Source organism: Carcharodon carcharias, chromosome 4 (genome assembly GCF_017639515.1).
Source record: "Carcharodon carcharias isolate sCarCar2 chromosome 4, sCarCar2.pri, whole genome shotgun sequence".
Taxonomy (NCBI): Eukaryota; Metazoa; Chordata; class Chondrichthyes; order Lamniformes; family Lamnidae; genus Carcharodon; species Carcharodon carcharias.
Window position 1 is genome coordinate 174,954,272 of NC_054470.1, and position 288,358 is coordinate 175,242,629.

The window sequence follows — 288,358 nt, forward strand, 5'->3', positions numbered from 1 at the left end:
AGGCAGGCCAGCAGATATTCCCCATGCGTTGGTCAGCCTGAGAGGGTGGTGATTAGATGGGTTCTGCACATATAGCATGTGGTGAACTGAGACGCACATAACAGTGGTAGGGGCAACCTGGAGGACCTGCACCCAGGCACAGTGCTCAAACCCCGGATCATGTCGAAGTCAGTGTGATGACATGGTTGGAGGGGGTCTTCAAGGTGGCATGGACAAAATGATCTGCTGCTCTCTGCGATCCACGTTATTGTGCCTCCTTGCTAAGGCAGGTTAAACTGTGTGCTCCCAAGTGTGATGAAGGCAGCATGTGGCCGAGGAGGGTGTGGGAAGGACACACCTGGCATATTTTTGTGAGTGTTTGGCAGCAGCGGGGTAAGGATGCATTGGACCCCTGCAATGGCCAACTGGGCTTGGGGTAGGCTGGCCGTGAGGAGACTCACGGTACAAGTATCACTTATCAATGCTCTTTTCTCATTTCCAGGAGAAGAATTCTCACAACACTGCCGAGCGGGTGAGGATTGGCAGTAGGCCAGCCCAGGTAGTGTTGCTTAGCCACTTCGAGCAGGAGGCCCTCAACCTGGAGAAGCGCAATGCGCCCAGGTCCACCGGAGGCAGAGAGGCTGGGGTTCCACGGGTAGGTATGTGTGACCAGCACTCATGTCACCACTCGTCTTCCAACTGCCATGGCAGTGCTGATCGTTGAGTGAGTGAAGTTACCAACAGGGCTTGGCCATTGCGTGTGGAATGATGAGCACATGATTATCCAGGGGACAGGCGTGTACATTGACATTTTCCGCATGCTAACTGATCAAATTTCCTTACTCTTCCTTTCAGTATCAGCGGCACAGGGCCAGGACCCGGAGCAGCAGGGGCCCCTCTGACACCTGAGAGACATGAAGTGTCAACATCACCAGCATCACACAATCTCTGCCAGGCAGGCACCAGCACAGATACTGGCACCTTGGAGGGCCTCGGTGGCATCTCAGCTAGTGTCCCGGGGAACAGCGGTGAGGGCACTTCACAGTCACTGGAGGAGCAGGTGGAGACAGAGAGTGCCCATGGCACCAGCAGTCAGAGGACTGCAGGGGCCCAGGCACATGCTCAGTCCATGGCTGATGATGAGCCTCTGGAGTCGTCCACGATGCAGCAAACTCGTGAGATATGGCCGGGTGTGCGGGACCATCTGGTGGAGATACATGGGGCTGTGCTTGGCTTGGTGTCAGTTGTGGAGGCATCTACATGGACCGTAGCCAATGCATTAAGCCTCATGCATGAGTGCCAAGCTTCCTCCATGGAGAGAGTGGCAACTCTCATGGAGAGGCAGCTCCAGGGACAGGATGAAGAATTCCTAGGGTTGCACTTGGAGCTGCAATCCTTCACAGTGGCATTGACCTCAGGTGGTCAGTGCCCATGTGGGAGGTGGTTTGGGCACCAGGATTCCCACCTTGGTGCCCATCCATCTACGGTGAGCAGGGAGGGCTGAACGGACCTCAAGTCAGCACAGCAGCTGCCTGTAGTCTCTGCTGGCACCTCCCAGGGCACTATGGATGAGGCGCACATCTCCTCCACCCCTTTGCCAGTGACCGCGGCACCCAATGAGGCTGCGATGACTGGGGAGATGCCAGCTGCAGAGTTAGCAGCTTCCTCCCAGGCAGGGCCAGCACAGGCTCCACGGGCCAGAGGACATCTGCCAAGGTCATCGAGGCCAACAGGACATCGGAGAGAACAGGCTGTCTCAGATGCCAGTGCCAGCAAGGGAGCATCACAAAGATGCAGCACCCACAAATGTAAAATTAAGGCACCTTAGGCACACCCTGGGTTCATCACTGGTGTTTTTTTTGTTGGCCCCCGCTATGAGTTCATTCTGATTGTGTTTGCAGTGTTATGTTAAGAGACTTTTGTGAAAGCATTAAATTAAGGTCATCTAACATGGCTGGAGGTGCCTCTTTTCTTGGGTAGGTGGGTGGATTCCTGAGATGTTGTGGGTGATATTTGTGTCATTGACATTTATTGACTGGGGCCATCGTCAATGCTCCTATCCTGACAGATTTGGCACATGCCTCCAGTATGGAGGCTGCAGTCCAGGCTTTTGTTGGAGGTCCATATGTGCTGTGCTAGCTGAAGATTCCTTGGATTAGAGTATTCCGGGTGTTCCTGCCTCCCTGGAGTATGCACGGGTCAGTGTCTGCCCCCTCAGCATTTCCGTGTGTGTGCTCATCCTCGGACTCACTGCTGGACTCATCGTGTGCAGCCGCAGCCACTGCATCTACATCTTCTTTGTCCACAGAGCCCCCCCTTTCCCATGCCAGATTGTGGAGAGCACAGCATGCAACCACTATCAGGGACATTCAATCTGGGGGGTACTGCAGTGCGCCCCCGGAATGGTCTAGGCATTGGAAGCACATTTTGAGAAGACCTATGGCTCTCTCCACCATAGCCATGACTTCTATTGCACCACTGCTCAGCTTCTGCTCTTGGATGGTGGAGAGGCGTCATGAGCCAACTTCTGAGGGGATAGCCCTTGTCACCCAGCAGCCATCCATCCAGCCGGGCTGGAGCACTGAAGAGTCCCAGCATCTGGGAGTGTGTCTAAGGATGTAGGCACCGTGGGAGCTGCCTTGGTACCTTGCACAGACTTGTAGAATCTACATCCTATGATCACACACTAGCTGCACGTTCATGGAGTGGAAGCCCTTCCTGTTGATGAAGGCACCGGGCTCACCTGCTGGCGCCTTGATGGCCACATATGTGCAGTCTATAGCACCCTAGACACGGGGGAAGCCAGCAATGGCCGTGAAGCCACTGGCTCACTGTGTCTGGCTTGCCTGGTCCCAGCGGTAATGGATGAAGGTCAATGCATGCCTAAACAGAGTGTTTGTGACCTGCTTGACACAAGTATGGACAACTGATTGGGAGACATTGCAAAGATCACCCACCGAGCCCTGGAAAGAGCCAGAGGCATAGAAGTGGAGGGCAGCTGTAACCTTTAGAGCCACTGGCACGGGGTGTCCACCCACACAGTTAAGACCATAAGACATAGGAACAGAAATTAGGCCATTTGGCCCATCGACTCTGCTCCGCCATTCAATCATGGCTGATAAGTTTCTCAATGCTATTCTGCTGCCTTCTTCCCGTAACTGAGTAAACTGAGTTAACTGAGATCTCTGGCCCAATCATTTGACAGAGAGAGTTGACTGTTTCCCTTGACAGTCGGAGCCTCCTTCAGCATTGTGCCTCAGACATATTGAGGTAGCTGCTTCGACGCATGTATACACTGGCAGCAGGATAGTGGCGTCTTCTGCGGCCCCTTCTGCCTTGGATTACCTCTTGGCCCTGCGCCCCTTGTGCCTGTGTCTGTTCTCCCAAAGGTGGCTCCCCTGGAGGCTGACTGTGCACTCCTGGCCTCCTCCCCCTTCTAGCCCTCCTTTCCTCCTCAGAGGAGGTGCATCCAGTGGAGAGATCGCCTCCCATTCCCAAGCTCAGGGAGGCTTCCTGAAACCTACAGGCCCCAAAACAAATCCTCACTACAAAACTCTGACCTGAAGGTTATGAGTCCAGTCCACGCAGCTGGTACGTGTTTTGAACTTTTCCAGCTCACCCAGGTAAGTTTCAATAAGTTTGGAACACTAACTTTTAAATCTGTAGAATCGCGAGCACACTGAGCCCTCTTCTACCGCCCATGAATGAGCTTCATATAAATTTCTGCTAGCCGTCTGCCCATTGTGCCCATGTGGTAAGCCGAAGATCACACGGGCAATGCAATATCCCCGGCAGTTAATAATGGCGGACGCGCAATGGACATCGTCGCGTGCCCGCCCACCGATATATCGCAATGGCAGGTGGTGACATCAGGACACTTGCCTGACGTCACCGAGTGTCATTTTACGCATTGGTATGCTGGTCCCGCCCCTGCACGCTGACGGAAAAATTCTGCCCATAAGAGTGTAATCAGGACAATTTCTTAGAACAATATGTTGTGGATCCAACTAGGGATCAAACTATTTTGGATCTGGTAATGTGTAATGAGGCAGGTTTAATCAATGATCTCAGGTTGAAAGATACCCGAGGAGTGACCATAATATGATAGAATTTAGAATTCAGCTTGAGAGTGAGAAACGTGGGTCAGAAACAACTGTGCTAAACCTAATTAAGGGTGAAAGTAATGAGGGCAGAGTTGGCTGGGGTGGACAGGGTTTTAGCAGAAAAAACGGTTGATGAACAATGGCAGATGTTTAAAAAAATAGTTCATTACTCAAAACAAAGATATATCCCAGTGAGGAAGAAGGATTCAAGGAAGGGGATAAACCAACCATGGTTAACCAAGGAAGTTAAGGATAGTATCAAACTGAAAGAAAAGACATACAATATGGCAAAGATTATTGGCAAGCCAGAGGATTGGAAAAGTTTTAAAAACCAACAAAGGATGACCAAAAAAATGAAAAGGGAGAAAGTAAACTTTGAAGATGAGCTTGCAAGTGATATAAAAATGGGTAGTAAGAGCTTTTATAAATGTATAGAAAGGAAGAGAGAGACCAAAGTGAACATAGGCCCCTCACAGAATGAGGCTGGGCAAAAAGCAATGGGAAACCTGGAAATGGCAGCGGAATTGAATAGATACTTTGTTTCAGTTTTTACAGTAGAAGACACGATAGCATTCCAATACTAAATAATCAAGGGGCAAAAGAGGGGGAGGGAAAAAATACCTATCACTGGAGAAAAAGTACCAGGGAAAGTCATGGGACTCAAGGCCGATAAGTCCCCTGGACCTGATGGGTTGCATCCTAGGATATTAAAGGAAGTAGCTACAGAGATAATGGATGCACTGGTTGTAATCTTCCAAGAATTTTTAGATTCTGGAAATGTCCCAGAGGATTGGAAAAGTGCCAACGTAACACCCTTATTCAAAAATGGACAGAGACAAAAAATGGGTAACTTTCGGCTAGTTAGCTTAACATCTGCCACTAGGAAATGTTGGAGTCTATTATAAAGGATGTAACAGCAGAGCATTTAGAATTACATAACCTTATCAAGCAGAGTTGGCATGGCTTCATGAAGGGAAATCATGCCTGACAAATTTATTAAAATTCTTTGAGGAGGCAACAAGCAGGATAAGTAAAGTGGAACCGGTAGATGCAATATATTTGGATTTCCAAAAGGCATTCAATAAGGTTCCACACATAAGGCTTTAATAAGATAAGAGCCAATGGTGTAGGGGGTAGTATATTAGCATGGGTAGAGAAATGGCTAATTAATAGAAGACGGAGAGTTAGGATAAGGGGGGCATTTTCTTCCTAACAGCACTATGGGTGTACCTACACCACATGGACTAAGCAGTTCAGGAAGGCAGCTCACCCCCACCTTCTCAAGGGCAACTAGGGGTGGGCAATAAATGCTGGCCCAGCCAGCGAAGCCCACATCCCATAAATGAATTAAAAAAAGATCCATAGTAATGTGGTTTACTCTTAACTGCCCTAGCAAGCCACTCAATTCAAGGGCAGTTGGGGATAGGCAACAGATGTTGACCTTGTCAATGATGCCCACATCCCAGGCAAAGAATAAATTAAAAAAAATACTGGAATATATCTACAGGGCAGAGACAGAGCACTTGGACAAGCAGGCCTGATCAAAGAAAGTCAGCATAGATTTGTGTTGGGTGGGTCATGCCCAACTAATCTAGTGTAATTGTAATATTTTGGGGAGGCTGCTGTTATGATGGGTACAGAAGTGTCTACAGATGTTGCCTGTAAGGACTTGCAGAAAATATGTAATAGAAGTTCCCCACAGGGGATGATTGAAAAAAAAATGGGAGCACATTGAATTGAAGGTAACACAATCATGGGCTGATAATGGGTTGCATGGTAGGGGGCAGAGAGTAGAGATAAAGAGAATGGAACCTGATTGGTGCAATGTGACAAGTGATGTTCCCCAAGGATCTGTACTAGGGCTTCAACTTTTCAAAATGTGTTGGATTGAAGAATAGGGAGTTGTAGATACAAGATTGCATTTGATGCTAAGTTCGGAGGAGGAGGATTTAGACAGGAATGGGAAATTGCAAACAATACTGTCAAAAGGATTGGATTGCAAAGAGGAGTAAGTTATGCTTCAGAACATTAATCAGATCTCATCTGGAGTTTTGATCTGGGGACCCTATATCTAAAAGGATATATTGCACTTGGTGAGGGTAAAGCGCAGATCCACCAAAATGATGCTGAACCTTAAAGAGTTAGCTTGTGAGGACAGGTTGAAAAGGCTTTCATTCTATTCCCTTGATATTGTGCGATGATCTAATAGACATGTTGAAAATGATAAAAGGATTGGATAGATTAGATACAGACAAGCTATTTCCTCTGGTGGTGCATTCAGAACTAAGGGACACATCATAAAATTAGAGTTAGGTCATTCAATAATGAAATCAGAAAGCACCTTTTCACACAAAGGTCAGTGGAAAAATAGCATTTCTCTCCCAAAGGCTCTGGAGGTTGGGTGAATTGAAATTTTCAAGACTGAGACCGACAGATGTTTATTAGGAATGGGCAGCAACGGATGTGGATTAAAGACGTGTAAATGGAGTTGAAGTATAGATCAGTGGTGATCTCACTGAATGGTGGAACAAGTTTGAAAAGCTAAAAGACCTACTCCTGTTCATATACTCCTATGTTATACCACACCATAATCATCTGCCCTGCTTATAGCAGCTACCCAGCCAACCTGGGAAATACATGTTACAATTTCTTATGATTCGTTTAAGTGAAAATTTCTTCTGTGTAACTAAATCTGCAATTTACTAGATATAGCACACAGAGGAAAAAAATCACCTGTAAATCTTCATACCCAAATAAATAAATAAAAGATTTATGGAGCAGTAAATCCAGATTGTGCTTGTCGTGCAGGCGGCACCCAACCCGGACGAGCATAAAATGACGCGCAATGACATCGGGCAAGTGTCCCAACATCATCACACACTCGCTTGATATTTCAGTCGGTGGACGCCCGCGTTAGTCAGCAGCGCGCCCGCTGACAATTAACAGGCCGATTGAGGCCAGTAAAGTAATAATTAAATGACATTTTTCACTGCCTGTCCAACCTTATGGTTTGTGGGCAAGCGAAAAGGCCAAGCGGCCTTTGGATTTTTTTTTTAGGAAACCTCATCCATGGGTAGGATGAGGTTACCTACAGCAAATAAAGAATAAATTAATTTTTAAAACTTTCGTTCATAACATGGCCCTGCTCATGTGACAGAGTCACATGAGGAGTCATGTTCTTAACATTGCTTAAGTTTTTAATTTTTGATTTGAAAAGTCTTCAGCTCCTGGAGGCAGCTCTGTGCCTCAGGAAGCTTTTACTGGGCGCGCCCATGCGCATGTGCGAGCTTCAGCGCTTGCGCTCCTCCCACCCCTACCCCAGCACGCTGAACACCGCAGCATGTGTTACATGCTGGTTAATTGGCCAACTAGGGTGCAATCGCGTTTGGAGCCCGATTGTGGGTGGCGATTGGCTTCCCGACCAAGACCTCCCCCCCCGACCACCGGAAAATCCTGGCCATTATTCCCATTTGGAATGGGAATGCTGAAGAATGAAAGAGCTAAACCAGTTTAACGTTGGTGATGCATTCATTAATCAACAGTAATTTAACCAAATATCAACACATTGAATAAAGTCCTCAGCTACTCTGTTGTGACTAATTCCTTCCATATGTATAAACTCTGACAGACATTAAAGACCAGCATTGTACTAAACTCTAGAGATTTGACTGCAGCAAAAATAGCAAATTAATTTCAAAATATGAATGATTTTCCTCATACTTTTTTAATGCTGCTGCTCTTAACAATTGCAGTGTAATACGAAGTAAATATTACAATTCTCCTCAAGGGACAAATATTTTTAAGAGGAACGTATCAGTTACTGCATTGATTTCAGCAATTGAAATGATCATGTTCTCCTTGCTCGTTTTATCATATGCTAATGTTCTCCCTGGATGCCTGATTGTGTTGATTACTTCATTGCTCAGAGTTTTTGCTATTTAAATCAATGTGTTTTGTGACTGGCTCCGGGCGATAAGTAAAGGAAGGTATTACAATCCACACCAAAGCCTAATTAGCACATTGCCACTAATGCACTGAAAACACAGGGAGTGGATCTTATGAATAAACCAACGCACCCCTCACATTCCTCATGCACCCTACCCTCTTTTTGCAATTAGTTCTCAAGATGTAGGCATTACTGGCAGGATTAGTAATTATTATGCATGTTGCTCTGAGAGTAAGGTAGTAGGCCATCTTGAATCCCTAAACAAAAACAGAATTACCTGGAAAAACTCAGCAGGTCTGGCAGCATTGGCGGAGAAGAAAAGAGTTGACGTTTCGAGTCCTCATGACCCTTCCACAGAACTGTTCTGTGGAAGGTTCATGAGGACTCGAAACGTCAACTCTTTTCTTCTCCGCCGATGCTGCCAGATCTGCTGAGTTTTTCCAGTTGTGGAAGGGTCATGAGGACTCGAAACGTCAACTCTTTTCTTCTCCGCTGATGCTGCCAGACCTGCTGAGTTTTTCCAGGTAATTCTGTTTTTGTTTTGGATTTCCAGCATCCACAGTTTTTTGTTTTTATATCTTGAACCCCTAGTAGCAGTTGGCTTATGAGGCCAGTTCAGAATGCAGTAAACTGTCAACTATATTGCCATGGGATATGACTAAGAGATAATTAAGCAAGACCAGGTAAGGGTGGTAAGCTTCTTTCCCTAAAGGACGTTGCCAGCGGGGCTTTTATGACAACCCAACAACTTCATGGTTACTTTTACTGTTACCTGCTTTTCCTTTCCAGATTTTCCTAAACTAATTTAACAAATTCTCAAGAAGTCACAGTGGGGTTTGAACTCATGAGCTGGACTTTCAATGCGACATCTGGATGAACTCTGGATCCTGACCCTGTGCCCAGTTTGCTTCATTCTCGTAATGCCATGTTCAAATGAAAATGGCCTAATTGGCCAGAAGGTGAGCTCAGTGCTCACGTAGAGGTGCCCAGTGACACCAGGAGGTAGGAGCCAATATTAGGTCTGCCAGTTGGTCATGGGGTCTTGCCCCTCCACACACAGGATTGGCTATGGCTCAATTGTGGCATTCTCACCTCTGATTCTGAAGGCTGTGTATTGAAAGTCCCACTGTAAGGACTTAGAGCAACAGTATAATATATCACAAAAGGAGGCCATTCAGTCTATCGTGCCTGTGCTATCTCTTTGGCATAGCTATCCAATTAGTCCCAATCTCTTGCGCTTTCCCCACAGCCTTGTATTTTTTTCTGCTTCAAGTACCTATCCAGTTCTCTTTTGAGAATTGTTACCGTTGAAACTGATCCCATTAGCCTTTCAGGCAATGCATTTCAGATCATAACAACTTGCTGTGTAAAAAGAAAATGCTCACATTCTTTTGCCAATCACCTTAAATCTGTGTCCTCTGGTTATTGATCCTTCTGCCTCTGAAAACAGTTTCTCCTTATTTATTCTGTCAGGACCATTTTTGGTTTTAACCATCTCTGCTTCGCAAACCTCTCCACCTAACGGAATTCTATCATCCCTGGTACCATCCTAGCAAATCTTTTCTCCAAGGCCTTGACGTCCTAATGTGTGGCAATGAAAATTGAACACAATACCCCACCTGAAGCCTAATCTGTGTTTTATAAATGTTTAGCGTATCTTTTCTGTTTTTGCACTCAATTCCTCGATTAATGAAGTCAAGAATATACAGGCATTTTTAATAGCAGGTCTTGTTGCGTATGGACATGGACTACTTCAGTATCTGAGGAGTCGTGAATGGTGCTGAACATTGTGGAATCATCAGTGGACATCCCCACTTCTGACCTTATGATGGAAGTAAGGTCATTGATGAAGCAGCTGAAGATGGTTGGAACTAGGATACTACCCGGAGGAACTCCTACAGCGATGTCCCGTGACTAAGATGATTGACCTCCAACAACCACAACCATCTTCTTTTGTGCTAGGTATGACTCCAACCAGCGGAGCGTCTTCCCCCGATACCCCTTGGCTCCAGTTTTGATAGGGCTCTCTGATGCCACACTCGGTCAAATGCTACCTTAGTGTCAGGGGCAGTCACCTCACCTCACCTCACCTCTTGAGTTGAGTTCCTTTGTCCATGTTTGAACCAAGGTCAGGAGCTGTTTGGTCCTGGTGGAACCGACACTGAGCATCAGTGAGCAGGTTATTGCTGGGTAAGTGACGCTTGATAGCACTGTTGACAAAACCTTACATTACTTTACTGATGATCGAGATTAGTCTGATGGGGTGGTAATTGGCCAGGTTGGATTTGTCCTGCTTTTTGTGTACAGGACATACCTGGGCAATTTTCCACATTGCCGGGTGGATGCCAGTGTAATAGCTGTACTGGAACAACTTGGCAAGGAGCATGGCAAGTTCTGGAGCGCAAGTCTTCAGCAGTATTGCCAGAATGTTGTCAGGGCCCGTAGCTTTTTCAGTATCCAGTGCCTTTAGCCATTTCTTGATATCATGTGGAGTGAATTGAATTGACTGAAGCCTGGCATCTGTGATGCTGAGCTTCTCAGGAGGATGTCGAGATGGACCATCCGTCCGACACTCTTGGCTGAAGACAGGTGCAGATGCTTCAGCCTTATCTTTTGCAATGATGTGCTGAGCTCCCCCATCATTGAGGATGGGGATATTTGTGGAGCCTCCTCCTTCAGTGAGTTGTTTAATTGTCCACCACCACTCACGACTGGATGTGGCAGGACTGCAGAGCTTAGATCTGATCCATTGGTTATAGGATTGCTTAGCTCTGCCTATAGCATGCTGCTTATGCTGTTTGTCACGCAAGTAGTCCTGTGTTATAGCTTCAGATTGACACCTCATTCTTAGGTATGCCTGTTGCTGCTTCTGACATGCTCTCCTGCACTCTGCATTGAACCAGGGTTGATCCGCTGGCTTGATTGTAATAGTAGAGTGGGGGATATGCCAGACCATGTGGTTACAGACTGTGTTTGAGTACAATTCTGCTGCTGCTGATGGCCCAAAGCGCCTTATGGATACCCAGTTTAGATCTGTGCAAAATCTATCTCTTTTAGCATTGTGGTAGTGCCACACAACATGATGGAGGGTATCCTCAATGTGAAGATTGGATTTCACCTCCACAATGACTATGCAGTGGTCACTCCTATCAATACTGTCATGGATAGATACATCTGTGACAGGTAGATTGGTGAGGATGAGGCCAAGTAGGCTTTTCGCTCTTGTTGGTTCCCTCACCAACTGTCAAAGGCCCAGTCTAGCAATTATGTCCTTTAGGACTCGGCTGGTTCAGTCAGCAGTGGTGCTACCGAGCCAATCTTGGTGATGTATATTGAAGGCCCCCACCCTGTACACCCTGCGCCATTGTCACCCTTAGTGCATCCTCCAAGTGGTGTTCAATATGCAGGAGTACAGATTCATCAGCTGAGGGTGCTAGGTGGTAGCCAGCAGGATTTTTCCTGATGCCATGAGACTTTATGGCATCCAGGGATGATGTTGAGGACCCAGGACAACTCCCTTTCAGCAGCATACAACTGTGCTACCACCCCTGGCGGATCGGTCCTGCCGGTGGGATAGGACATACCTAGGGATGGTGATGGTAGTGCCTGGGACATTGTCTGCAAGGTATGATTCTGCGAGTATCACTATTTCAGGCTGTTGCTTGACTAGTTTGTGGGACAGCTCTCCCAACTTTGGCCCAAGCCCCCAGGAGGACTTTGCAGGGTCGACAGTGCCAAGTGTGCCATTGTTGTTTTCAGTGCCTAGATTAATGCTGGATGGCCCATCTAATTTCATTCCTTTTAGACCTTGTAGCAGTTTGATACCACTCAGTGGCTTGCCTGGCCTTTCAGAGGCGATTTAAAAGTCAACTACATTGCTGTGAGTCTGGAGTCACATATTTCCTTCCCTAAAGGACATTCGTGAACCAGATGGGTTTTTTTTATGATGATCGACAGTGGTTTGTTGGTCACCATTAGACTGGTTATTAATTCAAGATTTATTGATTGAATTCAAATTCCACCAGATGCTAAAGTGGGATTTGAACCCATGTTCCCAGAGCAAAAGACTCAGCCTTTGGATTACTATGCTAGCGACATTACCAGTATGCCAACACCTTGAGGGCTGGCTCCTGTCAAAAGCTGGCATTCTTGACATGGCCTGCCCCATTGGGGTGATCGACATGTCCTGCTCCTCCATTGTTTTCATTGGAATCGAACCAGGTTTTAAGAAAGCCATGGTTCACAGCCCCTCAGAGGAGTCATAAACCCTAGAGCTCCATAATTGGCATTTTTATTGCCTTGTATTGAAATTACTTTTTAACACCGTATAAAGTAATGAATGAAAGACTCTTTTAAGGTGTTTTATTAGACATGGCCCACCTCACGCTCCCTATGCCAAGGTAAAACCTCTCATCCACATTCCATGGCCCCTCATGCCTCCAATGCCAAGCTATGGCACTCCATCCCACCTCCCCCATAGGCCCCTCAAGTCCTTCATGCCAAGCTCTGGCACTCCACCCATTCCCCCAAGGTTTTTCATAACCCTTATGCTAATATACGGCACTTCACCCACCCCTCATGTCCCCTCATGCCCAATGCCAAGCTATGGAACTCCACCCACCCTATGGCCCCTCATCCCCCCATGCCAGGCTCAGGCATTCCATCCACCCCACATGGCCCCTAACGCCCCAGATGCCAAGCTCTCCCCCCCACCCACCCCCATTTTCCCTCATATCTCCTATGGCAAGCTATGGCACTTCACCCATTCCACCATGGCTCCTCATGCCCTCTATGCTAAACTATGCTCCTCTACCCACCCCATTGCCCCTCATGCCCCCTGTGCCAAGCTATGGCACTTCCAAGTCCATTGACACATTATAAAATGTAAAGAACGAATGAACCACTTTTGTGACAATCGGATGTCTAATAAAACACTTTTAAAAGAGCCTTTCATTCATTACAAAGCAATAAAAGTGCCAATCATCCAGTCCCTTTAAAATATCAATAACAGAAACCATAAACCCTTGAGACCACTTAACATTGTGTAAATCAACATTATGGAATTGGCCAGGTCAGAGAACCAGAGCTGTCAATCAACCAATGGTTTCTCAGGAGTGCAGCTGTTTCAACAATAATAATGGATGTCTCTCAGCCAAACATACATAATGAGGCTTGGCTAAGAGCCCAGCCATCCAGACATTGGTTCAATAGAGTGTATGGTGGGTGAATGGTCATGGAAGTGCCATATCTTGGTGTTGGGGAATGCGGGACCATGGAGGTGGATAGAGCACCATAACCTGGCATAGGGGACATGAGGTGCCATGGGGGCTGTGGGTGGAATATGGACATGAGCTGGCATGGATGGGGCATGGGGAATGTGTGGTGGGTTGAGGAGGTGTGAGGGGTGAGGGCTGGAGGGTCCTTGTGTTATTATTTTAATTGGGACTAAGTCCAACAGCACCGAGTTGGGCCTTTAAACAACGCGCCTCCGCACCCGGCAGCCCCTGTGGCAGCCCTCGAACTTCTTCTCAGGTGCCCATCCGCTCCCCGCCAATGAACATCCTTTTTCCAAGGCCCGGGAGAGTCAGGAATTTTCCTGACTCCCATCACCTGCCTTGAGGATGGTAATTCAGGTAATTGTCTCTAAAGGTTTCCCCCATTACTGATGTGAGGCTGAAAGGCCTATCATTGCTAGGTTTATCCCTCTCTGCTTTTTCAAACAGCAAGGTAACATTTGTAATCTTCCAGACCTCTGGCACCACCTCTGTATCCACGGAAGATTGGATGTTTGTCATCAGAGCCTTCAAAATCTCCACCCTTACTTCCCTCAGTCACATGAATGCATTCCATCTGGACTCGGTGACACTTTCACTTTGAGGACCGCTTACGGTTGGTGGGCAGGCGAAAAGGCCAAGCGGCCTTTACGTTTTTTAGGAAACCTCACCCATGAGCGGGATGAGGTTTCCTAAAGCTTTTACAAATTAAAAACAAACGTTTTTTGAAAAATAAAAACATGTCTCATCTCATGTGACACAGTCACAATAGGGGGCATGGTTCCTTAAATTTTTATTGTACTTGTTTATTTATTTTTTAAAAAAACTCTTCAATCTCCCTGAGGCAGCTCCGTGCCTCTGGGAGATTGAAGCTCTCTTTCGCACGCCTGCGCAAGAAAGCACTGGACCCGACTCTCCCCCCTCCCCCCGCCTGCGCAGGTAGCGCTCAGCGCTACCACTCATGATGCACACAGGGCGGGCCTTAATTGGCCTGCCTGCGTGAAATTGCGGCGTGGAGCTGATCGCGGGCAGCGGTTGGCTCCACGACCACCCCCGTCCGCTCCTGCCAAGCCCGCCCGATGAATGGAAAATCCTGGCCATTATCTACTTTATGTTAAATGCCTCCTCCTTTACTGCTACATTGGCAGCATCCTCTTATTTAGTGAAGCTAGGTGCAAATTAATCACTTATTACCACAGCTGTGCTCTCTGTATCCATAAGAATACCACTTTTTAGATTCCAAATCAGTTCTTTGACAACCCTTACCAATTCAGCAAAGCCCAGGGGATGCTGCAGTATTGAGTGAATGCTGTACTTGCAGAGGCACCACCTTTTGAATGAGATGTTAAACCGAAGCCCTGTCCTCCCTCTTAGTTGGTGGATATAAAAGATCCCAGATCACTATTTCGAAAAAGAGCAGGAGAGTTATCCCTGAGGCCCTGGTCGATGCTTATCTATCAACTGAAACAGACAGTCTCGTCTTGCTGTGTGTAAATCTGCTGCCACGTTTCTTTAATTAAAGCCGTGACTACATTTCAAAAGTACTTGATTGCTTTAAACTGTTTTGGGTTGCCCTGAAAATGTGAAATAAATGCAATTCCTTTTTTATTGTCCATATATTGCCCTGCCATCGGCAGAAAAACCGGGATTCCCAGCAACAATATCTCCTTTGGCTGAGCATTCACTTGTTTCCTTATTTCCCTGTGAGGTGCCCTGGAATGTTTCTTAGTGGGATACGTCTGCTGAGAGAGCCCTACAGAGGCATTTTCAATAAAATTACACAAATCTGTCTTTTAGTCCTTTCTGGAGTCAATGCTGACATCCTTTATATATTCACTTTATGATATCCCATGTTAGTCATTTTACTTTAGTCCTCATTTAACTGAGAAATATTTAATCTAACAAAACTAGCTCTAGTAGATTTATTGCTCTGAATCAAATTTGTAGCTGTCAATTCAGTGTGTAACATATTACAGTAGGAATAGGAAAGTTTAAGAAGATGGCAACACTGGGAATTACAGCAAGATGTATTTAATAAGTGCTGCAGAATTGTGCACAAGCAGGGCAAAAATGTTAATGCAAAATGTATGATCCTAGTGCAGTAAGCACATTGATAAGGAGAGCAGAGGAAAGGATTATTATATTCCTCTTTTTTCATTTAGATTCATATGCTAAGGGCATTTACAAATGAATCATTTTACTGTTCCAGCACTGATCAAGTGTTAAGAGTTTAATTATGATTTTGCACAAATCAAGAATAAGGAAAGATGCTTAAAACAAAATTCCTGCTTATAAATGCACAAATTCCTTCTTTGTATTGGATCATTTGCCACTCGATTACATGCAATGTTCAATCAAATCAAAGAAATTGCCTTAGTCATTGTTGTTGGGTATTCTGAAGAACAGTCTAATAACGCTTAAAGAGCCCATGCTTATTCATCTGAAATATTAGTTGGGATTTTCAGGTCTTGCCCACGGCTGGGATTTTCCGGCCCCATCAAAAATCAATGGGCCTTTGGCTGCCTCTCCAAATTTTCCATTCCCACCCATGGCAGTTCCCACCACCGCTGCTACCAGAAAATCCAGGCTACTATGTCTGATCTCTCCAGTCAGACTCCCCCTCCAAGCACCGAAATATCCCAAAGAAGTACCAATGACATTGTCCATGTCTGTTACTTTGGGGTACTGTCCAACCTCATCCCACTGAACTTCATTACTTTGGCACAGTCAACAACACCTTCCTCCCTCAACCCTTCTCTTTCATTGTCCAGCTGAAGGGGATTATGCTGACATTGTTCTGTTTATACCTATCTGATTGTAGCCAGGGTATCTCCAGGAATGACTTGGGGTCAGTTTCCACATGTATGCTGAAGACAAGTGGTTCTATTCTCCACCATCTCCCTCATTCCCTACCACTGCCTCTATGAGACTGTTGTCCTGCCGTCCAGTCCTGGATGTGCCACAATTTCCTCTGGTTGAACACTGGGAAAGACTGACACAATCATCTCTTGCCACTCACCAAAAATCTCTTGCCATTGATTCCACACCATGACCTGAACACTGTCCCTTGCTGAATTGGACAGTTCACAGCCCCAGTGACCTATTTGATGCTGAGCTGAGCATCTGATCCCATATCCTCTCCATGACAAAGATGGCCTGCTTCCAGAACTTTAATATTTCTTGCCAGCAGCCCTGCCTCATCTACCCCTCGTTATCCCAGCACTCAACTAGTCTAAATGTTCTCCCTGCCTCAACACTCTGACTCACCTAAAATTCTGCTGTCTGTATCCAATACTTTATAAAAATTTGATCATGGAATCTGGGTGTCACTGGCTAGGCCAGCATTTATTGCCCATCCCTAATTGCCCTTGAGAAGGTGGTAATGAGCTACCTTCTTGGACTGCTGCAGTCCATCCATTGTAGGAACACACACAGGGTGGTTAGGAAGGGAATTCCAGGATTTTGACCCAGTGTCAGTGAAGGAACAGCGATATAGTTCCAAGTCAGGATGGTGTGTAACTTGGAGGGGGAAATGCAGGTGGTGGTGTTCCCATGCATCTGCTGCTCTTGTCCTTCTAGGTGGTAGAGGTCAGGGGTTTAGAGAGCACTGTCGAAGGAGCCTTGGTGAATTGCTGCAGCACATCTTGTAGATGTATACACTGCTATCACTCTGTGTTGGTGATGGAGAAAGTGAATGTTTATTGGGGGGGATCAAGTGGGCTGTTTTGTCGTGGGTAGAGTTGAGCCTCTTGATTGATGTTGGATGTGCACTCATCCGGCAAATGGACAGAATTCCATCACATTCCTGACTAATGCCTTGTATATGGTGAACAGACTTTGGGGAGTCAGGAGGTCAGCTACTCTTCACAGAATTCCCAGCCTCTGACCTGCTCTTGTAGTCACAGTATTTACGTGGCTAGTCCAGTTCAGTTTCTGATCAATGATAACCTGCTGTATATTTATGGTGGGGGGTTCAGTGATGCTAATGCCATTGAATGGCAAAGGGCGATGGTTAGATTCTTTCTTGTGTGGAGCAAATGTTACTTGTCACTTATCAGCCCAGTCCTGAATATTGCCCAGGTCTTGCTGCATTTGGAATGGACTGCTTCAGCATCTGAGGAGGTGTGAATGGTGCTGAACATTGTGCTATCATCAGTGAACATCCCCACTTCTGACCTTATGATAGAAGGAAGGTCATTGATAAAGCAGCTGAAGATGGCTGGGCCTAGGACACTACCCTAAGGAACTCCTGTAGTGATGTCCTGGAGCTAAGATGATTGGCCTCCAACAACCACAACCATTTACCTTTGTGCTGGGTATGACTCCAACCACCAGAGAGTTTTCCCCTGATTGTCAATGACTCCAGTTTTGATAGGGCTCCTTGTTGCCACACCCGGTCAAATGCATCCTTGATGTTAAGGGCAGTCATTCTCACTTCACCTCCTGTGGTCAACTCCTTTGTCCATGTTTGGACTAAGTGTATAATGAGGTCAGGAGCTGAGTGGCCCTGGTGGAACCCACAATAAGCATCAATGAGCAGGTTATTGCTGAGTAAGTGCCGTTTGATAGCACTGTTGATGAACACTTCCATTATTTTACTGACAATCGAGGGTAGACTGATGAGGCAATAATTGTTCCAGTTGGATTTTTCCTGCTTTTTGTGGACAGGACATACCTGAGCAATTTTCCACATTGCGGGGTAGGCTGGTTTTGTAGCTGTACTGGAACAGCATGGCTAGGGACTAGTTCTGGACCTCAAGTCTTCAGTACTGTTGCAAGAATGTTTTACAGGGTCAGTCATCTTTGCAGTACTCAGTGCCATAGCCGTTTCTTGTTGTCATGCGGAGTGAAGTGAATTGGCTGAAGACTGGCATCTGTGATGCTGGGGATCTTTGGAGGAGGCCGAGGTGGATCATCCACCCGGCTCTTCTGACTGAAGATAGCTACAAATGCTTCAGCCTTGTCTTTTGCACCACTGTGCTGGGCTCCCCCAACATTGAGGACGGGAATATGTGTGGACTCTTCTCCCCCAGTGAGTTGTTTAATTGTCCACCAGCTTCCAGAACTTGATTTGGCAGGATTACAGAGCTTAGATTTGATCCATTGGTTTTGGGATCGGTTAGCTCTGTCTATCACATGCTGTTCCCATTGTTTAGCATGCAAGTATCACAGAATCACAGAATCACACAGTGCAGAAGAGGCCTTTCAGTCCATCAAGTCTGCACCGACACATGAGAAACACCTGACCTACCTACCTAATCCCATTTACCAGCACTTGGCCCATAGCCTTGAATGCTATGACGTACCAAGTGCTAATCCAAGTACGTTTTAAAGGATGTGAGGCAACCCGCCTCCACCATCCTCCCAGGAAGTGCATCCCAGACCGTCACCATCCTCTGGGTAAAAAAGCTTTTCCTCACATCCCCCCTAAACTTCCTGCCCCTCATCTTGAGCTGATGTCCCCTCGTGACTGATCCTTCAACTAAGGGGAACAGCTGCTCCCTATCCATGCTGTCCATGTCCCTCATAATCTTGTACATCTCGATCAGGTTGCCCCTCAGTCTTCTCTGCTCCAATGAAAAAATCCAACTCTATCCAACCTCTCTTCATAACTTAAATGTTTCAGCCCAGGCAACATCCTGGTGAATCTCCTCTGCAGCCCCTCCAGTGCAATCACATCCTTCCTATAATGTGGTGACCAGAACTGCACACAGTACTCCAGCTGTGGCCTCACCAAGATTCTATACAACTCCAACATGACCTCCCTACCTTTGTAATCTATGCCTCGATTGATAAAGGCAGGTGTCCCATATGCCTTTTTCATCACCCCACTAACATGCCCCTCTGCCTTTAGAGATCTATGGACACACATGTCAAGGCCCCTTTGTTCCTCAGAACTTCCTAGTGTCATGCCATTCATTGAATACTTCCTTGTCAAATTACTCCTTCCAAAGTGTATCACCTCACACTTTTCAGGCTTAAATTCCATCTGCCACTTATCTGCCCATTTGACCATCCCATCTATATCTTCTTCTAGCCCAAGACACTCAACCTCACTGTTAACCACCCAGCCAATCTTTGTGTCTTCCGCAAACTTACTAATCCTAACCCCCACATAGTCATCTATATCGTTTATTTAAATGACATATAATAGGGGACCGAGCACAGATCCCTGTGTTGTAGCTTCACCAGGTTGACACCTCATTTTTAGGTTTGCCTGGTGCTGCTCCTGGCATGCCCTTCTGCAAACTTCATTTAACCAGGGTTGATCCCCTGGTTTGATAGTAATGTTAGGGTGGGGGATATGCTAGGCCAAGAGGTTACAGATTGTGGTTGGATACAATTCTGCTGCTGCTGATGGCCCACAGCGCCTCATGGATGCTCAGTATTGAGATGCTCTAAGTGTTCTGAATCTATCCCATTTAGCACGATGGTCGTGCCACACAGTGCAATGGAGGGCACCCTCAATGTGAAGATGGGTCTTAGTCTCCACATGGATTATGTGGTGATAACTCCTACTAATACTGTCATGGACAGGTGCATCTGCGACAGGTAGACTGATGACAATGAGATCAATTTGGTTTTTTCCTCTTGTTGGTTCTATCACCACCTGCAGAATACCCAGTTTAGCAGCTATGTCCTTTAGGACTCGGCCAGCTAGGTCAGTATTGGTGTTATCAAAACACTCTTGGAGATGGACATTGAAGTCCTCAATTAGAGTACATTCTGTGCCCTTGTGAGTGCTTGCTCCAAGTGGTGTTCAAACTTCAGGTGTTGTTTATATTCGTTCATGGGATGTGGAAATCGCTGGCTGGGCCAACATTTATTGCCCATCCCTTGTGGCCCTTGAGAAGATGGTGGTGAGATGCCTCCTTGAACCATTGCAGTACATGTGGTATAGGTACACCCACAGGAAGGGAAGGGAGGTTAGGAAGGGAGTTCCAGGATTTTGACCCAGTGACAGTGATGGAATGGTGATATAGTCCCAAGTCAGGATGGTGAGTGACTTGGAGGGGAACCTCCAGGTTGTAGTGTTCCCATCTTTCTGCTGCCCTGGTCCTTCTAGATGGTAGTGGTCATGGGTTTGGAAGATGATGTTGAAGGAGCCTTTTTAAATTCCTACAGTGCATATTGTAGATGGTGCACACTGCTGCCACTGTGCGTCGGTGGGAGTGAATGTTTGTGGATGTGGTGCCAATCAAGTGGACTGCTTTGTCCAGCTTCTTCACTATTGTGGGAGCTGCACTTATCCAGGCAAGTGGGGAGTATTCCATCACACTCCTGACTTGTACCATGTAAGTGATGGACAGGCTTTGGGGAGTCAGGAGGTGACTTACTCATCACATGATTCATAGCCTCTGGCCTGCTCTTGTAGCCACAGTGGTATTTCTATGGCTAGTCCAGTTCAGTTTCTGGTTAATGATAACCCTCAGGATGTTGATAGTAGGGGATTCAGTGATGGTAATGTCATTGAACATCAAGGGGCGATAGTTGGATTCCCTGTTGTGGAGATGGTCATTGCCTGACACTTGTCTGGTGCGAATGTTACTTGCCACTTATCAGCCCAAGACTGAATATTGCCCAGGTCTTACTGCATTTGGACATGGACTGCTTCAGTGTCTGAGGAGTCGTGAATGGTGCTGAACATTGTGCAATCATCAGTGAACATCCCCACTTCTGACCTTATGTTGGAAGGAATGTCATTGATGAAGCAGCTGAAGATAGTTGGGCTTGGGACACTACCCTGAGGAACTCCTGCTGTGATGTCCTGGAGCAGAGATGACTGACCTCTACAACCACAATCATCTTCCTTTGTGCTAGGTATGATTCTGACCACTGGCGAGTTTTCCCCCTGATTCCCATTGACTCCAGTTTCGCTAGGGCTCCTTGTTGCCACACCCGGTCAAATGCAGACTTGATGTTAAGGGCAGTCATTCTCACCAGACCTCGGGAGTTCAGCTTTTTTGTCCATCTTTGAACCAAGGCTGTAATGAGGTCATGAGCTGAGTGGCCCTGGTGGAACCCAAACTTGGCATCAGTGAGCAGGTTATTGCTAAGCAAGTGCCGCTTGATAGCACTGTTGATGACCCCTTCCATTACTTTACTGCTGATCAAGAGTAGGCTGATGGGGTGGTAATTGGCCCGGTTGGATTCATCCTGCTTTTTGAGTACAGGACATACCTGGGCAATTTTCCACATAGCCAAGTAGATGGCAGTGTTGTAGCTGCACTGGAACAGCATTGCTAGGGGCACGGCAAGTTCTGGAGCACAAGTCTTCAGTACTATTGCTGGAATATTGTCAGGGCCCATAGCCTTTGCAGTAGTGTCTCGTGCCTTCAGCTGTTTCTTGATAACACGTGGAGTGAATCAAATTGGCTGAAGACTGGCACCTGTGATGCTGGGAACCACCAGAGAAGGCCGAGATGGATCATCCACTCGGCACTCCTGGCAGAAGATTGTTGCGAATGCTTCAACCTTACCTTTTGCACTGCTGTGCTGGGCTCCTCCATCATTGAGGATGAGGATATTTGTGGAGCCTCCTCCTCCAATGAGTTGCTTAATGGTCCACCACAATTCACGACTGGATGTGGCAGGACTGCAGAGCTTAGATCTGATCCGTTGGCTGTGGGATCGCTTAGCTCTGTGTATCAATTGCTGCTTATGCTGTTTAGCATGCAAGTAGTCCTGTTTTATAGCTTCACCAGGTTGACACTTCATTTTTAGATATGCCTGGTGCTGCTCCTGGCGTGCCCTCCTGCACTCTTCATTGAACCAGGGTTGATTCCCTGGCTTGATGGTATTGAAAGGGTGGGGGGATGCCAGGCCATGAGGTTAAAGATTGTGTTTGAGTACAATTCTGCTGCCGTTGTTGGCCCACAGCACCTCATGAATGCCCAATCTTGAGTTGCTAGATCTGTTCGAAATCTATCCCATTTTGCACAGTGGTAGTGCCACACAACACGATGGAGGGTATCCTCAATATGAAGGCGGGACTTCGTCTCCACAATGACTGTGCGGCAGTCACTCCTACCGATACAGCAATGAACAGATGCATCTGTGGCAGGCAGTTTGGTGAGGATGTGTTCAAGTATGTTTTTCCCTCTTGTTGGTTCCCTCACCACCTGCTGCAGACCCAGCAGCTATGACATAGCAGCTATGTCATTTCGGACTCAACCAGCACAGTCAGTTGTGGTGCTACGGAGCTACCCTTGGTGATGGACATTGAAGTCCCCCACCCAGAGTACATTCTGTGCCCTTGCCACCCTCAGTGCTTCCTTCAAGTGATGTGCAACATGGAGGAGCACTGATTCATCAGCTGAGGGAGGGCGGTGAGTGTTAACCAGTAGGAGGAGGTTTCCTTGCCTATGTTTGACCTGATGCCACGAGACTTCATGGCGTCCAGTGCTGATGTTGAGGACTCCCAGGGTAACTCTCTCCCAACTGTATACCTCTGCTGGGTCTGTCCTGATGGTGGTGTCTGGGACATTATCTGTAAGGTATGATTCTGTGAGTATGACTATGTCAGCTGTTGATTGACTTGTCCATGAGGCTGCTGTCCCAATTTTGGCACTATCCCCCAGGTGTTAGTAAGGAGGACTTTGCAGGGTCGACAGGGCTGTGATTGCTGTTGTCATTTCCGGTGCCTAGGTCAATGCCGGGTGGTCCGTCCAGAGTACTGAATTATCAGCTGAGGTGGGCTGGTGGGTGGGAACAAGCGGGAAGTTTCCTTGCCTATGTTTGACCTGAGGTCCGGAGTCGATATTGAGGAGTTCCAGGGCAATTCCCTCTGTCATGATAATGAAGGGAAAACACCGTACTGCATCCGGAAATATTGGTCTTTAAAAAATAAACCCTGAGTTTTTAAAATGCACACAAGCTACTGGCTGGAATGCTGCAGGTTGACTCCCTAGGAGGTAATTGTTTCCTTATTTCCCTGTGAAGTGCCCTGGAATATTTCTGATGTTAAAGGTGGTATATAAATGGAAGTTGCTTTTGTTGCAAGATATTCCTTTATTCACTGTGAAATAAGAAAAATGTTGAGAGATGAATAAAGAAATTTCATGCAAACAGATTAAGCATTTACAGCAATTATTGGAAGAGCATCATTCCCAGGCATTAATTTGTCAGCTGTTGGAGGGTCGTTATGCAAATGTGTGCATAACATTTGATATATTGAGGTAAAAAAAAACTTTAAATGCTGAAATAAATTCATAACATGTTGAAAATACACAGTAAATCTGTTCACACCCAAAACATAATGCATCAATACTTTGAACAGATTTTCAATCAGAATTGCTTGATGAAGGACATCTGCACAAAATATTGACTACTGGTATTATTTTCTCTCTTCTTTTGATGCTGATGAACTTCCTGTGTAATTCCTTTGAATTTTTTTCTTTGTTTAGCTTAATATGGAGCCAATTTAACATGAATTGTCCTGACAGGGCTGCTACAAATATACTGGGTACCTGTCACACCCACCTTGTTGGCTACATTGAATTTGAAAGGCAGTCAGATCAACGGATCTCAGATTCACTTTGCTTCTTGCTGTTTTCAACATTCCTAGACGGGGAGTTTAAGATTGCTACCTGTGTGTTGCCTTGACTACCAGCCCATGTTCCCGGTTTGGGTACATCATGTCCTGAATTTTAGTCTTGGTGGGTGATCGGCGGGCCCGCAACCAGCCGGGAAACGGGCCGCCACCCGCGATCAGTCCCCGACAGTGATTTCACGTTGGCTGGCCAATTAAGGCCTGCACAGCGTGAAAACCGTCCTTCCCAATGGTTGGAAAGGGGTGGGCGGGGGCAGGGACGGGGACCTGTCAGCTGTTGAGTCCAATGACGACGTGGAGGCCGGTTTAAAAAGGCTCCTCGAAGGCTACCAGGGAAGAACGTATCTTCTGCACTGTGAACACTGAAGTTATGGCATCAAGTGCAGCTGGAGATGCCAGACGGGAGGGCAGGTTGGGTGGGCGATCGACCCCCCGGTTTTCAGATTTTTTTATTATTCATTCACAGGATGTGGTCTTCGCTAGCTGGGACAGCATTTATTGTCCATCCGTAGTTGCCCTTGAGAAGGTGGTGGTGGACTGCCTGCTTGAACCACTGTAGGTGCACCTGCTGTTAGGAAGGGCATTCCAGGATTTTGGCCCAGCAACAGTGAAGGAACGGTGATATATTTCCAAGTCAGGATGGTGAGTGACGTGGAGGGGAACTTTCAGGTGGTGGTGTTCCCATCTATCTGCTGCCCTTGTCCTTCTAGATGGTAGTGGTCGTGTGTTTGGAAGGTGCTGCCTAAGGAGCCTCGGTGGATTCCTGCAGTGCATCTTGTAGAAAGTACACACTGCTGCTACAGTGCTTTGGCGGTGGAGGGAGTGAATGTTTGTGGATCTGGTGCCAATCAAGTGGACTGTTTTGCCCTGTACGGTGTCAAGCTTTCTCACTATTGTGGGAGCTGCACTCATCCAGGCAAATGGGGAGTATTCCATCACCCTCCTGACTTGTGCCTTGTAGATGGTGGACAGGCTTTGGGGAGTCAGGAGGTGAACTACTTGTGACACTGTTCTGAGCCTCTGACCTGTTCTTGTAGCCACAGTATTTTTATGGCTAGTCCAGTTCAGTTTCTGGTCAATGGTAACCCCCAGGATGTTTATAGTGGGGGATTCAGTGATGGTAATGCCATTGAATGTCAAGGGTGATGGTTGGATCTCTCTTGTTGGAGATGGTCATTGCCTGACACTTGTGTGGCATGAATGTTACTTGCCACTTGTCAGCTCAAGCATGGATATTGTCCAGGTCTTGCTGCATCTGGACATGGACTGCTTCAGTATTTGAGGAGGTGCAAATGGTGTTGAACATTGTGCAATCATCAGTGAACATCCTCACTTCTAACTTATGATGGAAGAAAGGTCATTGATGAAGCAGCTGAAGATGGTTGGGCCTAGGACACTACCCTGAGGAACTCCTGCAGTGATGTCCTGGAGCTGAGATGACTGACCTCAATAACCACAACCATCTTCCTTTGTGCTATGACACCAACCAGCAGAGTTTCCCCCCTGATTCCCATTGACTCCAGATATACTAAGGCTCCTTGATGCCACACTCTGTCAAATGCTGCCTTGATGTTAAGGCCAGTCACTCTCACCTCACCTCAAGAGCTCAACTCTTTTGTCAATGTTTGAACCAAGGCTGTAATGAGGTCAGGAGCTGAGTGGCCCTAGCGGAACCCAAACTGGTCATCAGTGAGCAGGTTATTGCTAAGCAAGTGCCGCTTGATAGCACTGTTGATGAGCCATTCCATTACTTTACTGATGATCGAGAGTAGACTGATGGGGCAGTAATTGGCAGGGTTGGATTTGTCCTGCTTTTTGTGTGTAGGACATGCCTGGGCAGTTTTCCACGTAGCCCAGTAGATGGCAGTGTTGTAGCTGTGAGAGCCTCGCAGTCCTCCTGGAGGCGGTGTCTGCCAAAGGTGACACCCTTGTACACAGAGAAGGAAGGAGGAGGACACTGCTCGGGAGGAGGTGGCTGCCCAGGAGAGCAGCCATGACATTGTGTGGTGCACATGGCTGCAGTGCCACAAAATGTTTAACAATCTGCTGCTCTCGGGAAGGCTGAGTATCATGTTGGCATGGATCAGTCCAGTGGAGCGTTAAGGTCTGGCCACCTGCAACCCCCACCCCCCCCACCCCTCATGTAGCTCAGGGATGTTAGAGTCTGAGTGCCAACTGTTAATGTCGCCGGAGGTAGCCAAGGGGCTGAGCCCTGGCTGCTTGGACTGAGTGCCTTGTGGCTTGAGGGCCACAACTCGCATGTGTCCTGCCAGCTGTTCCTCAGGTGGGGTTGGCCAGGCTGCAGTGGTGCTGCAGGTAGGGAGTGGACTAATCAATGCTCCTCTGTCATTTCAGGGGAAGATGACCCGTAAGAACATTGAAAGGTTGCAGACAGGTGGAGGCCCCCAAACCTCCTAATCCTATCCAGATATGAGCAGGACGCCTTGGAGCACCTCATTCAGCCTGTTGTGAAGAGGCTGGGGTGTCAGACGAACATAAGAGTGCAGTGCACAGAGGTGGGAGTTTCAGATTGTGCAAACTTTCTTGTGTAGTCTCTTCATTGATGGGAGCCTCAAACCAGGAGTGCCCACTGATCATTGAAAGATGATGGCACCATGATGCAGATCTCCATTCTCTCACCAGGGTGCCTGGCACGCACAGTGACAGTGTGATGACTTAAACTAATGACATGTTGTTCTCACTTAAATTCGCCAGCACACACTCAATCTCTGGACCCCAAAGAGCCACCCCTGATGCCGGAGGACTGCCAGGCTTCACATGCACCTGCGTCACACCCGGTCTCTGAACCAGGCACCAGCACAAATTCCAGCACCTCGGTGGACGTTAGATCCTCGGCTAGAATGTCGGTGCACATTGGTGAGGGCACTGCACACTTGCTTGAGGAGCAGGTGGAGGCAGAGAGTGCCCAGGGCGCTGGCAGTTGGAGGACTGCTGGGGATGAGGACGATGCTCAGTTGGTGGCTGACGATGAGCCTCTGGAGTTGTACATCAGGTGGCAGATGCTGGATGTCCAGCGGGATGTACGGATCTCCTATGGCGGAGATCCATGAGGTTTTGCTTGCCAAGGTCTCTGTTGTAGAGGAGTCCATGCGGAGTTGACCCTCGTGGCCGAGCGCACTGCCTGATCCATTGAGACAGTGGCGACCGTCATGGAGAGGCAGCTCCAGGAACAGAATCAGGAGTTCCTGGGGTTCTGCTTGGATCTGCAAGGCCTCACACAGGCAATGATCTCAGGTAGTCAGTGCCAGTGTTGGAGATGGATGAGGCGCCCAGTAAACCAGCTGGGTGCCCATCCATCAATAATGAGCAGGAGGTCCAGAGTGACCTCACGTTGGCACATGAGCTGCTTGTTGTCTCTGCGGGCTCCTCTCAGGGCACTCCGGATGAGGGCAGGAGCTTCTCTGTCCCTCTGCCAGTGACCATGGCATCTGATGAAGCTGCAATGACTGGGGAGATGCCAGCTGTGGCACTGGCCGCTCTTTCCCAGCAGGGCCAGCAAAGGCTCCACTGGCCAGAGGACGACTGCCAAGGTTATCAAGGCCAACAAGACACCAGAGTCAGCAGGATGTCTCTGATGCCGCTGCCAGTGGTGGAGAAGGGGGGCGGGGTGGTGAGGGGTTGGGAGTAGTTGGGACACCAAGATGTAGCACTTGCAAACGTAAGTTTATGGCATCATGAGCACAAAAAGGACTGTTCACGGGTCATCTTCTGTTGTGTAATGTTTTGTTTATGTTTTCTGGTCTGGGAACGAAGACCAGCGAAGGCGATGTTAACTTCTTGGGATTGTCAAAATATGACAAATATTGTTTTTGCCCAAATGGCCTGAATATGTTTCACCTTTGTACTTTTTTTATGTAAGGTACACCTGTATGTAATACTGGGCGTGAGTGACTCTAAACTTTATTGCACAGTCACTGATAGGACTTTGGGTCCAAATGAAAGGGTCATTTCAGACATCCAGGATGGAGGCAGCAGCCCTGGCAAGAGGTGGAAGCAGACCGTTGGCAGCCTAGCTGAAGGAGCATTGGAGCAAGGCATCCCTAGTGTCCCTGCCTCACTGGAGGTTACAGAGGCCTGCCTCAGCATTGTCTCACCGTGCTTCTCTTCTGACTGCTGGATTCATCATCTGTGGCCTGTGCCGCTGTATCAAGATCCTCTTCCTCCAGTGGATCCCCCCTTGATAGTGCCAGATTGTGGAGAACGCAGCATACAACCACTATCAGTGACACCCAGTCTGGGGGGTATTGTAGTGCTTTTTCTGAACAGTCCAGGCATCGGAAGCGCATCTTCAGAAGACTATGTTCCTCTCTGTCACTGCCCTTGTGGAGGTGTGGCTCCTGTTATAACACTTCTCTGCCTCTGTTCTTGGGTGGTGGAGAGGCGTCACAATCCACCTTTTCATTGGATAGCCCTTGTCACCTAGCAGCCATCCATCTAGTTGGGCTGGAGCACTGAATCCATTGGCACCCGGGAGTGTCTGAGGATATAGCATCATGGGATCCGCCAGGGTACCATGTACAGACTTGCAGAATACGCAAACTGTGGTCTCACACTATCTGCACGCTCATGGAGTGGAATCCCTTCCTGTTGACGAGGGCGCTCGGCTGACCCGCTGGCACCTTGATGGACACATGTGTGCAGTCGATTGCACCCTGGATGTGGGGAAACCTAGCAATCGCTGCAAAGCCTCTGGCTCGCTCAGCCTGGCTGGCCTCGTCTGTACAGAAATGAATAAATGTCATTACCCACCTGAACAGAGCTTCTGTCACCAGCTTGAGACAACCGTGGACAGCTGATTGGGAGACTCCACACAGGTCCCACACTGACCACTGGAAAGATCCGGAGGGGTGGAAGTTGAAGGCCACTGTGACCTTCAGAGCCACTGGCATGAGGCGTCCACCTACACAGTCGGAGGTGATCTCAGGCCCAATCATCTGGCAAATGGAAGTCACAGTCTCCCCAGAGTTACAGAGCCTCCTTCGGCATTGCACCTTGGATGTATTGAAGAAGCTGCATCACCGCCAGTAAACCCTGGCAGCAGGATAATGGTGTCTTCTGTGGCCCCTTCTGCCTTGGACTGCCTGCTGGCCCTGTGCCCCTTGTGCCTGCGCGTCCCCTTCCACAGGTCTCTCCCCTGGATGTTGCATTGGGACACCTGGCCTCTCCCCCTCCTGGCCCTCTCTTCTTCCTCTGAGGAGGTGCCTCCAACAGAGACCAGAACCACAGGGCTACAGAAGGCTGTCTGATATCTGGAAGTGTCCAAGTGGTCGAAATCCTCCAGGGGCCTTGGAGCCATCACTGAGTCCTGAAATGAAGCCTAGAAATGCTAAGAATGAAGCTCAGAATGCAGATGAAGCTGTCAAGTTCAAATAAGCAACTAGCAGCAAACTGTCTCCTAAACTCCTCACTACTCACACTAGCAATGCTGCTGACCCTTTTTATCCCACACTTGGATGAGATTTTGCAAAATATGGCCTGCCCACCTGCCTGTTTTGCCCATGCGACAAGCACAGAATCACACGGGCAACGTAAAATCAGGTTCAGTTGGGTTTTTAATGACCTTAAGTGGCCTCTTAATTGATCGGGAGGGGGGCGCAGCTCCGACTCCCATGCGCGTGCGTGCGGGATGACATCAGGACATTCGCCCGACATCACCTCGTGCTATTTTACACCTGATCGGGCCGCCCGCCGGCGAGGTGTAATATTCTGCCCCAACAGGTCACCTTGGAATATCATTGCGCAGTTCCACCAATTCAATGGAAACCTGCTGTTGGTAGGGTGCAATTCTAATTGTTCACTTCTCATTGTTACATCAGTTAAGGCTGCCCTCTTTGTTTTTGTTATGTTTTACATTTAAAGGGAAGGTCTTGAATGTGGTCAAGCTTTCCCCTTCCTCTCTCTCTCCCCCACCCCACCCACTACCCTTCCAATAAATGGACCATGCCCTACAATGGTATAATTTTTTTTCTTCTTTGGGAATGTTATCAGTTCAAAAATGTTTGAGAACACTGAAAGCACTTCAGCAACAAAAGGGCTGAGGAACAGCATAAACACTAACAGCATGACACTTATCTCCACGGAGCTAATTTATACTGTTTATTTATTTGTCTACTAAATTGGCTGGAATCAATATTCTAGTTTCTTCAGCATCAAGGATTTCACCCCCCCTCATTGCACCCCCACCCCCAACCCAAAATAGGCTTTATAGGCACACAGTGAAACCAGAATGACAGAAAAATGCACATTGCCTCAAACACTACTGCTGTGTGAAACAGCTGGTGCTGCTTCTGTGGCTATTTCCTGTGCTATCTTGCAAAAGCTAAACTGGAATGATTTTAGAAAATATCACAAATGGATCAAACTTCTAACATAAACATAAGACTTTATTTGCTTAACTTATGTTAAGTAAGTTTAAATCCAATTCTTCATTTAACATTCTAGGTATTTGACTGTGTGGTAGGCAGCAGGAAATAGAAAGGGATGAAGAAGGATGGCTTAGCTTTGTATTCCTTTGAGGCCCCATCAGCAAAAATTAACTCCTGCTGGTCTAAAAGTTACCAATTTGTGTTTGTTTCCTATCCGTGTTGTCATTATTTTAAAAGCACTTATTCCTCATTGAGAAATATTTGCCACATTTTAATTTTATATAGCATCTTTAATGCAATAAAACGTCCCAAGGCACTTCACCGAGACAATATAAAACAAAAAAATGACACCAAGCCAGTTAAGGAGACAAAGTGGATAACCGAAAGTTTGATCAAAGAAGTAGGTTTTAAGGAGTGTCTTCAAGTAGGAAAGTGAGGTAGAAAGGCAGAGAGGTGTAGAGGGATAATACCAGAGTTTAGAAGGTAGGCAGCTGAGGGTATGGCCACCAATGGTGGAACAATTAAAATTGGGGATGTTCAAGAGTCCAGAATTAGAGGAGTGCAGCTATCTCGGATGGTTGTCGGGTTGGAGGAGACTGAGGAGATAAGAAGGAGCCAGGAGATGGAGGAATTTTAAAACAAGGGTGGGAATTTTAAGGGTGGGCTTTTTAATTAGGAACCAACGTAGGTCAGCGAGCACAGGGGTGATGAGTGAATGGGATTTGGTGTGAGTTAGGACATGGGCAGAAGAGTTTTGGATGACTTCAAGTTTATGGAGGGTAGAGTATGGGACACAGGCCAGGAGTGCATTAGAATAGACAAATCTGGAGGTAACAAAGGCACGGATGAGGATTTCAACAACACCCTTGCTAAGGCAAGGGTGGAGTCAGGCAACGTTTTGGAGGCGAAAATAGGCGATGTGAGTGATGGTGCGGAAATGTGGTTGAAAGCTCAACTCGGGGTCAAATATGACATTGAGGTTGTGACCAGTGGGGTTCAGCTTCAGACAGTTTCCAGGGAGAGGAATAGAATCGGAGTGTAGGGAACAGAGTTTGTGGTGGGGAGGGAAGTCAATGGCTTCGGTCTTCCTAATACTTAATTGGAGGATTGTTGGGCAAGCAGACTGACAATTTAGCAACAGTGGAGGAATTGAGCGAGGTGGTGGTAAGTTAAAGCTCGGCATCATCGGCGTACATGTGAAAACCGACCTTGTGTTTTTGGATGATGTCATTGATGAGCAGCATGTAGATGAGAAATCAGAAGGGACCAAGGATAGATCTTTGTGCGGAGAGAGCAGCAGGGGTAACTGTGTGGGAATGGAAAGAGAAGTCATTAATGATGATTCACAGTTATGTTTAAATAGGTGCAGGTGCAGTCCCACCCAACTGGCCGATGGCGGAGAGGTATTACTTGGGGGTGGTGTGGTCAAAGGCTGCAGAAAGGCTGAGAAGGATGAGGAGGGATAGCTTGCCTTTGTCACAGTCACACAGGATGTCATTTGTGACTTTGACAAGAGCTGTTTTGATACTGTGTTAGGGGAACAAATCTGACTGGGGGGATTCAAACATAGAGTTCCGGGAAAGAAGGGCATGGATTTGGGAGGCGACAAAACATTTAAGGGCTTCATAAAGGAAAGGGGGATTGGAGATGGGGCAGTACCTCACAAGGATGGAGGGGCAAGGTGTTGTTTTTATTTGAGGCAAGGTTTGATGATGGTAGATTTGAAGGAGAAAGGGACAGAACATAAGGAGAGAGGACTGTTAACAATGTCTTGTAGCATGGGAATATGATACACTCACTTGGAGAAAACAATGCCTGAGCAATTAAAACTGTGTACGATCAAGGCCAGGAAGAATGGGTGGAAGTGTGGAATGTGATCCCCGACATTCTTGGAATTTCAAAGTGAAAATAAATCTGAAAGTCACTATCACGATGGAGAACTTGAGTGGACTAGCATAGATGCATTTAAGAGAAGCTAGATGAACGGATGATGGAGAAAGGAATAAAAGTTTATGCTGATAGGATTGGATGAGAATGGAAGGAGGCTCCTAGGGAGCATGACCACCAGCTTAGCCCAGTTGGGCGGAATAGCCTCTTTCTATATTGTATATCTGTGCAATCCTATGTAAAAGCTAAATTTGATTTATTCATCCACCATAGACCAATGTCCCTAATCATGGAATGAGGTCCAAAAACCTCACAAAAAAATCTTGGACGCACAAATTGGTTTTTGGCTGAAATTTGGTTAATTGAGGTAAATTCTAGTCTTCACCTCTTGAACACTAGCCAAGAGGGGGGATTTTAATGGAACGAAAAACCAGGCCTGTTCTATACAATCCACACAATACTCATTTAGATTATCACCCAGGCGATGAAGTTGAAAATTAACTGCAGCGGCCCTCCACATGATTAAGAACCTGCGTGTTTAATGTGCTCTCATCACTGTTGAACTACAGTTAATGTAACAATCTACCACCAGCCTGCACAGGCAGATGCAAACTACCTCAGCCACCGCACCATCTTTGTGCCATTTTAGCTGCTGGAATGAGATGATTTGTTTTGCAATCTGTAATGATGTTGAGAGTTAAACAATTCAACAAACAGTTATTGTTTAGACAACAAAACCTATTGGTACAAATGGTAATCATGTTCATTATCTTTACATTAAGTTAGCCACATGCGCTTCTCTTCTGGTATGAAAGCATTGAATAATGCAGATAGGGATAAGAAAACAAGCAAAATAGCGGTCTTCTTTCATAAAGCACTTTGGCCGGGAATTTCCAGTCCCGCCCACAGGGCAACCAAAAGTCCACTGACTTTGGGCAGGACTGAAAAATCCCAGCCTTTGCTTTTCCTTGGAATATTGATCGAGAAAATGTCTACAGTGGAACCAAAGCAAACTACTGTGGATGCTGGAAATCGGCTCCCATTGGTTGACCATATGTATTGATATTGCGTGTAGCGCAGCGTATCACTGCAGTAATGGTCCATTAATTTTACAAAGGATGATGGCCCAGCCTAGGTAAGAGAATGTCTTTCACCACTAGTAATCAAATTCCTTCCCCTGTGTAAACAGAGCTGGCCACAGAAGTGAAATCAGTGTTGGACCACATCTATTTTTATCGTGTAAAAAGGTGTCAAGTGTTTTCAGCACCCTACCTTCCTGGCAGCTATGGATTTATGCTTGAGGACCCTGCTGTTTTTTCTTATTCATTCAAGGGGTGTGGGCTTCGCTGGTTGGGCCAGCATTTTTTGCCCATTCCTATTTGTCCTTGAGAAGGTGGTGGTGATCTGCCTTCTTGAAATGCTGCAGTCCATGTGTGTAGGCACACCCACAGTGCTGTCAGGGAGGGAGTTCCAGGCTTTTGACCCAGCGACATATTTAAATGCTTCCCTCTGGGGCTGAATTGGTCTTTGAATTTTTTTGTTTGGTACTGCAATCGGACTCACGTTTTCTTTCTGGTGAATGACACGAGGCTATACCTTTTAACTTTTGAAAATATGATTTTTCAACTGAGTGGAAATGTTGCTATTTGAACTGAGACAGAGCATACTGCTTAAAAATGCAAAATTGCATTCCAAGATGAAGGTGAAAAACAAATAAATCACGCTCAGGGGAGTGTGAAGAGAGAGGCATTTCCTATAATCCAAATACCTGGTTTTGTGGAAGGGAAATTCTATTTAACCAATCTATAGGTGTTCTTTGATGGAGTCACATGTGCTGTGGTAAAGCGGAACCGGTGGATGTACTATACTTAGATTTCCAGAAGGCATTTGAAATGGTGCCATTTCAAAGGTTATTGCAGAAAATAAAAGCTCATGGTGTAGGGGTGACATATTGGCATGGATAGAAAAATGGCTAGCTAACAGGAAACAGAGAGTCGGCATAAATGGGTTGTTTTCTGGTTGGCAAAGTGTCATCATGGATCAGTGCTGGGGCCTCAACTTTTTATAATTTAAATAAATGACTTGGATGAAGGGACCGAAGGTATGGTTGATAAATGTGTTGATGACACAAAGCTGGGTAGGGAAGTAAGTTGAGAAGAGGACATAAGGAGGCTACAAAGGCACATAGGTAGGCTAAGTGAGTGCGCAAAGATCTGGCAAATGGAGTATAATGTGGGCAAGTGTGAAATTGCCCATTTTGGCAGGAAGAATAAAAAAAGAAGCATATTATCTAAATGGTGAGAGACTACAGAGCTCTGAGATTCAGAGGGATTTGGGTGTCCTAGAATATGAATCACAAAAAGTTAGTACGCAGGTACAGCAAGTAATTAGGAAAGCTAATAGGATGTTATTGTTTATAGTGAGGTGAATTGATTATAAAAATAAGGAGGTTATGCTTCAGTTGTACAGAGTACTGGTGAAATCATATCTGGGGCACCGTGTGCAGTATTGGTCCCTTTATTTAAAGAAGGATATAAATGCATTAGAAGCAGTTCAGAGAAGGTTTACTAGACTAATACCAGGAATGGGCGGGTTGTCCTCTGAGGAAAGGTTGGACAGGCTGGGCTTGTATTCACTGGAGTTTAGAAGAGTAAGAGGAGACTTGATTGAAACCTTTAAGATCTTGGGAGGTCTTGACAGGGCAGATGTGGAGAGGATGTCTTCTCTTGTGGGAGAATCTAGAATTAGGGATCATTGTTTTAAAATAAGGAGTCGCTCATTTAAGACAGAGATGAGGAGAATTGTTTTCTCTCGGGGTTGTGAGTCTTTGGAACTCTCTTCCTCAAAAGGCATTGGAAGCAGATTCTTTGACTATTTTTAAGGCAGAGCTAGATAGATTCTTGATTAACAAGGAGGTGAAAGGTTATCGGGGGTAGGCAGGGGTGTGGGATTGAGGTTACAACCAGATCAGCCATAATCTTATTGAATGGCGGAGCAGGCTCAAAGGGCTGAGCGGCCTACTCCTGCTCCTAATTCATATGTTTGTATGTATTTATGTGCAACAGTTGAAACTCATAACTGTCTAAAGAGAAGACATTAAAAATGCAAAGTACTGAATATTGAAGCAATGGCTGCCACAGACAGGCGTACCCAAAGCTTCTTGGAAATACACAACGGGTGAAGTATTTCAAGGCATGGCTGCCAAGCCACTCGAGAGAGTTTGCAAGGACCACAGGCCGTGTCAAGAAAGTCTTCGGCAGAGGAAACAAGCTGAAAACTGCTCTCTCTCCTTGCCTCTCTTTTAGAATATGCATGTAGCCTCATTTGAGAAGCTAACTCTACCAGAAATCTACCAGAAAATCAAGATCTCATAATAATTGCAACATCTTCTACTTCTAACTGCATTCAAGAGACCAGCTAACTTAAATCGGCTGCAGCATTTAAAATCTATGCCTCAAGTACAGTCAAATAACACTTAACAGTGCATTCTTTACCCTTTTTTATTGGACTCTAACTCCCATTATTTCCGGTGTGCGTGTGTGTGTGTGTGCGTGTGGCCTTCTTATGATAAATAGTTAATAAATTTGATCTTTCTTTGACTCAAGAAAACCTTGTTTGATTGGCTCCTTACTGCTCACAGCTTATACTTTCTGATTTGGAAAAGACAGATTCTCGTGGAAGAAAAACACAAACCTTTGTTGTTACCGACCAAGGAGGTTGAATAGAGAAGAGCTAGTTCACCCCTTCTCACCTGGTCGTAACACTAATTAGAGTCTGTGTTGCTTCCAACACCATTGAATCACACAGCACCATCAACACCTCACAGCTGCATTTCAGTGCCAATGTTACTTCAACCCACAAACCACAAGGATGCATTATAAAGGCTTATTGTCTTCTAGATCAATACACACACATATCTATCCAAGCTTTCACCTTTTGCAGCCCCTTGGGTGCCTGCATGTTTTTTTCCATTGAAAGACCATGGAAGCCATAGGTACTGCAGCGAGTGATTCATTAGTACAAACACCAAGTTCCACGAAGCAATATTTTTGTTGCTGATTTTCTTTTTTTTTTGCTTTGTGAAGGAGTTTGGAAAAGAAAGAAACTTACATTCAAAGAGCTTGCTTTGTGACCTCAGGACATCCCAAAGTGCTTTAAAGTGCTGTAATATTGGGAAATTTACACACAGCAAGGTTTCACAAAAATTAAATGTGATAATAGCCAAGTAATCTGTTAGTGATGCTGATTTAGCAATAAATATTAGCCAGGTGAACCCCCCTGCACTTTTTCGAATTGTGCCATGGGATCTTTTACGTCCAGCCAAGAAGCAAGATGACACCTTAGTCTAATGTCAAGCCAGAAGACTGCAACAACAAGAGCAAAGCACTGTCTTAGCACCGCACTGAAGTGCTACACAGATTGGGTCCTCGTGTGCATGGAGCACCGAGGAAGAAAAGGGACTTGCAACCTTTGCCACTGAGCTTCAGAATCATAGACTCCCAGGTTGTCTAAAGCATGCTATATTATTTAATTTAACGCATGTTTAAATGTTCTGTCCTCTTTTGGGCCAGCAATAAAGAGTGTAAAACAGAATCATTGTTTAGAAAGGGCCAAAATTTTACAGATGGCTGGAATTTTACCCAAACAGCCTGTAATGTCTGCCTGATATCAAAATATTCAGAGAACAGGTCAGAACTGAGAGGCAATATGGCAGATGTACGCCTTCACTCCCTGGGCAGTAATCTAGTGGAGCAGGTTGATTTTAATGCTTTTGAAGCAGATCAGTCTACTCATTGTTACATTGCTATTTGTGGGAGCTTGCTGTGTACAAAGTGGCTACCATATTTCCTGCCTTAAAGCAGTGAAGCTATGCTTCAAAAATGCTTCATTGGCTACAAAGCACAATGAGAAGTTCTAAGGTTCTGAAAGGTGTTATACTTCTTTCTTAGGCAATGAGAACCAAAATCTATCCAAAAGGTTTATAGTCTAGCACCTTCACAGACAGAAGGTGGGTTTCATTTAAGAAAGGAATTCCTCCAAATGAACTGATCACAATATTACTGTATCTTTTCAAACTTCTGACTAGACACATGGCAATAGTAAGTTCAGATCATAGGGACAGATGTTAGGTTGATAATATAAGTGAGAACCAAGCTGAATACAGAAATTCTGGAGGGGAAGTGGAAAAAATGAAGCAAAGAGAGAGCATTGAGAAGTGACTGACAGCTCTCATGAAAGGAGTCCAAAACTCTTCTACAGGGCATATGAATAGCGAAAGGGTAGCAAAAGGAGGAGTGGGCCAATCAGGGACCAAAAGGAGATTTACGCTGGAGGCACAGGCATGGCTGAAGTGTAAATGTGCATTTTACATCTGTCTCAACCATGGAAAAATATGCTGCCAAAGTCATTGTGAAAGTGGAAGTGTTTGAGACACTGGCCAGAATTTTCCCGTCGGCGATTTGGGGGCGGGGCCCACTTGCTGACAGGAAAATGACGCGGGATGACTTTGGGAGGAACCCCCGACGTCATCCCGGTCCATTTAAATTTTTAGGAAGGCGGGTGGACAGCGAAATCAGCTGTCCGCCCGCCGATCTTTCAATGGCCAATTGAGGCCATTGACAGGCTAATTAAGATAGTTAAAGGCCCTGCCCATCCAACCTTAATTTTTTAATTTTTCTATTTTTAAAGTATTTTAAACTGTCAGTAATCTCCCTGAGACAGCACTTAGTCTGAGGGAGCAGTGGGCTCTTTCGCACACATGCATGAAAGAGCACACTTTGACAATTGGGGAATCCCTCCATCCCCCGCACAGGAAGCTCATAGCGCTTCCTGTCAGGAAGGCCACTGGGTGGGCCTTAATTGGCCCGCCCACTCAAAATGGCGGCGGGCTCCATTTCGGAGGCGGTGTTCGGCTGCACGCCCACCGCCAAACTGATGGGGCCCACCCGCCAACCGAGGGCAAAATTCTGCCCACTAGGTGGGCTAGAAATTGCTTAGGAGGAGGCGTATATAAATGGCTGGCTGTACTTAAAGTTGATGTGTCTTCAGGACTGGATGAGATACATCCGAAGATGGTGCAGGAAGTACAGGTAGAAATTGCGAAGGCACTGACCATAATCTCCCATTCGATACTGAAGCGATGACAGAGGACTGGGAAACTGAAAATGTTACATCCTTATGCAAGGAAGACTAAGGATAAGCCTGCAACACTAGGCAAATCAGTTTAATCTCAGCAGTGAAAAACTTTTGGAAACAATAATCTGGGATAAAACTAACAGTCATTTGGACAAATGTGGATTAATTAACAAAAGCCAGCGTGGATTTGTTAAGAGAAAATCATGTTAAATCAATTTGATTGATACGGTTGAGGTGATGTACATGGATGCCCTAAGGTGTTTGATTAAATGCCAAATAACAGGCTTGTCTCAAAGTTAGAGCCCATAGAATAAATGAGATGGTGGCAGCATGGATAAAAAATTGGCAAAGTGACAGGATTCAGAAAGCAGAGCTATATGGTTGTTTTTTGAACCGGAGGAAGGTATGTTTTAGGTTCCCGAGATGAAATTTAATGCAGAGAGATGTGTAATTGATCCATTTTGGTAGGAAAAATGAGGAGAGGCAATACAAAATAAAAGATGCAACTCTAAAGGGGATGCAGAAACAGGGAGACTGGGGTTTTATGTTCGTAAATCATCTAATGTGTCAAAGTGAGTTGAGAAAGACGTTAGTAAGGTATTCAGGATCCTGGGCTTTATAAATAGAGCCATGAAGTACAAACCTTGATAACATTATAGGCAGAATGGTCTGCAACAATTCTATGGCCTGAATTTTGCGCTCATCATGTGTGCACAATCAGCGAGTTTGGAGGCGGATGCAATAGGCACTTCTGACCGTGTTCACCAATTGACACACAATTTCCCACTGGCTGGCCAATTAACTGGCATCCAGCGTGACATGCGGGCTGAGGGAGGCCCAGTGCTGCTGGTGGTGGCGGTGTTGGGGCAGGGACGGGGGTTAGTTGTGGGATGAGGGCTGCGCTGAGACAAGCGAGGGTGCAGGTGGGTGGTTTACATCGAGCTCCCTGAAGGCTGACAACTGGCATGGAGCTGCCTCCTGCAGGGAGCTGCAGTATTGTTCAAAGAAAATTTGCACATAAAAGCTGCCACAAACTATCTCCAATGCAACTACAAACAACCAACAGCAGTAATCACAACTCCTCGACTTTCAAACATCTTCTGGGCAACTTATCCCGCCCTGAATTGAGAATTATGCAAAAATCTGAAGGCCGCCAGGCCAATTGACCCGTGTGCCAAGCACAAAATTGCACGGGCCGTTAACAATCCCGGTCAATTGGGGCTTTGAATGGCTTAATTGGAATTTTGATTGTCGATGGGCGTGCTTTCAACTCCCACACACAGGCGCTGACTGTGATATGGCGCGACGTCACTATGACATCAAGGTGCCCGCCCGACATTTTCTCGTGCTATTTGCACTAGGCCAGGTTGGCCGTGAGTCCAATCACAGCATGTGAGATTCTGACCTATGATTCTATATTTTCACACAAACATATTTGAGGCTGATTTTCTGCCAGACAGCAGCTCACATTGGAATTGGCAGCATGTGAAAGCAACAATTGTCTAATCATGAGCAAAGAAAGGAAGAATTTGCCTCGATTTTGTGTTTTTCTTAAGACCCGAAGACATTTCACAACCAACAAAGTACTTGCGGCGCAGTCACTGTTGTAATGTAGGGGAAAGCAGCAGCAAACCTACACACAGCAAACTCGCACAACCAGAAATGAGATAATTGTCTAGGAAATGTCTTTCTCTTTGTCAAAATAGTGCCATGGGAGCTTTTATGTTTACTTGAGGGAGTGGACAGGGCATTGGGTTAAAGTCTCAAATAAAACATGCCCCCTCTAGCAGTGCAGCACTTGCTCAATTCTGCCCTGAAGGATCAGTTTGCATTGTGTACTCAAACCTCTAGAGGGTCAAAACCATGACCTTCTTAAATCAGAAGCAAGAGCAATTCCACTGACAGTTTTCTTGGATGTAATGGTCATATATCTACAGTCAAGATGTGTTGAGCTCCTAATATACATTGCCAGCCAGGAAAACCCCCTCTTGATAACATACATAGAGTCATAGAGATGTACAGCACAGAAGAAGGCTCTTTGGCCCATCGAATCTGCGCCAGTCAAACAAGTGCCTAACTATTCTAATCCCATTTTCCAGCACTAGGCCCATAGCCTTGTATGCCATGGCATCGCAAGTGCACATTCAAATACTTCTTAAATGTTATAAGGGTTTCTGCTTCTACCATCCTTTCAGGCAGTGAGTTCCAGATTCCCACCACCCTCTGGGTGAAAAAACTCTTCCCCACATGGGGAAGAATTTTCCCCCCGTTGAGATGGGCGAAGTGCAGGAGCGGGCGCGGGCAGGCGCACCTCCGATTGGGGGCACAAGACCGCACTCATCTCCCTGAGGCTAAGTGCTGCCTCAGGGAGATCAGCTTCAAATTTTAAAATGGCAAAGTTACAGAAACAAAATTTCCCTGACACATCTCCTCATGTGACACTGTCACATGTGTTGGGACATGTCCATCACTTTAAATCAAACATTTATTAAATTTTTAAAAACCCTCATGAAACCTCATCCACTGGCGGGATGAGGTTTCATGCTTTTCTTGAAGCCCACCAGGGCTCCCAGCCTGCCCGTCAACCCTAAGGTTGGACAGGCAGGTCTATTAATGAGGTTAATGACTTTTCCAATGGCCTCAAATGGCCGTTGACAGGTCGGCGGGTGCACAGCTGATTCGGCTGTGCCCCCGCCTTCCTGAAAATTGCAATGACACGGGGTAACGTCGGGAGTTCCATCCAACATCATCCCGCATCATTTTACGCATCGGTGAGTGGGCCCCACCCCCCACTCGCCGACCTAAAGATCCTGCCCATTGATAGGGTGGACAGGAAGGAACTTTTCCGCTTGGTGGAGGGATCAATAACCAGGGGGCATAGATTTAAGGTCAGGGGCAGGAGGTTTACAGGGGATGTGAGGAAGAACTTTTTCACCGACAGGGTTGTGGGAATCTGGAACTCACTGCCTGAAAGGGTGGTAGAGGCAGAAACCCTCATAACATTTAAAAAGCATTTGAATGTGCACTTGCGATGCCATGGCATACAAGGCTGTGGGCCTAGTGCTGGCAAATGGGATTAGAATAGTTAGGCACTTGTTCAACCAGCGCAGACTCGATGGGTTGAAGGGCCTTTTTCTATGCTGTAGACCTTTATGACTCTATGACCTCCCTTTGAAACCTCCTGTTCCTTAGCTTAAATCTATGCCTCCTGGTTTTTGATTCCTCCACCAAGGGGAAAAGTTCCTTCCTGTCTACCCTATCTATGCCTTTCATAATTTTATAAATTTCAATCATGTCCCCCCTCAAACTCCTCTGCTCCAGGGAAAATAACTCCAGTCTATCTAATCTCTCCTCATAACTAAAACTCTCCAGCCCAGGCAACATCCTAATAAAACTCATACATCAGCCCTCTTAAGTGCCCATATGTTAATATTCACACAGCATATTTTCAAATTAATAAAATAGCACAATTAGATTTTTCATCTAAATTCATTTGCTTTGTTTCTAATCTGGCAATGTGGTTTCTTAGAGCACATTAAACTCTGCTTAGCATAGTTATATGGTACCCATGAATAATGTTTCTTTCATGAGTCTTCTTCAGAGAATTATTTAAGAACGTAGAGAAAGCTTTATGTAATTCATTAGAAAAATTCAGATTTTTAAATTGAGCCTTTTAATTGCTAATTAATCTTACCATTTTGTTCCTGCCTTCCCGTTGCTATAAATACAACATCTTCACATTCCCTGGATCCTCTGGGAACATTTCTGAATTCTCAGCATCAGAATCATTCTTCAGGGAATATACACTTTCACAGGTAATTCTCTTAGCTTCTGAATGCTTATCCGTCTCCTCCCATATCCCCCCCACCCCAAAAACCCTAATAATCACATTATAGGGAGCTTGTCTCAGTCCTGCATGCTCAGGAACGATATTAACTTTAGCTATTCACAGATTAATTTCAAAAGTCTGTTAATACTTGAGTGCTTGATCAACCATGAATCCAACAAGCTTACAGAAGAGTGAATCGTCCAGGACAATAAGAACACGTGCTGGGCATTTTAAAATCCAACCAAATGCCAAAAGCTAACTAAATGCAGCTGGCGAAACATTGTGAGTTTCACAGAATGGAGACTTACTATAAAGAATATGAATGCGTGAAAGAAAACTGCATGAAAATGATGCATTGGTTGTAAATCACTGTGAGGCAGCCTGACATTGGGCTAAGGCACCATATAAATTTTGTTCTTTCAAGACTTTCTTCGTTATTTGTACTGAGAATAGACTTTTAATTGGAAGAAATGAAATGCACGTGTGAAATGTCTCGGTGTAAAAAATGTTTCCCGTTGCTTGTGACACTATTATATTTACAAAACCAATGCTTAGTCTCTGGGCAGAATTTTGCCCTGGTCAGGAGGGCTTGGCGGAAGCAGGTGGGGGCGGGCGGGACACCAACTGCCGCCCGCGATGTAGGCCCGAAGGCGATTTCACGCTGGCGAGCCAATTAAGGCCCAGCTGGCGTGAAACGGGAGCGGCAGCACTCAGCGCTCAGCGCTGCCTGTACGGGCAGGGGAAGGGGGAGTGCAAGCAGGCCAAGTGTGAATTTCGCACATGCGTATGAGTGAGCGCATGAAAATCTCCCTGAGACACAGAGCTGCCTCCGAGAGATGAAGAGTTTAAAAAATAAAGGAATGAAGAATGTTATAAAACATGTCCCCTCATGTGACTCTGGGCACTGTTTTAAAATTAGGTGTCGCCCTTTTAGGACAGAGATGAGGAGAATATTTTCCTCTCAGAGGGTTGAATGACTTTGGAATTCTCTGCCTCGGAAGGTGGGATCATTCATTATTTTTAAGGCAGAGGTAGATAGATTCTTAACAAAAACAGAATTACCTGGAAAAACTCAGCAGGTCTGGCAGCATCGGCGGAGAAGAAAAGAGTTGACGTTTCGAGTCCTCATGACCCTTCGACAGAACTTCGACAGTTCTGTCGAAGGGTCATGAGGACTCGAAACCTCAACTTTTTTCTTCTCCGCCGATGCTGCCAGACCTGCTGAGTTTTTCCAGGTAATTCTGTTTTTGTTTTGGATTTCCAGCATCCACAGTTTTTTTGTTTTTATTTAAGTAGATAGATTCTTGTTAGGCAAGGGAATCAAAGGTTATCAGGGTTAGAAGGGAATTTGGAAATCAAAACACAAGAAGGTCTGTTATGATCTTAGTGAATGGCGGAGCAGGCTCGAGGGACTGAATGGTCTACTCCTGTTCCTATTTCTTATGTTCTTATGACTCTGTCACGTGAGCAGAGACATGTTATTAATTAAGTTTTGAAATTTTTATTTTATTTTTATTTGCTTTAGGAAACTTCATCACGCCAGGGAATGAGGTTTCCTAAGAAGTGCAAAGGTTGCTTGGCCTATTTCCTGTCCTGCCAAACCGTAAGGTTGAAAAATTTATTTTAATGACCTTGTTAATGGCCTTAACAGGCCTTTTAATTACCGGTGGGTGGGCTGCCGACTCCGGCACGTGCGACTGTGCGTTGACGTTGGCACGCTCGCCCGACGTCAAGGCATGTCATTTTACACTCAAGCTATTGGGCGCAGGCCCGCATGCCGAGCTAAAAATTTTCCCCTATATGTTTCACCTGTCAGGCAGTTTGCCCAGTAGCTTCACGGGGATATTGGCATTATGAACTAACCATCTTCGCTTCCCAATATTACTGACGCTGGAAAGCAGCTTGGAGAAAGAAATAGCTTTTGATGTCAACCTTCGACCTGCAATTTGAATAAAAAGATGGAAATTGTGCAACACTTGGGAGAGGACCATGACTTTCTGTGGAATGGGAAGATGAGATGAATTTATTTATGTGAAGTCTTGTATGCTGCTGCCGCTTTTCCCAACATAAGGCAGAACTTTCCCCCTGTCAGGGGGGTTGCGTGGGGGTATGCGGGGGTTGGCATGAACCCGATCGGTGCCCCCAATCGGGGACGTGCCATCATTTTACGTGGGTGGGCAAATTAAGGCCCGCCCAGTGTGATGCTCGCCTGGAAGCGCTCCCTGTGCGGGCGGGGGGGATTCCCTGATTCGGGGCCTGCGCTCTTTCGTGCATGTTCATGAAAGTGCGCAGAGATGGGATACGTGAAAGAATTATTTTAAAAATTTTTATTGACTTTTAAAACACTTGGTGAAACCTCATCCCGCCCGTGGATGCGGTTTCATGAAAAATGTGAGGGCCGCCTGGGCTCTTCGTCTGCCTGCCAACCTTAAGGTTGGACGGGCAGCTCAGCTAATTGAATTAATTACCATTTAAATGGCCTTAATAGACCTTTGACAGTTGGCTTGCGCACCCGCCGAACTGAAAATCTAAATGACGCGCAGTGACATCGGGATGCCCGCCCAATGTCACCATGTGTCATTTTACGTGTCGACGAGCGGGTCCCACCCCTGCTTGCTGACCGGAGAATTCTGCCCATGTCTGTTTATAGAATCACAAAATGCTGCATCACAGGAGGCGGCCAATTGGCCCATCATCGCTTTTTAAAGAGCTACTCAATCACTCTCGCTCCCCTCCTCTTTCCCCAATGCTCTGTAAAAGTTTCCACTTCAAGTATTTATCCAGTTACCTTTTGAAAGTTCTTGAATCTACTTCCACTACTCTTTTAAACAGTCCATTCCAGAATATCATAACTTGCTGCAATTATAGTTTTTTCCTCATGTCGGCCCAGATTCTTTTACCAATTACCTCAAACCTGTGCCCCCTAGTTACTGATCGTTCCACCAGTGGAAACAATTTATTTTTATTTATCCTATCAAAATCCTTCATAAATTTTGAGCAACTCTATTAAATCTCCCCTCTTAACCTTCTCTGCTCTAAGGAGAACAACACCAGTTTCTCTCATACTTAATGTGTTAATTAAATGGAAACCATTGAATTTCATAGACTCAAAGGCTCACAGATGTCTGCATCACAGAAGGAGGCCATTTGGCTGATTGTTCTGCGCTGGTCAACAAAGATCTGACTACACTAATCCCACGTTCCAGTGCTTGGCCCTTAGCACTGGAGGCTATGACAATGCAAGTGAATATCTAAATACTTCTTAAACGTTATGAGAGTTTATGACTTAACTATCCTCCTCTGAGACTCTCACCACCCTCTGGGCAAAAAAATTTCTCCTCAACTTCCCTCTTAACCTTCTGCCTCTCACCCTAAATCTGTGCCTCCTGGTCATTGACCCCTCTACTAATGGAAAAAGTGCCGTCCTATCCACCTTACCTATGGCCCTCATAATCTTATTCACCTCTATCAGGTCCCCTCTCAACCTTTGCTGATCCAAGGAAAACAATTCCAGTCTATCCAATCTTTCCTCATAGCTCAGACCCTCCAGCCCAGGCAGCATCCTGGTAAATCTCCTCTGCACCCTCTCCAGTGCAATCACATTCTTCCTATAATGTGGTGACCAGAACTGCATTTCATGGTAAATGCTCATTCAGAACTTTTTGATTTAAAGCTAGTTAATCAAACTGCTCTAATATAGTTCCACATAGATTGCAATGGACTGTACAAGGATTTTTTTTTTGCGGTATCTCTTTAATTTCCTCTTGCAGTGCATTAGTTAATTTACATTGGGTAGAATCTTACCTGTGGTGGGTGGGCTGGGCGGAGCAGGTGGGGGTGGGCATGGAGCCAATTGCCGCCCGCGATTGGCTGCGCGCCGCCATTTTATGCGGGTGGGCCTATTAAGGTCCGCCCAATGTAATGCGTGGCTGGTAGCGCTCAAGGCTACCTGTTGGGGCGGGGGGAGGAGGGAGAGTTGGGGCCTGTGCTCTTTCATGCAGGTGCATGAACGAGTGCAGCAATCTCCCTGAGGGACGGAGCTGCCACATGGGGATTAAGTGGATAATAAAAGTTTTTGAAAAATAAAGTTAAAAATTATTTAAACATGTCCCCGCATGTGACCGTGTCACATGACCTGGGACATGTTTGTGAAGCGTACAAAGTTGATTTATTAATTTTATAAAACCTTCAGAAAATCCCATCCCGCCTGTGGATGAGGTTTCCTGGAAAACGCGAAGGCCGCTTGGGCTCTTCGCCTGCCCGCCAATCTTAGGGTTGGATGGGCAGCATTGTTAATAAGATCAATTGCTTTCTTAATGGCCTTAATAGGCTGTTGACAGTCCAGCGGGCACGCAGGTGCCTCGGGCACACGCCCGCCGAAAGCAATACCAAAATGACGCGTGATGGCATCGGGATGCACGCCCTGGTAGTCTTTCCTTTGCCTCCGCCTATCACTGGCCTTCTATCCAACTTCACCTGCCCCACCCCGCTTAAACAGTATATATTTCATTACATTTTTACTTCTCTTTAGCTCTGAGGAAGAGTCAAAAGGCCTGGAAATATTAATTCTGTTTTTTTTCTCCGCAGATGCTGTTAGATCTGCTGAGTTTTTCCAACATTTACTGCTTTGGTTAGTGTTGGGAGACTTGCTCTTCTTGATATATATTATTGACCTAGACCTTGGTGTACAGGGCACAATTTCTAAATTTGCATATGATGCAAAACTTGGAAGTATTGTGAGGGCAGTGTAGAACTTCAAAAGGACATAGACAAGTTGATGGATTGGGCACACAAGTGGCAGATAAAGTCCAATGCAGAAAAATGTGAAGTGATTCATTTTGGTAGGAAGAACATGGAGAGATGAGATAAAATGCAGGATATAACTCTAAAGTGGGTGCAGGAGCAGAGGAAGCTACATGTATATGTGCATAAGTCATTGGCTGTGGCAGGACAGGTTGAGTATACAGTATCCTAGGCTTTATTAATAGAGACTTAGAGTACAAAAGCAAGAGATAATGATGAACTTGTATAAGATGCTGGTTTGGCCTCAGCTGGAGTATTGCATACAGTGCTGGGCACCATACTATAGGGAAGATGTGAAGGTATTGGAGAGAGTGCATAAAAGATTCATGAGAATGGTTCCAGGGATGAGGAACTTGAGTTATGAAGCTAAATTGGAGAAGTTGTAGGATGAGAGGAGATTTAATAGACGTATTCAAAATCATAAGGGGTCTGGGCAGGGTAGATAGGGGAAACTTTCCCACTTTTGAAAGGATCGTAAAACGATGAGAGGGCACAGATTTAACTAATAGGCAAAAGAATCAGAAGTGACGTGAGGATAAATGTTTTCATGCAGCGAGTGGTTGGTGTCTGAAATGCACTGTCTGAGATTGTGGGGGAGGCAGGTTCAATCGAGGCATTCGCAAGGGAATTAGACTGTTATCTGAAAAGGAAGAATGTGCAGGGTTATAAGGAGAAGGCGGGTGAGTGGCACTAAGTGAATTGCTCATTCGGACAGCCAGTGCAGACATGACGGGCCAAATGGCCTCCTTCTGCACTTTAACAATTCTGTGTCTCTCCCCTGATGGTCTAGCCAATAATAACCCCTCAACCAACGTGACTGAAACAGATTACCTGGCCATTAACTTATTTCCATTTGTGGGAGTTTGCTGCCTGCAAATTGGCTATTGTGTTTTCTGCATTCCTATACTGACTACACTCCAAAAGTACCCGTGAAGTACTTTTGGTTTATGCAAAAGGTACTTCATAAATGCAAGTCATTATTTTCTTTAAAATAAGATGCAGAGCCATTTAGTTTTGCTGCTGTAACCCCAGGAAGTTGTCTGGGCTGCCTAGCTGATAAGATGAATACCTCATGTAACAGGTCTCCTTCTTAATCTTTTTCCCGCGAGTGATAGATGCCCATTCACCAGGCAAAGGGCAGAGGAAAATCTACACTTTAAAGCTCCACCAAGTTACTGAACTCAACATAAAATGCTACCAGAAATGACAATATCAAACAGGTAGCTGTTAATTTTTTCCATTTTCTCATGGAATGGGGGCATCACTGGCTAGGCCAATACTTTTTTTACCCATCCTTAATTGCCCTTGAGAAGATAATCATCAGGCACCTTCCTGAGCCTCAGAGTCCATCCAGTGTGGTTACGCCAACTGTGCTGTTAGGAAGAGAGTTCCAGGCTTTTGACCCAGTGACAATGAAGGAGTGGTGATATAATTCCAAGTTATTATGTTGCATGGCTTGAAGGGGAACTTGCAGGTGGTGGTGCTGCCATGCACCTGCTGCCTTTGTCCTTCTAGGTGACAGAGGTTGCAGGTTTGAAAGGTGCTGTCGAAGGAGGCTTGGCAAGTTGCTGCAATGTCTCTTGTTGATGGTACACGCTGTTGCCGTTTTGTGCTGGTGGTGGGGGGAATTGAATGTTTAAGGAGATGGCTGAGTTTCCCAACAAGTGGGCTAATTTGTCCTGGATGGTACTGAGCTAATTGAGTGTTGTTGGAACTGCATACATCCAAACAAGTTCCATCCTCATAACACTTGCAGATGCTGAACAGGCTTTGGAGAGTCTGGGGTTGTATTACTTGGTGCAGAGTGTTAATTGTATAAATTAAGGTTAATTAAATGCCTACAGGTCGATCGAACCTACCTCCACCACCCTCTCAGGGAGTTTGTTCCAGACTCCAGCCATCCTGAGTGAAAATGTTTTTCCTTACATCACTTTTACTCCTTTTTCCAATTATTTTAAATCTTTGCCCTCTAGTTCTTGATGTTCTCTTGAGTGGAAACAGTTTCTCACAACCTACCATACCCTGTCCAAACCCCTCAGGAATAAAAACAGACAATGCTGGAAAAATTCAGAATATCCCTCAGGATCATGAATACCTCTATCAAGTCTCCTCTCAGCCTTCTTTCCTCCAAGGAAAACAGGCCCAACCTCTCCAACCTATCCTCATAGTTACAATTCTTTATCCTTGGAATCATTCTTATGAATCTCCTCTATACTCTCTTCAATGCCTTCACATCCTTCCTTAAGTATCGCACCCAGAACTGGATGCAGTACTCTAGATGAGGCCTAACTAGTGTCTTTTACAAGTTCAACATGACCTCCTTTTACTTGTATTCAATGCCCTTCTAAATAAAGCCTAATATACCATATGCCTTATTAACTGCTCTCTCAACATGCCCTGCCAGCTTCAATGACTTATGTACATATACATCGAGGTCCCTCTGTTCCTGCACCTCTTTTAGAGTTTCTCCTTTTATTTTATACTCTCTCCATATTCTTCCTGCTAAAATGAACAACCTCACACTTTTATACATTGAACTTCATCTGCCACTTGCCTGTCCAATCCACCAACAGGCCTATGTCCTTTTGAAGTTCAAGACTATCCTCAACACAGCTGGCAATGTTTACACCTTTGCATCAACTGCAAATTTTGAAATCATGCCCTGAACACCACAGTCTAGGTCATTAATATATATCAGGAAGAGCAAGGGTCCCAACACTGACCCCTGAGGAACTCCACTACAAACCTTCCTCTAATCTGAAAAACAGCCATTTATCATTACTCTCTGTTTGCTGTCACTCAGCCAGCTTCTTATCCAAGTGCCTACTTTCCCTTTTATTCCATGAGCTAGAATTTTGCTCACAAGTCTGTTGTGTGGCACTGTATCAAATGCCTTTTGAAAATCCATATACACCACATCAACAGCATTGCCCTTATCAACCTTCTCTGTTACTTCCTCAAAAAACCCTAGCAACTTAGTCAAACATGATTTTCCCTTAATGAATCCATGCTGGTTTTCCTTAACTATCCTGTACTAGTCTAAGTAACAATTGATCTTGTCCTGAATTATAGCCTCCAGAAGTTTCCCTACCACTGAAGCCAAAGTTACTGGTCTGTAGTTGCCGGCTTTATCCTTGCACCACGTTTTGAACCAGGGTGCAACATTCACAATTCTCCACTCTTCTGGCACCACCCCTGTGTCTAAGGAAGACTGGGAGATTATCACTGGTGCCTCTGCAATTTTATTCTCACTTCCCTTACTACCCTTGGATGCATCTCATCCAGTCCTGCTACCTTATCCAAATCAAGATAGCCTTTCTAAGAGCTCCTCTTTCCCAACTGTAAATTCTTCGAGTGTACTAGTTATCTCCTCTCTCACCTCAGCCTGGGTAGCATCTTCCTCCTTTGTAAAGACAGATGCAAGGTATTCGTTTAATACCTCCGCTATTTCTTCTGCCTCCACATGCAAGTCTCCTTTTTTTATCCCTAATCGGCCCTACTCTTTCTTTTACCACCCTTTTACTATTTACATGTTTATAGGAGACATTGGGATTCCCTTTTATGTTAACTGCCAGTCTCTTTTCATGCTCTCTCCTTGCTTTCCTTCCTAGTTTGTCACTGGTGGTGGCCTGGTGTGTGCCCTTGCTACCCTCAGTGTTTCTTCCAAATGATGTTCAACATGGTGGAGCACTGCTGATTCATCAGCTCAGGGAAGGTGGTAGGTAGGTGGTAGTCAGGAGGAGGTCTCCTCCCCCACAATTGACCTGATGCCATATGAGAGTCCATTGGCTCTGGGGTCAATGCTGAGTGCTCCCAGGGCCACTCCCTCCTAACCTTATACCAATGTGTCACTACCTCTGGCTGGTGTATGCTGCTGGTGGGACAGTGCATTCCCAGGGATGGTGCTGGAGGAGTCTGGGACGTTGGTGCAAGGCATGATTCTGTAAATCTGACTCTGTCGCCAATGTGTTTTCTGCCTTGGAGATATGCAGAAATGAAACTCCCAAGTTTCTGGGTGTGAACAGGGGCTTTATTGCAATGTTTTTAAAATGCCTGCTTTCTCTGCTTAGTTTCTGTTTCTCTAACCACATCCACAGGCTTGACTCAAAGCACACAGCATAGCAGTCGATCAACAGACACACGCAAGGGAACACTTAACAAGTGAATTCAACACAACAGTCAGGCTGTTGCTGGACTAGTCTGTGGGAAGGCTCTCTGAATGTTGGCACAAGTCCTCAAATGTTAGGAAGGATGACTCTGTGGGGCAGGGTGTGCCATTATTTATTCCAGTGACCAGAAGGAGAAACCAGTGAAACTTGGAAATGAAAGTAAAGCTTGACCGAATTGGGCTTATATATCTTAAAGTGGACCTCCAGTGTTACTGGTGCCAGAATCAGTGAGTTTTACTGGAATTTGAACATCATGAACTGGTTTTTCCTTCTGGTTTTTCCGATCATTTGATGCTGGGTAGTGTGGTAGTCCATCCGGTTTTCTTATTTAAAAACTGTATTTTTAAAATGGCATTTGCGTGCAATTTCATACTGAAATCTAAAGCTGATAAATATAATAACAGCAATAATGTCATTGTAGATTCAGGCTCTACAGGACTAAGATCTTTGGTGGACTTCCGGAAGCGCAACACTGTGAGATGGAAACCGGTGAATAACCTAGTGACAACCTGAGTGTAAAATTGTAAATGTCTTTATTTACTGATCAGGAGACAGGGCAGGGAATGTACTATGTGCGCAGGCGATCCCTGTGTCTTTAGGGGACTGAATACAACTTGAGCCCGTCAAAGAGAAATTTAATGAATTTTTGCAGTACGTCAAAATGTCATCGACAAAAAGTGGAAAATCCAATCAAACAAGACAAGCCAAAGATGAGCTTGTGGACAGCTTGATTACCAAGCTCTATGCCTATTGCACTTCTGCGCAGCTCCACAACAAGCCAGAGCAGGATAGGAAACATGATGACTCTCAGAGGCAGTAAGTTGTCAAAGCAATTGCAACTCACTTGGAACTTGACATTAAGAGAGGTGGTTGCTATGGCTAGAAAGCTTAAAGAGGTTAAAAAGATGACAGGAATCATGCTCAGCGGGGAGCCATAATCATAGATATTTCCAATTTTTATTTGACAAGCAACAAAAAGAATCTCATACTCAGCACGTGGTTCCCAGCTCACCCTCATGGTCAGTTATGATAGCGCACAAGGAAATATTGCTAAAAGCAACATGGAAGAGAATATATGTGTGGTAAAGTATATAGGGGGGGTATTTTGGAGATCATCCCATAACTCAGTTAGACTTAGGGTAGTTATGGAAAAGGATAAGCTTGGGTCGCGAACAAAGGCCAGCATTTTCTGGTCGTCGGGCATGCTCAGTGGGGGCGAGCGGCAGCGGCCGCAAAACGGACCACCGTTCGCGATCAGGATCCGACCATACACTGCAGTGCTCAGCACTGCCGGGGTGGGTGCGGGAGGAGGGCAAGCGTGGAAGTTTGTGCAGGCACGCCTGTGCGCGCAGTAAAAGCTCCCTGAGGCACACAGCAGCCTCAGGGAACTGAAGATTTTTAAAATAAAAAAATAAAGAATTTAAAAATGTTAAAAACATTCCTCAATGAATACTTTGTGTTGGTCTTCACAACTGAAAAGGACAGCGCAGGTATAGGCATCAGGGTGGAGGACTGTGAAATATTATGGAAATTAACATAGAGAGGAAGTACTAACGGGTTTAGTGGCCTTAAAAGTGGATAGATCCACAGGCCCGGATGAAATGTATCCCAGGCTGTTGAGGGAGGCAAGGGAAGAGATATCAGGGGCCCTGGCAGTAATTTTCAAATCCTCTCTGGCCACAAGTGAAGTACCAGAGTATTGGAGGACTGATAACGTTGTCCCATTATTTAAAAAGGGAGGAAGAGATAGACCAGGAAATTACAGGCCAGTCAGTCTAAACTCAGTGGTGGGGAAGTTACTAGCAAGAACTCTGGGGGTAAAAATATATCTGCACTTGGAGAGACACAAATTAACCAGCGCTAGTCAGCATGGATTTGTTAAGGGAAGGTCATGTTTGACAAATTTGATCAAATTTTTTGAGGAGGTAACCAGGAGTGTTAATGAGGGTAATGCATTTGATGTGGTGTACATGGACTTTAGCAAGAATTTTGATAAGATCCCTCATGGCAGACTGGTCAAGGAAGTAAGAGCCCATGGGATCCAAGGCCAAGTGGCATGTTTGATCCAAAATTGGCTGAGAGGCAGGAAGCAAAGGGTGATGGTCGAGGGATGTTTCTGTGACTGGAAGTCTGTTTCCAGTGGGGTTCTGCAGGGCTCAGGGCTGAGGACCTTGCTGTTTGTGGTGCACATAAATGATGTGGATTTAAATGTAGGGGGTATGATCATGAAGTCCACGGATGGCATGAAAATTGGCAGGGTGGTAAATAGTGAGGAGGATAGCCATAAACTGCAGGAGGACATCAATGGACTGGCCAGGTGGGCAGAGCAGTAGCAAATGGAATTAAACCCGGAAAAGTGTGAGGTAATGCACTTGGGGAGGGCTAACAAGGCAAGGGATTACACTATAAATGGTAGAACCCTGGAAAGTACTGAAGATCAGAGGAACCTTGGTGTGCATATCCACAGATCCCTGAAGGTAGCAGGGCAGGTAGATAAGGTGGTTAGGAAGGCATATGGGACACTTGCCTTCATTAGCCAAGGCATAGAATACAAGAGAAGGGAGGTTATGCTGGAACTGTATAACATGCTGGTTAGGCCACAACTGGAGTACTGTGTGCAGTTCTGGTCACCACATTATAGGAAGGTTGTGATTGCACTGGAGAAGGTGCAGAGGAGATTTACCAGGATGCTGCCTGGGCTGGAGGGTCTGAGCTATGAGGAAAGATTGGGTAGGCTATTTTCCTTGGAGCAGTGAAGATTGAGACGGTACCTGATAGAGATGCATAAGATTATGAGGGGCATAGATAGGGAGATAGGAAGGCACTTTTTCCATTAATAAAGTGGTCAATAACCAGGGGCATAGATTTATGGTAAGAAGACTAAGAGTGGAGTTGATAGGAAATGTTTTCACCCAGACGGTGGTGGGACTCTGGAACTTGCTGAAAGGGTGTTTGAGTCAGAAACTCTCGTAACGTTTAAGAAGTATTTAGATATTCACTTGTGTTGCTATAGCCTCCATGGACCAAGCACTGGAAAATGGGATTAGTGTAGTCAGATCTTTGTTGATCGGCGTGGACACAATGGGCCGAATGGCCTCCTTCTAGGTTATAAATCTCTATGAGGTCCTCAAATTCTGCAGGAGGTTTGCTGGTCTCCCAACGCAACTCAAATGGTAGAATGGCAGAGCCCCCAGGACAATGACAGAAACGCAGTTCTTCGCTCTGCTAAACGAGCAAACTCCTCCACCCAATAGGGCAAAGGCAGAGGTTTTGTGGGCGTGACATGTCATCTGTGGTTCAGTGGATAGCACTCTCAACTCTAAATCATGAGGTTCTGGGTTCAATTCCCACTTTAGGGCCTGAGCCCAGAAATCAAGGTGGAAAAAGTCATAGGTGTTGTCTTTTGATGAAATGTTAAACTGAGGCCAGCTTGGGTGGATGGAAGGATCCTATTGTGCTAATTTGAAGAAGTGCAGGGGAATTATCTCTGGCATCCTGGCCTTTATTTATCCCTCAATCAACATCACGAAAGTACAGATAATATTGCCATTATCACATTGCTGTTTGTGGGAGTTTGCTGTGCAGAAATTAGTTACCACGTTTCCTACATTAAAACAGTGGTTATGTCTCAAAAGTACTTCATTGTCTGCAAAAGGGCTTTGGGCTGTCCAGTGGTTATGAAAAGTGTTATATAAATGCAAGCCTATCGTTTTCTTTATGGGGCAGACAGGTGCCAGGGATGTACCCAAAGTCTTCACTGTGCCTCACTGCTCCAAACAGATTATGTGCCAAACTTACTCACTCTGACAGGATCTGTGCCTGATGAAGTTTGATCTATTACTTTAACCCTTATCAAGGCCCTTGACACAAGAGATATTCCAAACAAAAACAGGAAAATCTATCTGATACTTATTTCTGTCTTCAACAATGTAGCGTTATGATTGCACATAATATTTCAACTCTCTTTCAAGTTAATTGAAAAGAAACAATGGAAAAAAATAATTAATTCTAACTAGGAAATACATGCCATCTTACAAGAAGCATCGCAGCAACCAAGGCTCTTTTGACAGCACCGAACAAACCCAAGACTTCTACCACCTAGAAGGAGGGCTGAAGATGCATGGGAACACAGCCATCTGCAAGTTTTGCCCCACGTCATGCACTATCCTGACTTGGAACTAGATCACTGACATTGTCATTGGGTCAAAATCCTGGAACTCCCTTCTTAACAGCACTGTTGGTGTACCTACGCCACATGGAATGCAGCAATTCAAGGAGGCTCACCACCACCTTCTCAAGAGCAATTAGGGATTGGCAATTGACGCTGGCCTAGCCACCAATGTCCACATCCTATGAACAGATATTTTTTTTAAAAATTGAATTACAAAGAACCTACAGTATACGAAAATACAAACATACAAGTTAGCAGCAGAAATAGACCACTCGGCTCCTTGAGCTTGCTCTGCCATTTAATAAGATCATGGCTGATCTGTTTGTGTTTCAAAGTCCACATTCCCATCTAACCCTGGTAACCTTTGATTTCCTTGCCTAATAAGAATATATCTAGCCCCACCTTAAAAACAAATAACGACCCTGCCTCCACTGCCTTCTGAGGCAGAGTTCCAAAGTCGCACAACACTCTGAGAGAAAAAAACTTCTGCCTATCTCTGTCCCAAAAGGGCAACTCCTAATTTTATAACAGTGGCCCCTGGTTCTGGACTCACCCACAAGGGCAAACATGTGAGGTGGCGGCTTAGTGGTAATGTCACTGGACTGGTAATCTAGAGACCCAGGGTAATGCCCTGGGGGCCTGGGTACAAATCCCACCACAGCAGATGGTGGAATTTGAATTCAATAAAAATCTGGAATTAAAAGCCTAATGATGACCATGAAACCATTGTCACTGATGTCCCTTAGGGAAGGAAATCTGCTGGCCTGGCCTACCTGTGACTCCAGATCAGCAGTAATGTGGTTGACTCTTAAATGGCCTAGCAAGCCACTCAGTTGTATCAAAACACTAAATTGTGTGCCAAACAGAATAAACAGCAATTGATGGACAGATCGAAGCAATTCTGCAGCCACTGGACCAGAACTAAATTCTGCAATCCTACCACATCCAGTTATGAATGGGTAATCAAACAACTCACTAGAGGAGGCGGTTCCACAAATATTCCCATCCTCAATGTTGGAGGAGACCAGCATATCAGTGCAAAAGGTAAGGCAGAAGTGCCAAGTGGATGATCTATCTCAGCCTCCTCCAGAGGTCCCCACATCACAAATGCCAACCTTCAGCCAATTCAATTCACTCCACGTGATATCAAGAAACAGCTGAAGGCATTGGATACTGCAAAGGCTGTGAGCTTTGACAGTATTCTGGCAATAGTACTGAAGACTTGTGCTCCTGAACTTGCTGTGCCCTAGCCAAGCTGTTCCAGTACAGCTACAACACTGGCATCTACCCGGTTATGTGGAAAATTGCTTAGGGATGTCCTCACCAGATAAGCAGGACAAATCCAACCCAGCTAATTACTGCCAAATCCGTCATCATCAGTAAAGTATTGAAAGGGGTCATCAACAGTGCTCACTGATGCGCAGTTTGGGTTCTGCCAGGGTCACTCAGCTTCTAACCTCATTACAGCCTTGGTTCAACATGGAAAAAAGAGCTGAAAACTCCAGAGCCGAGATGAGAGTGACATCAAGGCAACATCTGTCTGTGTGGCATTCAGGAGCCCCAGCAAAACTAGGGTTAATGGGAATTGGGGGGAAACTCTCTGCTGTTTGGAGTCATACCGAGCACAAAGATGGCTATGGCTGTTGGAGGCCAATCACCTCAGTTCCAGGAGATCACTGCAGGAGTTCCTCAGTGTAGTGTCCTAGGCCCGACCATCTTCAGCTGCTTCATCAATGACCTTCCTTACATCATAGAGTCAGAGGTGGGGATGTTTGCTGATGATTGCACTATGTGCAGCACCATTCATGACTCCTCAGACACTGAAGAAGTGCATATCCGAAAGCAGTGGGACCTGAACAATGTCCAGGCTTGGGCTGACAACTGGCAAGTAGCATTCACGCCACACAAGTGCCAGACAATGACCATCCCCAACAAGAGAGAATCTAACCATTGCCCTTTGATTCAATGGCATTATCATTGCTGAATCCCCCAATATTAACATCCTGGGGGTTACCATTGACCAGGAACTGAGCTGGACTAGCCATATAAATACTGTGGCTACAAGAGCAGGTCAGAGGCTAGGAATCCTGCACTGTGTAACTCATCTCCCAACTCCATAGAACCTGTCCGCCATCTACAAGGCACAAGCCAGGAGTGTGATGGAATGCTCTCCACTTACCTGGATGAGTGCAGCTCCCACAACACTCAACAAGCTTGAACCCATCCAGGACAAAGTAGCAGACTTGATTGATGCCCTTCCATAAACATTCACTCCCTCCACCACCGACGAATAGTGGCAGCAGTGTATACATCTACAAGATGCACTGCAGAAACTCTCCAAGGCTCCTTAGGCAGCATCTCCCAGACCCATGGCTGCTGCCATCTAGAAAGACAAGGGCAGTAGACACATGGGACCACCACCCCTGGAATTTCCCCTCCAAGCTGCTCACCATCCTGAGTTGGAAATATTTTGCCGTTCCTTTACTGTTGCAAGGTCAAAATCATGGAACTCCCTCCTTAACAGCACTGTGGATGTACCTACACCACACGGAGTGCAGCGGTTCAAGAACGCAGCTCTCTACCGCCTTCTCAAGGGCAATTGGGGATGGGCAATAAATGATGGTCTAGCCAGTGACGCTCACATCCCGTAAATGAATTAATAAAAACCTTGTCAAGACCATTCAGGATCTTAGACACTTCATTCAAGTCGCCCCTCACTCTTCTAAAGTCAAGTGGAACCAAGCCCAGTCTGTCCAACCTTTCCTCATAAGACAACCCATTCATTCCAGGTATCAATCTAGTAAATGCCCTTTGAACTGCCTCCAATGCATTTACATCCTTCCTTTAATAAGGAGGCCAGAAGTGCACACAGCATTTGAGATGTGGTCTCACCAATGCCCTGTATAACTGAAGCATAACTTCAGCCTTACTTTTATGTTAAACTCTTCTTGTAATAAAGCATAGAATTCTGTTAGCCTTCTTAATTACTTGCTGCACCTGCATACTAACTTTTTGTGACTCATGTGCTAGAACATCTAGGTTCCTCTGCACCTCGGAATTCTGCAGTCATTCTCCATTTCAGTAATATTCTGCTTTTTTTATTCTCCCTGCCAAAGTGCACAGCTTCACATTTTCCCCACACTGTGCTCCGTCTGCCAAATTTTTGCCTGCTCATTCAATCTCTCTATATCCATTCATAACCTCCTCATGTCCTCTTTACAACATACTTTCCTACCTATCTTAGTGTCCTCTGCAAATTTAGATACCATGCTTTTGCTCCCCTCATCTCAATCATTTAGCACAGAAACAGGAAATTCAGTCTAACCAGCCCATGCCAGCATTTATGCTGCACTCAAACCTCCTCCCATCTTTCCTCACCTAACTTGATCAGCATAACCCTCTATTCCCTTCTCTCTCCTACACTTATACAGTTATGCCTTAAACACACCAATACTACTCTGATGGTTAATTTAAAACCAAAACATTAGTCCTGAGATGCCCAAGCTACAGCCACGATTCTTATGTGGCTAAGGACCTCTGGGAATCAGGCTGATGAGAGCCAGGCAATGCAGTTAACTATTTCATGCTTATACTTATATCTTACTTTCAAGACTGAGATTGATTTTTGTTCATTAAGAATTATGATGATGATGATGATGATGAAGGGTATAAAGGGTTATGGAGCAAAGGTGAAAAAATGGGGTTGAAGTAATGATCATCTGTGATCTATGGCAGAGCAAGCTTAAGGGACTGAATGGACAAGTCTGAGTACAAAAATTGCAGAAATGTTATGAATCTGAAAACCTAGTGAGGGTATTGTTCTCAACTAACGCTCTGAATTTTCATAAATAAAAGGCTTCAGAAAATGACTTCCTGTCCATGTTAAGTATTTAACCAGGCACAAGAGTTTTGGACTATTGCACTTAAAATGAAAGCTAATACATTAAGATATATTATTATATTCTTATAACTATCATTTTTGATTTAATCAGTAATGATTGCATCATTTTTATGATGATCTTACGATGCCGTACAATGGTATAAAATACTAAGCATTTCAATGCTATAGATGTTCATGGTTTTTGGAGGTCAATCATCTATGACCCAGGGTATTGCAGCAGGATTTCTACAGGGAAGCATTCAATGCAGGCTCCACCAGCTTCAACTGTTTCACCTATCACGATCCTAGGCCAGACCCCCAAGTTTTTGGTAAGATCTGGTTAGGGATCAATAAGTTTTTGTGTAAAGTAGACAAAGTTTGCGATTCAAAACACTAACTAAGAGAATAACGCCACAAGATTCCATGGGTTTTGAACAAACAAAAATAAACTTTACAAGATCAGAAAGATAAAATACTTTTAACATTATCTTTCTTATACTCTAACATTTAGGATTAATATGAGGTACATGTGAATTAACAGGCAATCTGTGGTTGAACACGCCACACCACGCACTAAATGGCAAATGCAACCAAGACAGAGTTCGAAAATTTTTCAACAACCCACCCAGACATCAGTAAACACTGTGAGTCAACCAATCTCACTGATACATGTCTTTCTCACAAGGTCTAACCTCCAAAAGTCGCTCCAACTTGGATGCCTCCACAATGCCCCACTACACAGGGTTTCAATCTCATCTCCCAAGATTCCATTGGCCTGGATTCCTGAGTATCCAGTCAAGCACCAAATTGCAACCACAACTTCAGCTGGGCCAAGCAGAACACTACTGCTCCAAAGGAGTATCTGCACCCCAATGGCTTGTGGCTTGGAGTCACCAACCTTCTGCTGCCTTCTTGGATCTTCAGGGCTTCTCCTGAGCCCTCTTCACTTAAAGTCTGCTAACCGTAGACTTTTCTCTCATTGGAGCCTCTTTCTCTGTTCCTGTTTCTTCAACTGAACTGGGACCTTTTCCTGTCTGTCACTGATTGGGATTCTTCTTTTAGGACCTCTGCCTGTCCCCTCTCCCTTTAGGACCTCCTCTGTTTTCTCTCGCTGTCCCCTCCTTTGTTACACGTGTTCAATAGCACTCTGCTCCCGGTCACATGAATGGGTTTTCGCACCATTTTTCTTTATGCACAGGTGCGCTGGGCTCAAAGAGCTTAAAAATGCTGAACTGCACATGTGTGGAAAGGCCGAAGTCTATCGAGACTTGGAGTTCCCCACCTCCTGCTCTCTGACAAGGTAAATGTGGCTTTCTTAACAATCAATCCCATTTCCTTCATCGTAAGGAACGTTTTGCTGATGATCCTACAGGTTTCGAGCCTTTTCACGATGCCATTAAAAGTGAAACGTACCATGTCAGCCTTCAACAAGACCTAGAAAGTATATGGACTTGGATTGGCATTTAGTATGGCTGATAACATTCATCTCATACAAGTGCCATATCATGACCATAACCAACATGGAATAGCCCAGATACAAACCAAAGACCTTCAATGGCACCGTCATTGCCGAATTCCACACCGTTATCATCTTTTCGGGTCACCATTGACCAGAAGCTTAACTGGCCATGCTAATAATGGGGTTGCAAGAACGGGGTGGAAGCTAGGTACTTTGTGACAAGTGCCTCCCATCTTGATCCCTCAAAATTCCTCCATACTCTACAGATGCCAGTCTCGGATCAGTGATAGCAGTCTCACCTGCAAAGCTGTAGGTTCAAGCCCAACTTGTGATTGTGAAAACATTATCCAGGTTAAAAGCAAAAAACTGCGGATGCTGGAAATCCAAAACAAAAACAAAAATACTGGAAAAACTCAGCAGGTCTGGCAGCATCTGCGGAGAGGAACACAGTTAACGTTTCGAGTCCGAATGACCCTTCAACAAAACTAAGTAAAAATAGAAGAGAGGTGAAATATAAGGTGGTTTAAGGTGGGGGGTGGGGGGGAGGAGTGGTGGGGGAGGGGGGCTGGTGATGGAGGGGACAAGTGGAGCTGGATACTCTATCACTGGCCCTCTATCCAGCTCTACTTGTCCCACCACCTCCCCCCCCCCCCGCCCCCCACCTTAAACCAGCTTATATTTCACTTCTCTTCTATTTTTACTTAGTTCTGTTGAAGGGTCATTTGGACTCGAAACGTTAACTGTGTTCCTTTCCGCAAATGCTGCCAGACCTGCTGAGTTTTTCTAGGTATTTTTGTTTTTGTTTTACATAATCCAGGCTGACACTTCAAAGTGGCACTGAGGGAGTGCTGCACTTTTGGTGGTACTGCCCCAAAAGTTATCTCAGGTGAATGTAAAGGATCACATGGGCAGTTTGAAGAAGAACAGGGAAGCTCTCCCAATTACAACACTGAACCCTAATGCACCATCGGTTGGCATGGTCATTTATCTCACTGACATTTGTGCGACCTTACTGTACAACTACCAGCCACTAAGAACAATGATAAAGCTGCTGCGCTTTCCTACCTTATAGAAATAATTGCACTTCAAATGCATAAAATTGGCTGTGAATCGCTTTGGGATCGCTTTGGGGGGGGGGGGGGGGCGGTGGCAAGGGCTGCCTTTTCATACCCTCAGCACAGGCTGCAAAGTCATGAACGTTTTGGTGGACTGCAGGACAGTTGGATGACTGCACACATTGTACAATCTCCTCACAGAAGCGGCCCTGGAACAGTCACTGCTGGTGGCACTCACAGCCCCTTGCAATGTCAGCATCCTGGTTTGGACCAGTCTCCCCCAAGGTTCAAGCTAACAGCCTAGCCTTGCAGTGTGGGTTAGGAGAATGCCTGCGCCTGAGCTGAGAGCACAGCATGCAGTGCAGTGGGAAAACCGGCAACAAATCTTTCGGTTAAGAGGTGAGTAGGGTTTTAGGCAGCCATGCAGCCACTAATCTCTGGCCATCCAAGTGGTGGCCAGCACTCTCCAGGAAGTATTAAGGGGCCTTCACACTTACCCAGGACAGGTTCTTGTGCTAACCATGTGTCTCTCTTTCATCTTGCAGGAGTACATCAGGATCATGGAGCCTGGTGAACTAGGTGTGTGCCTTGTGGCCTACAAAGAGCGGAGACGATGGAGGAGAGAGCGACTGAGGTTCCTGATTGCACAGAGGGAGGAGCAGCAACCTCAGGAAGAAGGGGCGGCTGGGGCTCCTGCACACGCCACGGAAGTGCCACAGCGAGCCATCGCTGGTCGGTGCCTAGCGACCCAGGGGCTATACATGCCACCTGTCATTCCTGCAGATGACCGAGAACCAATGTCGCCGAAGACTGTGCATTTCTTTGGAACTGGTTGTTCACTGCCAGCTACAGCAGGATTTGGTGCTATGGGGGCATTGAGGGCATCCACTTCCAGTGGATGAGAAAGTGACAGCGGTGCTCAATTTCTATGCCAGTGGCTACTTTCAGGGCTCCACAGGAGACCCCTGTGGGATCTCACAAGCCTCTACCCACAAATGCATCCATGAGGTCACGGATGCCATCTTTGTGAGGGCACACAACTTTGTGCATCTTGCCCGGTATTGGGAAAACCAGGAAGCAAGAGCGCTGGGAGTGTGAGGCTGGATCATCACTTTGGTCCGAAGGCTGCACAGAGCACAAGGAAGAGGCCCTGGACTGAGGTACCAGCTTTATCTTGTGCAAAAAGGTTTCACATCTGCGTGACAAGAGCACTCTCATCAGAACAAGGAGCCATAGGCAGGGAGACATTCGTGGGAGTTTGTTGACAATCATGAACAGTATGTACAAGTGATTAACACTCATGCGATGACATCATCTTAACTTTCCTAACCCTGCCACTATGTCTTTTGTGCTCCCAGGACATCCACTGTGGGGATGGAGGCAGCCTGCTGACTGTAATGGCCTGTCAAAGATGACTTTGGTGGGCATACTCTAGAGGACCAAGACCTGGAGGGCCCCGGCCTACATTCGGGATCCTGCTGTGTGGCAGTGGCACCCTCCTCAGCCTGTGGTGCTCAAGCTGCCGAGATCACAGGAAGAGTGGACTTGGACAGGCCGGTCAATCCTGGAGTCACCTGGACGGATGGCCCCGAAGTGTGCGCCTGCTGATCCTCCTCCCTATTGGTGCTCTTGGGCCCTGGCTGACTCCTTAAGGGGAAAGGGTAGCTGGAGAGAGATCGAACTGCCCGGCACCCCTCTCGCATACACACTGTTGGAGGCCAGCAATGGCATCAGCGATGGAGTTGAGCAGCGCAGAAGTAATGTCCTGGTCCTGGATCAAGGTCTCCATGGCTGCCGCCATCCTACCAGTATAGACCTCAGTGCATTGGCATGCCGGCACTATCACCTCAGTCTGAAGGCAGATGGACACCTCCATCGTGCCTTGCAATCTGAGGAGTGCTGTTGACATCCCTTCCTGATGTTCCCGAGCTTGCATTTGCAGCTCCAGCAATTGAATATGACCGTGTCCAGAGGCTCGTCATCTGACTTGGACTCAGCAAATTTCTGGCCTCCAGCAATCCTCCAAATGCCGGACATCTGGCAAGTCCCTGCCATCACCTGCTGTGGGTCAGACAGTGTGATGTGCTCACCAGGTTGTGATCCCGAGACTATTCTAAAGCTAAGTCCCACCGAGGTGTGTGTCTCTCTGCTGGTGGAAGGTGTGGATGAGCACTGTGATGGGTGAGTGCCTCCAGATTCCTCTTCAAAGGCTTCGTCTGGGCTTGGTTGGAGACCCTGGATCGTGGACTCCATTGGCTATTTCCCAGATGTGCTTGTGGAAGCAAGGGGAGGTAATTAGTGCATGGCAGTGGCCTGTGAAACAGGACATATCACTCGTAGTACGGTTGTCTGATGGATATTGCACTGCTGGACCCTCACTTGGTAGAGCACCGCTGACCTCACCATCAGCACAGGAATGGTCCAGATCGCCACCAGCCAGCTGGATGGCTCTGTTTCCAAAGTCTGTGAGGACCTTGATTTCAGGAATTCCTCCACAGATCTGTGACCTCTCCCTGTTGTTGTGTGCCAATTTGTCCTGCATGAATAGAGATGGAGAGAGTGTAAGCAGGACATCTGCCAGGCCAGATGATAAGTATGCCTGACCTGTGTGGGTGATGAGTGGTCCCATGAATGGGATGAGGACAATGATGGTGAGTGTGAGAGAGTGAATGGTGATGTCCCTTGAACTGGCAGTGAGTGAGGGCCCTGTGGATGTGCGATGGGTTTGTAAGTGTGTGAGTTGAGAGTGTGAGAAGAGTGACTTACCCTGGTGGAATGGAGGAGATCATTCATCCTCTTTCGGCACTGGCTGATTGTCCTCTTTTGAAGGGTGTTGGCACTGACCACTGGTGTCACAACCTCCCAAACGTGGTTGGTCACACTGCTGCTCATTCTGCGCCCAGAGCAGGGGTAAAGGACTACCCGGCGGGACTCCGCAGCATCCAAAAGGCGTTCCAGTGACACGTCACTGAACCTGGGAGCTGCAGCCTTTTTGCCTTGCGTGGACATCTTTCCAGCAATAGTCATGGGCCGGAAGCACTGAGAGGTGTGCAAGCAGCTGGACTTTAAATATGGCACTTAGTGTGAGGAAGCAGCAATCTGATGGCGGGCATGCTCTCATTCACCCACCTGCCATGGAAACAGGGTGTTTCCCGGGATTGCATAAATAATATGGTGGGTTTGGGATGATACAGCATGAAAATCCGTCATTGCGGCCAGCAGGTAAAACATCGTTTTACCCACCCACTGCTGCACTTTGAGCAAATCTGGGACAATTCCACCCTACTTCTCTCAGGGAGTAGAAACGTTTAGTCCTTCCTCATCTTCAGTAACATTGGAGGATGTCCTTGGTGGTTGATAGGGAGCAATTTGTTACCATAATTCCAGGATCGGACTGACAATTCAAATAAAAATGGAAGAGAATATGTGAATCTGCCATGGGAATGTCCTGACTTCACACTGCTAGTGGGGTGCTTCAACAGGCATCAGCAATGTGTGCGCATAATTCTCTGAGTATTAATTTAATTGGTATGAAAATCATACACCTTGTGCATCTGATTTTCCAATACAGTCTCTTGCTAGTCGAGGTTCCTGATAAGAATGTAAAAATGGAATATTATTTCAATTATGTTTATGATGAGGATGCTTTTTGAGGTTGAAATCTTCATTATGAAATATTTGTACCAAAGTTCAACATCTGTGATTTTCAGCCAACCCAATGATCTTCCATTTGTGGTACCTGAAAATATAAATTACCACATAATCTCGGCCACCAATCCTCTGGATTAACAAAGGGATGCTGCATTAATGGAAATGCCATACATTGGAAGGAAATAGCTGAAAGTCTTGACTGCCTATTCTGATCATTTAGTCGTATATTAAAGATCTCATGGAACTACTCAAAGAAAGGCAAGGCATTCGCTGGTCTTGGTCAACATTTCCACCCAATTAGCAACACCAAAAACAGATCAATTGGTTATTTATCTCTGTAATTTTTTGGGATCATGCTGTGCAGAAAATTACAGCTACCTTTATCTACTTAACAACAGTCATTGCATTTACAATGCTTCTGGGCATTTTGGAGAGATGCTTAAAAAACTCTTCTTAGTTTAAACCTTGTAATTGACAATAAGAATTAACCTTTGATAAAAGCAAAACGCTGCGTATGCTGGAAATCCAAAACAAAAATAAAAATACCTGGAAAAACTCAGCAGGTCTGGCAGCATCTGCAGAGAGGAACACAGTTAACGTTTCGAGTCCGTATGACTCTTCAACAGAACTAAGTAAAAATAGAAAAGAGGTGAAATATAAGCTGGTTTAAGGGGTGGGGGGTGGGACAGGTAGAGCTGGATAGAGGGCCAGTGATAGGTGGAGATAACCAAAAGATGTCATAGACAAAAGGACAAAGAGGTGTTGAAGAATTAACCCTTGCATGCTTTAGTTGTGGAAAAATGACATGCATTAATACCAACAATAAATATCTATTTTAATTCAAGCTTCAGAAAGTGTTATTGCTCCGGAGGTTCAAAGAACTTTAAAAAGTTGCAGCCAGAAAAGCTGCTATTAATTTAAATTTCAACAGGATACTCTCCATGATTAGAACTGCGTGCCCCAAAGCATTAGAACATCAAAGTACACTGAAAAGCTGCCTCAAATAGCAAGATTTATCTTTCCCACGACACAAGTTTTGAAGATTACTTTTGAAATAAAAGCGCTTTAAGGATGTGATCTGAAAATATGATCTAAAAAGCCCATTGACATTGGGAAAATAGCTTGATTGCAAATAATTGTGACCTGATCTTTCTGAATGGTTGCACGTCACATGCTATTATGGCAGTTACTGGTGAGAAAGTTTTATTTTTACACTTGCATCAATGTTGAAGCATGATCTGAATGTAAAATAGCTGACCACAGATAATTGCTAATGTGGTTTGGTATTTGCTGCAGAGAGAGAAAGTGGTGGAACAAGCTGCATTTCCTTTGCCACTTAAGTACTTCCACTTGTCAGTTTGCTCAATCTACTCCATATTCAGTTTGTGCTTTGACATTGACAGTAATGTGAAAGCACAACACACTGTGACTCCATGCGGATAAACCCAGTGGTACTTCCTTGTCGTGTGATTAGTAGTTAACCATTTCTTCCAGTACCAAAGGGAAAACTTAAAGCTCAGCTCATATATAATTCATTGCTCCTGCTTGAGTGAGACATGTGGTGGATTTTAATGCGCAGACACATAAGGAGCGGAAGGGCTTGATAGCATATGGAAAACCCGGAAATATGTTAAGTGCACCTGTCAGTAGCTTTTTAACGTGGCCACTTTACTACTATTTGATAGCTCAGTTTTCTGTCCGGAGACTGGGAAATTTGGGCCATTGTGTTATCCAGTATTTTCTTAGTAATACAACTGTAAGACTATTTGAAAAACATTCCCCTGGAAGAATTCCAGTTTAAGTGGATGGACAAAAAGACAGCATCAGACCCAGTTGTGTTTCCACCCTCTCCCACCCCCACCACTTGATCCCATTCTAGTCCCTTTAGAGAATAACTCACTGCCTCGGGTTATACATGGCAAATGAGTTTTTGGCTGAGGTAGCAAAGAGAAACTTCTAGATGTGAAAGCATTCCCAACATAACTCAGCACTTCACAAAAGGAAGAGCTTTGCACAAAAGAAAGATGTTAGTCTTAGGTTTGATTTTGCCTAATAACTGCATTGTCTTGGCATGACAGATGAACCAATAATGAGTTAAATCAGTAGGATAAGAGACCATAGATGTAATGCTAGTGAATTCTATAAAGTTAAAACCAGACCATAGAAAAATGCTTTCAATCAAAAAATACAAGCACATTTGCAATAATATAGCAGGTAAAATAATGAGATCAAAGAAAGCTCAATGATCTGCTTGCTGAAGAGTCAGAACACCTAAGGACACCTTTTCCCTGATTTATTTCTAACGTTCTTAACTTTCTGAAGGACTTTTGCAGGCATAGTACTTTATCTGCATTCCTTTATGTTCCAGACAAATATCTTCTCAAGTAGAAAACTTAAGAGGCTCGTATGTCAAGGCTGTCTAAAAGATACATGACATCTTTAGGTATATGAACAACAATAAGGTCTGTTTTGGAGATAGCTCATCCATCATGTACCCTCGTTTTTTTCTGCAATTTCAATAAATCTTCCCAACACTGCATTTTTTTTTGCCTACTAACTGGAAAAGTACAGGAAGTCAAACTGACTCCTTATATTTCTCTGAGAGTTCCAGTGGCTTCCATCACCTCAACCCACTTAGACTCCCATTGACTTATTAATGCATAACATGTATTTCCATCATCTTGACAGGTAATCATGTTAGAAGTGTCACATATTAAAATGGCCTTTTTTTTTAAAAATAAATTCAAGTAGAAAGGAAAGAATGCAACCTGATATATCCTAACGTTCTGATGAAAGGTCATCGACTTGAAATGTTAACTCAGTTTCTCTCTCCACAGATGCTGTCCGACCTGGTAAGTATTTCCAGCACTTTCTGGTTTTATTTCAGATTGCACAGTATTTTGATCTTGTTAGAATGTATCTTTGTTATGCAGCAGAACATTCATTGATCTTTAAGTCAACCAGTTCAGAGTATTAAAAAAAAATGTTCCATGTGGCAACAGGGTCAATTTACAACTGAAACAAAGCACTTGACAAAGGGTAATGGGGCATAAATGAACTGGAATAGATGAAAGATGAGATAATGTGAAAGATCCCTGCCAGTACAAATGTATTTTCCTGTGAATGCACCTCACAGAAAAATTGCAGACAGGAATAACAGTTGTAAAGCTCAAGTAGTTCACATATGTTTGGAGTGGAACAGAATGTATAAACCTCTTGATCAAAGCCGTTATCTAGCCTTGATGATATAGCCTGCAAGACCTAAATGTCACATCTGTGAAAAGCTCAAATCAATTTCTTCTAAAGATATCACAGTTTTGTCAAATATATTCAGCATGACCGCACACATCACCCAAAAATCATTTGATGGAGTCCGAGTGCACACAGGTTAAGTTTTCTTTGTCTTTAGGGTTATCACCTCTGTTCATATTGGATGGGATTTCAAGCAAATGTATTCAGCACTTATAATTTAGATTTTGTGTCCCTCTCCATAACATCAGGTGCACAAATTGGTGAAATTTAAAAAGCAAATGGAACAGAGCGGACACCCTACTGAGAAGGTTTGCTATTCTCTAAATCAATTTTATTTTTTTGTTTTCTTTGGGTTGAAGTTGCACTGTGCAGTCATGAACATAGAAATATCGTTGTATGAAGTTCCTTTATTGGAGGCATTATCCTTTTACTTCAAGCATGTTACTATTTATGTTAACTCTGTTTTTCTCTCCACAGATGGGGGTTACCATTGACCAGGAACTGAACTGGACTAACCATATAAATACTGTGGCTACGAGAGCAGTTTGTAGTATTTAATCAGATTTTCTATTTCTTCCTGTTAAGATAAATCACAGTTGCAGATATGCTTAGAAAATCTGCTGGAGGTTCCTTTAAGTGATAACATGGAACTTATATCTCTATGCTCAACCAACTCTAGCCTCTGGTGTATTCTCGATTTTAATCACTCCACTATTGGTGGCAGTACCTTTAGCTGCTTGAGCCCTAAGCTCCAGAATTTTCTCCTTATATCTCTGTGCCTCTCTACTATTCTTTCCTCCTTTAAGATGCTCCTTAAAATCTACCTCTTTGACCAAACTTTTGGCAAGCTGAGTAAGTGGGCAAATGCATGGCAGATACAGTATAATGTGGATATCCATTTTGGTAGCAAAAACAGGAAGGCAGATTATTATCTGAATGGCTATAAATTGAAAGAGGGGAATGTGCAACGAGACCTGGGTGCCCTTATACACCAGTCGCTGAAGGTAAGCATGCAGGTGCAGCAGGCTGTAAAGAAGGCAAATGGTATGTTGGCCTTCATATCCAGAGGATTCGGGCACAGGAACAGGGATGTCTTGCTGCAGTTGTACAAGGCCTTGGTGAGACCACACCTGGAATATTGTGTGCAGTTTTGGTCTCCTTATCTGAGGAAGGATGTACTTGCTATAGAGGGAGTGCAGTGAAGGATTACCAGACTGATCCCTGGGATGGCAGGACTGACATATGAGGAGAGATTGAGTCAATTAGGATTATATTCGCTGGAGTTCAGAAGAACGAGGGGGGATCTCATAGATATCTATAACATTCTAACAGGACTAGACAGGGTAGATGTAGGAAAGATGATCTCGATGGTTGGGGGAGTCCAGAACCAGGGGTCACAGTCTGAGGATATGGGGTAAACCATTTAGAACTGAGATGAGGAGAAATTTCTTCACCCAGAGAGTGGTGAGCCTGTGGAATTTGTTACCACAGAAAGTAGTTGAGGCCAAAACATTGTATGTTTTCAAGAAGGAGTTAGATATAGCTCTTGGGGCAAAAGGGATCAAAGGATATGGGGAGAAAGCAGGAGCAGGCGATTGAGTTGGATGATCAGCCATGATCATCATGAATGGCGGAGCAGGCTCGAAGGGCCGAATGGCCTACTCCTGATCCTTGTTTCTATGTTTCTTTGTTTCTATGTTTTTATATCCCCTGACATAGCTCAGTGTCAAATATTGTTCCAAAACGTTGCTGTAAAGTGTCTTGGGAGGTTTTATTACTTTAAAGGTGCTATATAAATGCAAGATGTTGTTCTTGCTCTCGATCGAAAATGATTTATTCTAACATTCTTTTTTACAGAGGATTTTTGCAATGGCTGCACTGTAAAAATTGACAGTTAAACACTTTGTGACATCCTTAGGATGTGCAAAACATTGTGTAAATGTTCTTATTTTGAATTATTGTTTTGAGAGGTAAGATAACCCTCACAAGTTTCAAACATGAAGCAGGGTATTCAGACACAGTCATCAGCTAATACAGAGCCTCACCATGGGCAAGGAGGCTTATTAGTACTGTAATAATTGCAAGTTAAACCATTTCTTACTGTTATGGAGATCATGTGACTGTACAGATGAATCAGCCCTAAGCACAGGGAATCTCAGGGGCGAAGCTTTTTAGCCTTGGTCCTGAAGCAATCATGTAGCATCACCAGGAGCCTGTAAATAAAGTTTACTGTTTCTTACAAGAAACTAGCCCTGCATTACAAGTGTACACCCAGAATTACCCCACAGTGTCTAAGTACTAGCTAATGGAGGGAGCTCTGAACCCCAGTAAAGCTGCACCAAAGTACAGAAATAGATGGGAGAATTTTTTCTCCGTGGGGGGGGGGGTGGGGTAGGGGTTGGGCAGGATCGGGCGTGGATGGGTGTGCAGCTGATTGCTGCCCGTGATCGGCTGTGTGCCACCACATGCACCCAGAAGCGCTCAGCTGGTCACATGAGCTGGGGCATGTCTATGAATTTTATTAAAAATTTTTATTAAAGTTTAATAACCTTCATGAAACCTCACCCTGCCCGTAGATGAGGTTTCATGAAAAATGCGAAGGCCGCCTGGGCTCTTAAGGTTAGGTGGGCAGCTTAGTTAATTATTTTAATTGGAATTAAATGGCCTTAATAGGCCTTTGACAGCTCGGTGGGCGCACAGCCAACTCCAATGCACACCCGTCGAACTGAAGGCCTGAATGAAGCAAGGTGACATTGGGATGCATGCCCGACGTCACCACACATCATTTTACGCGTCCCCACTCGCCGACCCGAAGATTCTGGTCAGGGTGTCTGCTTTGGGCGCAATCAGCAATCTGGGCTCCATTTTTTTGAATTGAATATTTTGGTTCTCTTAGCATTTGACCCCTGAACTCTCAAAAAGAAAAGTGATATAAACTAGCAACTGTAGTTGATTAAATTAAGTCTAGTACCTTCTTGGAGGGTGTGCTAAATCTGTTCCCCTGAGTTTGTGTGTCCATTGATAATTACTAATTAATCAAACGCTAAAGGAAATAGAAGAAGAGGGAGGAAGGAGACATTAGCCTTGATATGTCCAATCAGATTTGAACCATGTCCTAACAATTCAATCAAATTTGAGCACTCTTAGATCATAGTGTCATATAATGATTACAGAGCAAAAGGAGGACAATCAGCCTGTTATTTTGAATCAACTCTCTCCAAGAACAGGACAGCTAGTCTCATTCCCCCACTCTTTACCCATATACTCTACTACTTTTTTCTCTTTATGTATGTATCCCTTTTGATTGTCCCAATTGAATCTGCCTCCACAACAATTTCAGGTAGTGCATTCCAGATCCTAACCACTCCCTACATAAAAAAGGCTTTCTTCATGTCGCCATTGCTTCTTTTGCCAATCGCCTTAAATTGGTGTTCTCTGGTTCTCAATCCTCCTGTTAACAGGAACAGCTTTTCCCTATCTACTCTGTCCAGATATCTCATAATTTTGAACTCCTCTATCAAATCTCCTCTTATTGTTCTCTTCTGGAGAGCTGCCCTAGCTTCTCCAAAACTATTCTTGTATATTTTTTTCTGCACCCTCTCTAATGCCTTCACATCCTCGCTAAAGTGCAGTGCCCAGAAATGAACACAATGTTCCATTTGAGGCCAAACCAGTGTTTTATAAAGGTTCAAACTAACATCCTTTCTTTTTAACTCTATGCCCTATTTATTTAGTGCAAGATCCTGTCTCCCGTTTTAACCACTCTCTCAACTTGCCCTGTCGCCTTCAATGATTTGTGCACATTTACCCCAGAGTCCCTGTGTTCCCGTACCCACACTAGAATTGTGCACTTGATTTTATATTTGCCGGTCCTTGTTCTTTATTCCAACATGTAACCCTCCACATCACTCTGCATTAAATTTCACCTGCCGGGTGTCTGCCCATTCCACCAGTCTGCCTGCCTGTGTCCTTGGAGTCTATCACTGCCCTCGCCACATTTCCAAATACTTCCAAAATCTGAAGCTTTCACTAAGAGGGTGCTGGGGATAAGCAAAGATAGGGAAATTTGGCTTACTATTCATATCTTAATTATATAAACTGTATGAGCTGCATCAAAAATACCACATGTAAGTGTGAGCTGATGTCTTTAGATGTCTGCCAGGAAGTCTGCAGGACATGGATGCTATCGATGAAATATTAAGACATAAGAGTTGATCCTTGATGTAGCCATTGTGGCTGATGTCAGAGGAAAAGGGTAGGGGCAACCATTCTCCAGAGAAAGCACAAGTCTAAATGAAAAATAGGCCATACTTGAAGCCCACTGCTTCTGTTCCATTCATATGTATTGGAATCCAATTAGTATGTTGGGAGAAAGAAAGGTTGAAAGAAAGGTAAACCTTCAACTGAACAGATGAAAGCTCTTGCTAAAAAGTCACTGAGTAGACATTATCTAGCTTAAAAGAACCCAGCTAACAGCTTGGAATTTCCAGAATGACGAGTAATCTTGTCCATTAAGTAGCTCGTCCAAATGGACAAAGAAAGTCCCAGCTTTGATTCTGAGGCTGTTCTGAGGTAGCTGCACTCAGCTGAATTGGGATACAAATGCTAGAATTATTCTTAGGAATGTGGAGTTTGGGAGGAAGGTTTGCTACTCCTGCAAGTTGTCAAAAATACCGGTGTGCGGATAACACACAAGGGTAGGATTGTACTCAGCTATGGTGCCCCTTGCATATAAATAACCCACAATGACTCACTATCAAGGTAGTTATAAACCTAATGGTCACTTGGGCAGGGTTGTGAGTGGGGTCTGGATATTCTTGCAATAACACCTCAGAAAGGAGCCAATGCCTTTGAGAAAGGAAATTGGGGGAAAAAAATCATGAGGGAAACAAAAAGGGAAAGTGTTGAATTTAAGGAGCATTAGGAACCTTCCAGGAAATATAATGATCAAGTATTGTCATCATTATCAGTCTGAAGTTGCATTAACAGCAAGGGGATAATTACCTGATCACCTGTTTTTTACTGATGTTCTCTGAGGGATAGATATTCACCAGGACACTAGAGAGAACTCCCCTGTTTTTCTTCAAAATAGTGCCATGGGATCTTTTACATCTACTGAGAGAACGCCTTGGTTTAACATCTCTCCCAAGAAGCAGCAGGTCTAACAGTGCAGCACTTATCAGCATTGTACTCAAGTGTCAGCCTAGATCAAGTGTTCAAATATCTGGATTGGGGCTTGACTCCATAATTTTCTAACTCAAAGCAACAGGGCTATCACTGAGCCAAGGCTGGCAAGCCAAGAAATATGAAAATGGATTAAGGTACAGTTATGGGCAACTATAATTGAATCCATGTAAGCCAATTAGTATTGTGCAGCCACAAAAGTCGCCTAAATGCAAGGCAGTGATATAGGGTCACCATTCAAACATGCCCAGGAGGCAAAGCACTGAAAATATTTTTGATATGCTGGAGACAAAATATGTGACAGCCACAAACTCCATGAGGTAACTTTTTTGGCAGATATCTACAACAGTGCACAATAATCTCTACTGATGCTTGCTTTAGTGAGCTATCAATACTGCCATATTTGGCAGCAGAACTTGACTATATCAAAAGGACTTGGCAAACTAGAGGAAGAAAGAGAGGTCAAGAAACCTGGAATCAGCTTCAGAGGAATTAGCTTGCAAATGGGTCTTGTGTTATTTAAGTACTATTTACTGCCATGAGAAAAGAATTAGAGTCGTGTAGCCCAAGCCACATATTTGTTTTGACTACTTATTTGATAAACATTACTTTAGATTTATGATTGTTAGATATCTTCACTGGCAGGGATGAAGTTCGGTTTGACTTTCAGAGATTGCCAAGTGAACATATGAGCATATGAACCAGGAGCAGGAGTAAGCCAATTTTGAGTTTATACTTATAATTCAATTTATTATCTTTGAGGACATCTTTCCAGCAAATGATCAGCAAACCCCCAATTAAGGAGAATTTATACTGAACTGAGGAATTAAGCATAAAAGACAGAGCCTCTGTACTAATAATAACTATTAGTTCTTTCTTTTATTTGTTCCTGGGATGTGGGAGTTGATGGCTAGGCCAGCATTTATTGCCCATCCCAATTGCTCTTGGAAAGACCGTGGTGAGCTGCCTTCTTGAAGTGCTGCAGTCCATGTGGTGTAGGAATACCCACAGTGCTGTTAGGGAGGGAGTTCCAAGGTTTTGACCAGCGACAGTGAAGGAATGGCAATATAGTTCCAAGCCAGGATAGTGTGAGGCTTAGAGGGGAACTTGAGGATGGTGGTGTTCCCATGCATCTAATGCTCTTGTTCTTCTAGGTGGTAGAGGTCACGAGTTTGGAAGGTGCTGTCAAAGGAGCCTTGGTGAGTTGCTGCAATGCATCTTGTAGGTGGTACATGCTGCTGCCACTGTGTGTCAGTGGTAGAGGGAGTGAATGTTTATCGTGGTGGATGGGGTGCCAATCAAGTGGCTTGCTTTGTTCTGGCTGGTGTCCAGCTCCTTGAGTGTTGTTGGAGCTGCTCTTATCCAGGCAAGTGGAGAATATTCCTTCACACTCCTAAACTGTGCCTTGTTGATGGTGGGTTACTCATCGCAGGATTCTTAGCCTCTGACCTAGTCCTGTAGCTACAGTATTTATATGGCTAGTCCAGGTCAGTATCTGGTCAATGGTAAGCCCTGGATGTTGATAGAGGGAGATTCAGTGATAGTAAAGCCATTGAATGTCAAGGGGAGATGGTTAGATTCTTGTTGGAGATGATCACTACTTGGCACTTGTGTGGCGCACATGTTACTTGCCACATATCAACCTAAGCCTGAATATTGTCCAGCACTTGCTGCATAAGAACATGAATTGCTTCAGTATCTGAAGCATCTTGAATGGTGCTGAACATTGTGCAATCATCAGTGAACATCCACACTTTTGACCTTATGATGGGGGGAAAGTAATTGATAAAGCAGCTGAAGATGGTTGATTAATTATTTATTAATTAATCCCCCCCTCCCCCACTTTCTATCTTAAATGTCTTTATATATTCTGATGTTGTATCCAACTTGTTAGGTCTCCCTGTTAAGTATTAAGACAATGTGATTATTCAATTCTTCCACCATTTCACATCCACTGCCTGGTGTATTTATCTTGAACATCGCCTAGTGCCCTGTCCCTATCTAGATTTTCCTTTGGTTATTTATCTGACAGAATATTTTACTATTTCTCCTCACATTTCTTCATAATTTAAATTTAGCTCCTCTTTGCTCTCCGAGTTGTTAATTTGACCTCTTTCCTAATCCCCACACACTCCTATGACAAAAGCAAAATACTGCAGATGCTGGAAATCTGAAACAAAAACAGAAGTTGCTGGAAGAGAAAAACAGAGTTACCATTCTAAGTCTGTATAACTCTTCTTCAGAGCTAAAGAGAAGTAAAAATGTGATGACATTTTTACTGTGGGGAGGTGGAGCAGGTGAAGCTGGATAGAAGGCCAGCAATAGGTGGGGGCAAAGGAGAGATTGCCAGAGATGTCATGAACAAAAGGACAAAGGGATGTCAATGGTAGTGGTAGTGCCTAAAGGAGGTGCTGATGGTGCCATTAAGGTCAGAAAGCAGAATTGAATCATAGCAGGACAAGGGTAAGCACTCTGGAAAGAACAACATGAACAAGTGACACATGGTCCTTATGGGGGTGGAGTGGGGGGAGGGGACAGTGGCAAGAAAAAAGATTGAAAATAGGATAAAAGGTGGGGATAAAACAATGAACAAAAATGAAAATAAATAAAAATAAAAATAAGTGGATAAAAAAATCCACTTATTTTTATTTTTTATTTATTTTTATTATTTATTTATTTTAATTTTTATTCATTGTTTATTATTCATTAAGTAGGTAAAGATAGGTGTAAAGGGAACATTTGCATTTTTAAATAAACCAGACTGGCTTGAATTCAAAAGAGGGAGTGAAATGTTACACCGAGCCAGAAGTTAAGAAACAGTGGGCAAAAATCTTTGCTCAGTGTGTGGGCATGTACCCGACCTGCTCGAGCGTGCGCAATGATGCATGTTGACAGCCGAGCGTGCCGACGTCAACGTGCAGTCGAGTCTAGTTCGGTTGGCAGGCACATGCCGGAGTTGGCAGTGCAGCTGGCGACAATTAAAAGGCCTGTTAAGGCCATTAAATAATTAATTAAATTAATTATTTCACTCCCCATCCAACCTAATGGTTGGCAGGCAAGAGAAAAGGCCAAACGGCCTTTTCATTTTTTTTTTGGAAACCGGCTCCACAGGCGGGATGAGGCTTCCAGATGCAAATAATAATAAAATAAAAGTTGTAAAATTGAATTAATAACATGTCCCCGCTCAAGTAGCAGAGTCACACAAGGGGACATGTTTCATTACATTTTAATTTTTTTTATTATCACTTTTTCATCTCTCACCATCTTCCTGAGATGGCTCCATGACCCAGGGAGGCTATGCAGCGCCCACTCACACGCATGTGCGAAGTTCGCACTCAGCCAGCTTGCACCCCGCACCACCACCCCCCTCACCACACCACCCCCCACCCTCCCCCCCCTGCCCTGCACAGTCAACGCTCAGAGATGCCACTCACGTTTTAGGCTGGGCTGGGCTTACTTGGCCCGCCTGCGTGAAAGCGTAGTGTGGTACCGATCATGGGTGGTGGCTGGCTTCCCGACTGCCCCTGCCCACCCTGGCAGAGCACCCCCACCAAGGGCAAAATTCTGCCACCTGTGCTTATTTTTCCCAAAGATTACTGGTAAAATTAGAACTATGATAGATTTTATTATTAGAGAGGTAATTGTCCAAAGACATAGTGAAACAATAGGAAGTTGCATTCAAAGGGGAAAACATGTATGAAGGAGTGAAGGTTGTGTGTAAGGGCAAACATTCTACGATCTAGCAGAAGTGTGAAAAGCCTCCAGTATCTAAGCCTCTAGCTGCTGTCTACAAGGAACTGAAGCTGAGAAAAACTCACTTTGAATTCAACTGTTCAGGTTATCGTATGTCACTTTGCCTGGGTCTTTTAAAATTTATGCGTCTTACTGTTGCCTTAACGGAAATAAACTTAGGGTTTAGATTAATTGGGGGGTTTAGAAGTTATCATTGCAGTAATTTGTAGATCTTCGTATGTATTTAAAATCATTTCTTCTATTAATAAAGGTTTAATTTAGTTTTGTAAAAAATCTATAAGACTTGGTGGCCTTATTTTACAGAATTCGAAGCCCAAATTTCGAAATAAGTACAAGTACGGGAGGGTTTAAACTAGTATGGCAGGGGGGTGGGAACCAGAGCAGTAGGACAGCAGGTGAAATAAATGACTGGGAACCAGTGAATATGTCCAGTAAAACTAAGAGGAAGGGCAGGCAGAGAGAAATTACTGAACACAGTGGGACTGGGGATCTGAAATGCATTTGTTTCAATGAGAGAAGTATAACAGGCAAGGCAAATGAGCTTAGAGCTTGGATTAGTACTTGGGACTATGATGTTGTTGCTATTACAGAGACTTGGTTGAAGGATGGACAGGATTGGCAGATAAACGTTCCAGGATTTAGATGTTTCAGGCAGGATAGAGAGGGATGTAGAAGAGGTGGGGGAGTTGCATTGCTGGTTAAGGGGAATATCACAGCTGTACGACAGGAGGGTTCGTGCAGCGAGGCAATATGGGTAGAGCTCCGGAATAGGAAGGGTGCAGTCACAATGTTGGGGGTTTACTATAGGCCTCCCAATTGCCGGCGGGAGATTGAGGAACAGTTATGTAGGCAGATTTTGGAAAGATGTAAAAGCAATAGGGTTGTTGTGGTGGGTGATTTTAACTTTCCCTATATTGACTGGGAATCACTTAGTGCTAGGGGTTTGGATGGTGCAGAATTTGTAAGGTGCATCCAGGAGGGCTTCCTGAGACAATATGTCGTTAGTCCAACTAGGGAAGGGGCAATACTGGACATGGTATTAGGGAATGAACCCGGCCAGGTCGTCGAAGTTTCAGTAGGAGAGCATTTCGGGAAAAATGACCATAATTCAGTGAGTTTCAAGGTACTGGTGGATAAGGATAACAGGAGTCCTCGGGTTAAGGTGCTTAATTGGGGGAAGGCTAATTATAACAATATTAGGCAGGAACTGAGGAATATAGACTGAAGGTGGATGTTTGAGGGCAAATCAACAACTGACATGTGGGGGGCTTTCAAATGTCAGTTGATAAGAATTCAGGTCTGGCATGTTCCTGCTAGGATGAAGGATAAGCATGGCAAGTTTCAGGAACCTTGGCTAATGAAGGATATTGTGAGATTAGTCAAAAAGAAAAGTGAAGCATTCGTAAGGGCTAGAAGGCTGGGAACAGATGAAACCCATCGAGAATATAAAGTAAGTAGGAAGAAACTTAAGCAAGGAGTCAGGAGGGCTAAAAGGGACTGGCAACAGGATTAAGAAAAATCCCAAGGCCTTTTATACATATGTAAAAAGCAAGAGGGTAGCCAGGGAAAGGATAGGCCCACTCAGGGACAGAGGTGGGAATCTGTGTGTGGAGCCAGAAGAAATGGGAGAGATACTAAATGAATACTTCTCATCAGTATTCACCAAAGAGGACTTAGCGGTCGATTTGTCTAGTGAATAGTGTGTAGATAACCTGGATCATGTTGAGATAAAAAAAGGTGTTAGGCATCTTGAAGAATATTAAGGTGGATAAATCCCCAGGGCCAGATGGGATCTACCCCAGAGTACTGAGGGAGGCAAGGGAGGAGATTACTGGGGCCTTGACAGAAATCTTTGTATCCTTACTGGCTATGTGTGAGGTCCCAGAGGAATGGAGAATGGCCAATGTTGTTCCATTGCTTAAGAAGGATAGCAGGGATAATCCAGGAAATTACAGGCCGGTGAGCCTTATGTCAGTGGTGGAAAATTATTGGAGAAGCTTCTTCATGACAGGATTTACTACCATTTGGAAGCAAATGGGCATATTAATGAGAGGCAGCATGATTTTGTGAAGGGGAGGTTGTGTCTCACTAACTTGATCGAGTTTTTCGAGGAAGTGACAAAGATGATCGATGATGGAAGGGCAGTGGATGTGATATACATGGATTTCAGTAAGGCCTTTGACAAGGTCCCTCATGGCAGACTGGTACAGAAGGTAAAGTCGCACGGGATCAGATGTGAGCTGGCAAGATGGATACAGAATTGGCTTGGTCATTGAAGACAAAGGATAGCAGTGGAAGGGTGCTTTTCTGAAAGGAGAGCTGTGACTAGTGGAGTTCCGCAGGGATCAGTGCTGGGACCTTTGCTATTTGTAATATACATAAATGATTTGGAGGAAAATGTAACTGGGCTAATTAGTAAGTTTGCAGATGACACTAAGGTTGGAGGAGTTGCAGATAGTGAAGAGGATTGTCAAAGGATACAATGGGATATAGATCAGTTGGAGAATTGGGCGGAGAAATGGCAGATGGAGTTTAATCCGGACAAATGCGAGGAAATGCATTTTGGAAGGTCTAATACAGGCAGGACTTATACAGTAAATGACAGAACCCTTAAGTGCATTTGGGCAGAGGGATCTGGGTGTACAGGTCCACAGGTCACTGAAAGTGGAAACACAGGTGGATAAGGTAGTCAGGAAGGCATATTGCATGCATGCCTTCATTGGCAGGGGTATTGAATATAAAAGCTGGGAAATCATGCTGCAGCTGTATAGAACCTTGGTTAGGCCACACTTGGAATACTGCGTGCAATTCTAGTCACCACATTACCAGAAGGATATGGAGGCATTGGAGAGGGTGCAGAGGAGGTTTACCAGGATGCTGCCTGGTCTGGAGGTTATTAGCTATGAGGAGAGGTTGGAGAAACTCGGATTGTTCTCATTAGAGCGACGGAGATTGAGGGGCGACTTGATAGTTTACAAAAGTATGAGTGGCATGGACTCATGGAGTAGATAGTCAGCAGCTTTTTCCCAGGGTGGAAGAGTCAATTACTAGGGGACATAGATTTAAGGTGAGAGGAGAAAACTATAGAAGAGGTGGGCAGGGCAGGTTTTTTACATAGAAGGTAGTGAGTGTCTGGAATTCGCTGCCTGAGGAAGTGGTGGAAGCAGGTATGATAGTGGCGTTTAAGAGGCAGCTTGACAAATGCATGATTGGATGGGAATAGAGGGATACGGACCACAGAAGTGCAAAACGTTTTAGCTGACGGGCAATATGATCGGCGCGGGCTTGGAGAGCTGAAGGGCCTGTTCCTGTGCTGTACTTTTCTTTGTTCTTTGTACAAATTGCAAATAGCTGTGGCAGCTGCTTCAAGATTCTCTCTGGGATTTGGGCAGCTTGGCATTTACCATCCACCTGCCATAACATTCCCTGATAAGTGATGCCCAGGATTGACCATGGTACTCCAACAGGGGCCGAATTGGTGTTTTCTAATGGCATAGTAAAACCTCCTTGCTTCTATGCTCTATACCTCTGGTTCTAGAGCACAGAATCCTTTCTACCTTCTCAAGCAGCCTTCTCAACTTATACCATGCCATTTTTAAAGACTTGTGCATGCACACTCTCAGTTCTAGTGCCTCCTTTAAAATTGTCCCATTTAGATTATATTGCCTCTTCTCATTCTTCCTCCTGAAATGATCAGTTTTTAAAATATTTCCTACTGCTAAAAGGGTTAACTTTTGAGAGCAGGTTGCGTTGACTGGGCTTGTATTCCCTGAAGATTAAGCGGTGATCTAATTAAAGTGTTTAAGAGGATTAAAGGCTTTAATAGGGTAAACAGAGAGACACTATGTCCAGAACAAGGGGGCATAACCTTAAAATTAGAGTTAGGCTGTTCAGGGGTGATGTCTGAAAGCATCCGTTCCCAGAAATTGGGTGGTAGAAATCTGGAACCCTTTTCTCCAAAAGCTAAACGTTAGGTCAGTTGATAACTTCAAAGCTAAGATTGATAGATTTTTGTTAAGTAAGGGATTTATACAGTTACTAATTCAAGCTGGGTGGACGCCAGCCACAATACTGGCATCTAGTAAGCAATGTGGAAAATTGCTAAGCTATGTTCAGTCAACAAACAGCAGGACAAATCCAACCCAGCCAATTACCACCCTATTAGTCTACTCTCAATTATCAGCAAAGTGATGGAAGTTGTCGAGCAGCACTTACTCAGCAATAACCTGTTCACTGATGCCCAGCTTGGGTTCCTCCAGGGCCATTCAGCTCCTGCCCTCATTACAGCCTTGATCTAAACATGGACAGAAGAGCTGAAATCAAAAGGTGAGGCAAGAGTGACTGCCCTTGACATAAAGGCAGCATTTGAGCAAGTGCGGCATCAAGGAGCCCTAGCAAAACTGAAGGCAATGGGAATCAGGGAAAAACTCTCCACTGGTTGGAGTCATACCTAGCACAAAGGAAGGTGGATGTGGTAACTGGAGGTCAATAATTGCAATGCCAGGATATCACTGCAGGAGTTGCTCAGGGTTGTGTTCGAGGTCCACCTCCAGCTGTTTTATCAATGCCCTTCCTTCTATTATAAGGTAAGGAGTGGGAATGTTTGCTGATGATTGCACAATGTGCAGCACCATTCATGACTCCTCAGATATGTCCATATGCAGCAAGACCTGGACAATAATCAGGCTTGTACTGATAAATGGCAAGTAACATTTGTGCCACACAAGTGCCAGGCATTGATCATCTCCATCAAGAGAGAATCTAACCATCTCCAATGATATTCAATGGCATTACCACCGCTGAATCCCCCACTGTCAACATCCTGGGGATTACCATTGACCAGAAACTGAACTGGATTGGCCATGGGTGATAAGGCAGGAGAATGGGACTTAGGTAAAATGCTCTTTCAGAGCGATAGTGCAAATACGATGGGCTGAAGGGCCTTCTTCTGCACTCTAAAGATTCTGTGGGCAGAATCATCCCAAGTTTGCACCAAGTGTGGTAGCGAGCATGAAAAAAAGATGTTTTACCCACCGGCCACGATGGCATGTTTTCATGTCATATTGTCCCCTTCCCGGTACCTCATTAGTAATGCAATCATCGGAAACATGCCAGATCATTGGCGGGAGGGCTCAGATTGCCCATCACGCCATGACCTCAGCACTTCCTTGCTCCAGGCACCATATTTAAAGAGCACCAGAGCACAGTCTACTTCATGTCCACAGACCAGGACTGCTCCAGGTGACAGATGGCCCCAAAAGCCAGGAAAATGGCAGCCCTCAAATTTAGCGACTCCTCTCTGAGGCACCTGCTGATGGGTGGAAGGCCGCCACAATGTCCTCTACTCCCACCATGGCCACAGGAGGCCCACCAGAGTCACCAATCTGGCCTGGAAGGTGGTAGCAGCGGTGGTCAGCACCACTGGAACACAAAGAGGTCAGCCACCCACTGCAGGAAGAGGATAAATGCTCTCATCCATTTCACCAGGGTAAATCAACCACCTCATTACTCTCAACTCATACAGTCACAAACCGATCACACCTCCACAGGGGTCTCACACCTCAAGGGACAACACCGCTAACTCTTCATACACACTGATCTGACACTAGTGAGATCTTCGTTGACCTGCATGGACACGATGAGCTGAATGGCCTCCTTCTGTGCTGCAAAATTCTATAAGTCTATAAGTCTAACATCTCCATCAGGCTCATATCCTTTGGAGCTCGCGTCCTCATCCTGTCAACGGATTCGCTCACTACACAAATATTCCATGCAGTTCCATGTGTCCTGCTCACAATGTCTCCATCTGTTTTCATGCAGAAGAAGCTGGCTCACGACAGCAGGGAGAGGTCCCAGACCAGAGGTGGAGTGGCCCACATCCGGCCCCTCAATCACTTTGAGCAGCATGCCATCACGCTGACTGGTAAGGACGTGGACTGGGCCTGCAGTGACGGTGAGGTCTGCGATGTACACTCTCGTGAGGATCCTGCACCAGACAATCCCTCCCTCAACGCAACCGAGTGCTCTCTCTCTCCTGCTCTTCACTCTGCTGCCATGCACTAATTATCCCTACTTTGGTTCACAGGGAGCTCTGCAAAGAACGTAAGATGCTTGCAGACCTCCACTCCATCGGGGTAGCCATGGGGAGTTCCTGCAGCAGTAAGGCAAGATGGAAACAAGGGGCACCTTGACATACTTCCAGGTGCTCCTTCCACTCAAGGAGTCAGGCCGGGGCCCTCGGGCACCTGAAGGGAGGAGGAGCAGCAGCTGGAAACCCCTGGGTGATCCAATCCGGAATCTCAGAGACCGTCTTCACCCTCCGAGTCCCCGTTGCCTTTGACACCCTCAACCTCGTCCTCTGTCACCGCAGAGGGAGCAGCTAGCCCAGAGGGGGACAGCCAAAGTGGGCCTCAGCTCTCCAGAGGACACGCACTGAAGTCATCAGAAGCAACAGGACCAACCATTGCACAGGCTGTCTCCACCCCTGCTGCGGATGTCAGGGCAGCACCTAGAAGAAGTGGTAGGCCTAGAAAAGTTTTAAAAATTCTGTTCACAAGTGGTTGCATGAGTGAAAACACGTTGTCACTTTATAATCTGAAAATATATTTATTTTTACTGAATAATGTGTAATGTTGTCTTTCAGCTTCATTGACAGCTGAGTCCTTCCCTCTTGCCCTGGGCTGGTCAGCTGTATGCAGCCGGACTATGAGTGATTCTGGAGGGAGAAGTGTGTGTGGCCTTTTGGAACCTCGTGTAAGCACTTTCCTACGCATGCGGAGCCACCAATAATCACACTCTTCTCAATGTCCCAAGCATTTTCAGTGCTGCCTGCTGGGGTTCTCTTTCAGTTGTCCATCTGAGCTGACCTGTATCTCCACCCACCCACTAATCACACTCCCATTCAGCACCTGTGCCTGCCCAACATGAGGCTCTGCTCAGTTTGATTTGAAAACCATGGCTGTTCTTTGATCAGTGCCCCTGTCCTTTCACCTCCCCCTGTCACCCATGTCCTTTCCCACATCACTGTGGACTCTTGTGGCATCACCTTCCATGCCCCTACCGTCACCTACCAACACAAACCCTTGTTTTTCCAGGATGTCCAGGTGGGCGTGCACATTCCTTACCTCTCAGAGAACCCCACCTGCATCCACATTGACCTCCCCAACCTCCCCCACCTACCCCCAGGGTCCATGTCTGCCTCCATGTCCCCACCATCCACCTTCACTGCCCCTTTTACCTTTACTGATGCACACTCGCCCTACCGGTCCCCTCTGCCATTCCCTCCTTTACATCCATCCTCAGTTCGCTGTCCAGGAGGCAGTCATTGGACTCCACAGGTTCCTCCTTTGCATGTTCTCCTGGGCTCCCCCTCCTTACTCCCTCTTCCACACTTACCCCCTCCTCCCCCCAGGCTCAACCCCTCCCCCCTCCCAACTTCACCCCCCCCCCGACACCTTTGTTACCCCGCCCCAACCTCACCCCCCGACATCCTTGTCAACCCCCTCCCATCTCCCAACCCCACCCTGACCCCTGGTACACCTTCTTCTCCCACTCACACCCAAACTTTCCACTCCCCCCCTTGCCGATCATCCGTAGCAGCCCATGGCCAAAACGCTGGCGTTCTAAAGTAGGCCCAAAGCATCAATGGAGACCTTCCACCTTCCGAGGCTGCTTGGCGGCACAGTCTTGTGCATGAGAATCCACCCAGCATGCGATGTATGTGTTCCTCCAGGGTCCAGTAGCTGTGTGGCTGCACCATCGTCTTCTGCTCAGTTGTCTGTGATCTGAGCAATACCTTACAGGTAAGTCCTGACGTCACACTTGTCCAGACATATTCTGGGCCAGCATGCCTTTCCGCCCCCGTAACAGTAAACTGGGCATCAGGGGACGAATCTGGTCCGGCCTTACTTTGCATCCCATGATCTGGATGCAAATCATGTTCATGACAGCCTTCAGTGGGTTTCGCGTTTTACCGTAGCAGACGCCATTGGATGATTCCGCTGTGATTTCATGCTGGGGTGAAACCAATTTCTACCTCACACTGAATTTCTCCCCACGCCCATCCTCTGCCAGGACGGCCCCCACCAATGGGACTGGATAATTCCGCCCTGTTATTCGGTGAAATTAATACTTTGTCTATAAGAACAGGTCAGAAGCTGGGAATTCTGCAAAGAGTAATTCACCTCCTGACTCCCCAAAACCTGTCCACTATCTACAAGGCACAAATCAGGAATGTGATGGAATATTTTCCACTTGCAGCACAGCGCCATCTTCTCCAGGGCAATTATGGATGGGCAATAAATGCTGGCCTTGCCAGCAATGCCCATATCCCGTGAAAGAATAAAAAAATTGCCTGGTTTCATCCTGCCTCAGCCTGCCTACTGTTGAAACCCTCATCAATGTATTTGTTTCTTATTGACTTGAAAATTCCAATGCGCCCCAGCACACACTGCGCTGCTCTGCAGCTAGCCTTTTAACCCATTTTTCCTTGTGTATTGCCATGAGGGAAATAGTCATCTTGCATCCATCTCAGAACTATTTACACATTCTGAGATATAAATCAATAGGAGATGGATTTTTGGGTGACTGCTGAGGTATGCAAATCAGTCTTTGTCTCTGCAACCACAGGAGATTAAAGTTCAGTGTTTTGCATCTTTTCTATCTCCCGTTCAAGTATCTCTGCTTGAAGAAGAATATGTCACCTTTTCAGGTGTGATATTCCATGTTCCCTCAAGACAGGTCTGTCAGCATAATCCACATAGGGATTTTCCAGAAAGTGTTCACTTTACATTATCAGCCATCTTTTGCTCAGTATCATTGCTTGTACTTCTTTGAAATCACACTCATCTTCCTTAAATGTTCAATATGCCCGTAAGTAATTCATGGCAGTAATCAGCTTTTCATGTCAGAAAGGAGTCCTGAACATACTCACAAAAAGTTCTGTTCCCTTTTGCCTTTTCCTATAGAATCTTGCCAGATTATTTTGGGAGAGTTGAAATCTCTTATGATTTTTATTCTATGCCCTTTACTCATTTCATAGATTGGTTTAACTATTTCATTCTATATTTCCCTCCCACTAGAGGGTGATCTGTAGAATATCCCTATTTATGTGAGTGATCCCTTTTTATCCTTCATCGCAATCCAGAGGGATTCTCTTTTTATTTGAGTGCTAGTTATGTTCCATGCAGCCATTATACACACATTTAATTTGTGCTCTACCTCATCCTATTCTTCTGTGTCTATCACTTCTACATATGTTATATCCTATCATATTTAATTACCAATCCTGTTCTTTATGTCATCATGTTTCGGTCACCCCTCACTACAAGGAATACACCTGTTAGCATGATCAATCCCCTTAAACACCACTTCAATTCAGAAGAAAAATTGGGTTGCTTTAAGTGCACTCTTATGTGTGGTTTCTTTTCATGTCAAAATTCACATCAGTGCATACTATATATGGTCAATTGTTACCGAAGAAGTTGATTTGCTTGTTGTCACCCTTCCTGTCCCTTACAGATATTCAACTTTACGCACAGAATGTAATGGCTGGATTGTAGTTGGTTCAAGTTTATTCTTGCACACACATTTTGCATTATCCAGTTACTTGAATTAAGCAATGCAAATAAAATGTCAAAAAGAAGGGAGTAAAAAAAGCAAAGTAATTCAACAATGACTTGATTTATAAGTAGGTGGCATTCCCAAAGCCTGCCGATTGTTTAGTCACGAGCAACATGATGATTTCTATAGCATATTTTTAAATTTGCAAATTAGTTTTGTTCTGCAATAATTAAAGAGCTAAAAATAAATTTCTGCATGATTGCACTCAGTAATTACAAAGGTTTCTACATTGTTCTGAAAATCAAAACTTATTTTTGTGAGCAAGCAATGTCCTTATTTTCTTTGCCACTTTCACCCCCTACACTGTATATCTCAGTAGTTTAGAAGGTGAGCATTTGCCTGAGAGGTGGGCTGTACCATTCAAATACAATTTATGGGGCTGCTTAAATAGATGTTGATCACCAGCTCCAATTGATGTTAACATTTAACTTTTCTGTGCCCTGGACAAATTTTCAAATTAACTATCATCCTCTTTCATTCCAGGTGAGTGATCTTTTCAAAGCCAAGTAAGCAAAAATGAATTTGCTTAGTCATTTTTGTAATGTAGGGCAATACAGCAGCCAATTTGCACACAGCAAGGTCCCAAAATAACAGTGAGATAAATGAAGAGACAAACTGTTCTTAATTTTCTGGATTAGTGTTTTGCATCTATCTTCACAAAAGAGGATAAAGTTGAATGTCATAATATAAAAAGGAGCAGTAGAGTGTAAAAGTGTAATAGAACCCTCTTGTGGCCATTTGTGTATGTATGTATATATAGCAAAAACCAGAATAAACTAGTGTTGAGTTGGTTCTTGACTTTCCATGTGGCATTCTGTCTATTTTCAGTCCTGAAAAGATATCACAGTCTGGCGATGAGGCTAGGACTTTGGATTCTCTCGCCAAACAAACTTGGCTTGAGAAGATTCCAGCCAACCAGGGGAGGAACTGGGAGGTTTCTTTTTAGCCGAGAAATTGTTTTAAAAATCCAGTCTTTGGCAGCTCTTTGAAGATGGCTGCATCAACAGGTTATGAGGTATTACTGGACAACTGGGAGACTATAGTTGTGACCAGGAGACTTTCAGTGTGCATGTGGAGCTGTTAGGGATGTTTATCGTTACTAATAATATCCTCAATGTTCCTGATAATCCAGCTGTTAATCAGGCAGTGGGAGAAAGAAAGGGCAATATTTTTGACAGAAGCAGGCCCTGAAGTGTAAGGCCAGGATTTTAAAGCCCTGAGTGGATGTGGGGAGCCATTTAAATTTCCATCCAGTTCGGCAGGACTGTAATATCCCGTTGAGCAGGATGGTCCATAATATCCTGGACTATGATATGTTCAAGAATTCTCTTGCCCCAGTAAAATCAAAGACATTCTGCTGTCGGACATTTCATATGAGCTGGAGCAGCACTACAATCCCAAGCCATTGGAGATTGCAGAAAGCTATCAGTTTGGAAATAGAAATTAGTTGACCACTGAGGACATGGGAGAGTTTATCGTGGGTTTGAAAAAGCTATCCATCCATTGTAATTTTGGAGGCTTTCAGACATAAGAACATATGAATTAGAAGCCACTTGGCCCCATGTGCCTGCTCTGCCATTCAATAAGATCATGGCTGATCTAACTGTATCCTCAACTCCACATTCCCACCTACGCTCGATAAACTCTCACCCCCTTCCTTATCAAGAATCTATCTACCTCTGCATTAAAAACATCCAAAGGCTCTGTTGCAACCATCTTTTGACGAAGAGAGTTCCAAAGACTCGTGACCCTCTGAGAGAAAAAAATTCTCCTCATCTCTTGTCTTAAGTGGGTGACCCCTTATTTTTAATCAGTAAGCCCTGCGTTGTAGATTCTCCCACAAGAGGAAACATCCTCTCCAGATCCACGTTGTCAAGACCCCTCAGGATCTTTTATGTTTCAATCAAGTTGTCTCTTACTCTTTTAAACTCCAGTGGATACAAACCTAGCTTGTCCAATGTTTCCACATAAGACAACCTGCCTATTCCGGGTATTAGTCCAGTGAATCTTCTCTGCACTGCTTCCACCATATCTGCATCTATGTTAAATAAGGAGTCCATAAAAGTATATAGTGCTCCAAATGTTGTCTCACCAGTGCTCTGAATTGCTGAAACATAACCACTCTACTTTGTATTCAATCCCCGTTGCAATAAACAATAACATTCAATTAGCTTTCCTAATTACTTTCTGTACCTGCATACTAACCTTTTGCAATTCATGCAGCAGGACACCCAGATCCCTCTGCAGCTCAGAGCTCTGCAATTTCTCGCCATTTAGGTAATATTCTTTTTTTAATTTTTCCTGTCAAAATGGACAATTTCACATTTTCCCACATTATACTCCATTTTCCAGATCCTTGTCCACCCATTTAACCTAATTATATCCCATTGTAGCCTCCTTATGTCTTTTTCACAGCTTATTTTCCTACAAATCTTTGCATCATCAGCAAATTTAGCAACCAATACCTTTGGTCCCTTCATCCAAGTTACTTATATAAATTGTAAAAAGTTGAGGCCCCAGCACTGATCCCTGTAGCACATCAGTCATTACATCTTGTCAACAGGAAAATGATCCATTTATGCTGACTCTCTGCTTCCTGTTAGCTAGCCAAGCTTCTATCCGTACCAATATGTTACCATCTACATGATGAGATTTTATGTTCCACAGTAACCTTTGATGTGGCAGCTTATCAAATGCCCTCTGGAAATCTAAGTATAGTACATCCACCGGTTCCCCTTTAACCACAGCACATGTTACTTCTTCAAAGAACTCCAATAAATTGGTTAAGCATGAGTTCCCTTTCACAAAACCATGTTGTTTCTGCCGGATTAACTTGATTTTTTCTAAGTGCCCTGCTATGATGTCTTTCATAATAGCTTCTAACGTTTTCCTTATGACAGATGTTAAGCTAAATGGCCTACGGTTTCCTGCTTTCTGTCTCTCCCTTTTTGAATAAAGGAGTTACATTCACTATTTTCCATCTAATGGAATTTTTCCCAAATCTAGGGAATTTTGGGTAATTAAAGCCAACGCATCCACTATCTCACTAGCCAATTCTGTTACGACCACAGGATGAAGTCCATCAGGACCCAGGGACTTGTCAGTCCACAGCTCCAACAATTTGTTCAGTACCACTTCCCTGGTGATTGTAGTTTTCTTGAGTTCCTCTCTTCCATTTCCTGATTTACAGCTATTTCCGGGATGTCACTTGTGTCTTCTATAGTGAACACCAATTTCAAGAGAGAGCATTGCGGGGCAGATTTGTGTGTCATTTAAAAAGTGAATGCATTCACCTAAGTTGCTGATATTGCCAAAGTTAACATGTAACATAAAAACAGAAAACGTCGGAAAAATTCAGCAGGTCTGGTAGCATCTGTGGAGAGGGAAACAGAGTTACATTTGGAGTCCGTGTGACTCTTCTTCAGAGCTAAAGAGAAGTAGAAATGTGACGGATTTTATACTGCTTAAGAGGGGGTGGAGCAGGTGGAGCAAAAAAGGTCAGGGATAGGTGGGAGCTAAAGAGAGATTGACAAAGATGTCATGGAACACAGGACAAAGGGATTGTTAATGTTAGTGCTAAAGAGTAAAGAAGGTGCTGATAGTGGCATAAAGGTAAGATAACAGAAGGTGTTAATAGCAGAACAAGCATCAGTTCTCTGATGACTGCTTTGCAGAACATTTCCAGTGTGTCCCCAAGCATGACCCTGACATGCAAAAGCAAAACATAAAAACAAGTGACAGAGGGCCCTGTCGGGGAGGCAGAGTTGGGGAAAAAAGATAAAATGAACAAATAAATAAAAGAATAAAATGAAATAAAATAAAAATAAATAAATAAAAATTGGATTAAGAATGGGGGCAAGATGGTGGAGAGAGCTCATGGTCTGAAATTGTTCAAATCATTGTTAAGTCCAGAAGATTGTAAGGTGCCTAATCGGAAGATGAGGTGCTGTTCCTCCAGTTTGCATTGAGCTTCACTGGAACATTGCAGCAGGCCAAGGATGGACACATGGGCATGAGAGCAGGATGGTGTGTTGAAATGGAAAATGACTGGAAGGTCTGGGTCATGCTTGCAGACAAATCAGAGATGTTCAACATATCCAGGGATACCTTTGGGAGAGGTCAAGTGCCCTTTGGGACTGTTAAAAGTAGGCATGAAAGTGCATAAATGTAAATAAACTCTTTGGACCTGTCAAGCTGTCAAGACATTTAAGTATCCTGCCCTTTAAATTTTAAACAAGTCCACAGTTTAAGAAGTATCATTGCATGCTATTTCACTCCGTGTATTGAAATAAGTCTTGAGGGTTGTCATTTTAGAATTTGTGCTGCACAACTGATTTTACAACCTATCATTATCACATGGGGTGCTTGTCAGATCACAATGTGCTTGATAGCTCCAAGTGGTTATAAAGTCTTTGATATGGGGCTATGAATACAAATGCTTGTTTTATATGTGAGTCAATACTTGAATGAAATATTTGTCATTATAACAGGTTAAGGAGTTGAAGGAATTTAAATGTCGTGAATGGGTTTTTATTCAAGGAGAGTTTTTTAAATATATATAATGAAGTCATCAATTGGCACTTAAAACTTTATTTCATCCGAGCATGGGTCCTGAAGTCTGCCAGAGGTGGGGCTTAGTGAACTACTATGATAAAGTCAAATCAAATTTGGCATCCTGATTGCATCCATTAAATGAACTCGTGAGGAAGGGTGTGTGTGTGTGTGTGTGTGTGTGTGTGTGTGTGGGTGAGTTGGCATGGGGACTGTAAGGGCAAATTGTGGTGGTTGGGAGGGCATGGGTTTGCATGAGTTGGAACTAAGTTGACATAGGGGCTATAAATGGTCATGGGGTGGGTAGAGGGCCACAGGTTGGCATGAGGGGTATGAGGGTTCATGGGGGGGGAGATGGATGGGGGCATGAGGTGGCATGGGTTGGCATGGATGGGGCATGGGGAGTGTGTAGAGAGTGAGGGGGTATAAGGGGTGAGGGCTAGTGCACTGCTTTTGTTTTAATTTTTTGCTTACAAGTCCCAGAGAACTAAGGTGAGCCTTTCACATAGCCTACTTCTGGACCCGATAGCCCCTGTGACTGCGTCTGCACTATTTGCGATGGGGGTGTGCCTTGCTCCCATTTGCACCAGGTTCCCCGGAACCAAAACCTGAATATTCGAGCCAATTTTTCCAGAGTCAGGTTTGCGGAGCTGGGGATTTTCGTGACTGTGCTCCTGCCTTGAGATTGAAAATTAAAGCTTCATTCAGGCTGCAGCTAAAGTGGATACTAGGGACTTGGGATTCGAAATTGCCATCAGTGGCTTATGATGAGTTTCAATTGTGAAACTACAACCATTATTTATGAAATCTGCTTATTCCAAAAATCAAAGACAATGCTTCATGTTTTATCTAAGCATAATTCTGCTTACTGGCACTGAGGCAAATGCAATCGGTCTCTCTTCACCATTAATCAACACATGAGAGATCACCTACTCTGTCTGTATGGAGGGGCATCACATGCTAGCTTAATCTTCTTGGACACATTGTAACGTAATTGTACCATTTACCAATTTACTTTTACATAACTGGAATCTTTTGTCACTCTCCCTTGTCCAATTCCATGACAGTCCCTTCCTCATGAGTTCATTCAATGGATGCAATAAGGATGCCAAATTTAGTATGAATTTACTATAGTAATTCACGAAGCCCCAAAACAGATCTGAGCTCAGAGATATTCTGAGGGTTTGATACATTTCTTCTTGCTTGAACCTTATTCTTGGTAGGATGTAACCCACCTTTGTCTAGCCAGTGACCCAAATACTCTACCGAGTTTTGAAATATTTCACATTTGCTTGAATTCCATGCTTTTCTAAAAAAATAGTACCTTTTTCAACCTGTTATCATGGGTCTGCCTGTTTGGGGCTAAAATGAGTATGTCATCTAAAGAGCACTCCATTCCCTGAATTCCTTGCAAAATTTGCTTCATTACCCTTGAAAAACTCCAGGTGCTGAAGAAACTCTAAATGGTGGCTGTGAAACTGAAATAGACCCATGTGTGTACTAATAGTCAACTATGACTTAGACTCACCATCTAACTCAAGTTGTTGAGAGGCATTTGTCAGAGCTAATTTTGAAAAGCTCCGGCCTCCTGACAGATTCTTTATGTTTGGCAATGTATCAGGTGAATTACATTCTATACCTCTATACCTTATAATCCCCACATATTTTTATACTACCATTTGACTTTGGCACTACCACTATGGGATTAGCCCAATTACTCCATTCAACTTTTGAGATAATGTTCTCAGTCTAAAGTCTTTTCAGTTCTTGCTTTACCTCCTCTTTTAGAGCATAGGGTACTGGACTAGGCCTGCAATAAACTGGTCTTATGTTCCTCTGGACCCACTTGTTGATCTTATATTTTTGAATCAGTTAAGGAAAAAGGAAGACATGACTGATGATTCGCGCCTCCCCCCCCAACTCCCCCACTGTGGATGACAGGGCCCTCAACTGTGTCCGACCCATTTTCCGCACCTCTCCCTCACCCCTTCCTCTCCCTCCCAGAAACATGATAAGGTCCCCCTTTTCCTCACTTTTCATCCCACCAGCCTCCACATTCAAAGGATCATCCTCTGCCATTTCTGCCAACTCCAGCATAATACCTCCACCAAACACATATTCCCCTCAAATCCCATCAGCATTCCATAGGGACCATTCCCTCTGTGACAACCTGGTCCATTCCTCTATCACCCCCAACTCTGCATCCCCTTCCTACAGCACCTTCCTATGCAATCACAGAAGGTGCAACACCTGCCCCTTTACCCCCTCCCTTCTCATCATCCAAGGCCCCAAACACTCCTTTCAGGTGAAGCAGTGATTCACTTGTAACTCCTTCAATTTGCTCTACTGCATCCGCTGCTCCCAATGTGGTCTCCTCTACATTGAGGAGACCAAGTGCAGACTTGACAGCTTGACAGGTCCAAAGAGTTTATTTACATTTATGCACTTTCATGCCTACTTTTATCAGTCCCAAAGGGCACTTGACCTCTCCCAAAGGTGTCCCTGGATGTGTCCAAAAGGGTACCTTACCTCTTCAAAAAACCTCAACAAAGAACACCGTAAGTTTAGACCTTCACCTGAAAGATGTAAAGCCCACAAGTCATGTTTTGGACGTCCCATTATCAAAAATTGGATCTGTTTGAAGGTAACTTATTTTTATATGTGCAGCTGCCTCCACAAACCACAGATCCCCCCTTTCCATCCCCCATTAAAAAAAATGGAGTGGGAGGGGAAGGGTAGCACTTCCTAAACCTGGACTCTGGAGCCATTTTGGCTAAGCTGCAGACCGGCCCTCTCTGTCCAATGAAAATTCAGGCCTTTGTCTGCTTATCAGTACGACATCAAGTACAGATGGTTGGAAGAACATTGCAATGGTATTTAGATTACCATCCGCCTCAGAGGTAGAGCTCAACACACGTAGATGAGTTGTCAGCCACAGCAGTTGGCATTGGTAGAATAACTCGTAGGGACCTTGTATTTGCAAGGGTGTATGACTATATCACAAATGGATGGCCAACACAGATACTGGATTTAGAAATCAGGCCATTGTTTACAAGTAAGAATGTGTTGTCTGTTGCTAAAGCTTGTGTTATGTGGGAAGCTGGAGCTGTAGTTCCTGAAAGGTACAGATCACATTTGCTATGTGATCTTCATGATCAGCACCTATGATGAGCTTGACAAAGAGACCAATGGGAGGTTATCTTTGGTAGCCAAGTTTAGATAGGTACATAGAAGACACATGTCTTCAATGTAGAAAAGAAGCCACCATTGGTGCCTTTGCAATTATAGAAATGGCCATCTAGAGTGCTGCAGAGGTTGCATTTATATTTTGCAGAATTTGAAAGGCAACAGCTATTCAATGTGGTAAGAAGCCATTTGAAGCGGATTGTGGGGTTTCCAGTGAATCAAACAACAGCTAACAAAACTATGCATTTTGGGTAGTTTATTTGCTGCATAGTTTAATTGCTGCTTATGGGTTCCCAGAGGAAACTGTATCCAATAAAGGATCTTTGTTCAGAAGAGTTTGTAAAATTTATGAGAATGAGTGAGATAAAACACACTAGATTTTCCACCACATCATTCTGTTTATAATGGAGCAGCAGAGCACACAGTACATGCTCTTGTTAAACAAATGCTAGATATAAATTGGAAGAAACGTCAGTTTTCATTGAACCACAAGCTGGCAATTTTTTTGTTTATTCATTGTAACAAAACTCACGCTGATACCAATAGGGCACGAGTTGAATTGTTTCGTAGAAGATAGCCGAGAACAAGGTTTTCATTGTTGAAACCACAGTTAGCACAGTCAGTAGAAGGGAAACAATCCAGGCAGAAAAAGAATCACGATAGGGGTAGAGTGAGAGAAAGAAGTCTAAAGTGGAACCAGAAGGTTAAGGTGAAAGAACATCATCATAAGTAGTTGAAGTGGTTACGAGGAAGAGTTATGAAAATATTTGGTCCTCGCACAAATTTGGTCAAGATGTTTGTTAATGAAAAGTTCAGGTTTGTAAACATTAATTCAGAGTTCACAAAGATGAAGGGACTTTAGAAGAATCAAGTGAGTCTGATGGATTGAATAGTTGGGATGTAAGTAGAGTGCAATAGTTACTCCAAGACAAGTTGTTTCTGAAACCAGTTCAGGTCTGAGTAAGTGTCAGACAGGCATGTCTGATAAAGTGAAGGTTTCAGCTGAAAATCAAGGGCAAAATCCAGCTTTGTTGGAGAAAGTTTCTCCTCAGACTCAGGCCCAGATGAGTCCAAGTCCTTCCCCAAGTTCTGAAAGTTTGGGTCAAGGAAAATGGTATCCTCTAAGGATTAGGAAACCAGTGGATGAGTTGAATTTGTAAATACATGAAAAAGTAATAAATGTATATATGTTGTATGGAATTTGAACATTGTGTACTTTCTAATTTTACGAAAGGGCAATAGTGCACTACCGCCCTCTTGCAGCCATTTGTGTGTTTATGTATATATGGCTAAAACCAGATTAAATTAGTGTTCAGTTGATACTTGACTTTCCATGTGGGCACACTGTCTCATTTCTGCCCTGCTAAGATATCACACAGAGATCTAGGATTGGCTAAAAATAGAAAGGAGGTGCTAAATAGGTTGACACCATTCAAAGTCAATTGGTTCAAATGGAAGCTATCTGAGGTTGCTGAGGGAAGCTAGGGTGGGGATGGCAGGTGTTTCGACCACCATCTTTCTCTTTGGACAGGGAAGTGGTACCAAAGGACTGGAGGATTATAGATGTTAAACACCTGTTCAAAAAACTGGAGAAGGATAAACTTGCTAACCACAGTCCAATCAGTCTAATGTCTGTGGTGGGCAAACTGCTGGAGACCCTTGTGAGGGACAAAATTAGTTCTCATTTGGAGATCTAGGCAAAGCCAGCATGGATCTGTTTAAGGCAAATCATGTCTTACAAACCATGGATTGAGAATTGGTTAGCAGACAGAAAACAGAGAATAAGAATAAATGGGTCTTTTTCGGAGTGGCAGGCAGTGACTAGTGGGGTACCGCTGGGATCAGTGCTTGGGTCCGTTATTCACAATATATGTCGATGATTTGGATGAGGGAACCAAATGTAATATTTCCAAGTTTGCTGACGACACAAAACTTGGTGGGAATGTGAGCAATAAGGAGGGTGTTAAAAGCTTCAAGGCGATTTAGACAGGTCGAGTGAGTGGGCAAATACATGACAGATGCAGTGTAACGTGGATAAATATGAAGTTGTCCACTTCGGTAGGGAAAACAGAATAACAGAGTATTATTTAAATGGTAATAGATTGGGGAATGTTGATGTACGAAGGCACCAATGTACATCAATCACTGAAAGCAAGCATGCAGGTGCAGCAAACAATTAAGAAGTTAAAGGATATGTTGGCCTTCATACAAGTGGACTTGAGCACAGGAGCAAGGATGTCTTACTGCAGCTGTACAGGGCCTTGGTGAGACCACACCTGGAGTATTGTGTACAGTTTTGGTCTCTCACCTAAGAAAGGATATACTTGTCATAAAGGCAGTGCAGCGAGGGTTCACCAGGCTAATTCCTGGGATGGCAGAGTTGTCGTATGAGGAGAGATTAGGCCGACTAGGCCTGTAATCACTGGAGTTTTAAAGAATGAGAGGAGATCTCATTGAAACATATAAAATTCTGACAGTGATGGACAGACTGGATGTAGGGATGACATTTCCTCTGGCTGGGGGGTTTAGAACAAGGGGTCACAGGATACAGGTTAGACCATTTAGTACTGGATGAGGAGAAACTTCTTCACTCAGAGGGTGGTGAACCTGTGGAATTCTCTACCACAGGAGGCTGTGGAGGCCAAATTGCTGGATACATTTAAGAAGGAAATAAATAGATTTCTGGACTCTAAAGGCATCAAGGGGTATGGGGAGAGCGCAGGAGTACGGCATTGAGATAGGGGATCGGCCATGATCATATTGAATAGTGGGGCAGGCTCAAAGGGCCAAATGACCTACTCCTGCTCCTACTTTCTATGTTCCTCTGTTTCTAACCTTGAGTTAATTGATGAAGTAACAGAAAGGGTTCATGAGGGTAATGCTGTAGATATTATATATACTTTCAAAAGGCATTTGATGAAGTGACAAATAGCAGACCTATTTTGCAAATACAAGCATGTGTTATTAAGGCAACAGTCATAACTTGGGTACCTAATTGACTAAGGAATAGGTGGCAGAAAGTAGTGATGAATGGATGATTGGAGAGATGTAAGCAGTGGTATTCTCCTGGGGTTGGTGTTAGGACCAGCGTACTTTCGGGAAATATAAATGGCCTGGGCTTGGGTACAAGGAGTGCCATTTTGAAGTTTGTGTATGATATAGATCTTGGCAACTTAGTAAACAGTGAACAATCTAGCAACAGAGTTCAGGAGGGCATATAGACACACTTGTGAAATGGCGGACACATGACAGTTGTAATTTAGTGCAGGTAAGTGCAAAATTATGCACTTCGGGTAAAACAACATGGCAAGGCAGTATGACCTAAAAGACACTGTTTTGAGGAAATCGAGAAGGTAGCAGGACAAGTTAATAAGAAGGTTAAGAAAGCATATAGGAAGCTTGGCTTTGTAAATAAGGATATAGAATACAGAAACAAAGGAAGTCTTGTAAAACCTTTATAAATCTCTGGTTGAGCCTCAGCTGGAGTATTGTCTACAAAACTGGGCACCACATTTTAGGAAGGATATCATGGCCTTGGAGAGGATACAGAAGAGTTTTATTGGATGATACCAGGGATGAAAGTCTTCAGTTATGTGGAAAGATTGAAGAAGCTGTGACTGTTCTCCTCAGAGCAGAAGGTTAAGGGGAGACTTAACAGATGTCTTTAATATTATGTGCAGTTGGTAACCCAAAGTTATGCAAAGAAAGAGGATGTGGGACTAAATTCAACTGCTCTAGAGGAATGCCAGTCAAAACAGCCTCTTTCTGTGCTGCATGGTTCTATAACCCTAATATTTGTCCCAAACTAACATTACTAGATTGTCTGGTCATCTGTTTATGGGAGCTTTCCTGTTCACAAATTGGCTACCGCATTCCTTACATTGCAACCACGCCTAACATCAAAATGACTTAATTGGCTGCAAAGGTGTATATCAATACAAGTTCTTTCTTCTTTTCATTCACATTCAGACCTTTTTTTGCTGTAGTATACAAAATTTTAATTTCTGCTGATAAAAATTTGTGTACCTACACAAATCTTTGTAGGTGGCAGGACAAGTAGAGAAGGCTGATGAAAAAATGTACTGGAAACTTGAATTTTGCCAAAACCAAGGAAGATATGCTCAACCTGTATAAAGTTCTGGTTAGATGTCAGCTGATGTATTGCATTCAGTTCTGAGCACCACACTTTAGGAAGGATGTTAGGCTAGAAAGGGGATGCAGAAGACACTTACCATAATGGTACCAGGAAAGAAGGACTTCAGTAATATGGAGAGACTGGAGAAGCTGGGATTGATCTCCTTGTGCAGAGCAGGGTAATAGAAGATTTAATAGACGTGTTCAAAATCACAGAGCAAATGAGGAGAAACAGTTTCCAGTGGCAGAAGTGTCAAGAAACAGAAGACACAGATTTATGCTGATTGTCAAAAGCAGAGGTGACATGACTTGTTTACAGAACAAGTTGTTGTGAAATGGAATGTATTACCTTACAACCTGAAAAGATGGTGGAGGCAGATTAAATAGCAACATTCAATTGGCTATAAACTTGCATGGAAAAAAATTGGGGAGAGAGCAGGGGAATGGGGCTAATTGGATAGCTCTACTAAAGGGATGTTACAGGCCAAACAGCCTTCTTTTTCAGTGTCTTATTCTGTGATTATGAAAGGCAGAGATACTACACAAACATTATACTGAATGCGACAACTTCATAATGACTCATTAAACTTTACTGTTTAGGATCAGTGGAATGGATTATTAGGATTAGATCAAATCCCTGGGTTTTGTTAATATTCAGAACATTGAGCACATGATTATGGATGAGACCTTTATAAATAAGAACTTCAGAGCAGCAAACAATAATATAATCTATTATGGTAATAAAATTGTAGAAAAGCACCAAAAAGATTTCTAATCTTGAAAAAACAGATGCTGATGTCATGATTATTCATCTTATTCTCCAGAGCCTTGAAAAAAATAAGCTTTGTCATTTAATCTTTATTTTGTGATGGATTTATATTACAATCTTGCTTTATCATGTAAATATGTCTTTCCTATTTTAATTGCAGTCTCTGCTTAGCAAATAACATTGTGTTTAAGGACAGATGTTCAATTAAACCCATTTAATTAAGAGTTTTAAATAATTGATTACTTCTAACCTTAATTAGTGCTCTGCGTACTGTAACCACTTTGCTGTAAGGCTGGTTAACTGTACTTAATCTTCCCAAGTCTTTTGTGGATTGTTTTAACAATGGTCAAAAAATAGATTTCTCTTATCCATCACCTGTAGCACGGAAATGGCACTTTTCAAACGGATGTTGTACTCACTGGAATTAATTTTCTCCAGAATCCACATGTAGGTAAATTATTAATTATCTACATTATTACATCTGTTAGAATTCACTGCCCTGCAAACAATTGAGCTGCATACTATCAACTTATTTTAAGCAGGAGCTAGATAGTGCCTCAGTGAAAGAGGTGATTGAGGAATATATAATAGGAGAAGCCACAAGTTTGTAAAATTTGTCCACACATTCTGGTGGACTCCTGCCCAAAGCCCTACTATAGGTGGCTATATCAATAATTGAAAGAATAGGTTTGGAGTCATTGTTGATGATACCTAGGCTGACAATTTTTCAGCTCATAATGATTGAGTACCAACCTGGGAATTGTATTTCTCCCTTGTGTAAGAAGTCCCTTGAGTAATCTTATCATCCATGAAGTGAAGAATTTAGACCTTCTGACCAGATGTCCACAGTTAGGTAGCAAGCCAGATCAATCTAAATGACTCTCATGAGTTTCTGAGCCCAGTTTGTAATTGAATTTCTTATGTTTTTATATGAAAGCTTTTTCTAAATTTCTTTCCCGAGAGTGAGAAATATCCGTTAATCCAGAATCTTTTCATTTATTGCTTTTATTTTGCATAATTTTATAGCTGAATTGAAACAAAAATAGCATAAACTGCAAGAATGGCATTAAAGTAATACAACCAGCTGTGAACTCCATAGAAATCTATGCAAATGACAGATCTTCTTTGGATGGATTAATGATTAATGAATTCACTGACAAAGAGAAATGATACATTGGGAGAATTTGGAAATCATGAGTGCGGAACGGTAATGTTATTCATGCATTATTAGACTAAACCTTGGTGACGTGCCTCCAGTTACTTGTGGTTTTTAACATGATACGTGAAAGATGTTAAAAATTCAAACTTTCCTACACTTAGCAGGGGCCAGAATCTCCCTGGTGCCTCAGTGAAACTGGAGGCAATGCATTAAAAGTAAGATCAAGATAAATGATACTGTTTTCATTAAAAGCAGGGAGGTTCTTAAAATAAGGAGTGCAGTGTAATTGAGGTAACTAATAAAATATTTGATGCAAAAAGCATTAACCTCCTGGTCAGTGGCAATTCTTCACAGAACAAAATGAGATAAATGTGGAATAAAGTCACAAAATGCTGGAAATATTCAGCAGGTCTGGCAGCATCTGTGGAGGGATGAAAGGTCATGACCTGTTCAAAGGTCACAACCTGAAATGTTGGGATGGATTTTATGGGGGGGACAGATTACCTGACAAGCTAAAAGTCAGCCGGCCCCTTGATGATTTGAAATCTGGTTGCCCTCAGAGATAATATGCTAGAGGTGGCCTTAACTGGATCAGAGTGGATCTTCCATCACTCAGGGCAGGAGGTCCTGGCCTAGAGAGCTGCCGGCCAAGCTGATTGGTCTGCAGCTCTGTAGCCCCAGCAGCACCGGAATGGAGTAGTGGCCACTGCTGGGGTTACAAGCAGCCCTGAGGAAGAAGTGTAAGTCTGGGGATTTTGGGAAGTCATGATTGGGAGACACCATCGAGGGCGTGTTGGAGGGGGGGGTGGGGGGTTGGTTGGATTAGAGTGGCTGGGGTTGGGGGGGGCGCAGTGGGGAGGGGCAAAGTTGGGGGAGGGTAACATCTTCCATCTTGGGGGAGGGTGTGCCCCCGATGGGCACAGGGGAGCCCCTCAAAGGAGGCACACCCCTTCCTGCCCATCAGCAGCCTATTCAGTCAAAGCGGCTGGGCTGCTCATCCATTCCCCTGCCTTCCCCTGCAGGCTAAAAATTGCGGCAGAGGAGGAATAAGGCCCCTATTTGGACATGGGGGTGGGTGGACTGCCTGATGCCTTACCCACTCCCCATAATATGGGAACAGGTCGGGCGTAGACAGGAAGCTGGCAGGCAGGCAGCCCACTTCATTCTGTGTGCCGTCTCCACCATGTCTTCAAATACACTGGCAGGGGACTGTAAAATTTCTCCTGTTAACTCTGTTTCTCTCTCCACAGGTGCTGCCAGACCTGCTGAGTATTTCCAACATTTTCTGGTTTTATCACACATTTCCAGCATCTGCGGTATTGAGATAAACATTGGCTTTTTTTTTTTCAAATGTAATGTCATTGTTTAATACTGAACTCAGAAAATCAAAACATACTTCAAAAGTGAGTGAGATAAATATCTGAAAAGGAATAAAAAAGTTGGGGGGGGTGGTGGTGGTGGTGGGGACGGCGAAACCGCAGAATAGGATTAATTGGGGAGCTGTCCCAAAGAGCCAGCACAGGCTTAAATGTTCTCCTTCCCTGCCGTATCATTCTGTGATGTTTTTATGATTCTGTTGCATGTTTTTAGTATTGTAATTGATGTCCATAAAAGGAGGGGGGCATTATCCAATGTTCTGACCCCACCTGGAGCACACATTGGGAGTTTAAACATATGCTGTACGCTTCTCCAAGTGACCATTTAAATGGCCAGGAACTCATGTACAGCAGCTGCTTGACTCTCTGATTGGTACCCCTGTCAGGTTGGCCTCCCTCCTGAGAACCTGAAGTTGCAGAATTATCTGTATAGTATATTCAGAAGTTAGACAATTAGACAAACATAAGAAGCAATGATCCTTCAAATGTGTTCTTCTTTTTCTCCCATTTGTTTTATAACGTGTTGGAGGCATTGAATCTTGCCGCAGTACAGATCCACGACCTTCCTATCATACCTCACATCATTGGTGAATCCTCAGGCATGAGGCTTGAGGTTGGGGTTATCGTTGCCAAGTACAGTACAGTCCATACACCTTTCACCAGCCTTCTCTGGACAGGGGTGGGCAAATTCTTTCTGTCACGTGGTATTTGACCCAGGAGGTGGGACTGGGAGGGTGGCACCATTTGCTAATAAGTCTCAGAGCTCCTTTCCTCCACTGAGCAAACAAAATGGACCCCAGCAAGATACCAGAGTCTGGTCACTGATGTAATTGGGGCTCATAGGCACAATTTAGGTTGGGGATATGGCCTGGAACACTACAGAAGTTGAAACATGGTCAAATTCAAATTGGTTGCCCTATAAAAGAAGCTGATGTCTATTATTCCTTTCAGTCTTTCCTGTCGTGCAGCTGGCATTTGCCACCTCATGCGATCCCCATTGGCAGGTGCATGGACACCTACCTATTTTATGAAAATGGCCTAACACCAGAAACTATAGCAAGGTCAGATTCACAGCTCACTATTGGGATGCAATTCTTGCTCCATCATTATTAGAATATTGAAGCAGGCTCAACAGATCTTTTATTTAATAATATCTGATATACTTACAGTGGATGTTAGACTACACTATCTCTTTGAAATAATGAAAGCTATTAAAAGTTCAATATCTTTATAATAAACTATACACTTTATAAGTGATTTAAACATATGAGGCCATATTTTTACATTTCGACATGGGGAAAACCTGCAGAAAGGAGGTGGAAATGGAGGCGTGAAGGTCCTGGATGTGGAGGTCCTACCCCCCCATTTCTGTCACTGGTTATTTTGATCAGCATGGGGTGGGTCACGAGCCTACACGCAACACTTACACCCTTACCAGCTCCACGCAGGGGTGGGCATTTTAGACCCCTGCTATTTTCATGGAGCCGGGTCCATTTTGCTTAACAACAGCTCAACGGTGAACCATAGTGGATCCTTAATCAGGGGTTGAGAACCTTTTGACAGGTCAGTTCAAAAGATGTTGATTACTTCACGTGCCATAATGTAATGCTCTACGATAAGTGAAATATGTTTTGAATACAGTGGTTCATGTGATTAATGATAGGGCTTTGTTTGTAAAAAAATATGTGACCGTTAAATTGGCCAGCATCGTGAAAGTGCAAATGTGCTTAGATACCTTAGATTACATTATCCAATGGATAACGTACTTTTCTGCATTGACTAGTATTGATATTCAGATTTGACTATATTATTTGTCCCCAGTGATTTAATCTTTCAATTGACTGACAGTTCAGACAACTGTCCCATGAACAAATGGCTATAGTATTTCACTGACTTCAAAGGTTTTAATATATTGAGCTCCGGAAGCTTTAATTATACAGCTGTGTTATTGAATCTCATTATTAGCACTTGGGTGAGTTTCAAACTCCACTAATGGATTCAACTCAGCAGGTATTGTTGACACAACTGTTGAGGGGACTGAGAGTTTATTTATCTTGACAGTTTTATGACTAAGAGGATTATATTTTTTAAAGTGGTTTTTGAATGAGTGATTGTTTAGTTTGACATTTCATGTGCACCTCAAAGACTTCCCACTGTTAGTATAGGGTTCAAGAATTCTTTGCATGGTGAATACTTGGTGAGTGGGCATGGGAGGATGATTGGGTATGGGATTGGGTGAGTGGGCATGGTGAATGGAGACGGGCCTTCTAATCTGACCACCGCCACATCTGTTTGCCTGCGTTCTTGCCTCCACCCTGCTTCGGGAGGCCACAGCACTGACTCCAGCCCACCTCAACCCTGATGTCAGGGAATGGCTTGAGTCCTGATTCCCACCTCAAAGAGAAAAATCCAGCCCATTGTTTTCTTTCCTTATACATTTACTAACTGCAAGGCCTGTTTCTTTTGAAGTTCCAGATTATTGAATAGTTGAGTACCCCGAAATGATTCAATAGGCTAGTAGATTTAAATGACAGTCAGCTAAGTTCAAAAATATACAGCTTGATTTGTTCAGATAAGTCCATACAGCATTCAGGCTGTGTTGCTGAAGACATATACTCCAAACCTAGCTGTGGGCTTAGCCAAGCTGCTCCAGTACAGCTAATCCATTGGCATCTACTTGACAAAGTGGAAAATTGTTCAGGTACGTCTTGTCACGAAAAGCAGGACAAATCCAATGCATCAATTATTGTTCCATCAGACTACTCTCAATCATCAGTAAAGTGATTGAAGGTGTTGTTGACAGTGCTATTGAATGGCACTTACTCAGCAGGAACCTGTCACTGATACGCAGCTTGGGTTCCGACAGGACCACTCAGCTCCTGACCTCATTACAGCTTAAGCCCAAACATGGACAGAAAAGCTGAACACAAGAGATGAGGCGACAGTGACTGCTCTAATTGATATCAAGGCAGCATTTGACCAAATGTGGCATCAAGCAACCTTAGCAAAATTAAAGTCAATGATAATCAAGGGGATAACTCTCCACTGGCTGAAAACATACCTAGCAAAAGGAAAACTGTTGTGGTTGTTGGAGGCCAATCATCTCAGCATTGGGACTTCATTGAAGGAGTTCCTCAGGGTAGTGTTCTAGGTCCAACCTCTTCATCTACCTCATTAATGACCTTCTCTTCATCATAAAGTATGAAATGGACATGTTCTTTGATAGTTGCACAGTGCACAGTCCCATTCATAATTCAGAACATGAAGCATTCAGTACATACACGCACCATTTAGACTTGGACTGAGAAGTTACAAGTAATGATTGTGGCATACAAGTGCCAGCTAATGATCGGCTCCAAAAAAGAGAGTCTAACCCCCCTTGACATTCAATGGCATTACTATTATTGAATCCCACACTTTCAAAATCATGGGTCATCCCGACTAGAAACAAAGCTGGCCCAGTTTTATAAATACTGTGGCTGCAAAAGCAGGTCAGAAGTTAGGTATTTTTGCAGCTAGTGACTCCCCCTGACTTCTCAAAGCTTTTCCACATTTATTAGGCACAAGTCTGGTGCATGATGAAATATACCGCACTTGTCTGGATGATTGCAGTTCCAACAATTCTCAAGAAGCTCGACAATGTTCAAGACAAAGTAGCACGTTTGATCGCCATCCCTGACACAATGTTACGCACTCACTTCCTTCGTCATTGGCTCACAGTGTGTGCTACCTAAAAGATGCACTGCAGCAACTTGACAAGACTACAGCATCTAAACCCGCAACTTTTACCACCAAGTCCAAGGACAACAGATATATGGGAAACACCACCCCCTTTAAGTTTCCCTCCAAGTTACACACCACCCTGACTTGGAACTGTATTGCTGTTCCTTCACTGTTGCAGAGTCAACTCGCTCTCTAGGTTGCACCTACACCTAAATGTTCAAAAAGGCAGCCCACCATAACCTCCTCAAAGGCAATTAGGGATGGGCAATAAACGCGCGGCTGTGCCAGCAATTCTAACATCCTATGAATGTAAAATTTGCCGTGTGTTAGTCCATGCACACAAACTGAACAGAAAATTTTTGATTCAAATGGGCAGCTTCACTCTTCCCGCAGGCTAACTGTTAAGAGACAATACTGAACTATCACAACATTTGAATCAATATAGCCTGGGGATGTGACTCCGAATCCAGTTGTTCTTTTTAACCCCTTATGTATTACGACTGAATTAAAGGATGCATTGCTAAGTTAAAATTGCCACATAAGCAGTTTCATTTATTTTTGTCCCAGGGGAGTTAAGGGCTGACCTTATAAAGATGGTGCTTGTAACTCCAGTCTAGAAGGTGCAAAAAGGGAAGTGCTGGGCTAAAGAGAGGTACTTGAATAGTCATCTAAGAAATGACACTGCTTAGGTCTGGGAGAGATAGAGAGTATACAATAAGGAAGTTTGAGGCCTTCAGGAAGTTGAACTTCAAACGGTTTTAATAGCAGTGCTTTCAATTCTTTAAATTAATTTACTACAAGTTTGATTCTTAAATATACACACAGATGTTTTTGGTTTTCAAACTGTTAAAATAATGAATTGATTTTTATCCTAAGTTATTGCAGTCTACTTCATATAAAAGTCATGAGCTTGAAGTACACTGACATATTTCCAAATACTTTGCAAACAGAATAATCCTTATAAGCAACAACTTAAAAGAAAGGACGTGAATGACATCTTTCATCACCTCACGACATTCCAATGTCCTTAACAGCATTTTTGAAGTGCAATCACTGTAATGTAGAAAACAGCAGTCAATTCTTGTACCAGCAAAGTCCCACAGAACAGCAATGAGGGATAATCTGCAATGTGGGTTGAAAGATAATATCAGGCAAGACTCGCTTGCTCCTACAAATAGTGCAATGGAAAGTTCTTCATCCACTTGAGAGAGAAAAAGGAAGCCTTTGCTGACTAGATAATCTGCTTTAGTGATATTGGTGATGAGAATGAAATGTTGGTGAAGATAGTAGGAGAACTCCCATGCTCTTCTTCAAATTGCATCATTGGATCTTTTATATACATCTGTACAGTGGCTCACCTAACACTGCACTAAAATATGAGTGTAGATTACACGCTCAAGCCACTGAAATGAGTTTTGAATGTAACCTTTGACTGGGAGACAAGAGCGCTGCCTTTGACCAGGGTGGATAAGCTAGCCACCTTCTGGTTTAGGAATTTTGGCTAGGGTAACCCTCTGTTCTTCAAATGGTGCAACAGGATCTTCAATACCCACCTCCCCAAACTATTAAAACAGGCATAGTGGTTTTAACACGCCAACAGAAACTCTGTTCCTTAAAAAATGCTGAACCCCCTCACTATTAAATAGAAATCTCAATCTATATTATGTCCTCATGTGGTAATCTGAGGTGCAATACAGTCTTAAGAGGCTGTGAGCAGATTGACCACATGACTGCAAGACCCAACAGCTGTGAAGCGTGAGCTCCCATGCAAATGTTAGTATAGAGTAGGGTCTGGCTGGAGAAGACACCTCATGTTAATGTTCTTGTGCTTGTGTATATAAATAGCATGTGCTTCATTTCATATTGGTCTCTGCGTCTGCCGTATATTGTAATCGACTCGCCTGCTGATAGATAAGCTTGGAACCGGCTCGTAAGCAAAGTGGACCCGTAGTTAAAACATACCAGCTGGCGACGAGGCAAAACACCACCAGTCGACGGCACCAAGGGCAGGATTTTGCCCTTGGCGAGCGGGCTCGGCAGGGGTGAGCGGAGGCAGTCGGGAAGCCGACCGCCGCCAGCGATTGGCACCGGGCTGCAATTTCACATTGGCAGGCCAATTAAGGCCCGCTCAGGGTGAAGAGTGAGCGGCAGCGCTGTCGGCTGCCTCTACGGGCAGGGGGAGGAGGGCCAACGGGCCGAGCGCAAACTTCGTGCACGTGCGCTAGTGAGTACTTCATAATCTCCCAAAGGCACAGAGCTGCCTCAAAGAGATGAAGCGCGGTTAAAAAAAAAGCAAATAAAAAAAATAAAAATGTAACGAAACATGTCCCCTCATGTGACTCGGTCATATGAGCAACGACAGATTATGAATGAAAAATTAAAGTTTTTATTCGATTTTGGAAACCTCATCCCTTCCGTGGGTGAGGGTTCCAAAAATATGCAAAGGCCGCTTGGCCTTTTCGCCTGCCCGCCGACCGTAGGGCGGGCAGTGAAAAATTTACCTTAATGAGTTACTTAATGGCCTTAACATGCCTTTTCATTGTCGGCGGGTGTGCTGCCAGCTCCGGCGTGCACCCACCAACCAAACTATGGTGCGGCTGCGCGTTGATGTTGGCAGGCCCGGCTGACACCGTGTGCATCATTTCACGCTCAAGCGGGTCGGGTGCGTGCCCGCCCACTGAGTGAAAATTTCTTCCTCAAGGGAAGCCACAATAGCTCAACTGTACTGAAGTAGCCGTGCCTGCAGTAAGTACATTACAATTGTAAACCTTCACCGTAGTCGTCAAAACCGTCGCCCTTCAATATGCCTCAATTTTGACTGCATCGAACTGTTTGATCAGGCCACTGATGACTGGTCACATTATGTTGAACGCCTTGCGTTTTTCTTTTTGGCCAACGTCATATTGGGGGAGGAGAAGAGGCGGGCGATCCTCTTGTTGACATCTGACAGTAAAATGTACGGCCTATTTTCTGGAGTCTCTCAGCACCCAACGCCCCAGATTCCAAGAGCTTTGATGAGTTGGTGAATCTAACGAAAGGCCATTTCTAACCGAAACCCTCGGTAACAACGCAGTGTTTTAAATTCAATTCGTGCTGTCCCCCGGAGAGACAGTCACTTGCTATGTGACAGCCTTAAAACAACTGACAGAGCACTGAGAGTTTGGAATATCGATAAATGATATGTTAAGAGACCAATTAATGTGTGGGATTAATGAAGATGCCATTCAAAAAAGGTTGCTGTCCGAGACAAGATTGGATTTCCGGAAAGCCCTGGAGTTGGCACTTGCAATGAAAAATGCAGCCAGGGACTCAGGAGAAATTAAGGGAGCACAAAATGGCACCGTTCCTCATGCTGGGAGGGAGCCCCTGGCTAGAAATGACACAGAAGCGAACGGCTCCGCAGATAGGCAGGAAACAGCCGCCATTAACAGACCAGCAAAACGCAGTGGCTTAACGGGTAAAAACCGCATTCATAATAGCAGAATTGGAACCAGGCAGCCTGAAAATGGAGGACAAGTTAAAAGAACCGAGCGTTTCTACTGCCATCGCAATGAGTACCTTATGTGATATTGCAAAGAAAGATTGAGGCCAAAGTTCAAACAAAAAGGCAGAAGTCGTGAAATTTATATAATGGAGGAGCCAGAAGAAACAGAGTCAAATACTTACTCGCTGCACAATTTAAAAATAGGTAAAACAGAGCCAACCTACGTGACAGTAGAAGTCAACAGAAAACCCCTTTGAATGGTAGTGGATACAGATGCATCCACGACAGTCATTGGAGAACACATGTTTAAGTATCTGAATGAAGGAGGCCACTCATTAAAACTAGAAAGGTTACATGCCAGACTAAAGACATGTGCTGGTGAAAACATGCAAGCGAAAGGTATATGCAAAGTTCCAGCACAATATAGAAGCCAGTCTACTAACCTATCCCTGATAGTGGTAGCAGGGGAGGGCCCAACTCTACTTGGTCGGAACTGGCTTAAGGAAATAAAGTTGGAGTGGACTAAGATTTTGCAACTCAGAATGAAAGATCTACAAGACTCATTACAGAAATATGCCCCTGTATTCAGGGGAGAGCTCGGGAAGATTCAGAAACTGCAAGCCAAAATTCACATCGATCCTGGAGCAATCCCCAGATATTTGAAGGCGAAGCCAGTCACCTATGCATTACACGAAAATGTGGACATCAAATTAGACATGCTGGAAGGTTGGGAGACTTACAACCTGTACAATCTTCCAAGTGGGCAGTGCCCATAGTTCCTGTTTTAAAGCCTGACCAGATTGTGCGACTATGCGGGGATTACAAGTTGACCGTTAACAAAGTAGCCAGACTTGATAGGCACCCCGTACCAAAACTGATGAATTGTACTCCATGCTGGCAGGGGGATCCACATATATGAAACTCGACATGAGCCACATTTACCAAAGTTGAGATAGAAAAGGCCCCTCGGGATTTTGTGACGATCAACACTCATAGAGGGTTATACTGCAGCAATTCAAGAAGGCAGCTCACCACCATCTTCTCAAGTGCAACTAGGGAAGGGCAATAAATGCTGGCCCAGCCAGCGAAGCCCACATCCCATGAGTGAATTTTTAAAAAAACTAGCTTACCCTTAGGAGTCTCATCAGCTTGTGCCATTTTGTAATGGACTCCAAGGTCTACCCCATGTGGCGGTTTATCTCAATGACGTCCTAGTAACAGAACTAACTGATGAAGAGCACCTGGCTAACTTGGAAGAGGTATTGAAGTGTTTTTCACAAGCTGGAATGTGCTTGAAAAAGGAAAAATGTATCTTCCAAGAAAAAGAAGTGATTCACTCCATGTGATATCAAGGAACAGCTAAAGGCACTGGGTATTGCAAAGTCTATGGGCCCTGACAATATTCAGGCAATTGTACTAACGACTTGTGCTCCAGAACTTGCTGCACCCCTAGCCTAGCTGTTCCAGTAGAGGTACAACACTGGCATCTACCCAGCTATGTGGAAAATTGCCCAGGTATGTCCTATACACAAAAAGCAGGTCCAATCCAACTCGGCCAATTGCCGCCCCATCAGTCTACTCTCCATCATCAGTAAAGTAATGGAAGGGTCATCGACAGTGCTATCAAGCAGCACTTGCTCAGCAATAACCTGCTCACTTACGCCCAGTTTGGGATCCACCAGGGCCACTCAGCTCCTGACCTCATTACAGCCTTGGTTCAAAACATGGACAAAAGAGCTGAACTCCCGAGGTGAGTTGAGAGTGACTGGCCTTGACATTAAGGCTGCATTTGACAGAGTGTTGCATCAAGGAGCTCTAGCAAAATTGGAGTCAATGGGAATCAGGGGGAAATCTTTCCAATGGTTGGAGTCATATCTAGCACAAAGGAAGATGGTTCTGGTTGTTGGTGGTCAGTCATCTCAGCTCCAGGTCAACACTGCAGGAGTTCCTCAGGGTAGTGCCCTCAGCCCTACCATCTTCAGCTGCTTCATCGATGACCTTCCTTCCATCATAAGGTCAGAACTAACTGTTGGCTGATGATTGCATGATGTTCAGCACCATTTGCGACTCCTTAAATACTGAAGCAGTGCATGTCCAAATGCAGCAAGTCCTGGACAATATCCAGGCTTGGGCTGACAAGTGGCAAGTAACATCCAAGCCACGCAAGTGTCAGGCAATGACCATCTCCAACAAGAGAGAATCTAATCATCACCCTTTGATGTTCAATGGCATTACCATCACTGAATCTCCCACTATCCACATCCTGGGGGTTACCATTGACCAGAAACTGAACTGGACTAGCCATATAAATACTGTGGCTACAAGAGAAGGCCAAAGACTAGGAATCCTACGACGAGTAACTCACCTCCTGACTCCAGAAAGCCTGTCCACCATCTACAAGGCACAAGTCAGGAGTGTGATGGAATACTCCCCACTTGCCTGGATGAGTGCAGCTCCCGCAACACTCAGGAAGCTTGACACCATCCAGGACAAAGCAGCCCACTTGATTGGCATCACAGCCATAAACATTCACTCCCCCTACCACCGACACACAGTAGCAGCAGTGTGTACCATCTACAAGATGCATTGCAAGAATTCACCAAGGCTGCTTCAACAGCACCTTCTAAACCCACAACCACTACCATCTAGAATGACAAGGGCAGCAGATAGATGATAACACCACCACCTGAATGTTCCCCTCCAAGTCACTCACCATCCTCACTTGGAAATATATCGCCGTTCCTTCACTGTCGCTGGATCAAAATCCTGGAACTCCCTCCCTAACAGCACTGAAGGCAGTTCAAGAAGGCAGCTCACCACGATCTTCTCAAGGGCAACAAGGGATGGGCAATAAATGCTGGCCCAGCCAGCAAAGCCCGCATCCCATAATAAACAAAAAACTAGAGAGGCAACTATAGCAACAAAGTTATCATGCTTCCTGCTCAGCTACGGAACCATGCCACATACAACCACTGGTATTGCCCCCGCAGAGTATTAATGAAGAGATGCCTCAGGATATTTCTCAGGTCTCATGAGGTCAAATTTAGAGGGGAGGGTAGAGGGAAATCAGGAGGCCTAGAAAATTGAACATTATTACCATAGTTGTGAAAGAAACTTGACTGTAGGGGAAGCTGTTTTCTCAAAGAACTTTGGAGATGGCCCCAAATGGCTTTCAGGTCAAGTCAGTGCAGTGACAGGACCCTGTCCAACCATATATCGGTTGAAGGTCAGGTAGTCAGGAGGCAAATGGATCACCTCAGGAGAAGGGAAACAGATCCACAAGAAAAGGTGTGCCAAGCATTCCCTTTGGAGTCTACACCACAGGTAGAAAGAACTCCTCTTGCTTTGGAAGTGGATGCAGAACCCGTTGAGCCTGAGAGAGTTGAAGAGGGAAACTTGCAGGTTCCAGCTGGGGAGCCTAGTGGACAGATAACTCCTGAGAGGGAGACCTCAGATAAACCATCCTAAGTCACAGAACTATGATGGTTGACACGTTTTAAAAAGCCTCCAGGGAGACTAAATTTATTAGTTCATTTTTGTAAATAGTTAATATATTGTAAAATGTACTTTCAAGTAAAAATGGAGGGATGTGGTAATCTGAGGTGTAATACACCTTTAAGAGACTGTGAGGAGATTGACCACGTGACTATAAGACAAAATAACTGTGTAGCGTGGGCTTATCTGTTAATGTTAGTCTATAGTAGGGTCTGACCGGAGAAACACACATCATCTTAATGCTCTGTTGTTTGTGTAAATCTATAGTATGTGCTTCATTCGTATTGGTCTCAGCATCTGCCGTTTATTGTAGTTGATTCGCCTGCTGGCAGATAAGCGTATGACCGGTCCATGAGCAAAGTGGACCCATAGTTAAAACACAACACCTCTCTTTCTGGAATAGGACTGGGATTCATCACCAATTATGCCTCCAGCAAACCATGCTACATTTCATACTAAAACATATTGTTCCCAATTCATTCAAGCTGGACATACTATTTGTTAGTGTAATGTCACTAATACATCAGAGTGCTTGGAACTGCTCACAGATGCATGGTAAAGTTCCAAACTTTCGGGGGACATTGTAAAAACACTGTTTTAACTATAGCCTCAACAAAAAATGCAATCCTTAAATTTAAACTCAATAAAAAAATGTAATTCTTCAATGTGAGGGAGTCAAAGTCACATCTGGGTCGCATCTGAACAAAGCTGATTTAATTGCTACTGCTTATGTCTACACCTAGTTATGACCTTGCCTGCAGCTCCAGTCAACAAAATGTGGCTGCTGATAGGATCTTTCCAAAGTCATTTTTCTGTCGTACTAATGTACGTTACTTTTATCAATGTTATATATTATATTTTTTTTCTCTGCCCAGCATAAGATTGACTCTTTAAACCAGAAGACATTCTTTCCACTTTCAGCGAGATAGTTTGCGAATGCATGATGATAATCTGGGTGATGTCTTTGTCCTTCCCTGTCAGTTTTATTGAGCTACTGAAAGGGAAAACCTATGAAATCAGTGTGCATAACAATCAAATGCTATTTCAATAAATTTTACAAAATATGACAGAGCTGTTGCATCATTTTTTTTACCTGGCAAAGTAAATATCTTTTTAATGAAGTGATGAGGGGGATTCCTTACTCAAAGCTCACACAATGCATGTTTACTGACAAATGAATCCTTTTCCTGTTAACTTTTTAATAACATATCTGGCAACTTATCTGATGGAAGACAATGGTAGAAGTAAGACAATAATTCTAACTCTTTCTCTCGGTTCAATTGCAAACACATCGAGGGGTTAGGCTGTAGGAAGACAGAGTTTGGCTCCTGCCAGTTCTGGTGAAGTGAAAAAAGCTGGGTAAATAAATGAAAACCAGGGATGTTGTTAAGAGTGGAGGTGGCAGGGCTGGCCAGGAGATGGGATATAAGGTTTTATGTCACTGTTTCATTGACCTGTTCCCACTTGTTATAAAACAGCTTTAGCACTGTATGTAACCCTATCTGGAGTCAGTTTTAAAGTCGTTGGAGACTATGTTCCTGTGCTTCACAGGAGTCTTCACAATATGAAAATACAATACTCTGTCTACTGGCATAATGCATTTCTGTGCCGCTCTGTATGAAATTGAAAAAAAAAATCTCATTCTTTATTTTGCTGACAGCTCATCAGTTTTCAGTTACCTCTTCAAGATTTTGGTATGTTATTGGGGAAATCAATTAGGTAATAAATCAGGTCACCCAAGCCATTTGAATGGAATGCAAGCTGCATGCCGACTTTGTGTTGCCCGCTCAGTTAAATGATCCCTGCAACCAGCCAGTACCAACTGTGCTGTTCATTGGCTGGATACATAACAGGGGGGCAATCTCTACATTTCAGTTACTCTAAGAGTGTGTTTTTGATGAAAAAAGTAAATGGGTATGTCAACAAATAAGTGGCTCACATTGAAGTGATATGAAAAGCATATGGAAAGAAAACCAAATAACTTATTTTCCTAACGGTGGAATTGGTCTATATTCCATATCACTGTGATACTGTTACCTTTTGATTCACCTTTTTGAGACGACCCTATAGCTGGCGACAAGGACTGTCCCTCTTGGTGGTGAAGTCGTACAGCATGCAGCAGATCACAATGAGTCTTGACATTTGCTCTGTCAGGCACTGCACAAGCCCTACAGAGCGGTCCAGGCAGTGGAGCATTCGGCGGGGTTTACCACACCCGCCCACCGCCGCGATCTTCCGGTCCTGCCGCAAGTCAATGGGCTTCTGGCTGGGGCACCGCCTCAGCCACGGCGGGTCCCACCCGTGACGGGGCCAGAAAATCCCGGCTATTGTTTCAGCACACAAACAATTTGCTCTATCACGTTCCAAGTGGCAGCATAGCTTTCATTGTATGCATGCTGTCCACCTGTGGGAAGGTTGCATGTGTGGGCTATTTGGTCACGTGATCCTTGGGCTCCCAGCAGCCACCCTTCGGATTGTTGTGGCGGCTCAGATATGGCTGGCATAGTGGACTGCAGGAGAATGAAAGTGTTCTAATCTTTCAAAAAATATCACACACTCCCTTTGCTAGCATTGTTACGATCCCCAGCTAAGTTTACCACAGGACAAGCCTGATCCCAAGGTGGAATCCAGCTTGATAAATTCTAACTTTTATTTTTTTTGTTTAGATACATGGAGAGTAGCTCCTGAACAGAGTCGCTGAAGCCAGCTGATGAACCTTTAACAGAAAAAAAACATTTATTCAACAAGAAAACATGATCTATATTATAATGTCCGTTCACTCACAACTGTACCTTTACAAATATGTAAGGATAACACAAGTTACAAAAGCTATCTTATACTTTAACGTCCACAGTAAATACACAGTCCATGTAAACCTATCGCCCTGTGGTCAGACACACCACACTCTGACCTCAAGTGGCAGATGTCACCTCAAACAGATGCTATGGATCTCTCCACAACTGCCCCCAGACTCTTGTCACACCTGGGCCAACCAGTCTCATTGATCTCCGTCTTTCACACGAGGGTTTCCAATCTCCACTCCTCAAGAACTCGCTTTGGAATTTTTCTCCCAAACCAACGCTTCCTCTCAGATGCCTTCCGCAAGGGTTCACCTCCAGGGTTTTGAAATCTGCTTCCGATTTTCTTCTTCCGTAGGTCATCACGTGCATCCAAGCTGTTTTCCACGCACTCTCTCTCACCAAATCGGCCATCAACAGTACGCCACTGTTTCATGTGCCCATAGCAAAGCATTACAGGTCTTCAGCCGTCTCTTTGGACTTTCTTGCCTCATGCAAAATGCTCTCAGTTTAAACATGCTTTCTGCAGCTTTTGTCTCTTTAAATCTGAAGCTTGGAGCCCTTATTTCTGCCCCTCACTCTTAATTTCACTTAACAGGACCTTTTCCAGGCTCCTGTCCTTCCTCTGACCAGAAGGTGTTATTTGGGCTTTCACTTCTTCCACTCCCCTGGATTTTTGGGGTTTTCCTTAGCTTGGGACTGGCTATCTTTCCTTTTTGCTCCTGGCAGCAGCTTTCAAAAAAAACAACTGAACTTCACAGCTTCCAAATTAAACTGCTAGGCAACAGTTCAATTCTTCTACCTTTGTTTGTTTAACTTGGCTGCAACAGTCATAAAAAACCTCATTAGAAATGCAAACGCCCTTTTAAAGTGAAACTAAAACTCCATTTGACTTTTCTTAACACACACACACACACACACAGAAATACGAATCACACTTAAACTTTAAAGCTAAAACTCATTCCTTACACCCACAAATACCAATGCTTAAACTAACTTTTTTCCCTGACAAACATGATACCACTGATGAGATGCCTCATGTCAAGAGGATAGTGGGATTGTCCGGGAAGAGTGAATATTTTTGACAGAAGACCATCGAACCCAATAGTGCTTTATCCAACCAGATCTGGCAGAGAATGCTAAACCAGTTCTCTGACAGAAACATCCAAGCATACATTCACTGGGCTTAAAGAAGAAGAGATGAGGGCCCTACAAGATGGTATGACCAGGGAGAGAGAGAGTAATGGTTTTAACACAGACATTAGGGAATGATTTAGTCAGGATGAACTATAAACCACCAGAATTGTTTTGAAACTGATACCTGCTTAGAAAAAATACAGAAAGCAAAGCCATACTGCTGACTCTACTTTGTTGTCTAGGGAAACCACAGCTCTGCATGGAATGCAATACAGGACTGCACACAGCAACAGTCAAAGGTTAGTGAAGAACTGGCAGGACAAGCAACACTTCACTATGTAGATTTAAAACAGCCTTACACCCCAATTATTTTACGGCAATGCAGTATTGAAACTAATTTGGACCAATGCAAAGAGTGTGTTTTTTTCTTGCCTCATGGTTTACTCTAACTGCTGTTAGAAATGAATACCTCTATCAAAGTTAGTAACAATAAACAGGCACGAATATTGGTGTACGGCTATAATTATGTGAATTATCTGCACTCGCTACAGTTTTCAAAAATGTCATAGTGCAGCTTCCAGTTCAGTTGATTTCAAAGAAAGTCATTATATGTAGGAACTCAATTAGTTTAAGAACAGTGAAAATACATTCAATTAGAGTACAATACACATTTGTATCAATGTTCATGACATACAGTATAATCAGTTCTTTTCAGTACTGAACACCAAGTTTGCCGATAACCATTCACCATGGCTTTTAAAGAAGTTATTAGTCACGTATCATAAAATGTAACTTACGCCCTATCTGTATAAAAGGCTTAAGTAATGTTGGAAAATTTGAACAAAATTGCTGTTGCTGAAACAAAATGTATCTCAGCTTATGAAAATGTAGGAAGCTAAATGGGATAGCCGCGGAAAATGTTGGCAGATCAAGATGTGCAAATAACCTGTGTCCATTGATTGGAATGCAAGCAGTACACCAAATTTGTGCTGCCTGATAATTTGAATGATTTCTGCAACCAGCCACTACTAACTATGCTGTTCACTGGCTGGATAGATCAGCAGGGGCAGATATTGTGAGTGGCTAGAACCATCTAAAGCGAGCCTGCACTGCTTAAAGCACTCAGACACCCCAGCAGGATGGGGAAGTGGTGGTTGCCTCCTCCCATTCTCTCTCCACCTCCTCATGCTCCTCCTTCTCAGTTAGTTGCCATATTGCTGATGACAAGGACCATCCCTCATGATGACGAGGTTGTACAGCATGCATCAGATCATAACTTGTCAGCTTGGGCTGACAAATGGCAAGTAACATTCACACCACACAAGTGTCAGGCAATGACAATCTCCAACAAGACAGAATCCAACCATCACCCCTTGATGTTCAATGGCATTACCATCATTGAATCCCACACTATCAACTTCCTGGGGGTTACCATAGACCAGAAGCTGAACTGGTCCAGCCATATAAATACCATAGCTACAAGAGCAGGTCAGAGGCTAAGAAACATGCGACGAGTAACTCACTTTCTGACTCCCCAAAGCCTGTCCACCACCTACAAGACACAAGTCAGGAGTGTGATGGAATGCTCCCTACTTGCCTGGATGAGTGCAGCTCCCCTAACACTCAAGAAGCTTGACACCATCCAGTCACTTGCCACCCTGATTTGGAAATATATTGCCGTTCCTTCAATATCACTGGGTCAAAATCCTGGAACTCCCTCCCTAACAGCACTGTGGGTGTACCTACACCACATGAACTGCAGTGGTTCAAGAAGGCAGCTCCCCACCACCTTCTCAAGGGCAACCAGAGATGGGTAATAAATGCTGCCCTAGCCAGCGAAGCCCACATCCCGTGAATGAATGAATTAAATAGATAAATAAATAATGAATCCTGACATTCACTCTGTTCGGTACTGTTGAACTTCTACAGAGCAGTTCAGGCAGTGGAACATTGTTTCAGAACACAAATGGTCTGTTCTACCACGTTCCAAGTGGCAGTGTGGCTTACATTGTATGAATGCCGTCCATGTGTGGATGGGTTTCATGTGTGGGCTATTTGGTCATGTGATCCTTGTCACCCAATAGCTACCCTTTTGGATTGTTGTGATGGCTCAAATGCAGCTAGCAAAGCAGACTCCAGGAGAATAAAAGCATCATGCCCCCTTGCCAGGATAGGAAAATAGGACATGGGAGCAGGAATAGGCCACTCAACCCTTCGAGCCTGTTCCACCGTTCAATAAAATCATGGCTAACCTGGTTAGGTCTCAATTCCACTTTCCTGTCAGTACCCTATAACCCTTGATTCCCTTGTCTATCAAAAGTCTAATTCAGCCTTGAATAAATTCAATGACCCAGCCTCCAGGGCCTTCTGATGAAGAGAATTCCATAGAGTAACAACTCTCTGAGAGAAAATAAATCTCCTCATCTTTGTTTTACAATGGAGACCTCTTATTCTTAAACTGTATCCCCTAGTTCTAGTGTCCCCAACAAGAGGAAACATCTTCCTGGTATCCACCTATCAATACCTCTTAGGACCTTAAATGGTTCAATAAGATCACTTCTCATTCTTCTAAAATTCAATGGTTATAGGCCCTACTTTTATATTCAATTCCTTTTGCAACTAAACCATCATTGCAAATTCCTTCCCACCCAGAAGGGGAAAAAAACTGTAAAAACTGGGAAACTAGAATACTGGTCCAAACTGGTCTTGTATTCCTTAAAATAAAACACTAGTAAAACTGGGAAATAAGAATACTGGTCCAAACTGTTTTCTGCTCCTGGGTAATCACTTGCTGTACTTACGTAATAACTTTTTGTGATTCATGCGCCAAGACACTCAGATCCCTCTGTACCTTAGAGTTTTGCAATCTGTCTCCATTTAAATAGTATAATTCATCTCTATTCTTCCTGTTAAAATGGAAAAGTCTACATTTTCCCACATTTTACTCCATCTGCTAAACTTTTGTCCACTCACTTAACCTGTCAATCTTCCTTTGCAGACTCTCTGTCTCCTTCTAACAACTTACTTTCCTTCTTATCTTGGTGTCAGCAGCAAATTTAGCAATCATAAATTTGGTCCCTTCATCCAAGCCATGATTACAGATTGTAAATATTTGAGGTCCCAGCACTGATCCCTGTGGCACTTCAACCCAAAAAGACTCATTTTTCCCAACTCTCTGCCTCCTGTTAGCTAACCAATCCTTTAACCATACTAATAGGTTATCCCCAACACCACATCTTGTGTAGTAACCTGTGATGTAGCATGTTATCAAATGTCTTTTGGAAAGCCAAATACACCACACCTACAGGTTCCCCTTAATATGCCTTGCTTGTTACTTTCTCAAATCTCTAATAAATTAGTTAAACACCATTTCTCTTTCACAAAACCACATGATTCTGCCTGATTACATTATGATTTTCTAACTATTCTCCTTAATCACCACTAATCACCTTAATAATGGATTCTAGCAATGTCACTATGACAGGTGTTAGGCTAACTGGCCTATAGCTTCCTGCTCTCTGTCTCCCTCATTTCTTGAATAGAGTTACATTCACTATTTTCCAAGCTGCTGGGATCTTTCCAGAATCTAGGCAATTTTGGAAAATTAAGGCAATGCATCTACTATCTCAGGAGCCACTTCTATTAAGACCCTAGGATGCAGGTCCTCTGGTCCTGGAGACTTGCCAGCCTTTAGATTTAACCGTTTTCCCACCATCTTTTCCTAGTGATTATGATTATTTTAAGTTGCTCCCTCCCTTTCATCCCTGAAGTTTCAAGTATCTTTGAGAAGTTTTCTATATCTTCTACAGTGAAGACAGACACAAAATGCCTGCTGAACTCCTCTGCCAGTTCCCTGTTTTCCATTATCAATTCCTCAGATTTACTCTCTGGATGACCTAGTTGCTCTTTTCCTATTTAAATACTTATAGGACTGTTATTATCTGTTTTTTATATTATTAGCTTCACATTCTCTACTTTCCCCCTCCCAACTTATTGGGCAGAATTTCACCCTTGTCGGGTGGGCTCGGTGAGGGTGGGTAGGGGCAGTCAGGAAGCCGGCTGCCAACTGCGTTTGAGTCCGGAAGGCAAATTCACACTAGCAGGCCAATTAAGGCCCGCCCAGCGTGAGCAGTAGCATTCAGCGCTGCCTGTGCTGGCAGGGGGGGGGGAGTGCAAGTGGGGCGAGCGCAAACTTCATGCATGTGCTCGAGTGAGCGCTTAAAAATCTCCCTGAGGCACAAAGCTGTTATGAAGCATGTCCCCTCATGTGACTCTGTCACATGAGCAGGGACGTGTTATTACTTAAACTTTAAATTTTTTCTTTTATTTTTATTTGCTTTCGGAAACCTTATCCCGCCCGTGGTTTCCTAAAAAGTGCAAAGGCCGCTTGGCTTTTTCGCCTGCCCATCAACTGTAAGGTTGGATGGACAGCGAAAAATTCTATTTAATTAATCCTTTAATGGCTTTAACAAGCCTTTTAATTGTCGGTGGGCGCACTGCTGACTCCAGTGCGCACCCACTGAACGAAATATCGGGCGGCTGCGCGTTGACGTCAGGAGACTTGCCCGACGTTAACGCGCATCATTTTACGCTCGAGCGGGTTGGGCGCGCGCCCAACGCCCAGCTAAAAATTTTGCCCATTATTTATTTAATCATTCTTTGCAGTTCCTTAAAACCTGTCAACTCTTCCGACCCTCTGACTAATCTTTGCAGATTTGCATATTCTTTCTTTCAATTTGATACAATCCTTAACATCCTTATTTAGCCATGAACAAAGAAAAAGTCTTTCTTTCTCACCGGGATATATCTTTGCTGAGAGTTATTAAATATATTCTTAAAAGTCTGCCACTCCATCTCTACTGACCTACCTGTTAACCTAGCTTCCCAGTTTACTTTAGCCAGCTCTGTCATCATACCCTTGTAGTTACATTTATTTTGGTTCAGAACACCAGTCTTTGACCCGCACTTCACCCCTTCAAACTGAAAGTGAAATTATATCATGTTATAATCATTGTCGCCTGGAGGCTCCTTTACCACGAGGCTATTGATTAATCCTATCTCATTGCGCATTACCAGGTTAGAATAACCTGCTCCCTGGTTGGCTCTAGAACATACTGCTGTAAGAAATTGTCCTGAATATATTCTATGAACTCATTTTTCAGGCTACCTTGCCAATCTCCCTTTGCAGACTCTCTGCCTCTTTTTACAACTTACTTTCCTACCTATCTTGGTGTCAGCAGCAAATTTAGCAATCATGAATTTGGTCCCTTCATCCAAGCCATGATTACAGATTGTAAATATTTGAGGTCCGAGCACTGATCCCTGTGGCACTCCAACCCAAAAAGACTCATTTATCCCTACTCTCTGCTTCCTGTTAGCTAACCAATCTGATTTGTTCAATCGACATGCAGATTGAAGTCACCGAAGATTATTGTACCCCATTTATTTGTTCCTGTATACTCTGTTCTGCGGCGTAACTATTGTTAGGGGACCTATAAAATGCTCTCACAAGTGGCTTCTTACCTTAAAAGCAAAATATTGTGGATGCTGGAAATCTAGAACAAAAACAAAAATACCCGGAAAAACTCAGCAGGTCTGGCAGCATCTGCAGAGAGGGATACAGTTGACGTTTCGAGTCCGTGTGACCCATCATCAGAACTAAGAAATATTAAATTTCTTAGTTCTGATGAAGGGTCATACGGACTCGAAAAGTCAACTGTATCCCTCTCCGCAGTTGCTGCCAGACCTGCTGAATTTTCCAGGTTTTTTTTTGTGGCTTATTACTTTTCCTATTTCTTATTTATAACCAAACCGATACTAATCTTGTTCTTTTGACCTAAGGTCACCTGTCGCTTTTGTACTAATGATATCCTTAATTAACAGGGCTACTCTACCATCTTTTCCTAGCTTCCTGTATTTTTGAAATGCCAGATTCCCTTCAATATACAGGTCCCAGCCTTGATCACTTTGCAACCATGTATCAATGATGGCTATCAGGCTAAACACATTTATTTCCATCTGTGCTAATAATTCATCCATTTTGTTACACATGCTGCAGGTATTCCAATATAGAACCTTACATTTTGTCTTCTTTTTAACCATTTTTACAATCTTCTGGTGCACCTTTCCTGACCCACTCTGGTTATCATTACCCAAATTTCTACCCTGCTCTATTACCTTGTTGTTTCCTTTTGATTTACCACATCTCCTCAAACATGATCCCTTCCCCCCACTATTTAGTTTAAAGCCCTTTCTACCACTCTAGTTATATGACTCACCAGAACAGTGGTCCTAGCACAGTTCAAGTGAAGACCACCCCAACGGTACAGTTCCCACTTTCCACAGTACTTGAGCCAGTGTCCAATGAATTGAAACCAATATCTGCCACACCAGTCTTTAAGTCACGTATCCATCTCTCTAACCTTATTTACTTGTCCCCCATTTGCCCGTGTCTCTGGTAATAATCCAGAGATTATTCCCTTTGAGGTTCTGCTTTTTAATTTAGCCCCTGGTTGCTCATACACCATATGCAGAACCCCTTTCATAGCCCTATCCATGTCGTTTGTACCCACGTGGACCTTCCCCTCCCACTGCAGGTTCCTCTCCAGCCCCAGAGCAGGTGCCCTGAACCCTGGCACCAGGCAGACAACACAGCCTTCTAGACTCTCATTCTCAGCTGTACAGACCTGTGTCTATCCCCCTGACTATACTGTCCCCAACTGCCACTACATTTCTATTCACTCCCCCGACTTGAATGGCTCCCTGTATCAGGGTGCCATGGTTCATTTGCTCATCCACCTCGAGCCCCCACTCTCATCCATACAAGCTGCAAGAACGTTGAACCTGTTGAACCATTGCAAGGGCTGAGGTACCTCAACTTCCACCTTCTCGATCCCCTTATCTGCATCACTTTCACCTTCCTGTCCCTGGTCATGGGCCAAATGAGACGACCCTATCCTGATAGGTGTGACTGCCTTCTGGAACAAAGTGTCCAGGGAACATTCCCCCTCCCTCATGCCTCCATTTCATTGACTCTGAGCCGTAGCTCCTCCAGCTGCAGATGTTTACTGTCGGTGTGATTGCCCTGGATCACACTGGTGCCCATCAACTCCCAATGGACATTATCCACATAATTCTCTGCCTATGGTCACAAACCAGATATACCTGAGAGAGCGGTACCCCTTTAAGGTTGTGCTATATTGCAGAGTTGATGTCAGTAAAGTGTTGTTCATGCAGTTAATGGCACCCTGAAGCACAGAAGAGCCTGCAATTGTACTGAAATGCATAATTTCCCCACTTGATTGGCCCTGACAAGAAAACTGTCCATAGCTCTCTTTGAACCGAGAGCTTAAATGACCTTACAGTCTTCTTGAGATCCCTTTTTGTCCTCCTCCCTCTTCCAGCAGCTTGTCCTGCTCTGCATGACCTCTTTATTCTCAAGATTGAGCAATGGCCCAAGAGAAATGTGTACTTGTGCACCCACATCCGGGAGCAAGTGGTTTGGACCGAACCTTAAAGTAAGGCAAACATCCTTCAGCACATGCCACACCATTCCCTGTAAGCCTTTGCAACTTGAATCATCTATAGAAAACACGAAACATGTGTAGATTTATAGCAACAGCCAGACATAACAATTGACCTAAAAGTCATCAGTGATCCCTTTTAAATAATACTGTGGCTGGGGGCTGGGGTTTGTCTTCCTGCTTAAATATTGTGTGAGATTAAGAGAGGACATTAGTGGGGCATTGAGCTCCAAAATGATTCTGCAGGCATCAAATCAGCATTCCACACTGATTGACATCATGAGCGGCCCATTCTGCATACTTGGTGACAACGTTTACTGCTCACATCTCAGCAGGATGTCTGGTGCAATTCACCTCACAAGAGTATGCATACGCCACTCATGCCATTTCAGAACTCTAAGGGCAGTCATAGCACCCAAGAATGGGTGCTGATGGGCCCAATATCTTGGTCGTAATGTGTTCTTGGTAGAGGTTTTTAATGAAGCACCAGGTTAAGAAGTCTCTTACATTTTTGGGGGCAATTTTCAAATCCAATTCAGAGTGATGGGATTAGTTTCAATTTACCTGACAGCACTTACAGGTCACACATCAACAGAGTTTCGACAGCCTCACCTCCTTCCCAGTTAACACGAGGTTTCAATGTTTTGCCCTCTCAGCATTAAAGGGGCCTGGGGTAAAATATAAATCCCAGGGAGTACTATGCAACTCACACAATGTACTGTTTTGACCACACCAGGAGTATTTTGTACAGTTCGACTCACTTTACAAGAATGGCGCCCACGTTGGAAAAGATAAAGAAGAGAATTAAAATGATACTAAGAAACCACTTGGTATTAAATAGCTACTTTCACATCCATTGTTTCCAAAAAGCGCTTTACAGTCAATGAATGCATTTGAAGTGTAGTGATTGTTATGATGCAGGGAAGTGCAGCAACCAATTTGCACACAGTAAGGTCCGAAAAACAGCAGCATGATCAACGGTCAGTTGATTTCTTTTGATGACCTTGGTTGAGGGATAAAAGACCACAAGTTAGCTCCCCTAATTTTCTTCAGATACTGAAAGAATATGCATTTATAAAGCAAAGTGTTTTACTGTAGAAGATACAGCAACCAGCATGCCCACAGCAAGCTCTGTGATAATGGTCAGATGACCTTTTTTTTGTGATGTTGATTGTGGAATAAATATTGACTAGACCACCCCTGCTCTTCTTTGAAATAGTGCCATTAGGGCTTTGAGAGGGCAGATGAGACCTTGATTTAATGTCTCATTCAAAAGATGGTACCTCCAGCAATACAGTTCATCCTTTGTACTGCAGTGCCAGACTGGATTGTTGTGCTCAAACCCTGGAGTGGGACTTGTTATTCTTAACCTTTTGACTTATTACTGAGAGGGCTACCAACTGAACAACAACGGATATAGCATTGCCACTGATGCGCCCCCGCGATCTTTTACATCAATCTGATCAAATCCTGGGGAGAGACTTGATACCACACTTTCTGTCTCATAGCCAACAGTGTTAATTTCAATCATATAGCATCTTATTATATCTTTCAAATATCACAGCAATGTGCATTTGATGAAAATACAAAGAACGTTGTTAACTTCCAGCCATTTTTCGTAAAATCGCCCACGAAGAGTAATGAGATGATTATTGGGTCATCTAACTCCATTCCGTAACTAGATTTTCAGGATTAGTTTAGATTAACTACTTCATAAAGAAGGCAGTGAACTTGTAGAACAGACTAACTAGAGAAACACTGGACATAGACAATATCATCAAGTTCAAGAGAGAGCTGGAGAGTTTAGCGATTGAGGAGCATAAGGGATTGGGAATCACTCTGTTAGGTCTTTTTGACCTTTGAAACTGGCCATCTGGAGGATAATGGCCCTTTTTTGGTGCAGAAATGATTTCCCAATGCCTTTAATGGAAACTGGGAATATCCTGAAATTGAGGGTCATCTGTATACTTGCAATAAAAATGCCTGCTGGAGCTGAGAAGAGAGTGTAACAGATGTCCTACTCTCTTCCCCCATTTAGAGTATAATAAAAAAATAACAGCAGCAAAGTTGTTTTTGTTTTGCAGTACAAAATAACAAATGAAACAGCATTAAGTTTTGTTCATATTATTATTCTTAGTGATTAGAAATTCACTAGACAAAGTACAAAACAAGTTGTAGCCTAATGATTCACTGTAGCTGATGAAGCCCTTCGAAATTTATGGGAAATGGCCACAAAATATTTTTTTTATTGCCAAAGGGTGAAGCAAGTATGTGTGATGAGTGTAGACTATATGTGGTAAATGAATCTTAGCAATTCATGAGTGGAGAATGAAGCTGTGACTGAGGTTATCATATTAATTAAATGCTAGCATCTGATATTTGGTTTCATGTTTCTTCATTTATAATGGTCAGTATATTCAAGTGCCTGATTCAAAAGTAAGATTATAAACAGCAGCATTCAATTAAGTGAGAATTTGAAGTAGGTATGCATTTTTAATTTGTAGATTCAGTATAAACCAAGGTTGCAAACACTGGCATTAATCATTCATGCTTTGCTACTCCTTATGTAGATTGTGTTTATTGTTGATGGTGCGCTATCAAAAACCTCATTTGGCATGTATGTACTTAAGTGGGGATAGAGCGCTGGGAGTTAAATCATTTTTCTATTTTGAGGCTGTTGACAACACTACACAAATACCTTGTAAATTATATGTGGAATTAGAAGGAACCACCCTACAGAACCCAGCCTCAACTTTAGCCTCCAAAAGGGGAAATGAAATTCTGTCAGTATTTTTTGTCATTATGCATCTATTGTGAACTTCTAAGTATGCGCACCGTAGGTTGTTTATCAATGTTATATAGCTCCAATATTTTTTAGGGAAAAGTTTTTTTCTTCCCATTTTGAGTTTGGGTTCGTTTCTCAGGTTTAGGGTGCATGTTGAACATCGGCTGAAAGGGCAGACTATCCAATGCTGAAGTGAAGCCATTGATGGCAACATTAGAGCACACGATGGCAAGAAATTATAACTATTGGCTCAGTTTGGTAGCAGTGCCACCCCTGAGGATGTGGGTTAAAGCTCGACTGTAAACCTGATCACATATTCTAGGCTGACACTGCAGAGCAATGTGAAGGGACTGCTGTTTTTAGAGTAAAACATTGAACATAGGCAACATCTAGCTGTCAAGATGGATGCAAAATCCACAATTTGAGGGAGCGAGCAGGACATTCTCTGGGTACCCTGACTAATATAATTAAACAACATTGCCATAAACAAATTACCTAGTCATACATATGTTGTTTGTGGGACCTTGCTACCTGCAAATTGGCCACTGAATTTAGCCTTCATGACAACGTTGACTACACTTCAAGTCTAATCCATTGGTATAAATCCCTTTGAAAATACTAATGTTTTGATTCTTTCTTTAAAAGTCAAGATGGGAAAGTCAAAGATCAGCTGTCACAAAGAGACAGTAACTGGGCTTCATAGCTTGTACACAAGCATTTTTTTGGCTGGAAGGATGTGAAAATCCATTTGAACTGGTACACACCGAAAAGTTGAGATATCTTTTCTTTTTCCAGAAGCTGTTGGGCCTGTTCCATGTTTCCAGCCTTTTCTGTTTTCATTCTGGACTTGCAGCATGTGTAGTCTTTTTCTTAATCACCATGTTTTTCTATTGACTATGTCAAACAGAAGAAAGAGGATAACATGCTAAAACCAAAAGACGAAATCAGTTTGGTTTATGGAAGGTTGGCTTTAAACATTTTATCTTTTTTTAAACTAACTTGAAAAGATTTTCCCAGTATTGTAAACTTTCAATCATACTTTGGAGACCTTGAATATCCTGAAATAAAATTTTGTTCGTCTTTTTAATGTGTCTGAGGTTTCTTTGATCATTCCTCTGTGAAGTAATTTGATTTCAAATTTTCTAAAAGCCCTTGATTCACATGACAACATCAACTATCTGAAAAACTGAATAATCTGTGACTTGTTTCTCATGTTGTGTATCATTTAATCTACTAGTTAATTTAGACGGAAAATCAAATAAGCTCCTCAGAGTTTAGGTCCTTGAAACAGCAATATCGGCATCTAATGGAAGAATCATACAAACTGAGAGGTCTAATGAAGCTAAAAGAAACCAAATGGAGTAAAATCCATTAGTGATACCTTTTGAAAGACTAAGTTCTTTGAAAAGTCCACTTTCATCGATTAACTTTTAATAGTCATAATCTGGTGAGTGCATTAATCTAAATTTTTGCTACTTCAAATTACTTGCAGTTAATGACAGAAGCAGCAGCTAAATAATTTAGGTGAAGCGAGACTCATTATATGCTCTGTCCGGGCTACTTAAATGTCTTCAGTAATAACTGTTGAAATTTTGTTTGAAGTTATGGAAATAATTGATTGGCTTCACTTTAATGAACACATTTACATGATTCAGTGCAAAGAAGTATACAAAATGTCACAGGACACATGTGTAAACTGAATGAAGTAATAATTGCCCCTCGCAGGGAGGTCCAAGCTGCTTTTGCACTCATTATTATGATAGAATTGTGCACCTTCCTTTGTTGCACTCATTATTATGGTCATGGGAGTTGGAGTTTTGCAAAGATGAGAAGACTTGTCCAGAATTCCTCACTGCTAGAGTGAAACTTTTCAGACACTTCTCTAGCGCTGTGTTCTGAATGCAATCTGATGTCCTCAACATCTATTTACCTGCCTGTCAATCTGCCTGCTTCATTAGACCCTGCCTATCAAACTATCTTGGTTTAAACATCAATGGGAAGAATTATTTATGAGTTTCAGAATCTCAATATGATGCATTTCAGCCAAAGATGATTTGGAAAAATGTCTATGCTTGACAAAACTCTCTACGAGGTACTTTTAATTAGTTAGCTTCTGCATCACTTTAAGCCAGTGAGAATGACAGTGACAAATCAAAGCTATTGCACGACGATGTACAGAGTTTGAATCAGCTGAAGATAATGTTAGTTTATGCATTTATCACTGAAGAACTAAGGAGTCCTAGGGTACCGTGATATCACAGAGCACAACGCCCGTGAACCAGCCTGCAGAAGCTGATGCTGTTCACTTGAGTGTTCAATGGTGCTGAAAAAATATTCCAAGAGAACTTAAACTGAAATCAAATAAACCTTCCTCTTATGCTGATGTATCAACCCAGCCTGTCCCTGTAAGAGTCATGCTTGAGGAAACACCGGCTGAAGATGAAAAGATGAGAGCGATAGAATCTAATAAAAAAGGATGAATCAGATAGCTGCTTGATAATTAAATATACATTCCCAGATGGGCCTTCTCAAACAATGCTATTTTAGAGCTAGGCATTTTGCTGATTAGTTTCAAATCCATGTATTCCCTCTTTTCCATTGCATTGAGCACATTACTCTTGCTAATCATACTTTCATCCTTTTACTGCACAGCACTTAACTTTGATAAATAAAACAAGGACTATATGTTATACATTATTCTGATTCTCAAATCAGAGTACCTGAAGGGCATACATTTAAATACAAAAATACTATGTAAGCAGCACAAGCCATATTTTGTCAGTTTTTATCCGAGCTGAATTGTTTTCGAACCAGGTCTGTTTTTAGCTTTCAAACATTCGCAAGTCCACATTGATGACTGAATGTTGGGCCTCAAGCATGATTAGATCCAGGCCGACCAATTAGATCGCTTCCGAATCGGGGTACAATCTGGGTCCACGAGCTTAATGAAGGTGGCAACGAGACCACGGTAAATCGATCCACTGGCCTCATTAACATAGCATCAGAAAGCTGTGTGCGCGGCTCATAGATTCAGAATCATCTTAGCAGTCACAGCGGGATAGCAAGACTGGCTTAGTTGGAACACGAGCTGAGGCTTAAAGCGGGGATGGTGAGGGGTGGGCTGGGCGGGTGAGAGGAGGGGCGGTCGTGGTGGAGGGGCAACAGTGGTGATTGAGCGGTGGCCAGCAGAGGGCAGCAGTTGTCATGTGGAGCACTCCTGCCTGCCTGGCTGCATGACAAAGTAAGAACAAAAGCAAAGTACTGTTGATGCTGTAAATCTGTCTGAAATGCCAACAGTAACTACTGGAACGCACGGCAAGTCTAGCAGCACCTATTGAGAGAAAAACAGAGTTAACGCTGAATATTTCCAGCTATTTTTGTTTTATTTCATTTAAGTGAATCTTTTTTAAAACTTACGTTTTGGTGGCAACCGCTGGCAGCCGCTTTAAGAACCTCTGGCTGGGCAGCATGTTGACTAGGTAATCAGAACACAATTTTTAGCTTGTGTCCCAAAACAGACATTTGGTGGCTTATTAGCACATTCAAGATGCGTAATACCTGATTTAGGCACTACAAGGGATGCCTATGAACCAATGCTTGACGTGCTCCCTGCATATGCAGTCACGCCAATGCTTACAACTTTATCATGAGAGACGCATTTTCTAAAATTAAGCCTTATTCATGATAGAAATAGAGGACCATTGGACTTAGGAGCAGAAGGCCATTCAGCCCTTTGAGCCCGCTCTGCCATTCAATAGGATCAGGGCTGAAGTGGTTGTGGTCTCAACTCTGTCCCCCATAACCCTTGACTCCTTATCAATTAAAAATCTGTCTAACTCTGCCTCAAATCAATTCAATGACCCAGCCTCCACTGCCTTCTGGGGAAGAGAATTCCACATACTAACGACCCTCTGAGAAAAAAAAAATGTCTCCTCATCTCCAACTTAAAAGGGAGACCTCTTATTCCTAAACTGCGGTCCCTAGTTCTAATCTCCTCCACAAGTGGAAATATCCTCACGGTATCTTTCCTAACAAGTCACCTCAGGATTGTATATGCTTCAGTTAGATCATCTCTCATTTTCTCTAAACTCCAATGGGTATAGGCCCAACCTGTTCAACATTTCTTCTGAAGACAAGTCCTTCATCCCAGAAATGAGTCAAGTGAATCTTCTCTGAACTGCTTCTAACGCCATTATATCTTTTTGCATAAAAGGAGAGCAAAACTGTACACAGTTGATCCAGGTGTGGTCTCACCAAGGCCTTGCACAGCTGCAGTAAATTTTCCCTGCTTTTATATTCCATTCCCCTTGCAATAAATGCTAACATTCCAATTGCCTTCCTAATAACTTGCTGTACCTGTATACTAACTTAATGGGCAGAATTTTGCCCTTGATGGGCGGGCGGGCCCCACTGGCTCAGCAGCGGGAGGGCAGACGATCGCCGCCGCCGAAACGGGCCCCGCCACCATTTTAAGTGGGCGGCCCGATTAAGGCCCACCCAGTGGGACGCCCGACGCTTCCTGTGCAGGGGTGGGGGAGGAGAGGGATTCCCCAACGGTCAGAGTGCGCTCTTTCACGTGTGCACACGAAAGAGCGCACATCTCCCTGAGCCTAGGTGCTGTCTCATGGAGATCACTGACAGTGCTTTAAATATCAAAAATAGAATAATAAAAAAATCATTAACATGTCCCCCTCATGGGACAATGCCACACGGGGTGGGACACGTTAATAAATATGACTCAAACTTTATTAAACTTATTAAAATCAGACATGAAACCTCATCTCGCCATTGGATGAGGTTTCATGTGTTTTCAGAAGCCCGCTGGGGTTCCTGGCCTGCCCGCCAACCGCTCGCTGATGTCATCCTGCATCATTTTCGTGTCGGCGAGCGGGCCCCGCCCCCAACCCGCCGACGGAAAAACTCAGGCCTATGTGATTCATGTACCAGAACACCCAGATCTTGCTGTACTACCGAGTTGCACAATCTCTCTCCATTTAAACAGTACTCTGCCTTTCTATTCTTCCTGCCAATCTGGCCAAGTTCATATTTTCCCACATTATACTCCATCTGCCAGATTTTGGCCCACTCGCTTAGCCTGTCTATATCCCTTTGCAGACTGTCTACCTCCTCTTGAAAACTTACTTTCCTACCTATCTTGGTGTCAGCGGCAAATTTAGCTGCCATACATTTGGCCCCTTCATCCAAGTCATTGCTGTAGATTGTAAATAGTTGTGGCCCCAGCACTGATCCCTGAGGCACTCCACTAATTACAGCTTGGCAACCCAAAAAAGGCCCATTTATCCCTACTCTCTGCTTCCTGTTAGCTAACCAACCCCATATCCATGCTAATATGTTACCACCTACGCCATATAATCTTACCTTGTGTAGTAACCTTATCAAATGCCTTCTGGAAGTTCGAGTACACCATGGGCAGGAATTTTAGGACGGTGTGCCCATGCAATTGGGGGGGGGCCTGGAAGTGGGCAGGGAATGGATCGCCGCTCGCGATTAGCCTCCGACCGCGATTTCACTCCAATTAACGGCAAGCCAGCGTGAAACATGCACTGAAATGCTCAGTGCTGCCGGGGTGGGGGGGTGAGAGGAAGGCGGGTGCTGACATAAGCACGGACGCAGGGGAGCGGGGAATGAAAGCTCCCTGAAGGCAGAGAGCTGCCTCAGGGAGCTGAAGAATTGAAAAACAAGAAGTAGAGATTTTAAAATCCGGGGAAAAAAAATGTCCACACATCAGAATCAGTGACCTGAACGTATAGATGAGGAAAATTCTGTCCATACAATTATTTTAAATTTAATAACGGAAACTTCATCCTGCCCTTGGGTGAGGTTTCATCAAAAATGCAAAGTCGCCTGGCAGATTCGCCCGTCCGCCAAGCAGAAGATTGGACGGGCCACAAAAAAAATCAGGGACAATTGGAATTTTAATGGTTTAATTGCCCTATTAATTGTCAGCGGGCGCACTTCTGACTTTTGCGAGCTCCCGCCAACCGAAATGTCGCGCGAGCGTGGGATCCCATTGGGACGCTCACTTGAAGTCATCACACGCTGTTTTATGCTGGAGCGGGTAGACTGACCTAAAAATTCTGCCCCATATCTACAGTTTCCCTTTATCCACCTTGCTTGTTACTATCTCAAAAGACTTTAATAAATTAGTTAAGCGTGATTTTCCTTTCACAAACCCATGTTAACTCTACCTGATCAAATTATGATTTTCTAAGTATCGTGCTATAACTTCCTTAATAATGTATTCTTGCAATTCCCCTATGTCAGGGGTTAGATGAATTGGCATGTAGGTTCCCGCTTTTTGTCTCCCTCCTTTCTTGAACAACAGTGTTACATGAGCTGCTTTCCGATTTACTGGGACCCTTCCAGAATCGAAGGAATTTGGGAAGATTATAAGCATTGTATCTACTCTCTCTGCAGCCACTTCTTTTAAAACCCTAGGATGCAGTCCATCTCGTCCTGAGGACTTGTGAGCCTTCAGGTTTAATAGCTTTTCCAGCACCTTTTACCCAGTGATGTTGAGCGTTTTAAGTTCCTCCCTCCTGTTCACCTACTGCAGTGAAGACAGACATAATGACCTTGCAGTAGACCTCTGAAATCTCAGGATTTTCTGCAGGAATTCTTGTAAACATGCCATTCAGAGGTGTCCTGCTGCTCCCCAAATTTAGCGGGGGTGGGTGGCAGTGGCCGCAGATGCGGTGATATTGTATTATTGTCACTGTACTGGTAATCCAGAGACCCAGCATAATACTCTGGGGACCTGGGTTCGAATCCCACCACAGCATTTGAATTCAATAAAAAATATCTGAAATTAAAAGTCTGATGATGACTATGAAACCATTGCTGATTGTCATAAAAACCCATCTGGTTCGCTAATGTCTTTCAGGGAAAGAAATCTGCTGTCCTCACCTGGTCTGGCCTACATGCAATTCCACAACAATGTGGTTGACTATTAAATGCCCTCTGAACAAGGGCAATTAGGGATGGGCAATAAATGCTGACCTAAACAGCAAAGCCCACATCCCATGAATGAATAAAGAAATAATATATAAACTAACAGTACTGGACAAGGGATCTCCAATGTGCCAAGAGGGCCTGAAGCAGCTGGCACTCACAGGGCAGCACAGGCTTGCATCAAATGCCATCAACCTTACCCACAAGCTAAAAAGGTACCACCTCTGGGCTGGTAACAGGGCAACATCCATTGCTGCACTCCTGTTCCAAGCAGCCACTTGACCATCTCTCTAAAGCTCATGCTCAATCCACTCTGGCATCCTTGGAGTTTCTGCTCCCAACATGCATTGTGATCATTTATTTTTAATTTTGGGACCTGATTTCAATATCTATACCCACATTACTAAAATTCCCAACTCACACCTTCCAAACCTGCAACCTTTACTACCTGGAAGCACAAGGGCAGCAGATAAATGGGAACACCACCACCTGGAAGTTCCCCTCGAAGACACACACCATCCTGACTTGGAACTACATATTGACGTTCCTTCACTGTCACTCGGTTAAAATTCTGGAGCTCCCTTCCTAACAGCACTGTGGGTGTACCAACACCACATGAACAAAAGAGCTGAACTCCGGAGGTGAGGTGAGAGTGACTGCCCTTCACATGAAGACAGCATTTGGCAGAGTGTGGCATCAAAGAGCCCGAGCAAAGGAAATGGAAATCAAGGGGAAAACTCCCTGCTGGTTGAAGTCATACCTAACACAAAGGATGATGGTTGTGTTGGTTAGAGGTCATTTATCTCAGATCCAGAACATCACTGCAGGAGTTCCTCAGGATAGTGTCTTAGGCCCAACCATCCTCAGCTGCTTTATCAAAGACCTTCCTTAAAGCATAAGGTCAGAAGTAGGGACGTTAGTTGATGATGCCCGCATTGACGTCAGTGCCCGCTCTCCTCCCGCATCCCCACCCCAGCAGCGCTGAGCTTCTCAGCGCGTGTTTCACAATGGCTGTCCATTAATTGGCCAGCCAATGGGAAATCCCGGTTGGGGGCTGATCATAGTCGGCGGTCCATCCCCCGGCTGATCCTGGGCCCACCAGTCGCACCTGCCGACCTAAAAGTTCTGGCCCAAGGGAAGCCTGAAGTAAAGTCTTTGAACCAGATTTTCCCCTTCGACTTGGACGAAGGGATTGAAGGGATAGTTGCCACATTTGTTGATGACATATAGGTAGGAAAGTAAGTTGTGAAGAGGACATAAGGAGGCTACAAACAGAGGTTATGAACAAATATAGATTGGTTAAGTGAATGGCAGATGGAGTTTAGTGTGAGAACATGTGAAATTGTCCATTTTGGCAGGAAGAATAAGAGAGAAACATATCTAAATGGTGAGAGATTGCAAAGCTCTGAGAATCAGAGGGATCTGGGTGTCCTAGCGCATGAATCACATAAGGCTGGTATGCAAGTACAGCAAATTATTAGGAAAACTAATAGATTGTTATCATTTATTGCCAGGGAAATTGAATACAAAAGTAGGGAGGTTATGATTTAGTTGTACAGGGCATTGGTGAGACCACATTTAGAGTACTGTGTACAGTATTGGAAAGATGCAAATGCATTGGAAGCAATTCAGAGAAGGTTTACCAAACTAATGCCTGAAATGGGTAGGTTGTCTTATGGGGAAAGGTTGGACAGACTAGGCTTGTATCCACTGAAGTTCAGATGAGTAAGAGGGGACTTGACAGGGTGGATGTGGAGAGGATGTTTCCTCTTGTGGGAGAACCTGGAACTAGGGGTTACTGTTTAAAAATAAGGGGTCACCCATTAGAAACAGAGATGAGGTGAAATTCTTTTCACTCAGAGAGCAGTGAGTCTTTTGAACTTTCTTCCTGAAAAGGTGATGGAAGCAGAGTCTTTGAATATTTTTAAGGCAGAGGTGGCTAGATTCTTGGTGAGCCAGGCGGTGATAGGTTATCAGATTTCAGGTTACTATCAGGTCAGCCATAATCTTATTAAATGGTGGAGCCGCCTCAAGGGGCTGAATGGCCTCCTTATGCTCCTTGTTCATAAGTTCCCATGTCATATGTTTGTATGAAGCAGATGTTTGGACATTTCCCAGTGTCGCGATCCCACCTCCACCCCAGCATTAATCTCCCATGCTATTTTCATGTCGAGGAGGCAGAGCTGGGCTGGAGTCAAGGCCACTGCTTCTAGAAGCAGGTCTGGGGTCAAAATAGAGGTGGACGGATGCTGAGGTGGGAGGTTAGAAGACTTCATCCAGTCACTCAGACTTCAGACCAGTTCTGAAGATGAGTGTTGGGCTCTCTAGCCCTCACCCCCTAACAGCACAGAGTATAGACTATGAGGACTGAGTGCGATGAGCAATGAGTGCTAACTTGGGAATTTGGTGCAGACCGGTGCTGTGTCCCAGAGAGTCAAATAACTAGGGCTGTAGTGAGGGCCTTAGGCTAAGTAGCATGTGGGGAAGAAGGGGTGGGTGGGTAAGGATTCACATGAGGGAAGATTTTGAAAGTTAAAGGAAAAGGACAAAGCAATAGTGTAGGGTAGTGATACAGGTAATGGTAGCCAGAGTGCGCAGAAAAGGACAGAATGTAGAATCATAAGATGGACCAGCAAATATGGTCGGAATAGGGAATAATAGGTTTAAACTAGGAGAGGGGAAGGAGGAAATAAGGTCTAGAAATCCAAAGGTAAAAGTTGAGGCAGCAGAAAAGTGTATCAATGTGAATAAAGACAAGCTGAGTTGGAAAGGGAAGGATAGAGAGTTCAACAGTAATAGTGTATCAAAGAGTAAAAATGCCTGACTAAGAGTCACATTTAATTATTTGAATCAATTAATAAAGAAAGACTGTATGGCAGGAAAGTTCAGCAGGTGTATTTTAATTCTGATATCAAGTCAAAAAAGAGTTACTGAAGGTCAACAGAAAATATGTACTAGGTCTCATTGCCCATACTCAACAATAAAACAGCCATCAAAATTACAGGCAAACTTTCTAAATGACCAATTTATTTTAATTATTTCCCTACCTATTTCCTTCTCTCTTTTATACTTACGTCCAAACTCTATGGAGTCACAGAGCTGGTGCGAGGCTTGATAATGTGACAGGACTGAAAAGCAAATGCATCTCACGGCGACTATTTTAAGAAGCATAACTCTTGTTTTATGTTTTAGGAATTGGATGCAAAGTCAACTGGTAACAAAAAGATAACAATTTATCTTTGAATTAGTTTTGGTGCAGAGCTGTTTAAGCCTTTCTCTCACGGTGTAATTTGACCTAAAATCTGTACATCATCCAATCTGAGCTATTAACCTATAACCATCCTAACGAGGATGCCATATAAATAGAAAGGAAACGTTCAATATTCCTTTATAGCCGTGTAATTTTTCGACAGTCTACAATATCCCAGGGCAAGTTGTTTAAAAAGAGACTATCATTTTTCAAGGTCCTTTGCCATGTTAATTATACATGATTTATTGCATTTTAATGACGACTTGAAGTACTAGTTACCTCATTAATTACTTCCTACAGGGAGAGTTAATTTTGAGTTATCGTTTTAACATGCTTTTCTGCATATTTATGGATTAGCCATCAATGCATTTTGAATAAAGTAGGTGGCAATGAAAAGAATGTACTTCTAAATATCAATTTAGTACTGCAGTTACAACAACCTGGATTTATATAGCGCCTTTATTGCAATACAACATCCAAGACACCTCATGGGAGGGTTCTAAAACAAAATTTGACACTAAGCAACGCGTATCAGGGTTAATATCAGAGATATTAGGACTGATGACCAAAAGCTTCGGCAAAGAGGTAGGTTTAATGAGCACCTTAAAGGAGGAAGGTGAAGAAGAGAGGCAGAGGAATTTAGGGAGGGAATTCCGGTGCTTGGGGCCTAGACAACTGAAGATGCCACCACCAATGGTAGATCAATTAAAATCAGGAATGCTTGAGGGGTCAGAATTAGAGGAGCACATATCTTGGAGGGGTGTAGGGCTAGAGAAGACTACAAAGATGGGAAGGGACAAGGCCATGGACAGATTTGAAAACAAGGGCCAAAAGACCATAAGATAGAGGAGCAAAAGTAGGCCATTTGGCCTGTCGAGTCTACTTTGCCATTCAATGAGATCATGGCTGATCTGTTAATCCTCATCTCCACTTTCCTGCCCTTTCCCCACAACCCTTGATTCCCCTTCTGATTAAAAACCTCTCTACCTCAGCCTTGAATATATTTAATGATCCACAGGCCTCTGTGGTAAATAATTCCACAGATTCATGACCCTCTGAGAGAAGAAATTCCTCCTCATCTCTATCATAAATGGGTGACCCCCTTACTCTGAGATTATGCCTTCTGGTCCGAGATTCTTCTACAAGGGAAGACCACCTCTCAATAACTCCCTTGACAAGCCCTCTAAGAAGCTTATATGTTTCAATAAAGTTGCCTCCTATTATTCTAAACTCCAAATGAGTGCAGGGCCAACCTACTCAACCTCTCCTCATAAGCAAATTCTTCCATATCTGGGATCAACCTAGTGAACCTTCTCTGGACTGCCTCCAATGCCATTATGTCTTTCCTTAGATAAGGGGACCAAAACTGTTCACAGTATTCAAGGTGTGGGCTAACTAGTGCCTTGTATAGTTTTAGCAAGACTTCCCTATTTTTATACTCCGTTCACTTTGAAATAAAGGCCAACATCCCATTTGCCTTCCCTATTACCTGCTGATCTTGTAGGCTAACTACTTGGGATTCAGACAGGAGGACTCCAATGGAAATTTTAAAATATTTTTCAAAGGACTGTCACACTTCCCTAGTTTCAAGTACAGAGAAAATGCAAAATTGATCCAATATTTATATAAAAAAAGACTTGCATTTATCTCGTGCCTGTCATGACCTCAGGCCCATCCATTGGCACTTTCCTTTACACTTTTTTTTAGTATCTGTTAGGAGTAGTTGCTGTTGTAATGTAGGAAACACTGCAGCCAATTTGTACACAGCAAGGTTCCACAAGGTTCTGAGAAAAATGATCAGATTGTATGTTTTAGTGATGTAGATTAAGGAATAAATATTGTCCAGGATGTGGAGGATAATTTACCTGTCTTTCTACAAAATGGTGCCATGGGATCTTTCACAGGCAACTGAAAGGGTTGGTGTGGCCTTGGTTTAACATCTCATCTGAAAGATGGGACCATGGACAGAGCAGTGCTCCCTCTGTACTGCAGTAGAATTGCAGTATTAATTTTGTACTCAAGTCTTTGGACTTTATGATAGGCAATAGGGGATGGGTTAGTTGAGTTAAGCCTTGCAGGACAGCCACATGCTCCGGATCTGAATCAGAAGTGACAGGATGCGTGTGCTTAGATGGAGTCAGACAATAGAGATTTGGCTGGTGCACAGCGGCATCTAATATTCACACATAGGAATGTCTTATTCTTTTTGGTTCTACAAGACTCAGGCCAGAATTTTCCAGCCCCATTGGCGTCGGGCCTCATGGCAGGTGGAGGTTGCGAGGGGTGGGGGTGTGGGGGGGGGGTGTGGTGGGGGCAGAGAAACAATACGGTGAGAAGGCCAAAAGCTGGTTTCATGCCGGCATCAAAGCACAGCGGGGTCATCTGGTAGTGTCCGCCATGTCAGAATGCTAATCCCGCTGGAGGAAAGCGTAAGCCCGCTTTGCATCCTGCTAGTGCCTCACCGGAATCGTCCTCCCATGCCAGATTTACAGTTACGCCAGCAGGAAAAGACGCCAGCTGAGAGCACACCTGGACAAGTGTGGCATACAGAAGTCGGGACTTACAATTAAGGCCTTGCTGATCGCGGACATCCAAGGAACAGAAGTTGCTGGAGCCTTACAGCTACCGCACCCTGGAGGAACACGGTGCATCGCTTGCTGGGTAAATTCTCCAGGACATGGCTCCTTTGCGAAGCAGCTCATGGAAGGCGGCAGGTTTCTGTCACGGGCTTGCTTCAGGACATCATAGCCTTGGCCATGGGTTGATACAGATGATTTGTGAGGGGGGGAAGAGGGAGGTCCAGCTGTGAATGGGAGAGGAAGGTGTACCAGAGAGTTTGAGGTTGGGAGGACGGGGGGTAACAAAGGTTTCAGTGTGAGGGGGTTGTTGAGGTTGGGGGGTAGGGTCGAAGGTGAGATTGGCTTGGGGGGTGCAAAGGTGTGAGCAGAGGTTAAGGTTGGGAGTGGGGAGGGACAAAGTTGTCAGGGGCTTGAGGTTGGCAGGGTGGGGGGGGGCGAAGATGTCAGGGTGAGGTAAAGTGGAGTGCTGTGTACCTTTAAGGGAGTGTAGTTAGTTGACCATGTGACCAATCGCTACACAGCACGGGCTTCTTGGGTAACTATAAGTCTAGGGTTGAAGGTGATTGAAGAAGTACACATGGTGTTAGTGCTCTGTTCTTAGTTCCAATAAACTACCAATGTTTGTTCAGTTAATCGGTCTCTGCCTGTTTTCAAACACCAAATAATGTGTTAATATCAAGGGTGCAGTTAGCGTTCGCTGGACAAAACGAACCTGATAACCAAAAACATAATACAGGGGTTGTGAAGTTGGGAGTCAGGGGGATTGAAGGCGGCAGGTGTGAGGTTGGGACAAGGTGTCAGAGTGAGTGATGTTGGGAGGAGGGAAATGAAGGTGTCGGGGGGGTGAGTTTGTTGGGGGAATGACAAAGGTGTCAGGGGTTTTGAGGTGGGGGGGGAACGAAGGTGTTAGGGGGTGAGGTTTGGAGAGGGGATAATGAAGGTGTTGGGAGGTGAGGTTGGGACAAAGGTGTCAGGGTGAGTGACACTGGTGTCGGGGGGGGTGAGGTTGGGAGGGGAGTACGATGTTGTCGGGGGGGTGAGGTTGGGAGGGGAGAGGAAGGAAAATGGGGCAGGAGGGTGTAATGGGAGAGAATACGGCAAGTGGGGAGGTAGGTGTAAGGGAAGGAGTTTGAATGGGAGAAGAGATTTGGAGGGGGAAGGAGTACAGAGGGGAAAGGAGTCCAGGGGGAGAAATGTGCCTGGGGATAGGAAGGTGTTCTGGGAGTAAGGGTGGAGGAGGGAGTAAGGGGAGGGGAATGTCCAGGTGAACGTGCAAGGGAGGGGTTTGTGGGGTCAATGACTGCTTCCTGGGGAGTGAACTGAGGGTGGGACTGCTGGGAGGAAATGGTGAGTATGAGAGGGGGCAGAGGGAGCGGAAGAGTGGGAGGGTGAGGGTGCATCAGTAGCAGCAGAAGGGATGGTATGGGTGGTTGATAGGGGCACAGAGGCAGACATGGACCCTGGGCGTGGGATGGAGGAGTTCAGGGAGGTCAATGTGGGTGGGAGTAGGACTCTCAGGAAGGTGGGGAACGTGCAAGTTCACCTGGCCATCCTGGAAAGACAGGGTTCAGATTGGTAGCTGATGGTGGGCAGGTGGAAGGTGATGCCAGGCCAGTAGATTTGATGGGGGAAAAGGACGTGGGTGACTGGGGGAGGGGAAAGGATAAGGGAGTTGAGCAAAAAAGTGACTACGACCATTGTTGTCAAATTCGAAAGAGGGCAGAGCCTCGTGTTAGATGGCTGCAGGAAATAAGAGGGAAGCAGTAGCATGGTGGTATTGTCACTAGAGTGATGTCCCAGGCCATGCTCTAGGGTCCTGGGTTCAAATCCCACTATGGCACATGATGAAAATTCAATAAAAATCTGGAATTAGAAGTTTAATAATGACCGTGAAACTATTGTCAATTGTCATAAAAAATATCTGGTTCACCAATGTCCTTTAGGGAAAGAAATCTGGTCTATCTATGACTCCAGAGCCACAAGCAATGTGGTTGATTCTGAAAGGGCCTAGCAAGCCATTCAGTTCTCAAGGGCAATAAATGCTGGCCTAGCCAGTGATGCCCACATCCCATGAATGAATTTAAAAAAACCCATTCCTTTGCTCACAAACAGGCAGAGGGCTGTCTGATTTCTAATTTTCTTTATAACAAATAGGAATTGAAATGAATTGAACTAAGGTGAAATATTTTATAACTGTCTTGTATGTTCACTTAGTGACTGTAAAATAAAGAGGCTCAACAGCTCTGGTCTTGGCTCTTGAGTGTTAATAAGCCACCTAATGTGGACATGCATATCCAAAGATCACAGTATAGATCTTAATTTCAAGCACATTTTGGGTGCAATTTTGAACTGCAGCCAAAACTGAAGCTCTTTCCCACTGCTTTAATTCTGTATGTTTTTATACTTGTGTACTTAATGACTCTTTGCTGTTTCTATGGTAGTTGGCTATTCTCTGCTACCTTGCAAAAATGTTTATTTTCCATTTGTGAGCTAAATTAGCACATCTGAGTGAAGTATTCAACTATATAGGAATCACATCTGAAAAATCCCGTCTTTATTTTTTTCCATTATGCCTCTTGTCTGTGAATGGATCTATTGCAACAAGCACAAGCTCCTACTGTTAAAAAAAGTATTTTTTCTTTATTTTTAATAGCACCATGGTATACTTCTGTCCTCACTTCGTGGCCAAGTCTGCTAAAAGGTGCCTTTCTCCTCTCAGTTGCTCTTGTAGAATTTAAATCGGCATCAGAAGAGACAAATGCTGTTTCCTCCAAGTTCAAAATATGAATACTTTAGGATGTTCTTGCTAATGGGTTTGATTTTTAATTGTATTGGAACATAGCTGATGTAGACCAATGAAAATGATACTGTCGATGATTATTAAAGTGAATCACTCGGGGATAATTACAGTTAATGGCATGACAAGGGATAGGATTTTATTGACGTACAATAATTAGTGGTTCCTCAAGATAATATTTTATGATGGCAAATGAAGAAATTAAAATAGAAATAACCTCCAAGACTGATTTTATAAAGGTGTAGTTTTCATTGCAATATCAGTTATATATTTTTGAAATATTTCTTTGCTAAATGTTTGAATTCAATTTCAAAACTCTTAGGTCTAATATTATAAGGTCTCGGATGCCCAGTCACTGAATAACTGCTCCTTTGTTTACCTCATCATCTTTCTCAGTCTTTTCGACCCTGGTGGTTTTCTGCATTGTAAGCATCTGTGCTTCACTTGAAGAAAAGATTTAAAATGCAGCTCATTTCTCAAAGACATATTCTCTGCATTAGGTCAAGAGTTAAACAAAAAGGCATGCATTCAAGGAAAAGTCGGGGGGTGGGGGGGGGAAATGTTTGGAAACTGAAATGTTCTAAGTCCACAATAAAGCAAGTTAACTTTCTCGCTCGTCAGCATTCATTCGACCATCATGGGAAATGAGCGACTATATACCATGGCGGTGCTGAAGCGCCTCGCAACCAATGAAGGTTTTGAAAATATGCCCAATACTGTGTATGATTTATCCAGAAGGTGTACATCTGTTACAAACAGCGTATGTATTCATGGTAACAATTCTGAAGGCAATGATCGCAGGCCAGTAGAAGATGGGGCAAATCAGTCACTGGGTGCTAATCACAAAAAGTTGCATTCAAACAGCACCTTTAACATGGTAAAAATGATACGAGGCACTTTGCAGGAGCGTAATCAAATAAAAATTGCCACCAAGTCACAAATGAGATATTAGGACAAATGTCAAGAAGTTTGGTCATAAGGTAGGTTTTAAGGAACATCTTAAAGAGGAGAGCAAGGTTGAGAGACAGAGACGTTTATGGAGAAAATTTGAGCACCCATAATCAGAATAGTTCCAATGAAAAAATAATAGCCTATCTTTGCCTATTAGACTCCAATTGACCTGCTGTGTCATTCCAGCCTTCTTGTAGTAATCAATATAATTCTAGCACTCAAGGTGTATCTTTTTATTTCTAACACTCGATCGTCATGTCCTGTTCATCTCCCCCCACCCTGTCCTTTCATAACATGCGTCAAAGATCAAATTAACTTCACTTTGCGGTTTACCGTGTGATAAATAATGTAAGTTTCAGTTTGCGCTGCGTTGCCAACATTCGTGATTTCTGTAACAATCTATTGATTTTGCACTATTGTTTCAATGCGCATGATACACAGAAATAGGAGAGGGATAGCTTTTTGCTGTCCTTTCCATCCCAGTAAATCAGTAGGTTAAAATTGTACGTAATCAATCACTAACCAAGTTGCAAGGGTTGACAATCACATATAAAAAAGTATAGAGACAAACAAATAAATTGCCTCACACAGGATGGAGATCAGACACCTTGAAGTTGATTGATAGCCTTTGGCTATTCCATTAGTGACCCACAACCACTCAGATTGATGAGGTAGCAGAACCACGATGTCATTCAAATAGTCCTTGGATGACAGGCTTGAAGTTTTCCCTTAACTTTTGTTCTACAACTTTTTGGGAGGAGTTAAAACATGCAGTGAGGACACTTCCAGTCTGCATGGATGAATGCATGGAAAAGCATAGCCTGGATTTGACAATATGCTGTTTCTCTGTAATGAATGCTTAACACATTCATGTCACATTCTCTCAGCACCATTTCGCAGAAGACTTAACCCAATTATTTTAAGCTGTTTAATGCACCCATTAAAATAAAAGAAATAACTTTTATTTATATAGCCACTTTAATTACCTAGGGATATGATATCCTATCATATATAATATCATAGGGGGTAGTGGTTATGTGACTGGATAAGGAATCCAGTGGCCTGGACCGATGATCCAGAGATGTGAGATTAGATCCTTCAATGGCAGCTGAGAATTTAAATTCAGTTAAAAAAAAATTGGAATAAAAAGCTAGTATCATACTATCATAAAACCACTGGATGATCATAAGAGATTGGCTGGTTGATTGATGTTCTAAAAGGAAGGGAATCTGCCATTCTTACCCAGTCTGGCCTACATATGCTCCAGATCCATCGCAATGTGGTTGATTCTTAACTGTCCTGTGAAATAGCCTAGCAAGCCGCTCAGTTAAGGGTGGACAATAAATGTTGGCCTTGCAAGAGATGCCCATACCCCATGAAGAAATAAAAAAAAATTGTGGCCAATTAAGTGCTTTTTGAATGTCGTCACTGCTGCAATCTAGGCCAATTTGCACACAACAGGCTCCCACAAACAGCACTGAAATAATGACCAGATTTTAGGCTTTTGCTTGAGGGATAAGGGCATCAAAAGAACTCCCTGCTCTGTTTGCAATAGTACCATGAGGCCTTTTAGCCTTTCAGGCAGTACATTCCAGACCCTAACAGCTCACTGCATGTAAAAAAAAATGTCCTCCTTGTTTTCCCTCTGGGTTTCTTGCCAATTATTTTAAATCTGTACCCGCTGCTTACTGCCCCCTCTGCCAGGCTCTCCTTATCAGCTCTATTAAAACCACTCATAATTTTGAGCAGTCCTATTAAATCTCCCGTTGGTCTTCTCTGATCTAAGAAAATCTGTAGAGTAAAGGGTTAACTCTAATGATAGTTACTGAGCATGTCCACAAGGAGCTATGTCACAGTGATCTCACTCACTGAAAGGAGATGAGCGTGAATCACCTCAGAAAGTGGCTTCAACCAGACGACTTGCTGGCCAGACAGGGGGCGAACGAAGAGACACGTCATTGGAGCCTTTGACTTATACTTCAGCCTTTGTAAAAATATTGTCATGGGGAAGGTGAAATTTAATTGGCACAGTCAAAAACAATGACATTCATCCTTGAATTGTACCACACAGCTAGTTAGCATGTAAATAAATGTTTTTTTTTAAAGTCCATGCCTCCAGCAAGATCTCTTCTAGAATAAGAAGCCAACAAATCCTGAGATAAATCCACAATAACAGATGGTGGCAGCAGTGACTACGCCCACAGAGAAACAGTGGAAAATGACAGGCAAAGCCTCAAGTGAAACCCAGCAACAGTGCAAGGCAGTGAGTGGAAGACTGTGAAACCAGCCCAGCAACCACACCATGGATGAGCAGATAACAAGGGCAGTCCAGCGAAGTATGGGTAAAGAGAACCTCAAATCAGGATGAGAAGTAGCTACTTTTTTTCCTACCAGAATCATTTCAAAACCTAGAGGGCCCCAGATAGGCTAAGCAATGGCAAAATTGGCAAAGATGTTTTATCTGGTACCGCAACACCTCAGGTCTTGCGAGTAAAGGGAACAAAGATCAAGGTAGCACTTTCACTTTATTCGACGCTGTTGAGAGCGTAGCAGACAACATGCTGGCCAAACAGGGAGCGAATGAAGAGACATGTCATTGGAGTCTCTTTTGTCATAGGGAAGGCGAACTTTAATTGTCAAAGCCAAAAGCAGAGTGAAGGGATTGACTCATTCATCGTTGAATTGTACCACTTAGCTGAAAATTGTGAGTATGGAACACTAAAGGACGAAGCAAAGCTGTGCAACTAGCCAGACAAGTTGAAGAGTGGAATAAGGCTTTTGTTAGAGGTGCAAGGGAAATTTCCCAAAAAACAGACCAATGAGGTTGTTCAGTTTGTGAATTGTAAAACTGAAATTATAGCAAGGCAGCAACCAGGGAAACCCCCTGAAGAGGCACCAACCGCCATTTTCCAACATCCCTGCTGTGGCGGCAAGCAGATCCACTGGCGAGAAGAATGCTCTGCTTGGATTGCGCAGTGTCATGTGTGTAGCACTTTAGGCTGTTTTAATGTGGTCTGCTGTTCCAGGAAGCCTGTGTTGACCAGACAACATGGACATAGTACCCCAAACCTCAAGAGAATATCACACCTACAGAACCACAATGAGGAAAACCAGGAGTGACAATCTCCACAAACTGACCTGAGAAATCTGTTAAAGGAACCCGCATTCAAGAAATTCAAGACCTTGACAACCAGGAAAGCACCTTTCTAGGAGAAATAAAGGAAAATAAAAACCAGTATTGGAGTTCTGACATTGACATAAATGGACATCCAACCACATTCAAGCTGTACAGAGGAGCTAGTATCTCAGTGTTATCTGACAGAGTTCCATGGCTGAATAAAGTGACACTGAAACCATCTTCTATTCAACTTCAAGGTCCAGTGGGATCAAAGTTAAATGTTCAAAGCCCAGCTAGGTACAATACTAAAATACAAAGAAAGATAAATTTTTGAAACATTGTACATTATCAAAAAGCAAGAAGGATTTTTGTTGAGCAGAACCGGTGGGGAAACCAGTCATTCAGGAAATTGAACCAACCTGCTCATAAAAGTTAGCGAAGACAATGAACAGCAAGAAAAGCTGGTCAATCAGGAGGTTGAAGACATTCACAGGAGCAGAAAGAGTCACTTCTGCTGTCCTCTTTCCCAAGAAGACCTTGGGGACACCTTGGGTGGATTTGATCAACTATAAAAGCAACATATTTCTTATAGCAGTAGCGTATTATTCCCACTGGATAGAGGTGCAAAAACTACATGGCATCACCTCTGAAGCTGTTATTACCTCCTTAAAAAAATGTTCTCTACACATGACATTCCAGACATTGTCATCTCTGATAACAGACCATAATTCACCGACGAGTGCTTCCAATCCTTCGCAACACGGTATGGATTTGTGTATGCCGCAAGCTCCCCAACATACCTTCAGTTTAACGGAGAAACTGAGGACTACGCACTATAAAAGCTCTAGTAAAGAAGAATTATGACTTTGAGATCGCTCTGCTTAGTTATTGCTCCACACCATTACATAATGTGATTTCCCCATGTAAGCTTCTGATGGGCCATAGGATAAAGACCCAGCCACCTGCCCCAAAGGAGATGGTGGAATACCATAACTGAACTAGGAAGAAGGAAATAACCTACCTAGCAAGTCAAGCTCGTACTTTAACCAGAGGCATAGGGCTCAAGACCTTCCTATTCTTGGAAGAGGAAAGAAGGTGTGTACTGGAAACCAGAACCATGCTGGCATGGTAATTGAGAAGCTTCAGCAATTGTGATTACATCAGGTGTCACTTAAAGGAATAGATCTGCCCTAATTTCAATGGGGAGAAAACCATTAACACCATGGACATAGTACCCCAAACCTCAAGAGAATATCACACCTACCGAGCCACAGTGAGGGAAACCAGGAGTGACAAACCGCACAAACTGACCTGACAGCACCATCTCAGAAGGTGCTCTGCACTCATTCGGGAAGACTGGTGGAACCACCAAAGAAGTTTTCCCTTGAAGAGAAGAGACTTTGCAGGGAAGTGTAGGAGAGTCTTTTTATCACAATATGGGGATAAAGATTTTGGGGGAGAGGTAGAGTAAAGGGTTAACTCTTATGGTAGCTACTGAGCATGTGCATAAGGAACTATGTCACAGGGATGTCACTCACTGAGAGGAAATGAGTGTGAAACATCTCAGAAGCTAGCTCCAGTAAGGTCTTCGTCTCAATTATAAATATTTAGCGTTTAAATAAATGTTTTTGAACAAAAGACCATTGCCTCCAGCAAGATCCCTTCTAGAGTAAGAAGCCAGTGAATCCCGAGATAAACCCACAATAACAGAAGAGCAATGCTAGTTTCTCTTGCCTCTCAAGATAATAATGTCGTTGGTCACTAGTACCATTCTGATAAACCTAATCTGCACCCTTCCCAAGGAATTTACAACCTTCCCAAAGTGAGGTGCCCAAAGTTAGACAAATACTCCAGTGGTTTGTAAAGATTTACCATAACTCCCTTTTGTACTCTATGCCCATATTTATAAGTCCCAGGATACCAAATGGTCTTTAAACAACTTTTTCAATTTTATTCTGTCACCTTCGAATATTTATGCCTTTCTGTTCCTGTAACATGTTTTAATTTTATTGCTAATATATCATGCAACAATTTAGGTATATTGTTGTGATTTGGCTTTGTCTTCAATGCTGGAGTATTCTACTGGTAGCCCAAGAGCTTACTTTGTAAAATTGGGTATGATCGCTGCAAATCCGATATGGAAAACTGAGTGAGGCAGAGTGGGGTGAGGACCTGATTTGTAACTCGTGATCCCATTACCAGGAATATTCCAAGCAGCAAGCATAGCCTCATGAAATGGCTCTCTAACGTTTATTACAAGATGATTGCTATCAGTGCATCACCAAATCCAATGCTGCCCTTCACTGAGACCAAGGTCGCATGGCCTCACTCTTTGTGTCAGGCTTCACCAAAGACCTGTCATCTGCTCCTGTGGTCGTCATCACAGTGGTGTGGATCATCCAGTCTCACGTCATTGCTTGCTGCAGAGCAATTGGGTTACATTTAATGAACGGGCTGCCAGTAAATAAATTAGTCAAGAATGAATGCAGTGAAGATAGTTCACTCGAGATGACAATTCTTCCTTAATGTTCAGTAGATGCTTGAATTATTCTGCAGCCCATATCTGTTTATGGATTAAAGCTAAAGACAGGGGCTTCACTGCTGTTGTGAAGAAAAACAATTGACCTTTTTCCCATTTACCTAATGGATGCATCCTGGCATTTAATGTGGAGATTAGTGAACATTTTCCATTAAACATCATTAACTGGCACATCTGGTCTCTAATCATGCCTCACAAAGAGAAAAATATTCATTCAGTGCACTGGCATTGCAAGATTCTGATGAAAATTTAATGGAAGATTTTGGATATGTATGTATCCAATACATGACAAAAATAAAATCAATGTGAAAATATCTGTTGCAAGGTGAGGCAATATTTATATTTAATATTTTAATATATAAGCCTCTGTTTGTGTGTGTATGTGTGTGTGTGTGTACGCATGTGTGTAGAACCTGCTCTTAACTGCTAGAACTCTATTACTATAGCAATATTAATTAAACATATCCTTTAACTGGATCAATCTACAAATATAAGAAGAACATTACCAGTCTGGAAATTACTAAGAGTGATGCTATTGTATGGATGCTAAACTTATTTATAATTGATTTATCTCTGTGTAATTTTGAAAAGGCATGAACCCATTTTAAATCAAAAGCTTAATGCCTCTGTTATGATAACAGTGAAATGAATTTGATATGAACGTATTACCGACAATAATATTACTCACAATCATTTCCAGTCTATCATTGCATTATTATAGAGTATAGTACTGAATCCAGAACATATTATTATTGATGAAGGAAATTAAAGTGAATTCATTTTTATACCAGTAGTAAACTCCAGCACCTAGAGATTACAGTGAGCAGTCCTGTTACAGAGGTTTAATTTATTTATATCTAATTCCTCTCCCCTGTGCAGTACACAAAACCCTTTTAATATAGATTAACGCCTTTATAGAAATAGCACTTAAAGGAATTTGACACCAACTTTGGGAATTCATACAACAGAATACTTTTTTGATGTAAGTATGTGTATATCTTACCAAATGAAGATAGCTGAGGGTTGTAGTCATAACATTGTTGATAGGTAAAGGTTTTATGTAAAAGCATCATAAAACTTAAGGTTTATAGTGGGATTCCCCAGGGGTCCATATTAGGAATCTTGCTTTTCCTGATATATATTAATGACCTAGACCTTGGCGTATGGGGCACAGTTTCAACATGTGCAGATGATACGAAACTGGAAAGCATTGTGAACTGTGAGGAGGGCAGTGTAGAACTTCGAAAGGATGTAGTCAGGTTGGTGAAATGAGCAGACAAGTGACAGATTAAATTACATTACATTTAATTTAATTTAAATTTAGAGAAATGTGAAGCAATTTATTTTGGTAGGAAGAACGCAGAGAGACAATATAAATAAGGGTCCAATCTAAAGAGGAGGGGTAGGGGGAGGTGTTGGTACAGCAGCAGAGGGACCTGGGTGTGTATATGCATAAATCATTGAAAGTGACAGGACAGGTTGAGAGCGCGATTTAAAAAAAAACATACCACATGCTAGGCTTTATTAATAGGGTCATAGTCTATAAAAGTGAGGTTGTTAAACTTGTACAGAGAACTGGGTTTATTCTCAACTGGAGTATTGTGTCCAGTGCTGGGATCTACACTTTCAGAAAGATGTGAAGGCATTAGAAAGAAAAGATTTATGAAAATGGTTCTATGGATGAGGAACTTCAGTTACGTAGATTGTCAAGTTGGGACTGTTTTCCTTGGAGAAGAGAAGGTTAAAAGGAGACTTGATAGAGGTATACAATATCATGAGGGGCCTGGGCAGAGTACATCAGGAAAAAGGGTTCCTGTTTTTGGAAGGATCGAGAACAAGAGGTCACAGATTTAAGGTAACTGACAAAATATGCAATGGGGACATGCAAAAAAACTTTTCACACAGAGAGCAGTTGGAATCTGGGAAGCACTGCCTGAGAATGCAGTTCAATTCAGGCATTTAGAGGGAATTGGATTGTTATCTAAAAAGCAAAAGTGTGCAGGGCTACAGGGAGAAGACCAGGGGCAGACAGCCAGTGCAGACATGACAGGCCGAATGGCCTTCTTCTGTGCTGTAACCATTCTGTGATTCTCTGATTAAGTTTCAGATGAAACTTTCTGCCAGTACACATAGCTAAGGATGTGTATTTTGTCTGAGGGAGAATGGATGAATTGGGAAGGGGTAAAACAAATTGCTACATGTGGATATGCACCTTCCTCATTGACTATAGGATAATGTTAGTTGGCATGAAACAAGAACAAATTGCAAAACATTTCCCCTGAGGGAGAACAAGTGAATCTGATCATAAATTTATACAAGTCAATGAATGGTAAGGCAACAAAGTATTGTGTGCAGCTTTGAGTGCCTCATCATGAAATGAAGACTAAAGCTATTGTGAACAGTGATTCACCAGGATGATGCCAGGAATTGGGAACTATAGTTATAATGAGAGATTTGAGATCTTGGAACTATTTCCAAAGAAGCAGAAAAGGCTTTGAGGAGATTTAGTTGATTAAAATTATGAAGGGTTTTCACAGAATAAATATTGAAGGGTTATTTCCTCTGATTAGGGTGTCAGTGACAATGGTCACCTGTTTAAAGCTGTCACTAAGGAGCTAAGAAGAGAGGTTAGGAGAAATTTATTTATGCAGGCTTTTTCAAATTGAATGCAGTGCCATTAGGAGAACTCAGACAGTGACCATTGCATCTTTGAAGAGAAAAGTGGTTAAACATTCGTGGCAGAGAAGATGAAAGGTATTGGGAGAAAGCAATAAGATTAGCTTTGAATTGCTAGAACAAGGAGCAAACATAGGTATAATGGGCCAAATGGCCTTTCTTGTCTTTAAACCTCTAAAGTTCTGTGGACTACAGGGTCAATTTGTATTGCAAAGTCATGCACCCGATTTGCTGATGATAGGTTAATATGAGTGATTTGTGGAAGTTATGATTATTTCCCCACTGGAGGTGAACTTCATACACAAGAGAATTTAACAGAAAAAGGGAAGTACATGAAAAGATAGGGAATTAAAGTTAGAATTGTACCTCGCATTAATACATTCTTGTCTAATGGGAAACTTTACAGGGTTTTTGTCTAAGACAGCTAGTAAATTGTTAGTTTCCACAGAGTAGTAATTTGCAAAAAAAAGCCAATCATTTTAGACCCAAGAAAGATAGATCATAATATTCTCTAAATAGTGGTGCTACAATTGTATAAAACTCTAGTTAGACCCCATCTAGTATACTAGATTCCATTCTGGGCACACACCACAGGAAGGATATATTGCTTTTGGAGCTGGGGGCAGCAAAGATTCATCAGAATATTATCAGGACTAGCCTAAAATGGCTGAATTATGAGCACAGGTTGCATTTACAAGGTTTATATTCCCAAGACGATTTACAATTAAGGAGTGATTTAATTGAGGTGTTTAAGATAGTGGAGAGAAACTATTAGCTCCAGTGTGAAGTTTTGTTGAAAATTTTCTTTTGCTTTTCAAGTCCTTTGCCTCGTGCCTTTTGTCTATATTTTGAGTTCATATAATAAAATCAGGGAGCACACAGCCAACACAACCATCCAAGACACTTTTTTTAAAGCTATTTCATGCTGTTAAGTTACTGACAAAAAGAAACAGCATCTCAAGATGTTTGAGGATGACACATAACAGATAAAATGAGCTTAGAGAGACTTAATTATGTCATGCTATCAAAGTATAGTTAGACCACCTAGACCAGAAAACCCTATTAGGATGATGGATGACTAAGAGATGATTAAAATCATCTATTATTCTTTAATTAAATGCCACTTTTCACCCAGTCAACTTATGTTACTTTTGTCACCATAATGCATGCATCATCCTCACTGTTTCTGAATGTGGGAAATTAATTCACAGCTGGGAGACATACATTAGGTGGTACAGGATTGTCCTTACTGAACAAATGACGGCACAGATAAAGACTCAGGCTGTCTCCTCTACATTGGAGAGACCAAACGTAAACTGGGCGACCGCTTTGCAGAACACCTGCGGTCTGTCAGCAAGAATGACCCAAACCTCCCTGTCGCTTGCCATTTTAACACTCCACCCTGCTCCCTTGCCCACATGTCTGTCCTTGGCTTGCTGCATTGTTCCAGTGAAGCCCAACGCAAACTGGAGGAACAACACCTCATCTTCCGACTAGGGACTTTACAGCCTTCCGGACTGAATATTGAATTCAACAACTTTAGGTCGTGAGCTCCCTCCCCCACCCCCACCCTCTTTCTGTTTCCCCCTTCCTTTTTTTTTCCAATAAATTATAAAGATTTTCCTTTTCCCACCTATTTCCATTATTAAAAAAAACCCCACTAGAGCTATACCTTGAGTGCCCTACCATCCATTCTTAATTAGCACATTCGTTTAGATAATATCACCAACTTTAACTTTAACACCTATGTGTTCTATTGTACTATTGTCGTTGACATCTTTTGATGATCTGCTTCTATCACTGCTTGTTTGTCCCTACAACCACACACCCCCCCCCTCCACCTCTCTGTCTCTCTATCTCTCCGCCCCCCACACACACACCTTAAACCAGCTTATATTTCAGCTCTTTCCTGGACTCGAACTCAAGTTCTGTCGAAGGGTCATGAGGACTCGAAACGTCAACTCTTTTCTTCTCCGCCGATGCTGCCAGACCTGCTGAGTTTTTCCAGGTAATTCTGTTTTTGTTTTGTTCATAACATGTTTATTCCAAGTTATAATAATGCTCAAATAAGATAATGAGCATATTTTTCATTAAATTCAAGCAATTGCATTGAAACCCAGGTCTTGTTTCCCTTCATGGCTCCACAGATGAAATGCACAACATGATGCTGCATCAAACCATATAGATCAGGAATGAAAGGAATAAGAAAGAACTATCTTTTATGTTGTACCTTTTATGGCCCTTGGGTGTCTCAGAGTGAATGGATGATTGTAAACTTGCACTTGACCAGCTTATGCTGTAAAGTATGGGGTCTAGCAATTGAAAGTGTAAATAAAATTTGCCCCACCCCTTGACTACCTGAGGCTTACCTGCTGCTGGGATTTCCAGCAGAACTCAAAACCAGAAGGCCAGCCCAAACCATGCAGGAGCATGTTTGAATCTGCAAATCATATGGGTAGGCGGTGGCATGGTGACTAGTCATCCAGGGACCCAGGGTAATACCCTGGAGACCCGAATGCGAATCCCACCCTGGCAGATTCAGTAAATATCTGGAGTTAAAAGTATTGTCATCAAAACCCATCTGGTTCATTAATGTTCTTTAGGGAAGGAAATCTGCTGTCCTCATCTGGTCTGGCCTACATGTGACTCCAGACCCACAGCAATGTGGTTGACTCTTAAAAATGCCCCCTAAAAAAAAGCAATAAATGCTGGCCTAGCCAGCGATGCCCACATCTCATGAACACATTTAAAAAAAAGATCTTACATTGCAAGACACCAACTGCAATCTGCAGTTCCGATGGGATTGGTAGCAAGCCTTAAGAGGAATAATCACAGGTCGTTAAAGGGACTTCCGGAGGTCACGGCCACTAAAATAATTTCTGTTTCTTTTTGTGGGTCTGGAGGAGGAAGAATGTCAATGGGCGAGATGTGTAACAGGCAGGCGATCTGACATCACCTGTTTAGCAGCATCGCGCAAGCTCCCATTGAGTTTTACCCTAGGTGGGTGATTCAGAGATTTATTTTTGATTACTGACTTACTTTTTTTCCATTTAACAACAACAACAAATTATATTTATATAGTGTACTTAATGTAATGAAATAACCCAATGTGTTTCACAGAAGCATTATAAAACAAAGTATGACACTGAACCACATAAAGAGAATTAAATAAGATGACCAAAACGTTGGTCAAAGGGGTATATTTTATGCAGGATCTGAAGGAATGAAAGTGAAGTGGGAAGGTGTTCCGATAGAGTGGGCGTATTCTAGAGTTTGGGGCCTAGCAAATTAAGGCACGGACACCAATTCTGGAGTGAATAAAATCGGGCATGTGCAGGATGTCAGAACTACAAGAGCATTGATGTCTCGGAGGTTTTATGGGGCTGGAAGAGATTACAGAGCTAGGGAAGGGTGAAGCCATGAAGGGATTTGAAAACCAGGATGAGAATTTTAAAATCAATATGTTGCTTGACCACGCACCAATGCAAGTCAGTGAGCAAATGGGTGATGGGAGAATAAGGCCTGCTGCAAGTAAAGATACGGGCAGCAGAGTTTTGGATGCCCTCAATTTTACAGGGGTAGAATTTTGGAAGCCAGCAAGGAGTGCATTGGAATGATCAAGTCTGGAGGTAACAAAGGCATGAATGAGGGTTTCAGTAGCAGATGGGCTGAGACAGAGGCGAAGTCAAGCGATCTTATGAAGGTGGAAATAGGCAGTCTTAGTGATGGCATGAATAACGAGGTCAATAATTACTCAATCATTCTAAGCTTACAAATAGCTGGCCCCTTTTACAAGCTTTTTGATGTGATCCTCGTCGGAAAGGCCAATTTTTTGGGTGCTCCAAGTTTACCAGCCTTGGAAGAATTTGCATGCTACTTTCTATATTCAGAATGCAAAACAAGTGTCCTTTTGGGAGTGGAGTCAAGGGCTCAATTTTTCCAGAAAAAAATATGGTCAACACTCGACGATCAATTACGGGTGAAGCTCAACGTCTGAACACATGTCTGGAATTCATGTCTTTTAGGCAAAAAAATAAAAGAAACCTTTAATAAATTCATAAGTAGATGCAAAGGCATGGGGCATCATTGTCACTTTACAGTAGCTTAGCTAGCCGACAGAATATCTGAGCTTGTAATAGCATTAATAGAAACATTCCAAAAAGACATCCTGGACCCTCCCAAAGGTTACACCTTGGAAACATTGCTTTGAAGCAGATGCAAGCACGAAGCCATATTAGGTCGACAGGGTCAATAATGTATTGGCATGCTAGTATCAACAGAAGCCTTTGCCACCATCCAGATTATGTGCCCACACGTGAATGGTTAGCATGGCCTATTTGCAAAGCTGGATACCGGTGCAGGTGTAAACATTCTTCCACTTTACACACTGAAATACATTTAACCACAAAGGTGGCAAATGATAGTTCAACCAACCACTGCCAAACTCACCACATCAAATGGCTCGGTGATTCTGTTCCCAGGATCTATTACACTCAAGTGTTGCGGCAAAAATTCACCGTGGTCACGCCAGATATTTTGTATCGTTGACACCATGGGTCCAATGATCACAGGCCAACTGGCATGCAAGGATCTGTCCTTGCTCACCATCCACAATATCGTCAAGACAATGGACGAAGGCCACAGACCACAAGGAACACCACTAGAAAAGCTGTCCTTACACTGGGGGAAAAGTATTTAACTCTGCAGCGCAGGTCATCAGCCAACAGATTGAGTGGCATATTTCGAACAGAATATATATACCCATTCCAAACATACACACTTCTCACACTGCGGAACCAATGCGGAATTACTAATCGGTGCACAAACCTGCCCAGTCATCACTTGTTGATTCTCCCAGGTGCAGATGAAACAAAAAACAGGGGAAGATGAAAGATGCCCATGACTGACATGCGGGTAATGAATTATCCAACCTGAACATCAAACAGAAACTTTGAGCACAACATCCAAATGATGGTAGATGGGATCAACAGAAATCATCAGCATATGCCCAGAACCAAGATCATATCAAATAGGAACACCAAATGGCATGACAATGCAACAAAACAGATGCCAAATTCGAACGATACCATAACTGGATGAACCGAGGAACCTTATTGCAAACAGAACATGATCTAAGATGCAACATCAATACAGCACCCTAACCAGCTGTCTGAAAATGTCTAGCAGCCTTTGGAAAAAATCACCATAACTAAATCTAGATGAATAAACAGACAGCCGATACATTTCAGGGACTTGTAAATTTATTGCTTTTATTGTGTAATAGTTCATTCAGGCACAATGACCAGGGTTTCCCAGTCCGGGAATTCCGAGCAGGGCCGGAAAATACCAGCCATTATTTACATGACAACAAAGGAAAATAAGAGTTTGATTCTTTAAAGGTAAACCAATAGGTTAGAAAAACCTCACCTAGAAGACGGTTGTTGTGATATGAGTTACATGTACCTTTAATAGACGTATCTTAAACTGTTGCCAGTCGCTACCACCTTGACAGGATGTGATGTATTAGTCCTATGGCTTGCATTCAGTCTACAGGCAGGAGCAATAGATGTCAGAGGAACTGTCCCTAGCCCCTGATAACTCTTACCTTCAAATACAGCACATACATAACAAATAAATTATAAGCAGGTGTAGGCCATTTGGCCCCGTGAGCCTGCTCTGCTATTTGGAAAGATCATGGTTGATCTTACTGCCTGCTTTCCTGCCTAACTCCCTGTACCCATTGACTCCCTTGTCAGTGAAGAATCTATCCAACTCGATCTTGAAAATATTCAACGACACTGCCTCCACTGACCCCTGAGGAAGAAAATTCCACAGACTAGAGAGAAAAAAAGTGTCTTCATCTCGATCATAAATGGGAGACCTGTGTGTCCTTTCATTCCTTTCAGCATCCACCCTGTCAAGCCTGCTCAGGGCCTTATAGATCCAATAAGATTACTCCTCATTCTTCTAAACTCCAAGGGATACCGGCCCAAACTGTTCAACCTTTCCTCATGAGATAACCCTTTCATCCCAAGAATCAGTCGAGTGAAACTTCCAATGTAATTACGTCCTTTCTTAAATATGGAGACAAAATTGTATGTGGTACTCTAGATGTGCCTTACCAATGCCTTGAACAACTGTAGTGAAAATTTCCTACTTCCATATTCCATTCCCCCAAAATAAACAACAATATTCCATTTGCCTTTCTGATCACTTGCTGTGCCTAAATACTAACTTTGTGCGATTCATGGCCAGGACCCAGATCCTTCTGTACTGGAGTTCTGCAAGCTCACTCCATTTAAATAATATACTGCTTTTCTAGTCTTCCTGCTAGAGTGGGCAAGTTCACATTTTCCCACATTATAATCCATCTGTCAAATTTTTGCCCACTCACTCACCCTGTCTATATCCCTTTGCAGACTCCCCTTGACAACTTACATTCCAGCCAATCTTTTTGTCATTAGCAAATTTAAAAACATACATTCAGTCCCTTCATCCACGTCATTGACATAGATTGTAAGAACCCACATTATTGTTTCACTAATTCTTGTCATGAGATTATTACATTTATGTCAAATTAAGCAGAACGGATCAGCCACAATCCATGTAGTGCAGGAAAAGAGGGAGTTCTAAGATTTTGGCCACCTACAGTGAAGGGATGGCAGCATGTTTCCAAGTCAGGCTTGGCAGGGAATCTGCAGACGATGGTATTCCCTTGCAAATGCTACCCTTGACCTTTTAGGTGGTAGAGGTCACAGGTTTGGAAAGTGCTGAAACTTTCCTGTTCTTTATAGCTCAGATCAAAGGTGAACAATGCATGTACTCTGAGTTAATGATGTAATAAAGTTGTAATGTACCATCTTTGTAAATCGTTAAAATATTCACCAAAACCTTATTTGAAAGAAACGGCAACTGTAAGATTTATAGCACATCTATGAACATTAAATGAAGTTATAAAAGGTGCTATATAAATGAAAGTCTTTCCTTCTTTGCTGTGAGTGTAATGTAATATGGTATAACATAATAATCAACTCACCAAGCATTCTTCACCAGCACCTTCTAAACCTACTACAACTTGGAAATATATCACTGTTCCTTCACTGGCATTGGGTCAAAATCCTGGAACTCCCTTCCTAACAGCACAGTGGGTGTACCTACACCACATGGACTTCAATGATTCAAGAATGCAGCTCATCACCACCTTCGCAAGGGCAATTAGGGATGGACTGTAAATGCTGGCCTTGCCAGGTATGCTCACATCCCTTGAAAGGGTAAAAAAATAAGGCTACAAAATTCTAACTCAAAAACAGGAGTAGTCAAAAGGCATACCATAAGTGTGAGCATTTATTTAAAAGAAATGTGTGCAAGCATCAAATCAAGCTAAACACACTAAATAGTGTTTATTTCACAAGAATGCTTTTTTTAATATCAGATCAACTTCAGTGGTGGCCAAGATTTTAGAAATAATTATTTGGGATAGAATTAGTAGTCACATGGAAAAGTATGGATTGATAAGAAAGAGCCAACATGGATTTATAAAGGGGAACTCGTGTTTAATTAACTTGCTGGGGTTTTTTGAAGAGGTAACAGAGGGTAATGCTATTGATGTGGTGCAATAAGTCTTTGAAAAGGCATTTGACACCGTGCCACACAACCAACTTGTGGGAAAAGTTGTTGCTCATGGAATAAAAGGGACAATAGCAATGTGAATACAAAATTAGCTGAAAAATAGGAAGCAGAGAGTGGATAATTTGTCAATGGATATTTTTTGGCTGGAGGAAGGTTTGTAGTGGAGTTCTCTAGGGTCGATATTGGGACTTTTGCTTTTCCTGATACTTACTAATGATCTAGATCTTGGTGTGCAGGGGACAATTTCAAATCTTGCGGATGATACAAAGCTTGGGAGTGTTGTGAACTGCAAGCAGGATGGTGTGGAATGTCAAGGGGACATAGACAAGTTGGTGGAGTGGGCAGATAGGTGGCAGATGAAGTTCTTTGTGGAGAAGTGTGAGGTGATGCATTTTGATAGGAAGGTCATAGACAGACAATATAAAATAAGGGGTGAAATTTTGAAGGAGGGGCAGGAGCAGAAAGATCTGGGTGTATATGAGCATAGATAGTTGAAGATGGCAGGACAGCTGGGGAGAGCAGTTGACAAAGCATATAGTATCCTGCGCTTTATTAATAGGGGCATAGAGTACAAGAGCAAGGAGGTTATGCTGAATTTATATAAGACACTCATTAGACCCTCAGCTAGAGTATTTTGTACAGTTCTGGGCACCATATTATAGGAAGGAGGTGAACACATTGGAGAGAGTGGAGAAGAGGTTTACAAGAATGATTCCAGGGATGAGAAACTTCAGCTATGAGGATAGATTGGAGAGGCCGGGACTGTTGTCCTTAGAGAGAAGAAGGCTGAGAGGAGATTTGGTAGAGATGTTCGAAATCACGAGGGGGCTGGACAGAGTAGTTAGAGAGAAGCTGTTCCCACTCATATAAGGATCAAGAACGAACGGCACAGATTTAAGGTATGATGTGAGAAAAAACTTTTTCACTCAAGTGGTTTGGGTCTGGAATGCACTGGCTGGAAGCATGGTGGAGGCAGGTTCAGTCGAGGCATTCAAGTGGACATTAGATGATTATTTGAATAAAAAGATTTGCAAGGGTACTGGGAAAAGGCAGGACAATGGCATAAGGTCATAATGCTCATCTGGAGGTCCAGTGTAGATATAATGTGTCGAATGGCCTCCTTCTGTGCCGTTAAGACTGCAATTCCGTGAGAAGGTGGTGGTGAGCTGCCTTCTTGTGCCGCTGCAGTCCATGTGGTGTAGGTACACCCATAGTGCTGTTAGGGAGGGAACTCCAGCCACATTGAAGAAACCCAGATATAGTTCCAAGTCAGGATGGTGAGCGGCTTGGAGGGCAACTTCTAGGTGGTGGTGTTCTCATGTGTCTGCTGCCCTTGTCCGTCTATATGATAGTGGTTGTGGGTTTGGAAGGTGCTGTCTAAGGAGCCATGGTGAGTTCCTGCAGTGCACCTTGTAGGCGGTACACACTACTGCCACTGTGCCTTGTGGTGGAGGGAAAGAATGTTCGTAGGTGGGGTGCCAATCAAATGGGCTGCATTGTATTGGATGGTGTCAAGCTTTTTGTGTGTTGTTGGAGCTGCACTCACCCAGGCAAGTGGAGAGTATTCCATCACACTCCTGACTTGTGTCTTGTAGATGGTGGACAGGCTTTGGGAGTCAGGAGGTGAGTGACTCACTGCAAGATTCCTAACCTCTGACCTGCTCTTGTAGCCACAGTATTTATACGACTGTTTAAGGCGGAGTCAGCTTTGACATTGAGTTAGATGACCGTGGATTCAAACCCATTTCAGATGCTTAACTACTTCATCTAGGCTGGCACTTCAGTGCAGAAGCTAATGTGTGCTACACTATCGGGGTTGTTGTCTTTTCAGAGGAGGTAATAAATCTGTCAGCTCGCTAAAAGGTAGATATAGAAGAGTTATTGTGGTATGCCAACCATCGCTCAACTCAGCACAGGTCAGGCATCAAACCCGAGACCAACTGGCTTGTATGGTTCGGTTCTACATTGGCCAGGACATGTAAACACTGAGCTATCTGAGAAACATCCCATCTCTTTTGAAATCTTTAAAATATTAATTCAGCAAAGTTTTATTTGAAAGGAGCTCCATTAGTAAGATTTACTGCACGTCTATGAATACTTAATGATATGTAATGAATGATATAAAATTTACTTTCACAAAACTAATTGCTCTTTTGTTATATTTAGTGCAATGCGTAAATATCTTGATCATTACTTTCTTTTCTCTGTTACATGTAATTTCATTGAAATGAATTTATAATTCATGAGATTACTCTTCATGAATTACAATCATGCATTTGATAAAGAAAACAACATTTTATTTTCCAGCAGTATATGCTTGACAGCTCTCCAGCACCCCCAGGAATACCATCACCACCACTTGTAAGGGAAGTGCTCATGGACTTCTTTGTCATGATGGTTGAGACCATCCATTCAGCTACCTCTGCCATATCTTTCCCTCCCCCTAGGCCACAAAACAAAACTTATGCCAAGGTACTCTGCTTTATCTCATTTTTCTCTGGTTTCTCTCCTAATGTCTGTCATGCTATCTCCCAGCTCATCTTATTCATGAGGCCTACCTGCTGCTCTCTTAACCCTATCCCTATTAAACTGCTGACCACCCAACTTTACTTTCTGGTCACCATGCTAGTTGTTATCACTCCCTCTCCTCTAGTATTAATCCCTTCCTCTTCAAATCTACTGTCATCATTCCCTAGTCAGAAAGCCCCTCTGACCTTGTGAACTACTGCCTCATATCCATCCACCTTTTCCCCTCTGATCATCTTGCATTGTCTCCTCCTAAATTCTTGCCCAATTTTCCCACAACTCCATGCTTGAATTTCTCAACTCAATATTTTGCCCTATCACAGCACTGAAATGGCCCCAAAGTCACAAATTACATCTTCTGTGGCTGTGAGCATGGTGCACTATCCACCCTCCTCCTTCTCAACCGGCCTGCAGCATTTGACACGGTTGACCGCACCATCCTCCACCAATGTTTCCTTTCCATTGTACATCTGAAAGGGACCACATTCACCTGGATCCATTCTTTTCTATGTTGTCTTTCCCAGAGAATCAACTTCAATGTCTTCTTCTCCCATTCCTACAGGTTCCTTCCATGTGTCCCAAGGATCTACCCCTATCACCCTCCTATTTACCATCTCATCCTCAGCCAAATCATCCAAAGGTAATGTTCAATTCCATTTGAAATTACTCAGGGAATGAAGCAGTCCATATCTGCATTCAGCTAGATGTGAACAACATCCAGGCTTGGGCTGATCTGTGGAAAGTAACACTCACTCCACACATGTACCAGACAATAGCCATTTTCAACAGCAGAGAGAGACGCTCAGCCCCATCCAATTAACAGAGTCCGAACGACTAGCATCATATCTGCTAGCTTAAACAGCCGCTCCCACAACCACTGGCTGCAGTATGTACTATCTACAGGATGCATGACAGACTCCAGCAGCACCTTCCAAACCTGCAACCTCCATCATTAAGAAGGACAAGGGCAGGAGGTGCATGGGAACGTCATCACCTCCATCCTTAGGTACCCTTTTAATGCCTGTAAAACAAGTGTGTCATGACCCAATTTCTAGGCTAGTGAGTGTGTTGACTGTATGAGTGTGTGTGTGTGAGTGTGTATGTATATGCATGTGTGTGTATATGTTTGTGTATGTATGTGTGTGTGTATTTGGGAGTGTGCGTGAGAGAGAGAAAAACACTCACTTGACCTCACACATGGAGCCACCAGGTCAGATATTGGCACACCATGTGCTTCAGAAGCTAGTCTAGATTCAGGATCTACACATACTGGGTATTGGGCAAAATTGGTTTTCAGCCATAGCAGGGGGATAGGTCAACACATGTGTGAAATCTTCGAAGCGTGAGGTCACACACCAGTTCTACTGCGGGGGACTCAGATGGGACCTCATTGGGATTGATTACAGAGAAGACTGCAGAACACACATGCTGAGATGCTTGGTGTGTTGGCAGGATTCCCAAATAGCTTCCATTCACTAACAAGGAGTATAGTGTTCAATTATCCAATTGTTCTGTGTTTGATTATGTGAGTCCGTTATTATTGATGCTCCATCTGCTTAATTTGTTAAACCTGGGTGTGGACTCAGAGAAAGGTAAACAAAGCTGGAAACTCGCTGCTGGAAACTGTTAGAAGCATGAGAGGGTAGACATTTTAAAGCAATGTGAATAAATTCCTGTCACATATATAAGCTGGCGTGTCATCTTTGCATGGCCCTGAGACATAAAACACGGAAAAAGGAGCATGGAGGGGTCTGCTCCACCTTGCCACAGGGTTTGGAGCTCATCCTTTCCACCATTGAAGTGGTGGGCACCTCCATATCAGCATTAATGTGCTCAGTTGAAGGGTCATTAACCTGAAACGTTAACTCTGTATCTCTCCACAGATGCTGTTGGCAAACAGGCTCAGACTGCTGCCACCCAGACACAGACAGCTGCCATAGTGAATGGAGATCTCAGGGTTGGAAGTGGCAGCCAGGCTCTCACATCAATCCAGCAACCTGTGCTCCAGCAGATGACAAGGCTTCCTGAGGTGTTGCCCCATGAAAGTGTCAGTGGCGCCATGAAGCACAAAACTGCTATCCTCTCTCAGGGTGACAGCATTCATGCCACTCCGCCAATCCCTTTGCTGATGCCTCTCAACCAGCGAGCTCAGACTGCTGCCATTTGAGTTGAGGTGGTTCAAAGTGAAACTGGGCGTTGACCAGTCAAGGGTGTCTTCTCAGGCTATCTGCAGTCACCCCCAGTAGGTCAACAGTCTCTATCAATGATGCTGCAGCCCCTTGGATAACACTTTCTTCGGAGCATTAGGCCAAGTAAGGGCACCCACAAAATAGGCAGCACAGGAATGCACAATGGTGATTAGTTTTATTTGTACAATTGAAGTAATACTGAAAAAAGAAACATGTAGAAGCTTGTTGTCTTGCACTGACAGTTAACTGCCAAGCTACATATATTAATACACAGACAGACAGAAAGGACGTGTACACACATTGTGCCTGTTTCAGCTAAACAAAACAAGTGACAGCCATTTGCTGGCTCATTCCTCAGGGCAATGTCTTGACCAATCAGGGTGGTGCTTCCCTGTTTAAAGGTGCTCAGTGCCTGATTGAGGGGCCTGGCATCAGGAAGGAAGGGGCCCGCTGACCCCTTATCCCATCTCGCCCGAACCTACCTGTGATTTGAGTCCCTTGGTGATCCTGGGTGTTCTGGTGGGTGAATTGTCACCATTCCCACTAGCACTGCCTACAATGCACGACTGCAGGCCTCTGATTGGGCCCTTGGTCCCGAAAAGGCCTACCGCTGTTCATTTAATGTGGCAGCCCTTCCTGAAAGATGGCAAAGTGGGGCTCTCACCGATTCTCCAACCTATGGGTGAGTCCCGCAAGCCTGCTTTAAATACCACCCTTGGTTTGCAGGCAGAGAATGGCATTGAGCAGTACAATTACTTGTAACAAATCCATTAATGCATTCATTTGATATTCCACCTGAACAAAGGCATCAACTGATTGATTTTAAATGGATTCATGCCATTTCTAAAATAATGCAAAATGGAATCTCACAAGAACACCTGAATACATACATGTCTCATTTATAATTCACAGCATTCAATCAAATCTTTGTGTAACTGAACGAAAGTAAGTTTCCCCTCTGCCACTTTAGGAAGGTTAAGTATTTCTGATGGTAAATGGAAGATGGATAAAGTTTCATCAGTGTGTTCTTGGGACCTCATATTTCACACATGTACATCTTTTCTTGTCTTATTCACATTTGCACACTGTTTCTGCTTTGCCTCTCTGCTCTGATGATATGCAAAGGGCGTTTTGTTTTGAAACACATGGGAGCATCACTGTCCCTGCTTTTGCAAGCAGATAGACTTGTCCTTTCCCAGTTTGGACTGACCAAGGTTTTAATTTAATTCACTGGTCCCATATTTCAGCATAAAATAACAGAAAGGCAACAAGAGGCTCGGTATGTGAATACCATCAGCAAGATAAGGTTCCAGCCACCTAGGGGGTAAATTTGTAATTTTTATTACTGCTACAAGAACAGCAACTTGTATTTATATATCACCTTCAACATAAAAATAACAGTGCTTCACAGAGGTGTGGGGAAGAATAGGTATTGAGCTAAAGAAGGATATATTAGGAAGGGTGATCAAGACTATGGTCAAAAAGGTAAATTTTAAGGAAGGCCTTAAAGGAACATAAGGAGTTAGACATAGCAGCAGGTTTTGAAGAGGATATTCCACAAAGAAGAGCCAAGGCAGGTGAAGGTGCCATTTGGTGGGATAAAGGGAAGCGGATGTATAACTTCCCAGAATTAGATGAACAGAGAGCTTGAGAAGGTGTTTTCATGGTGTGGACAGCCAAAGAGATAGGGGACTGAATGTTTTTGTTCTGAGGTGGTACCCCAATGTTGGATGTATTTCTGGATCCCGATTCCACAATGCAGTTTTTGAAGAACAGGCTAATTAAGATCAGCGGGCAGGCTCCCATGGCTGGAGGGCCAATAAGGGGCCCTCTGGGAGTGACATATTGGCTGTTACATTCTTCTCTTCAAAGTAAACAACAATCATACACACTGAAATGTAATGTGGGATCTTCACTTGAAGATAAGACTAAATGCAGATAATGTCCACTGGAAGGCTAAGTATAGTAGTACATCAGTTCTCTACACTGCTGCTTGCCCACTGCCTACAAGTCATGGGACTAATACATCACATCCTGAATTGAGGTGGTAATGCTTGATGGTAGTCTAAGATATGCTCCCTTAAAGGTTCAGGTCATCATATCACAATATCAGCAGCCCCACTGTTAGAGGTGGAGAGAAAGAGAGAGAGAGAGAGAGAGATGGCATATCAAGATGAATACTTCTTGACATCTTAAAAATAAAAAAAGGCCATAGTTGCCAGGCTGTCATCATGTAGGGGTGACCTCTCCACTGGGTGGCTTGCAGCCACAGCTATCACCACCTTGCATTAAACACCATGGCGGGGGAGCTAGTGAGGTAATTAGAAATGCTAAATGAAGTGCTGGTCCTTTGGACAGCCGCTGGGAGTCCACCTCCATTCACCTGCTGTGATTTGGCCTCAATGGGGGCCAGGCAACCAACTAGAAAATCTCAGTTGGTGTCTGCATATTGACCTTACTTGGTCCAGCATGTGACTTAGCTTACTACCCGTCCAGTGGTGGCAGGAAATTACGGGCCCGTCCACCTTTGACCCCGTCTCCGCGACTGTTTAAAAATTCAGAAAGGGTAGAGACAGATGTTGTTACAGAGGTGGAAGTGAGCAGTCCTTGTGATGAGGGGATACTAAGTCAGAAGCTGAGCTCAGGATGAAATAGGACAACATTACACTTCATAGCATGATTTAGTAGTGTCAACTGTTCATTCCTCCCATTGGCAGGGACTGAAGTAACAACAACACTTGGCTACTGAGCTGAGTACCATCCAAATCCACATGTGTATGAGTGCACAGCGTACAGATTAAAAAATAACCTTTGAATATTTGCATATTAGCCTCAGTTTAACATTTTATTGAAAAGACCACACCTGCAACAATTTAAAAATTCCCTCAGCACTGTATACAAATAGCTATCTAGATTTCATGTTCAAGACCCTGGAGTGGGGCATGAACCCACAATCTTCCGATCCAGAGGCAATGGGCTGGATTTTACACGGAGACGTGTTCCCCAAACCGCCGACGGAAAAGTTTGCCGTAAGCCCACCGTCTCAGGAGCCGGATGCCCCATCGTGATAATACGCTGGGAGCAGCCTTACCTGATTCAGAGTGGGACTTGTGACCCATCAGGGAGGAATTCCAGCCCGTGAGAGCTGCTAGCTAATCTCATTGCTTCCTTAGGCAGCACTTCCAAATCCACAACTGCTAGCATCTAGAAGGACAAGGGCAGTAGATAGATGGGAACGCCACCACCTGGAAATTCTGCTCCAAGTCACTCACCACCTTGACTTGGAAATATATTGCCGTTCCTTCACTTCCACCGGGTTAAAATCCTGGAGTTCCCTCCCTAACAACACCGTGGGTGTACCCACACCACATGGACTACAGCAGTTCTACAGGCTACAGAAGGGAGCTCAGCACCAACTTCTCAAGCCAATTACAGATGGGCAATAAATGCTGGCATAGCCAGCGATGCCCACATCCCATGTATGAATAAAAAAAAAGCTTGAGCAATGGCCTCTGCTGGGAAGACAGACAGTCCCGAAGGAAGACCCACGGAACCCAGAGTTAGGGGGAAGTCCAGGATCGGTCTGGATGGGCGAGAGGCCAGGGGGAGGGTTGAAGGGGGAGCCTTGGGGAGGGGGTGCCTCCATTGGGCATGGGAAGTCTCTAAAGGAGATACTGCCCCTTCTAGCCTGCCAGTACCATGCGTGGTGAAAGCAGCCAGGCCACCAGCCTTGCCTCTGCCTTCACGTCCGGCAGGTAAAATAGCAGCGGAGGCAGAATGAGGCCATCAATTGGCTACCTAAGGGCCTCAATAGGCCTAAGGGTGGGTGGGCTACCTGACGCCTTCCCACCCACTGTAATATGGGAGACAGGGCGGGGGTGGGCAGGAAGGCAGTGGGAAAGCCACCCGCTTTATTTTACAAGCACACCTGCCAGATTCAAATATGTTGGCAGGGTGCAGGTCGTAAAATGCCAGCCTAACAGTGCTATCAATTGAGCCACGACTGACAGGCACTTAGGCTGCAGGTGGGTTACAGAAAAAAAATCACTTCCTGTATTTAACATAGATAAATGATTAGGAGCAATGGACCTCTGTGTGACCTTGGGTATATAATAAAACTGACTGATTGCCTCTGAGCTACAATATGCTCCGGGCCCACCAAGTGTGTGCCTATTTAAATAACAGCATAAGACAGAAATTTTCCACTCATTTGTAATTCACCAGGGGCAAATTGTGCCCACACACATTCACACGCACAGACGAGCATCATATTCACCAAAGCTGATTGTTTCACAGGTATGTTATGTGCCATCTTAATTCAGTTGAATGAAAACTTTATGCTGACTGCCATCTGCTGAATTTTGAAACACATTACACCACAAACCCGTTTCATCTGAAAAAGAACAAATGATGGTTCACAGCGTTCTTAATTATATGGAAGAGAATTAACTGAAAGAATTGCTAGAAAGAAACTCCTTTCAATATTAGCAATAAAATCTCATTTAAAGCTATAATGTGTTGACAACAATACCTTGCTCACCAAGGGTCAGAATTTCCAATCTCCGAGGAGCTCATACCTGGAAGGATCCCCAGAAGATGCACTGGGATACCCCCAGGAGGCCCCCATGTAAGGACAACATGGGAATTACCCAGGAAGTTCAAGCTTCCGATGGGCAATTAACCTGCACTGGGAACCATCTGAAACTCTGATTTAATTCGGAGACTTCAGATGGTGCCCATCCCTTTCTCTCAGCAGAATAGTTACCCAGGAACATTTAGAAGCATTAAAACCATTTCTAACTCATGGATAACTATAGTACTGTCATCCCCTGAAACCCCACTAGAATTCCCAACCACACCCCCAACCTCCAGACGCCCCCTCCCAATCCCCCAACTATACCCACCCATCTGACTACCCCCAACTACACCACGCCCTTCAAATACCCTCCTGACTCTCCAACTAACCCTGCACACCTCAACTAGCCCCCAGCCCCTGACTACACCCCGCCCCTTGACTGCCCCTGCCTCTGTCTGCTCTCCTGACCGTATCCTCTCCCTCCCCCACTCCCAGACTGCCCCCCCCACCCTGATTACCCTCCCCATCCTCGATTACCCTCACCCCAACTATGCTCCTGATTGCCCCAACTCCCCCCAACCCCTCCTGACTATCCCTCACCCCCTGACTAACCCCTGTAACCCTACCTTCCCCGACTAACCACCTGATACCTCCCCAACACATCCTATCACCCACCCCAACCTACCCCCTCATCCACTTAGCTTACACACTTACCTTCTCCCTGGTTTCTCAAAGTGGTTAGGACCAATTTAAACTTACCTGGTTTACGGCATCCAGTGGAATAAAAAGGGGTGTGGCTTCACTTCCCCTTACTCTGCTGCCCTGCACTGAAGGCCTTGGGGGCCCAGTGCCCACTGCACGTTTCTCAATAGGCATGAGTCGGAAGGTCAGGCGAGAAACGTGCAGCCCCTGACTAAGATATGTGAAAAGGAGCAGAATGACAATCCGACTGTGATTGCCACTCCTTGGAAGTTCTGGTGATGTAATTTAGCCAACTAATTCACGTTCAGTTCAATTGCTTATTTTCAATCCCCTTCATCGATGAACATATGAATTAGGAGCAGGGGTAGGACCCTCGAGCCTGCTTCGCCATTCAATAAGATCATGGCTAATCTGATTTGAAGCTCGACTCACATTCCCACCCTGATAATCTTTCACCGCCTTGCTTATCAAGAAGCTATCTACCCTTTAAACTATTCAAAGGTTCTGCCTCAACCACCTTTTGAGGAAGAGAATTCCAAAGTCTCACAACCCTCTGAGAGAATTTTCTTTTCCTCATTTCTGTCCTAAATGGGTGACTCCTTATTTATAAACAGTGATCCCGAGTTCTAGTTTTTCCCACAAAAGGAAACATCCTCTCCACATCCACATTGTCAAGTACCCTCATGTTCTAATATTTTTCAATCAAGTTGCCGCTTATTCTTCTAAACTCCAGTGGTAAAACCTAGCCTATCCAACCTTCCCTTATAGGAAGATGTGGTCTCACCAATGCCTTGTTCAACTGAAGCATAACCTCTGTGCACTTTTATTCAATTCCCCTTGCAATAAACAATAACATTCTAATAGCACTAGGACACCCAGATCACTCTGCATCTCACAGCTCTGCAATCTCTCACCGTTTAGATAGTATTCCTCCTCCTAAACAAGAGAGAATCTAACCATTGCCCCTTGACATTCAACAGCATTACCATCACTAAATCCCCCACTATCAACATCCTGGGATTTACCATTGACCAGAAACTGAACTGGACCAGCTATATAAATACTGTGGATACAAGAGAAGGTCAGAGGCTAGGAATCCTGCGACGAGTAACTCGCCTCCTGACTCCCCAAAGCCTGTCCACCATCTACAAGGCACAAGTCAGGAGTGTGATGGAATACTCCCTACTTGCTTGGATGAGTGCAGCTCCCATAACACTCAAGAAGCTTGCACCATCCAGGACAAAGCAGCCCACTTGATTGGCACCAAATCCACAAACATTCACTCCCTCCACCACCGATGCACAGTAGCAGCAGTGTATACCATCTACATGATACACTTCAGGAATTCACCGAGGCTCCTTCAACAGCACCATCCAAACCCACAACCACTACCAACTAGAAGGACAAGGGCAGCAGATAGATGGGAACACTACCACCTGAAAGTTCCCCTCCAAGTCACTCACCATCCTGATTTGGAAATATACCGCCTTTCCTTCACTGTCGCTGAATCAAAATCCTGGAACCCTCTACCTAACAGCACTGTGGGTGTAGCTACACCACATGGACTGGAGCAGTTCAAGAAGGCAGCTCACCACCAAGGGCAACTAGGGATGGACACTAAATACTAGCCCAGCCAGCGAAGCCCACACCCCGTGAATGAACTTTTAAAAAAATCTCTTCAGCCATCTTTTTAATTTTCAAGTACTATCTTCCTGGTCAGTCTGTTCCATTTATCCACTACCCTTTAAGGAAATCAGTTAAGCATACACGATATTGTTTCTGTCTTTCTCTCTCTATGAGCATCAGCCTATGTTATATTTTTATAGAGTTAGTGAATTTGTCTGATGTTATAATAAGACTCAATATTCCATACCAACTGGATATTGAACTTGCTTCAGGTCAGAATAGACAAATTTGTCATGGTTAAATCCCACAGGCAAATTATTTCTATCACAATATTAGTTGGGATAAAACGGCAAAAAGAGACACAATGTTTTCCGACCAAAAAACAGCCATTGTACTTGTGATATAACTGTGTGAGAAACACTTCGAGATATGTTGAAGCGAAAGTAAATGCAAGATTTTTTTTTCAACTTAACTTGCAAGCATCATTTTTGGTCCTTTTGTAAACATTATTTACGTAATATATTCATATGATCGATCAAATGTACTCAAACTACTGTGAAGCTATTTCCTCCAGTGAAATCAGTTTTTCTCTAAAAACAGTCATTCTGCATCGGACAATCTGCCCCAGAACTGCCAAATGCATCCCACAGATTGCATGCAAATTCAAAAATGGCATTTAGCCCTGGAAGTGAAACTCACGTCTGTCTAATTGGCAGACAGGAGAAGATCTATTGCATGTACTGTGTGTGGGAAGTCAATTTTTCCAACATTGACTATGCATGTCAACTAAAATGAAAAATGATTCTAGCAGCTATATTATAAAGATTGATATAATGTTACAATTTACATCTAGTGTTGCTGACAATGCCCATGATAAGTTTAATATATGGCTGTGAGGTAGACATCTCAGTTGATTTTATTTAGCTCTCTTAGAACGGGCTTTCATTTCTGTTCCATTTAACATATTAGAATGGCATTATATTTGTCAAATGGATAGTGCCTTATCCATGATTTATTCAAGGGACCAACAGATGAAGTTTGCTGGCAAGTTTTATTCTAGCTCAGATCTTGGTGGAATATGTCATTACACGAATCGGACAGAAGGGATCATTGATGTTATTCATTTCAGAACTGTCATAGTCTTTATATTCATCCAGACAAAGGAAAATGAAATTGCTCAAATACTATCAAGCAGACTTATTAACCTGCCTCAGTGGAACGTTTGTGAAGATATTGTCATAGCTTTCATTCTCTCCTGGGATCTGACTCACAGAAATGGCAAAAATTACAAACTGTAACCTAACCTGTTCTTCTTTCAGATGAGATGTCAAAGCGAGGTCCCGTCTGTCCACTCAGGTGGACACAATGGATCCCACGGCACTATTTTGAAGAAGAGCAAAGAAGCCAGCGACCTGCCCAATATTTATGCCTCAACCAGCATCACTAAAACAGATAGAAGATCAGAAAATGCTGGAAACACTCAGCAGGTCAGCAGCGCCCTGCGGCGGGAAGGTTTCAGGCTGATGAACTGAACTGAAATGTTACCCTGTTTTTCTCTTCACAGATGCTGCCTGACCTGTTGAATATTTCCAGCAATTTTTGTTTTTGTTTCAGATTCCTGGCATTGGCAGTATTTTGCTTTCATGTCACTAAAACAGATAATCTGGTCATAATTACATTACTGCTTGTGAGGTCTTACTGTGCAACAAATTGCTGCCTCACTTCATATGTTACAACAGTGACTACATTTCAAAAATATTTCATTGGCTGTAAAGTGCAGTGACTTCAGCACTAGATAAATGCAAGTGTTTTATTTTCTTTAATATCTTGATATGTCTTTTTGTGTACAATGCCTGGCTTCCATCGCTTCTATGTATACCAGTTTTATATAATCTGGATAACATATGAAAGTGGGGTCTGGGAACATGATGCACAATTGCTTCCAATGCATGCATCAAGTAAACTTTGTGTTGTCTCCTCATTAAAATGACTGTCACGCAACTAGTTGTTGAAAGGCTGCATGTCTGAGCAGAGTGCGCAAATTGTAAGAGGCTAGCATGAGTTAAAGCTAGCCATGGAGGTCAATGTCAGAGTCAAGGTCCAAGGACTTAGATGCAGTGTTACAAGAAGTTCAGTAACCTCACATGAGTGGTGAAGGTCAGTGAATGTATATTCAAGCACCACATCCCACCAACTGAACCACTAGTCTCACACACTTCTCAATACATCCTGCCCCCATCACTCACCTACCAGCTGTCTATATCAAGTTCGACTCATACCATACATTCATATGCTTCACCTCACCCTCACACATTTAGTACTGCTGCAAGCCTCACACACATGGGTTTTGCCCTTTGGGTTGGGACACCAACGTTGGGGTCAAATGAAGGTCTCAACTCTGCACTGTGTCAGAAACAGTCACCTGGCAGTGATTACCCCTGAATTGGGCAACTAGTGTTCAGAGAGTGGGCTCCCCATCAATTAAGGACAGCAGGAAGGCCCTTGAAGGAAGAGGGTCACCAGCTCAGAAGCAGATGAAGCCTGCAGTCAGGTAAGAGAGAGGGTGTGCCATTTTGAGGCACCCTCTATTCAACGTTTTAAAATTTAAACTTAAACATGTTATCAGCAGTTTTATATTGTTATATTATCCATAAAAAATTAGAAACTAATTGTTCTATGAATATATGTCCTTAGGTGCCACATTCACTGCACTGCAGTTACATGCTGAGTAACTATGTATCAGTCTATCAGCTTGCCAGCCACATGAAGAGCTGAAAGAAATACATTTGATGAAGCTGCAACATTTTGAGTGTAAAGTGTGATTATTTGTAACTTACTTGAACCAGATGACATGGCATGGTGGCAGTGGTTGTGAGTAAAAACCCAAACATTTCAGATTAATTCAGTCCTGAATTAGATTGTCAAATCAGCCCAAATTAGAGTCAGAAGGAAAGAGAAAAACTGAGTGAAGTGTGCAAAACACAATGGTCGCCATAGGAATAACAACACAACTCTGGCCCATGATGAAATGGGAGGCTGATGATGTTGTAGAGGTGTAAGCTTGCCTAAATTTTAGATCTTATTTCAGTGGGGTTTAGTTTGCATGCTTAAATTGACCATTTTATTTTAAAGATTTTTTTAAAAAAATGTATTTTGTAACAGGCCAACTAGGTCAAATTGCAATTTGGATGTTATCAGAAAAGGAGCCGTGTAGATGTTGCTAACCTGTTACAACAAGATTATTTAGTATAGGGCAGAATCGTCCCAAATTTGCACTAAGTGCGGTAGCGGTGGGAAAGAAGAATGTTTTACACGCCACCCGCAATGGCGGCTTCTCATGCTATGTCATGCCAATCCTGCCTCATTAATCAGGCATTCCCGGGAAACACACCGGTTCGCTGGCGGGCAGCCATTGATTGACCTGCCGTGCCATCACCTCACCACTTCCTCACACTGGGTGTCATATGTAAAGTGCAGCCCCACACATACCTCTGAGTGGTTCCAGCCCAGGTCTGCTGCACAGAAGACATAGCCCCAAAAGGGAAGAAGACTGCAGCCTTCCAATTCAGTGACACATCCCTGGGACACCTTCTGGACACCATTGGAGCTGACCGCGATGCCCTCTACCCCCCACTCTGGCCGCAGGAGGCCCATCAGTGTCACTACTCTGGCTTAGGAGTCAGTGGCAGTGGTGGTCAGTGCCAAAGCTGCACAGAAGAAGTCAGCCATCCGGTGCAGAAAATGGAAGAATGATCTCATCTGTGCTCCCAGGGTAAGGCAACCGTCTCATCACACTAAACTCACACACTCACAAGTCCATCGCACATTCACAGGCACCTCACTCACCGCCAGCTCAAGGGACATCATCACTCACTCTCTCATACAAACCCTCAAATCTCCATCTGGCCTCATCTCCTGTGGAGACTCTCTCCTCAGCCCTCACCCTCTTGAGACCACTTGCACAGATCAACATGTGTCCCCACACACATCCTAGGAAACACCCCCTTCCCCAATACTGCCCTAGCCCTGCAGCCTCTTCCCTTGCCTGAGACCAATTCTCCCCCTTCCCCAAGCAAACCATAACCCTGCAGCCATTGAAAAGCCAACCTCGTCTTACGGCTGGTTTCGTAAGTAGAGACCTGTCCATAAGCCCGCCTAAAAGTGATGTTGCTCTTCCTCTGGCGCTGATGACCACAAGTGTTGAAGCAAGGTAGGCAAAACAAACCTCAAAGTCCTGAGTGAAGTGCAGCTCGCCAGGTGCACGTCGCTAAGGTTCAATTGTGAAACATGTCAGCCTTCAATCATGCCAAAGTGCTCGGATGATCCTGCGTGGAGGGATGATTCCGGCAGGGATGATTCTGGCAGATCTATAACAATGAAGTTCCCAACGTGTGGCAATGGGAGATGCAGCCCACCATTGACGGGCAGAGCAGATGATTGCAAACTGGTTTCACAATGTTGTGAAACCGAGTTTTGGCCTTCTCGCCATACTGTCTGCTCAGGCCACCAAACATGTCCGCTGCCGATGGGCACAGAAAATTCCACCCATTGTACTCTAAAGGAGTTACCAACTAGTAACAGACAATTGTATTAGAAGTACCTCAATTCCCCTGAAATTGAAGGATAAGTAATTAACCAAACAGTTAATGGGAGTCAGATTATATTTATTTCTATATTTCCTAATAATATTCCTGTATTTGAGTTAAAAGTCTGAAACTTAAAAATGCTATAACAACAGCTGTAAGAAAGAAACCTACATTATCCAGTAGTGACCACTATGAGAACATACTTAGACTATGCCTAATGAATAGGGCATTTGTGCAGTATCAAGATAAAGAATACATCTTGAAATAATGCATTGTCTTATTAAGGCAATGTGCACAAATGGCTAGATCCAATGAAATTAACCCTTACAACATTATTGACCAATTGGCTATTAGCAACAACTGCTGGCTAAGGTGGGGTAATGGCAGGATTAAGTATAAAAGAGGGCTTTGGGAACCAGTTTTTGTGCATGCACCAAGGAAGGGGAAACCGGTTTGATCCTTGGGAGCAGAGGATGTTCCTGTCAGACTGTCACCACCCTCTGGGTAAAAATATCTTTCCTCACATCCCCCCTAAACCTCCTGCCCCTCACCATGAACTTATGCCCCCTTGTGACTGACCCTTCAACTAAGAGGAGCAACTGCTCCCTATCCACCATGTCCACGCCTCTCATAATCTTGTATACCTCGATCAGGTCGCCCCTAAGTCTTCTCTGCTCCAACAAAATCAACCCAAGTCTATCCAACCTCTCTTCATAACTTAAATGTTTCATCCCAGGCAACATCCTGGTGAATCTCCTCTGCACCCCCTCCAATGCAATCACATCCTTCCTATAATGTGGTGACCAGAACTACACACAGTACTCCAGCTGTGGCCTCACCAAGGTTCTATACAAATCCAACATGCCCTCCCTCCTTTTGTAATCTATGCCTTGATTGATAAAGGCACGCTGTCCCATATGCCTTTTCCACCACCCCACTAACATGCCCCCTGCCTTCAGAGATCTATGATCACACACGCCAAGGTCCCCTTGTTCCTCAGAACTTCCTAGTGCCATGCCGTCCATTGAATACTTCCTTGTCAAATTACTCCTTCCAAAGCGTATCACCTCACACTTTTCAGGGTTAAATTCCATCTGCCACTTATCTGCCCATTTGACAATCCTCTCTATATCTTCCTGCAGCCCAGACACTCAACCTCACTGTTAACCACCCGGCCAATCTTTGTGGCTTCCACAAGCTTACTAATCCTACCCCACACATAGTCATCTATGTTGTTTATATATATGACAAATAATAGGGGACCCAACACAGATCCCTGTGGTGCACCACTGAACACTGCCTTCCAGTCAGTAAAGCATCCTTCTGTCATCACCCTCTGCCTCCTACAACTAAGCCCATTTCGAATACACCTTATCAAATTACCCTGTATCCCATGTGCCTTTGCCTTCTTTATAAGTCTCCCATATGGAACCTTGTCAAAGGCTTTGCTGAAATCCATATAAACTACATCAACTGCACTACCCTCATCTACACACCTGGTCACCTCCTCAAAAAATTCAATCAAATTTGTTAGGCATGACCTCCCTCTGACAAAACTATGCTGACTATCCCTGATCAAATTTTGTCTCTCTAAGTGGAGATAGATACTCTCCTTCAGAAATTTCTCTACCACTGACATGAGACTCACTGGCCTGTAGTTCCCTGGCTTACCTCTACAACCCTTCTTAAATAGCGGAACCACATTAGCTGTTCTCCAGTCCTCTGGCACCTCCCCCGTGGCCAGAGAGGAATTAAAAGCTCGGGTCAGAGCCCCTGCAATCTCCTCCATTGTCTCCCTCAGCAGTCTGGGACACAAATCATCTGGACCTGGAGATTTGTCCACTTTTAAGCCTGCCAACACCTCCAATAATTCATTGAATTGATAGTCCTGCTCTTCTTCATCAACAGATGTGAAGAGTTTCAACAGGATGGGTTCCAGCAGAAATTCGATGAGACATACGTAGGATGTAAAAAGCAGGCAGCATAGCTAATGACATCCAGATCTATCATGTAGGTGAGAAAGATCATGACCACCATCTACATTATACCATGGAGAAAACCAGGAAAGCTGGGATCAAGCTAAACACACATGAAATCACTGTGAAGTTGACAGAATGCCAGCTCTTCGGAATGGTGTTGACTTCAGGAGAGGTAGAAAAAAAAACATCACAGTCATCTCAGAGACAGGGGCTCTAAAAGACAGAAAGAGTTGAGAAAGTTCCTTGGCTTGATCCAGCACATGAGATTTTTCATTTTTCACATGTCAAAACACACAGAAAACCTATAAGGGCTGATGAAAGAAGATGTTGAGTTCAAGTGATCAGAGTCACAGGAGAAGAGTTTTAACAATATCAAGTAATTTGCAAAGAGACAAGTCTGTCATACCACAAAAGAAAGGAACTTGTCACTTCTCAAGTCAATACTTCTACAAAGAGACTGGGAGCAGCCCTGGTACAAGAGGGAAAACCGATAGCATTCGCATCCAAAGCTGTAACTTCAATAGAGCCCAGATGTGCCAAGAAAGAGAGAGCTTTTGGCAGCCATGTATGAATGTGAGAAACTCCATACATATCTCTCTGGAAGAAAGTTCATAGTAGGGACTGATCATCCTCTAATGGAGCAGATGTACAAGAAAAGTCTGTATAGAGCTCCACTAAGTGGTTACTCTTAAGACTTCAGAGTTATGATTTCACTCCGGCAGCACTTCTATCCCTGGGGTCCTTGATGCCTGGGCCCTTGATCCTGGGGTAAAGTCCACCTCTGGCCTGTTAAGTGCTTCAGTGGAACCAGATACATGGGACGTTCCCAAAAATAAGTGACACACGGATCTTGCCAGCTCTCTAGCCAGCAGCTAAGCTCCCTTCACTTCTATAAAATTCCACCCTGAGTATCTTGATTTATAACACTGGTGGATCTCTTGGGGTCATTGCTCATGGTGAGTTGGTTCATGTGTTGAGTCATAATATGTGCTGCAAAAAACCTAAACTAAGGAGGTGAAGTTGACCATTGATAGTAACATAGAATGAGGCTAATAAATTGGCCACCCACTTCACACAATTCCCAATTTTCCTTTTTTATTTCCTACTACATCTCCAGTGAAGTCTTGATTTTGAAATTTTCATCCTTGCTTTCAAATTCCTCCATGGCCTTACCCCTCCCTATCTCTGTAATCTCTTCTAGCCCCACAAATCTCTGAGATACCTCTGCTCTAATTCTGACCTCTCGGGTAACCCCAGTTATAACTGATCCACCATTGGCAGCTGCTCTATCGATTACCTAAGCTGCAAGCACTGGAATTCTCACCTAACACCTCTCCACCTCTCTTCCTTGCTTTAATGAAAACCTACCTCTTTGACCAAGCTTTTGGTCATCAGACTAAATACTCCTTACGTGATTTAGCACCATATTTTGTTTCATAACGGCGTTGTGATGCACCTTTCATTACATTCATGCGCTATATAAATATAAGTTGTTGCTGTTAAATTTACAACAACAGAGTGGGAGCAGTTCTGAGAAAATTACACTTATGTTTTTAGCCTATATTCAGGACTTCCTTAAGTTGTCAGAATTGGTTTTTGTCTCTATTTGTCAGCTTTCTTTATTTTTTCCAAAGTAATGATCAGCTGATGCAAGTTTTACAGATCATTACCAAATTTAAATTTATTTTACCACAATTACAATTGCCCCTGTGCACCTTGCATTGTAGCATACCTTTGCCAAAATGCAATATTTAAACATGTAGCCTAACAAAATGACATTACTTTTTTTTTCCCCATCATGAATACATCAATGGATTGAAATATAAATGAAGCCTGTGGTAAACTGAGGCAGAGTCATTGATAATTCAGCATCATTTTTTAATACATTCTTTTCATCACTTTTCCATAAAATTTAAATTTACCACTGCTAATCTATCTGGAAAGTGGCATTAATAAACCTCCGCTGTGCCATTTCTGTCCGGGAGAAAATATGACGAATCTCATGGAATTCCTGAGCATTCAATTTAACTGTCTTCACAGCTTTGTGTTCGAAACAATTGAGGATACCACTCACAAATTTATATCACTGCTGTTAAGCTGTTTTTTTCCTCCCCCATCTGAATAAACTGTTGTTCACACTTGGTGCCAAACCTGTACTTTGCAAAACATGTTTTTTTCTTTTCTCTCAGGACTTCTAAGGACAGGCTCAGATGAACAAGACTGATGTCCCTGCAGCCACAATGGATCCACACAGTGACTGAGATGAGATAAGAATGCGGCTTGAATTCTAATTTTGACCCATGTGTAAGTATTGATGCTTCACACAAAAGATATTTCACTCTGCCTTGAGACGCAGCATTACCTATTTTATCTGATGTCTTATTAGCATCAAACCTCAATTGACCTCTGTATGTGCGTTCATCAACCTGCTTTACATTGCATGCCTTCTGTGCATACAACCTTCCTTCTCTGGCAAGTGCAATGGTTGAATCTGTAAATATTGACTTCTCCACTGATACGGCATGGAAATCTTCGCTGGAAATTTCCTCTGAGCTTCTCCCAATCAGTTGGTGTAGCATCGGCTGGGGCTGATAGAGGTTTCTGTCAAACCCTTGCCAAAGTGGCAGACCGGGAGGATCCCCAAGGAAATCCTTGGCACTGTTTCTATGCAATTATTTGAGTCCGCGAGTGTAGAAATTGGACCCTGATGCCTCCATTTCACAGGAATAGAATGGGCATGACCAAGCCCAATTCCAGGGCCCAACATCTGCCTTCTCAATAAGAACTTCTGGCCTGGAATTGGGTCAGATCATTTTCCAGGCATCCAAAGCACCTATTTAAAACAAGCTTTGTGAGCCTTGCATACGTAAATAAGAGGCTGAATACTTGACTCAGGCTGTAGAGTAAAGGGTTAATGGCTATGTTAATTAGACAATGCTGTTAATGATGATGCAAGCATGACATCAAGGTTAAATAACTAAAAGGCTCCAAGAGAGCAAGACACAGTCTGTACACAGAGAACAAAATGTACTTACCATGAAGTCTTTGTAAATAGTTCTAAATAAATAGTTTCATGAAAAACTATATACTGACTATCTCCAAGTCACTCATAGAGTACGTGAAACCTCTTCAAAAATGATGTCACTGCTAGAGGCCGTGGTTTAAGAAACGAACAACAGATTGGGAACATGCGGGTGCAGATTATGGAGCAGCTTGACTTCACAATTAATAAGGACAAAATAAAACAAACTTAGTAGGGGACAGTGAACGACTCATGATGTTGGCAGGTATTATCCCTTCCACAGACCTTCCAACACATCGAGGGTCCACAGCAAGGACAATAATGGGAGCACTGGAGGAGACCGTTTGAAAGGCATTGAACAGCTTCAGGCTTACAAGAAAAGGCAGAAAAACAGCAGGTCAGTAAATTTCTATACGCAATTAGGGCCAAAGTCAATGATGTCCTGGTGAGACCAGTAGTCGAAGAGACCTTGGTGTCCTATGAGGAGGTTATGAGGGCCTTCGATAATTAATTCAGTCCTAAGAAGAGTCCGGTCATTTTTTGGGCAAGATTAAACCAAAGGAGCTAAAGGCCAGTTGAATCCATTGATTCATTGATTAATGACTTGCATCGACTGGCCAGTAGTTGTGGCTTCAGAGCTTTAAAGCATGAGTTAATTTGTGATCACATCAGAGTTGGCGTGCTCGTAAACACCCTGTCGGATCTTCTCCTGCAAACCAAAGAAGATTTAATGCTAGAGAAGGCCAAACTGTTTTTAAGGCAAGCGAAGCTTCGACAGCAGAATTGGGGTGCGCTTCGGGTAGATGTGAGGCTTGTGAGGGGTTGATCCAGTATGTAGGTCCAAAGTTGGAAGCACCGCCCACTGAAAAAGCCTGCAAAAAGGTCCACCAAAACCACCGAAGGGGCAGGAAGAACCCTTCCACCTGTGTTAAAATGTTCCAGATGCAGCGCCAAAAAGCAGCATCGTTATGAAGACTGCCCTGCAGGGGGAGCCAAATGCTTTTTCTGTGACAAGCCCAGACATTTTAAACAATTCTGCAGATCTAACGTTCAATTTGAGGGAAGAAAGCTGGAACAAGCTTCCAGCCATTTTGAAGTACAGGAAATTGGAAATATGGCAGTTCAACCTGACAGTCTCCTCAGAGAACTCACGGATCGCGATAAGTAATTCTGGTTTGTAGAACTGGAAGTCCAAATTCACAGAACAAAATTTAAATTGGGCACCGGGACAGGGGTCACAGTCTTATTGGACAAATTGGACTGACTTCAGGTCTGGCTTAAGTAGAAATTCAACCATCTAAAATAAAGATACAGGGGCCAAGAGGCACAGACATCAAAGTGATGGGTCAGTTCACTACAACCTTTAGACATGAGGATAAATAAATTAATGGTCGATAAGGTAACAATACAGCACAACAGAGCAATACTCAGGAATGAATGTTAATTCTGTTGTTTTCTTCAGGTGGTTGGAGTTTCTGCTTGATTCTTAAATATATGCAAATTAGGATCATTGGGTCCCAATAAAACTGAGCAAACTGTTCACAGCTGACACCCAATTCAGAAAAACAGAGGGCACTGGGATGTAAGTGTCGGGTCTGGAGGAGCAGGAATGCTTCTTTGGGCCCTCAAAGAAGATTTATGCCACGGCTGCCCTGGGTTCTCCCTTGCCACACACACAATACCCTGCAAAAGCCTCTTCATGGCTTACCTGACCTCTGGACTGGTGACCTTCAGGTTGACAAATCTTTGTTGGGTTAAAGGCAGCGAGCTGCGTCTGCAAGTCCATTTCTGGTGGCATCTGGCTGGCAGGATGTTAATGAGGGCTGGCTGTTAAAATGGAGAGGGCCTCCTACTGCAGCTTCCGTCAGCATAACAGCTGAAAGTTAAAATTGCCTCCTCTGATTTGATTGACAATATCCCTGATAAAGATGCACCCTCTTTACTGCTGCACTGCACTGTCGGGAATTACAGACTCCAGTCTAGGAGTGAGGTTGAACCAGATACAGAACTGAAATTGCTCGCACTCTTGATTGGCACCACCTTAAATATTCACTCCCTCCACCATGACGCACAGTGGCAGCAGTGTGTACCGGATACAAGATGCACTGCAGCAACTTGCCAAGACTCCTTTGACAGCATCTTCCAAACCAAGAAGGACAAGGGCAGCAGGCGCCTGAGAACACCACCACCTGCAAGTTCCCCTTCAAACCACACACCGTCCTGACTTGGAACGATATCACTGTTCCTTCACTGTCACTAGTTTAAAATCTTGGAACTCCCTTGCGAACAGCACTGGATGTGTACCTACGCCAGATGGACTGCAGTTATTCAAGAAGGCAGCTTGCCACCACCTTGTCAAGGACAATTAGGCATGAGCAACAAATGCTGGTCTTGCCAACCATGATCACATGCTACAAAAGAATAAAGAAAAGATCAATATATCCCTTCTGAGGTCTGGTGCCCAAAATTCAATGCAACATTCCAGATCTGGTCTGAACAAGTGAAAAATAGCTGCAGCATAACTTCCTCCACTTTGCATTGCAATCCACTTGAGATAAATCTAAAACTGATTCACCTAATTAGTTGCCTTTTGTACCTATCTTAATGATTTGGTGGTTTGCGTACTTGGACTCTGAAATCTCTTTGATCATGTACAGCCCCTAGTTGCTCAGCATTTAGAAAGCGCTCCGATTTTTCCTTCCTTGGTCCAGAGTGGACAATCTCACACTTAATATAGAATTCCATTTACCATAGTTTTGCACACTTACTTAATCTGCTGATGTCTCTTTGCAGCTTTGTGGTCCCATCTGCAAAACTTACAGCCCTCTGAACTTGATGACATCTGCAAACTTGGATCTACAACCCTTTATTCCATCTTCCAAGTCATCAGTGAAAAATTGAGGCTCTTAAACCAATCTCTCAGGAACATCAATTGTCACATGTCATCGGTCAGAAAACTCCAAACTGCAACTCACCTACCATATGATTTTGTAACTAGATTGAGAATTTAAATCCAGTATTGAAAAGTATGCTGGCCTAGCCAGTGACACCTGAATAAATAATAAAAAAAATCTCAGATATAAAATGGCAATTGATCTGGCATCAAGCGCTGGTTGTGAAAGAGAGTTCTAGACCTTTTGCATGAAGAAGTGTTGGTTAATTTCATTCCTGAGTGGTGCCATGAAGCTATTAATGTTTACAGTATTATTGGAAATTATTTTTTGGGTGCTTTGATGTGTACTAGTTTTGAGATGTAAGAGAGGTAGAATGCATTTGCATTTTGTTGAATAGGGCATTCAAGAGGGGGAGTGAATTCTGGCACCAAGCTAGCAGGGACCAAGCAATGCTTATATTACTAATAAAACTGGTACTATGAAAGGGGTTTTATCGTTAGAAGAGGTGGGGCAGAATTTTCTGGCTGACGCATGGTGGGCGGAGCCCACACGTCAGCGCTTAAAATGTCACGCGCTGATGTCATGCGAGTGTCCTGACGTCAGCAAGCGGCATCGCGATATTTAGGTCAGCGGGCGCGCTATGCAGTGGGACGCGCGCCCGCCATTAATTAAAGGCTTTATTAAGGCCCTTAAGTCGGTAATTGACGACCATGTTGAGGGGCCCGTGTGAACTTTGGCTCGGCGCACGGGCCCAATGGTCAGGCGGGTAAGTGATTTTTTTTTAACAAACCTCATCCATTGGCGGCTTCAAAAAAGTTTAATAAAGTTTTTGCGGACTTTATTAACATGTCCCATTTCGTGTGACATTTTCACATAAGAGGGACATGTTAATGATATTTTTATTTTTCTATTTTTAAACTTTCACAACCTTTCAGCGATCTCCCTGAGACAGCACTTAGCCCCAGGGAGATGTCCGTCCTTTCGCGTGCATGTGCGAAAGAGCGCACTCTCGCAGTTGGGGAAATCCTTGCCCCACCCCCCCGACCCACACAGGAAGCGCATAGCGCTTCCCGTCGAGCAACACGCTGGGCGGGCTTTAATTGGCCCGCCCATGTAAAATGGCGGCGGGGCCCATTTCGGCGGCGGCAGCGATTGGCTGCCCCCACCTGCCGCCAAGTCGGTCGGGCCTGCCCACCCATCAAGGGCAAAATTCAACCTGTAGAGTTCAAAGGGGCTGGTGATACAATGAGAATTTACATTCAATGAGCTGTGTTGAGTATAACAGACTGGTTTTGTGTGTGCAGGGAGAGGCAATGTAAGGTCAAAGCAGCTGTAAGCCTACAACTGTCTCTACAAGTAGCAAAGTGAAAGGAACTTCATTTTGAATTTGTAAGGTGAAAGTGCTTTGCCTGGTGTCTGCTGAAAGTCTGAGTTGCTGTTGCCTTAATGGAGATTAGTTTGGGAATTTGTTAAAAGTTATTATAGTAGTAATTTGCAGCCATATTTATATATTTAACTTGTGTAAATTAATAAATGTCTCACGCATTTTGATATAAAACCTCTCAAGAACTTGTGGTCTGATTCCTGAATTTAGGGCTGCATTTTAAACATATAAAAATATAGGTTCTGACAGTTGTTCAAAGTTTCCCTTTGGGATTTTTAAATAACTCAGCTTTACCAACTGCTGGGTCATAACAATGGTTTGGTTTTAAGTTTCAACCCTGCTCCCTAGCCCTGGATTCCTTTAACCGATGGAACTAGTTTCTCTCTATCCACGCTATCTGTTCCCCTTGATATTTTGAAAATACCTCCCATCTTTTTCATCAGCTCTCCATTTATTTTGCACACTCAAAGAAGGCAGTGAAGGAAGCACCTACAAACTACAATATTAATAAAGATAACAAACTCACCTTTGCTGTTCATAACCATAGACAAAGGATCAGCAACAGCAGGCAATAAAAATAAGTCTTCCCCCTTATACATGAGTGTGATTGTGAATCACTGAAAAGCAATCTTCAATTCAGCTGTTCCCTTCCTGGCTATTCAAGTCGAGATCTATTTAGTTGTCAGATAACAGGTGGAGGGCATGGAAACTCCACAAGACAGAAAACCATTTCAAATCAGAAAATGGTCTCTAAAAACAGCGGATATAATTTAACTCCCACAATTACATGATACAAAGCTCAGAAGAAACCAGGAAGTTTTAGTCATTGTCGGAGAATTAAGTTGTGTTAAACTGTGAGACGGTGTGCATCTGTCAGAATGAAACTGATGCGTTTCCAGCTGTCTCATAAATGGACAGAGTGATGGTAAATAAAAAAACTCTTCATCAATTACGATGGCAAGCAATATAATTCTGAGTAAGTTTCCTCTTTTATCCCAGTTCCCAACAAAAGGGGGATCCTCGGAGAAAGCGGGCTAAAAGATTGATAACCCCTGGTAAAGGGTGTAGGCATCGCGATGCATGATTAACTCGAGGCAGTTGAAAGTTATGCAGGCAACGTACAAATTGCATGCTCCCTGCTAATTATAATGATTGGGATGTGTCGCAGCACTGAATGCGCTGCTGAGTGGCTGTTCATCTCAGCAGGGTGCCGAGCTGGAGTTTGTGCAAAGCTGACACCAGTTTAAAGCTCGTCTGCACTAGTTAAAACCAGCCTACACTGAGGTGCGTGCTGGCTGCAGCAAGGGCTGGAAGTGCTGAAAGGGGAGTTAATGAGCAGGAAGAACCTTGAAAATTGGTGCAATAGGCCAGAGAGCATGCCCCAAGGTTCTCTGGTGCAACTGGTGCAGGAGATGCACAGGACGAGAGAGGTCCTCATCCCTCAGGGAGTAAGCAGGCCCTTCAGATAGATACTAAGAAGGCAGTGGAAGCAGGTAGCCATTGTGATAACTGCCAACAGTCTAGCCTTAAGGATCTGGATGCAGTGTAGGAAGAAGTTTAATGACTTAACCCTAGTGGTCGTGTCAATGAATACATTCATTTCCTTCCAAACAAACCGTCAACTTCACAAACTGCTCAATCCACTGTAGCGGGCACATCACTCAATGACAGTACACTATGCTTCCCACTCTCCTGCAGGACAAGGTGTCCCATAATCAGAAGCAGCAGCACTCATTCTGCACCATGGCAGGTATTGCTGCTTGCATTTGCCTATGGAGGAGTGTGAGAAATGGATGGGTTTTTAAAAAATATTTTCGGGAAATATTGTTCTCCTCTGTGGAAAAGCCTGTGTGAGTGTGTGTAGAGAGAGATTAATAGAAGACAAAAACAAAAAGTGCTGGAAAAACCGTGGAAAGACAGCGTTAATGTTTTGAGTCCGTATGACTTCTTCAGCACTAAAGATAAGTAAAATCGTGAAATATATACTGTTTAAGGGAGGTGGGACAGTTGAAGCTGGAGGTTTGAACCAGCCATCCAGTCTTGGGCTGCAAAAAACAGTTTTATTCTGAAGTTTGGATTCCACAGCAGAGTGAAAGAGAGTTAAGAGGCCATGTGGTATGCCTTTATTAAAGCTACAACAGTTTGCCTTGGATAATAATACAGGATTTTATAGTTAAACGTTTGTAAAGGACCTTGTGGGTCTGACCAAGTGGAGAGTCTTTTTTGGGGGGAAACGTGTTGTAAGACTAAGCTTAATTGTGTAACTGTAATCTTGAGTGCTTAAGTTTTCTTTTATTCTTGTTAATAAAACATTTACTTTTAATGTTTAAAATCCCAAAAGCATTACTGGATGCATTACTACTGAGATTGGTATGTTGTCTTCTTGTTTTCAGAATATAAAAGGAAAGGTGTGGCCCATAAGCCAAGTTTCCCTTTGGGGTTAGGTTTGCACAGCAATTAACACCGGCTGTGGTCATAACAAGGAGGATGTACTGGAAATCAAGAGTACGGCCATGACTGAGGCTGTGGCTAGGAGCTGGGCTAAAACTATTCAGGATGCTTGTGTGTTCCTATCTAATCTGCCTTTTTCACAACCAATTTCCCCCTTCAACCCATAATTTTTTATAATTTACATGTTGCAGATGGTGCAGCCAAGTACCTCTTGCTTTCCCCAGTTCGCTCAACTCAATCCTAGTTTTCTTTATGCTTTCAGATACCCAAGAGCTGCTACCTGGGCAGGTTGTGGTGCAAGAGTCTGAAGTCTTAGAGGAACAATTATGAGACTGATGGAGAAAAAAAAACTTGCCCTCACACTTACAGCCAGCCAGCTCAGATACTGGCACTACCTGAACTTTGGACAGAAAGTTAGAGGTGGGATTTATATGGTGAGTCATGGGGCAAAAGTGGCTTGTAGTCGTGGCAGGGGGAAAGGGTAATGCAGGTGCTAATTTTTACAAAATTGATTCAGGGATGTGGGCTTCCCTGGCTGGGCCAGCATTTATTGACCATCTCTAATTGCCCCTGAGAAGGTGGTGGTGAGCTGCCTTCTTGAACCGCTGCAGTCCATGTGGTGTAGGTATACCCACAGTGCTGTTAGGGAGGGAGTTCCAGGATTTTGACCCAGTGAGCTGGAGAGCAAGGTTGCACATGAATTCTGCTGTGGAGGAATTAGGTGAGGACTTTGACGGGTGTGTTTATAGAAAAAGGCTGATAGATGTCCTGACAGAAATGCTTGGTGCATTGGCAGGCCTACTAGAAAGACTGGTGTTACTGTCAAGGAGCATGGAGGAGTTGAGCTCCAACTTGGCACAGGGTTTCGCAAGAGCTTGGAGCCCATTCTTTCCAGTGTGAAAATGGCTGCCAGCTGCATGACAACGCTTTGAAAGCTGACCATGATGCAGCATCTGATAGCCAATATGCCAGCTTCCACTGCACTACAAACAGAAGTCATGCAAGGTCTGAGTGCTGCAACGGAAGCATAGACTGAGGTCATGAAATCTTTGATTGTTGTCATGCAAGCAGAGCTTGACAGCAAGCAGGGTTAGACTGCTGCCAGCATGTCTGCAGATAGCGGTGTTCAAAGGGGCTTTCAGGCTCTCACTATACTTCAGCAATCTGTGTTCTAGCAGATTGCCAGGACAGTAGCAATGATTTTTGTGGAGCATGAACCTGCTACCCTCTCTCAGGATGATGGCATTCATGCTCCCTCTATTGTCGCTCATTCAGTGCCCTTGTTGTTGCAAGTCAGCCAATCAGTCCAGACTGCTGCCACCTATGCTGAGGTGGTGCAGTCCAAAGCCTGGACTCCAAGGCACAGACCTGATCAAGGGTTTCCTGCAAGGTCATCTGCAGACTCCACCACTGAAAGTGCTACTCCAGTGACCTTCTGCCAGCCACTGGAGTAGCACTGCATAGGAACACCAGGCCAAGAAAGGCACCTATAAGACAGGCATTAAGGGAGTTCACAAGGATAATTAGTTGACCTTTTGTATGGAATATTGGATGTTTTGTTGAAAAAGGTTACTATGAAATGGTTATTTTGTGATGTCTTTTATTTCAGGATTGTGGCCAAGAAGATGCTGGCATCAAATCAATGTTAAGTGCTACTAGTGCTACTAATAACACCCTCACTGAGATGGTACAAACAGCACAGTTGTTATTTTGGTACCAAAACAGCGCCAAAACCGTGGTGCTCATTTTGAGGCCAAACAGTTTACACTGAGATAATCATCTGTATTCTAATGATTTATAGCAGGTCAGTGCTGACACCTTAGGTCATGGTGCCCTGAAGTAAAATATAGAAAACTTTGGATTGCATGCTGATAACAAATTGCATGATATGAAATTGCAAAATTGTACAACACAGTCAGAGGCCATTCAGCCCAGCATGCCTATACTTGCTCTTTGAAACAGCTATCCAATTACTTCTGCTCTACTGCTCTTCCCATACAGCTTTGCAATTCTTCCCCTTCAATTATTCATTCAATTCCCCTTTGAAAGTCAATTTTGGAAGTGCTTTCACCACTTTTTCACGCAGTGCATTTCAGATTATAACCACTCACTGTAGCATTCCTTTATGCCAGAAAGATGTTCCTGAACACATTATGGTAGGGTGAAGGTAGTACCAAGTGAAAAAAAAGTGAACAGCGACATAGAATTAGGGGATCTTGCTTAAAACATGGGGGGAAATATTTGAGAAGGCTTTTAAAGTTGGGGTATGGGGTTTTGGGAGGAATTTCCAGAGAGGAACCGCCAGTAGCAATTCATCACTACTGAGGAAACAAGCAACATTGCAGCATCAGAGGACTGAAGCTTATGCAACGTGATAGTGAGCTAAAGGATGTTGCTGGAGTAGGGTAAGTTAGTGTAGCTCGCTCCCAAACACTCTTTGTCTTTTATCCGGTCTGGATTGATTGGCTGACATGCAACAACAAATGCACTGAATGAGCGATAATGGAGGGAGCATGAATGCCATCATCCTGAGAGAGGGTAGCAGGTTCATGCTCCACAAAAATCATTGCTACTGCCCTAGTAATCTGCTAGAACACAGATTGCTGAAGTATAGTGAGAGCCTGAAAGCCCCTTTGAACACCGCTATCTGCAGACATGCTGGCAGCAGTCTAACCCTGCTTGCTGTCAAGATCTGCTTGCATTACAACAATCAAAGATTTCATGACCTCAGTCTATGTTTCTGTCAAATCTCTCCTGAGCTCCCACCTATCCCTGACCTTCTATTTTGCTTCACCTGTTCCACAGTATAGAATCCATCACATTTCTACCTCTCTTCAACTCTGAAGAAGAGTCATACGGGCTTGAAACATTACCTATGGTTTTTTCTCTCCACAGATGCTGCTGGACCTGCTGAGTTTTTCCAGCATTTTCTGTTTTTATTTCAGATTTTCAGCATCCGCAGTATTTTGCTTTTTTTAAGTTCATGTAGATAGCTGACGCTGGCACTAAGAATTTTAAAATTGATATGGAGGGAGGTGTGGGAGACGACCAAGAGCAGCACTGATGCATATGAACACCAAGAAGGTCAATAAGAAAAATATTGGCTTTGACATTGTTCCAAGTTACTTGTCAATAAACCCAGGATATACTGCAATTTCACTTCAGTTCTATTGCAGACCACAGGATGAAGAAGCAAAATGATGTTGTGCAAAATAATTTTGGATTTTTTAGCTCAGCTATTTCCTGCTGCATGTTCAGACCCAAGAGCTAACCCATTATTTCCCCATACAGCCGTAACCCATTACTGGCACGAGTAAATTCCGCATCACCTCTGGCAATCTTGATGCATTTGATCCACTGAATATGCAGTTCAATTATATTTCATTGCAACTCTAATCTGTAGTGCTTCAGTGGGTAGACCTTTGATCTCTCATCTATCCTATGAGTGAAACCTTTTATTTTATTTCTGTGACCTGATTATGTGCAATAGAAGCTCAACTCCGAGATTGACCTAGCAGATCTCAGGGACTGCTTGCTATAAATGGTGAAGGTGATGGTGTGTTACAGCTCACTCAGGGAGTGCGAGTTGCTGTGGCAACATACGCTTTTACATGCTAGTTGTAACCTGGAGTTATGGATAGTGATGGCAGAGGTTCCAATGTTCTTTCCATCAAACATGGCTGACCAGGAATCTCTTGTGCTCTTACCGGCTGCCATTGGAAGTCGGAAGGACTTACAGGTCATCCAACCTAAGATAAAAGCAAAATACTGCGGATGCTGGAAATCTGAAACAAAAACAGCAAATGCTGGAAAAACTCAGCAGGTCTGACAGCATCTGTAGAGAGAGAAACAGAATTAACACTTTCGAGTCCAGAGCTGAAGAGCTCTGAAGCAATGATTCCACTCCTCTTCAGCTCTGAAGAAGGGTCAGACTGTCTTGAAACGTTAACATTGTTTTTCTCTCTCCACAGATGCTGTCAGACCTGTTGAGCATTTCCAGCATTTTCTGTTTTTGTTTTGGGTCATTCACACCTACCTTGGCCATCCAGTCCTGGGGTGGGACTCAAACCCAGAGATCTGGCCCAGAGGCAGGGATGATACCTACTGCGCCACAAGGCCTCCTCCAAATAATGAGAATCCCTAGGTTAGTTTTCAACATGGACATTGCTGACTGCTAAACAGCAAAGGAAGTTCACAGAATTGACAGCTTAGCCAAAATCAAAGTGCATGATGCTTTGCTTATTGCCCAAGTCCAGCGTTGCTTGTATAAATGTGCAAGCAATATGCAAGTGTGGCTGGATCCCTGGTGAGCCCTGAGCCCAAAACTTGGCTGACAGTGTCACTTGAGAACGTGCTTTCTCATTTTGCTCCTGATTGCTTGTCTCTAAGTTTAAGGTTATATTATGTACTTTGAGGACATTTGAAGTATCAGATATGTCTAAAAACGAGAACATGTTTTTTTTTTTGCCTGATTCCTTTGATTTGAGTTTTCAAATCCTCAGATTGTTGCTAATCAAGTCAAACATGCACTGATTTCACGCTCCCCTAGCAGATAGATGAAATGTTTAACTGGGGGGAAAAAAATTGTAAATGCACTGGTACAGCAGGAAAAAAAGTGTGGATGGCAAATTTTCATAGCATCTCAAGATCCTCTTTATATAAAAAGCTGAGATCTGATGGTAGCCCTTGGCTCAGCCTGCCAAGGTGGGGACATAAAAGGAAGCCCTCACCATCTCATATGTGACTCTTGGCACATCTCAAGGGTGGTGACAAATACACACACTGAACTGAAAGAAGTACTTGTCTTGTTTCTTGAAATGACATATCCAGCCATTCACTCCAATGATTCTGAAACATAAACTTGTTTTCATTTCCTCTCAACTTTAAGTTTGATTGGCTTTTTTGTGTCCTGACATATGTCAAGGAAAGGAGAAAATAAGAATGAAGAGAACTGATGAATGGCATGCTCCCACTAAATTGCTGACAAGACAGTGTAACTTTACGGAGTTTAGTTATATTTGCTGTCATGAGAGGTTAATTTTTCATCATTTACCTTTCAGCCCTCACTGCCTTGAAGCAATCCTGCAAATGTTGCTATCAGTCCTCACTTTCACGTTTTTTTTCTCAGCCATTAATACATAATTACATTTAAATTGTCATTTAATGGCAGAAGAAAGCTACAGACTATGAGGAACTTATTATTCTGCAGAGAAGTCTGGTATTCTAGTGTTCCGTGCCTTTTTTAATGCAGTTTTAAAAATGTATTTCCTGCAGCTTATGGGATGGAAGCTAGAGGGATCCTTTTATAAATATGCAGATCAGGTGCTGATGACATCTTAGGGGGCCAGGCTCAAATGTTAACCTGCAGCCTGATTGGTGGATCAGGCCAAAGCTGTTGAGAAGTACGTCCAGGACAGAAAAGAACCGAAGTAGGTTTAAGTCAATTAGTTTCCCTGTGAGGGTTTTAGGCAGAGTGGCAGCGTCATCACCACTGGGCTAGAAGCTCTGGATTCAAGTCACACTTCAGGACTTGATGGCCATGGAAGGTGAGTTTATAAGGTGTCCAAACAGTTTGATTATGAGCCCGTAAATTCTTCTAAGACACTTGATGACAGGCAGGAAGAGTATGAGAGTTTCCTGGTCAACTGTACCACAGAAGGCAAAGCAAACTTGCAGTCACTTGCTAAGCATAATCCTGGACCAATGCAATGGAAGCCAATGGTTGCCAATGCCCTCTTGGTGCTTGGTACATGCAGGAGGAATTTCTCTGTAGGCTGAAGGAGCAAGGATGTTTCCTCAAGCCCAGTGACAAAACTTTGGAGGATTCTCCACCCCCTGACCATTATTCTCGTTCAACTGACCTCCTACAGACCTATATTAGTGCTAGCTAACATTCTCTCCAATCTCCAGCAGCAGGTTCCTGCCTTTCACCCAATTTTAACCATTGAGCTTGGCTGAAAAAATGGGCTGGGCCTCTTCACTGCCCCTCCCAGACATGCGAGCCACTCACTGGTCCAAATTCCCGTCCAGTATTGAAAATCAACAACATTAGATGTGCTTCAAATAACGTTCAAATAGACTGTCATCACCAATTTTAATTTTTCTTACAAACTAATAAATTACAAGAGCAAGCACTTTTGCTTTGATTCTCCGTCACCTTTTGTGGCAGAGTGGTACTGATATGAAGCTGCTGCTCTTTGATCCCAGATCCCTCCTTAATCATGCAGAATGGTTTGGCAGCTAGAAAACCGCCCATCATTGACTTAATATCATTAGGAGGCTAGGAAATATAGTGCTGCTGCGACTGTTAAAATACAGCAATCAGTAAAAGGACAAATAACTTTTCAGCAAGCTGGTTAAAATACAGCACCCTCAGTGGTATCAGCATGTGGACAGTGGGTGGCTGGAAGAGATGGGAATCCCAGGTGATCTTGTGTTTTCCAGACCCTGGCAATTGCAGTTTTGAATGATCCTGCTGAAGAAAACACCAACCTTCTGGAGCAGCACAAAAAGTGGCCTCCTCAGTGTGCGTTCCACCTCAGGGATATTGCACAGCAGCTCTTATTACCACTGATATTGTGGTGCTAAGCACTTCAGGTGCAAATGGGAGGAACGCAGCAGAACAGTTAGCCATTTTCCCTCAGTTTCTCCAGTCTCCATGGACCACTCTGGACTCTCTGGGCATAACGCCTTTACAACCAGCTAAATCATTACCACATCCTGCATGGTACGTTTAGGATCACCACCACCAGTACTAGCCCTGTAACTAGCTTACTCTGCAGATATATCTTTATTAAAGGAACATCTACACATTTTCCTGTAAGTCCCCTAAGCAGGACTTTGGCATCCACTCTGCTTTTGGGCAGAAAATTTCCTGCCATGAGCAAAGTTTGCCAGCAACCAGTATCTCTGAGAATGCTTATCTCTCTTTCTGACTTCTTGGAAAAGCTAGGGGTAATTTTCCCTTCAATCAAAAAATCCTGGTTTTGTTGCTGTAATATTTGAACACAGAATTGTACCCATCATGGCCACAGTTATGGTTTTGGCCACAGAGGCCCCTGATGGTCTTTCTTTGGAATGACAAAATTTAACTTTCAGGTGCCCGGATGTTCCAGACTGGAAACATACTGCTTGTTCACAGTCCAGGTTCCTTCTTTTAAACATTGAGAACTTACCTACTTTTTCTTTCCTTCTCTCCTTTTCTTACAAGCATCCTTCAGCCTCATCTACCTCCATCCTTCTACTTGTTTGTAAGAATTACAAGAACCAAGTTCATTGTGAGTTAGAGGTTTGTGTCTTAACACGATGCTTTCTGCTATGATAGCTGCTTCACTGTCTTTGAAAGTCTTTGTTCCTCTACATTAACAGTTTAATTATGACCATTAAACCGTTGTCGATTTTCATAAAAATCCATCTGGTTCACTAATGTCCTTTATCTAGTCTGGTCTACATGAGAATCCAGTCCCACAGCAATATGATTAACTCTTAAGTGCCCTCAGGAATGGGCTAGCAAGCCACTCAGTTGTATCAAACTGCTATGAAGTCTATAAGGAATGAAATCAGATGCATCAACTTAGGCACTGGAAATGACAAAGGCAAATGCAGACCTGTCGAACCTGCAATGTAATGCTGTCAGACCTGCTGAGTTTTTCCAGCTATTTTTGTTTTTGTTTCAGATTTCCAGCATCCGCAGTATTTTGCTTTTATCTTAGATTTCAATCAGATCTAGCAACTCAAAACTGGGCATCTATGAGGCGCTGTGGGCCATCAGCAGTAACAGAATTGTACTCAAACACAATCTGTAACCTTGTGGCCTGGCATATCCCACACTCTACCATTACCATCAAGCCAGGGGATCAACCCCGGTTCAATGAAGAGTGCAGGAGGGCACGCCAAGAGCAGCACCAGGCATACCTAAAAATGAGGTATCGATCTGGTGAAGCTACAACACAGGACTACATGCGTGCCAAACAGTGTAAGCAGCATGTGATAGACAGAGCTAAGCGATCTGATCTAAGGTCTGCAGTCCTGCCACATCCAGTTGTGAATGGTGGTGGACAAATAAACAACTCACTGGAGGAGCAGGCTCCACAAATATCCCTATCCTCAATGATGGCGGAGCCAAGTACATTAGTGCAATAGATAAGGCTGGACCATTTGCAACAATCTTCAGCCACAAGTGCTGAGTGGATGATCCATCTCAGCCTCCTCTGGAGGTCCCCAGCATCACAGATGCCAACCTTCAGCCAATTCGATTCACTCAACACGAGATCAAGAAACGGTTGAAGGTGCTGGATACTGCAAAGGCTGTGGGCCTTGACAAAATTCTGGCAAAAGGACTGAAAATTTGTGCTCCAGGAGTTGCAGTGCCCCTAGCCAAGCTATTCCAGTACAGCTACAACACTGGTATATACCCAGAAATGTGGAAAATTGCCAAGGTGTATCCTGTACACAAAAGGCAGGACATATCCAGCATGCAGAATTATTTCCCTATCAGTCTACTCTTGGTCTTCAGTAAATTGATGGAAGGGGTCATCAACAGTGCTTCTAAGTAGCACTTGCTTAGTAATAATCTGCTCACTGATGCCCAGTTTGGGTTCTGCCAGGATCACTCAGCTCCTCACCTTGTTACAGCCTTGGTTCAAACATGGAGAAAAGAGTCGAATTCCAAACCTGAGGTGAGAGTGACTGCCCTTGATACCAAGGCAGCATTTGACCGAGTGTGGCATCAAGGAGCCCTATCAAAACTGGAGTCAATAGGAATCGGGGGGAAATTATCTGCTGGTTGGAGTCATGCCTAGCGCAAAGGAAGATATTGTGGTTGTTAGAGGTCAATCAACTTAATTCCAGGTCATCACTGCAGGGGTTCCTCAGGGTAGTGTCCACAGCCCAACTATCTTCAGCTGCTTCATCAATGACCTTCCTTCCATCATAAAGTCAGAAGTGGGGTTATTTATGACAATTCGTTACTCTCCAGACATTGAAGCAGCCCATGTCCAAATGCAGAAAGATCCGAATAACATCCAGGCTTGAGCTGACAAGCGGCAAGTAACATTGACAATATACAAGTGCCAGATAGTGACCATCTCCAACAAGGGAGAATCTAACCATCACCCTTGGACATTCAATGGCATTACCACTGCTGAATCCCCCACTATCAACATCCTGAGTGTTATCACTGACCAGGAACTGAACTGGACTAGCTATATAAATACCGTGGCTACAAGAGCAGGTCAGAGGCTAGGAATTCTGCGGCGAATAATTCGCCTCCTGACTCTCCAAAGCCGGTCTACCATCTACAAGGCACAAGTCAGGAGTGTAATGGAATATTCTCCACTTGCCTGGATGAGTGCAGCTCCCACAACACTCAAGAAGCTCAACACCATCCAGGACAAAGCAGCCTGCTTGATTGGCACACCATCCACAATCATTCACTCCCCCCACCACTGACAGTCACAGCTGTGTATACCATCTACAAGTTGCACTGTAGGAACTCACCAAGTCTCCTTCGACAGCACCTTCCAAACTCATGACCACTACCATGTAGAAGGACAAGGGCACCAGATGCATGGGAACATCACCACCTATAAGTTCCCCTCCAAGCAACACATCATGCTGGCTTGAAAATATATTGCTGTCCCTTCACTTTGACCAGGATTTCCATGTCAAATTCCTGGAACTCCCTCTGTAGCAGTACTGTGGGTGTACCTACACCACATGGACTGCAACGGTTCAAGAAGGCAGCTCACCAGCACGCTGTTAAGGGCAATTAGGGATGGGCAATAAATGCTGGCCTAGCCAGCAATGCTCGCGTCCTATGAATTAATTTTTAAAAATGAGTTTTAAGGCTACACAGGAGGCAATTTTTGAACTCCTCCAAAAGAATTACTTTTCTTATTCATTCATAAGTATGTTCAATTGTGAGTGCTCACAATCATTGGTCGAATGCAAATTGTTTAATTCTTACAAATTAGAGGAAGGTTTGAGTGAGCTTTTTGTGAGAGTTCTAAAATTTCTGGTGGTATGCTTTCAATACTAATTCATCAGCACCCAGAGTAGTACTGTTCATTTGTTCATAGTTTGAAGAGCTCTCCAAAGACAGCTGGCCCTGTAGCAGGAGAGTCCAAATTTCCTCAGATCACTTTAACTTATCTGCAAGCCTCTCAAAAGATATCAAGAAGGCATCAATATCATCCTCTTCAAATATTGGTATAATCAGGAATACTTTAAGGTTCACTTGAACCACCAGTGGCTTTTCTACTATATAAAGACAAATTTGCCCTGGCTAATTCAATCTGTCTTGCTCCGTTTCTCCCTCTTTTTCCTGGATTTCTCTTTTTTCTCTTTCTCTTCGAGTTCTCTCTCTTTCTCTGAGGGTTCTCTTTCTCCAGACTTTCTCGTTCCGCTTTTCTTGCCCGAAACTCTAGCTCTAACCTCCACTCTTCCAGGCAGATTTTTGCTAAGGTAACTTGGACCATTTCATGTACTATATCTTCTGCCTGTTCCCATTCTGAGTTGAGTGGAAAATGCTCAGCCAGCACTTTCAGCACCTCAGGCTTTCTTACACTAAGTTCCAGCTGGTCAGTTATTGCTCTAAGCTGTTCGATTGATAAGGTTGATAACTTATGCTGAGTTAAATCTTTCTGTTCTACAAATAATTTCAAATTACATCAGTCACTATACTTTCTATATACGAAGCCTGCTGCTGTAGTCCCATTTTTTTTTTAAGAAACCATTTCAGCTATTGAACTTCTCTTTTTTGCCTCCGACCTATTCTTTTAATGTCAGATTCAGCTTGTTTTAGTCCAATTGGTTCAGATCCCAGATACAGGTCCCAATTCTGTAACAGACAGGGATGAGAGGGAACTGAAATCCATTTCCTCCTCTTACAGTCTGCAGTCAGTTTGTCTTTTGAAAAGGAAGATGTGTGTGTTAACTTAACTCCTGAGTGTATGCTCAATTTGAATAACCAGCAGCAAGCTCTTCATAGGTTTGAATAAAGAGGATTATTTATTCATGTGTTCAGCTCGAAAATCTAATGCTTTATACACACAAAAACACACACACACGCACTCAAACACACACACTCAAGGAAAATTCAGTTGAAGAGAATAGTGCACTTTGCAAGTTATAATACAAGAATAGTTTATAATTCACGTGATCAACTCACCTTAGGAAAAAAAAAATGGGCAGAATTTTCTGCCTGTTGAGCGGGTGGAGCTGGAGTGGGTGTGGGTGGGCACTGACCTGATTGGTGCCCACGATCGGGTCCGCACCGCCATTGTATGCGGGCGGGCCAATTAAGGCCCATCCAGCCTATTTGCCGACTCCCGTGGATAGCGGGAGTGTGCGGGCTATGGCGGGCATGCACAGATCGCTGGGTCCAATGGCGACCGGGCACTCTGTTTAAAGGAAGGCCTGGCAGCCTCTTGTAGGCTGCTCACAAAGATAACTTCAAGGTCACACCGCAGGGGGTCGGCTGAGCAGGGCACTCTGGAGGGAAGGGCATAGGAGCAGGTCAGGCTGCAGGGTAGGCCGGTGGGGTGGGGGGCAATGCGCCCTTTGCTTTTCTGATGACTGCCTTCCTGCCCTCCTCGAGGAGGTGGTGGCATGGTGGGAGGTGTTGGTCCCCCAGGGTGGGAGGAGGAGGCCCCCCCCCACATGACCAAACGCACCTGGGAGGAGGTGGTGAGCTCCCATGACGTGGTGTGGCGCACCTGGATCCAGTGCCATAAGCACTTCAATGATTTGTTGTGCACTGGCAGGGTGAGTACCATGTTGGCATTGGGCATTTAACCCAGCAGGTAGCCTTAGCCTTTGAGCCCACTGACGCCCCCCGGCTCCCCCCCCCCACCCCCACAACCGCGCCTCTCCCCCCCCCCCGCCCCCCCAAGTCTTACTATCATGACTGCATTGAATCATGTTGAGCATTTTTCCTTAGCTGGGTGGGTAAGCAAATAATGCCCATGCTTAGATCAGCCTGGCTGGTTCATGAGGAGATGAGTTCTCCCCTGCACCATGTGTTGCTGTTAGTCACACATGACTAGTCTAAGGGCAACCTTCAGGAGATGCAGCTAGGCGCATATTCAGAACTCCAACACATGACCTAATCACAGTGATGAGATTGTGGAAGGGGAGCCTCAAGGTGACGTTGCCAAGAACCATCTGCTGCCCTCGACGCTGCTCGTAGTTGCGCCTCCTTGTTATGGGAGCTAAGACCGTGTGTTTCCTAAAGTGATGTACGCAGAATATGTCCAAGGTGGCTGTTGAGGGGGTTGGGAACAGACGTATTATCTTTGTGTGACTGATCAGCAGTAGCGGGGAGAGGAGGCACTGGAGACCTGATATGGGCCACTGTGATTGGGGTGCAGCATGGGCGTGCAGTGTCCATATTCAAATTGCCTCAATAAATGGTGTTCTCTCTTTCTCAGGAGAAGAATGCTCTTAATGCATCGGAGCATTCGAGGACTGGAGGCGGCCAGGCCCAGCTGCTGATGTTAAGCTGCTTCGAACAGGAGGCCTTGGAGCTTGAGAGATGCCTTGTGCCCAGGCACAACTGGTGTTGGTGAGGCTGGGGTGGAACGGCCAGGTATCTGAGGCCAACAGTGAGATCCACAATATCCTCCTACCATCCATATCACTGATGATTGTTTAATTTGTTATTGTTGCAACATTGCTCGGTCACAGAGTGATAGAGTCGGAGGTGTGGGTCATAGTAAAAGGTCCTTCAGCCCTTTGAGGATGCGTGGGTCAAACACGTTCATAACTATTCTAATCCCATTTCCCAGCACTATCCCCATGACCTTGTATGCCATGGCATCACATCTACACATCCAAATACTTATTACATGTTAGGAGGGTTTCTGTGTCCACCATCCTTTCAGGCAGTGCGTTCCAGATTCCCAACACACTCTGTGTGCAAAAGTTGCTCATCACATCACCTGTCAACCTCATGCCCCTTACCTTAAATCTATGCCACCTGGTTACTGATCCCTCTGCCAAAGGGAAAAGTTCCTTTCTGTCGACCCTATCTATGCCCCTCATAAGTTTATACACCTCAAACATGTTATCCCTCAATCTCCTCTGCTCCAGGGGAAATAACCCCAGTCTATGCTAGGTCCCCTCATAAGTCAAACTCTCCAGCCCAGCCAGCATCCTGGTCAACGATCTCTGCACTCTCTCCACTCCAATCACATCCCTCCCAAGAAGTGCATTTCACAACTGCACGCAGAACAATAGCTGTGGCCTAGGCAGCGCTTTCTGCGCTTGGAACATTACCTCCCTGCTCCTATATTCTATTCCTCGGCTAATAGAGGCAAGTATGGCATTTACCTTCTTAAACACCTTATGTACCTGTCCCACTACCTTAACGGGCCTGTCAACATGCACACCAAGGTCCCTCTGATCCTCCGTACTTTCCATGGTCCTACCATTCATCGTGTATTTTTGTGCCTTGTTTGTCCTGCCCAAGTGCATCACCTCACACTTATCCACATAACATTCCATTTGGCATTCCTTAGGCTATCTGACCAGCCCGTCTATATCCGCCTGTAATGTAAGGCTATCCTCCTCACTATTTGCCACCTCACCAATGTTCGTGTCCATAGGTTCTGGAAGGTTGAGCGCATAATGAGTCAGGGGGAAAGGGGTGAAGTGTGTCACTGTGTGCACGCTAACTGATCCACTGGCCTTGTTGTTATTTTTAGCATCACCAGAGCCTGTCGACCAGGAGCAATTGCAGATGTCCCCTCTCACACCTGAGGGCAGTCTAGTGTCACCTGCGTCACACCATTTCTGTGAAGCAGGCACCAGCACAGATACTAGCACCTCGGTGGGCATTGCAACATCGGCTAGTGTCCTAGGGTACAGTGGAGAGAGCACTTCACCGTTGCTAGAGGAACTGGCAGAGACTGAGAGTGCCGATGGCACCAGCAGTTGGAGGACTACAGGGGACCAGGCACATGCTCAGTTGGTGCGTGATGATGTGCCTCTGGAGTCATCCGCGAAGCAGCAGCTGCAGGAAATGCGGCTGGGTGTGTGGGAGCATCTGGGGGAGATACATGAGGCTATGTTTCGCTTGGTATCTATGGTGGAGGAGTCCATGCGGAGCATCACTGATGCAATGAGCCTCATGGTAGAGTATCATGCTTCCTCCATGGAGAGAGTGATGACTCTCATGGAGAGGCACCTCCAGGAGAACAAGCAGCTCCCCCTGGGGTTACGCTCCGACCTGTAAGCCCTCACAGTGCCAGTGGCCACAGCTGGTCACTGCCAATGTGGGAGATGGTGTGGGCTTCAAGATTCCCAGCTTGTTGCCCATCCATCAACGGTGAGCAGGGAGGTCCAAGGTGAACTCACGTCAGCGGAGCAGCTGCCTGTCAACTCTGCGGGCTCCTCTCACGATGCTCCGGATGAGGGCACCAGCTGCTTCGCCCCTCTCCTAGTGACCACTTCATCGGGTGAGGCTACGGCGACTGAAGAGATGCCAGCTGTGGATCTGGCAGATCCCTTCCTGGCGGGGCCAACACAGGCTCCACGGGCCAGAGGATGACCGCCATGGTCATCGAGGCCATCAGGACAGCAGACTGTCTCAGATGCCACTCTGAGCGATGGGGCAGCACCAAAACATAGCACCCGTAAACGTAAGCATAAGGCACCTTTGGCACACCATGGGTTTCTCACTGGTGCTTTTGTGTTGGCCCAAGATTAGGTGTTACAATAGCTGAGGGTGGCTCCTTTGTGCTGCATTTGTATGTTTTACATACATGTCATGAATGTTTGATTCGACATTGAAGTTTATGTCCAAAGCCCTTAGTTGTAGCTGATGACTGGACAGATTTAGCACTTAAGTGCCGAGTATGGAAGTTCCAGGCAAGGCTCATCCTCCTGATCCATTTGTGTGGAGCCAGCTGAAGGTTCATTTGATTAAAGTCTCCCGGGTGTCCCTGGCTCCTTGGTGTAGTCCCGGGTCAGCGTTTAGCCCCTCGTCAATCCCCTGTGTTTCCTCATCCTCAGAATCAGTGCTGGACTCATCGTGTGCAGCCGCATCCACTGCGTCAATGTTTTCATCTTCCACTGCGTCTCCCCTTTCCAGCGCAAGATTGTGGAGAGCGCAGCATGCTACCACTATCATGGAAATACGATCTGGGGGGTACTGGAGTGCGCCCCCTGAGCGATCCAGGCATCAGAAGTATATCTTGAGAAGACCGATGGCTCTCTCCACCACAGCCCTTGTGGAGCCTTGGCTCCTATTGTACCGCTGCTCAGCTTCTGTTCTTAGATGGTGGAGAGGTGTCATGAGCCACCTTCTGAGGGCATAGTCCTTGTCACCCAGCAGCCATCCATCAAACCGAGCCAGAGCACTGAAGAGCCCTGGCACCTGGGAGTGTCTGAGTATGTAAGTGTCGTGACAGCTGCCTGGATATCTTGCACAGAATTGTAGCATCTGCATCCTGTGATCACACACTATCTGCACGTTCATGGAGTGGAAGCCCTTCCTGTTGACGAAGGCACCGGGCTCACCTGCTGGCGCCTTGATGGCCACATGTGTACAGTCTATTGCACCCTGGACGTGGGGGAAGCCAGCAGTGGCCACGAAGCCTCTGGCTCACTGTGTCAGGTTTGCCTGGTCCTAACGGTAGTGGTAAAGGTCAATGCCCATCTGAACAGAGCGTCTGTAACCTGCTTGACACAAGTGTGAATAACTGATTAGGAGACACCACAACAATCGCCCACCAAGCCCTGGAAGGAACCAGAGGCATAGATGTTGAGGTCAGCTGTGACTTTCAGAGCCACTGGCATGGGGTGTCCGCCCACACAGTTAGGAGAGATCTCAGGGCCAATCATCTGACAGATGTAATTGACTGTCTCCCTTGACTGTCGGAGCCTCCTTCGGCACTGCACCTCAGTCATACTGAGGTGGCTGTTTCACCGCCTCTATACGCTGGCAGCAGGATAGTGGCATCTTCTGCAGCCCCTTCCACCATGTACCTGTTGGCTCTGCACCCCTTGTGCCTGCGCCTGTACTCCAAAAGGTGGCTCCCCTGGAGGCTCAATGTGCACTCCTGGCCTCCTCCTCATTCTAGTCCTCCCTTCCTCCTCAGAGAAGCTGCTTCCAGTGAAGGAGTCAGGACCCATACCCAGAGTAAGGGGAGGCCTCCGGAAAGCTCCGGATAAAGATTACTGACTGCAGAGTGCTGACTTGAAGGTTCAAAGTACACAGAAAGCTGCTGGAATTCGTTCTGTACTGCTGCAGATCACAAAGGCAAGTTTAAAATACTTGCTCCAATAAATACTCCACAAAGAAATTTGACGACCCCACTGAGTTCTCTTATCCCGCTCGTGGATGAGGTTCACAGAAAAGTCTCTTACCTGCCTGCCTGTTGCACCCGTGCGCTGACCTGAATATCACATGGGCGTCTGAAAATCACCGTCGATTGACGAATTAAGGGCCTTAACTTGCCCGTTAATTAATAGCGGGTGTGCGTCGAACTTCATCACGCGCCCACCCAGCGAAATATCGCGATGGCGCGCGGTGATGTCAGGACGCTCGCCCGACATCACCGCGCGTCATTTTACGCGCTGACCTGCGGGGCCTGCCCCCTGCATGTCAAACAGAAAATTCTGCCCAATGCTTTGCAGGCCCAGAGAAGAAGGTTTTTTCACTCTTGAAGGGAGTCTCGGTGGAGTTAATACCCCAATTCATATATCAGAATTGTTGCAGGATTCCCTCGAAAAGGTGGACTTTCTGCAGGTCACAAACTCAGTTGTTTGTAGTCTTGCTACCAGGTGATGAGCTTTCTGTATTAGTTGACTTGAAAAATATCAGACTTATGATGTCTCCAGTTCTTAAGGCACAGATGTTGTTTTCCTTTCTGCCGCTTCTGTTTCTTACTTTGTCTCAGCAGATAGCCCTTAAAGAATTAAAGGAAGGTCAAACATGGTTGCCTTACCATGTGGTTGCTCACCGCTCCCTTCCAAATATGGCGTTGGGCTTATGTTGATTCGCCGCAACCTGGGTCTTTGTGTGCAGACATTCACCATGGGGGTCTCAGGCAATTATCATCGTTTGTTCTGTAAAGTCCCATTCAAGTCAGGAAATCTCTTCTGGATGGTGTCAGCAGATGGGTTTTGACATTTTGCTTGGAATGTGTCTCTTTGTCCTTTTGAGACAGTGTGGCAATTTGAATCCACAGATGAATCAGGGGACTCTGGGCAGCCACCTTTTACAGCATTTTAATGTCCATTTTTAAAAGGAAAGTTCATTCCAGAACATTACATACTGATTATAGTTTATGTTTTAAAAGTTATGGATAGGACATGCCTTAACTGGGAATGACAATGGGGAAAAATAAATGTTTGCAGGTTCAGAAGTTTTGGCTGGTTAAAATCAAAATGTGAATGAAGCCAGTGAAATAAGAGTCAATATTGCATGTTTATTTCCTAACATCACCCTCGGAGGTAGAAATATGTCAGGTAACACATTAGGATCAATTATATTTTTTCTGACTAACATTTATCTGGGGCCAGTCCCAGCTAGCATGTAGATTATATCAATGCCAACAGCATGGGATTCAATCCCTGTTCAAGCTGAGGTAGATTTGGGGTCTGCCTCCTTGCCCTACCCAGATTAAAGGTCTCGGTACTTTGTTACGCTTTCATGAATAATCACCAAGGGACTGCTTTCAGGCGAAGAATTTACGAAGATTGTTCAACTAGGCTTTGCTGCAATAAGTACAATTACTATTGGATTTGATATGACTTCTTTTTGAGTTAATGATGTTGTACATTGATTTTTTTTTTGTTTCTGAAGATTCAATGCACTGCAATGAACACACTTTAAAACCTTTAACATTGATCTTCCGCAGATCAACAGTGACAGTTCTGGCACACTTAGTGTTGTAATATTGAACTCCAAATTAACATGGGTGGGAAGGTTCATTGGCCCTAGAATGGCTCCTGAAGAACGGGTTTCTCTGGCTCAAAAGGAGTTTGAAAGCACGGGCAATCTATACATAGGAATATGTAGGATGTATAGCACAGAAACAGGTAATTTGGCCCAACATGTCTATGCTGGTGTCTATGCTCCACTTGCCCAGAAGGAAAAAAACAGTTCAAACCGGTACTCTTATTTCCCAGTTTTCACTGGTGTTCCATTTTAAGGTATACAAGACCAGTTCAGACCAGTATTCTTATTTCCCAGTTTTTACTGTTTTTCCCTTCCAGATGAGCCCATTCCGCCCCCCCCGCCATCTTTCTTCAACAAAATCTACCAACATAACTCTCTATTTCATTCCCCCTCATATGTTTGTCTAGCTTCTCCTTAAATGCATCAATGCTATCCACTTCAATCACTCCCTATGGTAGCGAGTTGCACATTCTCACCATTCTTGGGATAAAGACATTTCTTCTGAATTCTCTATTGAATTTCTTGATGGCTATTTTATACTGATGGCCTGTAGTCATGATCTTCCTCATAAATGGAAACATTATTTCTGTATTCACTCTGTCAAAACCTTTCATAATTTTAGAGACCTCTATTAGGTCACCTCTCAGCCTTCATTTTTCAGAGGAAAGAGACCCCTTAGACTGTATTATGTCTCTGCTTATACATGGTAAATTTTAGCTTTATGGTCCTTAACAGAAAAAGGGGTGATCGAAGGCAACTTTGAAAGATCAACCCGTTGGAAAGTTTCAAAAACTAAGAGAATAATTTAAGAAAACACCAAATTGAGAGCAAACATTGAGCAGAACTGTTTCTCATATGGAATAATAATCATACAAAATAAATCTCCAGAGAAGACCACAGTAGCGAACAGGGTTCTGAAAACAACTGGATGTATCCTGGACATGAGAAGAGACTGAAGGAAACAATGTGAATGTGGGGTTGAGATCTACCAGAAAATGACAGGCTTATTGGCCAGATTGCCTCATCCTTTTCTCACATTTCTTGTAGTCGCTGTCCAATGCTGAAACAAAATAAGCCAGGTAAGCTTTCTGTGAAAAAAAAAACTAAGTGCTCGACATTTCACTTCTGCTGTACAAAATGAATGGGTAGCAACCCTAATATTTATTCTCTGCCTTTCAATATCTTATAAGGTGTAATATACTTACAAAATTTCCAGGCTTTCTATCCTGCCAATATTATGAAACAAAATTAAGGAAATACATGAGGCAGCAGAAGATTTATTCATTTCAAATATTCCTTGAATATACAATAAATCAGTCTTATGGTTATGAGTATGCTTTTTTATATTGGGGTTAAACATTGTGTTACATATAGAGGAAAAATTCTTCCCATGTCTTATTTTAATAACAGAATTCTTTTTTATAGGAGTAGGAAATTAAATTTTATGCTTAAAGTAAATTTTGTTAAATAATTGATAAAAGGTGAAAGCAGTTTATGTTCTGTGATGTATTTTTAAAAGATGTATTGCTAGGTTTTAGTCATTCTTTTTGCAGCTATGAAATAATGTTATCTGAACAATGTTCACTTTTTATAATTTTTTGGCAGTTATGGAATAATGTAAATTAAATGGGCTACTGATTTAAAAGAAATTCAGTTTATATATTTTATAGAATGGTCAAGTACTACTTTTAGTGTTAGAACAAAGAACAAAGAAAAGTATAGCACAGGAACAGTCCCTTCAGCCCTCCAAGCCTGCGCCGATCATATTGCCTGTCAACTAAAACATTGTTGTTCCATAACTGCACATGCTTAAATTCAATGGCAATTTTTCAAGTATCCAAGGACTGCAATTAGTGTGTAGGCTATTTATAATTTAGGTTCACACACAGCAATCTTATAGCAGCAGCCCAGATTTTTGAGCAATGGCAAGTTTGGTGACCCACAATTACTCCTGTTCACTTCTTCATGATCTAATGGCCTTCTGAAATCTCAAGATCGCTGATCTTGGGGTCATTAACTCAATCCAAATTTTGCTGTTTTTCTCATTAGAATACGCCATAGCAAGTGTAGCAGCAAATCAGACACTCAACGGCGATCTAAGAGCTGGAGTGACAGTGCAGTCATTATCCAGAACAGAATTTAGGTGAAGGGAAGGGTAACTTCCTAAATAAGCTTGAATCTGAGGTTGAGGTCTGGATAAAGCATGGGTGGCCTTGATGGAAACATTAAGAAAAAGTAAAAGTAATTGAGACTACTAAATAAGCTAAGAGACTAAATAAATGGATGACTAAAAGCTGCCTTGGTTCCATTGTAACTGGACACAGATGAAACATTGCCAGAATAGTCACCAAGACACCATTATAGCAATAAAGTTCAGAGGGAAGAATAAATGACACTATGGAATGCAATATGGTTTTGGCTCTCTGCCTCCCATTCTGATCCTGGAGCAGTTAATCACATTGCTCCCCTATTTGCAGGACCATTATTTTTAAGTGTAATTGCCACTTAATTGAAAACAGTTTTAAATGTGGGGAAATGCTGATTACCATCGATTTTAATGGGATAGAGCTATAATACCTTTTAACTACTTTTGGTGAGAGTAAAGGCAGAGTTGTGCATTCATTTCAGGAAGATATGGATGGGCTGACTCAATATAAGTCACTTACTCCAGAATTTCCTCTTTTTGCACTGTGCAAAGGTTTCTACAACCAATAAAATGGTGCAAGTTCCTAGGAAAATCAGAGCCACACATTTTGAAAGAATTAACAGCCTGGAGAAAGACACAAATAAACTGGCTCAGCTCTCTTGGTTACTGCGGAAGGGCTTGTGGTATAAGTCTCTCTGACCATCTTTTAAAATAGAGAACAACAAAGGTTTGGTTCACTAAGAACCAATCCTAAAGAAGGACATACTCTTAGCATTTTTGCACGTAATGCTAATTTTAGATGGTTTTGTTTCCTCCAATAAAATATTGACTGACAAATTTGCATAATGTCCTTTTTGTGCTATTCTAACATTGACCCCAAAGCACTGACATAGTGAACAAAGGCCACGGGAATTTCATGTCATAACCAAAGAAAACTAAACCACCAAGTATTTTGCATCATCACAAGTTTCTCCCCATTATAATTTTGAAATTCATTCATGGGATGTGGGCTTCACTGGCTGGTTATTGCCCATCCCTAATTGCCCTTCAGAAGCTGGTGATGAGCTGCCTTCTTGAACTGCTGCAGTCTCTGGGGCGTAGGTACACCCATAATGCTGTTAGGGAGGGAGTTCCAGGATTTTGACCCAGTGACAGTGAAGGAACGGGGATATACTTCCAAGTCAGGATGGTAAGTGACTTGGAGGGGAACTGCCAGGTGGGGGTGTTCCTATCTATCTGCTGCCCTTGTCCTTCCAGATGGTAATGGCTGTGGGTTTGGAAGGTGCTGCCTAAGGAGCCTTGGTGAGTTCCTGCAGCACCAAGAAGATGGGATTGAACGGAAGCTGTAGAAATAAAATGGGAATCATACCATACCCCATTTTGATTTGAGTTCATTGCTTTCTTCAAAATAAGGGCAACTGACAAAATATTCAAAAAAACAGGAAATCATACCTTGAGGAATTATGTAAGATATTTGTAATCCTGATATAATCCAATTTTCCAGCAATATTTCTTCAGACATCAAATGTTCAGGGTCACAACTATGACTGTAGGTTCGGCAGATGCTGCCTAAGTTAGTTGGACGTGGAAGAGTTAAGAACCAAAGCTTTTTTCCCTTGTGAAGCAGCTACGTACAATCTTGTCACATATATAAATGGAAATAACGCTAGATTCCACCATGATTTGCAAGCATGTGCGGTGATCATTTTGCAGTAAGGCACATTTTAACTTAATTAGTGGTCAAAATAAGATTTACAAAGGCAGATTTCGAATATATCTTCAGGTAGTGCATTATCAGCAGGATCCGTGAGACAGTTCCTGCCGCTGAATGCAGCATTTTACACAGTCTGAGACAATTTTCAAGGGAATTCGTGCCAATGTCAAAGCAAAGGATGAAGCTGACTCTTATGTAGCGATCAGCTATAGTAATTTGAACATAATTTTGTATCCACTGACGTGCACGAACTATTGGTAAATTAAACAATAAATCTTAGCAATGGGTATCACTCCATTATATTTCAGTGATAAATAATATTCCTGGCACAGTTGCCAATAGAGAAAGACTATCAAACTAAGGAACATCTCCAAGTGCTGATGAGTTTAAGCCAGCAGTGTTCTTAAAATGTTAGAATAACAACACCTAGTCAGTTCTCCTCAGCCATTGCTAAAGGCTGTGTCTTGAGCAATGATTAAAGACAGATGATTCTGATATAATAGATAGGCAAGGTAATGATTAAAGCTCTTGAAGCTGAAAGGCATGAGGTATCTGATCTGTTGAAATATAATGGATTCAGTTGTATGATCTGTGAATTTACAAGGCTCTGTAATAACAGCTTGGAGGCAGTTTGATTTCATTCATTCCTATTGATTCTTTACAGTGAGACAGTTCTGTAACATGCAGTCTGTTGAATTTTAAAATAAGATCCACAGTGCTGTTGACAATTCTCCTTTCCAGGTGCAAATTTTAAACCCTGATTGTAAATGAAATAAATCAAAACTGGTACAAATGGTACAAAAACAGCATCTAGTGCAGTACTAGACCATAAAAGCATCGACTTTAAGTTAACTGGTCTCAGGAATAGGGATCCAATCAGTTTCAGCAACTCAAGTAACAAGCTCTCTTGCTCCTTATTGTTATCCATTGATTCCTGCTGGTTAATGTATAACATCAATCCAATGAGATAACAGAATTGGGTTCCATCATGGCGCCCAAAGAACTTGGCTCAGTTAACAATGCTCACTGTCTTTAATCAAATCAGGCTAGCGCCCAAATGCTTGAAATGCCGGAAGACTGCTGAGACCTGAAAATCATACCAGAACAGGGGGCCAGCACCTTCCAGGGTGGAGAGTTAGGAGAAGAGTTAAATATGTTTCAGGGAACTTCCATCCCAAAGCAATCTCCTGTCTTAATCGGATGATGTGAGTCATCTCAGATCATGGGTGGAATCTCTTCACCTAAATTCCTGATGGAGTGGTGGGACCACTTTTGAGTCTGGAGCCAGAATCTCTGAATTGTACACTTGGCAGTTGCTCTTTACCAGAGCAAACCAATTAAAATTCCGTCTCCGGGCTTCCGCACTAATTAGGGAGGGTGGGGGAGATGATGCATTCATTCTGTCAAAGGTAGGATTTCTATACAAAGCGACCACATCACGGGTTAGAAAAGGTCACCAATATTTTGATTTTTGAGGCTGCAGCAACCACAGGGCTGGAGAGGGGACCTGGGAAGACTGTCCACCCTGAGCCGCTCACCCTTACCTGCAGGTCTTACTGTGGGATCTGAGGAGCCGCAGTGAGGCGAGCACTCCGAAACAGTTGTGTGTAGAAGTGAGCGAGTAAGTAAGCAACAGAAGTGTGCCCCCTCCAACCTGGATACAGTGCACCAAGAGGATCGAGGGCCTGAAGAGGAAATGACAGGTGAATGTCAGAAGGCATTCACATGCCAAACCCTACACCCTGACTTGTCCAGGATCCTTCTGCACAGCACATCTCAGAACAACACAACTTGCAGCGCCGCTCATGCCTCTCACTGTAGGCACCTCACATCCTCATCCGAGCATTTAACAGTCAGACTCACCCTCAACTCACTGCTCTCTTGCACTCACACTTCTCATTCACCCTCCACAAATGTGTCTTTCTCTCCTCTCCACACAAGCCACCACAACTTCTCAGACCTCTCTGCTTTCCCTCGCTGCAGGAGAAGAGAGCATGCAACTCGGTGACAGGTGCAGACTTGGTGGAGCTTGGGGTAAGGGGGATGGCAGGGGGAGGGGGGTGGTTGTGGGCCTTCCACTGGCAGGACGTTGCTGAGCACTACAGCGCCCACCTGCTGCACCGGGAAGGAGGTCTTGTGTTAGGAGGCCGCAGGTATCAGCAGTGACCCGCCGTGAGAGCCTGAGCATCCTGAGGCACTGGCACTCTGACATAGGAATATAGGAACTTAGGAACATAGGAGCAGGAGTTGGCCATTTGGCCCTTTGAGGGAGCTGATCCTCTGCCTGTAGATCCTGTGTTGGGGCACACCTCCTTTCAGTTGGACTTGGTGCCTGTCTGATCTTCCCACTGGAGGGACATGTATTGAGGACAAAGCAGCTGGTGCCGGTCCTGGTGTTGCTCATGTTGCTGCTGCTGATGATGCTGATGCTAGAGCTGTTGGCGGTGGTGTGGCCTCTTCCCTAGTCCCTTAGCAGAGGTAGGAGGTGGAGCTACATAACTGCTCCCATGCTGCAGTGAAGGCTGGCCGCAAGGAAATGCAGCTGAAGATGAGTGAGTTGGTGGACAGGTGAAGTAGCTTCCAAGAAGTTGGCAATCAGCTGTCAAGCAGTGACAGCAGTGATAGCACTTTCTGAGAGGAGAAGCAGTCTCTCAAAGGTCATGGCTGGAGCTCTTTCGTTTCACTGACCAAAGCCTAGACCCAGCTGGTGAAGCTCTTCCTACTGCGAACTCACCTTCCCCAACCTCACGAGGTGCAGACACCTCAGATTTTCCCGGATGGCATTTCCTGCCTCGCCACCCAAAGAGTTTGCCGGAGAATGCTCAATGGAGCATTAACTGGCTAGAGGCGGGTTTTCCGCCCCTCAGTCAGGGAGAAGTCCCACCTCAGAAAGCTGCCGGCCAATCTGTTTGGCCAGCAGCTCTGTAGTCCCAGAAATGCCACTGGGAGCAGTGGCCAGAGATCGCAGAACCAGTTAGGTCCAGGGTCTTGTGGCAAAGATGAAAGGGGAGGTCCCAGGGTTGTGGGGAGAGGGGGTCAGGGTCATAGTGGCACAGCCAGGTGAGGTGAGGGGGAGGAGTGTTTAGATCTTGAGCAGACGCACCCAACCTGGAAAAGGAGCCAACACTGAACGCACAACCCCCCCATCCATATCCCCACTTTCCTACCCGAGGCCTGAGCAGGGTGACCTGTCAAGTCCCCCCCATAAGTCCCTAAACTCCTCCCACCGGCCTCAAAATTGTGGCCAGGCTGGAAGCAGCTGTAAATGGCCAATAATTAAGAACTTCAATTGGGGCAAAGGCTGGCAGACAGGCTGCCCTAGGCTTCACCACTCCCCCCGTAAATTTGCAGACAGGTCAGGTGGTGAGAAGGCTAACCAGAAAACTTATTGGACCCCTGCCTGCAAAGCCAGGGGATGGCAAAATTCTGCCCACAGTGTGCACATGTGCTGGTGGGAAACAAGGAACAAGGTTTAAAAATGCTCCTGGTGGCTTGTTTTATTAGTTCAATTGCTCTCTTGGAGAGAGGCCATTGCAGACCCTTGGAACCCGCTTTGGGGAAAGATGGGAGAGGGCGGGATGACTTTGGGATCCCGATGCGATGCCAATGTCAGTGATTTAACTCTTCGCATGAAACCTGGGCTGGGACAATTTGTACCATATTTTCAAAAGAAATAAGTTAAATCCAGAAGGCAACATTAGAAGAGCATTTTTATTGCTTCACAGGTTGTCGGCATCAGTCTCAAGGTCAGCAGTTATTTCCCATCCCTATTGGCTTTGAGATAGTGGCAGTGAGGCAGCGTCCTAAACTGATGCAGTCTGTGTGCTGTAGGTACACCCAGAGTGCTGCAAAGGGAGGGTGTTCCAGAATTTTGACCCAGTGACAACGAAGGAACAATGATAGATTTCCAAGTCAGAAAAGTGTGTGACTTGGAGGGAAACTTGGAGGTGGAGGTGTTCCCATGTGTCTGTAGCCCCTGTTCTTTGAGATGGATTAAGTTTGTTTAATTTTCCCTGCTCATACGGAGAGCTTTACTTATCAAAACAGAAGTGACTGTTATATTTCTTCCCAAGTTATTAAAAGGTAATAAATCCATTGTGGACTATTTCTAGTATTTGTAAGATTATTTATTGTTTCATGTTTCCATTTAATTATAAATAGAAGATGAATTGCTATAACTTGAGAAAGAACTTTGCGTACAATGCACAATCATTTAAAATGAACCTGCAGTATAGTACAACATCGCATTTCATCCAGTAAGTAGCATACTGAAAAAATGATAATTGCTCATTCACTAACCATTTATAATTATTGGGAAAGCAATGTAAAGAACCAAGGTCCTCAGTGTGGGACAACACGAAGTTTCAAAAGAATAGGGGTGAAGCTAAATAAAATACTAGGCAATTCCAAGCCTTAGTTTTATAGAATGTAAATACTGGGAGAAAAGGAGGACTAAGGGAGGTATGGGCTGGAATTTTACCAGCCCCAGAGTTGGGAAGACTGGCAAAGTGGCATCAGAAGGCATTGGGGTGTTGGGGGTCGGGGGGGGGTGCGAAGTGGGTGTGGGGGGGATTGTCTGATGTCTTCTTGCCTCTATACCACTTTGCCAGCGGTAGGAAAACTGGCAGATTGGCCACCTACCAGGAGTCGAATTGAGCCACTCAAATATCCAATTAAGGAGCTCTTTTTGCCTCCATTTGTATTTTGTGCGTATTGGGTTTGTTGGGGGAGGCCGTGTGGAGAGGCCACCTTGTGAAACCTGTTAGTCTCCCAGCTGGATCCAGAGAGGAGGGCCTCCTCTTTTGGGCACTCAGTGGGCCTATGGATTCCCCCCTCCATTCCTGATCGCCAGGGCATGCCAACCCAGCCTGGCATCCCCCAACCACATTTATACATTTTCCAGGGTGCCTCAGCTATTGACGCACCTGTCCTGATAACTGGAGCCTCACCACTGGCCACTGAAACAGCTGAAACTGCCAGCCCACTGACTAGGATGGCAGCTCTTGGAAATGGACACCACCCTTAATCAGAACAGCAGCCCCGACAGCAGCTTGTTAATCGACCACTGCCAGGAATATGCTTCCCTAGATCCTGCCACCAGCTTAAGCAGGGTCGCCTCTTACTTTGGTGGCCTTCAGATAACGTGGCAAAATGTCAGCCATGGACTTCCACGATTCAGAACTTCTACGAAGGAGCGAACTCAAGCAGGAGAGTGCAAAGTGTTTTGATTTCAATGTAGCGAGGATGTGAAATGAGATGTTTTGGATCTTAAAAGAAACTAAAAGGGAAGATTAAAAGGGTTGCCTACACACAATAAACCAAAATAAAAATCTGTGTCTTCTCAATGTCTACAAAACAAAATTACTTGTGTAAACTTCTCCTCCTGCACAATAATTACAGCCTCCCATTTATGATGGCATTTTAGACCTCAGTTTTCTGTCTCCTAACTCCTCAGTCTGTACTGTAGAGAAACCTCTTCAACCATCTGGCATTATCTCCTAAATTGCTATAGATGTTGCAAGTAAACTATAAATACTCTGAATTCAAAGAATAATGGAAAAAATAAGGGCAGAATGGATGAATTTATAATGCTGGGTGAATTATTTCTGGGCATCTTGGTCCAATTATCCCCCCGTCCTCTAACCTCATTTCATCCAAGGACTTAACTCCTCATGAGCAACTTTGAGGGTGAACGACTACTATTATCAATACATATCAAGAGAAGGTTGTAAAGTTTCAATGAAGCAAGGCTGGAGGACAAAGATGAGGGAAAGTTTGCCTATCAGGCATCTAAAATTGAGACGATTTCACAGGAAATGATAAAAAGCACCAAGAAAGTCATTGCTAAATTGTTGCCTTATTGCCTGATGTCAATCAGATGATGGTACAGCTGTCTGTGCATTTCAAATATTAAATGCTTCAAATTATCAGAATTAACTTTGTTAATTATCAGCTTGGCTTAGTCGATTACAATCTTGCCTTTGAGTTAAATGTTTGTAAGATTATATACCACTCAGGCTTTAAGCACAATGTCTGATAGCTCCCAACAACAAGCAGATTAATTGACCCTTCTACTGTTAACTTTGGAACTTTGCTGGTTGCAAATTGGCTACTGTGTTTGACTACAAAATAACTGTGGACACAATTAAAAATTAACCCATTGGTGATTTAGGAAGTCATGAGGGCTTGGAAGCTTACATGCTATGATGGTAAATACAAATTGTTTATCAATCTTTTTTGCAATTCTTGCATGCTCACACCTCAGTGCAAGAAGGACAGAGTGCTGCATTCCCACATGAGTTGTCTTCTGGATGAGGCATGAAACAAGGCTCTGTCTAGCTGTTCAGGCAGATATTGAAGATCCCATGACATAATTTGAGAAAGGGCAGGGAGTTCTCCTCATGCCCTGGTCAAAATGTCTCCCTCAACAAACAGCACCAAAATTTCATTCATGTTTGTGGGCTTCTGCTATGTGCAAATTGGCTTCTGGATTTGCCTAAAAGCAAAGCTGCCTACATTTCAGAACTAATTTGTGTGTGGTACTTTCATATGGTATGAATGCAAGTCTATCTTTTTAGGCAACATACTATGTATTACTATCATCATTACTCCTGGAGTATACATAAGATAGGGTGAGGGTGGATTATGTGGCAGTAGGGGAACTAACTGAAGTATGGACTGTGACTTTGTGTTTGACTGAGCCCTGATGATGTAGTTTGGGGGTCATTGGATGTGAGATAATTTATTTGAGGTCTTGGGCCGGATTTTCACGTCCTGTTGGAGGTGGGAATGGGATAGAGAGAGTAAAAAAAATAGGATTCTTGACTGCAAGATCCACTTTTCAATGCATTCCAGATCCTGCACTATTTTTGCATGGTCACTTCATGATTAGGGAAGTCCTTGAGTGAGAAAGCTGCAGATACCTTTTCTGAAGACAGGGTCGCCATTGTGAGGACCACAGGCAATGGTGGTGGTGGTGGGTTGGGGGGCGGGGGGGGGTGGACCTGCTCGTTGAGGCATAAAATGACCTGGGATGACGTCAGTCGTGCGTCCCGACGTTACAGTCCGGCGGGTGCAAAGCCTAGTTGGCTGCGCTCTCACCGAACTGTCAAAGGCCTATTAAGGCCATTTAAATATCAATTAAAGTAATAAACTGAGGTGCCTGTCCAACCTTAAGGTTGGCAGGCAAGCAGAGAGCCCAGGCAGCCTTCGCATTTTTCGTGGAACCTCATCCACGGCCTTTGATGTTGCAAGTGGATAGTGTTTCCTTTTAAAACAGATTGACTAGTTGAGGGGATTTATATTTTTTGAATGGGTTTTATGGCCAATTAAGACCCACTGAGCATGAGTGGCGGCTGCTGAATATTCGAGTAGGGGCAGGCAGGGTCCTGTCGGCCGTTGGGTTCAATGGCGATCCAGCAGCCAGTTCAAAGACGGTACTGGTAGCCCCAGGGAGGCTGCCCACGTCGGACACAGGGTTGTTGCAAAAGGCCTCAAATGCAGATGCAGATGCCAGGACAGCAGGTCAGTTGGGCACTTGGCCCCCTGTTTTTTGGATGAGTGCCTCACCATCCTCCTGGAGAAGGTGGCTGCCAGGAGGGACACCCTTGTCCCAAGGGATGGATGGAGGAGGCCACCGCCCCGCACCAAAAGAGCATGGGAGGAGGTGGCAGTGTTGTTCAGCAGCCACGATGTTGTGCTGGGTTCCTGGGTCCAGTGCCACAAGAGGCTTAACAAGCTGCTGTGCTTAGGAAGGGTGAGTGCCATGTTGTGTTGATCAGTGTGTTGAAGTGTTAAGTTCTGAGCGTCCCCCTCATGGAGCTCTGGGGTGTTAGAGTCTGAGTGCAATGGTGCCAAAGCTGCCCAAGGGGGTGAGCCCTAGCTGCTTGGACTAAGTGCCATGTGGCTTGAGGGCCACACCTCGGATGTGCCCTGCAAGGCGCTCTTCAGCTGGGGCTGGTCAGGCTGCAATGGTGCTGCAGGTAGAGAGTGGGCTAATCAATGCTCCTCTGTCCTTTCAGGAGAAGATGAGCCATAACAACATTGAGAGGTCGAGGACTGGCAGAGGCCCCCACACCACCTCATCCTCTTCAGATTCAAGCAGGATGCCTTGGAGCTGGAGAGGCGCCACACACCTCAGTCAACTGGCTGCAGGGAGGCTGGGATGTCAAATGAAGGTAAGATTACAGTGCACTGAGTTGAGAGTTTCAGATGGTGCAAACAGTCTCATCATTGATGGGAGCCCCCAAACTGGATTCCCCATTGATCATTGAAAGATGATGGCACCATGATGCAGATCTCTGTTGTCTCACCAGGGTGCCTGGCATGCACAGTGACAGTGTGATGACTTAAACTAATGACTTGTCCTTGTTGTCCCTTAGGGTTGCCACCAAGCAGCCATTCGTAGCTCTGAGGAGCTACCTCTGACACCGGAGGACCACCAGTCTCCAGATGCACCTGCAGCACACCTGCTCTCTAAAGCAGGCACCAGAGCAGATACCAGCACCTCGGTGGGTGTTAGATCTTCGGCTTGGGTGTCGGTGCACAGCGGTGAGGGCAATTCACACTCGCTTGAGGTGCAAGTGGAGGCAGAGAGTGCCCAGGCACCAGCAGTTGCAGGACTGCTGGAGACCAGGACGATGCTCAGTTGCAGGCTGATGATGGGCCTCTGGAGTTGTCCATCAGGAAGCAGATGCTGGATGTTAAGTGGGATGTGCAGGAGCAGATCCATGAGGGTATGCGTGCCATGGTCTCCATAATGGAGGAGTCCATGGGGAACAATAGCACTGTGTTGACCCTTATGGCCAAGCACATTGCCTCCTCCATTGAGACAGTTGTGACTCTTAAGGAGAGGCAGCTCCAGGAACAGAATCAGGGGCTCCTGGGTTTGCGGTCGGACCTGCAAGCCCTCACACAGACAATGGCCTCAGGTGGTCAGTGCCAGTGTGGGAGATGAATGAGGCACCCAGTATCCCAGATAGGTGCCCGTCCATCAACGGCGAGCAGGGAGGTCCAGAGCAACCTCATGTTGGCACAAAAGCTGCTTGTCATCTCTGCGGGCTCCTCTCAGGTGCTCTGGATGACGGCAGTAGCTCCTCTATCCCTCTGCCGGTGACCGTGGCATCTGATGAGGCTGCAATGACTGGGGAAGGAGGGTGGGGGGGGGGGGGGGGTGCCAGCTATGGCACTGGCCGTTCCCTCTCAGGCAGGGCCAGCACAGGCTCCACTGGCCAGAGGATGGCTGCTAAAGTCATTAAAGCCAACAGGACACAAGAGCCAGCAGACTGTCTCCAATGCTGGTGTCAGCAAGGGAGGAGCACCAAGGCGTTGCACTCACAAACGTGAGTTTAAAGCACCATAAGCACAAGAAGCTCCATGCCCTCAGCATTCTCCGCACCATGCTCCTCTTCTGACTCATTACTGGATTCATCATCTGTGGCCTGTGGAGCTGCATCAACATCCTCTTCCTCCAGTGGGTCCCCCCTTGCCAGTGCCAGATTGTGGAGAGCGCAACATACAAGCACAATCAATGACACTCGCTTTGGGGGGTATTGTAATACTTCCCTTGAACAGTCCAGGCATCGGACGCGCATCTTCAGAAGACCTATGTTCCTCTCTATCACCACCTTTGTGGAAGCATGACTCCTATTATGACGCGGCTCTGCCTCTGTTCTTGGGTGGCAGAGAGGCGTTATAAGCCACCTTTTCAATGGATAGCCCTTGTCACCCAGCAGCCATCCATCCAGTTGGGCTGGAGCACTGAATAACCTTGGCACCTGGGAGTATCTGAGAATATAAGCATCACAGGAGCTGCCAGGGTATATTTCACTGACTTGTAGAATATGCATTTTGTGGTCACACACTATGTGCACGTTCATGGAGTGATACCCTTCCTGTTAATGAAGGCACTCGGCTGACCCCTCGGGCACCTTGATGGCCTTATGTGAGTAATCGATTACACCCTGAATGAGGGGGATCCCAGCAATTGCCAAGCCTGTGGCTCGCTCAGCCTGGCTGGTCTCGTCCGTACGGAAACAAAGGAAAGTCAATACCCGCCTGAACGGAGCATCAGTCACCAGCTTGACACAACTGTGGACAGCTGATTGGGACACTCCACAAAGGTCCCGACTGACCCCTGGAAAGAGCTGCAGGCATAGAAGTTGAGGGTGACTGTGACCTTCTGAGGCACTGGTATGGGGTGTCCACCCACACAGTTGGAGGTGATCTCAGGCCCAATCATCTGATGAATGGAGGTCACGGTCTTCCTTCGAGAGGCAGAACCTCTTTTGGCAATGCATCTCAGACATATTGAGGTAGCTGCATCGCTTCCTGTACACCCTGGCAGCAGGATAGTGGCATCTTCTGCGGCCCCTTCTGCCTTGGACTAGCTGCTGGCCCTGTGCCCCTTGTGCCTGTGCCTCCCCTTCCATAGGTCGCTCCCCTGGAAGCTGCATTGGGACACTTGGCCTCCTCTCCCTTCTGCCCCTCTCTCCTTCCTCAGAGGAGGTGCCTCCAGCGGAGACCACAATCCCCATTAGCAGGGTAACAGAAGGCTGTCTGATACCTGAATGGGTCCAGACGCTCCTAATCCTCAGGGGTCCTTGGAGACACCAATGGATCCTGAAATGAGGCCTGAAAATGCTAAGAATGAAGCCCAGAACATAGGTGGAGCTGCCAAATACCAATAAGCCACCAGCAGCAAACTACCTCCAAAACTGCTCATTACTCACACTTGCAATGCTGCTGATCCTTTTTATCTTGCCCTTGGATGAGGTTTTGCAAATTGTTGGCTGCCGGCTGCCCATTTTGCCTGTGCGAGGAGCACAAAATCACACAGGCAATATTAAATCGGCGTCAATTGGGTTTTTAAGGGTCTTAACCGGCCTTTTAATTAACAGCGGGCATGGCTCCGACTCCCACATGTATCCGTCAACCGAAATATCGCGTGAGTGCACGATGGCATCGAGACACTTGACCAATGTTATTGCGCATTATTTTACGCTCGAGTATGTGGGATGCATGCCTGCAGACCAAGCAAAAAGTTCTGGCCTATGTCTTTTTCAGTACGTAGTGTCTTTGAATAGGACAGCTTTTTAGATTGTTAGAAGTTTTGGTTTTTAATGTCCATTTCAAATATATTCTAAGGTTTACTGATGATGGATAAGTGTACAAGATTATGAGGGGCATGGACAGGATGGATAGGGAACAGCTGTTCCCCTTAGTTGAAGGGTCAGTCACAAGGGGACATAAGTTCAAGGTGAGGGGCAGGAGGTTTAGGGGGGATGTGAGGAAAAACTTTTTTACCCAGAGGTTGATGACAGTCTGGAATGTGCTGCCTGGGAGGGTGGTGGAGGCGGGTTGCCTCACATCCTTTAAAAAGTACCTGGATGAGCAATTGGCACATCATAACATTCAAGGCTATGGGCCAAGTGCTGGAAAATGGGATTAGGTGGGTAGGTCAGGTGTTTCTCACGTGTCGGTGCAGACTCGATGGGCCGAAGGGCCTCTTCTGCACTGTTTGGTTCTGTGATTCTGTGATACTGGGTGAGTGGCTGTCGCTGATACATGGTGGGATTGAGGGGCGGGGAGGGGGTGCATGGGAGGAGCATGGAGATATGAAGGGGCATGGGCTGGCATTTGGGATATGTGGGGGCATGGAAGGGGAATGGGAGTATGAGAGGGCAAGGAGGGGGGATTGGGAATATGAAGGTGAAAGGAGGGGGCATGGGCAAAATCATGGGAGGAGGCATGGCGTGGCATGGGGGATATGGGGGGGGAATGGAGGTGAGGAGGTCGAGGGTGGTGAGGATCAAGGGTCATTAGAACTATGTTGGAGTGCTAAGCGGTGTCCCAGCAAACCAAAGCGAGCCATCTAGCCAGCCTGCCTTGGCACCTGCATTCCTCTGATGCTAACTTGGGACTTGGAAAACCCAAATCCTGCCCACCCACATCTCCAGGAGATGAAAATATGGTGGGTATGGGCAGAGGTGACGGGCTTGTGTTTCTGAACTGGGGAAATGGCCCAACTCGCATTTCCCAACCAATGCACAAAAATCCAGCCCATCGCAGGGTTGGAACTTGCAGAGTTGGGGCAGGGTTGTGGGGTGGGGGGGGTGGGGGGGGGGGGTGGTGCATCGTGGGTGGCTGCAAGTGTAAGGTGAGAATCATCAATGCCGCAGAAGTTAGCCACACAACAGCACTCTAGATCTTTCCTATTATATCCATTTCCCTACTTAAATAGTGAAAGGGTCAACATAAAACTATAAAACCAGCTGCATATTTTAGGCATTATTTGCTTCTGTTGTTGACAAAAAGATTTCATACTGAAAGGTTAAGTAATTCTGTCTCAGTCCCCACTGCATATAGAAGAAAAAGCTGCCAGTCCTCTCAGAGTGTGAATCATTAGATAAACATTGTCTCCATTCTCCAACAGCAGGTCAACACGAGGCCTTTAATTCAACCAGAGATACCAGGGATACCTGTGTTCAAAACTGGAATGGGTTTAGAGAAGTACACTGACAGCAATGAGAACTTAGTGTGTCCAATCTGAGATATAATCAGGAGATATAATGAGTAGGGCAAAATATTAGGTACAACATGACATTTAAAGACAAATTTCAATTTGCACAGGTAGTGTAATTTGTTACTTAAAATAATACATAACAAATCTTAAAGGCACTGAAAGGATCAGTTTTTGGGATTATCTGAAAGAAGGTGGGGATCTGAGCAGGATAGGATTGGCCCAGCAGTACAAAGCCATGATTTTGGATTGGTAATGCTGGTGCTGGATCAGGATTGTGGAGTGCTGATAGGATGAACCTAAGGCTGTAGACAAGGCATTGCTTTGAGATTTAGTTAAACTGAGTGTGGGGACTATCCAAGCTACAATAACAGGGAGTGGCTGATTGCAAGAGCTAGACTTAGAAGAGGCCAGTAAAGGGATTTCCTCAATAGGTTTGGTTCGCAGGGATAGGGATATAAACATGAAAGTGAGATTTATTAACTACATTGTGCAATTTACTGGTATAATAAGACTTGACTTTATAAAACATTTCATCACGTAAAGGATGCCTCAAAGAACTTCGCACCATTAAGTATTTTTGTAATGCAGTGACAGTTCTTATGCAAGCAATTTTGAAATACTAATTAAATGTAGACGTTCAATCATGTTATGCTGTTGCTGTTCAAATGTAATAGTTTCAGGGTAAGGAATTGCCAAGAAAACTGTTTCGCGTCAGGTTTAGATTGTAAAAGGATCAGAAAGGCCACTTGACCCATTTTAATTCATCCACCCAGAAAAGTACTAAAGATGCCCAACTCAACTTCCAAATTTCCTTTTGTAAAGATTCCAAGTTTTCAACTCCATTGCTCTTCCTGGAAATCATATCTTACAGACAATGACCCAGACACTACCATCACCATCCCTGGGTATTTTCTGTTCCACTAGCAGAACAGATTCACCAGAGGTGGCAAGACAGTAGCATGCGATCGGGAGAGAGTAATCCTGGGAGTTCTCATCATTGATTCTGGACCCCATGAAGTCTACGACTATCATCAAGCCGGCGGATCAACTCTGGTTCAATGAAGAGTGCAGGAGGGCAAGCCAGGAGCAACACCAGCTGCAAAACAGGACTGTTTGCATGCCAAACTGTGAAAGCAGCATGCGACAGACAGAGCTAAGAAATCCCATAACCAACGGATCAGATCTAAGCTCTATGGTCCTGTCGCATCCAGTCAAGAATGGTGGGGGACAATTAAATGAAAAACTGGAGGTGGAGGCTCCACAAATATCCCCAATCCTCAATGATGGTGGAGTCCAGCATATCAGTGAAAAATACAAGGCTGAAGCATTTGCAACAATCGTCAGCCAGAAGTGCCGAGTGGATGATCCATCTTAGCATCCTCTGGAGGTCCCCAGCATCACAGATGCCAGTTTTCAGCCAAATCAATTCACTCCACATGATATCAAGAAATAGCTGAAGGCATTGGATACTGCAAAGGCTATCGGCCCTGACAACATTCAAACAATAGCACTGAAGTCTTCTGCCGCAGAACTAGCTGCACCGTTCTCCAAGTTGTTCCAGTACAGCTACAACACTGGCATCTACCCGTCAATGTGGAAAACTGCCCATGTATGTGCTGTCCACAAAAAGCAGGACAAATCAACCTGGCCCATCAAATCTACTCTTGGTCATCAGCAAAGTGATGGAAGGGGCTGTTGACAGTGCTATCAAGCAGCATTTTCTCAGAAACAACCTGCTCACTGGTGTTAAGTTTGGGATCCACCAGGGCCACTCAGCTCCTGGCCTCATTGCAGCTTTAGTTCAAACATGGACAAAACAGCTGAACTAAAGAGACTCACTGCCCTTAACATCAAGACAGCACTTGACCGAGTGTGGCATCAAGGAGCCCTAGTAAAACTGGAGTGAAAGGCAATCAAGAGGGGAATCTTTCCACTGGTTGGGATCATTCCCAGCACAAAGGAAAATGGTTGTGGTCGTCAGAGATCGAACATCTCAGTTCTGAGGACCATCCATCTTCAGCTACTTCCATCATAAGGTCAGAAGCGGGGTCGAGCACTGATGATTGCACGACGTTCAGCACCATTCCTGGCTCCTCAGTTACTGAAGCAGACCATGACCATATGCAGAAAGACCTGGGCATCCATCTTCATTTGACGCTTCATTTGAATCCCCCGCTATCAACATCCTGGGGGTCACCACTGACCAGAAACTGAACTGGAACAGCCATATAAATACTGTGGCTACAAGAGCAGGTCAGAGGCTGGGAATCCTGCAAGGAGTAACCCACCTCCTGACTCCCCAAAGCCTGTCCACCATCTACAAGGCACAAGTCAGGAGTGTGATGGAATACTCCCCATTTGCCTGGATGAGTGCAGCTCCAACAACACTCAAGACGCTTGACACTATCCAGACAAAGCAACCCGCTTGATTGACACCCCATCTACCAACTCCAGCATTTACAAGGTGCATTGCAGCAAATCACCTCTGGCTTCTCTGTTTTCTACCACAAAGGTAATTTCTCAACTGCTCCCAGAATTTGCTGGATTCCTTATAGCTATGATATATCTTAAATGTGTGGAACCTTAGTCAACAGTCTTTTCAAAGTATATTTCTGTTATACCATAGGGTTTTGGATAGTCCTTTTGGGATATAAAAAACTTAGAGGATCATTCTATTCTGGATCCTTGTTGACTGCTGGTAATTAAATTATTTTTACCCAGATAACCTTTAAATTTACTCCTGATTATCAATCCTATTAGTTCACCTGTGATTGAAGATCCATGGTTCTGCCGTTTTGTTCGTTCCTGTTTTGTTCCCATTTTAGAATACGTTGAAACTGTTTCCAACTGTCCAGTGACCACTCGCTAATCCACATGATGTTTGTTAGTGACTTGCAAATCTCTTCCCTTGTCTCTTTCAGTATTCTGGAATAAGTACCCACAACCCCCAGGGATTTATATGATTTGAGATATATTAGCCAGTTCCACAGGTTTTTTTTCCAGAAATTGTGACAAATCATTTTAAACACTCAGCCAGTCAGTAAGTGAGCTCAGCGAAGTGATTCTATGCTTTGATTGATTCCTGGTTCTGGTACTTATTTGGGTCAAGGGAGATGACAATACACATACACAAAATAATTAGCTTTAAGTTTTAGCTTTTAAGTTTAAATCAGTCCACAAAATAATACAAAATACTTCAGTTTGGCTTTGAAATGCCAGACATAATGGGCGGGATTTGGGTGGAGCTGGGAATTCCAGCACAACGTCAACAGGATTTTTGGTCACTCTCCAAATTTTCCAGTCCCGCCCACTATGATACCCGGCCACTGGCTGGACCGCAAAATTCCGGCCAATATCTGGGCAGGGACTACAAATTAAAATGGCATATAACTACAGTAAACCTTCAATCCTTTAATTGAAGGATGCAATCAGGAGTTTTGAGTTTTGCTATCAAATACTTCAGATGTATTTGCATAAGCACCATTAATCAACAGTTAGTCAACAGCATTATCAAAGTTCAATATAACTTGACTCAGTGTGAAAAGGTTTACTTATCTAACAGGCCAAGAAACATGGAATGTAGCCCAATAAGTGACAAAAGAGGTTAGAAATTCTAAAGGCTGGTGGATGAGAGTTCATTCACACTCGATCAAGCTCAGTGTGCTGAGCAGGGCACAGAAATCACATCGCCAACTCTCCCACAAATCTAATCCCAACCAATTGACCAAAGAAAAAGACATGGGGCAGAATTTTCTGCCTATCGGGCAGGCGGGCCCAACCCAACCTCTGGTGGGCGGGGAGCCAATCCCCACCGGAGAAGCGGGCTGCACCACCATTTTACGTGGGCGGGCCAATTAAGGCCCACCCAACGTGACATCCGGCGGGAAACACTATGCGCTTCCTTTGCAGGTGGGGGGGATTCCCTAAAAGCGAGAGTGCACTCTTTTGCACATGCGCACGAAAGAGCGCACATCTCCCTGAGGCAAAGTGCAGCCTCAGGGAGAGCGCTTCCACTTTGAAAATGATTACAAATAGAAAAAAAAAATTCCCTAACATGTCCCCCTCATGTGACAATGTCACATGAGAAGGGACATTTTCATAATTTACAATTTAACTTTATTAAACTTTTTAAAACCCTGCATGAAACCTCATCCCGCAGGTCCTTTAATTGTTTAAATGATCCTGTCAATGGCCTCAATTGGCCATTGACAGGTCGGTGGGCCCGCAACTGATTTTGCTGTGCCCCCGCCTTCCTGAAAATTTAAATGGGGCGGGATGACGCCGGGGGTTCTGCCCGACATCATCCCGCGTCTTTTTACACATCAGCGAGCGGTCCCTGTCCCCTGCTCACTGACAGCAAAATTCTGGCCATGTAGCGAGCAGGCTCACTCTTCTTTTGAACTCTCTGCCCGAAGGCAGATTGGAGCCACAGCGCAACTACCTCCACCAAGCAAAGGGCAATTAAGGCAGCAGGCCCCAACTCGACCCCAGCCAGAAAAGGCATCGAACACTCCAAAGCCACCAACATGATCCAAAGCAGCTGTGAAGGCAACTGACCCAACCAGTCCCCTACATTTAATTCACTAGGCAAAAACGATGAAAATGGCATGCACATGTAAAAATTAGGAAGGTCAAAAAGCACACAACAGTCTGCTTTTAACAAGAAAAATAACATTTGCCTCACCGAAAAATGCATTATATTCTGTCCACATACATGAAATACACTTCATTACATTCTCATAAGATAACAAGGCACAATGTTCAGATGGAAAGATAAAACATTCCCGACCCAGACAATAACAATTCATACACAGGACACAAAGTAGCATTCCATTCACTTCCACAAAATAACGTTCCATTCCCATCACACACAATAACATCTCATTCCATAACACACAATAACATCCCATTCCCATCACACCCAAGAGCATCCCATTCCAATCACACACAATAACATCCCATTCCGATCACGCCCAATAACATCCCATTCCGATCACGCCCAATAACATCCCATTCCGATCACACCCAATAACATCCCATTCCGATCACACCCAATAACATCCCATTCCGATCACACCCAATAACATCCCAGTCCGATCACGCCCAATAACATCCCATTCCGATCACGCCCAATAACATCCCATTCCGATCACGCCCAATAACATCCCATTCCGATCACGCCCAATAACATCCCATTCCGATCACGCCCAATAACATCCCATTCCGATCGCACCCAATAACATCCCATTCCGATCACACCCAATAACATCCCAGTCCGATCACACCCAATAACATCCCAGTCCGATCACACCCAATAACATCCCATTCCAATCACACCCAATAACATCTCAGTCCGATCACACCCATTAACATCCCATTCCGATCACACCCAATAACATCCCATTCCGATCACACCCAATAACATCCCATTCCGATCACACCCAATAACATCCCATTCCGATCACACCCAAGAGCATCCCATTCCGATCACGCCCAATAACATCCCATTCCGATCACACCCAATAACATCCCATTCCGATCACACCCAATAACATCCCATTCCGATCACACCCAATAACATCCCATTCCGATCACACCCAATAACATCCCATTCCGATCACGCCCAATAACATCCCAGTCCGATCACACCCAATAACATCCCAGTCCGATCACGCCCAATAACATCCCATTCCAATCACACCCAATAACATCTCAGTCCGATCACACCCATTAACATCCCATTCCGATCACACCCAATAGCATCCCATTCCGATCACACCCAATAACATCCCATTCTGATCACACCCAATAACATCCCATTCCGATCACACCCAAGAGCATCCCATTCCGATCACGCCCAATAACATCCCATTCCGATCACGCCCAATAACATCCCATTCCGATCACACCCAATAACATCCCATTCCGATCACACCCAATAACATCCCATTCCGATCACACCCAATAACATCCCATTCCGATCACACCCAATAACATCCCATTCCGATCACACCCATTAACATCCCATTCTGATCACACCCAATAACATCCCATTCCGATCACACCCAATAACATCCCATTCTCATCATGTACAATAACATCCCATTCCGATCACACCCAATAACATCCCATTCTCATCAGGTACAATAACATCCCATTCCAATCGCACACACAATAACATCCTATTCCCATCACAAACAATAATATCCCATTCCAATCGCACACAATAACATCCCATTCCGATCACGCCCAATAACATCCCATTCCGATCACACCCAATAACATCCCATTCTCATCATGTACAATAACATCCCATTCCGATCACACCCAATAACATCCCATTCTCATCAGGTACAATAACATCCCATTCCAATCGCACACACAATAACATCCTATTCCCATCACAAACAATAATATCCCATTCCAATCGCACACAATAACATCCCATTCTCATCATATACAATATCATCCCATTCCCAACATGCACAATAATATCCCTTTCTGATCACATGCAATGACAATCCATTCCCAGGACACACAATAACATTCCATTCTGTTCATACAAAATATCATTCCATTCCCATTACAAACAACATTCCATTCACAAACCATAATGTTCCATTCCCATACAGTCCATCCACATCACCAACAAAAACATTTGATTCTCATCACATACAATCACATTCCATTCTGTTCACACATAACAATCTATTCCCATCAAACACTCTAACAATCCACTCTGTTCACACGTAATAACATTTCATTCTGTTCATACACAACATTTCATTCCCATCACACACAATGACATTTCATTCTGTTTACACACAATAAGATTCCATTCTGTTCATAGAAAATATAATTCCATTGCCATCACATGCAATAATATTCCACTTGCATCACACACAATATGATAATCAGGGGGTAAGTAATCCACTGGTTGGAGTCATACCTAGCACAAAGGAAGATGTTGTAGTTGTTGGAGGAAAATCATCTCAGTTTCAGAACATCACTGCAAGAGTTGTTAAGGGTAGTGTCCATGGCCCAATGATCTTCAGCTGCTTCATCAATGACCTTCCTTCCCTCATAAGGTCAGAAGTGGGGATGTTCGCTAATGATTGCACAATGTTAAGCACCATTCGCGACTCTTCAGATACTGAAGCAGTCCATGTCCAAGTGCAGCAAGACTTGAATAATATCGAGGCTTGGGCTGACAAATAGAAAGTAACATTCATACAACACAAGTGCCAGGCAATGACCATCCCCAACAAGAAGAATCTTACCATTGTCCCTTGACATTCAATAGCATTACCTTCACTGAATCTCCTACTATCAATATCATGGAGGTTACCATTGACCAGAAACTGAACTGGATGAGCTTTATGAATACTGTGTCTACAAGAGCAAGTCAGAGGCTCAGAATCCTGTGCTGAGTAACTTACCTCCTGACTCCTGAAAATCTGTCCACCATCTACAAGGCACAAGTCTGGAGCATGATTGAATACTCTCCACTTGCCTGGATGAGGGCAGCTCCAACAAAATCAAGAAGCTGGGCACCATCCAGGACAAAGCAGCCTGCTTGATTGGTATCTCATCTATAAATATTCACTCTCTCCACCATCAATACACAGTGAAAGCAATGTGTACCATCTACATGATGCACTGCATTAACTCACCAAAGCTCCTTAGACAGCACCTTCCAAATCTACAACCACTACCATCTAGAACGACAAGGGCAGCAGACACATGGGAACATCACCACCTGCAAATTCCCCTGCAAGCCACACACCATACTTACTTGGGAATATATCGCTGTTCCTTCATTGTCACTGAGTCAAAATCCTGGAACTCCCTTCCTAACAGCACAGTGGGTGTACCTACACCACATAGACTGCAGCGGTTCAAAAAGGCAGCTCACCGCCACCTTCTCATGCGCTATTAGGGATGGGCAATAAATGTTCGCCTAGCCAGTGACAACCACATCCCATAAATGGATAAAAAATCACTCCATTCTGCCCATCCAAAATAAGATTCCATACCCATGATACACAAGGAGATTCCATTCCCATCACAGACTATAACATTCCTTACCCATCACACAATAACATTCAAATCTGTTCACGCTGTTATGATATTTCCACAGGGGAAACTTGACCATGCTATCACAATGGTTTTGTAATTTGTATTTATTATGAGAAGAGTTGTGCACTGAATTCAGAAGTAATGAGTCCACTAACACCTTTAGAGATTAAAAAAACTAAATTAAAACATTTATTAACAAAAAAGAATAAAACATATACGCAAGATTGCAATTACACAGTCACTTAATATTATAACAATTCCCAAAATTCCAAGTTACCCAGACTCCCAACTACACCTCCCCCTTTTAAGGCAACAGTCCAAAATAAATTTTAAATTTATAGTGCGAATCCAGCAAGGTTACCACAAGCACCTACTCGACAGTTGAATTCCAAAGGCTTTTAACACAACTTTGGTTACCGGAACAGCAGACTTCTGCAAAGGAGGCTAGAGGCTTTTCCCCAAGCCAATTTCATACAGTGTATCTTTCAGATCTTATCTGGCCACATTACACACAGCTTTCCATCGTTCTTTAAATATATTTCTTCCTCTTTAATCTGCAAATCCCTTTGTTCCCACACGTCTTTGAAATATACTTTTCCCATAATATAAATATCTTTTATGTTGTTATTATGGCTAGCACTTTTGGGAAAAATCAACATAATAACCAGCCTTATTTATTCTGTTATTTATAAACCTCCTACGTCTCTTTGAAAACCAAACACCTCTCTTCTTATCTTAAAATGCAAATTTCATTCACACCCTACCTGCTGAGACTTTACCCTAGATCACTCATTAGCCCTTTTATGCCTAACTCTTTTGATAATTTCAACCTTGCAGTCTATCTATCTCTAATTTAATTAAATGAGCCATACATACAGGTCCATCCACACACAGAAGCCTACTTTACAATATCCCCTGCTAATATTATGAAAAATATGATAGTTTTATGACAACACACAAATATCCCATTCCCAATATACTCAAAAACATTCCATTCCATTAACAAACAATAACATCCCATTCCCTTCACACACAAAAACATTGATTCTGCTCATACAAAATAACATTTTGTTTCCATCACACACAATAACATTCCATCACCATCACAAAAAATAACAATCCATTCAGTTCTTTCACAAGAAGATTCTATTCCCATCAAGCAAAAGAACATGCCATTGCCATCACATATGTTAAAATTCCATTCTATTTACACATAAGAACATTCCATGCTGTTCACACGCAATAACATTCCTTTCCCATCTCACACAATAACATTCAGGTCCCATCACACACAAAAACATTCCATATTGCTCAGAATAAGACTGCATTCGGGTCACTCCAGTCCCAAAACTCATTTCCATTCATGCAACAAAATATTCCATTCAGTTCACATGCAATATCATTCTATTCTCTCCGTACACAAAACATTCTAATCCCATCACACATGCTAACATTCCATTCCCAACACATAATAACATTCTAATCCCATCACACAACATAACATCCCATTCTATTCACACATGATAACATTGCATTCTGTTCACACACAAAAATATTCCATTCCCAAGACACACAATAACGTTCCATTCTACTCACACAATCACATTTCATTCCCGTCTCACACAATAACATTCCTTTCTAATCAAGCACAATAACATTCCATTCCCATCAAAACAATAACATTCCATTCTGTTCATGTACAATAACATTACAATCCCATCATACACAAAAACATTCTATTCTGCTCAGAATAACATTGCATTTGGTTGAGATGCAAAAGCATTCCAGTCCCAACGCACACCAAAAAATTTCAATTCTTTTCAAGCAACATAATATTGCATTCCCCTCACACACAATAACATTCCATTCCCCTCACACACAATAACATTCCAAACTAATCGCACAAATAACATTCCACCCTGTTCACACGCAATCACATTCCATTTCCATCATACACAATAATATTCCGTTCCCAGCACACACAATAACATTCCATTCTGCTCAGAATAAGATTGCATTCAGGTCACACACAATAGCATCCAACACACACTATAATATTCTATTTTGTTCACGCAACAAAATATTCCATTCAGTTCACATGCAATATCATTCTATTCTCTCCATACACAAAACAGTACATCCCACCACACATGCTTAACATTCCATTCCTAACACAGAATAACAGTCCATTGCCATCACACACAATAGCTATCCATTTTGTTTACATATAATAACATTCCATTCCTCTCACACACAATAACAATCCAATCCCATCACACACAATAATATTCCATTCACATCACGTGCAATAATATAAGCATCATACACAATACCATTCCATTCTATTCACACAATAATATTTCATTCTGTTCACAGACAATAACATTCCATTCCCATTGTTATGATCTCAGTTGATGTCACTACTGGACAAGTCAGAATCCAGGGTGGGACCTGGCTTCATAGATCCTAACTTTTATCTTTTGTTTAGAAATGTTTAGAGTGGCTACTGAATAGAGTCACAGGAGTCAGCTGATTAACTCTTAACATAAGAATAAAACATTTATTAAACAAGAAAAGATGAACTATATTACAGTACTCCTCCACTCATAACTATACCATTATAGGTATATACAAATGTGTTAGGATAACAAGTTACAAAAGCTATCTTATACTCCAATGTTCACATTAAGTCCAAAATCCATGTAAACCAATAGGAGACCTGTGGTTAGACATCCACACTCTGAAACCGAGGCTGGTATTTTCCGTGCCCACTGACGTCAGGCGTGTTCGGTGGCGTAAGCAGAAAATATGGCAACAAGGTTAAAAATTGGTTTCATGATGGCGTGAAACTAGTTTGCAATATTCCGTTCTGCCCACCAATGGTGGGCCGTGTTCCCTGTCATGGGACGTCGGGAACCTCAATGTAATACATCAGCATATCATTATAAGGCCATCCCACCAGACTCATCTCCCCTGCTGGGTTGTCCGCCCATGACGGCAGTAAAACAGGCCAACATATTTCACAACCACATAGATAACATGTGTACCTAATGGGCTGCACTTCACTTGAGACTTCAAGGTATGTTTGCCTACCTTGCTTCGGCCAACATTTGCAGTCATCAGCTCCAGGCTTTATAGACAGCATCACATTACTTTTAGGAGGGCTCATGGGTAGGTCTCTACCTACCAGATATGGGTGGCTTTTCAATGGCTGGAGGGCAAGGTCTTGCTTGGGGAAGGGGCAGAAGTGGCCTCAGGCAAGGGAAGAGGCTGCAGGACAAGAGCTGTACTAGGGAAGAAGGCTAAACCAAGTTGTGTGGGGGTGCACATGTTGATCTGTGCAAGTGGCCTCAAGATGGTGAGGGCTGAGGAGGCAGTCTCCAGAGGAGATGAGGCCAGATGGACATGTGAGGGTATGTGTATGAGGATGGGTGGCAATGTCCCTTGAGTGGCAGTGAGTGAGATGCCAGTGAATGTGTGATGGGCTTGAGCGTGTGAGTTTAGAGTGATGAGATGGTTGCCATTACTTGGATGCATGGATGAGATAATTCATCTTCTACCTGCATTGGATGGCCAACCTCTTCTGTGCAGCATTGGCACTGATCACCATTGCCATCGCCTAGTAAGCTGGAGTGGTAATGTTGCTGCCTCTCCTGTGGCCAGAGTGGAGGTAAAGAACATCACAACGGGCCTCCACAGCATCCAAAAGGTGTTTGTGGGCTGCAATCTTCTTGCCTTTCGGGGCCATATCTTCTTTGTTGCAGTCCTGAGCTGAAAGCACTGAGTATGGCTGTGCTTTAAATGTGGTGCCTGGCGTGATGAAGCAGCGAGGTGACGGTGTGGCAGGCTGATCAGAGCCTGCCCGCCATCAAAACAGTGTGCATCACAGGAATGTATAATTAATGTGATGGGTTTCAGACTATACGGCGTGAATCATTGTTTTACCAGCCCGCCACCGTACTTGGTGCAAATCTGGGACAACGTCACCCCAAGTGACAGATGTCATTCCAAAAAGATGGTATGGATCCCTCATCAACTCCCCCCAGGCGCTAGTCACACCATGAGCCAACTGGTCTCACTGAACTCTGTTTTTCACATGAGGGTTTCCAATCTCCACCCTCGAAGAACTTGCTTTGGAACCTTCTCCCAAACGATACTTTCTCTCATGGACCTTCCACAAAGGTCCACCTCCAGGGTTTTGAACTCTCCTTCTGATGTCCCTCTCCCCTGGATCGCCATATGCATTCAAGCTTTCTTCAATGAACTCTCTTTCAGCCATGCCAGCATAACACAGCTGCTTCACATGCTCATAGTAAAGAGTTACAGACCTTTGGCTGTCTCCTTGGATTTTCTGGCTTCTTTGAAGCCTAAATTGCTTTAAATCTGCATCCTGCAACTTCTCCCTTTAAGCTTTGAGCCTTTCTCTCTGCCCCTTACTTTGAATTTCACTTAACAGGACCTTTTCCAAATTCATGTCCTTCCTTTGACTAGGAAGTCTTCTTGGGACTTTCTCCTGTTTCACTCCCTGGTTTTGGGGCCTTTCTTCTTTACTTTTGGAACCTGCTCCTGCAGTTCCCTCTCCCACCCTCTGTGGAATCTTGGTTCAACTGAACTAAAATTACTTTTTCTGTTTTTCTCTGTCTCTGTGGGCCCCTCTCTCTGGACCCCTGTTGCAAGGCAACAGCACAGTTTTTTTCTACTTTGTTTTACCTCTCCTTCAAGAGTCATAAAATCTCATTAGAATGCAGGCATCTTTTAAAGTGAAATTAAAATTAAGTTTCTCCTTTTCTGAACACACCAAGCTGGAAACACATATACAACGTCATTCCTAACACCCACAAATACAAATATAACTTACTTAAATTATCCCTATTTCCTAACACCATCACACACACTAACATTCCATTCCCATCATGCACAATAAAATTCCTTTCCATTCACACAATAACAATTCCATTCTGTTCACACACAATAACATAACAATGCCATCACACACACTGACATTCAATTGCAATCACACATGATAACGTTCCATTCCCATCACACACAATATTCCATGCCCATTACAGAAATTAATTTTCCATTCCCATCACACACAATAACATTCCTTTCGCATCATACACAATTACTTTCTATTCTGTCCACACACAAATATGTTCCATTCCCATGACACACATGAACATCCCATTCCTATCACACACAATTAACATTCCATTAATTTCAGACAATAACATTCCATTCCTATCACAATAACATTCTCAGTGCAGCTGCTGCATTTCGGATATAATAAAAGGGTCATTATATTGTGGAAGCTTTTTATGGATACAGGGAAAAGCTAAGCTTACAATTACTATTCTTTTTATTTGCTTATGGGATGTGGGGCATCACTGGCTAGGCTAGCATTTATTGCCTATCCCTAACTGCCCTTGTTCAGAGGGCATTTAAGAGTCAACCACATTCCTGTGGGTCTGGAGTCACATGTAGGCTTGACCATGTAAGGGCAGCAGATTTCTTTCCCTAAATGACATTAGTGAACCAGATGGATTTTTACAAGAATTGGCAATGGTTTCATGGCTTTCATCAGATTTTTAATTCCAGATTTCTGCTGAATTCAAATTCAAATTTCATCATGTGCTGTGGTGGGATTCAAACCTGGGTCTCCAGAGTATTACCCTGGGTCTCTGGAATATTAGTCCAGTGACAATACCACTATGCCACCACCTCCTCATATTTAATAGCATTAATTAGACTAACATAGGCTAACTTCTGCAAATGACTTAACAGAGAATATTCTGTGTTCATTGTTTTGTGTTAATATTAGGAAGGTAATTTGTTAAAGGCCAGGCAACAAATGGTTAAAGGCCAGGCAACAATTATTTTTTTTCCTGGCAGCATTCCGTAGGAAATGTTCCCTCCGGGACACCCTGGTCCACTCCTCCATCACCCCCTACTCCTCAACCCCCACTTATGGCACCTCCCCATGCCCACGCAAAAGATGTAACACCTGCCCCTTCACTTCCTTCTCCTCAACGTCCAAGGGCCCAAACACTCCTTTCAAGTGAAGCAGCATTTCACTTGCATTTCCCCCAACTTAGTCTACTGCATTCGTTGCTCCCAATGCAGTCTCCTCTACATTGGAGAGACCAAACGTAAACTGGGCGACCACTTTGCAGAACACCTGCAGTCTGTCCACAAGAAAGACCCAAACCTCCCTGTCGCTTGCCATTTTAACACTCCACCCTGCTCTCTTGCCCACATGTCTGTCCTTGGCTTGCTGCATTGTTCCAGTGAAGCCCAACGCAAACTGGAGGAACAGCCCCTCATCTTCCGACTAGGCGCTTTACAGCCTTCCGGACTGAATATTGAATTCAACAACTTTAGATCTTGAACTCCCTCCTCCATCCCTACCCCCTTTCCATTTCTTCCCCCTTCCTTTTGTTTTTTCCAATAATTTATATAGATTTTTCTTTTTCCCACCTATTTCCATTATTTTTAAATCTTGTATGCTGGGCTAGTCTTTCCACCCCACCCCCACTAGAGCTTTACCTTGAGTGTCCTGCCATCCATTCATTATTAGCACATTCGTTTAGATAATATCACCAACTTCAACACTTCTGTGTTCTTTTGTCTGTGACATCTTTTGATTATCTGCTCCTATCACTGCTTGCTTGTCCCTACAACCACACCACCCCCACCCCCCACTTCTCTCCACCCCCCCTCCACCCACCTTTAACCAACTTATATTTCACCCCTCTCCTAATATTCACTCAGTTCTGCTGAAGGGTCATGAGGAATTGAAACATCAACTCTTTTCTTCTCTGCCGATGCTGCCAGACCTGCTGAGTTTTTCCAGGTAATTCTGTCTTTGTTTTTAATTATTTTTTTTCGCCCAGTTTGTGATCTTTTTGATTACAAATATTGTGTAAAGTTGTTTGCTTAAAATTCAAAGTAAGGTCAATAGGTAATGTCTTAATGTAAAGCAACTGATGATTGCTATTTCTTTATAATATAATTGAAGAAGCAGAAATTCGGCAGTTTGTAATCATCCTTACGTAATGGTTGCTTGGTGAAGCCGGGGATAGATGGGGAGGTGCTGAAGCAAGCAGGTTTGGAACGAGATTGGTCAAACATTCTGTCAGGACCTTCCTGCTCTAGGGAGGGTTGCCGGGGGTGAAAATGAGCCAATCATGGACCATTGCTATCAGAGAAAGGAGCCAATCATGGGCCATCACTGTCAGAGAAAGGAGCCAATCAGAAAGTGTGTATATGGCAGGGTGGGAAGCAGAGGCCTTTTTAAACACAGTGTTTGTTAAGCTTGAAGCCATCGATGCAGCTGGACAATGAAGGGGATAGCCTGGTCAGCTATTGGAACAGAGAATGTACAAGGATGGACTAACCACCCGATCCTGCCTGTTTCTTGGGAAAACCAAGCAACTAAAGTACAGAGTGAGTACTCTCTGGTATAAGTATTATTGAACTGTCTGTAACACAAATCAAATAATAAAGTGCAGTTGTTTTGGGTGAAATCTCGAGTTTTGGTCACTGATATCCAGAGTAAACCTCTGAACCCAGGTGGTAAGAATGGCTTACAGGATTTTGGTAAGCCAGCCAGGAAGTTGAAGGTGGAGAAATGGGGTGGAGGGTTTAGTGACTCAGTATATAGCCAAGAAATTATCTTTGAAAGAGAAATGGGTCCAGACGATCTTACAGAGTAAGAATCTGGTGGTCGAGGCAGACGGGTGGGCACAGGGGTCGACCTGGAAGCCAAACAGAGAAAAGGTCATCTGGTTGATGGTATATCAAAAGAACCAAGCTATGCATTTGAAGAGATAGAACAACTGAAACAGAAGTTAGAGAAAAGGGGAGCCATTGTTAATAGGTTAATGAAGGAACTCAAGGAAGAACAGCAGGGGCAAAAAGAGGAGGTAGAAAAGCAGGAGGTAGGAAAGGAAAAGTTGTGTGGTCGATCACAATTTGTGCAAAGCCAAGTTCGTGAATACCAAAGGCAGCGGGACTCATAGGCAGAAAAGGAACATGCAGAGATGCAGGGCGGAAGAAGCTGAAAGGCAGTGTGCCGATCTGAAGGTTGCCTACCAGTGTTTGGTGGAGAAATGTCATTGGACCCGGCAGGCACTAGCAGATCACACAGAACATCAGGGCAAGGTTGAGAAGTTGAAAAGGGGGGTTATAGATAAAACAGGGGATAGTATAGCAATAGGGGGAGGAGGAGTAGTGGAGTAACTGAGGAGGAGTCGGAAGATGAAGGCGAGCAGGTGACAGGACATCCGGTCTGATGGCCACCATGCCGGAACCCTGGCAGATGTCTGCCGATGGCACCTATGTGGCTAGAAAGTAGATTGCCCAATGGTCAGTTAGACAGGGAATTTGCCATTCCATGTACCCCTGATCAGTTGCGGGGCATGGCCGAAAAGATCTCAAAATTAGAAACGGGAAGGGGTCCGTATGGCCGCTTCTTAAAGATGGATCAGTTGGCTGTATTACACAGTCTGGATGATGATGAAAAGTAGAAATTACTATTGTTCTTGTTAGGCAGTAGTCTCTTTGCTGCCCTCCCCATTGAGGCTAAGTGGGGAGGAGAGTGATATGCTGCCTTGCAGAACAATGTCTTAGCAGCCATGGGAACCACAATGGGGGGGTCCCCCACAAGAAATTGGAAGAGGTTACACAGGCACCCACAGAATCACCTAATGCCTACACTGATCCCCTCTGGACCGCCTATGATGCGGCACATGGGGGACAACCCCTGAGTCGGGGTTAGTTACAGGGAGGACCCTGATAACCCATTGTTTGCCGTACTTACAGGCAGGCTTTGAGGTCTTCGATCTCAAAGCCACCAACAACACAGAGACAGGGGTGTCAAGGAAAATGATGTTGAAGTTTGAAAGGTGCCAGTTGTATAAGAAAGTTGGGCCTGAGCAGAAGCAAAAAGGAAATATCTGTGAGGTTAAGAGTACAGTCTGAAGTCATGGAAACAGGAGGGATAATTTAAGGAAGGTAACAGTGGTAGTTTGGAGTATTGTAACTGTGGACAAAAGGGACATTTTAAACGAGAGTGTCAAAAGCCCCTGAGAAAGAGAAGGCCATCCCTGGAAAGGGATATACACCTGGACATGGGAAGCTCTGAGGTGGAAGAGTTGCAAAGGGAAGTGGCAGAGGCCCAAATGGGGAAGGTCTGCTCACAAACCAGAGGGGGTGGGGGGATGTAAGCTCCCGCTCAGCCCCAACCCCCCTCCCCCCAGGGATGTAGGGGCCGCATCCATCCTGAGTACATATACCCTTATAATTTATGCTGAATAGGAAGACCTTGTATCCATATGAATGTGGAGGGGAGGGTGGTTGCTACATGGTGGACACGGGAGCTTCCAGAAAAATGATCCACTCGACCATACTGAGAAAATCGCCCCTAACTAGCAGCATGGTTATCCAGCTAGGAGGGTTACAAGTGACCCAGCATTTGGAGCAGTAGCTAAGCCATTGGGTCTAAAGGGGGGGAGGTGAGTGGGCATGAGATGCAATGGAAATGCATATTAGCCAAATGAGGGGACTGAAGCATAACCTCCCTACTTTTGAATTCAATTCCCCTCATAATAAATGATAACATTCAATTAGCTTTCTTAATTACTTCCTGTACCTGCACACCTAGCCTTTTGCAATTTATGCACTAAGACACCCATATCACTCTGCATTTCAGAACTCAGCAATCTTTCACCATTTCAACAATATGTTTCTCTCTTATTCTCCCTGCCAAAATGATCACACAAAATAATATTCCATTCCACATCCAGTCGTGAATGGTGGTGGACAATTAAACAACTTGCTGGAGGATGCTCCACAAATATTCCCATCCTCAATGATGGGGGAGCCCAGCATGTCAGTGCAAAAGATAAGGCTGAAGCATTTTCAATAATCTTTAACCAGAAGTGCCAAGTGGATGATCCATCTTGGCCTCCTCCAGAGGTCCCCAGCATCACAGGTGCCAGCCTTCAGTCAATTCAATTCACTCCACGTGATATCAAGAAACAGCTGAAGGCTCTGAATACTGCAAAGGCTATGGGCCGTGGCAATATTCCGGCAATAGTACTGAAGGCTTGTGCACCAAAACTTGCCGCGCCCTGAGCCAAGTTGTTCCAGTACAGCTACAATACTGCATCTACTCGGCAATGAGGTAAATTGCCCAGGAATGTCCTGTACACAAAAAGCAGGACAAATCCAACCCAGCCAATTACCGCCCCATCAGTCTACTCTCCAGCATCAGTAAAGTGATGGATGGGGTCATCAACAGTGCTATCAAGCGGCACTTGCTTAGCAATAACCTGCTCGCTGATGCTCAGTTTGGGTTCATGTAGGGTCAATGAACTCCTGACCTCATTACAGCCTTGGTTCAAACTTGTGCAAAAGTGCTGAACTCCAGAGGTGAAGTAAGAGTGGCTGGCCTTGACATCAAGGCCAACATTTGACCGAGTGATATCAGGGGGCCCTGGAGTCAGTGGGAATCAGGGGGAAAACTCCCCACTGGTTGGAGTCATACCTAGCACAAAGGAAGATGGTTGTGGTTGTTGGAGGTCAGTCATCTCAGTTCCAGGTCACCACTGGAGACGTTCCTCAGTGTAGTATCCTAGGCCCAACCATCTTCAGCTACTTCATTGTTGACCTTTATTCCTTCATGAGGTCAAAGGTGGGGTTGTTTGCTGATGATTACATAATGTTCTGCACCATATGAAACTTCTCAGATAGTGAAGCAGTCCATGTCCAAATGCAGCAAGACCTGGACAATATCCAGGCTTGGGCTGACAAGAGGCAAATAATAGTCACACCACACAAGTGTCAGGCAATGACCATCTTTAACAAGAGAGAAATTACCTATCACCCCTTGACATCTTGACATTCAATGGAATTACCATCACTGAAACCCCTATTATCAACATCCTGGGGGTTACCATTGAGCAGAATCTGAACTGGACTAGCTATATAAGTACTGTGGCTACAAGAGCAGGTCAGAGGCTAGGAATCTGTGGTTAGTAACTCACCTCCTGACTCCCCAAAGCCTGTCTGCTATCTACAAGGCACAAGTCAGGTGTGGGATGAAATACTCTCCATTTACCTGGATGAGTTCAGCTCCAACATCAAGAAGCTTGACACCATTCAGGACAAAGCAGCCTCCTTCATTGGCACTACCTCCATAAATTTTACTCCCTCCACCACTGACAAACAGTGGCAAAAGTGTGTTCCATCTCCAAGAAGTGCTGCAGGAACTCACCAAGTATTCCTTAGACATGAACTTCCCAAACCTACAATCACTAGCACCTAGGAGGACAAGAGCAGCAGACACATGGAAACACCACCACCTGGAAGTTCCCCTCCTTGCCAGTCACCATCCTGACTGTTAATATACTGCCATTTCTTCACTGTCGCTGGGTCAAAATCCTGGAACTCCCTTCCTAACAGCACTGTGGGTATATCTACACTGCATGGGCTGTAGCAGATCAAGAAGGCAGCTCACCAGCACCTTCTCAAGGGCAATTAGGGATGGGTAATAAATGCTGTCCTAGCCAGCGATGCCCAGATCCCATGAATTATTTTTTTTTAAATTCCATTCGGTTTACACACAATAACATTCTGTTCGGTTTACACGCAATGACGTTTCACTCTGTACGCACACAAACATATTCCCTTTGCTTCTCATACATTAATTTATTATTGTTATCTGACTACATAGTTCCCTTCTTGTTTGCACTTTGTACAGCCTTTTAAAATGTTAGGTCCAGTTGAGAAGACAGCTGAATGCATACATACAATTTTCTTAACTGTATATTGGGGGAATTAAGCAGAATAGCAAGAATGTAATGCTATTGATAATGGTATTAATAATGTGTTGGTCGTCTATTGCTCTGTTCAAGTCTGGGCAGCACACACTTCAGAAAGGATGTTAATCACTTGGACAGGGTTCTGTGGAATTTTAATAGAATAGCATTAGGGATAAGTGACTTTAGTTGTGTTGTCAGAATGGGGAATCTGGTATTGTTCTCCTTGGATCAGAATAGTTTAATGTGCATATCATATTGAGGTCCAATATCATGAGGGTTTTGATTGTAGAGATAAGCAGATTCTGTTTTCACTGGCTGGAAGGTCATTAACGAAACAATATTTTAAGCTAATTGGCAATTAATACAGTGGACTGACGAGCAAGAATTTTTTTATGTCATGACTTGTTATGGAATGCACTGCCTGAAAGCATAGGGGAAATAAATTTAATCGTAACTTTCAAAGGGAATTATATAGATATTGGAAAAGGAAAATTTTGCAGGGCAGTATAGAACGAGCAATGGAGTGGTACTAATTGGATAACTTCTTCAAAGAGCTGACACAGAATCAATGGGCTGAATGGCCTCATTCTGTGTTGTATAACTCTATTAAAGTTCCTTGAATTTAAACCAAATGGAATGGAAACAATTGCATTTGTTTAAAAAAACACAGATCTCAGTTGCCTATCCCATTCATGGCACAGATTCTGGAGTGTGGCTCCTCTTCTTCGCTCTGAATGGCCTCAAGTGGCTTCTGAAATGTGCCTGCTGGCTCACTTTGAGGCTAATTTTACTGCACTAAGGCACACATCTGTGAATTGTATCTTGTGATATTTTACTCCTCACGTAGTAGTCTGTGCAATCTGCCTTTAACTACTTGGATAGCCAATTAATCAACAATTGCTGCAATGTTCACAAATATATGATATGAACACTTTGACTAAATTTCTATTCATCAGCTTAGCAGTGACTAAATGACTTCACTCACTGTTGTCAGTTCTGAACTAGCTAGGCTGCTTCAGTCATCTGTAGTCCATTCTCTGACAAGTCATTTTTGCTACAGTATATTTAGAATTAATATTCCATCCATAATCTGCAATGAATAAATTTAACTTAATTTCAAAAGGGTACATCTGATCATTGTACTTACAGAAATCCTTATAAATGTTCCGAACCATCTGCTGCTGTCCTGAGAATACTGCTTATAGTATTGAACTTATTTAACCACTAGGGGGCCTACATTCCTTGTCCCTGATCTGGACAGGATTGGATTTCTGGGTTATCCTGAAACATTTCTTTCGTTGTTTTCCAGAGTACAATTCTTTACCCAGAGAAGAAAAAAATAAGAAAAGTTAAAAGCATGTTTACAATCAGTGTTAATTTAATGAGCAAGTGGCAGTCTTTCAATCTAACACTTTTGATGCGCTGAGACTTTAGGTATAATATTGTTTGTGGGAAACCTTCATCTCCGATTATTAGGAAACAGGATTATGCAACATATTGTTTGCATTACTCACCTTCCTCTATAGTCTTTTTTTAGTATTTCTTCTGAAAACAGCAGCATAAAATGCTCAAGGTGATATTTATAAAAGTGCAAATGCATTCTAACTTTTAAGTCACAGTAAGCTTTTTCTTTCCTTACAGTTTCTAAATTTGTAATTGTCCTTTTCTTTTAAGAACTTTGTTTTCTATGCCATTTTTTCCAGTGTTTAAATCACTTTTTCCCTTTTGTATTTGTCCACTAGGTTTCTATAATATTTTCCTCTACGATATTAAGATTTTCCCAATTCAGTCCCAATTGAGGAGATTGACATATGTGTCCAGAAATTGGTTTGAGCCTGGACCAATACTAAAGCCATGTCACAAAACTATCATGTTTTACACAATACTACTGTAGGCTTATGGGTATGAGTTCTATCTGTGTGACTGATTTAATTGAATTAGAATCAGATAGACTACAAGGTGCAAACTATCAAAAGGTATTTGAAATGTTAATGAGTGAGCTGGGGTATAAGGGTCAGTAGATAAGTGTGAAGGGAATTTGCATTTTAAGATAAATGGAAAATTGTTTGGATTTCAAAGGGATGGTAGCATGTTTACAACTAACATGGTAAGCAAGGCCAAGTAGTATGTCTATTTTTCCCAAAGGTACTGACCATATTGGCAACATGAAATATTTTTTATACTAGGGAAAAGTAAATTTCCAAAGACATATAGAACAATGGGAATTTACACATTAAAGAAACAGAAACATATATAAAGTAGGATGGAAGGCTAAGTGGTGTGTGGCCATAAAACATCTTGAAAGGTATACCGTGTAAAGCAGGCTTGGGAGAAGACTGTAGCCACTTTTGCAGAAGTCTGCTGCATCCAGTAACTAAAGTTGTGTTAAAAAGCCTTTGGAGTTCCACTGTTGAGTGGTAACCTTGCTGTGTTGCTTTTTCAACTTTAAAATCTATATTGGACTGTTGCCTTAAGTGGGGTGTGCAGTCGGGAGTCAGGTTAATTATGAATTTTGGAATTTGTTATAATATCAAGTAACTGTAATCTTATGTCTATGTTTTAATTCTTTTATTTTATTAATAAATGTTTTAGTTTAATTTTTTAAATCTCTAAAGGTTTTAGGGGACTCATTACTCCTGACCTCTGCACAAACCTTCTCATGATAACTACAAATTGTCATCAGTGACCCTCAGTTGTGTTTGAGGTGGGGAACAGGGGTGATGATTAAGATGGGGGTGAACAGGAACTGGCAGCAGTTTTGAGGTCTACCATGGATGGGGAGGAGCAGGGACATCCCTCCCAGCTCCACATTCAAGTGAGCATTTTTGAAAAACTTATCTTTGTAGTGGTGCCCTCCAGCGATCTCTTTAAGGATCGCTGGTTAGGCTGCACTTAGATTTGGTTTTCCTGAACATAGCAGTGGCAAGATTCAGAGTGGACCGATTTTGAGAAGGGCACCTAAAATTAGTCCACTTATTGACATATACAAAGTGGCTACTGTTAATTTCAGGTACTGATCCTGAACCCGTCTTTTTCTCCCATTCACCAATATGGCACAGTACATGGGTGTGCTTGCCACCTAACATATTGGATGCTTAGTTGCCCATTTTATGCCTATAAAATAGCTGTGGCATTGACCAATTTCTTGGTCATGACCTGCTCATGGACTTGGGTATACATTTTGAAAAGTGGTAACCAAGAGTTCCTTTGGTTACTATGTGGGATGACCGTGGTAAATGTCTTTATGACGATCTGCTCTTTAAAAATATGTTTGCAATTTTGACAGAAACATCAAATGGATTGATTTATACCATTGGCAGTCAGAGGAATCTTTACTTTCCATTGTTGGAACAACACAACGAGGGATTTTGCTATCTGTATTCTTTATTGTTTGACAGAATGGCAGATGTTGTGTTAATAATAATGGTGAGGCCCTTAGCACTCACTGCTATTATGAGGTAAATTGGAGAGCAACTTCTGGCATCCACACATGTGATGTTAAACACAAAAATTCTGAATGTTGCTGTCAGAGACACCACACTCCTCCATAGGGTATTAGCTTGCAATTTTCACCAATAGATACTAAAATTAATGCAATGGCATGAATGTACTGTACATTGCCCCTAGTTCTGCACGAGTGACAGCTGAAAATGTTAGGCTGGTGTATGTAGGAGTAAGTAAGTTTCGATGTCACAATAAGTGATAATTATCTCTGGACAACCTCTCTGGCACTGAAACATTAACTTTACAAGTGTGGTGTCACATTCCCTCATAAGTGTTGGAGAATTTATTATATCTTATACTCTTTCTATCCCTGTCTTGCCCTTAATTCTATTTATATTTTCCAATCTTTCTTTCAATTTCTATGCATAATTTAAATTTTACTTTACATTTCTTAGTTGGACTCTGCATGTCTTGGTGAGGAACCTTCATTCTGATTGAGGAACCATGCTGTTTTCTGCCCTTGGGGGGGGGTGCAATGCTGCAACAGACGTCCAATGATGACAAGCTGCCACTCTAGTCTATCAAAAATTTTTGGGGGTATCTGTCAGTGAAGTGAGCATTGACCGCCACTCCTTCGCCACTGACCACAAAATCCAGGTCAATATCAATTTTTTGCTTTTAACTGCTTCCTCACGGAATTGTTCATGCTTTTGACCGTTTTTGAAAAGTATAATGGTTGTTTTGAAACAACGTTTTTATTTAAGCTTGCATTAAGAGGAGGTGATGGTGTAGTGATATTTTCAATGGACTATTGATCCAGAGACGCAAGGTAATGCTCTCGGGACTGGGGTTCGAATCCTGCCATGGCAGATGGTGGAATTTGAATTCAGTAAAAAAAAAAATCTGGAATTAAAAGTCCAACTATTGTTGATTGTTGTAAAAACCCATCTGGTTCATGAATATCCTTTAGGGAAGGAAATCTGCCATCCTCACCTGGTCTGGCCTACGTGTGACTCCTGACCCACAGCAATGTGGTTGACTCTTAAATGCCCTCTGAACTAGGACAACTAGGGATGGGTAACAAATGCTGACCTGGCCAGTGATGCCCACTTCCCATGAATGATTGTTTATATTAATCCTTGTAATTGGGAACAGGATGGCACAGTGGGTCAGAAAATTGTCTGCTTCCTCTGGGTTCTGGGATCAAATCCAAGGCAGTCAAATGCGATAAGAGTTTCTCTTTCACAAAAGCTAATTAAGAGATGTAAGTGAAATGAGTTTGGACAGTTGCAATTCAGTTCTCCGTAGATTCAGACCCTCAGCACAAGGCCAGACATAACTTGGAACTAATTGTCACTAATTGGACAGCCTTGCTCACAGAGGCCATGAGGATAGATGGTGGAATGGGATAAGAATATCTCACTGGTACAGTAGGTGGCAAGCTTCAGAGGTTGGGGTTAAAGGCACAGTATTCACGACTAATTATACATGTCTAATAAGAAGAGGGTGCTCTAGTGTGTAATCGTTAGCATAAAGTTATTAAAATTACATGTAGGCTCTGCAGCTGTTACTGGAAATTAATATTCCTCACTTTCGAGTTCCTTGATATCAGAGTGTTCTTAGTGCTCTTTCTGAAGTTTTGATGTCCTATTAGACAGCAAATAATGCGCATATATATTAGAATAAACATCGATCAGAGTGCCCAAATTACCGTTTAAACGGACCATCTTATTTGTGATAAAACAAAGTATTTTTAACTATTTGTATTATCCATAAAGGAAATGTAAATAAGAATAAGGTGGAAAATGCCACAAAAGGAATATTTGAATCAGCAGATAACTTGATTTAAATGACTGGACTTAGAATGAAATGCTATAATTAGAAACTTTGATTTTTTTGAGTCAAAAGCTTCTTGCACCCACTGCCCATGGTGAACTCTGGGGCGTATGAGGGCAGAGAATGTGATCAGGGTGAGTGCATCAGATGCTCATTCTCTGCAAAATTGAGCATAGACACCAGAATCATGCACCATGCATAAGGTACGCGGCTCCCCGCAATATGGGCAGCGAGAACTCGAAGTCTAGGTATAAACTTTGCACAAGGTTTAAGAGCACCCCATCCAAAAACAATTAGTGGTAGGGGCACCTCTTTTAAACGGACAATGGATTGGTGTTTCTGAAAATCACTAGTCCTGCTGAATAATGTCCACTAACTACCCCACCCCCACCACCACCACCCTCACCTCTTGCTTGGAAAGAAAGATCTTCATACCATTTACTTGCTGCCAACACCCACATTTTGGACCCACGTACTCTACACATGTCATAAGTGACATGCTCGATATACTACAAAACTATTCAAGTTGAGTCATTGCGTTGGTATTGAGCTTGCTAGGTAGCACAGTCGAAATATTTTGGCCAGCAAGGGGTAAGGACCATCATATCAGCCAATGTCTACATCAGCAGAGGGGCACTGTTTAAAAATTAGGGGTTGCCCTTTTAGGACAGAGATGAGGAGAATTTTTTTTCTCCCAGAGGGTTGTGCAACTTTGGAATTCTCTGCCTCAGAAGGTGGTAGAGGAGGGGGTCAATGAATATTTTTAAGGCAGAGGTAGATAGATTCTTGTGAGGCAATGGAATCAAAGGTTATTGGGGTTAGATGGGAATGTGGAAATCAAAACACAAGATCAGCTATGATCTTACTGAATGGTGGAGCAGGCTCCAGGGCCTGAATGGTCTACTCCTGTTCCTATTTCTTATGTTCTTATAGAGGAGAAATCTTACATTGTATTCACCATTTTAATTAACAGAGGACTGAGAATTCCCACAGGCATGGCATCATGAATAAGTTGGTGAGGAGTCACATCAGTACAACACATTCTACAAGAACACAGTTTGAGTTTCTATAAAAATTGAGGAAATCATCACCACCACATTTATAATGCAAACTACACATAGGAACCAGGCCAATATCTACCTCTGGCAGGATGGTTAGAAACATGAAGAGGAGGCAGGAGGAGGGTGAAATTGGTCATTGCATTTAGCCTGAAATGGGTGATAGCCTGTTGGCAGCACTTTTGCACCAAAGCATTTTCTTCTCCAGTGAAGTAAATGGAAAACAACTTTATGTTCCCATGCCACTGTCAAAGGATAATTTCACTAGTTAGTTCATAATGTGCAATATTAGTGATGAAAGTGGTTGCAATGTGATATTTATAATATGAACTGCAGCAAATCAGTGCCTATGAATGAGGTGGAAACAGAAATGAGCATAAGAAGTAGGAGCAGAAGACAGCAATTTGGCCTTCCGAAACTGCTCTGCCATTCAATAAGATCATGGCTGATCTGATTAGGGCCTTAACTCCACTTTCCAGCTGTTGCCACCCCCACCACCCACCACCTCCCCCACCCACCCACCCCCCCCCAACACCCCCCACCCACCCCAACCCCCCACCCCGCACCTCCCCCTCGGCCCCACATCCCTTCACTCCCTTGTTGATTAAAAAATCTGTCTACATCAGCCTTGAACATATTCAATGATCCAAGCTTCACTGCTCTCTGGGAAATAAAATTCCAAAGATTAACGACCCCCTGAGAGTGGGAGAAGACAGAGAGTGGTAGTGGATGATTGCTTCTCAGACTGGAGGCCTGTGACTAGTGGTGTGCCTCAGGGATCTGTGCTGGGACCATTGTTGTTTGTTGTCTATATCAATGATCTGGATGATAATGTGGTAAATTGGATCAGCAAGTTTGCTGATGGCACTAAGATTGGAGGCATTGTGGACAGCGAGGAAGGCTTTCAAAGCTTGCAGAGGGATCTGGACCAACTGGAAAAATGGGCCAGAAAATGGCAGAAGGAATTTAATGCAGAAAAGTGTGAGGTGTTGCATTTTGGAAGGACAAACCAAGGTAGGACATACACAGTAAATGGTAGGGCACTGAGGAGTACGGAGGAACAAAGGGATCTGGGAGTTCAGATACATAATTCCTTGAAAGTGGCCTCACAGGTAGACAAGGTTGTAAAGAAAGCTTTTGGTATACTGGCCTTCATAAATCAAAGTATTGAGTATAGGAGTTGGGATGTTATGGTGATGTTGTATAAGACATTGGTGAGGCCAACTTTGGTGTATTGTGTGCAGTTCTGGTTGCCTAACTATAGGAAGGATATCAGTAAGATTGAGAAAGTGCAGAGAAGATTTACTAGGATGTTGCCGGGTCTTCAGGAGTTGAGTTATAGGGAAAGATTAAACAGGTTAGGACTTTATTCCTTGGAGCGTAGAAGAATGAGGGGAGATTTGATAGAAGTTTACAAAATTATGAGGGGTATAGACAGAGTAAATGCGAGTAGGCTCTTTCCACTTAGATTAGGAGAGATAAACACGAGAGGACATGGCTTTAGGGGGAAAGGGGAAAGGTTTAGGGGGAACATTAGGGGGAACTTCTTCACTCAGAGAGTGGTGAGAGTGTGGAACGAGCTACCATCTGACGTGGTAAATGCGGGCTCACTCTTAAGTTTTATGAATAAATTGGATAGATACATGGATGGAAGAGGTCTGGAGGGTTATGGACAGGGTGCAGGTCAATGGTACTAGCGGAATAATATTTCGGCACAGACTAGAAGAGCCGAATGGCCTGTTTTTCTGTGCAGTAGTGTTCTACGATTCTATGGTTCTAGAAGGCATTTCTCCTCGGCTCCATCCGAAATGGGAGACCACTTTTTTTTAAACTATGTCCCTAGTTCTACATTCCACGACGAGGGGAAATGTCCTCTCGGCATCTACCCTGCCAAGTCCCCTCAGAATCTTACATGTTTCAATAAGATCACATCTCATTCTTTTAAACACTAATGAATATAGGCCCAACCTGCTCAACCTTTCCTCATAAGACAACTCTTTCATCACAGAAATCAGCCTTGTGTACCTCCTCTGAACTGACTACTTATGCAATTATATCTCTCCTTAAGTAATGAAATCAAAACTGTACACAGTATTCTAGCTGCAGTCAGTGATATCAAAAGGAACCACTTGAGCACTTGAAGAAAATAGGCTATGGTGATAGAGCAAGGGAATGGGACTGATTTGGGTTGCTCTATGGGGGCTCCTATGACAGCACCTTCCAAACCCGCAGCCTTGACCACCTAGAAGGACAAGGGTAGCACAAGGGTAGCAGATGCATAGGAAATCCATCACCTGCAAATACCTCTCCAAACCATACACCACCCTGACTCGTAATTATATCACCATTCCTTCACTGTTGTTGGGTCAAAATCCTGGAACTCCCTCCCTATCAGCACTGTAAGTGTACTTACACCACATAGACTGCAGCAGTTCAAAAAGGTGGCTCACTGTTGCCTTCTCAAGGGCAATTAGGAATGGGCAATGAATGATGGCCTACCCAGCGTTATCCACATCCCCTGAATAAATAATTTTTTTTTAAAGTCAGCATAGGCTTGCTGGGCTAAATGGCCTGCTTCTATGCTGGAAATGATTCTATTACTCTACAAAGTGTTTTCAATTTCTCCTCCCAGACCCACAACCCCACCATCTGGAATGACAAGGGCAGCAGACTCCATCATTCCCAGACAAAAACAGAATTACCTGGAAAAACTCAGCAGGTCTGGCAGCATCGGCGGAGAAGAAAAGAGTTGACGTTTCGAGTCCTCATGACCCTTCGACAGAACTTGAGTTCGAGTCCAGGAAAGAGCTGAAATATAAGCTGGTTTAAGGTGTGTGTGTGTGGGGGGTGGAGAGATAGAGAGACAGAGAGGTGGAGGGGGTTGGTGTGGTTGTAGCGACAAACAAGCAGTGATAGAAGCAGATGATCTGCTTCTATCACTGCTTGTTTGTCGCTACAACCACACCAACCCCCTCCACCTCTCTGTCTCTCTATCTCTCCACCCCCCACACACACACACCTTAAACCAGCTTATATTTCAGCTCTTTCCTGGACTCGAACTCAAGTTCTGTCGAAGGGTCATGAGGACTCGAAACGTCAACTCTTTTCTTCTCCGCCGATGCTGCCAGACCTGCTGAGTTTTTCCAGGTAATTCTGTTTTTGTTTTGGATTTCCAGCATCCGCAGTTTTTTTGTTTTTATCCATCATTCCCAGGTTCACCTCCAAGTCACGCATCGTCCTGACTTGGAAATATATCAACATTCCTTCATTGTTAGTAAGTCAAACCCTCAAGATGACTACTTAACAGCATTATAGGAACACATTCACTACACAGAATGCAACAATTCAAGAAGATCTTCTAAAGAACAAATAGAAATGGCCAATAAATTCTTTACACATTACATATTTTCTGTTTCATTGTTCCCTAATTATGGAAATGCAATTTACTTTGCAAGCTGTTAGGTTGGAATTTATGCTGAATTAAAAAGTAAAATACCTGGTACAATAGGTATGGACTGACCTGCACCTGAAGATTGCATTGGTGGCTTATCAGAGGGTGATAAACCTACTCAGGTCTATTTTAAGTATATAATGCCAATGAGGAATGGTAGTTTTTGTGGCAGAGTCAGGGATGATGGCGGAATGTGAACTATTGGGAGGGGAAGCAAATGGGTGTATGTTGATCAGCTGCTCTTCATAGACCTTGACCGCATTTTAATTGAGTTCAATGGAAAAGGATGTAAGGTCAGTGTTTAAAGAGTGCTATCACCTGATTCTCCAATGTCATCAACCCTACGCCAAAATTTAAAATTAGCCTGCAGGATTTTACATACCACCAGCTCTCATCATGAAATTGAAGTCAAATACATTTTATAATTTGCTAGTGCTGAAAGATTGACCAAGGAAGGTCTCAGGGTGAGGTAAAAACCAAGCCAATTCTCTAAAGCCCTTCAAAGAAGGGAACCTGCCATTCCGATCTAGTCTGTCTTACACGCGAGTCTAGTCCTGCTGTATCTGGTAAACCTAACCCTCTCAAATGGCCTAGTGAGCCCCTGAATTGCTAAGAGAATTGTCACGGCTGTGGTTCAATAGAAGATCCTCAATCAGGGCAATAAAATCAGCCAGTGTTGCCCACATCCTGAGACCAAGTAGCTTTCAGTGCTACTTTTATTTTGCAGCTATAATAAAATAGATTTGTACAACTGATATTAACACAAATTATTTGAGTTTGTAAATTTGAATGCTAGTGGTTGGAGATTTGTTTGGGACAGTTTTTAAAGAAAACACATACCACTTAGATCCACCTTTGGGATGTATCTGTTCTGCCTTGCTGGTAGATCTCTGCACCCTGGTGTTGGGTTCTCCAGTGGGCTGGCAGGTGACATTCATCAACTTGTGGTTATACAGTCAAAGGTACTTGAGTCATTGGCATGTTAAAGTAATATACCTGCACGTTAGCCCCTCAGTTCTGATGTGAACAACCCGTTACTCCAGGCTGTTGCTGCCATCAGGACTTTGCTGCTATGTGGACACGTTTATCAAAATCCATCTGGTTTAAATATTGCAATGAAGTCTGTTTTTAAGGCAGGAAAAGGGGGCTTTCCACCTTTTCACCTGTCCTCACTATGCATGCTTAGCTGAGAGCCCAGAACAATAAACACAGCAGCTTTCAAGGGAGGTGGTGGTGTCGTGGCATTGCCACTGGCCTGGTATGCTAGAGACCCAGGATAATGCTCTGGTGGACCTAGGTTCAAATCCTACCATGACAGACGGTGAAATTTGAATTCAATAAAAATCTAGAACTGAAAGTCTGATGATGACAATGAAACCATTGCTGTGTGAAAAAAAACAATCTGGTTCATTAATGTCCTTTAGGGAAGGAAATCTACTGTCCTTACCTGGTCTGGCCTACATATGACTCCAGACCCATAGCAATGCCTTTAAAAAATAAAATGCCCTCTGAAGAAGGGCAATGAGGGATAGGCAATAAATGCTGGCCTAGCCAATGATACTCACATCTCATCAATGAATTAAAAAAAAGCTCAGCAGGTATTCTCTTTTGACAAATTGTTGACTTTGCTTGATTGACATTTTTAAGTGGTTCTCAAATGGTTCTTTCTGTCCTTTCTGTAATCTCTATTGTCAATGTGTCAATGTTTGTTTGGACAAGATTAAGATGGGTGAAGTGTTTGAAGACTTTGTCATTGTTACTTCAATGGTCTGGCTGATTGACACTTTTATATGGGTGTAGGAACAGCAGTTTCTTTTTCAAAGAACACTTCTGAATGGGTGTTTATTTTTCTCAACAGTTCCAGACTCATCATTATTATTATTACATGGCTCATTGGTTAAGTACATAGTTCTTACTGGGTGAATGGGTTTGGAAGGGGCATGAGTTGGCATGGAGGACACGAGGGGAAATGAGAATGGGTGGGGGGTGAGGAGGAGTGAGGGGTGAGGGATAGAGAGCCTAGCTGCTTTTATTACAACTGAGACAAAATCCGAGTGAACCAAGGCGAGCCTTCTAACCAGCCTGCCTTGGAACTCGCCTGCCCTCGTGGCCACCTAGGATCTGCTTTCAGAGTGGGTAGGCCTGACTCCATCCCGCACCCACCTTGATATTCAGTGTCCTTTAAACTGAAGCGTGTCTGCCAAGTCAGGAAATTTCCCAACTTGAGATATCCGCCTCAGTTAGCAAAAGCCATTTTGTCACGTGGATGCAGTAAGTATTAGAGTCAGAGTCCCCAGGTCTGATTTTAAGTTGGGATCGTGTGACGTATAAGCGTCAAAGAGGGTGACAATCTACATGGCCCCATATTTTGAGGCCTAGCAGATTTTAACTCCTGTGCTGCACTCAAATGAATCAACTTGGAATTCCACCCACATTCAGTGGGAATCACTACTTGGTTGGTAGGTGGGGATAGGCAGAAGGAAGCCACTTCAGGAGGCTAGAAGCAAATGGTCCATGGCATTAGCCAAGTTTCAGTCAGGGTTGAGGGTTCTCTATGCTAAACTACATAAAGGTTGTTATGGCCAGCTGGGTGTCATAGGAAATAGGAGCAGGACTAGGCTATTTGGCCTTCTGAGTATTCATATGGCTAAGCAAAGTAGGAAAACTTTCTGGGGGATTTAAGGCTGTGGTTCGTATCTGATCATACTATGATATGAACACATTGGTCGTGTTTATTTTAAATCCTGCATATTTAGACTATTTAGACTTCGTTCTTGAACTGGATTTGCAAGGTTCCAATATTTTGTATGAGATTGTTGCCTCCACCTTCAGAAGATTTGTAACGAAGTGTCCTTTTTAATTTGTGATAGCCCAACAAGCATCAATTAAAATCAGTTCCTAAGATCGAGTTCCTCAGTTACGAGCATATGCTGCACTGCCTAGTACTGTATACGCATAATTGCACATGACTAATAATCAATTAAGAAGCCATCTGTCCAGAGAGACTAAGAGGATCCAGTTTCATTTGATGAGCACCTTATCTTCTTGGCCTTAGAATCATAGAGTGCAGAAGGAGACCATTCAGTCCATCATACCTGTGTGAATTTTTTGAAAGAATTATCCAATTAGTCCCATTCCCCTGCTCTTTAACCATAGCCCAGTAAGCTTTTTATTCTCAAGTAGTTATCCAATTCCTTTAGAAAGCTACTAATTTTTCAGAGATTGCATATTTCAATCTGGATGACATTACAATCCTTATAGAAACATAAGAAATAGGAGCAGAAGTACATCATATGACCCCTTGAGTCTGCTCTCCCACACAATAAGATTATGGCTTATCTTCAACCTTATCTCCACTTTCCTACCTGATCCCAATATGCCTTAGGGTCTAAATATCTATTGATCTCAGTTTTAAATACACTCAATGATTGAGCATCCACAGCCATCTTGGGTAGAGAATCACAGAGATTTACAACCTCTGAATGAAGGAACCTCTCCTCATCTCAGCCCTAAATTGCCTAATCCTGAGACTATGTTCCTTAGTTCTTGATGCTCCAGCCAGGGAAAACAGCCCTCTCAGAATCAATGAGATTACCTCTCATTCTTCTAAATTGCAGAGAGTATAGTCCATTCTACTCAATGTCCGCTCAAATGACAACACTCTCACCCCAGGAATCAATCTCCGTGAATCTTCATTGCACCTCCTTTAGGACAAGTATATCCTTCCTTATGTAGGGACACCAACTATGTACACTATAGCGTTTGTGGTGTTTCTCATTTTGCATTCCCTTTTCTTCCGTGTGCACAGAGCCTGAGACCTTGAGTAAAAAAGCTGTACGATTATAGAAAGACTTTGAGAGTAGGAAGCATTTCTGCCCAACTGAACATCGTGAATGTTTGTAATGGGTTTCTCAGTTAACATGGTTAGCGTTTTGCCAATCAATACTTTTAATAGAGTTGGATGAACACCTGTTTAAGTATTAGATTGAGACTCATGAGGGAGACACATCCATCCAAATAATCAAATCCTGAAATGCTGGGAACATAAATCTTTTATAGTAGGTAGGTTAACTGGCCAAGAATGTGAAGGTTAGATTCTTATCATCACCACCTAGAATTACAATGAATTTACAGCACAGAAGCAGGACTTTTGCCAACGGGTTTATGTTGTTGTTTATAATCCACACCTAGGTTTTAACCTGGTGAAGAAGGTTGCCTGCTTGTAACTCTTTTGAGTACAAACACGTTTCCATCTGTTCCTATTCAGATGAAGTTACATTGTTTCACAGTTTGCCATTGTGAGATTTGAACTCTTGATCTTGGGGTTACAAGACCAGTACCATAACCACTTGGCTATTTAGACCAAGCCCCGTTACCTGCTTGTAACTCTTTCGAGTACAAACCCATTTCCATCTGTTTCAGATGAAGTTACATTGTTTCATAGTTTGCCATTGTCAGATTTGAACTCTTGATCTTGGGGTTACAAACCCAGTACCATAACCACTTGGTTACTTAGGCCAAGCCCTGTTGCCTGCTTGTAACTCTTTCGAGTACAAACACGTTTCCATCTGTTCCTATTCAGATGAAGTTACATTGTTTGCCATTGTGAGATTTGAACTCTTGATCACTTGATTTTGGGGTTACAAGCCCAGTACCATAACCACTTAGCTATTTAGGCCAAGCGTTAAGAAAATGTAACTCTTTCGAGTACAAACCCGTTTCCATCTGTTTCAGATGAAGTTACATTGTTTCATAGTTTGCCATTGTCAGATTTGAACTCTTGATAATCTTTTAAATGAAAACCAAATCAACAAAATTGGGATAAATCAGGCACAGCCCCTAATTCAGGTCAGCTGTAAAACCAAGGACAAAAATTTAAAGGAACCTTACAAATTTTAAGTCAAAATGTGATTAAAGGGATCATCAAAACACACCAGTCCCCGCGGTGCCCACCGAGCACAGAAGGCCTTGAGAGTACCAGCAGACATTGCATGCTCCCTCTCCAGGGACATCCGGCCACGAACGTAGCTGTGGAAGAGGGACAAACAATCGGGCAGGACTCCCCTGTCGATCACCCACTGCCTGGACCTGTTAATGGCCAACTTGGCCAGGCCCAGGAGCAGGTTCACCTCCTTCCTGACCCCCTTCTGCACCAGGTGCCCATAGATCAGGAGCAAAGATGTTGTAACTCTTTTGAGTACAAACCTGTTTCCATCTGTTTCAGATGAAGTTACATTGTTTCATAGTTTACCAGTGTGAGATTTGAACTCTTGATAATCTTTTAAATCCACATTGACCATGTCAGCTGTAACTCTTTCGAGTACAAACCCATTTCCATCTGTTTCAGATGAAGTTACATTGTTTCATAGTTTGCCATTGTGAGATTTGAACTCTTGATACTCTTTTGAGTAAACCTGTTTCCATCTGTTTCAGATGAAGTTACATTGTTTCATAGTTTGCCATTGTGAGATTTGAACTCTTGATACTCTTTTGAGTAAACCTGTTTCCATCTGTTTCAGATGAAGTTACATTGTTTCATAGTTTTGCCATTGTGAGATTTGAACTCTTGATACTCTTTCGAGTACAAACCTGTTTCCATCTGTTTCAGATGAAGTTACATGTTTCATAGTTTGCCATTGTGAGATTTGAACTCTTGATCTTGGGGTTACAAACCCAGTACCATAACCACTTGGCTATTTAGGCCAAGCTAAATGAACTCTTGATCTTGGGGTTACAAGACCAGTAACTCTTTCGAGTACAAACCCGTTTCCATCTGTTTCAGATGAAGTTACATTGTTTCATAGTTTGCCATTGTGAGATTTGAACTCTTGATCTTGGGGTTACAAGCCCAGTACCATAACCACTTGGCTATTTAGGTCAAGCAAATAGTTTTGTAGTGTAACTCTTTCGAGTACAAACCCATTTCCATCTGTTTCAGATGAAGTTACATTGTTTCATAGTTTGCCATTGTGAGATTTGAACTCTTGATCTTGGGGTTACAAACCCAGTACCATAACCACTTGGCTATTTAGGCCAAGTCCTGTTACCTCCTTGTAGAACCAGCCCAAATTCTGCTCAATTGATATCAATAGAACAAGAATCAGGTGGGATCGATAAAGGACAAGTGATTTGCTCTGTCAAGTTACTAGCCAACTAATAAAGATGGTTATCTATCCAAGGTGATGCAGATTCTGCTGCTTTCCTTAAGTTATGCTAGGAGAGAATAGGGAGGCAGGGGCAGAAAAAGAGCAAGAAATTGTGAAGACGTCTTTTCTGGAAATTAAATGGACTGGATAGAATCCATGATCAAACAAATTCTGCGTGGTCTTTGGCAGGAGCAATCTTGATGAACTAAATGGCCTATTGTTGTTTCATGCTTTTTTATGTCACTATCGCTACAGTCACTTAAAAAAGGGTTCTCCACCTTGAATCAAATTTGGATTCTTCTTCCAAGTCCCTTAAAGATTAATGTAAAACTCCTGATAAAGCTTCTTGTACAACTCCAGTAAATTGGACCCATTTCTCACTACTGTGGGTTATTTCATGACCAATAATGTACGTCACTGTGCACTTCATTTGAGACAGTTGCTTTACACCTGGCAAGCCACAATTACTTTTGGAAACAAGAAATTTGTGCTGGAAGCTGATTTTTTTTTTCGTTGTTCTGTTCAGAAGTAAGGTTTTCAGATACTTTGTCAAATGGCAAACAAGTGAGGGGAAAATATAATCCCTTCCATATAAGAAAGCCTACGGGCAGGATTTTTATCTTGTCAGGCGGGTGTGCGCCCAACCCGAGTGAGAGTAAAATAGTACGCAATGACATCGGGTGAGCATTCCGACATCATGGTGCACTCTCGCGATATTTCGCTTGGCCAGCACGCTGCTGCCTCTTGCGCGTGAAAGACGACAGCGCACCCCCAACAATTGAGCGGCCTATTAAGGCCATTAATGAATTAATTGATTCAAATTTTTCGATGCCTGTCCAACAGTTCAGTTGGCAGGCTGGCGAAAAGGCCAAGCGGCCTTTGCATTTTTGGCGAAAGCTCACCCAGAAGTGGGATGAGGTTTCGACCAGTGGTTTTAAAAAAGAAAAATTGAAACTCATATTTAAGAGGTCCTTGATCATGTGACAGAGTCACGTGATGAGACATGTTTTCATTATTTTTCATATCTTTATTTTTACATTCTGTGTCTCAGGGAGCTTTCATTGCGCGCACCCGCGCACGTGTGCGAACTTCAACGCTCCCCCTCCTCCCGTCCCCACACCGGCAGCGCTGAGCGCTGCAGCACATGTTCCACGCTGGCTGGACGTTAATTGACCAGCCAGCATGAAATCGATGTCAGGGCCTGATCAGCTTCGAGACCACTCCAGGGCTTGCCCGCCACGCCCACCTGATGAGGGCAAAATTCTGCCCCATGTTACATCCTACTAAGATTAAGAAACTGTGAGAGAAGAGAACTCAATGCTTGTGCAGATATATGGTGTTAAATCTTAAAATCATAGTATTGTACAGCACATGAGGAGGCCAGTCAGCTCATCATGTCTGTGCCAGCTCACTGAACGAGTTAAGAATGGATTACCGTACAATCCGACACACTGCATAGTACAACTTGTATGTTGCCCACTTGGCTTTGCACCCAACCAGCAATGCAACTGTGTGCTTTGTATGTAGAAAGGCTGAATTTATAACTTTGTCCTGTTCTATGGCTTTGTGGGTGATAAGCAGGATGGATAGAAGCATAAAAGTCAGTACAAAGCCCATTTGGTCACATGGCACTGTCTGCTACTGAAGGATATCTTCAAGGCTAATGGTATTAAATTAAAGGGAAGAACGAACAATGCAATCAGCAATGTAATGATGAAAGAGCAGGATTAAATCAAAGTGATCAAAGAGTCCAAAAGGGACCTCATCCTTTGATTGGGCTTTTTATAGCCTTCTGGTCTCAACATTGAGTTCAAAAATTTCAGACCATAATCTCTGCTGCCACCCCCATAATTTGTTCTTTTTTTTGCATGTGACGGTATTAATGTTTTTCATTGTTTCACTTTGGGGTGACAGTTCTTCATCATTCTGCCATTCATACCTCCTCTGGACCCATCTTTTATTTCTTAACTTGTACTATTACCACTCCCTTTGGTTCTGCCCCACCAACTCTTCTGTCATGTCATGTCTCCCATCTTCCACCTTATCACAGAGGTTTCCTTTTATTTCCACCCTCCCCCTTTTCACCTCCTTAAAACCTGTTATATTTCTAACTTATCCCAGTTCTGATGAAAGGTCACATCCTGAAATCTTACTATGTCTGTCTCTCTCTCTCTCTCTCTCTCTCTCTCTCCCTCCACAGATGCTGCCAGGCCTCCTGCATATTTCCAGCATTTTCTGATTTTATTTTGAGTAATTTATCTTCCAAAAAGAATGGCACAGTGGTTCTATATAGATTTCCTTGTAGCACCATTTGTATGGAGAGTGTGGGAAGACTTAAAAGAGGAGGGCCCTGGGAGGTGGTGGTGTAGTGGTATTGTTACCAAACTAATAGTCCAGAGACAAAAACAAAAATAGCTGGAAAAACTCAGCAGGTCTGACAGCATCTGTGGAGAGGAAGACAGTTAACATTTCGAGTCCATATGACTCTTCATCAGAACTAAAGTTTTGTTTAGAACTGTAGTTTATATGGGTTATATGGATTTCAACAAAGCCTTTGACAAGGTCCCACATGGGAGACTTATAAAGAAGGCAAATGCACATGGAATACAGGGTAATTTGATAAGGTGGATTCAAAATTAGCTTAGTTATAGGAGACAGAGGGTGATGAAAGAAGACTGCTTTAGTGACAGGAAGCCAGTGTCCAGTGGCGTACCACAAGGATCTGTGCTGGGTCCCCTGTTATTTGTCATTTATATAAACGACATGTATGACTATGTGGGGGGTAGGATTAGTAAGTTTTTGGATGACACAAAGATTGGCCGGGTGGTTAACAGTGAGGATGAGTGTCTTGGGCTACAGGAAGATATAGACGGGATGGTCAAATGGGCAGATAAGTGGCAGGATGGAATTTAACCCTGAAAAGTGTGAGGTGATACACTTTGGAAGGAGTAATTTGACAAGGAAGTATTCAATGAACGGCATGACACTAGGAAGTTCTGGGGAACAAAGGGACTTTGGTGTGTGTGTCCATAGATCTTTGAAGGCAGAGGGCATGTTAGTGGGGTGGTGAAAAAGGCATATGGGACACTTGCCTTTATCAATTGAGGCATAGATTTAAAAAGTAGGGAGGTCATGTTGGAGTTGTATAGAACCTTGTTGAGGCCACAGCTGGAGTACTGTGTGCAGTTCTGGTTGCCACATTATAGGAAGGATGTGATTGCACTAGAGGGGATGCAGAGGAGATTCACCAGGATGTTGCCTGGGATGAAATATTTAAGTTATAATGAGAGGTTAGATAGACTTGGGTTGTTTTCGTTACAGCAGAGAAGGCTGAGGGGCGACCTGATCAAGATGCACAAGATTATGAGGGGCATGGACAGGGTGAATAGGGAGCAGCTGTTCCCCTTAGTTGAAGGGTCAGTCACAAGAGGACATAAGTTCAAGGTGAGGGGCAGGAGGTTTAGGGAGATGTGAGGAAAAACTTTTTTACCCAGAGGGTGGTGACGGTCTGGAATGCACTGCCTGGGAGGGTGGTGGAGGCGGGTTGCTTGACATCTTTTAAAAAGTACCTGGATGATCACTTGGCATATCATAACATTCAAGGCTATGGGCCAAGTACTGGTAAATGGGACTAGGTAGGTAGGTCAGGTGTTTCTCACGTGTTGATGCAGACTCGATGGGCCAACGGGCCTCTTCTGCACTGTGCGATTCTGTGATTCTGATTAAAGAAAAATAGAAATGAAGTGAAATAAATACTGTTTGAGGGAGGTGGGATAGGTAGAGCTGGATAGAGGGCCAGTGATAGGTGGAGGCAAAGAAGAGATTGCCGAAGATGTCATCGACAAAAGGACAAAGGGGTGTTGACGATGGTGATATTAGCTAAAGGATGTGTTAATGGTGATATTAAGCGTAGAAAGCAGGATGAGCAAGTTACAGATGGCCCTACCGGGGGTGGGTAAGGGGAAGGGATTGAAATATGCTAAAAGGTGGAGATAAAACAATGGATGGAAATAAATTTTAAAATAATAATAGAAATAGGTGGGAAAAGGTAAATATATTTAAAAAATACTAGGTGACCGCTTTGAGGAACACCTTCAGTCTGTCTGCAAGCATGACCCAGACCTCCCTGTTGCTTGCCATTTCAATGCACCACCCTGCTCTCATGCCCACATGTCCATCCTTGACCTGCTGCAATGTTCCAGTGAAGCTCAACACAAACTGGAGGAACAGCACGTCATCTTCCGATTAGGCACTTTACAGCCTTCCGGACTTAATATTGAGTTCAACAACTTCAGATCATGAACTCTCTCCTCCATCCCCACCCCTTTTACGATCCCTCTTTTTTTCCTATAATTTATATATTTTAAAAATATATTTATAATGAATTTGACATTCTGCTCTTTCTCTCTTTCACTTGCATGGCAAGGTTGTCAACCTTAGAAGGGAGCAAAGCTGTATTAGCGGGGCATGGGGTGGGGGTGGGGGTGTGTGAGGTGCAGGGCAGGCAACTTTCATTGCCTGATGGCCTACAGTGGAGATGGTACTGAGCATCATGGGGCTGGCTGTAATAGAACTCATAGCAATCAGCATTGCGAGAACATTCAGAATTATGGTATGTTACTGCATTTATGCCCCTTCTCAACTCCAACTTTAACCTCATCTTGCTAAGTGGCATGATGTGCAACCTGCAGATGATGTGACCATAGGCCTCTCATTTTTTAAATTCATTCATGGGACGTGGGCTTCGCTGGCCGGGCCAGCATTTATTGCCCATCCCTGATTGCCCTTGAGAAGGTGGTGGTGAGCTGCCTTCTTGAACCGCTGCAGTCCATGTGGTGTAGGTACACCCACAGTGATGTTAGGGAAGTAGTTCTAGGATTTTGACACAGCGACAGTGAAGGAATGGTGATATATTTCCAAGCCAGGATGGCAAGTGGCTTGAAGGGGAACATCCTTGTCCTTCTACATGGTAGAGGTCGTGGGTTTGGAAGGTGTTGTTGAAGAAGACTTGCTGAGTTCCTGCAGAGCATCTTGTAGATGGTACACGCTGCTGCCAGTGTGCGTCAATGACAGAGGGAGTGAATGTTTATGGATGTGGTGCCAAGCAAATGGGCTGCTTTGTTTTGATGGTGTTAAGCTTCTTTAGTGTTGTTGGAGCTGCATTCACCCAGCAAGTGGAGAGGATTCCATCACATTCCTGAATTGTGCCTTCTAGATAGTGGACAGGCTTTGGGGAGTCAGGAGGTGGGTTACTCATGACAGGATTCCTAGCCTCTGGCCTGCTCTTGTAGCCACAGTATTTATATGGCTAGTTCAGTTCAGTTTCTGATCAATGGTAAGACGCAGGAGATGGTAACTGCCTGGCACTTTTGTTGTACGATCGTTGCTTGCCACTTGTCAGCTCAAGCCTGGATATTGTCCAGGTTTTGTTGCATTTGTACATGGACTGCTTCAGTATCTGAGGAGTCACAAGTGGTGCTGAACAGAATCTTTACAGTAGAGATGGAGGCCATTTGGCCCACTGAGTCTGCATTTATGCAATCATCAACGAACCTCTGACCTTATGATGGATGGAAGGTCATTGATAAAGCAGTTGAAGATGGTTGGGCCGAGGACATTAACTTAAGGAACACCTGCAGTGATGACTTGCAACTGAGATGATTGATCTCCAACAACTACAGCCATCTTCCTTTGTGCTAGGTATGATTCCAACCAGTGGTGAGTTTTCCCCCTGATTCCCATTGACTCCAGTTTTGCTAGGGCTCCTTGATGCCACACTCAGTCAAATGCTGCCTTGATGTCAAGGCCAGTCACTCTCAATTCACCCTGGAGTTCAGCTCTTTTGTCCATGTTTGAACTAGGGCTGTAATGAGGTCAGGATCTGAGTGGCCCTGGCAAAACCCAAACTGAGTGTCAGTGAGCAGGTTATTGATAAGCAAGTGCTGCTTGATAGCACTGTTAATGACCCCTTCCATCACTTAACTGTTATTGCAGAGTAGACTGATGGGACAGTAATTGGCCAGGTCGGATTTGTCCTGCTTTTTGTGCACAGGACATAACTGGGCAATTTTGCACTTTACTAGTTGGATACCAGTGTTGCAGCTGTACTGGAACAGCTTGGCTCGGGGCGCAGCAAGTTCTGGTGCAGAAATCTTCAGTACTATTGCAGGAATATTGTCAGGGCCCACAGCCTTTGCAGTACCTAGTGCTTTCAGCCATTTCTTGATATCACATGGAGTGAATTGAATTGGCTGAAGACTGGCATCTGTGATGCTGGGGACCTCTGGAGGAGACCAAGATGGATCATCGACTCCACACCTCCGGCTTAAGATTTTGCAAATGTTTCAGCCTTACCTTTTGCACTGATGTGCTGGGCTCCCACATCATTGAGGATGGGGTAATTGTGCAGCCTCCTCCTCCTCTTTACACCCTTTTTGCTCCCTATACACACTCTCTCAGCCCAAACCTTCCCATCTGCTTTTATGCTTTCAGATATTGCCAGTGTGTGAACCTTAGTGGCTATCACAGAATTGAAATCTGCACATGGTGAGTAATCAGGCATTCTAGAGCTTCAGCCAGGCCAGGGAGGAAGGATAGTTCAAATGTCAGCTCATATGACATCACACACCAGTTCTGCTGCAGGGAACTTAGATGAGGACTTTGCTCAGGCTGCATCCAGGAGAAGGCTGATGAATACGCTGGTTGCATTGTCTGGCTGGCCAACAGCCGCCTTTCACCGTCAAGGGGTTTGGAGGAGTCCAAATCTAACATGCCACAGTGCTTGGAACCCATCCATTCCATGGCTTAAGTGGTGGTCACCTTCAAATAATAGATCCACCACAATGCAGCATCTGGAAGCCAAAGTCTCAGCTTCCATTGTAACAGTCTAGAAGTCTGCCCTCCAACAGTGGGATTGCTGAGGCGTCTGTCCAGAGGTTCCATTTAACATGAGCCTACTGTCCGTTCTCAGGATGATAGCACTCCTGCTTCCACCATGAACACTCAGCTGCTGCCCTTGCTGTTACCTCTCAACCAGCCAGCCAGTCCAAGACTGCTGCCACCCATGTTAAGGTGGTACTTTTGGAAGCTCTGCTTTAAAAGCAAAGAGCTGCTTGAAGTTGTCCTGGAAGACAGTGAAAATCAGCAGTCTACCACCAAGCCATGTTGCAACTGGGGTAACAGTGTGTAGGAGCACTAGGACAGAGAAAGGAACTCACAAGACAGACCCTACGAGAATGCACAAGGATGAATGGTTTATTTTTGCTTTAATAATTGCAAGTTCTTTCATAAAGATGATGTGCCAAGGTTTATGTTGGTATTTTTTGTGGGAGGACTTTGGCAAAGACGATTCTGTGATAGGGTACCCTGATGCAGATAGGATAGGAAGGTGGGAATAATGAAGAAATGGTGATGAAGGGATGCCACCCTAAGGGAACAGGAGTTTAAGTAGGTGTTCATGGGCAGCCTGCCCAGCGAGAAACCATCGCTGCCTCTGCTCCATTTCCCTGGTGTGTTACAAACCCAGAGGCATTGCAACTATAAGACCACATGCCTGGTGCAATCTTCTTGTGGTCAGGTCACCAAATCCTCTCCTGTGCCTGTGAGAATGCGGGACCAGTCTCTTCCAAATCCAGCAATTCCCTCCACCACCAACGCACAGTAGCAGCAGCATGTTCCATCTACAAGATACACTGCAGGAATACACCAAGGCTCCTGAGACAGCATCTCCAAACCCACGACCACTACCATCTAGAAAGACAAGGGCAGCAAATGGATGGAAACACCACCGGCAGGAAGTTCCCCTCCAAGTCACCCACCATCCTGACTGGAAATATATCACTGTTCCATCATTGTTGCTGGGTCAAAATCCTGGAACTCCCTTCCTAATAGCACTTTGGGTGTGCCTATACCACATGGACTGCAGCGGTTCAAGAAGGCAGCTCACCACCACTTTCTCAAGGACAACTAGGGATGGGCAATAAATGCTGGCCCAGCCAGCAAAGCCCACATCCCATGAATGGAAAAAAAAAACTCACCAGAACAGCTCAAAGAACAGTCCATAGTACTACCACAAATTTGCAGTTAATCTAAATCTCTTAACCTGCAAGATGAATGCCTTTCACTTTAAATAGCACTTGTGGAGGTTCCTGTTTGTTGGTGAATGCCAGTTCTTTTGTGATGGATACCACATGCAAAAGTGGTGCTTAGACGCTGATTTACTAGCCTCTTACAATTTCTTCTTAACTGAAGCTCTTGTTGAGAAGTCACGCCCTGCTGTCCATTATTTGTATATCTTATTTTTGTACATCACCTGTGACACTTGCATCAGTTATTATTTGATTAGTTACTCTTGTAGTGCTGTATAGAGTTTACTTTTATTAAACTGCTTAATCCCCTGGGTTCTCAATTTCCCCGCTACATTAGAACTGGCAAGCTGTGTTTGCTTTGCACCGCTAAGCATGCTCAATTGCTTCTGATAAAATTACAATTTAAGGTGTTTCGAAGGAAATCAAGATTAGATAACATAACACAGGAAATGCAGCTTTATAAACCCTTCTTAATTATACAACAAAAATAAAATCACCTTTTTAAATAGATACAAATATGTGACATACAATGGCTCATTAAATATTGTTGAAGATGAACAGTTCTCCAGTCGCTTTAGTTAATAAATGTAGCCCCTGATATGGCAACAGGCCTAACACCCAAAATCTTTCAAGCTTCAGACCCGAGTATATCCTAATTTATGTTATACAATTACTAGATAGGAAGAGGAAGAACATTCAGCCAAATGTAATTCTTCTACCAAGAACAACCCAACACTCGTCCCATTACTGCATTTATTTGCTTCTTAAATTATTTTGTGATTTTCACCTCCACTAATCCAACTGGAGGTCCAATTCAAGGGTTGATATATCATTAAGAAAATTTTCCTGATAGTAACAATGAAATTACCTTTCACTAGTTTGAACTCCTATCCCCTTGTCCAAATGTTTAATTTCAAGTTGAATTCAGGATTTGTCCTCTCTGATTATCTGGTAACGGCTCTATGCTGTACCATAGTTGCATTGTGTGCACACTCTTTAGCCCTACTTAAAATATGTCTGCAGAAAGATGTCACCACACTCAAGAGATTTCTGGAGTATCCATTCTTTCACTCTAACTAGACCTGCTATCACTGCTATTAAAACACTGAAGCTAGAAATAGAACTGGTACAACACCTGATTTTCTTTTGCTTTTATTGAGGTAATTTTCAGTAGTATTATCTCCTTAAACCTCAACATTTCTACCGCTTTACCCTCCTTCATGACAGTCTTTAAAGCCTACCACTTTGACCAAGCTAATGTCTCCTTCTTTGGCTCAATGTCAATTTTTTCATTGATTACACTCCTGTATGCACTTGAGATGTTTACCACGCTAAAGACAATGTATAAATGGAAGTTGCTGTTACTTTAACAATTACCCTATTCTATGGCTCTTGTAACTTCAAGGTGTGATGGATACATTTGGATAGATTGTCAATGAGTGATGCAAGCATGAAACTGACATTGTATCTATTTGAATGGAAATGAAAATTGGCAGATTTTATAATGGGCAGTTGAACCACAACATCAGTTTCTTGCGGTGGGGGTGGGGTGGGAAGCAGTTGAAAATCTATCTCACGGTCTTTTGAAAATTATTCTGGAAGAAAGCATGTCTGAAAGCTAAAATATTTCACCCACCAACTTGTGTACCAATAGATTTTTGCTGTTGTAAAGAGCTTGGTGTCTCTAAATAAGGGAAGTTTATCTTCAAAAAATTCATCAGCTTTTCATTACAAATTGCCATCTAATTTTCTGGAAAAAGAACCCAAGCCCTTTCAAAATATCTGTACAGACCTAAACACCTTTCTCTCAGGGATATATTATTCACTGAAAAGCACTAAAAAGACGGAATGGATTTCCTGGCAAACCCAATACATTGCAGGATCTGACAGTACGGGTGATTGGGTGAACAGTAATAGGTTTTTCCAATCATGTACGCTATTTTAAGCTTAAAGAAAAAGCATTTACATGACTTGCTTCATTCAGTTTTCAATATTGGCTTGGAAACTAGTTTTTCCACCTGAAGGTGAGGGATAGATGCAGCCTTAATGGAGAGTCCTGAGCGATATTCAGCAGTGACACCCACAATACATAATAGGTTACAAATAAGTGGAGCCAAGTTTGGAAAGAGTTTTTGAAATTTAAGGGACGATTTTAACGCAATTCGCTGCAAAGAAGATTGAGGGGATCAGGAAGAAGCTTGCTTTACACCTCCCTGGGCAGCATGCAAAACTGGCATTCCATCTAATCCAATGGCTTTCTCTCCAAGTTTGTTTGGTAAATAACCCATTATTAGAGTGCATCACAGTCCTCAAAATACACAGTGAATTACCAGTGTTCCTGAACTCACAACATGCTTGGAATGTCTTTGCCTGCTACTTTAGAGGAAATAATAACTCACTAATATGAACCATGTCAATGTTCCTTCGAAGATAGGAGATAAAAGAAACTGATGAAGGCATTAATTGTTCTATATCCCAGTGACCATTTACAGACCTTAGAATAGTTAAACCAGGGCTGGGAACTTTCTTGAAGCTATTTCTAATTGTTTTTTCAAAAGCAATCCATTGACTGGAAAAGTGGGTTAGACATCCAGAGGATGTGATCTATTGCTGTATAGAAGCATGTTTGTTTATTGCTTACTGCATTTCATGCACCTGATTTCACTTTTTATCATGAATGAATTTTTAAATAACAATAAAAGCTCCATGATTCAATGTGGCTGTGCATAATTCCAACCCAATAATATTGTAGCATAGTTTCTTATTTATATCTCCTGTATACTGCTTTCCTGATGCTCTGGGAACTAATATTTGAAATACCTTGATTGGTTTGGAGTTGGTGCATCTTAAGGCCACGTGTACAAATAGCACATTGAACTCAGGAGTTGGTGTGAGGGATTTTAAAGTGGTGAGACTGCAAAAATGGATTTATCCATGGCTAAAACTTTTCTGAAGGTGGAAGATCTAAGTCTGATTGGGTTACAAAAAAACCTAAGGGTAAGTTAAAAGAATTGGCAGATGAGTAACAATTGAGATTATCTGTAGAGGCAAAGAAAGCAGACATAATTGAAATAATAGTGCAGCATTTGAAGTTGGAAGGGATACCTGGAAACTAGTGAGTCACAGCTGGAGGTAGTGAGACTTCAGTTACAAATTAAGAAGGTTGAACATGAACAAGTAATGGAACTAAAAATAAATTGGAATTGAAAAGGCTAGATGTAGAGGAAAAGGAAAGCAAAAAGGCATTTCAAAGAGAGCAAGCAGAAAGACAGGAGAGCGAAAGAAAAAAGGAAAGGGAATTGGGATTGGAGAAATTAAAAAGGAGAAAGAAGAGAGAGAGAGAGAGAATACCAGCTTAAAAAGCTGGAAATTAAAAAAGAGATCTCAGGTGCTGAGGAAGGTTCAGATGTGGAAACAATCACTTTCAGTCTAAAGCGCAGTGGAGAGATGTTCAAATTTGTACAAGTTTTTCCAAAGTTTGAAGAAAGGGAAGTAGAGGCATTCTTTATCTTGCTTGAGAAGATAGCTCAGCAGATTGACATTGCGTTTACAGTTTAGGTTAGTGGGTAGAGCTCATAAAGTTTATACTTCACTGTCAGAAGAAGTATCAATGGATTATGATGCAGTAAAAAAGGCTATTTTGAGTGCATTTGAATTAATTCCTGAGGCATACAGGCAGAAATTTAGGAAAAAAGGAAACAGCCTGGTGGATACGGGCAATAAAGGTGGAGACAACAAATGCAGCTCTTAGAGAAGTAATTCTTTTGGAAGAATTTAAAGATACAATTCTTTCAGTAGTGAGAACCCGTAAAGAGGAACAGAGGGTTAAAAGGGCAAGACAAGCAGCAGAGATAGCTAATGATTATGAGTTAGTTCATAGTTCCAAACCATTTTTTGTCACCCTTTTAAATTAGAGAAGGATAGAAAGTGGGGAAGTGAAAGGAAGGTAGATACTCAGGGAAGAGTAGTTGGAAATTCTCAGGAAGGTTTCTCTCAGATTAAAAAGAAAGGTGCTGAGTGTAGAAGGGCACTCGAAAACTGAGGTGTTTTCATTATAATAAGGTCGGGAGCACAAAGTTAATGTGTTGGAGATTACAGGGAAAATCTGTTGCAGTGATATGAATGCACTAAAGTTCTAGAAGTAAGAGTACTGTGGCTTCTGAGGTCCAGGCACAGGAAACCCCTATGGTTTGTGTACAGGTAAAGCAGGAAGAATCAGTGATAGGTAAAGAAGTGGGAATGTGTTCACAATTTGCCCAAAGGGAGTTCTGAGGAGCAGGTTGCAGAACTGTTTGAAGGTTTTGTATGTAAAGAGAAGGTCTTTCCATGTGTACAGGGTTGAGCAGGCAAAAATATTAAATTTTTAAGAAACAAAGGGGATAGCCAATCCATAATGTTATGGGATAGTGATATTTGTTGTTCAAAGGCAGTATTGCAGGAAAAAGTGAAAATAAGTGGCATTCATGGAGATGCTAAACCTATTCCATCATGGAGGTAAAAGTAAAAAGTAAGTGGAAAACAGGTGAGGTGATTGTTGGGCAAAATTTCTTCTGACTTCAGTGCACACATCTTCTCATAATAAATACAAATTGCAAAACCGTTGTAATAGCAAGTTTTCCTTGTGGATTTGGTCCACCTGGCACACATCATCTGCCACATCATGACAAATGCCATGCAGGCACATAGCACACATCTCTCTTTCTTCTCCAAAGAAAATATTCCCTTCCAACAGAGTTTAACTAGGTGTAATGTAATCTTTACTTGGTATCCCTGCTCCCCCATTTCACATCCCTGACTTCATAAATTCAGACAGCCTTGAGGCTTGACAGTTCTTCCATATCTCAGACTGTTGTGTTTGGAGGAATGGTAGTAGTACTCTGTTTCTTGGTTATCTCCATTTGATTTGCTTTTTGAGCTCTTTTGAGTTGTGTTTCTCTTTATTAACAACTCGTCTGCTTTTGTATGACATTGTGGCAATGGTCTTTTCGAGGGAATGTGCACTTCATTCATTCTTAGAGTAGACTTGAATTTTCTTTTTCCATGGTGTCCACTATTTTCTTGCTAGATATTAACATTTTACAAATGGAACCTTCATTTCTACTTTTTTCACAATTTCAGCCAAACTGTTTGCTGTTTTATTTTCAAATCCTTTTGCAAGCTTATGAATCTTTTTATTCAGCGTAGCTTTTTCTCCTTCTAGTGTCTTGTGCTTCAGTACCAGGTTTACATTTTCCAATCTCATTTATGACATTTCTTTATCTGCCTGCAACAGAACTTTGTTCTTGCCCTTCATTTTGAATACACTGTTGGTCAGGCCTGTCTCCGATGAAGTCTTAACCCATTTACATACTGTAATTGTGTTACTCTTGGCTTCATTATCTGCTCACAGCTTGTAAAGTTCCACAGCTTTTCCTTTCAATGCCTCCTCTTTTCCATTCAACTGCCTCTTTAGCTCTTCAGTCTGTTTCTTATAATGTTTAGCTTCCCCTGAAATAAAGAACATTGCCGAGTCTCCTCTGCCAACTGGTTTTTCAGTTTGTTCAGAGTGACATTACATTCATTTTGATTCTCTTCATAATTTTCCAGAAGAATAGACTGCGTCGTGAGATATTGTTGTAACATGTGAAGGTCTTTCAACAGGTTTTCCTCTTCCTTGCAAAGCTCACTTGTTTCATCTTGAGCATTCCTGTAATTCAGCATTGTCTCCTCTCATTTCTTCTGCTGTGCTTCCATTCTGCTGTTTAATTTTGTCTTCATTTTTTTATGTTGCTGAATGGTTACACATTCCTTTGCATTTGATCTTAAAAGACAATTGGCTGCTCTTTTAACTGTTTATTTTCTTTCTGACCTTTTGTCAACTCACTCTGGGCTTCAGTGTATCATTTTGTTGTTACTGATAGTTCCAATGAAGTTTTTCCTGAAGTAATATTCAAAGCCTTTTTTAGCTTCTCATGTTTTTCCATAGATACATATTGATTCTTCAAGGAGTCTTTCAGGGTTGCAACTTCTTTGCATTCCTTTTCTGCCTGCTGTTCTGTCTGTTGTACATCTGGTTGAGTTTTTCTAACTCCTGCTTTAATTTGCTAACTGTACAATTAAAGGCCATTATTTCCTCAACGTTGTGTCATCTCTGAAATTTGTTTGTTCAGATTTTGAACAGCCTAGTTCATTGTAAACTTCAGCTTCTCATGCGTTTTCAAAGGTATATACTCAGCTTGAATCTTGCACTTCAAATCCTCCAGTTCAGTTTTGATGCAAACATTGTCCTGTAGAATAGCTTAATTTACTCTTTGCACATTTTGCTTCTTTTGAGTTACCTCAGTTTTCTGCTGCCCTCCCTCTGAGGTATCTTGTTGCCTTCTCTCTGGGGCTTTTTGTTGCCCTTGACACTTCATTGGGAGTTTCCCTCTCTTTGGAGTCTCTTCTAATTTTCTAATTTTCCATGGATGTTTTCTTTTCGTGTAATTACAGCTCTAAATCTTGTTGCCTGTTTAAGACTCAATGCAGTAACCATTTTTGTTTTGCATTTCAGGCTGTCTCTGCAGCTGCCGGTTTTTTGATGTGAGCTTCCCACACTTTTTGCTGATGTTGACAGGCTCTCCCGTGATGCTGGGCTCTGTTTATTTATTAAACTTTTAAAGACTTCTTTCTTGTTTTTAAAGAAAGGCATTGCAGTGATTCCTTCCCCTTTTTGATAACTTTGTAGATAATTTCTTTCTCTCTCTGCGAACATCCCACAATTAGGGCAATTATGGATGGGCAATAAATGCTGGCCCAGCCAGCGAAGCCCACATCCCATGAATGAATTTAAAAAATTGGGGGTGTTGGCGGGCTTGAGGGCCAATTGGGGCCCAATTTTTTTCAATTAAAGCTACATTGCTTCTTTCTGTCAACCTGATTGCCGTGAAGGGTTTTTTTTCTTCTAAATTCTGCAGGCTTTTTCATTTTTTTAAAAACTGTGCCCGATAGGTTTCTCTTTTGACTCTGCCAGACATTTTTTTTTTACAATTATTTTTTAAACCTTTTTTTTTTGAGTTTGCGGCTCTCTTTCAGTTGTCCTCTGAATGCTGAGCCTTGGGACTGCCACTATTCTATAATGCAAGTGCAGCTTCTTTTTCTTGAATTTGTGATCAATGTGTTGAGGATGGATCAGCTTCTTTGACCCTGCGCCACTCTGGGTCTTACAATTTTTGTAGTGTTGCTCATCACCTTGTCATCTAACTAAATGGATGTTGCTATACCATGGATGCTGCTATTTTCCAGTCCCACACTAACCCTCATTCTGCTGAGCACCTTTACATCACAGTAGCATGCAGGCACATAATACAACAATGCCAACATCCCTTAACTGAATAAATTTGACATTTTCACTAAAATTATCATCAACTAGAGGAATTTCCCCTACTAGGTTTCTGATAAATGCAAAACTATTCCAGTTTTGAAAGTACCATAACTTTGGTATCAGGTTAGCTTACCTCAGTGATGCCAACCCTTTGAATGTTGAATGAAGCACTAGAAACTTAATGAGGCATTTCTACTTCTGTGGAAAGATTGGCCAAAATAAATGGGACACCATGCTTGAACCATGAATACTGCCAATTAATCCAAGTGCAGAAGTAAGCATGGTTGTGGGGAAATCGGCTGCCTAGTTTACATCACCCATCCAGCTCCATAATGTCCCATAATGATAAGCAGCCTACGATGGCACAACAATTGAAATGAAGCTGCACTGAAAAACAGTCCCTCGGTGAAGATGCTGATCTGTCATTTGAAGAGATTTTCCTTAATCGGTTTCCTGTTGTCCTTTTTTTCTTGAAGGAGTGAGGCGTTTGCTGAGGTACAGTTCAATAGGCACTGATCACTTTCTCATTACTACTCATGTGTTAGCCTTGTGAGCAATGGTCCATTTTGTCCAATACTAGTGGCATAGTGGTCATGTCACTGGACTGTCATCCAAAGGCCCAGTCTAATGCTGTGGGGGCATGGGTTCAAATGGCAACTAGTGGAATTTAAATACAGTTAATAAAAAAAAAAATCTTCAATTGCAAGTTGGTCTCAGTAATGGTGACCATGAAACTATCATTGATTGTTATAAAAATCCATCTGGTTCACTAATGCTCTTTAAGGAAGGAAATCTGCCATCCTTATCTGCTCCGGCCGACATGTGGCTCCAGACCCACAAAAGGTGACTCTTAACTGCCCACTGAAATGGCCTAGGGAGCTACTCAGCTCAAGACCAATTAGGGGCGGGCAACAACTGCTGACCTTGCCAGCGACACTCACATCCCATGAAAGAAATTTTAAAGAACTATTATCGTTTAATGTCTGCACTTCCCGCATGAGTTACAAAATGGAGGGAAGAATTATATATCGCACAGATACATCCTCAAGATGTCACATAGAGGCAAGTGCAGCAATCAGTTCGCTCAAGGCAAGGTCCAACCAACGGACACTGTAAATATTGACCAGTTAACCCATTTCACTTGTTTAATGGAGAAACTTTGGCCAGGAGAAATCCCTATTCTTCGAAGAGCATCTTTTAGGTTCAGCTGAACGGATGCAGACAGGGCCACGGCTTAACATTTCATTTGAAGGATTAAGCACCTCTAACAATGCATTACACCCTCAGTGCTGCACCAAAGTGTCAGGCTGAATTATGTGCTCAAGCCCTGGAGTGGGGATTGAAACATCACTCCAGGATAATAATTGAACACAGGAATCCTGATAAATTTTCTGTCTCTTAGCTATTGGGTGCTAAGGGATACTCTAGCTCTTTAGCTGACATCCAAAACTGATACCAGCTAACTCAGCACAAACTGTGCTTCAAATCTGCAATCTTCCTCATATGAATCAAGGAATCGTAGAATCTTACAGCACGAAAGCAGACAATTTGGACAGTTTTGTCTGCTCTTTGCGAGACCTGTTCAAATTAGTCCTACACCTCCGATTTTACCCTATAACACTGCAAATAAATGCTCTTCAAGTGCAGCTCATGACTGAATGGGCCAGATTTTCAAATCAGGGTCGGGAACTCAGCACCCGGATGAATTCCAGGTGTCGTCTCAACTCCGCACCTGAACTCCATCATTCCCACAATGCTCTTTTTAAATTTTAATGCCCTAATTGAATAGGAGGCAAGCTTGGTGCACAATTAGTGGCACTGAGCACCTCCAGGAGGTGGGAGCTGCCTGTATCTGGTGCCAGTAGCAAAGGTAGGCAGTAGCCCCACCCTCGCCAAGGAGAGCAGACAGCACCTTAGAGAGCCAGGAGGATAATGTTCTGGCTCAGATTACCATTGGTCCCATAACCTTTAACTTTGCAAGAAGAACTTATCTTTTGCCCCATGGTGAGCCCAACAGCTATGCACTAATGTGCACCATAACGTTCAGGTTTGTTGGAATCAGATTTAAAATTTGACTTCCCAAATGCCCCAGCCCCTAAACCAGCTACTAAAGGATTGGCAGCAAGTGGGTCCCCATTCCTACTTCCCACCAGCCCTTCAAAAATTTGTGACCGGGAGGCGTTAGGAACTTGAGACAACCTCCGAGATAGCAGTTTAAACATTATGCCCACATCGAGTACCGGCCTTGCCAGTGTTTGAAAATTCTTCCTGATGTGTTTACTGAGCCATTGGAAAGGCAAAAGTGATGTTTGAAAACATTTTTCACTCATTGTTCTCTAATCTTTAGTTTCTATTTTATTTTTCATGTTTGTGTCCTCATAAGATGCTTCTATATGGCCCAGGTCTTCCATTCTCCAGAGGTTCGTACCCCGGAAGATGCACTGGGGACCCCTCAGAAGTCCCCATGCAAGGACTGCAAGTTTCAACTTCCATTGGCTAATTCCCCTGCTTCTGGAACCCTTCGAAACTCCAATTCAAAGTCGGAGATGTTGTATGGTACTAGCTTGCTTAGCAGAATAGTTACCCAGGAAAAGTTAGAAGCATTAAAACCAATTCCAAATCCTAGGTAACTATAGTACTGACTCCACCCCCACTCCCCGGGCCCCGCACTGGACCTCCCAACAACTCCCCAGCCCCTGACATGCACCCTCACCCCCAACTACCATCCCACCCCATAAACTCCCTAACCACCCAACAACATCCCTACCCCCAACTACCCCTGATTCCCCTGGCCACGCCACTGCCCACCCCCTCACAACCACCTCGACTACTTCCCTGATCCTTCCCCCCCGACCACCCTACTACCCCCAAACACCCAACCTTGCCCCCACAACCCAACCCACCCCCTCGCCCACTCACCTTACACACTTACCCTCTCTCCTAGCTTGTCAAGGCGACTGGGACATTTAAATTTACCCGGTATATGGGCAGCTCATGCCATAAAAAGGTGGTGTGGCTTCACACACCCCAGCGATCCTGCACTGCTTTGAAAGACTCTAGGAGCAATTATGCTCCACATTTCTCAGCAGGCCTTGGGTTGGAAATCCAGGCGAGAAATGTGAAGCTCCAGTCTCAGGTGGGAAAATAGCAGCGGAGTGGGAATCTGATAATGATTGCCACTTCGCGGAAGATTTGACCCTATATGTTTCACAGAGGAGAAAGTGAGAAGGCAGATAGACAGACCTCTGGTGGCAATACAGCTCTGTACGTGTTTCATGACTAGAGTCCATTTGTACCAGTGTTGAACAAACAAACTAGCGCTCTTCCATTGAACACCAGGAGGAAGGTCATAAATATCTTTAACTTTGATATTCGTGGGGCCAGGCGGAGCAGAACTACAACTCCAGACCCATGTGTCATGCTGCTCTTGAGATTAGAAGATTGAAGGAGGTCTGATCCAGGTGTTTAAAATGTTAAAAGAATTTGATAGACACGGAGAAACTATTTCTTCTGTTGGGAGAATAAAGAATGAGAGGACATCATTTTAAGATTAGACAGCTGGGAAATTCAGAAGAAATTCAAGGATCATTTCAAAAAGGGTAGTAGCAATATGGATTTAGCTCCCCAAAAGACTATGGTGCTAGGAGACTTCAAGACTGAGATTGATAGCTTTTGGCTAGATTAGAATATGGAGGGGTACAGCACAAAGGTGGATTAATAATCAGCCATTATCTAACTGAATGATGGGGCAGGCTCAAGGGGCTGATTGGCCTACTCCTGGTTCCATCTTCCTATCAATAACTCATCCAACAGCAGCAACAATATTTCTCTGTTAACCAATCTACCTTATTGTTTAGCTGGTCACAGTGGAAGGACCTTTAAAACAAATACTTTTTTAAATTAATTTTTCATTTGGGAGAACGGGCTGGATTTTAATGGGATGGCAGAAGTCCCACCACTGGGGCCAAAAGCCGGAGGTGATCCACTTTGGCTGTGGGACTTGGGGAGGGATATTGCCAGCAATGTCCAAATGACGCTGCCAGGGCCACAGTCCAAATTTTGCCAGCACCATTTTGCCAGCCTTCTCATCAGTCCATCGCCAAAGGCCTCGGAAAATTCCAGTCAACATCACAATCATTGGTTAATTAAAAAATGTACTTTGTATTTGATTTATTTAAGACTGGTAAAAAAACAATAACAAACAAAACATTAGATTGTAATGATAATAATAACATCACTTTTTGGCTCAGGGATTTTGGCCATTGTTCGTTTTGTTCATGCTGGTAATAAAGACCACAAGCAATGGCACAGCTCCCCCACCCAAATAACATTCCTGCCACATTATTAGTATTGCTAAGCACTGAGCACCTAGTTTGCGTGCCAGGGCCGTTGTTTTGATGGCATTCTTTTTTTTAGGAGAATCAATCATAGTACAAGGCTGAGCTAACCTGTAATCAACTGGTCTATCACAAACTAAAACTGCTGTGCTAGAATTTTAGTTGCCGCTAAGCACAGATAAAAATGATAATTGCCTCTAAGAATGTATAATAACCTAGTCAGATTTGACAGCATTAATGATGATTTACTGTTGATGGGTTGGGTAACGTATTGTTAAATACAGAGTAAATAGCTTTGACAATCTATTGTGTAATGAAGTGCAGCACGGCTATATTAATGAAACTATAGTGCAGCTGGAAATCACTGATAATTGGGACCAGGCTGAGCTGTGAATAATAATGCTCAGTGTGGATACATTTCAAAGCACCTCCCCCCATTAGTGGCTATCAATTAGAATCAATCATAATTATAATCAATTAATGAGAGTTGCTAAGGAAGGAAGTATGAATATTCATGGCTAAGCAACAATTATCCAATTAATCATGCATTAATTGATAACATTCATAGCTCATTTGCTTTTACTGATATTGGCATTTCTAATCCTCCCTCCCTTGCTTATGCACATTACTATTTTGCCTTGCCTTTCAGACACCCCTGCGCCATGACGACAGTGGCCACCTGACAGTACGGGCCTGTGACTCACTCTAAAATGTCTTGCCCCTGGTTCTGTGAAGTGGCCTCTCGGAGATGGGAATGAATGAGGCTGGTTGATTCACCTTTCTCCATAACTATGAAATTACACCATGTGAGTTTTACTGCTTTAATGTATTTTCACCAAATTCCTTTCTCCACCATTTTAATTGATGTCTTGACAATTTCTTTATTTTTTTTTAGAAACCATAGCTTCATCATTAACATGGCAGAGAGGGGCATTTCATGCGCATGCATAAATTCTTGTATATTAGTATTTGCATACTCCAGTTTTAAGCCTGAAGTGTGTACAATCTATGCCCAGGTGAGAGCAGGAGGAATTCATGTAAGAGATTAAGGAGGTCAATTTGAATAACATAAAAATATATAAATGAGACCTGCCTGATTGTGAATTACCAGTGTGATGCGAGTCTAAGTCACATTGACAAGGAGAAGAATCAATAGAAGTTTACAAAAAATAATTGGAGAGATGCTTGAAAAAGAAAAAAAATGCAGGACTATAGGGAAATAGTAGGGGGAGGAGGGTTAACTGGAAAGGGTCAGCACAATGGGTCCGAGGGCCTCTGTCAGAACTGTAAGGTTCTATGATTCTAAAAGAAACAAAAAAAGGAAAACCTCATGGTCTGTGCTGCCAGCAGACAACACCGTGGTCAGATGAGTGTCAGATAAGTGTTTTATTTTTTAAAGGATTTTTGTGGGCTAGGAGGAGTAACTTTGCTACTTATGGTTTGAACATGTAGATTTAGCAAAAATACGCAAAATGTCAGGAACAGTGCAGGAGATAAGGCTTAGGAGAAAAGAGTTGTAATGATTTGATGGAGCGGACAGGTTTCAACAAGAAACAAATAGGCTTTATTACAGAGAGCTTTTCGGGCACTACATGCTCGAACAGGACTATCGTCAGGAAGCCCCACCCCTGGATTGCCCATGCTTAGGGCTCATTGAGGTGAAGGAGAAAGCAACAAAGTCTAAATCAGGGTTACTATGCATGTGTGTGAAGGCACGGAGTATAATAAATAAGATTGGAGAGTTACAGGTGCAGATTGCCATGTGGAAATATGATGTTGTGGCGATAACAGAGACCTGGCTCAAGGAAGGGCAGAACTGGGTATTAAATATTCCTGGGTACAAGGTGTTCAGAAAAAGATAGGAAAGGAGGGAAAGGATGAGGGGTGGTGGTATTGATTAAGGAGAGCATTGCTGTGCTGGAGGAAGAGGATGGCCCAGTGGGTACAAGTACAGAATCAATTTAGCTAGAGTTAAGGAACAAAAAGTGTACAATTACATTGCTCGGTGCAGTCTATCGACCACCAAGAAGTGAGAAGGACGTGGAAGAACAAGTCTTCAGGGAAATTGCAGAGAGATGCAAACATTACAGAGTAGTTATAATGGGTGACGTTAGTATCCCAAATGTAGGCTGGGACAGTGGTAATGTAAAGGGCAGAGAGGGGCAAAAATTCTGAGATTGTGTTCAGGGAAATTTTCTACAGCAGTATGAGTCCAATCCAACAAGAAAAGATGCACTGTTGGGCCTGGTTCTTGGAAATGAGGTGGGCCAAGTGGACCAAGTGTCAGTGGGGGAACATTTAGGAGACAGTGATCATTATATTGTACATTTTAGGATGATGATAGAAAAGGACAATAGATAATCCAGAGTAAGAATACTTAACTGGATGAGAGCTAACTTTGATGGGTCAGAATGGAGCTGGGCCAGATAGACTGGAACAAAAGATTGGTGGGAAAAACCATAGCTGAACAATGAGCTACCTTCAAAACAGAATTGGTTTGGGCACAGTCAAGGTATATTTATTGCAAAGGAAAGGGAGGGCAAACAAATCCAGAGCTCCCTGTATGAAAAAGGAGACAGAAATTAAGATAAAGAAGAAAAAGTGTGCTTATGACAGGTGTCAGGTAGAAAATACAATTGAGAACCAAATGGAACACAGAAGCTGAGAGGGGAGGTGAAAACGTATATTGGAGAAATGAAGAGGGATTATGAGAAAAGACTGGCAGTCAACATAAAGGGGAATCCCAAAGTCTTTGATAGGTATATAAATAAATAAAAGGGTGGTAAAAGGAGGAGTAGGGCTGATTAGGGACCTAATAAGGAATTTACACATGGACAAAGGGGCCATGACTGAGGTGTTAAATGAATACTATGCATCCATCTTTACCAAGGAGGTAGATGCTACCCAGGCCATGGTGACAGACGAGGAAACACAATCCCTAGAAGGTTCAAAATTGATAAGGAGGAAGTGATGAATAGGCTGTTAATATTTAAAGTTGACAAGGCTCCAGGACCGGATGAGATGCATCCAAGGATATTGGAGGAAGTGAGAGTAGAAATTGCAGGGGCACTGATCATAAACTTTCAGTCTTCCCTGGACACCAGGGAGGTACCGGAGGACTGGAGAATTGCAAACATTATGCCCTTGTTCAAAAATGGCTGAGGATAAGCCCAGCAATTACAGGCCAGTCAGATTAACTTCAGTGGTGAGCAAGGAACAATTTTTTGGGATAGAATTAGTCGTCACATGGAAAAATATGGATTGATAAGGAAGACCCAGCATGGATCTCTAAAAGGGAAATCGTGTTTAGCTAACTTGCTGGAGTTTTTTTTGAAGCGGTAATGAGGGTAATGCTCTTGGTGTGGTGTACACGGGCGTCCAAAAGGCATTTTAAAACATTATTTGTTTATTGCCCATCCCTAATTGCCCTTGTTCAGAGGCCTTGTTAAGAGTCAACCACACTGCTGTGGGTCTGGAGTCACACGTAGGATAGACCAGGTAAGGATGATGGATTTCCTTCACTAAAGGACATTAGTGAACCAGATGGGCTTTTACAACAATCAACAGTAGTTTCATGGTCATCATTAGACTTTTAATTTCACATTTTTTATTGAATTCAAATTCCACTATCTCCCACAGTGGGATTTGAATCTGGGTCCCCAGAGCATTACCCTGGGTCTCTAGACTACCAGTTCAGTGACAATACCACTATGCCACCACCTCCCCATATGATACAGTGCCACACAACAGACTTGTGAGAAAAGTTATTGCTCATGGAATAAAAGGGACAACAGCAATGTGGATACAAAATTGGCTGAAAAATAGGAAGCAGAGAGTAATGGTCAATGGATATTTTTCGGGCTGGAGGAAGGTTTGTAATGGAGTTCCCCAGTGGTCGGAATTGGGACCCTTGCTTTTCCTGATAAATATAAATGATCTAGATCTCGGTGTGCAGGGGATAATTTTAAAGTTTGCGGATGACATGAACATTGGGAGTGTAGTGAACTGTGAGGAGGACAGTTAAGAACTTCAAAAGGACATAGACAAGTTAGTGCAGTGGGCAGATAGATGACAGAAGTTGTTCAATACAGAGAAGTGTGAGGTGATGTATTTTGGTAGGAAGAACGTGGACAGACAATATAAAATAAGGGGTGAAATTTTGAAGGGGGTACAGGAGCAGAAAGACCTGGCTGTATATGTGCATAGATCATTGAAGATGGCAGGACAGGTGGAGAGAGTAGTTAATAAAGCATGTAATATCTTGGACTTTATTAATAGGGGCACAGAGTGCAAGAGCAGGAAGGTTATGCTGAATTTATATAAGACACTCTTTAGACAGCAGCTGGAGTATTGTGTACAGTTCTGGGTGCCACATCATAGGAAGGATGTGAAAACATTGAAGAGAGTACAGAAGAGGTTTAAAAGAATGGTCCCAAGGATGAGATATTTCAGTTACAAAGAAACTGGAGAAGTTGGGACTGTTCTCCTTGGAGAGAAGAAGGCTAAGAGGAGATTTAATAGAGATGTTCAAAACCATAAGCTGGACAGAGTAGACAGGGAGAAGCTGTTCCCGCTCGTAAAAGGATCAAGAATGAGAGGGCAAGGCTTAAAGTGATTTGCAAAAGAAGCTAATGTGACGTGAGAAAAAACTTTTTCATACAACGAATGGTTTGGTTCTGGAATGCAGTGCCTGGAAGTGTGGTGGAGGCAGATTCAATCAAGGCATTCAAGAAGGCATTAGATGAATAATTGAATAGAAACTATGTGCAGGGGCATGAGGGAAAGATAGGGCTATGGCACTAGGTCTTAATATTCATTTGGAGAGCTGGTGCAGACACGATGGGCCAAATGGCCTCCTCCTTTGCTGTTAAAATTCTGTGATGCCATGGTCGGAGTTTCCCAGTACATCACCTGACCCCTGATACGCAGCAGGAGAGGCTATACCCTCAGTTGTTACATTTCCTCCCCTTTAATTTTTTTTTACAATTTCTATTTACAGGGAAATAGTTGAATATCCAACAACATAGACATACATACAACTTCAGGTGATTAAAGAACAAGTCTCTGAGGTGATCTCCTTATATGGCTAGAGTGGGGTAGCTCTACCATTTGAGGCTCCTCAACAGAAACAACAGGATCTGGATCTGCAGTATGAAACACATCATCAGAATGTGGCAGTTCAGGGTTTGGCACCTCTACAGAGACATCGAGCATGTCTATTCTAGGTCGATCGGTCACCTCAGGAATTGACGGTTTGACGTTAATCACAGGCGGAATAGTACATTGTTAGAATGTATCTCCAGCATGAATATGATCTACGTGCTTATGCTACATTCTATCTTCCATTTGTACTTGGAAAGATAATGGACCAATCTCTGACACAATGGCCAGAATTTTTCGCTTGTCAGGCGGGCATGTGCCCGACCTGAACGAATGTAAAATGACGTGCGATGATGTCAGGCAAGCGTCCCGATGTCATCGCGCACTCGCACGATATTTCAGCGGACAGGAACAAGCGGGAGCCGGCAGCATGCCCGCCAACAATTAAAAGGCATATTAAGGCCGTTAAAGTAATAATTAAGTTCAATCTTTCACTGCCTGTCCAATCTCATGGTTGGCAGGCAGACGAAAAGGCCAAGTCGCCTTTGCATTTTTTAGGGAACCGCATCCAAAGGCAGGGTGAGGTTTCCAACAGCAAATAAAAATTAAACAAAAATGTTTAAATTTCATTCATAACATTTCCATGCTCATGTGACAGAGCCACATGAGGGGACATGTTTTTTAACATTTTAAAATTCTTTATTTTTAACTTTTTAAATGTTCAGCCCCCTGAATAAAGCATGAAAGTCGAGATTCTAGAGCACCTTCTGATAACCTTTTCATACCAGACTTGAAAGTTTGTACAGCTCTCTTGGCTAAATCATTCGATGAGGGATGGTAAGGGGTTGTTTTAATATGTCTGATTCCATTCAGATTCCTGAATTTATGAAACTCTATGCTGGTAATGCCTGTACCATTATCAGAAACAATGATTTCAGGTAGGCCATGTACACTAAAACAGCGACACCATTTCTCAATAGTTGTGCTCAATGTTGGCGACTTGAATTCATATGCACCCAAACATTTGGAATGTGCATCTATGATCAACAAAAATATGGTAATTAGTGGTCCTACATAACTGATATGTAGTCTAACCCAAAATCGACCAGGCCACTCACATGGATGTAGCGGAGCAGAAACAGGCAAATTCTGTTGTTGCTGACAGTGGTTGACCATGCTTTCAATGTCACTGTCAATGCCTGGCCACCAGACAGAGCTTCACACAAGCATTTTCATCTTTGATATGCCTGGATGTGCACTGTGCAACGCTGTCAAGAGTGGTTCTCTACCTTGTGATGGGCAACAACTCTTGATCCCCACAACAAGATTCCATCTTGACAGCTTAACTCTAGTGTTTCTGGCATGGAATGGTCTCAAATCTTCAGATGCAGGTGAATATGACCGCCCTTGCAAAACAAAGTCTCTGACTTTCAACAATATTGGATCTCTATTTGTCCAAATTCTAATTTGCTTTGCATACACAGGTGAAGAATCCAAGAAGTTCAGTAATATCACAACTTCTTGTGGAACAAGGGGATGTACAATGCTATATGGTAACAGGAGACAACTGAATGTGTCCGCATTTGCAGACGACTGAGTGTGTCCACATTTGCAATGTGTAAGCCAGGGTGGTACATAAAAATATACTCATACGCAGATAATATCAGAGTCCATTGTTGTATCCTGGCTGAAGCTATTGGTGGAATGGCCTTATCCTCATTGAATAAACCCATTAGTGGTTTAAGGTCGGATACAATGGTGAATGTCCATGTCGGTACTGGTAGAATTTCTTCACTCCGAATACCATTGATAAACCTTCTTTTTCTAACTGGGAATAACCATTCTCAGCGGTGGAGAGGGTTCTCAAGACATAGCCAATTGGCCTTTCTGATCTATTTTTCAATCTATTTGATAACGCAGCTCCTATACCATTAGGAAAGGCGTCGCATGTTAATACTAATTCTTTTGATGGACCGTAGTGTACTAATAAACACGACAAATGCAACAGTTTCTTTATTTTCACAAAGGTTTCTTCCTGTTGTGAATACCATGGCCAACGATGATTTTTTTTTAACAACAAATGCAATGGTGCCAACACAGTTGATAAGTTAGGCAAGAAGTGACTATAGTAGTTGATCATACCCAGGAAGGACTTGAGTTTAGTTATATTGGATGGTGAGAGTGCATCTTTTATTGCCCGAACATTCTCTTCTACTGGTGGCAAACCCATGGTGTCCGCCCTGTGACCCAGGTAAGTAACTTCTAGCACTTGAAATGTGCATTTTTTCTTCTTTAACCATACACCAGCTTCCATGAACCTCCTTACCACCTCCTCCAGGTGGGCCGAGTGTTTGGTCTCAGTTGATCCTGTGATTAGAACATTATCTAAGTATACGACCACTTGGGGAAGTTCTTGCAAAAGACTCTCCATTGTTCTCTGGAAGATAGCACACGCAGATGATACTCCAAAGGGTAGGCAAGGGTACTGATAAAGACTTTTGTGTGTGTTAACAGTCACATATTCTCTCGACGTGCTATCCAGTTCTAATTGTTGGTCGGCGTGGCTCATATCCAATTTTGTATAGAACTTGCCTCCAGCTAGCTTTGCATATAAGTCATCTATCCTTGGAATGGAGTACTTGTCTGTTTTTGCTGCCTTAGTTACAGTCAATTTTTAGTCCCCACTAATGCGTATGGTTTGGTCAGGCTTAACCACTGGAACTATGAGTGCTGCCCATTCCGAGAATTGTTCAGGTTGGATGATGCCCAGCCTTTCTAACCAGCATAGTTCTGCATCCACTTCTCCTTCAACACATAAGGCACAGCGTCACCTGAGGATCCCCATCCGTCTTGGCCTGCAGGCCTTTTAACTTCCCTAATTCATCCTAAAAAAAACATGTCATATTTCCTTAGTTGTTCAGGAACTCCTCCTATTTTCAGGTGAAATATCTCAGACCAGTCAAGCTTGATCCTCTGTAACCAATCTCAGCCTAAAAGACTGGGTCCTTCTCCTTTCACTATTATCACAGGCAGCTGGACTCTCTGTTCTGAAGAAGAGTCATATGGACTCGAAACGTTAACTCTGTCTTTCTGTCCGCAGATGCTGTCAGACCTGCTGAGCTTTTTGGGCAATTTTTGTTTTTGTTGTAGCTGGACTGTCTGTTACCTGTAAGACACTGTTACTGTGGTAATGCCCTTTGCCTGAATAGATCCCCCCACGTATGTCTTTAATTTAGTGGTTGTCCACTCCAGGTTTATTGGCTGTCTATTTTCATTAAGGTATTTGAAAGTGTGCTCTCCCACCACTGTAGTTGAGGCAGCCATATCCACCTCCATTATTAGTGGCTTCTCATTAACTTGGACTGTGACAGTGATAGGTTTGGTTTTTACAGTGGTTACAATTATAGAGGGAATAAATGTTGGTGTCAGCAGCTTCAGTCTCTGCTGTATTCTTTAATTCATTCATGTTGGTTTTGCTGCTTCACGGGCTGTTTCAACTTTGCCCTGCAATACCTCAATATGTGAACTTACTTATGGCATTCTGCCTCCTTAAATTTAGAGGTGTCTTGTCCATGGTCACCTCCACATCTTTAACAACTTAATCTTGGAGTCACTGCTAAAGTGTTTCTATTAGGCCTTTTCACATTTCTAACAGCGGAGAGTGCATCTCGCTTCGATGCTGTGGGTCGGGTTTTCACTCCACGCTCGGCGGAAGGTTCCCACCCCATATGAAGAACAGCACCATGTTGTATGTGTTGCAAAGCCTGCAAGCCTCTTGCAGCACTTTCCATGGCGAGGGAGATCTCTTGGGCGTGCTTAAAGTCGATGTTGATCTCGGCGAGTAAACAGCTGTGCCTGGCATCATCCTGAACTCCACAAACTAATCGGTCCCACAGCAAATCATTTAATGGGTCCCCAAAGTCTCACTGTTCGGTCAACTGCGAGGTTCACTACACAGGCTGTGATGGATTCTCCCGGGGTCCTAACTCTGGAATTAAATTTTAAATGCTGCATTATTACGGACGGCTTTGGCGGGAAGTGCATTTTCACGAGGTCCACTAATTCATTATAGGACTTAGAAATTGGGCACGCTCAGGGCCGTCAGGTTGCGAATGAGGTTGTATGTTTTGCTGCCACATACACTCAAATGAATGGCTTTCTGTTTTTCCTCCCCTACAAAATAAAATCTGTGGAACTCTACATACTGGCTCCAGTCTTCCATAGTCACATCATAAGGGTCAATTCTGCCGATGAGTGACATGACTGGTGAGTATCTTTTCTTTTTCTTAAGATTCAGTGTGCTCACAGTAACAAGGTGAGATGCAGCATTGGAGATGTTTTACCCTCGTCGCCAAATGGAATGGCTTGACGGAGCTGGCAGTTTTCAACGAAAAACAGAAACCTTATTACAGAGAGCTTTTTAGGTGCTACATACTTGACCAGGACTCACATCAGGAAGCCCCACCCCACCAGACTGCCTGCGCTTAAGGCTCATTGGGCGGAGCCTCCCAGAATATCATGTGACCCCTGATAGACAGCAGGAGAGGCTATACCTTCAGTTACTACAGAGCAAAGGAGAGTAATGGGTAATTATGAGGTTATCAAATCTCTCTCTGAAGAATGCCTTTAATGAAAACTCAATGCTGCAAGATCTTGCATTAATATCTTAGAGTTTAGGTTCATAGATAGTTAGAGAAGAGCTTAGTAGGATGCTGCTTGCCTGGGAGCTATCTAGCTTTCCGCCAAAAGATTCCAAGACTAAATTACCATGAATTGAAATCCAAAGAAAAAAAAATGATCAGTCTAAATGCTTAAAAGGCTTAAACCTGTACACGTTTCCAACACTTTAAATCATCTATCTCAGTCAAACGCAGCAAGGAAGTAATAGTTCTGGGCAAGGAAACATTTATTTTGGTTGATAGGTTGTCAGTAGCAACATGGCAGATGTCAATATAAATGAAGAATTGCAGGTGAAGATTACTTTCTTGTACATGCATCACAGGTTATATGGATGTACACGTCCAGCTAATGTTACACACCACAGTAAGTAGCTCCATTCACTGCCTGGTTCAAAGATCCTGCTTTTATTCTTTCAACAAATTTTTATTCCCTGGATTTTTCTTTCTCTCAATCTGGAAGCTGCCATTTGCCTCCTTCCCCTCTCCCTGTCATGTCCTCTTTTCACCAATGGAGCAGGATTGGTAATGATTGGTGATTTGGGATGTTTTGACTCATCTGAACCTCTGAAAATGCACCTGAGGATATTACACATGGACATTTAATGGGATCATTTTCAACTTCTGCAAGGGACTAAAAATGGCAGTAGTGTATTAGAGATAAATATCAGAGATAGGAAATTCAGATGATATTTCTATGCTCATAATTCCACAGTATAACTTCAGAACTCTCTCATAGTCTATTCAAGAAAGGGGAGAACATTAAGCTCATTCAATTGAGAGGGCAAGATAATTTGAATGCCAAGTACCTCTGGACTTGAAACTCTCAGGATTTCTTGTAGCGCCATGCAGGCTGGAATTCATCATTAAAGGGATGGATTTGATAACCTCATACTTACTCACTTTTCTGAGGAGATGTGCTGCAGTGATCCTCTCTGAACTTTGAGGCAGAAACAGCTAAGGGCCAATGTTAGTATGACCTCAGGAACAGGAGTCTCTTGTCACTGCTGAAGCAACATCAGAGGATGTCAA

At 43.7% G+C, this 288,358-nt stretch overlaps 1 non-coding gene across 1 annotated transcript; it reads left to right on the forward strand.

Moving 5' to 3' along the window:
- The first annotated feature begins 252,471 nt into the window (after positions 1-252,471).
- LOC121277539 lies at positions 252,472-252,721 on the forward strand. The gene has a single exon (XR_005942910.1). It is a non-coding gene; the product is annotated as a small nucleolar RNA SNORA53 (small nucleolar RNA).
- The last annotated feature ends 35,637 nt before the right edge of the window (positions 252,722-288,358 follow it).